This window comes from Colias eurytheme, chromosome 19 (assembly GCF_061535395.1).
Source record: "Colias eurytheme isolate Ceu_HAF_F1 chromosome 19, ilColEury1 Martin Lab GWU primary, whole genome shotgun sequence".
Taxonomy (NCBI): domain Eukaryota; kingdom Metazoa; phylum Arthropoda; class Insecta; order Lepidoptera; family Pieridae; genus Colias; species Colias eurytheme.
In genome coordinates, this window is record NC_142998.1 from 9,149,154 (window position 1) to 9,386,138 (window position 236,985).

Here is a 236,985-nt window from a genome sequence, read left to right on the forward strand (position 1 = left end):
TATTATTGATGGACCTTCGTAAATACATAAATATATCCGAGTAAAAATACCTCATTAACGCTTAACTGTCGATATTTCGCAACCATAGACTAAAAAAGCATAACCAACCAGTTTACAATTCCCATACGAAATTCACTTTCGCATCTCCACGGCACAAAATGTACATGCTCTTTAATATGTATGACGCAGACACTGAAATAAACCGTCACTTTGAAAGGGTCTCGTTATGCCATAGTTAACATTCTTCGTGTTAACTTAACATTCCGAGTACCTGTAACTGTGACGTTGTTTGAATGTAAATATTTCTCTTATGACAGCGATGAGTGTTTTTCCTGTGAATGTTTTGCTATTATTATTATAAGAGGCGATGTGACGTCGCAATAGACGCGCTTTGGTTCCATGAAATGTTTGGGGTCATAGGACGGAAAAGTAATGCAGGTCAAATGTTTTGCAATACCGTTTGTATAAAGAGGATCATACATTTTCTACTTCTAGCTAGAAAGCTTCATTAACATTCCCCAACATCCTTATAAAAACTGAGAACGAAGTTTTGACAGTCTGTACGATATTTTAATTCTATAAATTATGAGTATTACTGAAGAAGACACATACCTATCCGAATTTTATCAACCTATAAAATTTAGTCGAAATTCTTTCAGGCCTAAATAGGTATATCACAAAGTTACAACATACTTTTGCGTTTGCGATAGTAAAATGCTTTCTTTAATATTTTAAAATCATATAACTTATTTTATGTTTTTATTATTAAAAATAAAAAGATAAGGTGGAAGCATGAATCCTGGCAATTATAAAAAACTCAATGTTGTAATAATTTGGCCACCTACGATCTATAAAGATAAAGAATTAAAACGTTAGGGACGAAGGTCCAATTTATTCAAATACATCCGCAAAACAAAACAATTAAGGGACTGAAGATCAAGTCAAGATGTTCAATGGTACTCTACTGATTGAAGTTGGCTTAATTGTTTGTTTGGTAACGAGGTGGCTCTTATTCTGAGTGTGTTTGGAGCTGATTGTATCGGTTAACCGGTTGAGTGCGTTGACTTTGACATTTATTATAGACTAAACAGCTAGTCGTAACTTCGCTTAGTTTTCATCTCATTTCTATCTCAGCTTATATCTTTCTCATTTATATCTTAGCTCATCAGTATTTCTATCATAGCTTCTGCTATGATATAAATATGTCAAGCCGAAGCCGATAATTGTAACTTGGAATCGCAAGACTCGCGAATATTTTGTAGTCTCTGACGGTTACGTCAACGCTTTTATGCTGTATTTTAAGCTATTGCATAGCTTCTATCGCGGGTCTTGAGCGCGGGGACCGAATCCAGAAATAACGTAACGAAAATCCTCACGCTCCCCACTCCGACGGGCGCGGAGGTGTGGCTTGAAGGCATAGCATGCAATAGCTTACGTCCCCGAGTGCCACACGTCTTTTTTTGTTTCACTTCATGTATACATGTTGGTATAAATAAAGTTAGTTTGATGTATTTCTATTATTTAGTAGAAACTACTAGCCGTTCAAATTTCCTCGAATCTACCCAGACATTACCTTGTGCATGATACAAATGCCTTTACAAAGTACATCTTTCGATTTCATACTCTTAAAAGGGCATTAGGAATCTGTTGAAAAACATAGTTAGGTAAATTTAATAAAAAATCCATAAATGGGAAAAAGTATTCACAAAGCATTAACCACAATCAAGTGCACTAATTATTGAAACCACAACCAACCGCATCAAATAAGGATATGTTATTAGGTGACGATTTACGTACAGAGTTGAAACACGTTGTGAAATGCTGACACAACATTAATATATTTCTATGACGTTCACATGTCACTGAAAACAAACCTATAATGAGGCCGAGACATGGCCGAGAGAACATAAACGTCCTAAGTGACATTAAAAAATAGTTAGTGAGCCAACGTCATCAAATATAGCTATTTTATAGGGTTTGGAGTTGGTACAAAATTTCACGTGTCTATTAGCCACAATTTAAAGCATCCTTTAACTCAATGTTAGGTCATTTTGCTTCTCTTAAAACATATTGGATGACTATAAGCCTACATAATTTTTTCTTCTTCTTGTTTATTCTCTCTAATCTCTTGGCCAAAAATTACATGTGTCCAATAACCACGATCGAATCGTAAAATTACAAAAATTTGTACAAGCAATTCCTTTGATACATCCGCATTCCGCAGTGTATAAAAAAGCTGTAAATTATGAGACGTAAAAATTTATAGTGTACATGAGTGTGCTATGAATTCTTTATTGATTTCTAATGCAGTATTCTCCTTTTCTCCTCCTATCATGCGGATCATGCGGGTTATTAATAAGAACTGAGAAAAGACTGGTCGATCTTATTGGAGACTAATAAAAAAGTCAAATTCTCACGCAGCATATAATAGACTAGAGTAGATAATTTTTGAAACAAAAAAAAATCGCAGTCGGATGAAACCCATTAGAAAAGGAGGGGAATATGATAAAAATGTAAGGAAAAATAAATTACGGTCAATCCGAGTTCGGGAAGCGGGAGGGGGGAGCTTTAAAGAGAAAAAAATGGTTTCTCTCGATTTCCGACAAAACTACAAGTCCTATAGAAAAAAGTTCAATGGCAAAGTTGTAGGTAATTAAAAGTTCTACAACTTTTGTATTCACAATTTTTCACATAACCTAAAAATTTAGGTGAAAAATTCAAAAAACCAAGTTTTTGGTCTTTTATTTCTATCTACTTCAAAATTTATTTTTTTTCTACGAAATTTGGTGGAAACTTACTTTATTATGTCCTTAATACACTGTAATTTATTTGATTGAAAATATTTATTTTTTCGCCTTATTTTGAATTAATACCAAAAAAACAACCTAATTTTCAATCGAAAAGTCACCCGTCAAAATATCAGCTTTTTTCAAAAACTTGGGGTGCCTTTTATTCATTGAAATCTCTTCTTTCATATGGTGTAAAAAAAATAAACACCACCATAGTAAATGTTCTCAGGAAATGCATACAAACAGTGTGAAAATGAGCTTTTACTAAATCAGGCACACTTCTCGAACTACCTGAAATGTTTTTATCGACATCATTTTGCTTTTGAATATGCTGTAAAATATTAAACTTAGAACAGATAATTATTTTTCTTTTGAAATATTACCGAAAAGCCGATACAAGAGAAGATATAGAGTTCAAGAAGTGTGCCTGATTTAGTAAAAGCTAATTTTCAGACTGTTTGTATGCATTTCCTGAGAACATTTACTATGGTGGTGTTTATTTTTTTTACACCATATGAAAGTAGAGATTTCAATGAATAAAAGGCACCCCAAGTTTTTGAAAAAAGCTGATATTTTGACGGGTGACTTTTCGATTGAAAATTAGGTTGTTTTTTTGGTATTAATTCAAAATAAGGCGAAAAAATAAATATTTTCAATCAAATAAATTACAGTGTATTTGGGACATAATAAAGTAAGTTTCCACCAAATTTCGTAGAAAAAAAATAAATTTTGAAGTAGATAGAAATAAAAGACCAAAAACTTGGTTTTTTGAATTTTTCACCTAAATTTTTAGGTTATGTGAAAAATTGTGAATACAAAAGTTGTAGAACTTTTAATTACCTACAACTTTGCCATTGAACTTTTTTCTATAGGACTTGTAGTTTTGTCGGAAATCGAGAGAAACCATTTTTTTCTCTTTAAAGCTCCCCCCTCCCGCTTCCCGAACTCGGATTGACCGTAATTTATTTTTCCTTACATTTTTATCATATTCCCCTCCTTTTCTAATGGGTTTCATCCGACTGCGATTTTTTTTATCTTTTCATTATTTTCAAAGGCTTCTACCCCAGTGTAATAAAGCTTATCATCACCGATAAATAAAGCAGGATTATTTATGTATCTGCTGTTATAGAAAAATGTGCCCGCCTTTTCAAAGAAAAACCCGCATAGTTCCCGTTGATGTGGTATTTCCGGGATAAAAAAGTATTTTATGTCTTATTCTGGGTCTTCAGCTACATACAATCCAAATTTCATTTTAATCGGTTCAAAACATTAACAAACATCCATCCTCACAAGTGTTTGTTAATCAATAAGACGAGCATAATCCTTATTTATTAAGTTCTTTCAATTTTATACCAGCACTTTTTAATTTCCGCTCAGGCATTATCACGGATTAAATATATGTACATTGAGTAACGTGATTTCCCTCAAAACGCTTACTTAACAACCTGACAAGCGGCCATCTGGTGCTCGTTGCAGCCACCATTAATATTGTAGGTCAAAATGTATCACTGTCGGCCCCTGGATGTATGGACGTTGTAAAATTTTATATTCTTTCTTGCTTCTAAAATTGCCTTTCACGGATCTCATTTGGTTAATAATTTGAAATTAGCTTGGGAAAATTGGATTTGAAATTTTCTGATAGAGTTTAGTGGCGTTACTTTAGTGAGAATAATTATGGATCGAATAAAATAAAATTACAATAGGTAGGTGTGTTCACACTGTTTCGTGCAGAAATTGCCTCGCGCGGCTGCTCGCTCTGTGTGTATTCCTTAAGTACCTACTTATTACAATTCGATTTTTCAGTTTACCTTTAAGCCATTAAATATTACTTTTTACAGTAAATAAATAAAAATAAAAATGATAAACATCTAAATGCAAAATTTGCGGATAGTTAGATTGATCGTGTACGATACACGATTTCTAAATAAAAAATACAGAAAGGAAATAAATAGATATTTCCAACGAATAGATATTCAATGTACAATTAAGAGGAAAGTTCCATGAAGTCTACAAGTACTGGTTAAAAGTACGGAAGTTAAAAGTACGGACTATTCGAATAACATCAGACTTTCGGTTGTTTGTCTCGCTTTATTTAGGAGATATCAGACCATCTTTCCCTTTTGTTTTTCCCTTTATTATTTTTGATGACGTTCCTATCAATGAAACTTAATTTGTAACAGGCTTACTTTTTAGTACTATGAACCATCTAATACAAATCTGACGCTATTAATTAACCAACTGCTCTCTACATTTAATATATGTTAGAACTTCTTTTCATAATAATTAGAAATAGAATGTGATAAGGTAATTTGCATGTTTACTTCGAGTCGTATCTCGTCGAATGCCCTTTTGCTGTCTACATTTTATTCAAATACTTAGCCAAATTCAAAATTTCAACGTTATAGTGTGTCTAGCAATTTCTTCAGTCCCTCCATAGCGTTTCCTCTTATCTCATTACATTAATCCCTATCCACTGGGTAATCCGTTATTTAGCTATGTTTATATTAATTTTGATGGCCCGGGGGATATTTGGCCCGAGCCCAAGAATTGGGATCGATTGCTCTATAGCAGGGAAGTAGAATGCCATAAATGCGACCGAGTTAAGTAACCTACTTTTGTAGCGTTGTTAAATTTTATCGGGCCAGTTTTTCTACGAATTTTTTCGTATCACTGCGTTATGTTTGGGCAGGGAGCGGAGGTCATGAGCTGTTAACAGAATTAATATTATATTCTTATACAATATATTGAACGCAAATCCGTCTGTAGGTATGTATCCGTCCGTATTAAAAAAAATTGTCATTACCTTACGCTGGTGGACATTAATTCAGTTTGGTTCGAAAGTTCGACGTTATATGACATCCACCAACCCGCACTTGGCCAGCGTAGTGGATTATGGCCTGCACTCTTATAGGAGGCTAGTGTCCCTGCTGTGGGAACATATTATATGGGCTGTTGATGATAAAGATTATCTTTACTAAAGGCAATTTTAAATTCAATTTTTCAATAAAGTATTCCAAATTCTGTAAGCATAATTTGCTATGTGATAATAACGATAGTTTTTTTCTATTTGTTACAGAACCTTAAAGATCAGATTTTGACAACGAACGTTTGGCTGGAACATGTAAGTTTTGATTATATAACAAATATGTATATAAGTAGATACTTATATTTATGTTAACCCTTGTGTTTTAGTCATACAAAATATCGAATTCAAATTACAAGGTATTTCCCATTTCATTTAAACATGTTAGTCACATCGCATCTCATAATCAATAGATAAACCGTATCATAACAATAACCATTAACGCTTATAGCTAAAAATTCCGTTTGCGTAGATACTGGCCGTTTAATGAGGGTACAATTGTTGCAGGAATGGGAAGATCACAAATTCAAATGGGACCCGCTGGAGTACGGCGGGCAGAAGGAGCTTTATGTGCCGTCAGAACACATTTGGCTGCCAGATATAGTGCTGTATAATAAGTGAGTGTGATGCCTGTTCTTGAGTTGTGTTGCGTAATTTTGTTTGCAAATTCTGTTGAACATCCTGTATATAGACTACGTGGTTTTAATGAAACATCCTGTAATACTTGAAATAATACAATTTATGTTTTAATTTTAAAGATCCAATATGTCCATGAAAATTCAAACATGTACATGAAAATCGGAAACAATAGAAGAGAGAGAGAAAGTTTGACTGAAAGGATAGTTATGAAAAAAGTAGATAGAAAAAAAACAAATGATATTGAAACTATATCTACGTTTTAATTTTAAGGGATGTAATACTTTGTTGAAATAAACTTGTAACGAATCATTCTCATAGAGGATACCCTAAATAATAATCATTACTGCAATGATTATCACGACATACGTTCTTCTTGTATCATGATATTAATTTTAAATCGCGGACATCTCACAGCATCACGCTCGGCTCACATAATATAAAATTTACAACGTGACTGTGCTCTTCCTGCTAATATATTGCATAACACATCCAAGTACTTTTACACTTCATCAAGTATACACCAATATTGCGAGTTGGACGGCACAATGCAATTTAGAACAGGCTAATGTCATAATGAATGTTCGCCAGAAGTTCAACGCTGTTATAAACCAATTAGTTGCTAACTCCGGCGGATGCATTGGGCCTGTTTATAGGAATTGCTTATTAATTTATGCACTGTGTTTCTGGCTTGTAAGATCTGTTGGTTTGCCTTGGGACATGGAATTAAATGTTGATTATCTTGACTGTCAAGTTTGGTCAGAGGAAGTCGTATTCTAGTAATTTCAATTGGAGTAATTCCATTTTTGTGTTGAATTTATTATAGCAGGTTCTAGTCAATGAATTAAATAATACTTTCCTAATTTTAATCTATAATCATGAACAACAGACCTAATTTAAATTATTAGAATTTATGAGAAAAATGATATTATTCATGTAGGTAGAAAATCAACCTTTCATCATTGAAAATAAATAACAATACTACTTCGAAGTATTAATGTGACACTACAACTGCTAATTTAATAAAACACAGCTCACATCACACATACGATAACAAAGTAACCACAAAATATCATGTTCAACAACTGTAAAATAATCTACCAAATGATCCGGTTAGCAAAGCGCGGCAAAGCACAACACTCGTCCATTCATAAATTCTAAATGGTGTGACGTCAGCGTGACGTCACAGAGTACGCAATGCAGCACGGTTACGCTCAGGAAATATTAAATGTATTGACTCGGAGGGTTTGAAGGTGTCATAAGGTCATCTGAGGTTACGTTTACATTCATAATTCATTCACTTTATTTGAGGCGTTTGTATGATTATGTAGAATGGAATTTGAGGTAAAAGATGTAATGAAGACCACATGAATTTTGATACTATTCGATGATTATTACTCAGTCAGTAATATCATGGAACTTTGTTTTGCTTATTCCTGGGTGTAAATATTTTCTATAAGCAATGGGCAATGAGTTTTCAAAAGTTGTCTTGGTTGATTTGGTCTCCTAACATACTTAATTTTAGCATCAAGGAGTTGAGTTCTAATTGGACTTCACTTATTTTAAACTTTCGTTTCGAAAATAATTAATTACCATAGAATTGTTAAGAATTTAATAATGTATAAAATGAATTACAATCGAATGTAAACAGATCAATGTTAAACAGACCAAGCTTTATTATACACTAGCTGTGCTCCGTAGCTTCACCCGCATTGCTCCGCTCCTGTTGGTCTTAGCGTGATGGTATAGCCTATAAACTTCCTCGATGAATGCGCTATCTTAACCGAAATAATTTTTCAAATCGGACGAGTAATTCCTGAGATTAGCGCGTTCAAACAAACAAACAAACTCTTCATCTTTATAATATTAGTATAGAAGATATATCGCGTCTATAAAAAAGCAGCCTAATTTGGAAATGGCGCACAAAATCCATTAAAAACGCGGGAAGTACGTAGTGCGGATATTTCGCTGTATCCGCATCCGACAAATGATATACGGAGAGCGACACGCGCTGAATTATGTGAGCTTAGCGTTTATTGCCCATTGACACTATCATTATCTGTGAGATTGCTCTTTTGAATAGCAGCGAAGCATGGTGATCGGGAATGTAGGGTAGGTGGAGTAAAATCTGTAAATTTTGTTGTATGAATCGAGCACACAAATTATTATTTGGCTAGAAAGATTGGAATCGTACTATTTTACGATCTAAGTATAACTACAATAATTAAATTTCGAAGTACAATAGAATTAGAATGACTTACATATTGTATTGTCGTATCGTACATGTTTCTAACAACAATTATTTGTAATGTTTTTGTTTTTAATTTTATACTCTACTAGCGGTCCGCCCCGGCTTCGCCCGTGGGCCCGTATTTACGTTTTCTCTACATAAAAACCATCCTCGTACTTCAAGGAATATAATAAAAAAATAATTATCGAAATCGGTTCAGCCGTTCTCGAGTTATGCGCTTACCAACACATTTTGCGATTCATTTTTATATATAAAGAAGACAGAAAAAGGTGGACTAAACAGATAAAAGGAAGACAAACAGAAACTGTAATAATAGCGGCAATAACATTCATTGATCTTTTAATAGTTCCAGATTGCGACACTTCTCGTCATTTGCAAAAATTCCATATCATTATGCATTTGCATACCAAAATCTAGCCAAATTTCTTACTCTAAAACATTTAAACTGATTGCTATCTTAATAACCTCAAAAAGAGAAATGAATGAAACCGCATATTGTCATGTAAACATAAAACATAATATCAATAAAAGTAAATTTAAATCCCCAATAGCTATCCGGTTGATTCGGGTCATGCTTACACGAGAAAATAGGAAAAATTCCGATGTAAATATTTAGAAGGAGAATTCCTGAAGATATAAATCTTTTCGTTATTTCCCCCGACCTCATCTTTGGGCTACTTGCATTTTATAGGCACCGAATTTATATCTTAGCTTGATATAATACGCTAGTCTAGCTTAGTACGTTTGGCTTGAATTGTAGGTCTGTTACAGTGCTTAAATTTTTCTTGGTGTATACTTTGCTCTCTGATTTTTTTTATATAAAGCATGATTTTTATATAAAGTATTATATGAGCCTTCGTTTCTATTATTTGCGAGTTTGATCGCAGCAGTTTATATAATATGATTTTCACCGTTATAAATTAGCAATCCATGATATTTTTTTTTCAAATTCTAATCCTACGCAATAGAGTTTAGCGCTAACTCATGTCACTTATTTTTTAACAACACTCAACCCCCAATTACAAATATCGCTTCCACGACCAAGAATCATCAATATCTCTTCTCTTTTAATTTCCTTCAGGATACTGATAATCGTTATTTAACGTGGCCCATGACCCTTACAATACACGTTAATATATTATAGTGAGGTTCCTGCCATAATGGCTACATACCTGTGAGACGGTAGGTCGCACGTATGGTAAACGCGGACGAATGGAACGTGGAATATCAAGCAATAAACAGTAGCGGGTTAAAGAGTAAAAATGTAGAACGATATTAGATTCGTAATATTGCAACAGCATATGGAGCGCATAAGCGCAGACAACTTGTGATGTGAAATGTAACGCTTCCAGTGCGAATTTAGGTGAATCTGCCATTAAATTGAACTTTTTGATACCTACCCGCTAATTGATTAAATAGGTTTCTTCACCTGATTCTCCTTTATCCGTTTCTCATGTATCACTAAATATCCCGCATTGCGAACTGTTTATAGCATCCGTCTCATAACTGCTATGAGACAAAAGGACAACTACTATTACACTATTTAATTTCTACGATCTAAATTCAAACCTACGCCACACACACAAAGTTGATATTCCTTCGCACACCTCTTCCATCTAAGAATTAGGCGGCAAACACATGAAGCGTAAGATTGGTCGCACATGCGTCTTCTAACCCATTCTACGCTATGATTAATCGGCCACCGGTCGGTTCTGACATAACATGATGTATCATTCGCCGACGTTTCTTGTCGATATTATCAATTAACTTTACGTGTTACGGCTTTTACGTTACACCTTAAATGGTTTCGAGGTGGGCGTGAGGTTGGATTGATTTGTTTCTACGTTAATATATTGTAGGTATAAATGGTTGTATGTAGGCAGATTTTACTCGGGTTTTGCAGATTTGTGAAGTTGTGCCATAATCTTAAGCTGGTACAACATTGATTGGATGTTATTATTTTATATCTTTTGCTTTAGCATAGGCTAGACTGAATCGCTACATATTGTCCAAAAATAAAATTGACCGACTCAATAAATGATTTTTTTTTTATTTAACAGTTTTCCTGTAAATTTAGCTTAATAATTATAAAAAGCAACTGGATTTTACTAATATCACAACACTACATTTTAATTTCCTACCAAATTATGCATTGTATATTTAATATTTATTCCACTAGTGCTGATGGCGAATACGTGGTGACAACTATGACGAAAGCAGTACTCCACCACACAGGCAAGGTGCTGTGGACCCCACCAGCTATATTCAAGTCATCTTGTGAGATCGATGTGCGCTATTTCCCCTTTGACCAGCAAACTTGCTTCTTGAAGTTCGGCTCTTGGAGCTATGATGGTGATCAGGTATTGTGTAGTTTTAATTGACAATATAATAATTGTTTAAATTGACTATAAAAATGTCGTTGTGCTTTCAAGGAGAAGAAGATAAAGTAGAATATATATTGTTCAGATATGAGACAGTTAAAGACGCAAAATTCTAATTCTAATTCAAATTGCTTTATTTGCAGAATGTAGAATTACAAAGATGTTTGTATGTACAGATAGTATAGACCCTTAAACATTATTAGATGATAAGAAATGGTCTAATAATATGAAGCCTTTTTAACAATTTCATCTTCATGATTTTCCAACAACTCCAACATAAACCAAACACAAAAATAGTCTTCAAGAATGTAAAATATTCCATCAATTTTGTATATCCTTTACAAATTTTCATCAGAATATATATTTTATCGCCGTTTCTGCGATCCTTTATTTACCTTTCCTGTACATTACTCCTTGTCTTTACCTTTATTTCCAATGAAAAGACTTATTCCAGAGCCAACAAGCAATGTAATACAAACAAAATATACTATGGGTATTCGTATGCTAGCTATATTGGAAGTTCCGAATTTAGCAGCAAGTTGTCGACCGACCCGGCTTAAGTCATTACTTTATGGTAATGTAATTTGACCTCTTGATATTGCACTCTATAATATCTGTGACTATTAAATGGACAATATAATAGTGAAATGGTTTAACATAACATTTTCTCCTGCAATATTCATTCTGATTTAATCGAATGGGATGTTGGAATTTCATGATCATATTATTTAACTGGTGTTCATATAATATTTGGCATAGGAATCTAACCACTTCATAGAATTACATACCTACCACTTCAGTCAGTGGGTAAAATAGTCTTATTAGGCTGATTTTATTCAGATTATTTTACGTAGGTGTTTAATCAAAATTTAAATCTCAAACTTTAAATCAAATAACTTCAAGCCGAAGAATTCATTTGTGGATGTAATTTTATTTTGATTTCTTTTTATACATTGCGGTATCAAGTGATATTCTTCTTTCTTAATTTTCGCTTTCAAGTTAGATCTCGTCTCATGTTTGACAAAACAGTTTTCTTGCAAAATCTTTAAAGGAACCTTGTTCCTTCGATATGAACTAAGCACATCAAAACAAATGCTCCCGCGGCAACAGTATCAAATTTGTTCCAGATCGATTTAAAGCACATCAACCAAAAGAAAGGTGATATGGTGGAAGTCGGTATCGATTTGCGTGAATACTATCCCTCTGTGGAGTGGGACATCCTTGGAGTGCCGGCTGAGAGACACGAGAGGTATTACCCGTGCTGCCAAGAGCCATATCCAGGTAATGTATATTAAATAAAATGAATCTATAGTTTTTGAACTATGACCGAATGACTCCATTGAAAAAGAAAGAAATAAAAGCCAAAGAAGTGTCACGGCAGTTTTTTAAATGCAATGGAGTATGTCTATGCAACGGCTTGCAGTATAACCATGTACCATAACCTTATTTACTGCTATTTTAATGTCTTCACATTAAAATATGATCAATATTTTTTTTACTACAGTAAATGATCGAAAAGCTACTTCTGTATTCGAATATTTTGTCACTGAGCCATGATAATTTTATCTGATGTTGTCGCGTCGCAGCTTTACAAGACTCATCAGATTGCTAGAGACAAACTGCATTATTGTCAGAAAAGTTATGCAGAAAATAATATTACGTAAAATCTCGAAAATTAAACACTGTACGATGTAACACTCTAGGGGCAAACATTTCATGGTTTATTCGTAGATCTTCATATATCCAACAGCCGCTGAACAAAATTCGCATTCCAAACTTTCAATACACCAACACCTAACCGCATCTCCAATTCCGAAACTGTAGCTTATTTATCGTTTCCTTTAAGCTCAAACAACTGACATTAATCAGTGGCCCTATCAGTATTCACGCGGCGTTCGCCTAAGTGCTCTTTGTGGATATTAGCAAAACAAGCGTTACCTGCTCGAGGTACCCTGGAACGGTTATTTAGGAGATAAGAGTTGTCGACGCAATTTACACCCCGAGATTAGACTTAGCTGGTCTGGTGTTTCTTTGCTTTCGAATTGCGGAATTAATTAGTTAAGATGTGGTTTTACGTTGAGGTTTCATTTACGTGTTCATTAATTTTGCTTTTTGATAGAAACGGGAAATGTTTAGGTTGCATTTTATCATGATTTTATGTGATCAATTGTATTATAAATTCAATATCTAAGTTTTGGTAACTTATATTAATCAATTTATAAACTTCAGTAATATGTGCGTGTATTTTGTAAAAGTTTATTGACCAAAAAGCATCAATAAGTTGATTAAAAAGCAACACAACATTTTTCACAGTCAAACCAAAAACGAGGTTAAGTCAATTAATAAAAAATCGTCACTCTTAAAATAAATTTCGCTTTTAAATTAACGAAAAAAGTTCCCGAGTCCTCGGAGAGTCGTTCCCGAAATGAAAGGACACACAAAATGCGTGATTATGGAGTCTGAAACGCTTTTATCTGGCGAGGATTTTTTGAATGTCGGAAAATTAGGTGAATTATATTGTTGGAAGAATGAAATGCTGTTTTATTTATGCCATTTGTACGTTTATCTTCCTGCTGAACAAAGTTGAATAGATATAACTTATATGTTTTACATAAAATTAAGATAATATACTCTTGTGATAGTAAAATTAGAAGTATTTGCTGAATTTAGGGCTAAGTATATTAAAAAAAACCTTACGTTGTAAACATAGACTGTAAGATATAATATATTATCGATTTATGGATTTAATTTACTGAAAGATGAAATGAATTAAATAATCTTATTTTTGCAACAATGGGAAGTACTTTTTTAATTAAAATAACATTTTGTTACAGATATATTCTTCAACATAACACTGCGAAGGAAAACCTTATTCTACACAGTAAACTTGATCGTACCATGTGTAGGCATTTCATACCTCTCCGTTCTTGTTTTCTATCTACCCGCCGATTCCGGAGAAAAGATAGCTCTTAGTATTTCCATCCTGCTCTCACAAACTATGTTCTTCCTGCTCATATCTGAGATCATACCGTCGACCTCACTAGCCCTGCCTTTGTTGGGAAAATATCTCTTGTTTACGATGTTACTAGTTGGCTTATCTGTAGTTATAACAATAATAATACTAAATGTCCACTATCGCAAGCCGAGTACGCATGAAATGGCGCCTTGGGTTCGGACATTCTTTATAACGATGCTTCCAAAGTTGTTGCTAATGCGAGTGCCAAAAGATTTGCTGAGAGATTTAGCGGCTCAAAAGATTATCGGGCGTGGAAAGAAGAAGAATAAGTTTAAGGATGCGTTGGCGGCGGTTGAACGGACCAATTCGAATGCATCGAGCCCTGATTCTTTGAGACATCACTTGCCTGGAGGTTGCAATGGATTGCATTCTACTACTGCGACGAATAGGTATGCATTAGTTTAAGATTTACATTATATGGAAAAGTAAACACCTGATTGCATTGCGCTTTGGTACGAGATTAATATTGAACGTACTGTCCTATCCACAACACCCATCCACACACATTGTATCGGACAAAAGAGATTTTATTTGTAATGACTTTAAGCTACAAAAAAATTATGCATTAAATTATAGGCTGTTACGGAACACAGTTTATCAAAAATTTACAATTTCACAAGATAGATTATTATAATCTAAAGCGATTTACAAAGTTCCGTGATCCCACCAGGTTTAGTGGTCTGGTCGGTGCGCTCGGAAGTCTGGGTGCCGGTTACAACGGTCTCCCGTCTGTTATGTCTGGTCTGGACGACTCCCTCAGCGACATCACGCCGCGCAAGAAGTATCCGTTTGAGTTGGAGAAGGCGATACATAATGTTATGTTCATACAGCATCACATGCAGCGACAAGATGAGTTTAATGCGGTGGGTATTTGTCGATATATTATGTGGTCTGGTTGGAATTGGGATAATTGCAGATTTTTAAACAAAATTAAAATTTACCTACATGTTGTAAGAACGTGTAAGAAAATAATCGAAACTTAAAGTTTTTTTAGTTTAATAATAATATGCAAAGATTCAGAAGATTTTATTACATAACTTAAAATTAACATTGTCTCTACGTTTTGCATATTTCTAGCATTATTTTCTTTTAGTGTAAATGAACAGAGCCTATTTCAAGTGATGATCATGCCTATATGCCCCAATAATATGTCATAACAATATTTAGGAAACAAATATACCATAACATGATACACATTTTCTCCTACAGGAAGATCAAGACTGGGGTTTCGTAGCCATGGTTCTCGACAGACTGTTTCTATGGATATTCACCATCGCGTCCATAGTTGGAACGTTCGCTATTCTGTGTGAAGCACCATCTCTATACGACGATACTAAACCAATAGATATGGTGCTGTCTTCTGTAGCCCAACAGCAGTTCTTACCTGTTGATAGTGGGGATTCTTAATTACATAAATAATACCCTAATAAAGATAGAACTTAAAGAATATCCTAATATCTTGCTAGCTAGAACTAAAGGATAACCAATAATTATGTTATATTTGCGTAAATATTCAATTAAGGTTGTCGTTTATACCTAAGTACAAAAGGTTTTATATGCCAAAGATCCTGTAAGCGAGGAAGAACTGCAAATATGTCTACGCTTTTTCCAATAAGAAACTGTACTAGTAAGTTATTAATATAAATACATTAAAGGATTTGTTCTCGTATAGTGTTTCCATTGTGTTTAAAACTGTATTTTTAACATAATCTCAAAATTATAAGGCTGAAAAGCACATTGATGTTCAAATTTTTTACATATATAGGTTATTTGCTTTTGAAATTTGTTTTGAATAATGTATTCATCCAAGCCAAAAGGGGCTGTGAGTTTTATAAACTTCTTTATAAGCTTAGAGTTATGTCTTTGTAGGAATAACGTTAGATGTAATTACGGTTTAATCTTTATCATTCTTTAGTCGTCTAATAAACCACAACTAATTATGCAGTACATTATTTCTTTAACTTCATCTTTTTATTAAAATTGAAAACAAATTTGAAATAGATTAACTCATAACAGTAAAAATACGTGTGGCACTCGAGGACTGCCGCGGTAAAGCTATTGCATAGCATCGCATCTCTGTGCCGGTTGGAGTGGGGGGTGTTAGGTTTTTTCGTTACGGAATTTTCACATTCGGTTGCCGCGCTCAAAGTCTGAGATAAAAGCTATGCAATAGCTTAATAAATAAGTAATAATGTATAAGGTAATAACGAACCTATATTTAAGTTTCTAAATAAACGTTTTGAGATTTTGATTCAATTAATGTCTATATTACATTACACCTTGAGAAAATTAATCAAACAATTTTTGTTGAACTTCATTCAGACGGCGTATTGTTATCTTAACTTAATTCTTCATAGAACATTAATAATCCCGAACTAAGACATCATTAATTACAAAAAAGGTAAGGTTGAAGGAATCTTTTGTGAATCTTTTACGCTAAGCTCTTAGGGAGTCCCTTTAACCTACTGCTAAAAAACAGTATTAATTAGTATGTATTTTCGTTATTCGTGAATCATTTTCAATTTGTCTTCACTTTAAAGTATGACAATGATTAATTATTGTGGTTTATTAGCATATTTTAAACGTGTTTCGCGTAAATTATTATTAATAGTAATATTTTGGCTGTGTTAGTTGTAAGAGTAGGTAAGTTTCAGTACACGTATTAACTTGATGTTAATTTAAGGAATGTTCTAGAATCTAGATAGAAATAACCTGTTTTTATTTAATCTTGCAGAAATACTTAATTACATAGTATGTAGTTTAAAAAGATTTGCTTGTATTTCAACACATCACGGTTCTTTAAAATTATGCCAAAATAAAATGTGGCAATCAAAAATCATGTTAAATAAAGTCTTCCCCATTGTGTATGTTTTATTAAAATTAGACGTAATATGTAATCGATTTTACCTTAATAATTACTTTAGAATAAACATTGTCTCACTTTATTGTCTCGTTTTATTTAATAAAAACCTTTACCTATATTACATTGATGATTGTATATTATTTCAATTACTAACTACTTCATACAAACAGAAAAAAATATTTAGACTTAGCTACATGGAAAAAATTAAAATCTCTATCTTGTGATAAAGGGGAAAAAAGTAATATATATTGAACTGCAATGAGGAAAATACACATTATTTTTATTAAGCTTTGTACTGTCTCATTACATTAATTATTTTTCTGTACGTTTTATTATATCAACTAGCTGTGCCCCGCGGTTTTATCCGCATAAGCATGATAATATTAGGTATATAGCCTTCCTCGATAAATGGGCTATCTAACACCGAAATTATTTCTCAAACCAGTTAGTTCCTGAGTTTAGCGCGTTCAAACAAACAAACTCTTCGGCTTTATAGATTAACACAAAAATAAAATAAACATGTTTAATATGTACTAACTGTACATATTAAACTAATATTAAATTATTATAATAAATTAATATAATAAATTAACTGTAACTAGTAACTTCAGTGGCAGTGGCAACATGGCTCTAATCAAATCGCTCGACTATCTTGAAGTAACAACTCCAAACATTATGTATTATTCAAGGTCCAAGCAAACAGAGCCCTTTACGTTTTATATTGAGTTTGTGCAAGTCGAACATTTCGTTTAATACATTATTTATGTTACCTTTATTAAATAACGGCTAAAGAGTATTGGAAAACAAAAAGGATTGCCGAGTGTAGGATATTTTCGGGCAGTATTGTGTCTGAGTTCAAACATAATAAAACACGTATGAAACATACTCAATTGTACTAGGTAAAATTAATCGACTATAATTTACTTTACTGGATAATATTATCCACCTCAACAATTTGCGTATTTGGTTGATCGTTGATGGGGATCGCTTGTCTGACGAACTTACTGGTTCAAATTTAACTGGCCTAATTCATGTCGAAATTCATTTTTAATATTTATTATTGTTATATATTGGCGGAAAACACTATATAAAAGCTTTCATTCTAGTTTAAAATATCTAAAATAAATTACATAGGTATTCCAGTAAATCACGAATTTCATGTGTAGGTAATTGGTTTCGTTGAAATGATAAGAATAATGACAATTATGGCAATCATAATTGAAGGGATAATAATATAAATTAACATTTAATAAGCGGATGGTAACCGAAACCTAAAATTAGACCAATGATTCAACTTAATCAAATTTTATGTGTTCCATTATTAATTATCCTATTCGTCTCAGTTTTCCGGTGACAAATGTGCATTATGTGCCTCACATCAATATTGGTAGGTATCTTATTTTAATTATGAAATATTTTTACTGCTGTTACTCAGTACTTTGCGCTGAAAGTAAACTTCATGCAGTTATGTATTCAACTAGTGTTGTATTTGAACCGGGTTTGAATCGTCATTATAAATACGTAATACATATTATAACGTATTTACCACCAGTTCGAAAAGCAGTTTCTATTCAGAAGCAGCAAGAAAACAGCAGTTGACTCCAAATGTAAATAGTTAAACGTTTCTCACACGTCAAAAACATCGATGAAATTAAAACTATAATATGACTAAAATCTAGAATAGTAACCAAAGCAAACGACTTGGATCCAAGCCAGTGTCATGTACAAAGACCAGAGATTTTTTAATACTTACCCTGTTTGTGACGTCTGATTGAGTGCCTAAAATATCATATTATGACTTTCGTTTATGTTACGTGAACCAAAATATTCACGTAGTTTCTATTTAGTTATCTGTGATATTTCATAGAATTTATTTGTGGTACTTTTCAAACTAATATTAATTAATAATCTAAAGTGAGATTATCCGATTATCTTACACTGTTTCTAGTCCTTAGCAAATTGCCTGTTTGTAAAAAAATTGAATGGAAATTTTAGCAAAGTAAAGTCTTAAATATAGTTAATTAGAAAAGTAGATACTCCTTATCTCTATAACATCCTTTGAGTCCATCCATCATTGTCATCCTATCCTTGTCACTTTCATACTAAATTGGGACAATTAATTATTTAAAAACTTAGGGTTTAAAATGGCGTATGTTTGTAGAGAGGAAGCGATGAAACCTGAAATGGTTTCAAAATTTATGTAACAGATTCATGTAATTTGCATAAAAAATCTATTCCCCTGTTTGCATACTGCATTACGCAAACCAAAACATACTGAAAATGAAAATGAAAATGAAAGTTATTTATTTCAGCAAAAACACAGTAACTAATAAAACAAGTTAACAATATAAGAATTTGCTGTTGCTTATTATACATTATAATTATTAACTATAGCTCCCACACTAAGAGAACTTGTGTCGTGGGAGCTGGATACTAAATTCACCAACATTCATTACTCCTCACACTATATTTAACTTGCACTTAAAACGTTTTAGTACGTTAAAAGTATAACCGCTTGCAATTTCAAGTATTTTAAAACTCCCAAGATCCGGACCTTTTTATTCAGACCACGTTCTGTGAAGATATTACTAATGGTCTTCTGTTTGAACTCACGAATGCTTCTGAATACGTTTACTTTCGCTTTACATTGAACGCCTCGTTACGACGCCAATTTGATGCTTCTATTGACAGTGTGTAATGGAATGAACTATTTGATCATTCTTATTCTCTTCATTATAATAGAAGCAAAATTAAGCGTGTAAACATACATTTCAATGTAGTATTGCGATTATATTTCGGATGAAATGTTATGAGGGTTTTTTTTTTAAACACTAAAATGCAAACTACTTATTTCAGTTATGTTTAGCTCATCTCGCAAAATGATTGAATGTTAAAAGTCTTGTAGAGAAAGACCATATTTTTCAATCCTTGGTTAAAACGTACCCGTCCTATAAAGTATTACATGATAATATTAAAATTTCACCTATAGACTGTGAAATGGTAAATTAATACGTTATTCGACGGATAAGTTTTAACCGAGAATTGAAAAATCAGTTCTTAAAGTAAAAAATAGAGACATAATATGTATACAAATAACACATTATTATGACGCTAACATCCACAAGAACAAGATATACAAACCTACATAACAGGTCGTGAATTAAGCGCAATATTCTTCATGACATCGTTATTAAGTTTGTCCGTCAGTGGACGAATTAAGCGGACAAGTTGACGCTAATCAAAGAACGGTTAACATCGCCGCTTGGTTTGTTTTAAATGGCCGGTTTAATAAATGGCTTTTATTTTGTACTTATATAAAGAATTATATTTTGTAAATTTAAAGTGTGAGATAATATAGCAGTTTGATGTTAAAATACTTGTTTTTAGCTGTCATTTAACAGGAATATTGTGTAAAGCGTATAAGACAGAGGTTAAAATTTGTTTAACTGATATAATTATAAAAATATTAAAATCTTAACTGTTAGGAAAATAGTACCTACACTTTATCTGAATTTAATGAATAAATATCACTAAAATTTTTCAAAATGCCTGATAGATTAAAATTTAACAGGCGTTTTGAAAAAGCCTACATTCAATAATTAATATTAGAAACCTCATATAAAATTCGAAACTCCATCCTTTAAATTCGTACTCATATTTTTCAATCTGTTTGTCTATTGGGAGGCAAGTTCGTGATTCTCCGCAGGGCTGTCACTTCGTTGTTTATCTGAGTTGCCGATAATGGACTATTGTCATCTCGTTCCCTCGACAGTTGGACCAATTATGGGTAGCTTATGATGTTTGGACGTATTCTGGTGATGTTTTTGTTTTGATAGGTTATAATTAAAATTCAGCTGCCGTCATTTATCGTCATTTTTTCTTAGGCCGTTATGTACCCAACGACAATGTTTTTAATACAAACATTTAAACAAAGACTTATTAGATCAGTCTTATCTACCCGCAGTTCCATTTATTTCATATCAATTGCAGACTAAACTTCTAAAGAATCTAAATTCCACAAGCGACGTTGATTAAAAAACTAACAATGCACTCGATCGTCTCCGCAATTCAATTCTAACTTAAATTGTTCTCAACTCCCGACATGAATTATTTGAAAGCTCTTATGAAATAGTCATAAACTATAACAGGACGGTTTTATTAAACCACTGCACCGTTTTAGACCGTATATTACTAATACGGTTAGTACATATTATATTACATGCATCTGTAGTTAACGATGCACAAATTAATTGAGGATTTACAAGACATAAGCCATAGGATGTAAGACGGATTAATAGCACAGTATTACCATTATTTCCTACAGTAAGGAATCGCCTTTGATGTCGCGCGATGCCGCCGCCAGCGTAGGTAATGACGCTGCCACACGAAAATACGCTAGGGTTGCAACAAATGGGAAATAAAACAATTGTGATTATTAATATTATGATGAAATCTTTATTCATATGTACATTCAAAATAATTGCGATTATTAAATCTGATGTAATTATTTGTTCATAAATATATAATTACAGATATTGCACTGCTAAATATTATTTACGTGGACACTTTATTTTTGGATGTTCTTAATTGTATATTATAACATTTAACTAAGTAATGCATTCGCATTGGGATGTACAATCTGATTAGAAAATAATGAGGACATAATATATACATATATTTGATTTTAATTCAACAGATACAATTAATACAATCTTTCTGAAATATTGTTTCCTTCTGGGATTTCAATGTAGATTTACATCCGTAAACCGAACAGTTTGTGCGCGCCATAATAGAATATGTAAGTACCTATGTATAATAAAATTATTACACAAAAAATACGACTGCGTCATCCTTTCGCGCTAGGTAAAGCAAACTAAGCGTGTTTGCTTTACGCGGCCCGCGTCGCCCGACCCCCGCCAGTTCCCCTCCGTTTCTCTGCACAAGTACATTCGTCGCACTACTGTAGGAAATAATGGTAATACTGTGTTAATAGCGCGTATCTTCAGTAGCTGCTGAAAATATTATATTTTGTAGAGGTGGTTGCGATAAAATTTTATTCGTAGTTTATCTTTTTGATTATTATCAAATTCGTACAGGCTAAAAACAAATTATTGAGGCTCGTCTCGTAGGTGTTCAATGGGATGCCCACATAACTTTGTTGATAACTCAATACTATTCAAAACCATCATAATTTCATTTTTTTAAATAATCAATAAATATACAAACAATTTAGATCTTACAAGGTAAGTCTTATTTCAATCATCGTTTTTCTCATAATACTTCTTTTCCAAGTTGCGCACATTTTCATCGTTTCGTTTCATACAAATTACTTCAAAATAAACATAATATACAATGTGAAACGCAACTAGGCGCTAAGCGCCATACAAGACATAAAACGCGAATTCGGGCATATTCATATCGAATTGTATTTATTGCTTCAACCATAAATTAGCGAGAAGTTTGAAAGCAATTAATTTCTCTGATGTATACGACTTCTTATGAAAGGAATATGACGTCAATTGTACCATGGTGTAATTCGACTCTTCCACATTACGCAGTGTTTACATTAAAATAACTTGTATGGGATTCAATTAAATGTAGCAATGTATTGATTATATTGTGTCCCAAATTTTCCTTGGGAATCTTCCTTTTTAAACATTTCAAAGACACACAGTTTGGTGTTGAAGGAAGTTGTGAAATAAAGACATATTATTTAGGTACTTGAAACGTAGCTACATCTATACTAATAATATTATAAAGAGGAAAGGTTTGTATGTATGTATGGTTTTCACGCATGAACTACTGGACCGATTTCGATGAAATTTGGCACAGACAATCTTTAGACATTAAGAAAGAACATAGGCTACCTATTACCTTTTATTGCGAAATATGTACCACGGGCGAAGCCGGGGCGGACCGCTAGTTTTACAATAAATTTAAAATAGTAATATATTGACTGACCGGTTGGCTTGGTTTGTAGTGACCCTGCCTTTCAAGCCAGAGATCATGGGTTCGATTCCCACCCAGGGCAAATATTTGTTTGATGAACAACAATGTTTGCTCTATGTCTGCGTGTTAATTATCTATATAATTATGTATTTATTTAAATTTATATTTAATGTGTATATTTATCAGCCATTTATTTATTGAGCAGTTAATCCTTAACCAAACGTTAATTCTTCTATCATCCTCACATCGTCATAACATTTCAAGTCACACCCAAAGAATATTCAAAGTCCATTACGCTTAATGAGAACCATCAAGTGAGACCAGGAAAATTACAAAGCAATGTCACAAGGATCCATATAAACGGGCCCAAATCCCAAACTAATAAATATGCCAATGATTCGCCATCCAATTCGGGTTACTTCAGAATCTTTCCGAAGGGAATCTGGCATTAGCATCTGACACGGCGGGACCGTTTACTTTTGTACGTTATTTTAATCTTTGGTTATGGAAATTGTGTTTGCTTTTATGTATCTATCAATAATTATCATAGATGCTACCTGTCTTATATAGAACGTAACATTATTACTTCAAATATATATACGGATATAAGTAAAGAAAATTATCCTCTGTAGTTAGATTAAGTGTAGAATAGTTAAATAATCAAAAACATTATTGTTATAACGATATTTTGTGCCTATTTTAAGCAAAAAGGAAGACATGTTAAGATATGAGAATACAATTTTAATGTAAAAACAATAACTCTCTATAAGGATTAAATAGTGTCTTCTTTCTCAGCACCAAACTAAACAAAAACACTTCAATTACAACCACTAAAATTATTCCATCCAAACAAAAGCAAACCATCGTTGAAAATAACCCGATAATTAAGTTTCGCTAATTGCGATGCGATAGGATAAATAATTCAAAAACGCACCGATCTCGGATCCCGCTAGTTATAAGTTCTCTTTCAGACCCTAAGCCATCTTTGAACGCCAACCTTGTTAAACAAACTACGCGGTCGGAAGTTTGTTCGGGGCCTTAATTTATACGTACCGTCTTTAATTTCGTTCTGAGATTTCAATGAGGGGATTTGATTAAAAATCCGGAGACAATGCAACGCTCCATCGCCGAGATGTCTTTGTAAACCTTATATTCGATTGCTTTGAAAGCTGATTAATAAAATTCGATTGTAGAATGCTCCGTTTCTTGGATTTAACTGTAACTGTTTTGTGCGAATTCGTAATGTGTTTTGTTTAAGGTTAGCCGCGCTTTTCCGTTTTCGCTGAGTTTCATTTGTTTTAGGTTTAATTTTAAGGTATGATCAAAGACGCTTCATTTTTTTAATAAATTTAGAAATAAGCATTCTTAAGCATTAGAAAGATAAACAAATGAATAATCACTGTCATGATCGTAATTATTTATTATGATTAAGTGTTTTAAGCATAATAATATGATTTATCTATTGTTTTTCACATGTGAATTTGTAGATTCTGTCGGTGAGCGAACCCATGCATATTATTGCCCACCTCTGGAGGGAGGGAGTGCTCTATTTTTAACTATTGCATTAATTTTATTTACATTTAAACAGACTGCTTTCCCAATAATTAAAAATAACATAATACTAATAAGAGAGAGAGAGAGAGAGAGACCAAATACCATTTATTCTATTTTTAAAAAGCAACTCACAGTGAAAAAATGTTGTGTGGATTTATGAAACCACGGTAAAAGTGAAACTGTTCGAACGGTTCCGAACACTGCTTTATACCTACTCGGCAGCCGACCGTCACGCGACATGCGCTACACAGACCAAAAAGTTTGAGACGATGTAATAAAAGTTTCACTTTAATAACTCTTAACTTAACCCTCTAAAAGTTAGGGCACATTACCAAGCTTTAGTAGTTATCAGGCATGTACCAAGATATGAATATATTATCCCAAATACCGAGGTAAGAATGTCTTGCGATTATAGTAAGGCGACCGTTTAGAACAATATCTTAAAAGCGAGCCAAGTCTCTGAAGTGAGGAACCAAGAATTTTCCACATACACCGAATTTCAACGGGAACAATTCTGACATAGTTCCCTTAACTTATCCAACAGAGGTTTCGTGAGATAATTTTCAGGTTATAAGCTATTCGCTATTGGGTGCTGTAGTCTTGGTGATGTGTGAAGACAAGTTTTACTTCTTAAATTTTAGAACATAGATAAAACAGTCGAAGGTACAAAAGTAAAAGCTTATCATGTAGTATCAGAAAAAACATTGAATTTCCTCCAATCACAATGTTGAATGAACGAAGAAAAGTAAGAAAGAACGCTTCAAGAAATACCAAGTACATATTAAGTACCACCTACGACAATCGTGTCCCCTATATTTCATTCATTCCTATTAATCTCATGATATCGCCGCCAAAAAACTCCCGATCTTTTTACGCAATTCGTCTATTGTCTTAGTGTCTTAGTAAAACATTTCATATAATAAATGAAGCATATAAAGTATGGAGGCGAAATGAGATCCGATCGAGGTATGTGCCTTAGGCACTCGCAGGTTTATCATGAGGCTAATGAACTTGGTAGGAGAGTGACGATGATTTTTATTATTGATACTCTGAGATGTATCCTGGAAAAGGAAAAACGTAATATAATTATGATATAAGAGTTAATGATATAAAAAATATAAAAAAAAACTTGGAAGTATAAAATATGGAAGGATTCTTTAATAAAGAGAGATGGTTAAAATTAAGATAATGATCAACATTAAGGATTTTAACATATAACAGTATTGAAGTATATACTAAAAACATTTATTTTATCCTTGTAAACTCATTTTGGTTGGTATCAGGCAATTTTGACACTAATATTGTAGTATTAAAGCGATATTTACAGCGTTTATCTTTTTATTGACAGCTAACAATTGTTACTTATACTGAACACCATTATTTTAGGTCTAAGCAAGCAAAGGTTCAAGTAAGTACTTCGTTCACCATGCGCATAATTTCGAAACAAACAACGAATCATTTTCTACCACAAAATATTTACAACCATTTATCTCTCCTCCCCAACGGATCAGAACCTTATAAAATTCCCTGCACGAATCGAAAGACTGAAACGAGTTGCGCTATGCGGTACTAAGATCAGCAATTTATAACCAAACTTGACGGAATCGGGTCCATGGCAAGTTAATGAAGGGACCCAAATTATTCCTCGAACTGATTCCGAACAATGGCCGCAAGTCGTTAATTTACCAAGTTTCTGTACAATAGGAGTGACGGCCTACAAGTGTATAAGATTGATGTTTGACCCTAAACTTAATATTCATATAACATACGATGTGTTACCGAGTACTTGCCATACGTAGAAAACATTGTCGCTGATTATCCCAATTAATTTGATATTATTAGAGGCATATTTATAATCTATACTAATAATATTATAAAGCTGAAGAGTTTGTTTGTTTGTTTGAACGCGCTAATCTCCAAAACTACTGGTTCGATTTCAGAAATTATTTTGGTGTTAGATAGCCGAGGAAGGAGACGCGGAGATACGCGGGTGATGCCGCGGAGCTAGTAGACTATATCTAGACAAGCCAAAGGCTAAAAGATCCCAGAATATGATTTGTTAATCCATATTATTTTTATCTACTAGTTTTAACGTATTAAGAACCGGATAGATATAATATATTTCAAAAATATTTAAAACGAAATAGACGATAAATTTCAGTTAAATTTAAGCTTTTCCTCTTGTTGTTTTCTTTGTGTTGCTCAATTAAGCAAACTAATAATAATTTATAATTTCTCATTTTGATCATATTATTTAAAAATCTAACTTAAAAATATTTTCCATAATTAGATCGAAAAGCATTCAAAGCTTTCGAAACGGTTTGAGAAAATATTTGAGATTTAGGGAACGAATAGTGACCACTGACCATACAAGGCATTGATATCCCGTTCAAAAGTAATACGTCTATTACAACAACAAAAACTAATATAGAAAACAGGATAAAATAAAAACAAAAGTAGATTCATTATTTAAATCTTAATAATTATGAGATCATTAGAATTACGATTCAATAATTATTAATTGCATTTCCAAGAGTTAAAAACATCTTTTACAATAAAATATTATAGTATGTTATACTAGGTATTTATAGTTTCGTATTTTTCAAATATCATTTTTTTCTTAAAGAAACGTCTAATGTTCGCTAATCGTATAGATTATGAATAAAAACTTTGCTACGAGTTAGAACTTTCCCGAAGTCATTACGTCTGAAGTTTTCTTGTTAGGACTGACAACACTTCGAACTTTTAACAGGACCCCTCGCGATTATGTACGCCTAGTACTTTCGATTTATCATGCTATTTGTTAATGAAGAAATATTGTTTTTTTATTATGTATGCGTATTGGATGCGTATATTATTTAAAAATGAAATTATAACAAAATAAAGTATTTAGTGGTATTTATTTATTTAAATATTGGATATTTTAGATTATTATTCAAAGAATTATGAAAAATAAACGCTTTCGAGTGAAATTCGTACCTACTGAATGGATTTTGCTTAAAGAATAAAATAATAATAGATTAACAAATATCTACATAAAACCATTGTTTAGTTAAATTCGATCAATATAATAGGCATTATTACATTTTGACATAATTTTATGGTAATGGAAGAATAAAAATATTAAATCGAAAAATTTTAAGATCTTACCTACTCGGTAAAATAGTGTATGGTCATTTAGGTTATCTGACGCACTCGAAATGACGTATCAAATATTAGAATTGGTATAATGTGACGCGATACTGCGCGTGTGATGCTAGAGCCAGGAGAATGGAATGTAGTGACGCGCCATCTTGTATTTTGAGCGGGAAAATTTGTTACCTAATCATTGAGATATACATATATGGAGACGACACCGCCTACATCACTTATGTTCCGCTCAACATACGCCACATGACGTATGTTGAGCGGTTTTTTTTAATGGTTTTAAAGTGAAACGCATCAAATATGCCTTCGTGTGTGTTACGATATTGCACAAATAATACAAATAATACGAAAATGTGCAAAGGAATAACTTTCATCGGTAAGAACCTAACTAGATAATAATTTTTAAAACTTAGTTAGAGCAAAAAAATGGCGCACAGATTTTGTTCGTGGTGTCTCCTCCATACGTATAGTAATATTATCTCAATGTACCTAATAGTGTTTACCAAAGATGTTACGGGAATCAGTAAGTTTTCGTTATATTTGTTCTGGGCTTTTTTTAATTATGAAGAAGCGAAAGTATATCAATAGGTAAATATTAATAAATAAATGTAGACATTTAGTCATCTAGGAGAAATACCTACTAGCGAAGCCGCGTCTGATATGCTAGTACTACATAACCAAAATAATGGTATTTCCCATATGAAACAGCATAATACTGTGAAAGAATCAATCGCATTTGTTAATAAATAATACCTATAGTGCAATTGAAACCTGTGGTAAATGCTATTTGGGAAATCCTAACTGTAGGTACTAGTAACATAGGTAGGTATATCGCCGTCATAAAATTGTGACAATACAATTTATTGCAAAGACCCTTATAGCCAACATTATAAAAGATTTTACATTAACATCAATTTAAATCTTTTTAAAAATGATTCTAGCAAAAATTTTTTAGACACTGGAGAGAAATTTTTTCTGAAAAATATAGAGCGTAAGTTCGGAAAAAATATTGCGTCATGTTGTATAGAGTTAACGCGGTTTATTTGACATACTTAAATAAAAAATAAAAATACTGTATATAAAAGGATTATTATTTATTTAAATATTATCAGCATACCATCTACCAACTAAACGAGCTAGAGCTAAGAGCTAATCCGAAATATTAAGTCTATGTTTAGAATTTTGTTCCCTCGTAAATTTAAGAGACAAGAATGTTCACAAAGTCGTCTTCTCATAATCGTGGCCAGGAATTTTGCCGTTAATATCTTAAACCCAAGTAGCTTCGGGCACTGAGATGTACGAAAATATAGGATTAGGTATTATGTACGGAAACTGCAAAAGTCTTGAATGAAAGAGCTTTTTTTGGACAGGCTGTTTCGTTGAAGACTTTTTTTTGGAAAAGTAACATAGTCTTGAACCAATTGGGATACATATATGTAGGTTTAATTGATGGACGCTCTTGTTTTTATATCACAGATTAGTAAATAGCTACTGTTGATAAGTTATGTTATACCCGGCGCGGCGAATGATGATCCCTATGACACTGACAATTATTCTCAAGAGACAAACTTGTAATGGCGTCACCATTAAATTAGAAACGTATTGGAAGCGTCTAAAAATGGCATTTATTAATTTTTACGTAGCTTTATGCCATAACAATGATATTCTGTTGGAATTATAACAATTCTTAACATTTACGAGAAATTATATCAATCTGACTTTACGTTTACGTCCTACAAAATTTACATCGTTGGCATTTATCGACTAGTGCGGAAAGTATCGATAAACAAATTTCGATAATGGAAACGAGATCACATTTTTTCCATGCTTAAGCTTCAGTTCATTCACTATTGAATGGAACAGAAGTTCGCAGCATAATTAATTAATTAATTACCGTTCGCGTTAATTTACTTACCTATGATAATATAAGTTTTTTAGACAAATTAAATGGGGGCTTCCATTTTCACGATAAAATAATATACACTGTGTTAAACGGGTTAAAAATTACGTGAGAATGATAAGGCGCATTTTTATGTTTTGGAAAACTTTCGTTTTACTTTAACCTAGTTACTTAATCTATGCAAAAAACTTAAATTAATACAACAACAACATAAAAGACGTTAAAAATTTTAGTTAAAAATTCATTTTATAATATTTATAAAAACATGTTTACCGACGTGGATGAATGCAAACCACGCCTTTGCCTATAAAATAGTAAAATATCGACACGACCCATCATACGAGCAATCACTAAGACGAACTGTCATAGGGATCATCATTCGCCGCGCCGGGTATAATACTTTTTAAGAATGTGTATGATATCTTCTTGAAACAATATTTGACAAGTACACAAAGACTTTAAATACAAACTTAGTAATACTTTAGAATTTGCAAACAACCTTATAAAGCTTATCAATTTCCACACAACACTAACATACATTTAATCGCACTTTAATAATAGATGCCACATCCATCCATCCATACATGAATGTCCGAAAACCACTTTACTTGATGCAATAGTTTCGAGTTATCCTACACTGTTACAGTTTCTCCCCATTTCGCTCTATTAGGCAAGAAACAGTCTTAACCATCCACTATCTGGATGTCATTTAAAATTCTACTTATTTAGCCTTAAGTTAGCTTTTAATCTAAAGATAAGTATCTAGAAATCAAATGGTATAATATTATATAACTGAATAAATTATTTGTTTGAGCGCGCTAATCTCAGGAACTACCGAACCGAACCATTTTCATCTATATAAAAAGTAGAGTCATACTTCCTAACTAAATTCGAAAGTTACTCTACCTATGTGTTTTTACACTTAAGTCACTTCAATGAAAACTTTGAAACTGATATAGGTACCAAAACTTGTAAGGAAATCAAAACATGATACGAATGAAACGGGGGGTCAATGTATGTATCTCTAATAGCTGTGGATGGAAAACTAGCAATTTATACATGTGTTAAAACAAATTGTATGAAAATACGTATCTATTTCTGTGTAAGAATATATCGTATCCAATGCCCACTTTTTGAAAATATTTCGTTATTTTATTTTGCAGGACTAGAAAAAATATACAATGAGTATGTTATGTACTAACAAAATAAAAAAGTGGCAAAGATGAGCAGATACTTCAAAATAGCATATCGTCGAGAAACGATTAGATTTCGTAATCTTGATAGTTAAAAAAATATAGGAAAATTGCATTTAAATAAAAAGATATAATAATGGCATTTTAGAGGATGCCACTTTTTATCAAAATTGTCACTAGAGAAAAGTAGTCGATACACAAGTAGCTACGTAATAAATACCTACTCAAAATTACACCTTTTATCCTTATAGCGTATTATAATTTCGGCTACCTTTTAAGGCCAATGACAGACGTATATTAAAAGCCGAACCAAATCATATATTCATTAAGGGACAGTGCTCCGTTACGATCGTGTTTAATATTGGTATAAGTACTTAATATATTATAAATAATTACAATAATACAAAACATAGTGGCAATGTACTACAGTGAAAAAGCAGTGTTATTTAGAACTATATTTATCGGATTCATATTGTTATTATGTGCATCTGGTTAGTATTTTTATATGATAAATACTTTTGATATTATTGATAACCTCTTAATACATGATAGTTATAATACGTGTAATGTAATAAATCATGCGAAAATGGATGATTTAAATAATTGAACATTTGAGATTTTTGTACTCTTTTATAAAAAAAAGACGGGTTGCACTCCGGGAGTGCCGGCAGAAGGGAAAACTTGATTATTAACGTTGAGCATGTTTAATATTTTGGAATGGTATCCGTCTTACGCTTTTTCGATCAGGTCACGTGTCCTGACGCGAGTTTAAGATTATATACCCATTACAGAAAAAGTGCTCAACGCCGCTAAAGAAGTTTTCACTTCAAAAAAGTATAAACAATGGTCCTCCAATACTATTGTATAAAAACATTATCCCGCATCAAGCCATAATAAAATTAAATAGAAAGATTTGTCACTTCTTATTCTATAACATGTAAAAATAAAATTCACTCAGTTTCAATAGAAATAGACGTTTCATGAAATAACATATTATTATAACTACTTCATGAAGTAAGACGAATTAGCCTAACCTTTTAATCTTGTATTCGTATTTCTCAATACAGACATTATAATAATTAAATAAATAACTTAATTTTAGGAATGAAACTCGATAATTTATTTATTCAACTTCTTTTAGAATCGCTTTATAATCGTTGTAACACATAGATTAGATAATTTAACCAGATATTCAGGAAGGTGTATGCAGTATATTAACATAAACAAAATTAGAAACACTTACTTTCTTCATCATCTTATTATAAACTAGCTTTGCGCCCGCGGCTTCGCTCGCGTTTTCAAAGAAAAACCCGTTCCCGTAGGATTTCCGGGATAAAACCTATCCTATGTCCTTTCTCGGGTATCAAAATATCTCTATACCAAATTTCATGCAAATTGGTTTAGTAGTTTAGGCGTGATTGAGTAACAGACAGACAGACAGAGTTACTTTCGCATTAATAATAATATTAGTATGGATTTTAATCTTTCAGATTCGAAAAGTATATTAAATAAAAACAATTCACTCTTTCGTATTAAATATTCAAAAAGAACTTCAAGCGACTCTTCCGAAAGGGACAAAATTATCTTCCGTGATAATCAGATCCAGTATGAAACGACTGAAGGAGCACAGGCAATGAGAATGCACGATGATCCGTGTGCAAAAGTTGTATTACCAAAACCACGTATGACAGGCGGAAGAATTAGTGAGCGTAGTGAGTAAAAACTTTATTTCATCAAAACTTGATAATAATAACATATTTTATGTAATAACATATACTATACTAGATTTTCGCCACAGGTTTCGCCCGAGATTTCAAAGAAAAACCTCGCATAGTTCCCGTTCCTGTGGGATTTCTAGCTACCTACATACCAAATGTCATTCTAATCTGTTCAGAAGTATTTGCGTGAAAGAGTAACAAACATCCCTCCATCCTTACTATTTTTAGCATATATAATATTTGTTGGATTAGTAGGATAGATAATTTGAATGCTGTTTGGTCGGGCATAAATAGAATATCTATATTATCTGTATCATATATTATATCATACACATAATAAGCGATTTTATTTACTATTGTTACTATTTAATTTTATATTATCGTTTCAGAATGCGCTCAATATTTGTCAGAAATGTTGAACCGAGACACATTAAGCGATAGAGAAGAAAGATGTAAGTAATAAAAAGTTTATAGAAACTACTAGCTTCCCGCCCGCGGCTTCGCCCGCGTTTTCAAAAAAAAACCCGCATAGTTCCCGTTCCCGTGGAATTTCCGGGACAAAACCTATCCTATGTGTTAATCCAAGTTACCCTCTATATGTGTGCTAAATTTCATTGTAATCGGTTGAGTAGTATTTGCGTGAAAGAGTAACAAACATCCATACATCCATACTTACAAACTTTCGCCTTCATAATAGTAGTAGGATTAATAGACCTTCAAAATAAGAAGTAAAACACTGTCAACAATTAAGTTTGTGTTTGAAAATACTTCATATCCTCAAGCTTTATATTGAAAGATTATTCGTAATTAATTAAAATCTCAATTTAAAATTGATGCAGAATATTAAAATTATTTTATATTTTAAAATAATATTATCGTTTCAGGTCTCATGAAACAAGGCAAAGTATCAAACCACAGATCATTCACGATAATGAGTAACCATGCGACGAAACCAGGCCAGTTTCCACACATGGTATGTATGAACATATTATGGTATGAACTCACTATTGACTTTCAGTGCTGAAAAATAAACTTAAGACTTTACAAAACTCTGTAATAAGGGTATTGACAAAATTGCTGTAAAAAATTATGTATTAATAGTATGTTTACGCGGAGACGTATATGATGGTTCTGTTACCATCTCTGTACAATTTCTCAAATTTTTCCTTTCCATTTAATTCAGAACAATCGAATCCATATAATTTTTATTTGTGAGAGATTTTTTAGATAACACTTAAGCAATTTTAAATGCATTTAATCTAATCTTGCCGTTAATTACAACAGGAATTGAAATAACAGTAATTTAATTTTGTTTTGTGCTTTCCGGTATAAAAATATCTAAGCATAATATCCAAAAAAACTTGTATTTTAATATGTGTTTATTTGTCGTGACAAAATCAAACGTTTATCTCGAGAAAAAAAGAGCGCCAAAAGTGGTTTATCGCAGATAAAACCAAAACTAAAAGTAATTACACAAAATGCTCTGACAAATATCTTGCAAATGTTTTAATATAATTGTTTATGAAAAAAAAATCATAATAAGTATTACCATGTCAAGTAGAAAACATAAAAGTGTGAAAATTAGAGCTAACTTGGTGATTTTTTTTTATCGAGTAAATTTTAATATTTTATGTTTTTGATTAAACAGAATCGTTGAACATATCATCTAGTTTGATATATATTTTATTTTTTAGATTTGGTCTTGCATATTACACGTATCATCTAATAGAAGATTGGTTATTTTGCTTTATGCGCCCCCTTAAGCAGTGTGTTCTATACTTTCAGGCTGCGTTAGGATGGCGCAGAAAACGAGGGAACAAGCTTCTGTTCCTATGTGGAGGTTCCTTGATCAGCCCCAACTTTGTGCTGACAGCTGCTCATTGCACTTCTATAGCGACCAAAGACCTGGTCACTGCAGATCCGGAAATCGTTCGTCTTGGAACTAGAGTTATTAAGGTATATAAATTGCAAAGCTATTAGAGCTCAAGTTTTTAAAGGAAATTAAACAAAATATTTTTGAGCTAAAAATTAAATATAAATACATGAACCCAATTGTATCAACAATCATAATATTATATTTCATAATTTCTAAGTAATCACACAACAACAACTGTTTTAGTTAAGTATTTAGTCTCTTATACCGAATTAACAAAATTCGCTTTTACAGCGGAAAAAATACGAAACTCCCGTCGACGTTAACATAAAGAGAATCATCCGGCATCCATACTGGGACTCGCCTAAGAAATACTACGACATTGCGTTGTTAGAACTGGAGACACAAGTGCAGTTCACCAAGCTGATACAGCCAGCTTGTTTGCCGCTAAAATTCTATAAAGCTGTCAATGCCACGGTCACTGGATGGGGAGCTACAGATGGTAAGATATATTGTTTAAGATAGATTGTATTTATTAAATAAAGAATAGAAAAAATCGATCACGAAGCGGGACTCGAACCCGCATTACGCCAATCCGGGGCGGATGCTTGACCAACTCAGCTACTCGTGACCTGCCAGAGCAATCGAATTTATTCTATTCTTTCAGTTTTACGTATTTCTAGCTAAGCCACGTAATTGAACTAAGGTAAAGAGGTCCTACATCGGTTGGCTCTACATAAAAACTGACAACTTTTTCAGAGTGCAATGTAGTACAAGCCCTACAATGTCTAAAGCCTAAAATGTTTTGGTTGGACCATGATATCTAAATATTTTAAGAGAGGTTATAAGTATGACATGGTAAACAGCATTGTAGCTTCAATTTTAAAATCTTCAAACTCAAACTCAAATATTTATTTATTAAATTAGACTTCTTCTTTTGAAACGTCATTAGGTACATTATATTTTTAACATTTACCACCGATTCGGAAAGCAGTATCTACGGAGAAGAATCATCTTCATCCCCCTATCCAATTAATTCGGTCAGTTATTAATATGGTGCATGTACAATGATAAAAATTAATGGTATTACCACAAACAATTTAAACACAGTACTTATACCCTTAAACCAGGGATCTGTCACTTTAATCGTTGTCTAATGTCTATGTGAAATACGACAAAACCAGATTAAATAGAACCCGCGCTCAAAGATAAGCCCTGATTAAAGTTTTTTTTTTTTTGTGGTAAGACACTAATGGCACAATATACAGATACAGAGTTTACTATGCAATAAACTGTTTAAATAATATATGTTAACATGTTTAATTCTGATGATTTTGTATCCAATTGTATCCTTTGTTTTCAGCTCGGCTAGCATCACAAGCGTCAACGTTGCAACTAGGGCGTGTGGACATCATAGACACGAAACTGTGCGACCAACTCGGCTTCATCTACCGGGATAGAAACTGGTGGGGCCTCAAGGAGCACCAGATGTGCGCTGGCAAGATACAGGGAGGGGTGGATACTTGTCATGTAAGTCTGTTTATCATTACCATACACAAACATACATACAGACTGTCGCTTTTCGCGTTCATTTCAACAAACTCTATTTATTTTCAATTTACAAGTATTTAACAGGAATTCTTACTCCAAATTATACCAATAAATAAGGTATTTTCACCTTTCAATAATAACGTCTACACATATTAAGGTTAAATCTTAACTGTAGATAATCAGCCGATACTCTCCCAATGCATAATATCTTATATTGATTTACATCATTTTCGTGTAAAAATTTTTACATGTTCGTATTTTTTACTACTAATATCACTTCTAATAATATTCGGATCATAGATAGCCCTTTGTGATAAATAAATCGCAGTATCATTTCAAACATAATATTCATGGTGTATAATATTTTGTATACAGGGTGATTCAGGAGGACCACTTCAAGTGGAACTCAAGAAAACGCAGCACGAGGGAACTATGCACATGGTCATTGGAATAACGTCATTTGGATTCCAACGGAACAAATGTGGTCAGAAAGAACAACCTGGTATTTATACTAAAGTGGCCAGCTTTGTTGACTGGATAGAGGGTGTTGTTTGGGCTGGCCAATAAAATAATAAGTAGTGGCACAAGACAATATGGCGGTCATGATATATGTATGACGCTGAGCTTTCGGAAAGTTGTATCATCCTGTATAGATTTAATTATTATTTTTATTAACTATTCTGCTTGTCAGAGCATAATACTTATAATTAATATACGATTCGGATTAGACTAACTTTGTGACGATAAGTGAAATTTTATTCTAAGGTATATATTGTAATTATCACTATTAGCAATATCAACAAAAGTATTTATTAGCCAAGTTCTATAGGACAGTAAGTTTAGAAAATATTCTCAATTTGAGTAAAATTTAGTTGGTTACGTACCTAATTATTTTTCCTAAAAATTATTTATTGCTATGAATGTTTTACGTTTAATATTTTTGTGATCCATTAAATATAATATTTTAATACTTAAAACTCAAAAAGAACTAAAATTATTAAAATTAACAATAATTTATTTATTCGTAGATATTTTTAGATCATTTCCATACTATCAATTGATTAACAGTAACAGTAACTTTATTAAGTGTGTAAATTATGTAGTACTTACTAGCTTTCCACCCGCGGCATCACCCGCGCAGTCAAAGAAAAACATAAATAAATCCTGTTCCCGTGGGATTTCCGGGATAAAACCTATCCTATGTCCTTTCTCGGGTATCAAAATATCTCCATACCAAATTTCATGCAAATTGGTTCAGTAGTTTAGGCGTGATTGAGTAACAGACAGACAGACAGAGTTACTTTCGCATTTATCTTATATATAAAAATGAATCGCAAAATGTGTTGGTAAGCGCATAACTCGAGAACGGCTGAACCGATTTCGATAATTCTTTTTTTATTATATTCCTTGAAGTGCGAGGATGGTTTTTATGTAGAGAAAACGTAAATATGTACCACGGGCGAAGCCGGGGCGGACCGCTAGTAGGTAATAATAATATTAGTATGGATTTAAGTTCAATGTGACATTTTTTATTAAATAACATTTTGCTCAACTTAATATCTAAGTATTTATGGTTATTTTATTGTAGGGTTGATTTTTCAATGTCCTTATCTAAAGCATGAATTCGCTAGAAAACAAAAGAAAGAGATAATTGTAAAAATCATCCCATATTTTTTTGTAAATCATACGGGTATAATATGTTAATAAGTTAAAAATAAATGTATAAGTACTTACCAAAAAATTGTGAATATTTCTCGTAGTAAGTAATGAAGAAAGGTAAGAATGAAGAATTTTAACTTTTCGAATTTTCTAGGACTGGTAATTACTATGTAGGTATGTTTAAAAGCGAGTTTAGAATAAATTTAGAAATGTATTATATTTTAAATTAACTATAATGGGTAATAGAAAATTTCTAACTATAAAATGTCTCGTTTAATTTTAAAAGCGTAATTTTTATGAGATTAAATAAAATGATTTTTCGTATATTACGTCGTCTTCTATATAAAAAATAAGTCGGGTTTTCCTTCCTGACTCTACAACTCCAGAATGCACGAACCGATTTCCACGGTTTTGGATTTGTTGGAAAGCTCCGTGAGGTTTATAGCAAAGAAAAGGTGTCTCTGGTGGCGAAACGGAGTTCGCCCGGTTTGCTAGTCGTTTATAATTAATTGAATATGCAAAAAGAAATTGTATTGCTAAGAAATAATGCATGTTTTTTCTAATCCACTCATCTTTTTGAAGTGAAACTTCTTTATCGGGGTTGGACAAAAATTTAGTGTAACATTTTTGCGTTACGCCGTACGCGTGACATTTTTGCGTTACGCCGTACGCGTGACATTTTTGCGTTACGCCATACTCGTGACATTTTTAAGGTCATAAAGAAGTTTCACTTCTTACGTGTGTACGCTAGTACACGCATACATTTTTTTCTATTAGCTAAAAAAATATTGAATGTTTAATATATAAATTGCAGTTTCTGTTTATACACATATGTTTATTAATTTGTATATCTAGTAATCTCTATAATAATAATTATGTAGATTACGAACAATTTGATATTTCTGCATTAATTTATTAAAAATGTACATAAACATTTATTCTTATAAAATTAATTTTAGACATATACGTATCGTCTGAAATATAAAGTGATTTAATATACTTTGTGTTTTATTTTATTTACCTCTATTACATAATTATACTTATGAGAAAAATGTACATTAAAAACAATTCATTCCACACATATCCCATATTATAATAAATAGCTATTTTTCGTAGAGGATATCGTATATTATATCAAGTTAAACATGTTTCTAAATATTTATTAATAAGGTTTCTTAAACATATGGTACATGGCTATATTGATACAAATTATCAAAAATACCGTTTACCTGCCCCCCTAGTCAAGTGGCTTTCTGTTAGCGTAGCGTTCAATAGAATAGACTACGAATGTATGAGATTGACGTAACCTATAGCTACGTTTATCTACAGCCTACGTCAATCTCATACATTCGTAGTCTATTCTATTGAACGCTACGCTAACAGAAAGCCACTTGACTAGGGGGGCAGGGGCAGTACTTCTATCGATAATTTTATGGCCCATAAATTATTTTCCATATTATAACTTTGATAAAAAATGACTTATAGACAAACATATTTTTTAGTTAAGCAGAACTTTTAGTTTAAAAATTAGCTAAACATAAAACATTGTAATATTAAAAGGATAAAATACTAATTTGTATCCAAAAAAAGCAATTGAAAAAATATATTAGGCCTTTCACATTTTATCAATTTTATATTTACTAAATAATATAATAAACATTTTTTAAGTTCTGAACCATTATTTTTTTAATAACTCTGCGAGAGGCAGGAAATCGTATCTGGCCTTTACTGTATTCAATAAAACTATACCAATATTATAAAGCTGAAGAGTTTGTTTGTTTGTTTGAACTCGCTTATCTCGGGAACTACGGGTCCGATTTGAAAAATTTTTTCGGTGTTAGATAGCCCATTTATCGAAGAAGGCTATAGGTATATATCATCTCGCTAGCACGGCTAGTATATTATAAAAATATATGTGACTCTATCTAATTGTTTATATTATATTGAGTTGAATGATGTTGAGTATTCGGATACTATAATTATATGTATTTTTAATTTTATTTGGTAAATCTAATACATATTATAAAGGCGAAAGTTTGTAAGGATGTATGGATGTATAGATGTTTGTTACTCTTTCACGTAAAAACTACTGAACCGATTACAATGAAATTTAGCACACATATAGAGGGTAACTTGGATTAACACATAGGATAGTTTTTATCTGAAATCGGAAATCTAGTACTTGATAATACAATAGCTGAAAAAGTTTAGTTTCGGATATTCCGATATTTACATATTTTACGTTTTGTTCTTAGTATTTCAATTAATAATCAATTTGTTTTGAACATAATTGTCTGGTTTTGTCTGCAGTCTGACATAAAAGGCCATGAAGTACTATTGTATTTTATAGCAAAACAGGATAAAATTTGACACAAATAGCTGGAACTTGGCGTCAGCTTAATAATTTATCCTAAGGATAATATGTGTATAGCGTTTACAAATAAATTCTTATAAAATAACTAGCTAACCGGGCAACTGTTTTTCTACCAGGAAACCCTTGATACTAAGGGGTAAATATAAACTATAGTGTACGACCTATTCTGAAACCTACTAAATATACACAAAAATTATAAGTTCATATAATTTAATATATGCTCTGTAGAATCTCAAACCTTCAGACATATATTAGTAAATAGTCATTCTTCAGCCCCTTAATTGAAATCTGTCACCTTTGCAAGAAGCCACTACTATAACCAATGATCTCAAAAAATATCAGAACATATGAATATACAAACCTACTTTTAAAAAATAGAACACGATATAAACAAAAACGAGTTTGAACTGTGGCGGCCCGTGTGGTGTGTCTACGTTTTGACTTAGCTCCAACACATCATTTTGGATCATTTAAATATCTAAGCAACAAACAATAACCAATTTTTCTTGGAGCTTTAGGTCTTTCATTTTCTATGAGATTTTTACACTTTTTCCTTATTTTCTATATCTCTACTAACTCATAATTGAATTATTATAATATGTATTAATCTATACTAATATTATAAAGAGGAAAAGTTTGTAAGTATGTATGTAGTATGTATGTATGTATGGTTTTCACGCAAAAACTACTGGACCGATTTCAAAAATTCTTTCACCATTAGAAAGCTGCATCTTTACTGAGCAACATAGGCTATATTGCATTTTCAAAAAAATTAGAGATCCTTACCAAAAATGCAATAATGTAACCCAAGGTGTAAAAAAATCCTCAATAAAACTTCTGTCATCGCGTGCGCTGCGGAATCTATTGAAGATAGAACAAAAAAATGTTCTACGGTATTATAGAATGGATCAATATCTACAAGAAAGTCCGCGATACCATATGTCCATCTTCAGTAGTTATGTTACTACAACAACTTTTTTACGTTTTCAAAGTAAATAGAAGTGCCGACAGTAATCAAACCATGTTATCCATACACATATATTAATCCTTATCCCATTAAATGATGTTTTATTATAGACTGTTTCAATACCAGCAAAATACTTTTTAAATGAAAAGAATTGGATATTCCATTCAAAAGATATAACGAATTTTTAAAAGTGTCAATCTACAGAAAATAGTAGGTATACTGTTCGAGCAGGCCGTAATGAGGGGGTCACGGAGGAATTCTACCAATATGCGTCTTGAGTGACTTGACGGAACACAGTGGGGTTTTGGTCGGTAGGAATCCGACATAACCCACGGAGGCCGTGGGTATCTATGAAAGATTTCCCCACTAAAAAAAAAAAAAGGCCGTAGTGCGGGACGGGGTAAAGGTGATTTTCATGTGATTAAAAATTAACCGACCGACTTATAGTAGACTTTTCACTGTAACGATATCGCTATCTATGCGGGTGAAACCGCAGGGCATTGCTAGTATAATATAAAGAATGTCTAACGTCATAAGACCTGTTAATATAATGCGAAATCACATGGGATTTCCTTAAACGAGTTGTAGCAGACATGGCGACCTGCAGTTTATAATAATTTAATATTATTTATTTCTGTGATAATGTATTTACTAGTTTGTTTGTTTGTGGCATTCATCTGTTCTAATGCAGGTAATATTTTTGTGTAAAGGTCCTTTGTGTTAAGATTACTTTTATGTTTTTTTTTTTAATTGCATTACACGCTTGTTCATGTTATCTAATGTTGATACTTTAAGGATATTAAATGGCGTAGGTAATTCTTTAAGATATTCTTTAGTCATACACATGGGTGCATTCATGGTTGCATTTCTATTTATTAGTATATCTTAACCAGAACTATTTATATCGAGCTTTTAATTTTCGACACGATTATTTCAAAATTTAAAAAATGAACAATTGTTCATGTAATTACATGTTACATAAATAATATAATATACTTAGCTCGTTGCTTTAAAACAATTTGGATATTAAATTATTTTAATTTTCGATGTCATGAAAAAGCAATCAAAGAGAATAATTGACTGATTTTTATATTTTTATCTATTTATACCTGTAACAATCAGCTCACCACGGCTCCGCTAGAATACACGTTGATTATTCGTATGTTTTTCAAAAACTTATTACGCTAATACAGGCAGAGAAAAATCCAATACTTAAATCTAAAATAATTTAAAACTTCAAAACAGCGTCGATTTAAATCGTCCTATCGCAATCACAAAATAATTTATTTCTGCTGAAAAAAGCTTTAATATATTGAAGTATTGAATAATTTTAAATGATTATTTTAATGTTGATTACTAAAATAATTATAAACAGTATTTCCTTAATTCTCAAAGTCATAAGGATAATACAATCAAAGAACGGTTAAGTGATAAGTGATAACTCTTATAATAAGGATGCATTTATGTCTGTTTCTCTTATAATAAAATGAATTATATTATTATTATTTAATATCTTTTTTTCTAACTATACGATATAGGTTTCTACCTAGCACAATTAATACGTCTAAATAAAAAATATATCTAAAGCTTCCTTATATTTTTTAATACTGTGTTAAAATCTTTACCAAATATACCTACTCATATTTTTCAGAAAGACTAACAACGGATTTTTCCAATGATGATATCGAAGCTTTTATCCTAAACGCACTGAAGGTATTTAAATTGGACTTTTTACTAGTATAAGTACGATTCAAAGAAATAATCCAAATCTCGATTAATTGGGTGATTTTAACTAATACCACAGAATAGTAACTATTATAGTAGCTTGCTAATACCACCAACGAGCATTAAAAAGTTACTAAGTCTTGTTTTACTATGCATATCTTAATATTCTATTTGTTTCATTATTTAAAAAAATTACAGAATAGAATTTTACCTTTTAACATGAATTTTATAGTTTTCATAAATAATTTTCAGAACAATGAAACACAAGCATACGACTTCAGTAATGCGACAGACGAAATTTGTAACCCGGTAATGGCTACTAAACCAGATTTTAATGTTCCTGGAAGAAGGATAAGCGAAGCGAGTAAGTCATTACGAACTATGTACTACAAATCTTATTTTTATTTATTAAATCTAAATTAATAAACTCAAAAACCGACATAATATGCAGCTGCATATGTCGGTTTAAATAAATAAAACTAGCTAGTTTTTAATATAAATAATCTATAGTCTATACAATAAAAATTATTCGCCAGATATGTTGCCAAGCAAATTGAGAACGGCTCTACCAATTCGGCAAATTTTACGTTTTTTTACGGCACAACTATGGTTCTTATGGAGAGAAAACAAGAAAAGGGTGCAGGGGGGCAGAGCAAAATCTGTCGGGGCAGTTAGTACTTAATATAAATAAATGATGAATGAACTGATCAATAATGCCAGATTATTCCAAAGCGTTGAATTCAATACCACTTTGGCATAAACCAAGTTTTCCTATAGCCAAAATAATGTATGTGATTTTGCTAACAAAATATTCAAATACCCGCATACAGTGACTGCAGATAAGCCAACCTGCATTAAGTACAAACTAGTGGTTTAGTTAAACGTAGCGCAATGACAATCGAGTTCCAACTCATTCAATCGTTTAACATAAAGTGACGGTTTGTAAGCAACTAACCGTTTCGTAAAATAACTCATTCGGCAATGTATTCGTGACATTTTAATGTCGTCGCTTTTTCGTCGCAATTTACGAGAGTAGATAGTTTTAAACATGTCTTTCGAGACATAATACTTATTCCTTAAGGGCAGATTTTTTAATCCTTGGTTAAAACTTATTCGTCGAATAACGTATTAAACTACCATTTATGAAAGGTATTCTGATTGCCCGTATTTGACAGTTTACAGGTGACATTTTAATATTATCGTGTAATACTTTATTGGACGGGTAAGTTTTATCCAAGGATTGAAAAATCGGCCCTAAATGGTTTTAAATATTGAAGTGTACCCAATAAATTGGTCTGCGAAAAATTAATCCTAAATTCTTATTTGGTTGCTCTAACTCAACAACCTGTTGGGCCGATTTAGTTAATTTTGTTATTGAAATGTTTGTCGTAGCTGGGAAGGTTTTAACAGTCAGAAACAAAGTAACGGGTGGTAGGAAGTTTACCAGGTGATAAGTATGTTATAAATATATTTTTTCATTTCAGAATGTTTAGAATATATATGGGAAGTGAAAAATATTGAAGACCAAATAGAAGCAGATGATAAATGTAAGTCATTTAATCTCTATAAAAGGGAGAGCTTAAATATTTTTTCACGGGGATAACATAGAAACATAATGTAGATAGATTTATTAATTATGTATAATATACAGGTGTCCCACTCCCGTCACATTACATCACGACAGAATACTTTGTATATATTAAGTACCTGTGATATATTTTTAGGTCGCATCTATCTCATATCACAAATCAAACGGGGAGTTATTCCAGAGGTGTTCTTATTCATACCACCGACCGTTATCTTTGGAGGACGTCCAGCGGCACCAGCTGAGTTTCCTCACATGGTAAGCTACTGCTGTTTTTCGTTCACCTTTTTTGTATTAAATGTTGGTTGGTTGGTTGCTTTGAACTGGGTTGTCACGGGAAAAGCAAATAAAGAGCCTGAGTAAGTTGATAACGATGCAGCTAACTATGAAGGAAACATAATATAATAACACTAGCGGTCCGCCCCGGCTTCGCCCGTGGTACATATGAAAAATAGATGTTGGCCAATTCTCAGACTTACCCGATATGCACAGAAAATTTCATGAGAATCGGTCCACCCGTTTCGGAGGAGTATGCAGACTAACATTGTGACACGAGAATTTTATATATAAGATAACATAAGTATATAATGATTTCAACTACCGTTAATAATTTGCATGAATTTTAAAAAATACAACCACAAAGTCGCAGGTAGAGATTCAATCAATATTAATAACCACATTTTTTATTCAGGGTGCGATAGGCTGGCGAGGCAATGGACAATCCAAATGGGTATTCAAATGCGGCGGTTCGCTGATTAGTGAAAAATATGTTCTAACAGCTGCACACTGTACTTGGCTCTCCTTGATGTATCACCAAGATGTGGTCAGTAATACTCCTGAGGTAGTCCGGCTTGGCGTGGAGAATATAGAAGAAGATGAAGTAAGGATTACTAATTTGTTTGGAAATTAATAATTATTTTGATGTAGATAAACATATTTTTGACACATTCAATATAAGGATTCAGTTAAGCATAATGTTAATTTTGCTAAATAAAAAGCTTTCATTGAACCCAGAAAACTACAAGACAATAAAAGTAACTTGAAGATATCCATTTTTATTAAATATCTGTCATTAACCTGTTATTTTTTTTTTTTTTGGCAGAAAATTCTTAAAAACCATTATCAATTTAAACTAGAACCAATTCGATACCACATTTTCTGGCTAAACCAATCAATGTTATTTTTACCAGTTTCGTATCAACGGTGACCCAGTTGACATGACGATCAAGAGAATCATAACCCATCCTCGCTACAAGCCTCCCAAGAAGTACTATGACATAGCTCTCATCGAGCTTATGGATAAAGTCAAGTTCGCTCACAATATCCACCCAGCTTGCTTGTGGTCCAAACCACCGAGTCAGTATCTAGGCCAAGAAGGAATACTATCTGGATGGGGTGTCACTGAAAATGGTTCGTTGTTACATCTATTTTTTTTATTATAATAATCGAAAGAAACATTAGTGGTTATTTATATGTACTATCCTTGACCACAAGTTCGCGATTTTATACCTTATTAAGGCTGATTAAATTTAATCACAGTTAATTTTTCATTTGCAGTTGAAAAAATCGTAAATAAAATAATTTGTTTAGAATTGAGCCGTTATACCGTTATACTACGTATGTTATAATTCTTTTCTCGTCCTAAATTAAATCAATTATTTTGACTTTTTCTTATGAAGAGTCTAAAGTTAGTATTAATCTAAATTAGCCTTTATTTAGGGAAACAAGCCACAGTCCTTCAAACGGCAACTGTAGACATGTTGAAGTACAGCGAGTGCAGTCCCGTACTCCGTAATTCCTGGAACAGGAATTGGCACGGCTTCGCGAAGCACCAGCTATGCGCGGGAAAACTCTCTGGCAAGGTTGATTCGTGTCAGGTAATTAGCCTAAGCCTCTTTCAATTTTATATCATTAATTTTGTTTTTCACAAACAAGATGTTAGAAAATTTAGGTCTAAGCATTTTACTATTTCATTTGTTTTCGATTTATCCTCATATTATGTATATTCAAATTTGTATAGATAGATCTTTGATAAAGTCTCTTAATATAGACAAAGGTATCAAAACATTGAAGATCAAGACACCTATATTGTCCTTAATAGTAATATAGTGGCAGATAGATATTACGTTTCTCCCAAAAATAATGAACATCATACATTAATTATTCCTTTCCCATCAAGTTGCCTGGTAGAGATTGTTGCTTAGCAATAAGGCCGTCTCTTATATAAAAGTTGCCTTTCTTTTTGTATTAATGTCATTTTTGTTATAATTTATAAATAAATAAATGATAATAATTTTTTTATCTATACAAATATTATAAAGAGGAAAGGTTTGTAATTATGTTAGTATGTATGTATGTATGTATGTATGTATGGTTTTCACGCATAAACTACTGGACCGGTTTCAAAAATTCTTTCACAATTAGAAAGCTGCATCTTCACTGAGTAACAAAGGCTATATTGCATTTTCAAAAAAAATTGAGATCCTTACCAAAAATGTAATAATGTATCCCAAGGTGTATTAAATTCCTTAATAAAAATTCTGTCATCGCATGCGCTGCGGGCTCTATTGAAGATAGAACAAAAAAATGTTCTACGGTATTATAGAATGGATCAATATCTACAAGAAAGTCCGCGATATTCCATCTCAGGAACTAGTGGTCCGATTTGAAAAATTCTTTTGGTGCTAGATAGCCCATATAACGAAGCCTTAGACCAACAGGAGCGGAGCACTGCGGGTAAAACCGCGGAGCACAGCTAGTATCAAATATATTTGTTTCTTACAGGGAGACTCCGGAGGCCCCTTGCAAATAAAGATAGATACGGGAACCAATTCTTCTATGAACTCAGTTGTTGGAATAACATCCTTCGGAATTAAATGTGGTCAAAAAGATAAACCAGGAATATACACTAAAGTATCAAGTTTTTTAAATTGGATCGAGAAAACTGTATGGGGTACTGAAGAAAAGGAGGAAGTTATTAAATTACTATTTAAAAACAAAAACATAACTTTTCATAGAAGAACGTGAAACTCGAATAAATTAACGAAATAAAATTATAAAATCATGAAGGCGTAAAAGGAAAAAATATGCATCCACGAATTATTAAACCCCAGTATTTTATTATCTGTGAACAAAATGATACCATTTCCAGAAAAACTAACAAATATTTTGTGTGCACTTCGATATTTCAAATTACGAAACAAATAAAAACAACAATTCGTTATATTTATGCTTTATTTCAATCACAATCCTCGCCACACCACATGCTCGCTGGGCAGATTTGCCCTTGCGCAGCCCATGCCAAACAAAGTGACTTCAATGATAAACTATGTAGAAACAAATAAAACGCCATTTTTTAATTATTGGTTTATTTCAATCACAATCCTCGCCACACGACATCCTCAATCCAATCAACGAAGCTGGACACTCTAGTGTACACGCCGGGCAAGTTTGCCCTCGCGCAGCCCATGCCAAAGGAAGTGACGCCAATAATAAAGTGCATGGCACTTTGCGTTGTCACGGACAAAGGTATTTTTGCCTGCAGTGGCCCTCCTGAGTCACCCTGAAATAAATTCACTGGGTTTTCAAACATCAAAAGGTAAAAGTAAACATTATTGTCATTTCAGACACGAAAACACGAGTATTATAATAGTTTCTGGTAGCTAAGTTATGAATTCCGTATCCTGGATTCAAACTTAGTTATAAAATTTTAATAATATTGTCGTTTCATCAGTTCAATTCTAATCTTACTTCTATTCAAAATCTATACATGAAACACATGTGAAATATTAAGTATCTCTATGTAATAGAATCAAAACATTCAGTTCAGTACATTTGATATTAAAATTAAATCTGTTGTTTTGATTCTAAAACGCAAGCGCACTCAATACATAATTGTAGTTCGTTTTAAATATAAGTCATTCTTCAATGTCAAAGAAGACAAATGTAAATCTATAAAATACACAAAAGACGTCCACTAAAACAATACCTGACATGTGTCAACTCCTCCTTCTAATTTCCCCGCACACAACTGATGAGACTGCAAGCCGCACCACAATCTGTTACAAGACGTATGAAGTAATTCACTGCAATGATTTGAATCTATAATATCTACAGTTGCCGCTTGTAATTCAGGTGATGTAGTTTTGCCAGCTGCAAAAATTAAAAGTGAATGTTATTCAAACAATATTATTGAAGTGACAATATAATTTTTCGTATCTCATTTTTAGAATAACTTTTATTTTGTCATAACATGGTAACATTCTGTAAAAAAAATGTAAATATTTATTTTTAAGAGTAATTATTGAAATATATTATAACTATATAATACTGAAAAAAATGAGATATCACGTATTTATCATTGCCTAAAATTGAATCTGTCACAGAGATATTTAAGGGTTAATTAATTAACTTTCGGCTTGCGGTCAAACTGGATGTCACATAGGCGACAGTGATCTAAAGTGCTTAGCTTGGAAATACTCTACCTAAAATATGTGCAATGTTTCATGGTGTGATTGTGCTTTCCGAGTCAATAATTTAAAATAACTGACAGATACTTCAATATTTTACCTGTTTCAATGACTCCCCATCCAGTGACTGTAGCTTCTTTTGCAAATTTACTTGTATCGTAACTATTCCATAAACACGCAGGCTGAATCAAATTCGAAAACGTTATTTCTCTTTCAGTAACAATGATAGCAATGTCGAAGTATTTCTTTGGAGACACAAAATTCGGATGATTTATAATTTTTTCGATTGGCACGTCATAAGGAAATCTGCCGTTGGTAAACTGCAAAAAATATTACAAAATTTTCATAGACTCTTTCTCTTATCTTTTGAGCATATTAAGAGCATATACCTTGACTAGTTATTATATAGTGGATATGTAGACTTTCGAAATTTAAAGATATTAAACCAAATTCAACACTAACCACATCAACTATATTTTTATCCCCAAGCCGTACTATTTTGGGTACTGGATCTGCCAATGATGTGTCACGTTTCGATGCCCTGGAGCAATGCGCAGCTGTCAATAAATGCTTTGTACTGATTAAAGTACTGCCACATTTGAAAATCCATGTGCCAATCGCTGCTTTCCAACCAATAGCACCCTGAAAACATCGGCAAAATATACACAAGCAATAACTTGCGCAGAGTTTGTGATCTTTTCCTCTATTCGTTTATCGTTAATTATTTATTCATGGCCTATTAATTATAGTTGTGTGGTTTGCAATGATAAAAGATTTGTTTTTGTTAGGATTTACCTCAAAAACTACTTGAATTATTTAAAAATATTGGGCTGAAATTATTAGTAGTATAGTCTTAAGTTGGTTATCTAAGTCCAGTTATATCTGCATAAAAAACTCATAATTATTTAATAAACTTTGGGAAACATTGCTAACTTGTTCTTCATAAAACTGTTTTTTTTTCTATTATTTCACTTCTATGTCTTCTTTCAATTAATTAATGTAAATCTTATTTACTAATCTAAATTATAACTTACCATGTGCGGGTATTCCCCAGGTTTTGTGATGTGTCCATGTATTATAGCCGGTACATTATCCCATCCGTATCTATCACCTTTTAAAAGAATTAGTCATAAATCATTCAATAAAATGAAGAGATGATTCAATCAACTAGAATCCATTATTTTATGTTACTTCATTTTTAAAGATTACTTACATATATCTTCTTTTAATTCCTTATCCGCACGTTGTTTTAATTCCCAAATGTACTCAAAGCATTCTGAAATTATTATAATAACGTTATAACGTTATATATTATAAAGCTTCAAATATAAATCTCTCACGTATTCGGGATTTTTTTTTTCTACTGTATTGGTTTATGAAAATAATTCAGTTAATTTTTATTTTTTATCAGAATCTTTAAAAAAATATAAATAAAAAATATCACAGAAAAATGTCTCATATGTGTGTAAATTACTTTTTTAAAACATTAAACTCATTTATATTTATCCCACACAACACGTTATGGCATATTTACAAAGATAAAAAGATCCTGTAGAATTGTAGATTAATAAAAATAACCTACTCGCTTCACTAATCCTTCGGCCAGGTGCAGCGAAGTCAGGTTTAGGAGGTGTTGGAGTCTCACAAAATGTATAGTTCATTGGCACCTGAAGACGAATAGAATTAACCTTTATCAATAACCTAGATATGCCTTTTATTTTATATTAACTATATTTTTATATTAATCACATAATAGGTATACACCATCTCAAAATCGATACATTTTTAAATACTTTACAGAGAAACTATCAAAATTTTTAATTTGGGCTTTGAAATAGTAATTATATTCATGTCAAAATGTGTTACCAATCATAAAAATATTAATGTATCCACATGAAAAACAGAAACTTTTACAATAGCATAAGAATAATACACAAACTTTCATAAAGCACCGCTCTTTGCTAGTTTAGTCACGATAAGCCCGCCTGATTGTGATCGTTAAAGTTATTATCAATAATATGTTATATGTGGAAAGGATAGTAGCAACAGTACCCACATTGTAATATTGTCTCACTCGACGTCTTCCTAATCCAGCATCCGCAAAATTAACACACAGCACTGTAAGTATTACAATCACATAAGTCCATGTTCAAATTATAGAAATAAATATCATTTAATAAAATAATTACCATTAACGATAACCAAAAGCACTATAAAACACGTCATGTTTCTATACAGCGTCTAGAGTAACTTCAGCCACAATTCATATTATTATTTGTAATAAGCAAGGCCATCAAAAAAACCATTTATAGTATTGTTTATAGACCTCGCTCAATCGATACAACGTGATGTCTTAAAGCTTAAATAACACTGGTAATTACCCAGCTGTTTGGGAAGTTCTGCAAACCAGTTTCACTTTTTAATTACCTCCTGACGTAGCTAGGGTTGGCACAGCATTAATTGACCTTTACATTTATAACGCGACGAGGACCGTATTATGGTCCTCGTCATATACATAAACCATTTGTATTTTACTTTTTGAATGTGTAAGTGTGGGATTTTTAATATAATACTTTTGCATGCTAATCTAAATTTCTAAAATTCATGAAGAACAACCAAACATCTAGGAAAAAAAATGTACATCTAAGAAAAAAAACACGTTTGATGTGAAGTTTCCTTATAAAGTATTACAAATTTACAAATTACTTTGTGTATGGAATTTAATTAATTCACCGCGTAACTTATTAGTTTTTTTAAGTTTTTCTCAATTATTATTATTAGCGACAACCTTAGTTCTAACACATTTAGGATTAAATAATTGTGTATTTTCTTAACTATTATCATAGATTTCTGAGAATTCATTACATATTATGTATACAAAAATTATATAGCAACATCAACAAAAAAGAGATCTATTAATTGTTTATATGTTTACATCATTATATTTTATAATCAGTTATTGAGGTGAAACATATTACTTACCGGATTCAATTTAATAATATTTGAATCAATCTACTCGTTAAATAAGATAATTTAAATCCGATTTTCGAACACCAGATGTGATAACATTCACTATTAAGATTAGACTCATAAAAACTATTCTATTTTGTAGAAGAAAATCGCACGTATACTTAGATACATTGCGTGGTTCAAGTGTTCATTGTTAAAACTTTCTGGAAAAGTTCATTCATGTTATAAATACTAAGAAATAAAAGACGAGTTAAACATAAATATTTATTTCTATCACAATCCTCGCCACACAACATCCTCGATCCAATCAATGAAGCTGGACACTCTAGTGTACACGCCTGGCAAGTTTGCTCTCGCGCAGCCAATGCCAAACGAAGTGACGCCAATTATATAATGCATCGAACCTTGGTCTGTTACGGGCAACGGTATTTTCACTTGAAGTGGACCGCCAGAGTCACCCTGAAACAAACGATTATTTTCTTTACATATAAAAGAAAGGGCAGATTGTTGTTGCCCATAATTACATAATTGTAGTCGATGCCGTAAAAAAGACAAAAAGGTGAACCTGTAAGCTAGAACTGTAAAGAACCTTCATAATTCTGACCTTATTTTTTATTATATTCAAATCTTACTAATACATATTATAAATGCGAAAGGTAGCGAAAGTTTGTGAAGATGGATGGATGTTTGTTACTCTTTCACGCAAATACTACCGAACCGATTACAATGAAATTCGGTATGTAAGTAAGTGAAGACCCAGACGTAATAAGACGTAGGCCACTTTTTATTCCAGATATCCCACAGAAACGAGAACTATGTGGGTTTTTCTTTGAAAACGCGGGCGAAGCGGCGGACGTAAATTTAGTAATAAAATAAATTTACCTGACACGCATCCACTCCTCCTTTTAATTTCCCTGCACACAACTGATGCGGTTCCAAACCGCACCACAGCCTATTGCAGTACTGGTGGAGTAAATCATTACAATATTCTGAATCTATTACATCAACATGCGCTGCTTGCAGCTCAGGAGACGTAGTTCTTCCAGCTGTAAGAATGAACTGACTATTTTAAGTGTCTTTTGAGTAATTTGTTCTTTAAATTCTCCTCTGCAATTTTAGTCCTGGCTTGGTCCAAGATTTTATTCTATATTAACAATGTAGTATCATATCCCTCGCATTGGGTGCTGCGATTTTTAGAGACTTTTTTCTCATGTCAACCCTGTTGTTACTCATTCTTTTCAGAGCATTATAAATTTATGAAAATGACCTATTCTATCATCTTCCTAGATGATGGGCATACATAATACCTTTGTGTATGGGATGGGTGTTTGGTTATCTTGGACCAAGCCAATCGTATAATTACAATAGAACTTTACAGGTAAGTTCGTTTATTGTACAACTATCCTGACCTGTTTCAATAACTCCCCATCCAGTTAGAGTAGCTTCATAACCAAGTTGGCGAATATCATGTCTAGTCCATAAACAAGCTGGTTGAATCAACTTTGAGAAATACACTTCAGTCTTTATTTCTATAATAGCGATGTCAAAGTATTTTTTGGGAGGTACGAAATATGGGTGGGTTACAATTCTTTTGATCTCGACGTCAAATGGATATCGATTATTAGCGTACTGAAAATTAAAAACAATGAATTAATACAACTTTCTTTTCAGTGATTAGTTTTATTTCTAAGGGAGAAGAGAAGGAAGACTTGTTTTATTTTAAATGTGGTAGGTGATATGCTTATACATACACACATAATCCTTTAAAATAAGGGAATCAATTATGTAATAATTATTTAAATGCTTATGTAATAATTATTTACAGAACTATAAGCAACAGTCAGGGGTTACCATTATTTTTTTTTATGTTAAAAGATATCAAATTAATTATTAAAGTAATAAATATTAGCAATCAACCAATTCAAACTTCATATACCAATTAGATTTAATGAATACAGAAAATTGTACAGCATGCAACAAAACACTTACCACATCAACGATATTTTTATCCCCAAGTCTCACAATTTTAGGGACGGGATCAGCCAATGACGTGTCTCGGGACGAAGCCCTCGAGCAGTGCGCAGCTGTCAGTAAATACTTCGAACTAATAAGAGTACTGCCACATTTGAAAACCCATGTACCAATCGCTGCTTTCCAACCAACGGCTCCCTTGACCGATACCAAATATGTTAGATATAAAATAATACATTTAAGGATGGAGAGGATTGAAAATATTTGCACACGTACACAAATTTTTTAACTCTTAAAATGCAAACTGTTCTGATGGAATATAAAGACTTACATAGATTTCTATGATTACTACATATTATGTGTTTTTATTAGAGTCACAGTTGTAAGAATAATATGAAAGAATAATAAGTTTAAATATTAATAATCTCACCATATGTGGGTATTCCCCGGGAAGCGTGATATGTCCACCAACAGCGAAATGGGGACGGTTTGGACCTGGATGTCTTTGTTTCCATTTCAAACCTACATAAATAAAAATAATTCAAAATAATAGCGAAATAAATCATATGCGTATTATTAACATAAATACTAGATATAGGTTACAAAAAAATACCAACTTCTGAAGTAAATAATGAATAGGTATTGTATGTCATAACTTTGCAAAATTGAAAAAATCGGTGAATACATATAAATAAAAAATATATACAACAATATAGTGGAGCTGGAGCATATAAACCAAAAACGTTATGATTCGCTATAAAATAAGATAAATCAAAAAATTTATTCGTTGTTTTTTTATATCTATTATAAAATATAATACATATACGATTTTGTAAATGTTTTATATCGATTTTATTATAAAGATCATATATGTACTTACATTCACTAGCTCTAACGCCCTCATCGATGCGTTTTTTTATTTCCCAAATGTATTCAAAACATTCTGAAAATAAAAAATAAATCTTTATACTTTATATTATGAATTAAAGAAAAAACACTTATTTTTTATAGGAATAAAAAATAAGAAACAATACAAGCGGACACACGGTTAAACACCTACCTAATCAATATACAAAAAATGTCACAAAAAATTATAAAGCTGTTTTGGAAAATTATGGTTCCAAACACTATAAATTATTTTTGGACACGTTAAACGCGCTTATTCCAATATTTATATTACTCTATCATCAATGGTAGAGAAATATAAATAAAAGATGTGACCTAAATTGTCGGAGGCCAAGACTATCACTTTGGGTCGATGCGCCACTCCAGTAGTATAAGACCTAAATTGAAAAAAAAACTTCCTTTTGAAGTAAGATAAAGTTGTTAAATCCGATAATGTAACGTTCCATTTACATCAAACGAATATAGAGCTAGAGCAAGAGCATTCTTTCGTGATCTTTTAGTGTAAACGAAAACTCATTTTCAGTGTTGTTCAGTAGTAGAACATTGCACAGAATCGCAACAATCGAATAGAATCACTAAGAACAACGAAAGAATGCTCTACGCATGTTTACACTACAATATTTTTACATAGTAGAATGAGCATTCGCTCGTTTGATGTAACTGCACCGTTATAGGAATCTCTCTTTAAAATATTATTAGTATAGATAGAGACCTATACTAATAATATTTAAAAGCCGAAGAGTTTGTTTGATTTTTTGTTTGTTCTAACGCGCTAATCTCAGGTACTACGGGTCCAATTTGAAAAATTATTTCGGTGTTAGAAATCCCATTTATATATCTACTAGGTTTCCGCCCGCGGCTTCGCCCGCGCAGTCAAAGAAAAACCCGCATAGTTCCCGTTCCCGTGGGATTTCCGGGATTGCGTCATTTTCCCGGGATAAAAAGTAGTCTATGTCCTTTCTCGGGTATCAAAATATCTCCATACCAAATTTCATGAAAATTGGTTCAGTAGTGCGTGATTGAGTAACAGACAGACAGACAGAGTTACTTTCGCATTTATAATATTAGTATGGATAGGCTATAATATCATCACGCAAAGACCAACAGGAGCGGAGCAATGCGGATAAAACCGCGGGGCATAGCTAATAAATAGTTAATAAAAACCAAATGAAAACTTACTTATTTCGCTTATTCTTCTACCAGGCGCGGAGAAGTCAGGTGTTGGTGGCGGAGTAACGAAACATGGATTAAAATCATCCGTATTGTTGGCTGCCTAAAACAATATCTTTATTAGTTTCCTAAATACACACTACACAGTATACGTTATGATAATTCATCTAATTGTTCATTAACAATAGTACAATAAATATTTCTCACGTAGTTATCCTGTTTTTTAACCAAACGTATTTTTAGCAATTCGTTTATTGTTATTTTTAATATTGTATAAATTGTTTTGCTATAAAAAATTCATATTATAATTTATAACCAACTGATAAGTTATCCAGTTTGTAAAATATATATTATCTCCATACCTGAGTGATCTAACCTAATCAAATCCTAGCAGGTTTTTATGCGATCATAATAAATTATAAATTTCTTCAATTTTAACATGTGAATAATTTGACTTAATTTAATAGGTATCAGCTTTGTTTGTCCGCGCTAATCTCAGGAACTACTGGTCCGATTTGAAAAATTCTTTCGGTGTTAGATAACCCATTTATCGAGGAAGGCTATACATATTATATCATCACGCTAAAGACTTACAGGAGCGGAGCTACGCGGGTGAAACCGCGAAGCGCAGCTAGTCATATATAGATATAAGAGCATATTATGTTATAATGTTTTATGTGTATAATACTTAGAGCAATAACTATTATCGATTCAATGATAAGATGAGCAGGACCTTGAACTTATAATGTATTCAGTGTCGTGTGGCGGGAAAGCCCCTGATACATAACTAATAACAATATTATAATTATATGTTGGTTGATTTAAAAAAACAAGTTCCTTATTCTTTACATAAAAAGATACATTTAGGTTTTTTTGTTTATACCTAAATAGTAAATACCTAAAATATTAAATAAAAAATACGCACACTTCCCCATTGTCGTCCGCCATCTCTTGGAAAATCTTCAGAATTCACACATAACACTGTAATAATAATAACAAATTAATATGAATTGTTGAAACATTAAACAATTAAGAACACTATATTAATTAATTACCATTTAAAACTACTAACAACACTATTAAACTCGTCATGTTGGCAACACTTTGCTTAAATGAAATCAATTCACATTTTCAACGCCTTTCACATTGAGAAAAATACACAATCATATACACAATTACACAATTCCCTCTAATATAATTACACAAACTATGTATATTTAATTAATATTCAATTGTTTATCGAAACTGTCGACGAGATGATAATCAAGCTCTGAATAGCAAAGGAGGTACCTAAATAGCCGATCTTGAGGTAAAACATACGCGCAAACCAGTTTCGTAAATTATTGACATGGTTATGGTTGCCACAACATTATAATTAAAAATAATATTATAGTAAAAAAGCGCGACCTTCAAATAGCGGCGACGTTCCTAAAAATGTTCTCATTAAAAATTTCAATTGATAGAGTGGGTTTCTTATACTTGTAATTTGCCCTAATACAAAATATTAAACATTGACATCGCTTCGAATATAAAAAAAATATGGTCCATGTTAATAAATATATTAAAATCAATTCTCTGTAAAAGCTAAAGTGTGTACGTTAATGATTGATTAAGTACTTAGGTACCTATTCGCAATTTTGCAAATTTGTCGAATAATTTTCATATTTTTTTACTTGTAGCTTTTAAGGCTGCAGTCTAGCAAAATTGCGTTTTCAACAAGTTATTTGACAATTTTTTCCCGGCTAATGAAATGATAAACTGAATTTTTTTTTCTTGTTTATCAATTAGTGTTATATACGCAATGCGCGTGAATTTTTTCACATTTGTAAAGTTACTTTATGTTACCTTAATCAGGCCTTCAAGATAAGTCTCTTTCCCCCAAAGACATTTCGAGCTAAGTTTGTGCACTCACTACGTTGCAACCGATTACAATTTACACAATCTGATCAGCGCATTATTATCCTTATATAGTCATTATTAAAAACTGCTGAATACAATTGCCGAAAAACTTATGATTTTCCTAATTAGAACGTTATAAATTCATTAAATTTCCCATTTTTTGCCTTACAAAATCTATTGATAAATACTGCTAAAAGTTATTGTTTCCATTAATTTGTTCGAGTTGGTTGAAGACCAATGAGTATTTATCCTTTAAAAAATTTTTTTTTTGAATTTTGATAATTCTTTAAATATTAAAAAAATATTTAAAATAATTAGGAAAAATCCTAGCGAATTTCTTTAGTCGCGCTCCTTGGGCCGGAGCGTTCTGACGTGTGCTCTACGCTCGATTTTCCTTCATACCGAAGTGAAAGTTGCTCTACTTCATTAAATTTAATATTTTTGTTAATTGATTATTTTTATCTTAGTTTTGTGCAAATATTCGTATTTTTAAACATTTGATTTCGATATGGAAAATAAACGAAAAAAATATGCGTGTAACTATGTACTTACTAGAAAAAAAATTATCTTCGAACATAAAGTTAATGAAACCAAATACAATTACAAAGGTGATTGGCAACAATTTCTTTATTTTACGGGGTTTCAGTAAAGGGATGTATGTTTCTTTTAAATTAAAGTAAGCTCATAAATTTTCTTATAATATATATTTTTTTTGAAGTTCCAAAAATGTTTATTTTTCGTTTGAGAAATACGAAATATATTAAATTATATTGAGAACTTGAACTTGGGACATACGGGGAATATGATTTGTTTACTCCAAAATTCCAAATATGTCGAGGTGTTTTTTTTTCTTCTAGTCATTTTAAACGTAGCGGCATGTTGTTTGATTATTAATTTTGTAACTTAAATACAGGATGTTGGTTTTATATTTTGATCTTACAGACGCGCTGACAAATTTAGTCCACCATTTCTAGTTTAGTCCACCAACTCTAAGTACCAATATTAAAACGAATGGATTATCATCACATCATCAAAACTCAGATGTAATGGAAGATCGCAATAACATAGAAAATTCAATGGGTGTTGAGAACTAAACAAACACAAGTAACAAGTAAAAAGAGCAACTTTGGAGTTTCTTGCCGATTCTTCTCCGTAGATACTGCTTTCCGAATCGGTGGTAAATGTTAAAAATATGTACCTAATGACGTTTCAAAAGTGCTTCTAGAAGAAGTCTAATTGAATAAATAAATGTTTGAGTTTGAGTTTTGAGTTTAACAGAGACGCGAAGAATAAAAAAAGAGGACGAAAACGATAATTCGTTGATGCTTTCCCTTTTCGACGTATTGTTAGGGTACATCACCAATCTGCAAAAAACAAAACTGATGATTCCCAATCGCTGATTAAAAATGAAAAACAAATAATCGACAACAGTGGTGAAAATTTGCTGATCACAATGAAACATCCTTCAGTGGTAGCAGATTTACTCATTTAAAATGTATCGGTGAACAGCGTAAAGGAGAGGAGGACAGGAAAACATTATGAATGTGGATGGTGGATTGTATACAGGGTGTAATCGATAAGTATGTGCAGGCGATTATGACGTTATTATTGCAGGTATCAAAAAACTTAAAACTGATATCGAAATTACTTTACCTAATGAGCAAAATGACAATAATAACTTTTTAAAAGTATAAGGAGAAATATCTAAAAAATTTACTTTATACACTCCCATATCAAGAAGGGAAAATGGGACTAGTAGAAGTTAAATGTCTAATTCCGGCAAAAGAGATGAATGCGGAAGATGCGGTTTAAAATAAAAAATTTAATATTTGAAATACAATGCAAAAAAATAACACTTTTGTCAAGACATATCATGACTATTTTTTCCAAATTCAGGGACAACTAAATGTTGCAGAAGCAGAAGTCTGCTTATTTGCTGTTTGGACTGGAGTGAATCATTCGTTAAAAATAGAATATATAAGTTTAGGCAAAAAAAAAATGATGGACCATTATCAAGACTTTACATAAATTGCCTACTGTCAGAATCGATTGATTCGAGACTTCAGCATTCGATGCCCATCAAGGACCCATCCTATGTCATTCAAGCGATTGAAAAAAAAAGAGAAAAATCCAGTGCAACCGATAAAGCATCAGAATGCTAGCAAAATATTTATTAGGTTTATCCATATAAATCTATATATTATACATAATATAATAAATCCGTAGAAGGGTCAATTCTGTACTTTGAAAATATGTATTTAAAAAATAAATAGCAGTGTTACTGGATCGATACCAAACACAAATATGTGATTAAAAAAATTTTTGTCTGTCTGTCTGTCTGTATGTGAAGGCATCACGTGAAAACTAATGGTTCGATTTCAATGAAACTTGGTATAATTATACCTTATTATCCTGGGCATAAAATGGAATACTTTTTATCCTGGAAAAATACGAAGAAAAAAAATAAATCTTAATTTTTCAGTTTTATCCATAGACGTTGTTCTGTAGAACCGCGAACACACGTTGCGTTACCCGCAGTGGATTCAGCGATGTAACCTGTAGCGCCAAAAGTCGGATTTGGCTTGAACCGTTTGCGGCACACGCGGGCCGCACGACACCACGCCTCCTCGACTCCTATATAAGGATGGCGTTCCGCACGATGCATATATGTAATTTATGAATTTTGATGCGAGCGGACGTGTCCAGTGTGGCGAGCGAGAGTGATCGTCTAATATTAATTTAGTGAGAAACGTCTTCCCAGTTCAAAATGGAGAAATAAACCATCCACGCGAAGACCGACATCCGCTCGGACGGAGTCGCGGTCGGAAGCTAGTCAGAAATAAATATCTTTTGTTTTCATTTGCGTATTTTTCTATTTTATAATTTTTTAACACAAACATTACATTTTTTTTATTATATACAAAACTAGCGACCCGCCCCGGCTTCGCACGGGTGCAATGCTGATACTAAATACACTACAGAAAAATTGTGAACGTTGTATAGGTATAAAAATATAGCGGCCCGCTCCGGCCTCCGGCATCGCACGGGTATAAAATACATAGCCGGGCGGCCGCAAACGCTACGTCCTGCAATTTTTAAATCTGTAATATCTTCGAAAATATTCACTTAAATCATACGGTGTAAAGGGCCATATAGATCTATATTAAATGAACAATGTATCCATGGTATTTAATTGGTTAAGGATTAATGCTGTATTGGTTAAAATTGCTTCGAAAATTAGCCATTATTTGTCGTAAAAAGTAAATGACAAAAAAAAGTTATTGTGGGTTATCCATAAGAGATAGACATATACCATCGCGGACTTTTCTGTAGACCTTTTCAATGTGTATAATACTTAGTACATTATTTTGATAAAACTCGTAGGGTTCAGCCTGCGTTTGCAATGTAAGCGGAAAAAATGTAATTTTTTACGACATCACATTAGAAACCTCAAAAATAACAGTACTTCTCCACTACTTAATGGATCTTATTATACATATAAACCTTCCTCTTGAATCACTCTATCTATTAAAAAAAACCGCATCAAAATCCGTTGCGTAGTTTCAAAGATTTAAGCGTACAAAGGGACATAGGGACATAGGGACAGGGAAAGCGACTTTGTTTTATACTATGTAGTGATAGTGATTTGTTTATCCGTTTTATTAGTTAAACTGAACAACTTTCACTAAGAAACTTAGGTCGAAAAAAATGTATAGAGTTATGCATTTGAAGATATCAATAGAACGTATTCGCAAATTTTGTGTACTGATAAAAAAAATCACCTGGTGTAATTTTCACGAAAATTGTTTCAAATTGTCATTTCTGGTACTTATTACGAATATTAAATTATGCATACGAATGATTTAATTTTTAAAAATTAAGTGGAGCAACTTTCCCTTAGTACATTTGTATTATTTACATATAGGATGACAGGATGCATTTGTTTGCACTACTAGACCAAGCCCTTAAGTGTAGATAATATTTTCCAGCATTAACTTTAGTTGCATTTTATTTATGTAACTTGAATTAAATCGTTAAATTAACATATTTTACTAAGGTGGAATAGAATTTTAGCAAAACATGAATTATAAGTGTTCAGCAATAAAGTAGTCCTTTTTAATAAAGTAGTAGCCAAATAAATGAGTTTGAGTTTGAGTTTGAGTTTGAGTTTTGTTGTATTTTTTATGAATAGGTATTATGTCATTTTTTGTACAATATATTATATCTAAAACAATAAAATGCTCATAGTCATAGTCTTGTAGAACACCCGTGACATGTTGCCTTAAAGGTGTGTTTTACATCCATAACAAGCTATTACTTATAATATCACAAATCGAGGGAGATCCCTATAACAAGGAACTAACGCGGAAAATACACAAGATACAGACGTATTTTAAATGATACCACAAATAGATGAATCAACTACTAAAACAATGGAATCGTTAAACACAGTTGACTTCACAATATCGATATTCGACACAATTGTACATAACTCAGCAATAAACAAAGTTTACGTTTGCAGTTGTAGTTCACTCACGAACTCGTCGTAAAATGAAAACTACAAATAATAAAAACGGCCTTACCTTCGCAAGATATCTGAGGATGTAGGCTTTCGCGGCCGCTCATCACACAGACTTGAAAACTTCATCAAATGCGTAAGAAAATAACATTAGAACAGTTTAAATATTGCTCTACAAGCGAGTGGCTTCATTTAAGTTAACTGTGAACCTTTTAAAAGCTTAGTAGGTATGTATCACATAAAAAGGACAAATAAGTATAAAATATCTACTTATTCCTATCATTCTTACCAGTTATTTAAATAACTCCGATTATATTATCTGTGAGAACATAATTGCGACTCAAATCAAGCCTTATCTAGCTCGTCTAATGTTACTTTGATATAAGATTAAAAGAAGAATAATTCACTTATTATTATATTCTATGCTCAATGCTCATTCTGTAATTTAACATAGAACATGTCTGCTAAAACTTTCTAGAGCATTCCGTAAAAAACGGAAGCACGATACACAATCTACAAAAAGAAAAGCAGAAGCTGCACACACGATATATATAAACCGCAGACATATTTCATTTACCCACAAAACGATCCCTTTAAAAACCAAAGAAGTAGTATATAATTGAGTTCATTTGTCACTTTCAACGCAGCGTATAAAGAGCGGCCATTTGAAACCACGACAGTTTAAATTGTTGTAAATAAATTAAGAGAAGTCGCTACGAGCACTCAGCTACGTGACTTGGGAGATGATGTGTTACGTACTCGTGTTTGAACTTCCCGCCGTTTTTATTAAAAAAAAGTAATGGAACGTGGCAAGCGATGTCACACACTGTTTGTGGTATAGAATAAGACAGACTAAAAAAATACCGGATATTAAAAATAATAGAATTAAAATTTTTGCAGTTATGTTTTGCGATTGTGTTTTGGTATTGTTATTATAAACATTTTAATGCAAGACATATTCGATAGTAATTATTACTTGAATTAGATTTGGATTAATTATAGCCCAGATTAATATATTCCTAATAACTCTATTTTCTTTGTTTAAATAAAGACCTAGGCTACGTAACTAGCATGTCTTTATTCCATATTCTTATATCATTGACAGATTCTGGTGATACACATAGATTAAATACCCAAAAATTGTTTTATATAATCGCAGATAATAAATATAACAATACTAGATATAATATTTCAACAACAATTATAACCAAGTGTACAAACGTTTCGTTGTAACAGACGGCCAGGTTTACGGTAATCTTCTATTTGAAGGAGCTATTTGTCTGGAGACGAATGGCAGGCGCCGCTTGATCCGACCTCTTCGAGACCATGCAATTACTACAAAATACTTTCTTATAGTTTGGACACTTTAAAAATAAAAAATCACGCGAAAATGTGTAAAAGTTACAGGTGTTTTATTTATTACTTCGATTCTACAAAAGTACCGCGGTATCATCAAAATATATACAACCTACTATGCGGGCTTTAAAAAAAACATAATCATTGCTATCTTTTTTAAATATTATTACTATAGTTAATACCATTTATTCTAATATAATCTTGTATCTTTCAGTAACACTTTTAACAACAGTAACAACAATTTTTCAAATGTAGGGATTTTTGTCGTAACTTAACAATTATATGATGGAAGATTATTTAGTATATAAATACATTCAAATTGGCCTACCACTAATATATATATATAAAACTCAAAGGTGACTGATATAGTGATCTATCAACGCACAGCCCAAACCACTGTAGATGTTAGGACGTAGGCATCCACTAAGAAAGGATTTCCCGAAATTCATGCGGGAACGGGGAAAAACGGGGCCATGCACGTACAAAGTCGTGGGCGGAAGCTAGTATCATATAAACTATCATATAGAAATAATCACCTAAACCCATAATTTACACGTAATTATTATTTTATTACACGTAAGTATTTTATACGTAATTTAAGACGAATATTTCACAAATATTCGAACGAAATTGCTTTATTAATATTTTATACGGTAAATATGTTAGTTACCAAAATTAAACATTTGTGATAAATATTTAATTACTAATCAAAGTTAATAAATAAAGTTTTAGTCATAGTAATTTAGCGGCGTCTAGCGTATAATTTCACCTCAAAAATATTCTACGTTCGTTTACATAAAGTAAACAGCATTATTTATATTTAAATTTACTTGACAAAAACTCCCAATGTAAAGTTAGTATGTAAATTTAGTCATCAACATGCGTTTCGTTGAAAAAATGCAAATCAAAGGAAATTTTAGCTCACTCTTTCGTGTTTGAACTTGATTTTAGACGGTAATGGGAATATTTAAAACAGTATCTTGAAAAGCCTTAATTTGAATTTAATGTTTCGCCTGGAAATTGTACGTTTAATATATTTGGTATTCTAGACTGAAGTTTCGTTCACGTTTATCCGTAAAAAACATAATTGTATATAGAGAATCATGCTCTATGATAGTTTTTTATTAATCTTTAAGTACAAAAGGTTTAAGCGTAAACAGTTCAGTTTTTAGTGGGAAAGATCAACAAATAGTATTACAATTACAACAAATAGTATTACAAAGTGCTTGCGGCCAAGTTTTTACTGACAACCTTGTCGATATATATTCTCCTAATTATAAATATAGGTACATAAAAGTTTAGTTTTAGCAAAAAAACTGTGAACGCACTAATCCTGCGGTGCGGTGGGATCTTAGACTATGACCAGCAAACGAGGTTAGGAATTACAGCTACAATCACTACACAATTCAATTAACAACATAACCTATAAAATCGCGTTATTAAAACGTCTTTACCACATATTTTCCAGTTAAAAGCGTATATAAATAAAGGCGGGCATAAACCACAGGGCACGTACATTGCCGCGTTTTTCCATTTTGGCGGCAAATTGCACGATACGTGACCCAAGCACACGGAGGAGAAACAACATTCTTTTACTCTCACGAATTACTTTATGGGGTAGTAAAATAAAATAACCAACTTTGTTTGCTGGCACGGCATGGACAGTTTTGTGGTTATCCTACACTTTAGACATTAGAATTTTGGACTTTGGAAGTAGCATGGACCAATATGATTATATTGGTCCATGGAAGTAGGTAATCGCAAGAGGTGTCGTAAGTTAATAAATAAACAAAATGCAAAAAATATGAACCAATATGTTCTTACATTAGTGGTGAAAGTCGAAAGATTCTTGGGGTGTGTTACATCGATGATCGACAGGTTAAGTTGATTAAAAGCCCTATGTATCTTTTCTTAAAAAACTCTTGATTATCTGAAAGAGAAGTTGAAGGAATCAAACAGAACATTAATTAGAAGTTTACTTACAAAATATAATTGAAGTCGAAAAATTACCCTGAAATTTGCAATTCCTTGCATTATTCATACCCATATCTACATAAGGGAATTAAGTCGTATGATAATATTATAATGTTAACAAATGCGTGTGTAAATTTCTAAGTAGCGCTGCAAATATTTTTGTTTAAGATCTTGCTAAGTTCCAAGTGATGAAATCCGTTTAGAGCTCAACTTGGAAGGCGTGACTTAAGGGATGCTTATTGCCTTGTACTTTCAAATTGGATGTCTTTTACACCGTTGCGAATATTGTTTTAACCTTTAAGTTTTTTACGTTAACATGGTATAACTTATTTTACTTCAAAGATTGAAATATCTAGGAGACTATCTGTGCCTTCTGAGAAGTCTTAACTATCTGTAGATTATTTGTAAATCGAATGAATTAACGCTAACTATGGAATGAGTTATAAATTATCATTGACAAACTCCTAACTCTGCAAAATATAAGCTCCAAATTACTATACATTTAAAATAAAAACAAAAATTTAATACAATTATCTAATTTTGTTTTGGATTTGTAAATACCTATACCTCTCGATAGTCTTAATTAAGTAGCATATAAACTTGATCCTTGATATAAGATAAACCAAATAACATCGGCGCACCAATTCGGTGTAACAGTCAGCCATTCACAGTACTCAAGCCCGTGACTTCGCATTCATTACGCCCTCCGCCAGTCGCAAGGAAGTTGGATTAAATATTAACCCCGCTTAACTTTAATAAGCTTGCGTGGATATTGTTTGTTCGTTTGTCCCTTACGGTGTAACAGCGGACAGGTTTTATAAAACCAATTTGGGTCTAGCATTCCCTTCGATTGATATTCGAAGCCTGTATTATTTTTCTACGAGGGCACAAAATATCTGTTGGCTTCGCGTTGCTATTTACTTAATTTTATTGTTTCCATTTCCAATTTCTTGTTACATATTTTTGATCCTCCAGTCTTTCATTTTTTGTCTGTTGATAGGAATGATGAAAGTGATCATTTTTGTATTTACTCGTTAAACTTTTTCTCCTACTTTAAACCTACATCAGTGGAAATTCAACTTAGAAATTAAAGACTTTTTGATTTATTCATTATATTATATTCCCGACGTTTCGAACACTTTACAGCGAGCGTAAAGTGTTCGAAAAAATATAATGAATAAATCGCGTTTAAAATCCGTTAAAAAGTCTTTAATTCAACTTAACTAAACTTAGCCTAATCGTTAATTTTATGTGTTCATATTTTACCTATTCAAACTTTATGACTTGATTTACATATGTAGTAGGTATAAGAATTTGCTCGTATGTCACACGATCTCAAACACGTCATCCACATATCCATAAAGAAACTCGATTTGTTATTCACTTCCATTTCACTTCTGTCAGCCAGGTGACAACCAATCTACGAGTAGACATAGCAAAGGTATGACGAGAACTATTTCAGTTGTATAACAACTGCTTTTGTGGCAATTGCCACATTGCATCTTTACATATATTTCTTTAGATTCTCCTGTTATTTTAGGGTTGTAACGATAGTTATTTTTTACATGCATGGATAAGGATAGTTTATGAAATCTGGATGTTATTTAAGAGAAATAGGATAAGGTCTAGGTTCGTTTTTTCACACATCTTTTCGCTTCTTTTTCACTAATAGGATACCTACCATGTAAGTGAAATTCCGAGCAGTGGAGCTAGTATGCCATAATAGAGTGAATAAAATATTCTTGATAGCAGAACTAAATAGATTGAATAGCTTAATTATTAAATTCAATATGGCCTTCTTGAAATGATTATCGTTTATTGAGCCATATTTCAATTCATTGAAATGAGATTCGATTCAATATTATTATCATCATTGAAACATAAAATATTTTGAATTTTTTTTACAATAAATGGATATTCTTTTCATTCTTTGATTATTAAAAGAAAAATTCAGATATTTATTGACAAAAAAACAAGCCATTAGTTAGTAAGTAGATCTATCAGGGACTCGTAAAATGTTTCCCCTTTCTTTACGATCGAACGATCTTAATGGGGAAATCATTAAACAAACTGTTTCCTATATAAATCTTTAGATATTATCACAGTTAGAAATGTTTTATTACGGTACGTAGTGAGGAAATTTTATTGGATACAAGTAGCTTTTTTATTGAAACTCTATGTAAAGCGCAATACACATTGAGCCCGCCGGGCCGCCGACATATGTCGGCAACTTTTTGTCGGCGGTCTAGTTGGCGGCTTCACTTATTACAAGCCAGAAAATTTGGTCGGTGGCATGTCGGCGGCTTGAGATGAGAAATTTATTTGACAGTCAACTACAGGTCGAGCGTCGTCGAGCAACTGAGCGCAGGCGTACCCAAGCCGCCAACATGTCGGCGGGCAACACGCGCGGGCGCATGTTGCCGACATGATTCTTTTCATACAGGCCGCTGGGTTGTGTCGCCGGGCTTTGTCGGCGGCCCGGCGGACTCAGTGTGTATTGCGCTTTAGGGTTACAACTTACAACCTGTAGGTCCCTTATATGCTCGGGTTAATCTCCGTGAAAGTCATAAAAATGCGTTTCAAAGGGCAGAGAAAACTTAGTATACCTATTTTTATTTTAGAAGTAAATTTGATAATCGTTCTCGATTCATCGATAAAATCGAAAGTTTGAATTCCACATCATAGAACTAATACGCTCGATTGGTTAAAAATATTTTTATTTAATTCAACTTCAATATTTGATCCTAATCGCTAAGTTCTCGGAGTCTTGTTATCATAATATAGGCACATAGCATACATTATCATATTGTCTGCTGTTTAAATCACCAACCACCGCCGTTAATACCCTACCATGTACCACGTACCTTCAACACTTATTGGTACTACCACCAATCGAGTGACATCAATGTCACTACACAACACTAACCCATATTCACAAGTCCCCTAAATAAAAAGCAAACATTCCCCAGTGAAATTAAATCCTGGTGCAACGTCTACAGCTGTGCTCCACCGCAGTTTAATATAAACCTTGAGCATTGCGTGGTGCAGACAGCTTGATTTAAATCCCTCTTGGACAAAGAAAACGTACCGGTTTTATGGCGCATTAAAGGATTGTTTGTTGTCGGTAATACTAAGTTATAGTTCGCTACATTTTGTAAAGATATTTGTGAGGTGTTTTCAAGAGAACAATGTTGCGTTTTCGAGGGTTAAATTAAATTCTAACCAGATGGGAATTCGTGTTTGTATCGTTGTTTTAATGCGAATAAACAATCGAGACTTCTGTTTGTGCGAAATAGAACATAGTTTCATTTGTCATCGCGACGTTTTTCGTGTTTCTGGGAAATAAGTCGAAAGTACCTTACAATATTGTCTTCTTTTATTTTGATCGTTAACTTCAGCACCTATTAGTCGTACTTTAGTAAGTATAATATCTTCTAATATGCACCACTATCTTGATAGATATGTATAAAGAAACATTATCAGAAAATATTCCGACTTTCTTAATTATATCAAGAAAGTCGACAAATCTCTTATAAGTAAATGAAATAAAAGAAAAAAAATAGTTTGTAAAATTTCAAGGTTCTTAAGTAGTTTGGGGGTTTCGTAGGTTCCTCATCTCATCCAGTTTTTCTGCAGATATAATATTTCTGGTAGATTTTGACCTAAGAAGACTGGTCACATACCGCAAAACTGTGATTTAGAAAGAAAAAGTCACTTTTCCGTTTAAAAGTTAACTTAAACTTTTCACAATTTAAGGCTCGATGTAATAACACAAAACAAGTTAAAACATATAGTTTTAACTTGACAATTTAATCTTAACATCCTATATACTTTTAAAATTTCATAATCTACAGTGTTCATACTATAAACCTCTTTATACTCAAGAAACAACGCTTCTTCCTTATTCAATTTTCCAAGAACTACCTTCTACATATTTCCCGTAATACTAGCAAAATGAATACCAGAAAATTCTACTCATAATATAGAAGAATATATTAACAGGCGAGATTATTTAAAACGGCACGTGTATCATAGAGTTTATTAGTTATTATATTATACGAGCATGTAATGTAGACTGTCGTTGGCAGATACCAAGTTGTGGGAATTTGTCTTTGTGTAAGTTTGAATTGAACTGTTAATCACATACTAACTCCGAATTCCGACGTTCGTGATTCATGTTCTATTGCTCGATTTAAATTTAATACAGACTTATTCGGAATTTGAAACCGAAATATAGATAGATAGATAGATAGATAATACTTTATTGCACACACACAAGATTACATAAAACACAGAAAAATGACAAACAGATACAAGTATGTACAAATGGCAGCCTTATCGCTAGGCAGCGATCTCTTCCAGGCTACCATTATTTTGAACAAGGAAAACACATTTAATATAGGTAATAACTTGTATATATATAAATATAATAAAATATTGTTATATATATATTATATCATAATATTTTAACAGCATTTCGATAAGTATTGTTCACTGATATCAGCAATACTTACACATAAATATTTTAAATTATCTTTAGTTCTTCCATCTTACCGTATGATTGTTTTTCCAGAAACTATTGATAAAAGCGTACCTTCTGAGAATTCTACAATAGAGATATCAATTCGACTTTACTTGAAATAAAACTAAAACATTAATCAAACAAAAAAACTGTACTGTAGTTAGTGTAGTAACACTAAACAAAATACGTTTCTATTATATTATTTTAAAGCATATCACAATAAACAAAATGATAAAATATGCAAAAATTGATATGCAAAGTCTGCGTCCGCAAAACTTTGTCAGCGAAGATTCGAGTCTTTTGTGTAACTTGTACAGAGAAGTTAACTCGCTAGTTAATAGGACTGATTGCTGTAAACATGGCTGCAGTGAGACTGATGAAGTTATGCCAATTTGGTGCATTATACTTGAGCAATACAGACCGCTTTTCCTAGAGATGGAGATTATGTAAGACTTCTAGGAACGGGAATAGTATTAGATTACATACCTATAATTGTAGAATAACGATATGTTTAGTGGAATTAGAGACACATAGATTTATATTAAATGTGTAATTTACCTTTCATATAAAATTTCTAGAAAGGTCTTCTTGACGATTTTCTGATTAGTCTGAATCCACTGCTATGAATAATACAACAATATCAACCAAAATAAAAGACGTGTGGCACTCGGGGACTGCCGCGGTAAAGCTATTGCATGCTATGCCTTCAAGCCACACCTCCGTGCCCGTCGGAGTGGGGAGCGTGAGGTTTTTCGTTACTAAATTTCTCGATTCGGTCCCCGCGCTCAAGGCCCGCGATAGAAGCTATGCAATAGTTTAACTTTTTGTTTAGTTTATAGATTAGAAGCACATATCTTTATATAAAACCTGTATTTAGAAGCGTTTTTTCGAGAATTTTAATTTAATTTAATTTCTAATTTCATCTGGGTACCAAATAGCAGAAAAGATCATATATAGACCAAAAGAAACAGATACAAACACATACCACGTTTCAGCCATATAATCTTACTAGCGGTCCGCCCCGGCTTCGCCCGTGGTACATATATTTTCGCAATAAAAAGTAGCCTATGTCCTTTCATCTTTGCCCGTACGCTCTAACGGTTACGATACGTTTGTTTTTGCTCCGTGATTATTTCGAATTTATAATGATTTCAACGCTAGTAAGCAAATAAAAAACTAATACAAAGTGTTAAGCATATAGTGGTGAAGTGAATTATAAGAATAGTATATGAAAACTGTTGTTCTTATAAATGTAAGCAGGCTACAAATAATAAAGTTATAACTCGCAGCTATTCACCGGTACGTACATGACTTGTCATTTTTAAGCGCTGTGGCACGCAGCTCTCGCACGGTTAATTATAGTGCGTAAGGAATAGATTCGCATGCGTCCACACCGTATGACTCACGCCGCTAATGAGTGTCAAAGATTAATAGGCAAGTACGAAGATTGTTTTATGCCTAACTGATTCAACCTCTCAGAGGTTTTTAGTGCAATTTCTGCTGTTTCTTGTACTTACTTATTATTTCATTGGACATTAAATAAAACTAAGTAGTATGTCTGGGAGTTCTGAAGTGTGGGGATGTTGTACTAATGAAAGTGATACAGATGCAAACCAGAAACATATAATATGTACGTCCTGTGGAAAATATTATCATTATGCATGTTTATCTTTAAAAGAATCTCCAAATAAATCGAATACCAATAAAATATGGAAATGCCCTTGTTGCTTAAATAAAACACCAAAAATTTTTAAGAATGACTCAACGCCTATTTCACGTAACATTACCATGAATAGAGGAAATAAAAGACAAGCTACAGGGTCTCCGTCACCTCCGTCACCTCCGTCACCACATTATGAAGAATTACGTTCTACTATCCAAAATATAATTAGATTGGAATTCAGCGAGATTCAGGCACAACTAAATAGCACCATTACCTCCACAATTCATAAAGAACTTATACCAGTCAGAGACGAAATGAAAGAAATCATACAATCAATGCAATTTATGAATGCAAAATTTGAAGAAATCGAAAGGATGCAAAAGTCTTCTACTGAATTAATAAAGAGATTGGAAACGGAAAATAGTGAGCTAAAATCTTCATTCGAGAACCTCTCTTTACGTATTAATAACATAGAACAACAGTCGCGCTCGAACAACTTAGAGATACAATGCCTTCCTGAAAACAAAAATGAGAACCTTATCAACACAATCACTCAGCTTGGTCAAATAATAAATTGTCCAATTCAAGAGAAGGATATATTTCATTGCTCTCGTGTTGCCAAAATCAATACATCCAGTACTCGTCCGCGTTCTGTAGTGGTGCAACTTGCATCAACCAGGCTCCGTGATCAAATCCTTGCTGCAGTATTTGAATTTAACCAAAACAACCCCCAAGAAAAACTTAATTCTGCTCATCTGGGATACTCCGCGAAGAAATCGCCCGTCTACGTTGTGGAACATCTATCCCCAGCAAACAAGGTTTTGCATGCAGCTACAAGAATCAAGGCCAAGGAAATAGGCTATAAGTTTGTCTGGATAAGAAACGGTAAAATTTTTGTTAGGAAAAGCGAAGGCACTCAATATGTGGTAATTAAGAACAAGAACAGTTTAAGTAAATTAAAATAGATTAAAAATATTAAAGCGTTATCTCTTTAGCATGCGTAAGACACTCTTGTTTCATTAACATTCAACAGTTTAAGTATTTATTATCAAAATTGTAGAGGTCTCAGAACTAAAACAAATTCTTTTTACTGTAATCTATGCTGCATAAATTATGACATAATTATACTAACTGAAACCTGGCTTAATAGTGGAGTTCTTAGCAGTGAGCTGTTTGATGATCGATATGTGGTCTATCGTCGAGATAGGGATTCTTCTGGCTTTCACCACACTAAAGATGGTGGTGGGGTATTAATCGCTGTATTAAGAAAATTCAACTCCAATCGTGTTGACATATGGCAAAGTAAATGTGAAGATCTATGGATAACTATAGATTTGCCAACCTTCACGATGAACAAACTAATTTTCTGTGCAGTTTATCTCCCTCCCCCTGTTTGTTTATCTCTTATAGAGCATTTCATTGATAATTGCAATAAAGTTATAGAATCAACTGATATCCCCTTGTGTATAATAGGTGACTTTAATTTAGGAAAAATTAACTGGACTTCTGATTGTGTAAGCGATTCTATTCCTAAAATTTATCAAACCTTCTTGGACTTTCTGAATGTCAATATATTAAAACAATATAATAGCATCAAAAACAATTCCGACCGTATATTAGACCTTGTTTTATCGTCGTTACGCACCTTATCAGTTACTGAATCTGATTTCTTCTTAACAACAGTAGATCCATTGCACCCTCCTCTCATTATAAATATGTCACTGATTAAAGAAATTAAGCTTCCTTACAATAATCTGGCCAAAAGAAGAAACTACCATAAAGCCGATTATGACAAAATTGTAGAGAGATTAAATGATATAGACTGGGCTAGTCTCTTTGAGGAACGTGATGTAGATAGTATGCTTCAGATTTTTTATGAAATTTTACACAGTTTGATAAATCAATTTGTACCGTACCGCAAATCATTAGCCAGCCAATATCCACCTTGGTTTAATAAAGCACTAATACGATCATTAAAAGAAAAAAACAAGTTAAGACTACGATATAAATCTTATAAAAATCCTATGGACAAAATCGAATTGAATTTGATATCTAAAAGATGTCAAAACCTGGCAAAGGATCTATACAATAGTTATATGAAAAATATTGAAGCGGAGATTACCAAAAATCCAAAAATATTTTGGACACACATAAAGGCCAAGCGTGGTGGATCTAGCGCATATCCCTCTACTATGACTGACGGAGATACTACCTCATCCGATGGTTCAACTATATGTAACCTGTTTGCGTCTTATTTTTCTTCTGTATACACACCCAAAGGCGAGGACACTTCGTGCAATGTTTTGTCCTCTCTCAGCTTTATCAATACAGGTGGTCAGTGTCTAACAGGTCCAACATTGGATAAAGATGGTGTTTTGAAAACTTTAAAATCTTTGAACGTTAATAAGGGAGCGGGTCCTGACGGAATCCCGCCTCTATTTATTTTTTCTACTGCTTCGGCATTGGCTGTTCCATTAGTAATGATTTATAACAAATCCCTAATTTCAGGTTCCTTTCCACAGGAATGGAAAAAAGCCAAAGTTGTGCCCGTTCACAAATCTGATAAAAAAAATGTTATCTCAAATTATAGACCGATTTCGATCCTCTCTACATTGGCTAAGGTTTTTGAATCTTTAATCTGTCCTTTTATTCAACGACATTTCAGGCAATATCTGTGTGATCAACAACATGGCTTTATTCATTCAAGATCTACAACAACAAATTTGTTGACCTTTACTGAATCGCTTGTGCAATGTGTTGATGAGAATAAGCAGTTCGATGTGATCTACACAGATTTTAGTAAAGCTTTTGACAAAATTTCCCATTCCATACTATTACAAAAACTTTCGGCTTATGGAGTTACTGGCTCGTTGTTACATTGGCTACAATCGTACCTAACAGACCGAGAATTTGTCGTTGTCGTAAATGGCTTTGTATCCGATGTCCATCATATTACGTCTGGTGCTCCGCAAGGATCCCATTTAGCGCCAATCCTTTTCAACATTTATATTAATGATTTGCCATGTTGTTTTTCTTACTCAGAGGCTTTTCTGTATGCAGATGATCTTAAATTTGCCATAAAAATCGATAAACCAAGTGATTCCGGTCTCCTACAGGAAGATCTAAATCGACTTATTCAATGGTGTGCACTCAATAATATGCAGTTGAACTCAAAAAAATGTTACCATATAAAATTTTCTAGAAAGAACTCTGTAGTGCAGTCAAAATATTATATTGGAAGCCAGGTAGTGCAGGAAGTAGACACAATCAAGGACCTCGGTGTCCTGTTTGATAAATCAGTAACGTTTGTACCGCATATTGAGAATGTTACGAAAAAAGCTTCCCAAATGCTTGGGTTCGTATTACGAAATACGAAAAATTTTAGTATGGGCCGAACAAAAATTATTTTATACAACTGCTTGGTACGAAGCAGCCTGGAATATTGTAGTTCCGTATGGAGACCCCACTATTCTACTCACATGCTAAGACTAGAAAGAGTACAAAAAAGATTTCTATGGCACTTAGCATTTTCTGTTGGGAAGCTTAGACAACTACCTACATATAAGTCGCGTCTTAACTTTTTTAAAATGCGTGCTTTGCATGTTAAATACAACATTATTGATGCATCTTTCTTATTCAAACTTATCAGAAATAAAATTGACTGTCCCGGTTTGTTGAGTCAAATTAGGTTTCGCGTGCCATATAGGTATCCCCGTAGCTGTATCACACCTTTTTACCCTCCATTACGTAGAACTGTTCTTGGTACTAATTCGCCACTTCTAAGAATGTTTAAAATTTTAAATGAGTGTAGTGATGTAACAGATATTAATTTTGATAGCCATAGATTATTCCTGAATAAAATCTACGAACACTTTATTAATTTAATTTAAAATCATTGAGCTTATATATAATTCATTCATAATCTCATAAATGTTAATCCAATTTAGTTTAAGAAAATTATTATTGTTAATCTTTTTTTTTTTTTTATTTGTCTAAATTTAAAATGTAAACTAACTGTAATGTAAGTACTAATTATCTGCCTTGTTTGTTTTCATAACCGTTCTGTTTTTCTTTTCTTAAAAAAAAAAAAGTTTTTGCATGTGGTGTTAGCCTTTAAGTAGCTGTTGCATTTGTATAAGTTATTTTGTGTTCTTGTTTCTGTATGTTTGTGTTGATGTAAACAACTGTTGGCTGACCTTAATTAAATAAATAAAAATAAATAAATAAAACCTGTATTTAGAAGCGTTTTTTCGAGAATTTTAATTTAATTTAATTTCTAATTTCATCTGGGTACCAAATAGCAGAAAAGATCATATATAGACCAAAAGAAACAGATACAAACACATACCACGTTTCAGCCATATAATCTTACTAGCGGTCCGCCCCGGCTTCGCCCGTGGTACATATATTTTCGCAATAAAAAGTAGCCTATGTCCTTTCTCAGGTATCAAAATATCTCCATACCAAATTTCATGCAAATTGGTTCAGTAGTTTAGGCGTGATTGAGTAACAGACAGACAGACAGAGTTACTTTCGCATTTATAATATTAGTATGGATTTCTAAGCAATAGAAACACAGGTTAATTCCATACTAGGTACATAAAAAATAAACAAGCGTTCTCGGAAACTTGATCGTTTCGCAAGTGTTCAAAACGTCAGGTTAGAGCATAATGAAGAAATTGCGGTATAAACTTTTCATTTCATACGTTGAAAGCTTTACGATAATCGCGCTATATTATCATAATGTTATGTAGACTGCGGCTAAAATTTAATAATTTTTCCAAAACTCCTTAACCCAGTTATAAACTGGAAGCATATTAAAGTTAGATTAAACTGAATCACAGAACACAGAGTGTGAATAAAACGAAGCCAAGTGGCCGTGCTTCAAACTTAGTGTACATGAATTATAGTGTCGACAACTAATCGAATTTTAACCTATTCTTGGGCATTCATGCACCAGTTTGAATAGACCTCTTATATTCAAACTTAAACATTTATTTATAGACTTATTTTAGAAGCGCTTTTCAAAATATGTATATAGAAAATCATAAATGTTTATTAAATATTAGAATAAATGAAAAATTGGAAAGCAATTAAACTAATTTTGAATCCATAGGTTCCCTGTGAAGACGCCATCGTATAACAACAGAAAATAAAGCTTTAACAGAGAAGTAGGTACATAGAAATTTTCATAATTCTACAAATCATAATTTAACTGTCTAAAAAATATGTAGCTATTAGTTTTACCCTCTTCAACAGTCCATGGCAATCTTATTTTCAATCGAAATTCAATAAAAATTGATTTTAATAAATCTTTGTTTGACCTGAAAAACGTTACAAAATTCATAAAATAATATTTTTGATAATAAGAACCGCTCTTACCGTATCACTATCGTATCTTCATTCTTCCCGAAGTATTTAATTTTCTATATTCTCTCTCTATATGAAACTCTCAGAAACATATAAAAATCTAATGTCGTCTACTAACGAATACAGCCCGCCATAATTATCATTCTGCCTAAAAACAACTTGCATCACGCACCAAAACATATTGAAATTTCGTAAATAAAGCAATCAAACAGACCTTTTTACGACAAATTTACGCCCATATAAAAAGATGGGTCATCCTTAACTGGCTATATATTTCCCTGACTCTCAAAGGCCGTAACGAAATAAAATGCACTTAGCCTTGTCACTGTTACTTACAAAAGGTCCTTTCAGAGAAACTAGATTATTTTGCGTGATAGAAACTTCTCTATTTACTTATTGGTATACTTTTTTAGGCTTTTAGTTTCGCTTTTTGAATCTAAATTAATTTAGCTTTATACATTGTTTATAAAAAATACTCTCAATATGTTTTGACCTATTTTATGGGTGATTTTGATATTATTATCTATTAGTGTGTATTGTAATATTATTGTTTTAGTCAAATTTAAATTGTGCATAATATCATTGTATTAGTTTTAGCTTGTAAGCAATTCAGAATACCAACGATCTTCGTTTGTCCTAACATCCGTTGACTGTTGAGTCTGCGTTTAAACTTTTCTAGAATAATTGGTTGATCTTTCATTGATTGCTTAAATTTAAAACCATTTTATTTTAATATTAACCTCGATTATACTCGTAGACGTATCGATATATCTATTTTCTTGTGTAATTTTGACTCTGATTAAAGTAACCTTTTCCTCCTTGTTATTATTTTCAAATTTCGCGCCTTCATTACAAATTAATGTTTCAAATTATAACATCACCTGACTGCTGTCTAATCAACTGTGAAAAATGGGCCTGGTATTAATAAGATAACTTTCACTCTTCGTGATAAATGATATCTTAAGGATTAGGAAGTCAGACGCGTAAATCATATTTTTGTTAGGCTCAGTTTGTATTTGTACGAGCTATTTTTGGGGTTATAAACTAGATAATTGTCAAACATTTATCGGACTGGATATCTAATTAGTAAATAGTATGTATATGATTCGCCTGAATATCAAAGGCCAAGTGTGTGAATTGTCAAATCTACATTGATTAAATACATCAATTAAATAACTTGCATTTTTATTTAAATTCGTTCTAGAATTAATTTTAATTCTATTCCTCATATTTAAGGTGATCACTATGGTCAAAACCGAAAAACACCATATACATATTGAATTTTGTTGAGGAAACTGTTGGTACGATTGTCTTAAAAAAAATATATGTGATACTCAAGGATATAATTAACAAAGTGTATTGTTTACTTTTCAGTTTAGAACGGCCTAAACATAAAAAAAATACATACAAATCAACCCCTATTTGAACATAAAACGCATTTTGTTAGGAAAACGGCTACACATTTATACATGAAATTTATACCAAAAAATATGTTATGATATTTGTAACAATTTGTATTGATTGTTTTTTCAATTTTCATTATTAACGTTAAATTATCAAGAAAAAACTCGAATTTATAATAAAACCCACATAAAACCTCACCTCTATTGCATATTTTCGACGAAATTTGACGGTGTCAGTTCGACTCGGACGGGGGACTGTACGTGCGGTTTTTTTTGCAAAATAACGCTAAAGTTCACCGAATTGAATGTTTTGTTAAATTAAACCAGATTGTTATAGGTATTTACATGAGCAGTTCATGAAATGAAAGTTAAAAATAGGTATGTAAAGATATAAAAATCTGTTTGTAAATTAGTTTTGTTTTTGAAAGGCGTCATTGAATAATATCCAGTGTTGATAATTTTTGACAGTAAAATATTATCAGAAAACACATACCTATAAAACAGTAACCAGACTTTCCCTGTGCCTTGAATATTTTTTAAAAAAGATTAATTGCTGTTCTATCGTATATTTTAAGGGTCCAAAACAATCCAAAGCCGGGAGATACTGACACAAAATTTTGGGTCATTTGTAACGGGATGCCGGTTCTACAGTGGTCTTAGTACGCAATGACAAAAAGAAAAATCATGGTCAGAACAGTGGTACCGGCAGACTAGTCGCGTGGGCGTTAATCGAACTCGTCGGATAAATTACGGAAGGCAAACGATTTGTAACACAAAAATTTTAGGATTTACCGATAGCCCATAAAAAAGATGTAGGCGGTAGTTTCATGCCATACTTTTCCGGTGTAATTTACAGCCCACAATACCGACGTGAATGCGTTGATTTAAAAAAAAATTCAACCATTTGTACCAGGCTAATTTTTGCACAGGTAATCATCGTCCAGTAGCCATGTACGAAAATCGCCATGCCATACTTTTCAGACAGTTCCAAATGGTCGCCATACCGCCGAAAATCAGCAATTTTTTTATATTGTATAAAATCATTTAATTTTATATTATTGTATAAAATCGTAGGAAAGTCAAAACTGACATAAACGTATAGCAACATTTTTAGACGACGCCATTATAGGACGAAATTCTCAATTCAACTGAATTTTTTGTTGGTTCCGTTACCTCTGCACTTTTAACTGGGTGAACCGATGATTTCTTCTAGGTACACTAATATTATAAAGAGGAAAACTTTGTTTGTTTGTTTGTTTGATTGTAATGAATAGGCTCATAAACTACTGGACCGATTTTAAAAATTCTTTCACCATTCAAAAGCCACGAGTAATATATGATATTTTATCCCGGAAATTCCACCGGAATTTCAATTTTTTTGAAACCGCGGGCGGAGCCGCCGGTGGAAAGCTAGTGATTCATAAAAATATAAATTATATAACAATAATTCCTTTGCAGTGACTCTCCGAGGAAAAAAGAAATAGATTCGTGTTACAAATTTTAAAATCATACATAGAACATTTCCATCGACAAGGTTTTCTGGTATTTATAATCTACCGCCTTATAATTTATAATCTACAACTTAACCTCCCCTCCAGTTGGTTAGTTGTCAGTCGATCGCTTACATTTTTTGAAGAGACGATCAGCGAGCCAATTGATCTTAAACAGCCGACCAGGGCGGTCTATAAGTGCCATAGCCGTGCCTTGTGATTTATGTAAGATTTAAGAAAACTATCAAGTGAATGTACCAAGTGAAGGAATAATAAAATATGAATTGTGACGAAGGCGATTTTATGCTACAACCCAACATTCAAATTAGGATTTAAAAAATTAACCCCGAACTAACTACAAAATACATAACAAGTCGAAAAAAACGTGATTTCTTGTCCGTTCCCCTATTTTTTCGGTGTGTGTAGGTTGCATGCATATATTCCTACTAGGTATGAAGAGATATACAGAGAACGCTAAATACATTTGCCTGGTCACCATTACCATTCGATACACCATGACATGGTAGAGGCCGTTCTATAGAATTACGTCAAATAATGTACTCCATCTTTTATATCTTTTTAGGTGAGATGTTCTCCACCCTAGCCATCATCAGGTCTCCAGAATATAGTAGAGTCCGTGTTGAATAAAATTAATTTCTAAATCGGTGTTTTCTTAACTGTTCCCCACTCTAGAACTTATTGACTTGCTTAGTCATCTTAAGGTCTCCAGAATGGGTCATGTAGTAGAGACTTTGCTTATAACGGTTAATGTTGAAAGATGAGTCTTCCTACATTACATTTACAACATACATAGTACACAATATTTACTGTTCATAAATGTAATATGTTACTGCCTCTCAGAGAAAACATAGATTAGGTAGAAACCACTAACACATTACGATACAATACGATACAGTATACAATTCCATAATCTTTGGTCACTTTTACTTCAATAACGATGTATATTTATAGAGGGCGGTTAAAAAAACAAATTCAAATGTAGTGACAGAATCATTAAGGTCGTTGAACCGTGTAATTGCCTTAAGAAGTCTACTTCGCACGACTTATTCCTTACACTGGTAGGTAATTCTGTCTAAAGTCACTGTTAATTATGACTGAATACATGGACGATCCTATTGTACAGTCGAATTTACTTCTATACAAATTAAGCAATGACATGAGACTAAAATTTAAAATTATCCTTCACAAAGAAAGCTTTCTAACCTTACACAAAACAAACTCAAGACATTGTCAATTCCTTATATATTCATTTTATAATCTTTTAGTACAGTTTTTCTTTGTTTCGATGGAAAAAAGTTTCTCGTCATTATTTACTCCATCCATAATCATTCTCTTATAGCAAAAGACTCATCTACGGTTTTGCGAGTCATCTTCGCGTATAGAATTACAATTATTATGTCCCAGCTTCAAATAGCCTCATTTTGTAGCAGTCGGGTGACCATATAAGGCGATATAGTAAAAAAAATATTTTTTTTTTGTAATTTTTTATATATACATTTTCCCAGGGGTATTTTTGAACACAATAAATGCATGCAATTTCTTTGTTAGTTAATTGAAGAAAAGCTCGGTTTATAACCAAAAAAATATATATAAAAATACTTAATAGTAGATACAGCTACTTCTACTAATAATAATTCGTAAGTTGATTGAAAAAGTTTTTCTTTTAAATATAATATGACGAACAAATTACGTTTACCTTTACGAGGAATAGCATTATCTCCTTTTTCTTTCCTTGATATATTGGTATCGAGAAAATATAATTAAGTTTGATATCAATCCCCCGCGGCTACGTTGAGTCGAATACTATCTACTTATTGCAATTTCATAATTTTTATTTACTAAACTTAGTACTTAATGTTATACAGAATACAGATGTATTACAATCATTTACATACAAAATTAAAGTATTATGTATATTTGTTTTGCTTTTTGGAAAAGGCTTTTGGCTATTACTGCGTTACAAATATTCAAATAATTAACAGAACAAAATGTTATGCTCTATAATTCACAGTATAATATTTTTTTCTTTATTTCATATTCTATCTAGAGTGCATTCACAATTTTTTGGAGCCAGATCTAAGATGTTTCTAGAACAATATAAAAAAAGTGATCTTTTAAGAAAATTAACGATGCTTTATTATAAAACAAATAAATATCTGTAATAAATTATAACATTAATAGAGTTATATCATGGAAACACTAGTCAGTATTAACGAGCAAGCGACGGAAAAAAATGAGTTATGACGTCATCCGAAGCTACGAGATAATCATCTCGCTTATCACGCGAAAGGGCCTGCTTTGTTTTTGTGTTGTTTAGATAAGGGCTCCTAATTAATTATACGGCTAGTAATAGATTACATCGACTTCGGCTAAACTTCTCTTGTGTTCTGTTATCCTGGTAACAAAGATACAATAGAGTGCTTGAGATAATACAACGTTTGATAATGACAGATAAAAAAAATGACAGATAATGACAAATAAACAAATACAATTTATTTTTCTACATAAAATCGGGATTGAATGAAGTGAAAATTAATTTATCAATTTGATAATGACAGATAATACAAATACAATTTATTTTTCTACATAAAATCGGGATTGAATGAAGTGAAAATTAATTTATCAATCGAAAATATATGACTAGAATTCATCTTTTAAACTTTTACTTAATATACATAAAAAGATTCAAAATTCAACGTGTGAACATCGGACAATATCATTCAACAAGGTTTTAAATTACAACTCGTTAAAACCCATTAGATATTTTCAACATAATATGCATTTATCGCTATTCAGACATAACACATCACATAATCACATTACTGATGATCCAATAGTTTTTTCCCTTCCGTTAATCACTAGACGCAGCTATAGAAATTTTCATTTAAAAAATATGCGGTTCTTTTTTCAATATCCAATAAAATAAAACAATATAAAGAAAGCTATATTCTCGAGCACACTGCAATCATAATTTCAGAAGGCTGTCTTACTTAATTCCTTTTGAACTTTTGAACCAACTTTAGCGATAATTTTGTAAAGTTATACAGTAACTTTATGAATTATGCAACGGTTCATGTAATTGTTTTTGGATTAATATAGTAAGTTATGAATTCTGAAAGTAGGGCAAGGAAGCCTTTATAATTTTTGTCTAATATAAATTGTTTGATCGTTAAAATAATTGGGGAATGATTCCAACCTTAATGTTTGCAAATAACGCTATTGTGTTACTGTAAGATGCTTCAAATTCTCTTTTATCATTTCAAAAGGCTAGTCGTAGTCGATTTTGATAAAATTCAATTCAGTTCATTCAGTAAGGAGGACGATATTTAATTAATATGCATATGACTGTGATTGGATAAGGTAAGAGCCGAAATAGTACTGAAAAGTGTATAGGTGGAATACTAAATTTTGAGGTGACAGCTTATTATATAGAGTGGACGAAAAACACATGTTGTTCCGGTTCCCAGTGCGTTAGATAATGAGGAGAAGATGATAAAACATTTTTATCAATTTATATATCGCGTTTAAATAAATAACCACTTACGATTACATTTTTATTGACTCTACAACTCTAACGTTAGAACAAACGTGTGCAATCATTGCAAACTATGCACATTACTCTGCAATGTCCATAGTTAAATTACCTACGTCATGAAATAACAAAAAAAAATATTTTCTTCATAAATGGTGGTCCTCACAGAAAACCAGTGTCAGAAACTTTCTCTGTAAGATATAATATTATGTGAGCATATTTTGGCATTATTATATGTTTGTAATTTACAGAAGCCTTTTTTCGTTTCTGTAGTTTTAGGTTAGTACCAATAGTCTATACCTTAGATCATTAAGTAATGGATAACACACGCAGGCGTTTCCCCTTTTGCCGAGGTATAAGATTATTCGAATCGAAAAATCTTATGCTTTCATAAAAACTATTTGCGTAATCGATTACGAACACTCTGCGTATTCGTAAAACATCGAAAGGACGTCTGCGAGTGCTCCGCTAAAAATGCCGTTTTGCACTGTCAAGTCTTGCAGAAGCAATTCAAACATGTCGAATATTAAAAAAGATGGAATAACCTTTCATTTGTGTATATTTTTTTATTTTTTTAACGTACATTTCTAATTAAATGCAATTTCTAATAATCGTCGATGTATCGTTTAGCGATATGATCAAGACAAATAATCGAGTCATGTGTGTACTCGATCATTGATGCGGCCTCACGAGACTATCATGGAAAGAAAATATACAAATTTAATCTTTATGAACTAAGAGATAAAGTTGAATTTAAAACGCGATATTGAACCGCACTCCCCACGAGACTATAAAGTGATGTAGCGAGACTATCTTGAAGAGAAAATATACAAATTTAATCTTTATGAACTAAGCGATAAAGTTGACTTTAGAACGCGATATTGAACCGCACTCCCCACGAGACTATAAAGTGATGTAGCGAGACTATCTTGAAGAGAAATTCAAATTTAATCTTTATGAACTTAGTGATAGAGTTGAATTTAAAAACTCGTCGCTTAAAAGGTCGTAAATTTTTACGACTTTCTTAGTGACGGACTGCTTTTAACTTGAACGTCGATAAAAAAATATTTTTCTAAGTATAATTTGAAATGAGATGAGAATTAATCTTTATTATATTATAATTTTACACAACTGCATAAAAAGGTGTATAATGTTTATTTTGTAAGTCTTGTATATATTTATTAAAATTTACGCTCGGTTACTTTTAACTGGCAGAACATTTTAATGGTACGGAACCCTTCGTGCGCGAGTCCGACTCGCATTTAGCCGTTTTTTTGTAATGTTAATCTTGTAACCTTTCTATTATGTAATCTATACTAATATTATAAAGCTGAAGAGTTTGTTTGTTTGTTTGTTTGAACGCGCTATTCTCGGGAACTACTGGTCCGATTTGAAAAATTCTTTCGGTGTTAGATAGCCCATTTTTCGAGGAAGGTATATAATATCATCACGCTACGACCAACAGGAGATGAGCCACGGGGGTGAAACCGCGCGGAGCAGCTACTTTGTTTATATGTATGTACGAATATTGCGTATATTTCAGATTTACAAAAAATCCTGCTTTAAGACGATACACGAAAAAAAATCTACTGCTTGGCGGGCGGAGTCTAATAGCTCGCTATCGCGAACGCGGGTGTGCGCGAAGTCATTCTTGCAAACTCGCCGCGCTGCCGCTGGCCGACTCGGGACAAACATGTATGGAGTCGTCATACAGTTATAATATTCTTATACATATATTAATTGTTGATTTATTGGTTTTATTTTCTTGCTTATAAACAAATAATCTTCTTTTTAACAACTACTTAGACATTATTAATAATTATTATTATTTCGTAATGTTTACTTTATTACAAAATAATACAGGTTATAAATAATCTTTAAAATAACAAAAAATATTGTAACACTGAAAAAATGAAATGGTACTCAATAACGCGGACTACTGAATGGATTTAGATAGAATTTGAAGCTGACGTAGATATTACGTCATGCCCAGAAATGAAAGGTAATATTTCTGAAAGAAGTTATAAACCCTAATTCTTCTCAGTCAAAGTCAAGAGTGGAAGATATCACTAATACAGTAAAACTGATGCGAAACTTTGGATGTTAATTTGTATATTTTTTTGTTAGTTGTTACTTAATCACGTCAAGACTACATTACCAATTTTGATAAAATATAGCTAATTGCCTGGATTATACACATAGGATAGGATACTTTTTATCCGAACTGAACACTTCTGTGGGATAAGACAGGATTCACGATATAATCTAATTCCACGCGGGCAAAGCCGCGGTCGGAATGATATTTTTTTAAATAAAAAAATTGTTTAAAAAAAACACAAAATATATTGACGCATGTATTTATTTTTTGCACTCTATTATAATTGTAATTATTCATTACAAATAATCAAAATAAAATAGCCAGAACAAAGTTAGGCCCTGGTAGGGTAGGTAGGTAGGTACAGCAATGTGAGACGAACACTGGCTTATTTATACCAATAATAATGTATTATAAACATTAAATTAAGTTTACTTTCTAACAACAAAAATACATAATATTAGCTAATGTGAAAGCGAATCAACCAATCATCCCACAAAAATGAAATGTGCACACAAATATTCATCCAAATCGGTTCATGTCATTAGGAGGAGTGACTGCAGAGCCATCTTCCGGGCCCAATTGTGTTTCCAGATCACCCAGGAACTCAATTTAATATACTTACACAAACTTTTTCGAAATGAAAACTCACATTACTATGTAAATATGAATATAAACCGGTTTTAGTACTAAGCAATTTCCCGCACAGCTGTAGTAAGTATAAATGAAATAAATATCAACATCAAATTCTTTATACAACATACTTATCTACCACCTACTAAGAAATTCTTGAAATTTTTTCGTATTTTTTTAAAATATAATACTACTCCAACGAGCTCCTGTTCCATAATTCCATATTACGTCCACCATACTTCCACTAAGTTCACCATGATTTTTTATTTCTTTGCACTTTGTTGCTTTTTGCTAAAAATGGAATCATGCGATAAAACCAGTAGAGCTTTGATAACATACATTTTTGACTGAATAAAGGTACTTACGAAGGAGTGGATTCACATTGTGAACAATCAGTGGGTTTATTTTCCTTCTGGATTCCGGATTTCTGAACAGATTATTTATGCTATAAATGAAAAAATCTTACACATTCGTTATGTACTTAAAACAGGGGTACATATCAAACATCGTCTATAATACAATTATCATCAAATTTAAAATAAAACCAACTTACTTCATTAATTTGTTCCATTCTTTTTCCTCCAACCTTTATGTTTCTTCTTCTTATTTTCTTTATTGTCCCCATTTGTCTCATTTTGTCTTATCGTGTTGTCACCCTTTTTTACGATTGCGCGAGCGACACAAGTTCCCCGTGTGACGGCCGTAGCGGGAATGACTCGTGCAGCGATCGGGGTAGGAAGGTACAGGGCGGCTCTCGCTATATTGGCTGGTCGCGCGCTAATTTCAAGTATTTCTTGTTTATTTCAAAACCATCGCATATTTCAAAATTCTAACACGGTAGACGTATAGGTTGTATATTTTATAGTTAATATCCAAAAAGTCGTAACTTTACGTTTGTTATTTTGAAGATGCCAGAGATTAAAAAAAAATAACAATGATAACTTTGTATTTTTTTTCTATCGAGAAAATATCATGGAATCATGTTTCTAAAACGGTAGACGTATTGTGTTACTATTGAACTTTCTTGTCAAGAATTTTCATCACGACAACTTTAATAATATAAAAATTACGAAGGTTTGAAAAGGGCCGTAAATGTTAGAAAAATTAATTCATCACCTTAAGGCTAAGGTGGATTGAATGCTGTGGGAGAAAATCAGAATGGACACCTCGGTACAGAAATAATAAAAATTTCTGGACCGATATTTATTTTATTGAATATAATATGTGATGTGTTGAATAAATACATATTCAAATACAAATAAAATGGCGTTTTATTGTTTTTTCGTATGCATATAATAATGATGAAAACGTTACAAATGACCTGTGTAGTATTTTTATGAATATAATATTAATGTTATTTCTAATTTCAACAAAATTATTATTTTTGTAATATCGATATGGTTACATCCCTTTAGAGCGATTGTATTATTACGTATATGTACAGAGATTTTCTGTGTAATCGATGTATGTGTGCAAAAACATGCTAGTCTGTCCATTTTGTAATAGTTTGAGTTTGTAAAGACACAAATTATTTTTGTGAATGTGTGATTGTGTTTCAAAGTGTGAGTTACCCTCCCCGCACCAAAACCGGCAGAAAGTTTAGTTAGAACATTTGCCAGCGTGCTCCATCCATTACTTAATGATCTAAGGTCTATACCCATCTAAATGTATGTATACATAACACCAAACTCATATAAGCAATTGCGAATTCTGCCTTATGCTTTTAGATACATATTACATATATCAATTAATATAAAAATGAATCGCAAAATGTGTTGGTAAGCGCATAACTCGAGAACGGCTGAACCGATTTCGATAATTCTTTTTTTATTATATTCCTTGAAGTACGAGGATGGTTTTTATGTAGAGAAAACGTAAACATGTACCACGGGCGAAGCCGGGGCGGACCGCTAGTATCAATTAATAATAATCAATGGTAATTAAAAATGTATCCTGACTTCTTTACAATAAAACTCGAGAGCAGTTCAATAAAAGTGTAAGTCTATCCTCTTATATCTCAACTAGCTGTTGCCCGCAGCTTCGCCTGCGTAGAAAAGATAAATTTTCATGGTAAAAACTTTCATCCCCTATTTAATCCCCGCGGGGGATGAATTTTCTAAAATCCTTTCTTAGGGGACGCCTACGTTATGACATCTACCTGCATGCCAAATTTCAGCCCGATACGTCCAGTGGTTTGGGCTGTGCGTTGATAGATCACTATATCAGTCACCTTTGAGTTTTATATATATATAGATAAATAAATACTGCATTTAACAATGTAAGTACATGTCTCATATTCATAGTTATATGCAGGTTCTTAACTTAGTCACGCGTAAGCTATTTATTTACATAAACGCTTCAGCGAAGGCCCTTAGAGTGTAATTGTGGTCTGATGAGCGCTGTCGGTTTTTCACCATGCATACGTTATAGCGATTCCTAATACTAATGACTTATCGATGCTTGCTATTAATTACTATTTGTTTTGGAGGTAATCTAGAGCTCTTTATATATTCAGAACTAAATACTATTGTAAATGTGAATCTACTTCAATATCTTATTGTTTTATCTAACTGCATATTCAATATAATAACAAATAATATTTAATAGTTACTAGTCAACATTCACATTTAATAGATTATCATATACTATAAAGTGTTCACAAAGATCAGAAAATTGTAAATCAATAGATACTAGGTATAGGATGAACGAAATAATATTTAACATTTGTAAGCTGCATCTATATTTTGGCGCTTAAACAAATATTCGGCAATGAAAGAGCGCAATATCGCAAAAGGTATTTAATTAAAAAGTGTTAGGAGTACAATTCGTACATTTTGACAGCGACCGCCGCTGGATGCTGGATGCGCGAGGTGCTGCAGCGGAAGTCATAAGATTCAAGCTGTTTTATAGTCTAAAATCTAAATTATTTCGTATTACTTGAGATTAATCTATTCGTTGAGTATCTATATTTCGTACTCATTTCACTGTTAAATTAAATTTTGTTAGTTTTTTTCCCCCTTTTTAGTATAATGTGTTATGGTTCTCTGAGCAATAAGTGCACAACTTTTGTTACATTAACACATTTAACAGAATAATTGGATGTAATGGATGGAAATTGAGTGAAACCTTACAGTAATATAGTTACGTACAGAACAACACATGAACTTTAGAAATACTTAGTTATGCCCGCGGTTTCGTTGGGAGAAACTGGGCACAGCTCATAGATTTAAAACAACACCATCCGCTCATAGCTCTTCGCAAAGACACCTGGTCGAAATGAACAACCAGCGGGCTGTCGACCCTTGTCACGAGTCACGTTCATTGAAACGATATTAACCACATATTCTGTAATCCGAACTGTGGTGTGCTGACACTGCTGCATAAGTAGATATCAAGCACCATAATATTATGAGGTACCTACCTCGTATTGGAATTATATTATATCGTGACTTTTTTTTCGATTTTCTATTCATGCTAAATAGAAAATAAGTATGTAGAGATCATTTCAAGTTAGTTATAACTTAGTAAATTCAAAATTGTTATTTATAATTTATAGCTAAAGCATTATCCTTTATATAATTGAAGAGCTAATCTAGATTACGTAGGTACATTCTAGATGCATAAAAATGAACTTTTTTCAAATCGGACCAGTAGTTCCTGAGATTAGCGCGTTCAAACAAACAAACAAACTCTTCATCTTTATAATATTAGTATAGATTATAGACATAATTCTACCCACATTTCTAAGTATTCACGTGAAAGGCACAACACCTTATCCCACTTTAAAAATTCTCTTCACAGATTCCCGCATACAATGATCAGATATTACTTCAATAGAGTTTCGAGTGTCTCGCACGTCGTAATGGGCTCAAAGTGTAGGTAAATACATATTGCTTTTAAACCATTTGAATAAACACCCACACCTACAAGTACACCCAAAAACGTTCATTACCCTGGAACAAATATAGCTCTTATAGCGTCGGTTCTACGGAGCATTTTCGGGTTTACTGTTAATTCGTAGACATACAATCTGCAGAGGTGTACGCCAAAAGACATCCCTTCTAATGGAATGGATAAAATTCCTTTACGTTTATTCGTTTTTGAGAATGAACTGAACTGAGCGGAAAATCTTCCACTGTCTACTTTTTGATCGTGAAATAACTTTGCGTAAAGCACCACAATTTACTTTGAATTATAGATAGGTATGCGCAAACTAAAATAGTTAAAAGACAGGAGAGCTTCACTATAAAAAATTACATTGCGAATCTCATTTAAAGTTCGAAATCCTTCTCTTAATCTATGACAGAGCAAAGTACCTAAAAATATATTTTCAAAATCCAATCATGAAAAAACATCTCCGATCGGTTTGGACAAGACAAAAATGAAACATTTTCTTCAGAAACAACGAGAACGTCCCCAAACGCCTACAGTCCGTGATATTAAAATAAATAACCGATAAATGTCGAACAATTTTCGCGTAAAGTTGAAGGCACAACTTGTTGATACATTTCCGATATCCACAAAGACTTGCATTACTCAAATTGAGATGATTTTCAAGCGATTCGAACTGAAATCGCAATCATGAAATGCAGTGCTTTATGTTTATTAAAACTCTTAAAAAGGAAAATGGAATGAGATTTCACTAAACGCCACTGCTGAATCCAGGGAGTATTCAAAATTATATGGATATATTTTCCGGTTTAAACTTATCGATATATAAAGTTATTTCGACTCTTATAAGATTTCCGTTATTTTCTAACGTGTAAGTACTTAAATACTAGGTAATTGTCACTAGTATTTAAGTCGAAATAGTCTACTCTCGGTATGTTATTTTTGTAAATAAATGTTTAAACATTTATTCTGCTCACACAAAAACAGGTAAAGCTATTGACAGACAATTGACTTTTTCATATTATTTATGTTAGCTGACCGCCTGCAGCTTCGTCTGCAAAGGAAATTTCCATGGGAATAAGAAACCTGTCTATAAATGTGTGTAAACAACCTATCCTTATAATATGTAACCGATGTCACGGTCTACGCTATACCCTTTTGACTATCTCCAGGTGCAAGAAGCATACCATTAAAATAACTGTGTTGTGACGTGGAAGAAACTAGAAAAACAAAGACATAAACTTTCGCATCTATAAGATCGATCTCATTAGATTAATTTTCTTCGCGATCGGCATCAAGTACAGCAAAAACTGTCGACACATTCACCTATATTCAGCCAATTCTGTACCCTTTTTGTGACCGCTTTAATATTTTGATACATATCATACAAGATATGAAGAATGGGTGACACTTCCTCAGAACGTAAGATAAATTGACCCTTCGGAGCAACTAGGCTAAACAAATGATTAATATACTGTCAACGATGAAGATACACTACATAAGGTGGCCGAAACGGCCTAGCAAACGGTTAATAGTATGAGGTATGAGAGTTTGACCGTCTATATGGAGCATAGGCGATGAAGTTAAGTATTCGATTTCTGATTCGATGTACCTACCTACTGATAGAATTTACAATATTCAATTCACAACGAATTCACGTTTAAACGCGGATAAATTGCCGTCACACAATTGATTAAAAAGAAATTAAAACAGCAAATCGATATTGTATCCCTATTTTGTTTATGTCATCAAGTATTGTTTCACGATAGAAAGTAACCTTTATGTAAAAATTCACTGTACACTATCCTAAACAAACAACCAGCGAACACACAAAAGGTATTTTCACATTTGTAATATTGGTATGTTCAATACATAACAATTACGAACTACATAAATTACCTGTATTCATATCTATTAAAACGTAGGTAATTAGGTAAATGAAAATGAAAAATAATTTAAAATTCAAAATCCTAAATCTACAAAAGCCATGAAGAAATTCGTAAGTCTTACGTAAAAAGTACTAGCCTTATTATAAACCTACCATGACAAATAGATATCAAGAGACAAGATGTAAAGCGGCAAACATCAAACGATATATCTTTAGAAAGTTGGAGAGCAGTGAAAGTGAAACAAAGAAAACTCTTACGTCTTTATCCCCAAGGAGAGTATAATTTCATCAGTGGTAACATGACACGTAGATAATAATCCAGTAAGGCACAGGTCAGAATATCTTCGCTACAGATGCGGGTATATCCTAGTCTCTTATTCTAATAATAATATGTAAAAAACTGAAATGTACCCGCTAATTGTTCATTTACTGACAGTCCTCACGCTACTAAAATCCTACGTAATCTGACTTCTCTATCTAATTTATATTTGTTTGCTTTACTAGTTCAATATATTAAAATATGTTTCTTGGTGATTTTACTTTGCTTTATCGTGATTATTGGAATTCTAAGTCTCAGTCTCTATTAACTTTGTCTTTGTTAGATTTGATTATTCAATCTACCACATTTTATAATTAGTATACTGCACTCTTTACTGGTAGGTAGGTATATTAAGTCGTCCTCGTTCCCAAAGATAATATTTGCCTATCTAGTTACGAGATAATAATATGCAGTGTAAACCTGACGTATCTTCGTTGGGATTTGGAACTTGGGGAGAGTAAATTAACGCCCATCAGTTGTTATATTCCCTCATTGCAGTGCTGAACAAAAGTTAAATATTATTCTACAGTCATTGATATAAGCGCCACATTATAATGCTGAAGAGATTGTTTATTTTATTGTACGTATGGAACTACGGGTCCGATTTGAAAAAATCTTTCAAAGTGGATTGGCCATTTATTACAGGATATATAATATCATCATACTAAGATCTATAGGAGCGGAGAATGCGGGTAAAACCGCGGAGAAAAGCTAGTTAAGAATAATGAGATTGCTATAGCCTACGTGTAAAGATTGCAATAATCTTCATACCACAATAAGTTTCATTTTTTTTTCTTAAAGGCTAGATCTCACACTATAGCTATTAATCTAGAAGGTGCCTCATCCAACAATCTCGCGGCACGCCTCAAGACGCGTTCGGTGCGTGATCAGAAATGTGATGTGGCCGTATCGTCCGTGGAAATGGAGCTTATTCCAATGACAGCGGAAAAACGGCCGCCTCAATTGGAAACATTTTCAGCACCTAACTTATAAATTATACGGGGTATTTGCGGAATGGCCTCTAATTTATCTTGAATGTGTGTTATGATCGAAGGGTTAAGTTATATGAAACATAATACTTTAAATGATATCATTGATGTGATACAATTTCTAAATATTCATTAAATACTGCACTTAACACTAAATATAGTTAACAGTTAAAGGATCTAGTCAGAATCTTTTCCTCGTTTCATTTATAGTATGTTTCACTTCCCTGTTACTTGCTTGAACTTGCCACTTTTGATACACCACTTATACCGTCCCTTCCGTCTTCGCGTCTCTGCAAACGCTCCATAATAATTTTCATTGTCTTTTCGAAGTGGTTTTGTTCCACGAACTCGGGCTTTTAACTTTGCCAGCACGTTGGCGGTTGGCTCACGTTAGTATGTGACAAGACCGTTCTCTAAATAATAGATTTCCCCACCTCAAAGTTGGATCGTTAGGACGACCTCATTTAGCGACTCATACAGAAAACCTTGATTAATTATTCTGATCCAAAGCTGGGTCAATGCTTTAGTTTTAAAATTTGCATCGCTATCATTTATTAGCTTTTGATCTTTTCTGTTTTAATTTGACTATTTGGTGTTAATGGTGTAACAACATATTATAATTTAACGAGCTATGGTCGTATTTGTACAGTGTGTTCTGTGTTAAAAAACGGAATAAAACTACATATAAACGAATGAAACTAATAAAAACTAAAAAGAAAAGGAATAAAGTTGTCTTCGCTCTCAATTGCCAAAATACTTCATTCAAAAGTCGATAGGGATTAAATATTCGAAACGCAATGTCACTTAAACAGTGCTAACTTCCCGTTGATCCGAACTTTTCCAATCCAAGTAGTTGAGTTACAAAACGTGATGTGGTTTAAATGTTACGAATAACTTTAGCATTGTTGAAAGATTTTACATCTGTTTTGTCGCCTCACTTAAGGCAGAGATTAATCTCCTGTTTAAGATTTCTTGGCAAAATTCAATCAGCGATGAGAACGCTTCCTTAAACACGACATTTTAGTGATGTGCCGTGTCGTGGGAAACTTTTTTCTCTTTCTATTCTCCCTGTTAAAGTTAAGAACAGAATAGATTGAACTGAACAACTGCTATAAAATTACCGAAGTGAAATGTGAACATATATCTATTATTACAAGAAAACCAATTGTCGTCTACAAGTGCAACAGACCAACGTCACTACATTTGTTCTTCCTTATTTCTGAGGTTGTTTCAGTGGTGTTAGCGAAATACCTTTGATATTACAACAGTTGTTCAACTTTATGATGTGAAATTAGTTTCTTTCGCAGTGATTACGTTGAGGAAGCGTCGAGTTTGGTTTACGGTCTTTTACGGTGGACAACATGTGGTTTAAGTATTCTAGAATGTAGATAATTAGCTCTATTGCTTTAATTATTGAATTTGAATAACAATAACAATAAGGCAGTCGATTTCGTTAATTATTAAAATCTTAAATTCATTTATGGTAAAATATATTAAAATGTCTTAGGGTGATGCAGATTTTGTTCTACGTAAAACCTTACTACGAAAATCCTGAGTAATTATAATTTGAAGAAGTACATATTTTTTCTCACCTACAAATTATGTACCTACATATTTAAACGCTTTTATATTATTATAATTACTTGATCAATTATTATGTCCTGAATTAGATTGATTAATAATCTTTAACTATTTGTATAACGCATTTGTACACAAACAAAATCGCCGGCATTAACTAGCACCCTCAGTCCCTCAATCTTAAACTATGCTCGTACCAAATAAGAAGAGTAAATAAAACGCAGCGGCCAAAACAAAGCTCCTATCTTAATTATTGTTAAGGAAAATCGTATTATACGCAGTTGACAAGCAGTATAGCGAAGTTATGTTTTGAGTTCATTAACTAATTCTTGAGTCTGCCGGTTATCCGGCGAGCTACAAGAAACAAAACTAATGGCGTAGCAACAAGAGTACTGATATCAACTACGACTCCGTTTATAAGCGGATGCGGATTATAACTTATAATGATTTGGGTTTTCTGGCGGTAACCTATTATCTTCAATGCTCTGTGTATGGAGCCACAATTCAAATAAATTTTGTTAAGTAGGTACATTAACAATTAAGTAGATTGTAGCCTATAAAAAGTAATAGGTTCCTACATGGTTCCTACCAATTAAAAGTTTTTTATTGGTTACGTCACGACTATAAATTAAGGAGAACTGATAGAAGTACAGTCAGAATAGGTAAAAGACAAATATTAGAAGCACATTGCTTCTGAATGAATGAAGTACGATGTTCGTATTAAAACTGACTACAACCGTATCGGCCATTTGTACTTATTCCTAATTCTATGAATTTGCCAGTTATCATTGAAATTGCAAATGTAAAGATATTGTCAATCTTTGCGCATAATCAGTTCTTAATTCGCATAAATACCAACATTCATATCTCCGCTCTGCATTAAATACCTACAGATTTCTTTCTTATTTAATTCATTCATCTAAGCTGCATTAAATCCACAATAATTCACGATCGTATCTAAATGAAAGGACACTTAGAAATTTAGTTCCAAACACGCGGCAACACCACCCAGTGTTCCGCTGTCTTCTCATAAATCAGACTACATTATAATTTATGGTCGGGAGCTAGGACGCGGACGCGCAATTAGCTGCCTTAACGAACGCTCTAAATAAATATCATTTCTTGATTAATATCACGTCGTGATAAATATGTTGATATTATTCAAAACGTGGCCAAGTTTCGCGGTCAGTCAAACAAAGTGAGGCTTATTAAGCACCCCTTGTTTGTCATTGAGGAGGGCTGTGAATCCTTTACCTCTGTAAAAAAAGAGCACAATGAATATATTATGTCGTGTTTAGCATAGATACAAAAGTGTCTTGTTTTCCGTTATTTTTTCGGTAGCTCAGTGCAGTAACTAAGTAAAACAATTTGTATCTTTTCTAGATTCAAATGTATGTTATAGCTGCAGCCTGCAGTTATAGGCCTAGCTGATACCCACCTATATCAGCTAGGCCTATAACTGCAGTTGAAATAATGCTAAGTTGATTTTTAGTCAATAAAAAATTATTGTGATTATACATAACTATCAACTGTACCAACTCTATCTATACATATTTCGAAACTTGTCGTTATAATGATTTCCCCGACGTTCCAAGGAGTCCTTAACGAACCGCTGCATATGGGTCAAGAAAGTTTAATTAATAATAAGCAATGTTCATAGCGAAGTTTGTGCAGCGGTCTTGCAAATCGTATGTTAAATATATAAGCCCACTGCACTACAGCTAAGGTTCAAGTTGTCGAGATTTCTCAAGAGATTGCCAGGCTAATAGGAATACATTAAAAAGTCTGCCGAACCGTTGGAACGCATCCAGATTTCACGAAACTGATAACCTTCTTGAGTGAAGTTCAACTTACATATTTATATGTTAGATAGAATAGTAATGTATCAAGGCTTTTTATTTATTTTGAGATTGAGTTATGAATCAACTGAATGTATGTTGTAGTATTTTTAACCGACTTCAAAAAAAAGGAGGAGGTTATCAATTCGGCCGGTATGTTTTTTTTTTTTTTATGTATGTACACCGATTACTCCGTGGTTTCTGAACCGATTTACGTGATTCTTTTTTTGTTCGATGCGGGATGGTGTCAAATTGGTCCCATAAAAATTTTATTCGGATAGGCCCAGTAGTTTAATTATTTTATGAACATTTTTGTCTGTATTTGTAAATGTTGCAAGTGCAAGTTTGAAGTCGGTTGTTTTTAACGCAGTTATTGACTTGTATACTATAATTTTATGTGTTTTAACGTGTATAACACTGTAATAACGTTCACTAATCAAAGAAATTCGGTCGGCTCTGCTAAGACATTAATTATTATTAGCAAAATTTTCAATTTTTATCAATCATTATCCAAGTGGAGATAATCCAACAAACCGAAAATCAGCAGTTGTTGATGTATTATAGGTTCGTTATAGACTTCTTAATGATGACAAAATTCAAATCATTAAATCTATCGTACATAATTTACTAATATCGAAAGAACAGTTATAGTATACTCATATGGTCGTATCGTAAATTACCAACCGTACGGCAACCTTTTCATAAAATATATGACGTAGTTTTAGGAAAATGTGTTAGGTATATAAAAATAAAATACAATTTCCTTTAAAACAATTTTATTAGCAGAAATCATACAGTGTACAAAAAAACGTTTAAAGAAAATTCATTAAACCTCTAAAGAAAGTTTTTCTTCAGTAAATCAGAAATATACAAACAAGGTATTGAGCTAGCATTTCTACCGATATTTTCTTATTCAGTAAAAACAATTAAAAATATTTTTCTATAATTTTTCATAACAGCTCAAAGTTGACGTAGCATTATTGACGATCCGTATCCTTAAAAAATCGGTTTTGCCACCTACATACATATAAAAAAACAAATAATTCTTTTCAAGTAGGGTATCTTTCTGAAATACTATATAGACAGTACAAACATACATACAGTACATATTTAAAATTAATCTATTGGTTAGAAGTAGCAACTTTTTTGTTGTATCGATAAATTAGAAATTATAGAGTCATGTGACAAGGTAACGATTTAATTGAACAGAGAATTCATTCAAAAAATATTAAAACTATATTTATCGGTCTTACTAATAAAATGTAACCCATTCGCTTTGCAATGGATTAGTTATTGCAATAACCTGTCTTGTTTTTATGATTGACGTTTCATGTGAGCAAGAGCAGGACAAAGCTATTGTAGAAAATGGTAGAAATTTATCCATTGTTTAACTTTTTATTAGTAAGGCCGTATATTATTAATGGATTAAGGAAAAAACCTTTAGAAAGTTCTCATGATTTTATATCCAAAACTTCATCACTTTAATAAAACTATGAAACTATAGTAATAATATTCTTAAATTCAATCGGCGATATATTAATGTTATTATTTGTTTTCAGGTCTTCAGAGATATGTTAGATCAACTATAACTGTACATCTAGGGGGCGTTCAACTTTAGAAATGAACGAAATGAAATGAAATGATTTATTTTGCAAGAAATGTGGTAGATTTACAGATGTTGCATAATTCATTGTTCAGCACAAATCGCCAATTGATTGGCGTACAACTACATACAAAGAAAAATGACATCTCAAAGTTTTATAAAAAACATCGGTACAAATGCGAGCTTAAAAACAATTTAATACAAAACGCGGCAATTTTCGAATGTAATCTTTATTCGTATACATATGTTTTTAAGAAATAAAAATTCATATACATAGTTTTTACATTCGTATTTGACTAAAACTACAATTTCGTGCTGAAGATTATGACAATCTCGGTAAAATAAACGCAACATTAACTGTACATTAAAATACAGAACTTACAATTATCGAAATATAAAAATATATGTAATACATACATCGTTTATACAGAAACAAAAAATATATATACAGTGGTGGACGTTTAATTAGAAACACGTAACAGGATGAAGTAGTGATCAAATTTATTTACTTTTGTGTATTAACGTATTAGTGATTAAGCATTATTTCATATGTAATAGAACACCCGTTAATCTAGTTTTATAATAAATTGCTTATTTTTAATCAAACGTTAGCTTAAATTAATAAAATTAAACAACTTTAAGTGAAACCTGATTTCCAAGCATTTTCAGTCTGGACAACAAATTAGAAACAGCATGCTTCGAGTGTTCCAAAGTCAAAACCTGTTGAAATGCCGACAGTATTTTTTTCTTCTACAAATATTTGCACCGTTTTTTAAACATTCCGTATAAAAGTTTCTGAAAATTAATTTGCTTTGCAGTATAAATGGGTAAAAGTAACAATTGTGACCCATCAACAAGAAAAATAATTTTAAGTTTACATTTTGACAAAAACTGGAGTTACAGGAAAGAATAAAATCATTTAGAGTGTTTGATAAAAAGATATTCAATGCTACAGTTTATTTAAAAGAGCATGGTACTTCTGATTAAGTGCCTAAAAAAGCTCGACCATGAAAAACCACTGCTCGCGAGCATAAGCAAATAATTATTTTCTCAAAGATGGATCCATTTAAAGGTTCCAATTCTATTAGAAAATATGTTTTTGCAAACGTGTTAAAATCTCATACAATCTAAGGCACGACGTTGTAAAGCCGTTGTTGTCTATAAAGATTATAACAGTCTAAAAACAACCCCATACATGCCCATACTATAATGTTTCCTCCACCATGCTTAACTGTTTATTTATTATCTAAGGCCTGGTTAACTTAACGACGCGTGTCGACCTTTGCCATCAAAATTGATTAAATTAATTTTAGTTTCATCCCAAAATAAAACTTTTTCACTGGCGTACTGTCCACTAGCATTATTTCTAAGTAAATGAAACACGTTGTTCCCTTCCTTGTAAGAAGCTGTACTTTCCTGGCGTCTCTCCAAAAAATTTTGCCTCAAATTACCGCCTGCGAACCGATCTCATCGACACATTGCGAGGTTCATCTTCGGAAAAAACTAATTGTATAATAGAATTTGAACTTTTAAATGGATCCATCTTTGCCAAAAGAATCATTTGCCTATCCTCGCGTGCAGTGGTTTTTCGTGATAGAGCTTTTCTAGGCACTTTTTCGGAAGTACCATGCTCTTTTAAATAAACTATAGCATTGAATATATTTTTATCGAACACTCTAAATGATTTGCAATTTTCCTGTAACTCTAGTTTTTGTCAAAATGTAAACTTAAAATTATTTTTCTTGTTGATTGGTCACAAATCATACTTTTAACCATTTATACTGTAAAGCAAATTAATTTTCAGAAACTTTTAGATAGAATGTTTAAAAAACGGTGAAAATATTTGTAGAAGAAAGAATATTGGCGGCATTTCAACAGGTTTTGACTTTGGATCACGCGAAGCATGCTGTTTCTAATTTGTTGTCCAGACTGAAAATACTCGGAAATCAGGTTTCACTTAAAGTTGTTTAATTTTATTAATTTAAGCTAATGTTTGATTAAAATTAAGCATTGTCTTATAAAACTAGATAAACGGGTGTTCTATTACATACGAAATAATACTTAATCTTTAATACGTTCATACGTAAATGTTAAATGAATTTGATGACTACTTCATCGTGTTACGAGTTTCTAATTAAACGTCCACCACTGTATGTATAAGCAAATAAAATGTATCAGTTTATTGCTATCTCGCTCTGTCGCAATAAAATATCAATAAGAGTGAGCGAGAGATCGATACCTATAATAAAGTGACTTGGCAACATATGAAAGCATTTTATAAAAACATGGACTGTATTTTTATAGTCATACTAATTCATTTGTCTTATTTTAATAACAATTTCTCCAATTAATTCTAGATGGCAGAACTTTAAGAATTTTAGAGTTAGTATACAACAACCTAGGCGCTACAGTAGTGAATTTCATGCAATTCTGTATATGTCAATATTTATAATTATTTTTATCCAGCTTTTAGCTCATTTTAACCATTTTTTATTACTTTCCAGTGCCTATATAAAGCTGAAGAAAATAATGCAAGAAATTAAATTTAATTGCTCATTTCATCTATATAAAATAATCTAAAATCAAAGGCTGGATGGATGCTTATTGCTTATTTCATACTTCTTTTCTTAATCAGACCAAAAATAACAAACTTTTTAATAGAACATTCCGGAAAAGGCGAACCACGCAAAAATTATTCGTAAATGCTCAAACATCGTCCAGACATATACAGAATCGTTGGTCTTAAAATTAAAGCTATTTTATAGGAAATATCTATATCACATAAGTGTATGAGGCTTTGGAAATTAATATACATTATTTATCAATAAACAATGTACATTAATTTCAAATTGATTTTAACAGCTTTAGACTTTTTTGAATATTTATACGATAAAATTGTTAGAGGATAAATGCGTTAAGACAGTTCGATTCAAATTTTAAAATTCATAATAGCAGACCATAAGGGAATTCCTCATTTATTTTGATATTAAAAATATCCATAAAACAACTCATTTAGTTTAAACCGCCAATATCGCTTCTATAATTGCGAATAAACAAGTAAATATTCCATATCTCCTATCCTATTCTTTTTTCATTCACAAGAGTGAGACACATAGTCATAAGATTAACAAGATACGATAGTTGGTATAAAAAAAATTAATACATTTTCGTTTTAATCGACGTTCGAAGACCTATACTTATCAGAATATTCGTGTCAAATTTTCCGAGTTTTGTTCGTCTCTATTATGTAATTCAGCGAGTCATTTATATTTATAATTTGAAATTAAAGCGGTATATATTCCCTCAGCTGCTGTAATGTATCTTTGTCCGTCGACTGCAACAGTCTCTCGAATGTCTCCGCACCAATTTGATTCTTCAACGTTTGAAGCTGGAAAACATGTATTAAAATTACTAAAAGAAACTTCCATACACGACAATTATTTAAAAACAAAAGTGCTCTAAACAAAAATTCTGTAAGAATTGAGTACCTTCTAACAAAGTATTGTTAGCAACGTCGTATAAAAGTGAATCCCTTTTTCCTGTAAAGTCGCATGTTGAATATTATGAAATATTTTTGAAGGCGATTCGTGAATTTGAAGTTATTCAAAGTAAATTGTGTACGTTTTGTACACTCATTCGATAGCATGTCATTTTTTTTCAATTTATATAAAATTTATAATATTTCTTGATTTTTTTTAAAGATACGTTGCGTATATAAAACGTTCTTAGAAGTTAAAAAATCAATCATTATTATAATTGAAATTTTAAAAAATCTAGAAAGAAAGTAAGTATATTATGTATTAGGATTAAATTGATATTATGTAGTACTTAGGACCAACAAGTTATTTTTTAAATATACCTACCTAGTTGTTTTTTTTATTTTTTATTATTAAATTCAACTGCCCAACATTCGACAAAGTACCAGGCGCGCATAACCAACCTGGTGGTGCGTCACCGCGCGCAGATCCAACGCGTGGGCCGGGTGCGCAGCGGCCAGGCGGCGGCGCCTCGCCTCGTGCGGCGTGCTGCGCGCCGCCGCGCCCTCGCCGTCCGCGCCCTCGCCCGCGCCCCACCGCGCTGCGGCGCCGCGCCCTTCCAGGGGCGACGCGGGCCGCGACCCGGGCGGGGCTACTAGCCCGCTGGAAAGTAGACTTTATTGTAATATTACTATATGAATAATAAAATGCATAATATTACGGCTACAAGTACTAGTAACTTGTAGCCGTAATATTATGCATTTTTAGATGCGCGAGCCACTAGATCACCTGAAAGGAGATGAAAAGTTCATGTTGTTTAATTATAGGTTCAGATAAAATTATGTTATTCATATATTTGTTACATTTTATTTGTCAAAAAAAAAGCAACAACATCCTTCTGAGTTCTGATCCGGAATAACTGTCTGTTTTTCTTCTATATCTATGAACCACTAATATCGAAATTTATTGTTCTATTTTTTACTTAATTACATCTTTTATCATAGGATTATGTTTCATATATCGAAACCTATCGGTCCCCGAATAAAAAAAACAAACTTACTCAACATAAGAGCCTCCGTCTTCCAATTTCATGACGTCATTCAAAACTTCAGTCAAATTGAGAAGTATCGCGGGGAACCTCTGAAGGACAGTCGCATTTTGCGTTGTTAATAACGCTGCTAGACCTAAACCTGAAATATATAAAACAATATATTATTATTAAAATACTTGTCAGTCTCCAGCATATTTCACACAGAAGTCTTTCCGCAAATTGGTCTCAAACTAATTACTGAAACTAATTAAATATCTATATAAATAATAATATTCGGTCATAAAATTTTCGCTCATTGTATCAAAAAAAACACCAGTAATTTTTTAATCTGTATTAAATGAAAATCTCCAAAAAACTCACCAACCACCTTCCACCTTTCAACCTGGGTCACAAAGTTCATCTTTTCCGTCCAAACATGCAACAGTTTATTCAGCACTTTAACCGGATCCGACTCATACTCCGGTAGATTCTTTGCAGCGTCTTGTATAGCTTTGTAGAAGAGATCAGAGGATAGAAGGATAACTCGCGATAGAAGGCATAGTTGGACAGAGAATACCATTGGTAAATCGTCGCCTTCTAGGAGACAGCTGGAAAAATTTTGTAACATTAGAAATGTATAATCGTATGTGAAACAAAATTCTATTGCATATTTTATCATTAACCCATTGAGCCCCAAGCGGCCCGATCGGTCCCAGACATAGATTTTCTATTGTGTCTGTGGTTCCGGGGCTTGAGTTATTAAAAACAATTAGCTACACAATCCAATACAAAGCTTAAAACACAAAAGTGAAAGAAACAAAATTAACGTATTATGGTGTATTGACAAAACATTACAAAAGCGAAAAAATTTTAACAGCAGAAGCAACCAAAGCCTATCGAAAAAAAATCAACCCTATTCGGCTGAATTGAAATCGGATGTAAAAAGCATATTTTTTGTCACTTATCATATCTAAGGAACAAGAGTAATTACGCATTATTTTTACGCAGGAGTGAGTGAAAGATAGTTTAAAGTAAGAATTTCTTAATATTAAAATAACAGCAGTGAAATATTTTTACTATCGCGCGTGCAATACATTTTTAATACCTAATTTGAAATTTCATTAAATTATTTTCGTATACAATTAGCACTATCATTCATATAATTCATTAAAACTCACTGTATAACCCGCTTCAATATCGGCCATATCACCTCCACGCCCAAGAACGGATTCCTTTCCGGGTATGTAACACTAATACATATTTCCGCCATCTTTAACACCGTTATTACGCCCTCAGTACGCATGTCACTCAACATATCATCGAGTAAAGCCATACATTTTGCGCCTTCACAGGAGAAAAATTCTTCGGGACAGAGTAAGGCGTACGCTTGCATTATATATACGACTATGCGAAGGTGCTCCGTTGATGTTTCTGGAAGGATATTTGAGTTTAGAAGGAGAAGTAATAGAAATTAAACTAAGAGTAGAATTAAGTGTTCATTTGTGTTATTTTTGTTTTTGATGTGAGATGGAGGTATAGCAACATTATTGTTTTATTTATATCTGCAAACACCAAATATTGACAAAATAGTTTTAAATAATTCTTAGGAAATTTGTATTTTTTTTCCAAGATCCAAGCAAACATAATTGACAACATTTCATTTTTTATAAGGCCATGAAAGAAAAAAACCGTTTCTTTATTTTGCTCTTGCGATTACAGAAAAAAAATTATTTCATTTTTTTATCGCATATTTTAAGAGAAATTAAATAAAAACGATAAATGTGACGATGACGTCATACATACGGAGGAATAAAAATTAGCCTTAGCCTAATTTAAAAAAAAGTTAAAAAAAAAACTATCACTGACGTTTACAGGGTATGGCATGTGTCAAATTTCATATTAATGTCATTTTTGTGAATTATTCATGTCAACAAACTTTTAAATCGTGTTATTGTGTTTTGGTTTTCTAATTTAATCTCATTAGCGCGATGTTTGTTTGATTGGAGTTGGACCAATTCATTTATATTATACAAATAGTGCCTATAGTGTTCATAATTTTCTTGAAATAAAAAACTTTGTTTACTTACTAAAAGTTGTATTTATTTAACACTTTCCAACGTTTTTGGGATAGTATATTTGTTTCCCAGAAATTTTCAGCACCCCTTAACAAATCCTGCATAAAGTCATCATCATCAGCACTTGTGAATAAGATTCTTTTGTTTAAAATTTGGATCAGCAAATAACAAATTACAATATTTACAAAGCTTGACGAATCAAAGTGACAAATGTGCCAAAATATCAACTGTCAAGTTTTTTTTTTTAATTTAAACTAGGTATGTGGCAAAGGAAAAAATGTATTCCTCCGTATGTATGACGTCATTTGGCGCTTACGACATTTTAGAATGAGATGATTTTAAAACTCAACAAAAATATGAATGAAAACTTCGATATTTAGAAAAATCAAAAAATACGTGTATCATAATTTTTGATCTAGTTTTCATTAAAATAAAAAAATAAGTAGCTTAAAATTTTGAAATGTTGTCAATTCCCAAATTTTATTTTATTAATTACAATTCAAAATCAAAATTAAGCCAGCCAGCCACAGCTCGAGCGCGTCCTCCAGCAGGTACACGTGCGATATACAGGGTGTAATCGTTAAGTGTGCACAAGCGATTTTTCCGTAAGTATTACAGTTCCGTAAATCCCTGGGAAATGTCTAGAAAATATCCGGAAAATGCGTGGAAATTTCCGGAAAAACTGTGGAAAATGCCTGGAAAATCCCTGGAAAATGCCTGGAAAATATCCGGAGAATGCGTGAAAATGTCCGGAAAATGCGTGAAAATGTCCGGAAAATATCCGGAAAATGCCTGAGAAATATCCGGAAAATGTGTGGGGAATGCGTGGAAAATCTCCGGAAAATGCCAGGGAAATGTCCGAAAAATGTCTGGGAAACATCCGGAAAATGCGTGGAAATTTTCGGAAAAACTGGAAAATGCCTGGAAAATCCCTGGAAAATATCCGGAAATGCGTGAAATGTCCGGAAAATGCGTGAAAACGTCCGGAAAATATCCGGAAAATGCCCGGAAAATGCCTGAGAAATGTCCGGAAAATGGCTGGGAAATGCGTGGAAAATCCCCGGAAAATGCCTGGAAAATATCCGGAGAATGCGTGAAATGTCCGGAAAATATCCGGAAAATGCGTGAAAATGTCCGGAAAATATCCGGAAAATGCCTGGAAAATGCCTGAGAAATATCCGGAAAATGTGTGGGAAATGCGTGGAAAATCTCCGGAAAATGTCCGGAAAATGTCTGGGAAACATCCGGAAAATGCGTGGAAATTTTCGGAAAAAATCCGGAAAATGCGTGAAAATGTCCGGAAAATTCGTGAAAATGTCCGGAAAATATCCGGAAAATGCGTGAAAATGTCCGGAAAAGGCATGGAAAATACCTGGAAAATCCCTGGGTAATGCCTGGAAAATATCTGGAAAATATCCGGAAAATGCGTGAAAATGTCCGAAAAAAGCGTGGAAAATACCCGGAAAATGCTCGGAAAATCCCCGGAAAATATCCGGAAAATGCGTGAAAATGTCCGGAAAAGGCGTGGAGATTTGATTGGTCGACTAACCTTTATTAGCCAATCAGAACGCTCAGCGAGTAAACCAACCCTATTTTGGCATGATAAAATGGCAAAAAATTACAAAATGGGCTCCATTTTAAGTAATTTTTGAGCCATTCAAAATAGGGCTAGATTACCCTTTTGGGGCTAAAAACTTAAAACACGGGTTGAATTCCAAAAAAGGGCTAGATTTAGCCCGGAAAGGTCTAAGGTGGCAACACAGGGCTCGCGGGTGTCAAAAGTCACAAATTTGCGATCGAAAATTTGGTTAAAATGCTAAATTGTATATTGGCACAAAAACTATACTTAATTTCAAGAAAATTTCACTGGTTTTGTGCAATCTTTGATTTAAATTTAAAATTAATAAAGGTTTTTTGATTTTGTGTTGTGCATATTTTAGGCATATCAGTCGTTTTTAGTGCATATTTCGGCCTTTTTTAGTGCATATTTGCATGCATATTTTGGCATTTTGTTAGTGCATATAATCCGATGTCTAGATATCAGTTTAAAGTTTTTTGTTATCTGTAATACTTACGGAAAAATCGCCTGTGCACACTTAACGATTACACCCTGTATATATCTTAATATATATAAATCTCGTGTCACAATGTTTGTCCTCAATGGACTCCTAAACCACTTAACCGATTATAATAAAATTCGCACACCATGTGCAGTTCGATAAAACTTGAGAGATAGGATAGTTTAAACATGTAGGTACCACGGGCGAAGCCGGGGCGAACCGCTAGTATTATATAGATAATAATATAGTAAATAAACAAGTCTCACCCAGTATCGGGTGCAGGTTGGCGGCCAGGTCGAGCAGCGCGGGGTCGGGCGCGCGCGCCGCCTGCAGCACGGCCAGCCACAGCTCGAGCGCGTCCTCCAGCAGGTACACGTGCGCCGGCGAGCCCGCGCGCGTCGCCTCGCCCACCACGCACACCACCCAGCCGCGGATGCTGTCCGCGCACTCGCCCACCGCCTAAGAGACATGTTAAATAACTATATTAGCAATTTTCTCTGTTATTTTTGACGTGACAACGTCTTATAATTCGATAGCCGGCTGCACGCACGAAAAAACATGACTCATGCGGCGTTACCTCGCTCTGAGGCGTTCCATGTAAGGCTTGAAGTGCAAGCGAGACAAACAAACAAACAAACTCTTCAGCTTTATAATATTAGTATGGATATCACCGCTGACCTTCACGAGATGCACCACGGCGGCGAGCGCAGCGGCGCGCAGCATGTGGTGCGAGGCGGCGTGCTGCCACAGCTGCGGCAGGTACGCGAACAGCGCGCTGGCCCCGCCGCCGCTGCTCACGAGCGCGCCGCACCGCTCCATCACGTACGATATCACATGTAGGACGTGCATCTTCGTGTCGCACTCTTCAGATTCCACCTAGAAGAAATACATACACAATTTATTAACACACAAAATATGCAGGAAAACATAAACTATTCTAAGCAATTTTTGACGTGATAACGTTTTTAAAATCGTTTTAAACGGGTGACATGTTCAGAAACTTGTGTCACACCAAAACCTCACGAGCGCGATCGCAAGTATAACGAGAGAGAGACGGACCGATCACCCATCTCATCTCGAGCGCTGCCACCAATAAGACGTTATCACGTAAACATCTCGATCCTAAACCTACTTTACAAACAACCATTTTTGTTATTTTATTTTGTTCCATTCTACTAGGAGCACATAAACTACATGCAACTCGCATAGTACAAGACTTATACAGCCGTACAAATAAAAACTTGCTTATTCAAACCTTATGCAATGCATAGATATGATAAGAATAAATAAAGAATAAGGATGTCATAATTTCTTACAAATAAATTTGGAATAACATCGATGTAACTATGTTCACGCTATGCAATAGGCGCGAAGCGGCAACGTCGCAATTCATTCACAAAATTATGAAAAACATTGAAATTGTCTACGGTTAAGCCTTGGTGCTGTCATTCGCTGACGCTCGTTTGACTTCGTCGAATTTGTTGTGTGGCAGAATCCGTCCTCACTGGGATCGGGAGTTGCCATTTGAAAAAGAAGAAGAAGAAGAATTTGTTGTGAAGTTTCATCATACGATGTTCTGTTTATTTATTTTTTAAATATTTATTGGAAATAATTTAAATATAATTTGGAAAATCCAAAAGTGCACGCCTCATAATTTTTTTTTAATAAATATTTATTAATTATTATTTTTGTTTATTTAATAACAATTAAACCATATCGAATCAGACCCTGAAAAATGAAAGGGTTCTATTCCTGAGCATACTCAAGCGTAAGAGAAAAAAAAGACTCGATTAGTAAAGTATTTCGGTCGCTATCGTGTTAACAAGAAAAAGGATCCGCACATACAGACACACGGACGTCCAAGTCAGAACTTTTTTAAACTGTTTTTTAACTAGTTTAAATAACAAAAATGACATCAAAAATATCATGAACGTTAAAAATAGTGTTTTTTCTTAATATGTGTGTGTATGTAAAGACATTTTAAGTTTGAAAAATCAGATGTTTTGCGCGAAGTGACAGTAGTACCCACCTCAACGCTTCGCTTATGAGGCGTGCAATATCATTAAATATGCAAGCAAATGATAGATAACGCTATCCAATATCTGGAGAACAGAAGATAAACCCACCTTGAGATTAGGGCATGCAGAACCGGATCCGGTTCCAAGTTTTTGAAACCCGGTTCCAAATCGAGCTCAGAACCGGGTAGAACCGGGTTACCCGGTTCTTTTATAATACTTCGGAAAAAATACGAAATTAAACAAAAGTAACTGTAAAAGTACCTGATAGGCCTTTATTTTACGCGGCTTGTGTCTTATTTAATTAAATTAACAAAGAAACAAAATTTCAATACTTCTCTTTATTTATCAGTCTTATAAAAGTACCTTGGCCCTTAGTCAAACGTCAGTATCGCCGAGGAATAGAAATTGCTAACGCTAATTATTGACATAAGCTCATGATATTTTGGTAATGGTTCGGTCACACTACCAACGACGATGACGACCACGACCAATATTCAAATCTTGCCAAAATTTATTCAAAATAAAATATTTAAATCTCCCGTCATTACGGTAGGTACTCGGAAAAAAATTAATTCGAGGTCAATTAATAAAAAAATAGTTATTTTTGCGACTTTCGCCGAGACGGTAAGTTTATCATACAATCACCTGGAACCAAAATTGTACATCATAAAATTATCTATAAAAAAGGTTAAATACATTTTTTTCTAGGAGCTACCGTTTCTACGAAAAACCTATTTTTTTATCCATTGATCTCGAAAAAATTTTTTTAATTGTGTTTTGCACAATTTATTTAATTTCGACTGGATGAAAATTTTGTTCGTGGTCGTCGTCGTCGTTGGTAGTGTGACCGAATCCTTAGGCAAAACATCATACGCTTATGTCAATTTGTATCGATAGCGTATTCTATTCCTTAGCGTTTTGACGGTTGTCTCGGCGCTCTTGTTATCATAATATCACATAAAAACATGAAAAGTACCCAGCTGTAGGTTTTGAGTCCCTGCATGCGAATGTCGAAATTTTCGAAAATTTTCAGCATTTACGGCTGTATCTTTTGATGCGTTGGCTTTTGAGTTCGACTTTTTCACTTATAAGGGACCGAAGACTTGAGTATTCGATATAAATTTCAGCTTGATACCAAAAACAAAAACATGACTGGATCATTAAATATGAATCAGTAAAATTAACAGCTTTTCAAATTCACGAGAAATCTAATAAAAATATTTCTGTAGCCTAATTTTTGTCATTTTCGAAGCCTAATTTTTTTTGGTAATACAACCGTAGGAAACTTATAGCATCTAAGGTTAGACAACCAATCGGAGCCACGTTTGAGGCGTGGCACGAAAATTCGCGATGCACGTGAGTCTGACGTTGCCAGATCCAATAAATTTGTTAAAATAATGCAGCAAAATATAAATAATACTTTATATTTTAATATTTTGGTCGGAACCGGGAGAACCGGGTTTCATACTATGCAGACCCGGTTCTCAAGATCATCAAAAAACCCGGGTTTACCCGGGTTTTTCGGAACCGGGTAAACCCGGGTGCATGCCCTACTTGAGATAGAGAGTTGCCAAATAACTGGTACTCAAAACATACAACTCCAGGCTTAGAAGATTTATATATTATATTTTCAACGAAAGTGTATATTATTGTGATAAGTTTAGAAATAAGTTTTATGTATGTATGGTTTGGCACATGTTGTAAATAAATAAATCATTATAAATATCAAAAGGGTTTTTCATAATTTCGTATATTTTGACATTTCATACAAAATTTTCCATTTCAATAGGTACGTAATGAAATTATTAATTTGCTCAACTTTTTCTACTTCTCGTATTACTCTCAATATTGCTATTATCTCAAATTTAGATTGAAAATTGCTTCTAAAACTTGTAAAACACAGCACAATGTACTAAAAGATATGTTACAACTCGGTTATGTCAGACTTATACTAGGGTGGTAGCCGTAATAAGGACGGAATAGCATTAGTATGAATACTTATTACGAAGTTATACTAGGTTACATTTATTTCGTGTTTATTTGTATGATTTTTCCTTATTCTTAGTTTATTCTTTGCACAAAATGTTATAACTCGTTTATTTGTACGGCTGATAATATTTTAATTTAAACTGTCAATAATTTAAACACAAACCATAAAATCGTATCACACATACCAGGAGCTCATAAAGAGCAGCGAGTGCATGATGTGCGTACGGCGCGAACTGTTCCACTTTAAAGTTGAAGTCATCTATTGTGCTCCTTAGAGCTTCAGCAGCGGCCAGTTTTACCGCAGGGTCTTCGTCCGGTCGCGTGAGAGGTTCGAGTAAAGCCTCATATATTGCTGGCCGGAGAGACTGGGACGCTCGCACGCCACACCACTGACCTGCAATGTAACATAAATATTTATTATGCACATTATGAGATATATAAAAAGGACATTTTTACACAAAAAGTGACAATGGAAAATGTTTGTATGCGTGATACCTGTAAAAATCGGCATTTTTCTTAAGTAAATTTATACAACACTTGGTTAGTTGACAGTTTATATTATTTACCTATGAGCTGGCATACTCTTCTTCTAATAATTCTGTAATTGTTATCCTTAATTTTTAACTCTTGGCTTAACACATTGGTGAACCATTCATCAAAATCCACCTGAAAAAGAAATAATAATAAACAAGGAGATTTTATCATAAGACTAAGAAAAAAAATTATTTTGTTTTGTATCATAACTTCCAAAGAAAATTTAGTTATATCCCACTTACATCATCATACAAATCGAAAGCTGCCAATCCCACCGCATTATAAATCGCATCTTTCTTCAATATATTCGGCAGATCGTCTGGAGACACGGGCGATTCTTGCAATGAAACTAACAACCGGACCAATTCGGGCGCAAGCAGAGATCGGTATTCGTGGAATAACTCCATGAACACTGCTTCTGTACACGGCTGTATGGGAAAAATAGAAAATATTTAGATTTTTTTGTTCTAAGATAATTATTTGGTTGTATGTTATTTATAACACCATTAACATTAATATTATAATTAAAGAGAATCACTGTGAAAACGAAGGGGTAAAAATTTTTTTGAAAATAAGAAATCACAAGATAAAAGGGAACTAACAAATATAAGATTGCAATAAATTTATCAGTATTCAATAGCAACTTAGAAACATTATTTCCGACAGCACAAAACCATGTTTATTAAAAATAGTAACGTTTACAAATAGCAACATTTATAAATTGACCTAAACTCAAAACTCAAAATCAAAAACTCACTCGTAAGCTATACTTCCACGACTCCCCCGCTTCATCAGTGGCGAAGCTTTCGGGCTCTGCGTCCCACAAGGCCAGGTCATCAGAACTCAATAGAAAGTAGTGAGTGACTAAATGTCTGCACATATGGCATACTGTGCTCTCTGTTAGCACTTCGCATTTTACCTGGTGCGCTTGTAGTGTCACTGCAATGAAAAAAATGTATGCGTGTACTAGAGTACACACGTAAGAAGTGAAACTTCTTTATGACCTTAAAAATGTCACGAGTATGGCGTAACTCAAAAATGTCACGCGTACGGCGTAACACACAAAATTCACGCGTACGGCGTAACGCAAAAATGTTACACTAAATTTTTGTCCAACCCCAATAAAGAAGTTTCACTTCAAAAGAGATAGCCGGTTATTATATAGCTGTCTTACCACAAAAAACTTTAGATAGGATTTATCATTAAGCCGCGCGTTCTCTTTAATCTGTTTTTTTTCACATAGACAACTATTAAAGTGACAGATCCCTGGTTTAAAGTTAGACTGTGTTTAAATTGTTTTGTGGTAATACCAAAGAAGTTTAGGAAAAGAGTAATAATTGTTATTGTATGAAGAAACATTTACATATAGCAAATTCGTGTGTGTAAGCCAAAAAAAGGATTGCCACTTGCCATTTTATATGATATTTATTTAGTTTTAGAGTTAAATGAAATAGACAGTATGACAATCTTGGCGAGTTTTACAAACTTACTTTCTTATTTTATTTGAAAAAAAAATGTTAAATAAAGCACCTGTCCCTAATATCTCTCTAATCTAATCTTTCAATATTATCTTCAAATTTTTTTGCATTTACATTTTATCCATAACACTCAATACCTAAAGATAATGTACGCAAAACTTACACGGCTCTTTCGGTTGATCCATTCCCTTCGGCAACTTAAATTCCAAACACTGCAAGATGCCCTTAACAATGTTCAAGCACTGTATAGTAAACCGTTCATATATCAACGACATGCCTTGTTCCGTGAAACAGTAATACAAGGCAAACTCTAAAGATGGCCGAATTAGAGGCACGTAAGAGAATGGATGGAAACATAATACACCTAGGGCGACTTTCGTAAGGTGTATTATGAACTTTTCGCATAGTTCCAGCGGATATATTCCGCGCCCTTTTAGGAGCTTTCCTGCAAATAAAATAAAAATTGCATCAACATTTGATTATATTTAGTTCAACTTTATTCATAAACAGTTAATTATATTCTACTTCCAGTTATAAGCTTTGAGAATAAAATATAATAACTTTTGACTAAACCACTTTTGACTACTTTTTTTCACAAACATATATAATAAATATATTTACACAATTAATTGAGTTAACGAGTATTCATTGAGTTTGTAAAGAAGAAAAAGATAATTTTCCAGTTTATTATCAAACGAAATTACTATCTTAGAACTTTTTAGAACAAGCAAAATATAATTACAGTAAATATTTATTATCAAAAATACTCACTGCACTCCAAGCTAGTCTTAGCCCTATCGAACACGACATTCAAAAATGCAATAGCGTCCTGACTCTCATGTGCCCTTCTAAAACCGAAAACTGTCAACTTTCTCAGCACACGCAAACAAAGAAGTGCTTTTTCCAAATGTTCAGTAATCAGTTCTGTAGCCGCACCCTCTTGAATGTGACGAAGGAATATTTCCGTGTTCTCATGCCATAAGTTCAATATGAAACCGTATACTGAGTTAGTTAATTCCTTAAAAAAAAATTGGTTGTTTGTAAAGTAGGTTTACGATCGAGATGTTTACGTGATAACGTCTTATTGGTGGCAGCGCTCGAGATGAGACGGGAGATCGGTCCGTCTCTCTCTCGTTATACCTGCGATCGCGCTCGTGAGGTTTTGGTGTGACACAAGTTTCTGAACATGTCACCCGACTAAAACGATTTTAAAAACGTTATCACGTTAAAATATAGAAGAACAGATGTTAATAATATTGAATAAACGTAAATATTTACATTTATAAAGAATCAAATAATGTAGATTTTAACCAAATTCTCTGATGAGTTAATTCCTTGATGAATGAAGTAAGAATTATAATCAAAGACATACTTGGAATGTCCTCCTATCGCCAATAAGTCGCTTAGAGGCTAGAGCTTTAACCACATGATGGAATATAAGTAAGGATCTGTGTTGAACCAATGGTTGTGGTGCTTTCAGTGCTCCAATCAAATCCGGGACTAAGTTCGGCCAATTTGTTGGACAATCAAACCTGTACAATAAATATTAAATAAGTAGGTATATACAAAAGTATGTATGTATAGGTTGCTTCAATTCTTTCTTTTTAATATTGTGTATGCTCTCAAATTTATTATAAAGACATTTGTGAACTTATACTTTTCTGACATAACTGAGAAATAGACAAAAATCTGTCCTTTACATTCTGTATTGTGTTTCACATTCTTTTCATAAGAAGGATAAGATATAAAAATCAATGGTGATAAACTATGTCGTATTATCCAATAAATATCCATGTAAAATTATAAATAGTTAGGTGGTAGCAAGACTACAACTGTCAAACCTACCTAGCAATTTTAGCAATAAGCACAGCCTGTTGAGTGGCAATCTGTGCAACTGGTTCGCTCAAAATACTCGACGTCAGCAATCCGCTACGAAGTTTCATTTTCTCCTCGTCAGTGATAGCATGAGGTGCGTTGCGACGCCAGTACCGATCGACGCCGTTTTTAAAGCACATTACCGCCAACCAACGGACATTTATATCGATGGAATGGTTTGATAGTACATTCTGGAAAAAAGAAACTCCTCTGTATTGTTAAATTTTAATATATAGATAATGAATTATATGCTCATAATTACATATCTTTTTGGAGAAATAAAACAAGTGTTTCGTTTATTATTAAAAGCACAATTAAAGAAAATATAAAAATTAATAAATGATTTTTTTTTTTATATGCCCATAAAATTTATTTGACACACACACATATTTGATTAATTACTACACATTCAAAGATGCACACAAACTGTATGAAACACAAAAAAATATTACCAGGAGCACAGAATAGAAGCCTGGTTCTATCTCCCATTCTTCCAATTTCTTCTCTGCAGGCTTGAGTACCTCTGGGTCCTGGCTGGTAGCCCGGTTCAGTGTATCCAACACCAATGCATAGATGTTTGGATCCATGTTTTCTTACCTGTTTATTAAAAAGTAGCTATTTTTTTACATGATAGGTAAAAATATTATTATATTAGTGTGATTTTAATCCGTCAGTCCTCGGATCACAGACACAATAGAAAATCTATTGTGTCTCGGCCCGATCGGGCCGCTCGGTGGTCAATGGGTTAATGTAATAAAATGTAAACAAATTTGTGTTCACAAGTATACATATAATTATTTAGTTTTGTGATAAACAAGTTATTATGAACACAAGTTTGGCAAAAGAATTTATTATATAGTGGAAAATTATGGATAGTCTGTAGGTCAAACAGTACATTTGCTTGTTCTCTAAGGTCAAACTAAATTTATTTTATGAGAATTTGTTACATTATAATTCTTGGAACTCAGAATGTTGTTTAGTATTTCATTGAAAATAAGTTGTTGCAAGTCACCCCTGGGTAACTAGTAAAATATTATAAGTATTGGTAAGCACATAACTTGAGAATGGCTGAAACAATATCATTCATTATTTTCTTTATAATATTTCTTGAAGTGTGATGATGGTTCTTATGGAGAGAAAATGTAAACATGTACCACGGGTAAAACCAGGTCAGACTGCTTGTTCATTATTAATAAATAATAATATTAAAAGTTAGTAGAAAATAGCTTGAAAATGTAATCAAGTGTTGGCTTTTTATACTATCTTCTATTTTTACAAAGTTAATATCATACACAAATTGCTAATGTTGATTGTGTAAAACTTCAAAATCTGCACCTACAAAACGTTATGTCATACCATAATTTAGTAATGGATAATTTACAAGTGCAGAAAAGAATAAGACAATTTTAAATGAATCCTTGAGTGAAACACAAATATTTGTTAAATGCAAAAACACAGCTTAATTATACATTGTTTAAATAAGATAATATTCTGCTATCTAAGCAAAGTATTCCACATACATATGCATAATATACATTTTACCTCTACATACGATGACGGTAATTACGATTTCTACTAAAAATTTACATTTTTACGTTACCTTAACAAATTTTAGCAGAATACCGGCACGAAATATTACAGTGCAACAACGTTTAAGTAGATGTATGTTTTTAAAGTTGTAATCAAACGATATAAAACATGATCAACAAGCTTATGAAAATCTACAAAAAATATTTAAATAGTTTATACTTACTTCCTATAGCAGAAAGTCAGGATATAACATAACCTATGGTTTAATGCGTATAAAGATATTATAGGGTTTTTACTCCATTTATAATCTTAATTCAGTAGTTATTGCTTCAAACTCTCACTAAACATACATGAATTATATATGTTTAAGAATTAAAGCAAGATTCATTGTAAAACATAAATGAATAATTCCAGTAACATCACCATAGTCAAAATTTTTACAAAATTTATGCAATTTTATTGGCATTTGGAAATTGGTATTTGACACCTTAACGTCAAGATGACGTTCTTTTGACATTTGGCATTTGCGTGAAACAGCGAGTATGAAAAAAAAATTTTAGATTACAGATAATATAAATCATCAAACAAGCTGTATTTAAAATTACTTCGATTAAAGTTGCTCATTTCTTTGCAATGCTGTACTGTACATTGTTCCACTTTTATCATAAAGTATTGAAAAACATGCATAATATTTTTGAAATAATTTATTACGAATAAATTACTGGTGTGGTACCAATTACAAGTGGGATGTCCATGCTTACATTCCAGTGAAACCGAAAACATGCTTTGACCTGAAACGGAGATAATAGTTAATACTAAATTAATAACCTACATAGTCTATTCTAAAATAGTAACTTACCTTGATAACATACGATATGTTAACCATTGTATTTGGTACGTTTATTGAAGACGGTTGTATTTGAGGTATGTCCATAAAAAAACTACAAGTCTCCCTTAGTGAGCTTACTAGATTTTTATGTTCAACATTTTTAATTTTTTTCTCGGCATTATAGTAGCCTGAAGACACATTGTATTCCAGTTTCTGAAAGTTTTAAGAAATAAGACCGTGTATACTTTTTTTTTTCAATATGAATAAATGTTAAGATACCTACGTCTTACCTGAATAAGTGTTGCAGTGATTTTTGTAACTTTTACTTTTCTATCATTATTTATTATTGCCTCGAATGGTAGTCTTTGTTTTATAGCCACGCCCTTATACGTTCGAATAATTAATGAAAATTCATCAAACTTTTTAAATGTTTTACTTACTTCAAAAAAGGACTGTAACTGCAAGTTTAAAATTAAACTAGAATTATTATTATTTAAAATTTTGCGAAATCGGATACCATATTATAATATGTATAAGTTAAATCGAATAGAAAGCTTGGTTAAAAAAGTTTGAGATTTTTTACTCACACTGTAATTTCCGTTCTGATTGAGATTTAAAGACGAAATAATTGATAGAGGATAAATAACTGTTTGTCTTATTTTAAATGCTATCTTGCTTTGAATTATAATTCGATAGAATATTTTTGCTATTGTATCTTTAAAACTGGAAGGCAGGTCAGGTGGCAGAGCGAAATGAAACGGGAAATTGATAACTCCTGGTTCTACTGTTTTACCTGAAAGTCATTACAAAGTATTAATTTAGGCGTTGTTTCATACATAAAGGAATAAGTACCCAGGACCGGTTTACACGGGCTTATAACTAAACACTTAGTACTAAGCCTGTGTAAACAAGCCATTAATGACAAGTGGTGAATTTGCTGAATATAAATACATATAAGTTAATAATATTTATTGCGTTAATAGTTATTCTTCATATTATTGGAAAATGGTTAATTTAAATATTTAAACAGTAACTTGAATAGGGATGCAACCTACCTGTGCATATGGGTACAGGCAGGTAGACGAAGAGACAAATGGTTGACTGCAGTATTATTAAATAGAACATAATATTGCAATCAATTAATTATTGCAATCGACCATTACATGCTACCAATACCAAAAATACCAATAGGTACGGTCTACCTCTCTTATTTTTTATATTACATATTCGTTAGAACTTAGAACTTACCATTGATTTCCCCAAAAACATCAATATTTACGTAAAAAATTTTAGATTTCTCTGAATAAATTTTGATGTATGGAATCGTTGGTGATGATCTTGTCCAACTTGCCTGACTTGTTCCTATAACTTTAAACTTAATACCTAAAAACAGTAAAAAAAAACAAATTTAAAATCTCGATGTAAGATAATCCAAAATAAATACATAAGTAAGTAACTATAATAAATTTGATAATAACTAAATTTAGAAACCTTTTATCCTCTGTTTCTTTTTAAATTCTAAGGCTACGGCACCTGTAACGACATCTCCCGTATAAAAAACACCATTATTACTATTCAAAATAATATTGCAATCGTCCCACGACATTTTACCACTGGAAATCAAATAATTTTTTATAGATTTAGGATACGAAAACGACAAAAAAGTACGTAAGAACTGTAATGTAAAACAAATATATAGAACTAGTTAATGGATACTTAGATAAGCACTAAATGATTATCTGATAATATTATGATAAAAAGAAATATTGTGTACTTGATTAAAATACAATTTTATCCCGTATTATTACTACGTGTTATATCATTGCATCAAAACCATCCCTATCATTTTTCACGATTTTCTAGACGCCTTTAAAATAATTGTATGTAACTATGTGTAAATATTAAACCATAAAAACAAGTTATTCAAATCATTTATTTGCATAAATAAATAAATTATAGTTACTTCCTAGCAGAACCTTTTCAGTCCACATATTGTGCACGCCCTTTGACCTTAATAGAAATTAAATAAATTATTTTCATTCATTGCTTCTATCACTTTGAAAAAGTTTTTTATCTTTTATAAACCAAATAACATAAAACTACATAAAAACGTGATAAAAACAAAACATACATCTACATACAACCCTGTGGGTGGTACATATTTTTAAACCATGAATTTTATGCTGTTTTATTATATTTTTTATTTACTTAAAAAATAAAGTTAGTTTTCTTTTATACTTATTATAATTAAAATGAATAATTAAGTTTTAATAAATTCATTCAAATCAAAACGATTTGACAAAATTGTGTCTTTTTGTTATGGCAACACTTTGTCAGCGCTATCTTGCGTGAAAGTATAGGAACTACGCGTATCTATTTGAATTTCGAAACTTTTTATTTTGTAAAAATAAGAAAATATTAACAAAATATTAATTATTTTTTACGCCAAAAACGTAACTAAAATTTTCATTAAATTCGTATTTCTATCTGTGCGTTTAAGTTATTATTTTTGCAATACTTTTAAAAAGGGTTGTCAATTGACTATATCCTTTCCATGACTTTTTGAGATAGCGGAAGTGGTTGGTCCGCCATATCATTCGTGTGGGTCTGTGCTTGTGTGGTTTGGGTGTCTTACCGGTGCCAACCATTATTTTTAATTAGTAATAAGTTATGCGTATGAATCCAGACATGGACGATGACGAGAAGGGGTATGTAATAATATATATGTTTTGCTTGAAATTTTGATGTTATCCTACGTACGCAAACTATAATAGGTCAAACTGCATGTTCGCTTGGTGTGTCGCATTTCACAGATAGCCAGCAAGGCTACCAAGCTATCGTCATGAAAGGTCTTTTGATTTAGTAAAAGGACGTTTCAGTGTCATTTTATTTTTCTAATTACGAATTGTTATAGAATCCCATGGTTACATTTCATATACGCTCATTAGCCTTTTACCGGCGAGCGGCCACCGACCCCAAGCCTGTCCGTGCGCCTTGCGTGTAGCGATCATGGCAGCTATACTTTCCCATTACACAAATGACCAAATTTATGTGTTATTTCCCTATATGTGGCCATTATTTATCATAAACTGTTTATATAACAGTTATAATCTACTAGTATGCGGAAATAATATTTCGACAAATAACCTTTCTGTGACTAATTCAATGCTTTCTCTTATCAAGAATCAAACTGTTTTGTGGCATTTTTGCAAACAAATTATCGATTTCACAGTTTAAATTCCTCACGTTTTGATAAAGGCGGCTTTTTTAATGAGGTTAATAGAACGGCTTTGGAAGTGCCGCGTAGCTATTCCCTCATTTACCTTACTGTGCTAAAACATGCTGATTCATTTACATATGGTAACTTAGCTAGATGATTTTCAGGAATCTTTGGTTGAATTAATTTCATTTATAAATCATAAATAAATGTTTACTTTCATTATCATCTATTTTATACGCGAAATCGCTTGGTCGGTCGACTTTGACACGTCTGCGCAGTTAATACGAGTTTCATTCAAACTACGAAATCGTTAACAGCAAACAATTAAAAAAACATGATTTAAATATGTGGTTACTTATTTATATGGTTAAACAAATACATATATTCACATATAGACAAATGCTAAAATGTTTTTTAATAACCTAAAAATGTTAACTACAATAATGATTCAAGTATTATCAGTTTTATTTGGCATTTTCTTAACCATTACAATCAACATAATCAAGCATCATTCTCCTTATCACTTTGTGGCTACTTAGGTTTAAATGTAAAATATATTGAGATAATAATATAAGCTATTTGGGTCATTGCTATAAATTGAGTGATTGTAAATTTTTGATTAATTTTCATTTGGTGTCTATAACAAGACTACTTGGTATGAAATGAGAAAATATAATTACTTTGAAAGTTTTAATATCTAAGTATATGAATAGGTATGGATAATAAAGAAAAAAATAAAAAGATGAATCTGTAACACATTAATTAACAGACCAGGATGTGAATAATTGGACTTATTTAAACAATATTCAAATAGTCATTATAATAATGTTTAAGTGACAATAGGTTATGGTAAACATCTACCATGTTAAAGTTTGATAAGACTATATTCAAAGACATAAGCATCATCTCTTTGTTTTACTTCACTTGAAAAAGATTCAATTTTTTATTGATTGTATACTCAGATTGAGAAGAAACTTATAAATGTATAATTCTAAAGAAATATAAATACCTACCAAATGTTTGAGTCAATTACTAAGTAGATCATAGATTTTGGTCCTATGACTAATTAAACTTTTCTGATGATGTTTGAAATTTGAATATTCACTCCATAACCATAAATTTAATAAAGCAACTTGTTAATAAGTATAATAATACTAGAAACTCAAGATTCTTATTCATGTAAACTTTCAAGTTATGATAGTAACAATATATAAAACAAAAGTTTTCAGTTTGAACAAATAACACTATAGTACTGATACCCACGCTTTATAAGTATAGTGTATCAAAGGAGAAAATCATCAAGCGATACTAATCTTTATTTCAATTTGCGCAGAAAACTGTTTGTCGGTGGGCTATCATGGGAAACGTCCCAGGAGAATCTTCAGCGCTACTTTTCGCGCTACGGCGACGTAATCGACTGCGTCGTGATGAAGAACAGCGAGTCTGGCCGCTCTAGGGGATTCGGTTTCGTCACATTTGCCGAGCCATCCCTAGTGAATGTAGTGCTGCAGAACGGTCCCCATCAACTCGATGGCAGGTTAGTGTTTTCAAAGTCTTATGCTCTTTTTTATGTGCCTTCAAAGTCTTATGTTCTTTTTTATCTACCTTTACAGCAGTAAGCAGCATAATTTGTATTAAGCAATCTTCAAAGATATCTTCGTCTGAAGGTGTATAACCTTGTAGACTTAAAAAACCAGATAGACATGTTTTCAGCGGGTACTCAAAACTTTTTACAAGTACTTAATTTTTTTAAAAGTAAACCCTTATAAAATTCCTTAGGCATGATGGGTATATATTGATTAATATAGGTATTGTTTTTAGTATCAACAGGTGGACTTAACAAGTACACTATGTAGCTGTCTTGTACCCATTGTTTTTTTAATATAAAGTACCGACTACTTATCTATAATTATTTTAATTAAGGGTTTCTACTGCTACACAGATATTGCATCATTTACATTAAACATTTCATACACCAATCTTTAGGTATTTATGTACATGTGACAAACAAACTTTTTCTGTTATTTTTGTATTTAATAATTTTATATGATTGGAATCAAAATAATATATGTAGCAACAAAAACTATATAAATATATCTATGTAGTTTTGAAATTTAATTCATATTTATTGAAATATGAAATGTAGGTTTTTTTAATCTCTATATTTAAGATGACATTAACCATAATTACCTATCTCAAAAGCGTCATTTTTTCCCATAACAAAAGTAATAAAGCGTTTGTGATGACCCAATTAATATACTGAAATAAACTCACGGACTCGCTAAAACTCGGAAATTACAAACACATGAGTAAACAATTTGACTTTACCTTGGTAAGCTGTTTTGTATTGTGAACGAATTTTATAAAATTTTGAAATACTTCACAGTTGACTCATAGTATAGACACGATAAATATACAAGTAATAATATACCTACGATTTGATTTTTTTGCTGAAGAACCCTTTTAAGTTGGAATTTAACACGCGTATGTTAAAAACGCCGACCAAGTCGGATGCCGCTCCTCGAGGGTGTATCTCGTTGAATATTGATTATTTTTCACTAGCCCCTACTTAAGCTGGGGTGAACAAACAACGACATTTGCTGGGCTTAAAAGCAATTTGCATTAATTCCGAACATAATTTATCAATGTGTTAAATTCATTGAAATTTGTAATTTGATTAACTTTTTTACCTAAGTTACATAAAATGTATTTATTAGGTATTTTAATATTAACCTAATAGGGTATTCTAATGTCTATAGATCCGTAATAAACTATGATATGCTACTAGAGATGCTATGACAAAAGACTTGACGTAAAATGGAGCGTGAGGATGTCAAGAGGGCTGAAGGACTACATAATATTTCGATTTCAAGTTCTTAGATTTTAGTTAATGAATCTTTTCATTTATTAGTTTTAAATTAGATTTCGATTTTTAGAAGCGTAATTGGCAATTACCTGTTATAAGATTGAGAGACCTATTCAGTAAACTTAGGTACTAACAATTGGACTAGGTTTATTCAGCCTATTACCGGAAAGAAATATAACACATTAGTGAAAGTTTCATCCGAATTGGAAAGTTGTTTCTGAGATTAGAACATAATATATGTACTCTTACTTTTCTTGTTACAATAATGAAAGTTGCAATTTTTTTTGCACTAATTTTGCATTAGCCTCCTGAACATTTAATATGCACGTAATTAGGAATGATTTTCTGACTTGGTAACTCTGTAATTTATAATGAGATCATGTACGGGGTTCTAATTACAAAAAATATAGCACGTGTATGCACGCCCTGATAGACGGAAGCTAATTCAAAGCCTATCGTATCGTAGATAAGCAGATAACATCGCATTTCCACGTCTTTGTCGCTAAGACTGTTAAATACAATGGTTTCTATGTAAATACCCCGCATGCTACATTAACTACTTAACATTATTAAATATACAATGAAATCACACACGTGCATAGAAAATGTTATCATTCTTTTCTTCGATATTCACATCTATGGACACGTATTTAAATTACAGCAGCGAGATCGAACTAGCTTCTATAATTTAACATTAATCAGACAATGACCTCTTGATTGATAACAGTACTTTTTGGTAACGTCCGCGTCACCATTTCGCGACGTCATGCTAACGGAGATTCAATTGGCCGCGAATTTTTTTAGTGAACCCATTCACTGAACACAATGTTTATTGTTTACGTGTCAGTGCCTGCGTAGTTGGATGTACTAGATAAAATATATTATATTATAGCATCATGCTTGCCGTGCCCATCTTTAAGGAATTTATACTAAGGCGTCTCCTCGTTTAAACAAATTCACAGATGCGCTAGTTGATCCTGTTATTGCTTTTAACTTAACAATATCCACATCCAGGCAGTGCCTACAACACAATGTTGATGGTACGTTCAGATGTTTGTGGGACAGTAATTGAAAATCAGCATATACACATTGTTTTTATAAACTTTTGTGTCTACAAAATTTCCAACAGCACAATTTTTAAAGCAAGACAATTGCGACATTCAATTTGAATTTTATTGTGATAGACCGGGAGATACTGACACAAAATTTCGAGTCATTTGTAACAGGATGGCGGTTCTACAGGGGTCTTAGTACGCAATGACAAAAAGAAAAACGATGGCGTGAACGCTGGTACCGGCGGCTTAGTCGCGTGGGCGTTAGTCGAACTCGTCGGAAAATAGCGAAAGTCAAACGATTTGTAACAGTATGGCACTTATTTTTCCTGTAAGTTTGAGGATCAACAAATATAAATACAAAATTTCAAAGATCTAAGTGTTGGAAATCCTCACTTATATAAATTAATAATAAATTAAGTTTTCAAGTGTAACAGCACTTTTTCCCCCTACTAGAAGTATGGCAAATATAATAATGGTCACATTTTATCAAATACTCTCCCAAAATCCAAATGCAATACTGGTACAAAAAGTTTGGCGAAATAAAAATTTTTTGCAGATTTTCGGCGGTATGGCGACCATTTGGAATCGTCCGAAAAGTATGGTATGGCGATTTTCGTAAATGGCTGCACGACGATAGTTACCTGTGCTAAAGTTAGCCTGGTACAAATGGTTGAATGATTGTTTTATTTAAATCAACACATTCGCGTCGGTATGGCGGGCTGTAAGTCACACCGGAAAAGTATGGCATGACACTACCGCCTACTACTTTTTTATGGGCTATCGGTAAATTCTAAAATTTTTGTGTTACAAATCGTTTGACTTTCGCTATTTTTCCGACGAGTTCGACAAACGCCCACGCGACTAAGACACCGGTACCAGCGTTCACACCATCATTTTTCTTTTTGTCATTGCGTACTAAGACCCCTGTAGAACCGCCATCCTTGTTACAAATGACTCGAAATTTTGTGTCAGTATCTCCCGGTCTATGACAGGTTTTCAGATAGTAGGTATTATAATAAAACTAGGCTATTGTATAAAGTATTGTTCCAATGTGGAGGGTTGGTTTGCTTAATTGATGGGGTGAGGAGTGTCATACAAACGATTTTTTTTCCATCACTGCTTGTACAATAAATGATTTAGGTAAAACGACACTGAAAAGATGTCAAATTATCTGGTACGTGCCAATTTGCCGGCGTTGGTTTTGATTTATTACCTTGGCGTTATTAGATAACGTTGATTTTATAGCGATGCGTGTAGACTTTTTTTTACGCGGAATAATGTGTGAGATTGGCACGTAGGATTAGAATTCAATTTATATACGATTAGAACGATATTCGTGGAAGTTAATAAAACATTCAAATAAAGGTGAGGATACATGCCAGCAGCAAATTAAAACACAATCCCCTTTTATAGCGCTAAGTAAAGATTGTGGCACGACTAAATATAATTTAAATATTTTTTTTTATCAATCTTACACACTTACACAAATAAATAAAATGATGTTAATAGGTATCTCTCGAAAATATGAACCGTTTTTATCGAGACTTGAGACAAATAATAAAATAATATTATTTGATATCTGATACGATATTAAACATGATGTTACGTGACGTAGCTGTGTGTGTTTCTGATTCAATAGATAAACATACTAATTTAATTAGCTCGGTCCTCAGTTGTAAATTACTTTGTTCAAACACTTGATGCCATTTTGTTGCTCTCCAAATTTAAAACGAATTCAGAGCATTGAACTAAATAAAATTAACAAACCAAAAAACACATTCACTAAAAGTCATAAAATTTTAATGATTTTGGCTGTTTCCGTGTGTACGTAATTACACATTTGGTTTAAATGCTCAGCAGTTCTTATTATTTAATGACTAAATCCATAACACGAGATATTTCGGGGCTTCATTTACACATAGTAACATCTCTAGTAGATACATCTTTTATCTTTAACTAGACGTCATGTTGAAACATTTACTGTAGTACCTTGATAAAACAGTTATTTTCCCATGTTCTTTTATTACAAAATTGTAAGAAATGTCTGTCTATAAAAATAACTATTGAATTAAAAATATGAATTTATAAATAAGTTTACTTTAGGGCGAACAATAATTCAACTAGTTGTATAATAATCTATCTAGACAAATGAAAAGTGTACAATTAAGAGCTTTATTCATCCCAGAAATGCGAAACAATGCCCCATACAGAGAGGATAATACCGGTCCGCTTTATGAGAAAAGCTATTGTGGGCTATCTGTGTGTAACGTAACGCCTTCGTCTCGATATCTGTTCCATAATAGGAATCTGGGATTTTCTTATATCATATCTGTGTAGTATAAAGTAATACGACTTGTTTTAAAAGAAAATTGACGTCATAACAATCAATACTGATTAAATATTTAGCTAAGTACATTCTTTTCACGACTTGAATAGTTATCCGACACATATTTGATTTATGCTGCGATAAAATATTATGTTTACAACTCGTGTATAATAAATGAGCAGCCGACTGTGACATCGGTTCATTTTGCCACCCCATTTCTTCCCGGATGCCGCACGGGATGAATTTGGAATAATCTATCCTAAATTGTACATTAATGAAATTGGAATTCAATCACGTTCGGTTTAACGTGACGCGTGATCAACGTGGCATATATTGAAATGGGAATGTTTTATAGGACAATCGATCCAAAGCCGTGCAACCCGCGCACCCTGCAAAAGCCGAAGCGCGGCGGTGGCTACCCCAAGGTGTTCCTGGGCGGTCTGCCCTCCAACATCACGGAGACCGATCTGAGAGTGTTCTTTGGACGCTATGGCAAGGTCATGGAGGTCGTCATCATGTACGACCAGGAGAAGAAGAAATCTAGAGGTGGGTACTTTTCGAAAATGAGATGAGTTGGATGGAATGTTTGAAAATATGTATACGTCTAAGTTATTGAAGTGAAAATTTTTGTCCAACCCCGATAGTTGGACAAAAATTTAGTGTAACATTTTTGCGTTACGCCGTACGCGTGACATTTTTGCGTTACGCCGTATGCGTGACATTTTTGCGTTACGCCATACTCGTGACATTTTTAAGGTCATAAAGAAGTTTCACTTCTTACGTCAGTGTACTCTACATACATTTTTTTATTTATTTTTATAGATCGAACCTTTAAATACGTCAGTAGTGCGTTCGAGGAACTAATAAAATATATCTAACCTAGACCTAAGACCTAATAAAAGATAAGTCAAAAACATAATATTCTCTTTGTAAAAACGATTGTATAAAATATTCCACATCCAGGCAGTGCTTACGATAACTATGTTGTTAGTACGTTCAGATGTTTGTGGGATAGTAAATGCAGATCAGCATATACACTGTGTTCCCTTGAACATTTGTGTCTATAAAATTTGCGACATTTTATAAAACATTGTCCAATTTAAGGGCAACGACCTCACCTGTTATGCTTTGTCTCGCGCATAAGTCCGTGTGGTATTTCAATTTACTTAAAATATGTAGTAGCTGTTTATCTAGGTGCATATTATTATATTGATGTACATAGTTTCTTTTTAAATATTTTGAAGAAATGTATTCTTTAGAATGTAAGACGTGAGTGAGCTGATACATGCCTTGATTTAGTTGTTTAATATCTATACTTTCTTGATCAATAGAATGAAATCAACACATGTGTCTTTAATATTGAAACGGTTCGATATTTTATGTAACACTTAATCAATACTACAGTCTGAGCATGGTGAATAACGCATAGTTTCTTTCTAGGCTTCGGTTTCCTGTCGTTTGAAGATGAGATATCCGTGGAGCGAGTGACCCAGGAGCATTTCATTAACCTTAATGGGAAACAGGTAATGTGTCTTGACATAAAATGCTATTATGATCCTTGTTTAACATTTCAATTTAATTCAGTTTCTGTGTAAAATCATCAAAAGTTGGTTGGTAGCTTGCACTACAATGACAAATGGTTTGAGGTATTATTTTGAATAGATATGTATAAACTTATGGATTAAATTTGGTGAATCTTTTTTTAGCCTTACCTCCTTATACAATTTTATACTAATGGACTTGACCACAATTTAAATATTATAATTTTTCGATTAATTTCTGCATAGTAATTAGATGAAACGCGTTATAATTTGACTTTCCATTCAGATCGTAGATATTATGTCAAAAGTAAATGGCATCGAGAATTTCCAAGAAAAAATTAGTAGTCAAATTTAATGTGATATCTTGTTAATTGTTACTTGCAAGATAATAATTAATAAGATAAAAAAGAAATTAGGGCAAAGGGTGACACTGCCAAAAATAATAAATCAGCGATGGCCTTCGTTTTAAAAGAAAATTATTATATTATGAGTCATTAAATCGGCTAACATTCGGTCGATTATTATTATTTTTAATTGAATTTCATTTCAAGACATTCTATTTTCGATTTAAGTTGCGTTACTTAAACATTACGTAACGCTTTAATTAAAATCGTTATAATTCTAATACCGCAGTTGTTTTTCCCTAAAGTTTGTTTTCCTGTTGAATATATGTACATACTTATTCTATACGATATTTTATAAGTGCTGAAGATTTTATCGAGTTACCTCATGTTACAATACGTCTTGTATAACAATGCATAGGTCTGAAAATAAATGTGTAACTTTGAATTTCTTATCTGATACGAATTTTATAGAAATCATGAATAGTAGAAACGTTTAGAATACCGATTTTCTACAATATATCTGTGATAAACAAAAAACAACATAATAAATAGATTACTAGAATGTTATATAGAAATGTTTTTTTTTTATATTATTTTGACTTTTGAGTACAATCACGTAGGTTTTTTTTTTAAAGGCACCCGTTATCACAGCGTTCGCGCCACCTCTGGATTATTAGAGCAGGCTCCAAGGAGATGTTCGTTTGCAAAAATCGCGGACCTAAATCTGACTTCTGATATATATTGTATAGATCCCAGACATCCTATAGACAGATGTTGCCAACTAGTTTTGTGGTCCCCCTGCCCGCACCCTGGTAATTAAATATGGCATACAAAGAAAAAAATAAAAATTTCCAAAACATGCCGTGTGGGGTATCAAATGAAAGAGCTTATTGAGTAGATCACGAATATATAGCATACTATATACATTTCTTACACTTTCTCTAAGATTTTTTAGAAAATTTACGAAAATGGTCCATTTTTGAGTTAACTTTAAACCACTATAGATTGAAAACTCATGAATATATTTTTTAAATTATTATTTTAAATAATTAACAATAGTCCATTGTTTATGATTCAATAGTTCGTAATATAATATAAGTGAGCTATGTGGTGGATTTGATGAAAATAACTATATACTATATGAACTTGAAAATATACTCGCCATCTTTGAATGCTCCCCCCACTCCCCCATGCAACTATTTCACTGTACGAAATATTGAATCGTAAACAATGGACTATTGTTAATTATTTAAAATAATAATTTAAAAAATATATTCATGAGTTTTCAATCTATAGTGGTTTAAAGTTAACTCAAAAATGGACCATTTTCGTAAATTTTCTAAAAAATCTTAGAGAAAGTGTAAGAAATGTATATAGTATGCTATATATTCGTGATCTACTCAATAAGCTCTTTCATTTGATACCCCACACGGCATGTTTTGGAAATTTTTATTTTTTTCTTTGTATGCCATATTTAATTACCGGGGTGCGGGCAGGGGGACCACAAAACTGGTTGGCAACATCTGTCTATAGGATGTCTGGGATCTATACAATATATATCAGAAGTCAGATTTAGGTCCGCGATTTTTGCAAACGAAACTCCACTGAGAGTCCGGTCTATATAGTCCAGAGACATTTTTTGCTTTTATTTATTTTTTTGTATGATTGCACCAAAATCATTTATCACGGCGTTTTGTATTTTTTTACAATTCGGTTCATCACTGTTTGTTCTACACGTACAAACTTACCCAAGTGTAGGTTACACTAGGTCTATATCAACATCATTATGTGTTCTACACATACTTACCCAGGTGTAAGTTGTACTAGGTCGACATAAACATCATTACGTGTTCTACACATCCACACTCGTCCAGGTGGAGATCAAGCGCGCGGAGCCGCGCGACGGGTCCGGCAAGCTGGGGTCGGGCGGCAGCGGGCTCGGCGGCGGCATGGGCGGCGCGCCCGGCGACCAGCCCGCCGCCGGCCAGTGGGGCCCGCCGCAGGCCGCGCCCATGAACATGATACAGGGCCACAACGGCCAGATGGGCGGCCCGCCGATCAACATGCCGATGGCCGGACCGAACATTATGCAAGGGTGAGTTGTATACATGATGATAGTAGTGTTGTTAAAGTTGTAGCTTTCCATCAGGCGAGATAGTGGTCAAGCGCTTTCCTATCAAACAATAAAAAAAAAGTTTTGTTTATGTATCTGTTAGTATACAGCCAGATATATTAGAAACATTGAGGAGCTTTTTGAAATCTGTTTTTATTAACTTTGTTATATTATAATATTAGTATTTATTGCAATCATCTTTTTTTATTAATTTGTTTAAAGAAAAATATAGCTGTAAAATGTTAAGTTTTGTTGTCTAAAATAATTTAGTAAAGGTCATTTTATACAGTGAAATCTGAATTTGAATAGATACAAAAGAACTTAATATTCATTTCACGTTCCGCTTCTAATATTGCGTCGTCATTTTTGTATAAAGTATTGATTTTGAATCTGTATATTTTTTGTATGTGTCCACATCCAGGCAGTGCCTACAATGCTATGTTGTTGGTACGTTCAGATGTTTGTGGGATAGCAACAGCAAATCAGCATATACACGTTGTTTCTGTAAACATTAGTGTCTACAAAGTTTGCGATATTTCTTTTCTGAAAACTATATGATATTGTAACTAATGTCGATAGTGTTATTTAAAATGTTTGTGATACTGTATTTTTAATAAAAAAAAATGTTTGTAATTTGTTTCTGCTATTTTTTCATACATAAAAAAAATACTTATATCGTCTTCAATGTAAAAGGTCATGGCCTTTTTTGAAATCAGTCATGTATCGAGTAAGGATTAAACTCCAATGCTATGTCAACTATCAAATTTATATCGACTCAATATCAAACTCATACTCAAACATTTATTTATTCAATTAGACTTCTTCTAGAAGCACTTTTGAAACGTCATTAGGTACATATTTTTAACATTTACCACCGATTCGGATATCGGTCGAAAATCGTATCGACTTGGAGCCGTCACGTGGCAACACACCACGTGACGCTACAAGTGAAGCGTGTTCACTGAGCTGGGCGCGTCGGTTGCAGGTACCAGGGCTGGGGCACGTCGCCCGGGCAGACGTCGTACGCGGGGTACGGCGCGGCGGGCGGCGGCGCGGGCCCGGGCAACTACCAGGGCTGGGGCGCGCCGCCCGGCCCGCAGGCGCCGCCGCACGCGCCCGCCTGGCCCGCCACCAACAACTACACGCAGCACGCGCAGCCGCCCGCGCAGGGCTACGGCAGCTACGGTATGTGACACACACACACGCACACACACACACGCCCGCCACCAACAACTACACGCAGCACGCGCAGCCGCCCGCGCAGGGCTACGGCAGCTACGGTATGTGACACACACACACGCACACACACACACGCCCGCCACCAACAACTACACGCAGCACGCGCAGCCGCCCGCGCAGGGCTACGGCAGCTACGGTATGTGACACACACACACGCACACACACACACGCCCGCCACCAACAACTACACGCAGCACGCGCAGCCGCCCGCGCAGGGCTACGGCAGCTACGGTATGTGACACACACACACGCACACACACACACGCCCGCCACCAACAACTACACGCAGCACGCGCAGCCGCCCGCGCAGGGCTACGGCAGCTACGGTATGTGACACACACACACGCACACACACACACGCCCGCCACCAACAACTACACGCAGCACGCGCAGCCGCCCGCGCAGGGCTACGGCAGCTACGGTATGTGACACACGCACACGCACACACACACACGCCCGCCACCAACAACTACACGCAGCACGCGCAGCCGCCCGCGCAGGGCTACGGCAGCTACGGTATGTGACACACGCACACGCACACACACACACGCCCGCCACCAACAACTACACGCAGCACGCGCAGCCGCCCGCGCAGGGCTACGGCAGCTACGGTATGTGACACACGCACACGCACACACACACACGCCCGCCACCAACAACTACACGCAGCACGCGCAGCCGCCCGCGCAGGGCTACGGCAGCTACGGTATGTGACACACGCACACGCACACACACACACGCCCGCCACCAACAACTACACGCAGCACGCGCAGCCGCCCGCGCAGGGCTACGGCAGCTACGGTATGTGACACACGCACACGCACACACACACACGCCCGCCACCAACAACTACACGCAGCACGCGCAGCCGCCCGCGCAGGGCTACGGCAGCTACGGTATGTGACACACGCACACGCACACACACACACGCCCGCCACCAACAACTACACGCAGCACGCGCAGCCGCCCGCGCAGGGCTACGGCAGCTACGGTATGTGACACACGCACACGCACACACACACACGCCCGCCACCAACAACTACACGCAGCACGCGCAGCCGCCCGCGCAGGGCTACGGCAGCTACGGTATGTGACACACGCTACGTAGACACGCACACGCACGCAAACACGCTCGAAATCGCGCACGCACACGCAATTCACATGCACGAAAACACGGGCACGCAAACACACGTACGCAAATACGCACGCAAACACACGCGTACGCAAACACACGTACGCAAACACACACGTACGCAAACATCATCATCATTGGCCATTTGCGTCTATTTCAGACGATTTTCGTAGTCAGTATGAAGTCTATCTACTGCATTTCTTTCGATGGCTATGTAGCCCAATACGCGATGTACAGGTGCGCCCAAATTTGGGACACCGTGCGTACGCAAACACATGCACGTAAACACACACGCACGCAAACACACACGCAAATGCACACACGAACACATGAACGTTTACACATAGATACTTACACAAATGCTTAAGTACTTTTATTAAAAGTTAAGCCTTTAAGTTGTAAAAGAAAAAGTATCAAACTTTTTGCGTTTTATTTACATGTATTTTTCAAATTATTTTAAATTACCTTTATAATAAATTGTTTGTATAACAAACGCTGCTGGGAAGAACAGATTTCCTGACAACCTATACATAAATTCATACTTGTTGAGGAGACAAGTTCTTATTACACTAACATGCACACAATTGGCTCACAATAGATGAAGATGACAATAAACTCACTACATAGTTATAAGAAAATCTGATGATTTTTCATACAAGTTCACATACTCCCGTTACGTCATGTAGGTTTTAAATAATTTAAACACCCGGTTTTTATAAGTCTTATAAAAAAACGTTGGTTAGTAACAATTTTGTGAATCTCGGCACAAACTTAAACATAATTTGGTAAACAGCAGTTAGGATTGAACAATGTGATGTGTAAGTATAAAATACCCCAATACCTTATATCACTTCCACTGCAATGATTTGGCACACTTTATAAATTAATTCATATTATTATGTTTCAAAATCCAAATCTAAGCGAATAGGTAAATTTAAATAGCCAGATGAATTTACAATTTTATTGTAGGCAAAAATGTAGCGTGGATTCAAAGGTATTGTAAACAAATTAACACTTATTATCCAATTCACTATAGGAGCAGTTACGTATCAGATTAAAAGCAAAACAGGGAAGCATTATTTAAATATTGAAAATTTCAATACAATTTTACAGGAGCAGTTTTTTCACAGATTAAACTAAATTACATAGCGCCCCCTTAATAATTAATAAAAATGAAATACAATTTTAGGAGCAGTTGTGTCACAGATTATAAAAGAAAGATTTAGTCTCATGAAAAAAATATACGTTTGCGTAGTGTCCAGTAATAGTAACGTATATATTTGTCGGTGCAGCGAACTACAGCTCGGCGCCGGCGGGCGCGTCTGCGGGCGGCAGCTGGACCAACTGGAACATGCCACAGAACTCCAACTCCACCGGCTCCGGTTAGTAGCCGACGATAGCTTGTACCCGACCCAACACTTACCGCGAACTGCTGCCTTGTAGCCGACTAGATAGCTTACCCGAACAAACACTTAACCGGCGAACTGCTGCCTTGTAGCCAACCGACTAGATAGCTTACCCGAACCAACACTTACCGCGAACTGCTGCCTTGATAGCCGGCGGCTTGTAGCCGACTAGATAGCTTAACCGAACCAACACTTACCGCGAACTGCTGCCTTGATAGCCGGCGGCTTGTAGCCGACTAGATAGCCTACCCGAACCAACACTTCAAACTGCTGCCTAGATAGCTGGCGGCTTGTAGCCAACCGTATAGATAGCTTAAAACTGAACCAACACTTACCTCGGTGAACTGCTGCCTTGATAGCCGGCGGCTTGTAGCCAACCGTATAGATACCTTAAAACTGAACCAACACTTACCTCGGCGAACTGCTGCCTTGATAGCCGGCGGCTTGTAGCCAACCGTATAGATACCTTAAAACTGAACCAACACTTACCTCGGCGAACTGCTGCCTAAATAGCCGGTTAATTTGTTGCCAACCTCGCCAATGAATAGATAGCTTACACTTATAACCTCGCAAACTTATATCGGCTCCCGTTGGCAAACTCCTGCCTATATAGCCGGCTCCTTTGTAGCCGACCGAATAGATAGCTTACACTTATAACCTCGCAAACTTATATCGGCTCCCGTTGGCAAACTCCTGCCTAGATAGCCAGCTCCTTTGTAGCCGACCGAAGCTTACACTTGTAACCTTGCCGAAACACGGCTCCTGTTAGCAAACTGCTGCTTAAAAGCTCGCATAGTCTGTTCTTACCTTACCGAATCATAATCGGCTCCCGTTAAAACTGCTGCCTAGATAGATTGCCACATCAAATAGCTCATTGAATAGTGGATGTTACCATATAACTCTCTTCCGGTTTCCATTTGTCAACTGCGGCCTTAGCTTAGCGACATATCCTATAGTTTATTCAATACTTGACTATAGTAGCCATGGGCCATGTTAGCATTCAAGTAATTTCCACACGTTAGTCAACTGCTGCTTTAGTTATGTTACTCATAAATAAAAAATATATTAGCTGTACATCATCATTTTCATATAGTCCTCAATTTCAATAGGTTCCATAAGTCCAACTGCTGCCTAGATAGATCGCCCTATTAATTAAGTTTGTTTTCCTAGATTGCTGTTAGGACTTAAATGTTCTTTGAATGATTTGAGAAATAGTATGAAACATTTGAATGAATTTTAGTTCCTTTCCTAATATTAAGAAAAAATACATTATGTTATGTAATTTTTCAATTAACATACATCATGCGAACAGCGCAGCGAATTTAGTAGAGATTTAGTTAATTTTACAGATTTGTGATTTAATTTATATTTGAAAGTAAACATGTGGGTGTAATAATGACTGTGAGTATATTTGTACGGCGTAGCGGGAGATATTTAATTATTAATATGTTCTGAGATTAATTGAGTTAGTTAGAATGATTTTTAACAAACCATTCTTAATCACTCTTATTAATTAATTTAATGTATTAATAATGTAGCTAATAATACTTTAATTTCTACTAAATCTAGTGTCATAACTTTCCCCTCTGTTCAAAATCGGTTAAATATATGCCTAACAAATAAACATACATTTTTTTATAGATTGCAATATAAATAATAAACTAGTTTAATTAACTGTTTTTTTTATAAATTAACCTCGACTCCCCCACTTTCTGCTAAGTTTGTCAGTGAATAAAGAATTTTTTAACTGTAAGTGAATACAACACATCCACATCATCCAGTTTTTGTTAGCATTTATAGAACTTAGCCATTTTTATAACAGTGCGGTAATATCCGTTATATTCTCGTGTCCCCCAGCCGGATTGTACGTGCATTTATAGAACTTAATTCAAATTCAAATTCGTTTATTCAATCTTTAACCTAACCTTAGAGCTAAATACATTTGGTGGTAATTGTATAATGATAGGTATATATCAATCAACGGTTCGAGACTGCCTTGCCTAACTTAGCCATTTTTATAACAGTGCGGTAATATAACGGTCTCGTGTATCCCCAGCCGGGATGTACGTGCATTTAAGTTATAACAGTGACGTAATATAACGGTCTCGTGTCCCCCAGCCGGGTCGTACGTGCCGCTGTCGGAGGGCGGCGAGATGTACGGGCGCGGCGGCGGCGGCGCGGGCGGCGCGGCCCCGCTCGCCGGCGCGCTCTCCTCCGCGGCGCTCTCCAAGAGCTCGTCCGCGGACTACTCCACCTACCAGCAGTACCCGCCCGCCTACCAGCAGGACCAGGTGCGCACCACACACACACGCTTACATGTAGCTGCATAGTGCATACACACACGTGTATGTGCAGCTAGCTATATACACGCACGTGTATGTGTAGCTAGCTGCACACACACACGTATACAATGTACATGTAGCTAGCTACGTACACACGCAGAAATGCTACAGTCTGTAGTAGCTGCGTACACACACGTGTATGTGTGGCTAGCTGCATACACACACGCGCACTCTCGAGCGTTATCGCGCTGAAGTTGGCTGTGGGGAGTGTGTGTTGCCAACTTCAGCTCGGTCGTTGAGCGCGGATGATACACGTATGCAGTATATAGGGGAAACAGTATATCACAGTATGAGGTTTAATAGATGATAATAATAAAACGGGATATTTTTATACATTTGAAATGACCGTGTTGACATACTGTTCCCTATGTATACTGCGTTTTTAGAAAAATGTGTCTATAGCGGCGCTCAAGTACTTAATATCGTATGTAATATATTTAGTGAAACCATATTGATTTTGTTATTCAATAAAGTAAATAAATTACAATGTCGTTGTACACATATTTTTCTAATTTATTACAAATACACGTGGGAAATGAATGCGGTAAATTATCGCGACGGAATTGAGCATATGCTGTTAAAAATATCCCATATTTAATATTGTATGACTGAATAGAATAAATCTAAACATTATGTTGTGACGTCTATTCCTTATCAGATCAACTATTTAATGCCACACCATTGTGCAATGAATTCCGTCGCGAAAATTGTACATGTGCATTACTAACTCATGCATATCGACACAAAAGTGGAAGGCCTTCGAATTCTATTACTCTAATTCTTAAACTTTATAATAATTTTTGTCATAATACGAAATAGCAAATTGAACTCGAAGGTTTTCTATAAGTTATTTTGATGGATAAAAATAACTAAACTTGCTTTGCACAGTCAATTTAATTTTACGAGTTTTAAAAATCCGTCAAAGTAACCTAATTTGAACAATGCAACTAAAACAATTGCTACTTTCAGTATTTTGATATTGGCAATTTTTTTAACCAAGCAGTAAAACGCTGATGTTTTTTTAATAAAATTTGAACTCGGTATAAACTATTTGAGTATGATTAAAGTGTATGGCTTAAAGGTAATTAATAGTAAATGCCGGGTTCAAAGTGGGAATGGATATTAATATAGTAATATTGTGCTTTTGTTTTCAAATTGCCAGCTGTGCCGTTGAACGCATAATCGAGTGATTCCTTATCATGCTTGAACCATAAAATCTAGTGCGTGCCTAATCGTATTTGCAATTTAATATCAATCATTATTATTCTGCTTGTTACCTTCCAATTTTCTCGTAATATATTTTTAATTGTATCAAAAGCGTTCAAAATAAATGAATAAATGAATGACGCGTATAAATTGCAAATACTTTTGGACAGTTTTTTCTCAATTCTATCTAGTCGTGACTCGAAGTTAACACTATTTTTGAGTCATGACATAAAAAGTGGGTTCCGATGTTTAACCTCCATTATATAACCGATATATAGGGATATTATTATTGACATTGCTTTTATTTATTCCGCCATATGCATTGTGACGAAGAGTGGTGTTTTAAACTTACTGGATGTTTAAATTCTATTTTGGTTATTGGTATATTAGTTAAAATTTAGAATTATTCACATCAAATTTTATTGCATTACTTACATTTTTATTAATTTAAATTATTTTTAATTTCACCCTTTTTATCCAGTTCGTTTAAAATTCGCAAACAAACAATTATATTTATAACTATATTTATATGGACCTATATTTATTTAATTAAGGTCAATGCATATAATTATAACTGCTATGAGGCGACGTTTCTATTTCAATATGTAAAAGTACAGCCAAGTTGATACACTATTTGCTACAAATTACCCGGGGCTTGTTTCCTTTGTCCTCTCCGCTTTTCGATTTCGTTTTCACATTCACATTCATTATAATTTGACTCGATCCACCCAAAAGCATGTGTGAATTCGTCCCCGTCCCGAATGTTTACTGCGTAAAGCGCGAACGGCGCTGGGCTAATTTCAAATTGGTTGTACTTTGCGAGTTTGTTTGCGTTACACGACCGGTGAGCGAGTGATATTCAGCGAAAACATGATATATAAACACTTGAATGCAAACAAACCTCCCGAGCGGGCCGCAGCATGTGCCGGCCGCGTGTGTTCCCATATCTATGCTTGTTATATTTGGAGTTACATCGGACATCGACGCCCACTTGCATGCTCTCGGCGAGAACGAATGTGCGATGTCTTTTTGATTGTCCGAGCTGCGCCGGGCTAGTTCGCAGTCGCACCGCTATCCATAGTGAAAAATCAAGAAGATTAATGTTATCAAGTTTCGCTGAAGGTCTCTCATCACCCAGTCCCAGTCCCAGTCCCACAGTCCCACAGTCCCACCGTCCCACACACCCGCTCCCAGATCATCTTCGGGGATTCACACGCTTTCGGTTCCATGTTCACGCTCTGCGCTACTTACATTTCTTGCTATGAGTTGGAGCGAATTGTGGCGAGTGGGACTTTATGTCTGTAATTCTTCTTTTCCAGTTGGTCGATCAGGGCCCACAAGAGTGGCTCATCCCGAAAGACAATTAAACGTTGGGTGGGTTCGGATGAGGGTATGTCGCGAAACTCGGGGATTTCTCACTATGGACGGTTCGATCGTGCGAAGGTTTCGCGGGCTCACCTTAAAGGCATCGCACCGCACTAGATTTTTAAGCTTTACCTTAGTACAGTTCGTGACACGCGTTAGCATTTTTTGTAGCCTTCGAGAGATGATTATACGCTTTGTTTCATCTCGGATAACTGTGAATTGGCATTTAAAGTACAAATTAGTAAAATTTGGATTTTTCATATTGTTACAGGTTCATTAATAGATATATAATAATTTTAACGATAAAAATAATATTAAGAAGTGTACTTTAAGTGTTCAGAGATGAAATTCGATTATTCTGTTAAATGTAACGAGAGAGCATATTTCAAAACTGTGTCGCATATATTTCATGGGGTGTTCATTATTGTAAAACGAAATAAAAATCATGAAACGGATTATACATTAATTTTGCAATTATTTTGAACAACTTGACGCCCCATGACGACACAGTCAAAAGTGCCGAAGCCTGCGCTCAAATTATTTTAGAATATATATTTTTTATACTTCTATTCATTCGATTTTGGAAATTCTATCTTTATACTTATCCTGTTCAGGCTTCGGTTGGTAAATTCTTAGTGCGCGTCTTATACCCTTCGATTTGTCGTCGGACCTATTCATAAATCCTTAATTGTTTTGACTTTTCTTATTATTTCCTGAAATCAATTGGACCACAAATCGTTTGGTATTCGGAGATCGTTAACGCGAGTGGTCTGTTTGATTTTGAATTATAGCTTCCTAATTTACTCGATATACAACTATGAATTTAATAGACAAATCATATCATGCAGAGAAAAATAGGCCGCTTCGTATCAACGATCTCCTGTGTATCCCTCTATATACATAATTAATTTGATAAGTTGCAAATTGCCTCGTATACTACGTCTAGTATAACTTGGCAAAGCCTACGGTATAATTATACAATGTCATTGTTGTAAGAATAATTTTAAAGGCCTATCGGAATATCGATCATAGTAACAATAAGTCACGGTCTGGCCAGTTAGTTTAGAGGCGTGTTATGGCTCGACGACTTCATCGTTAAATCGCATTCGGTATCTCGTCAGCGTAATAAACGTTATATTAAAAAAAAGACGGGTTGCACTCCGGGAGTGCCGGCAGAAGTGAAAACTTGATTATTTACGTTGAGCATGTTTGATATTTTGGAATGGTATCCGTCTTACGCTTTTTCGATCAGGTCACGTGTCCTGACGCGAGTTTAAGATTTTATACCCATTACAGAAAGAGTGCTCAACGCCGCTTAAGAAGTTTTCACTTCAAAAAACTTGTCCATTTCAGAGTTTTTAAAATAGTCATCGCGATCGAATTCGATTTAACGGTTACGTTTAAAAGTCCGTTCACTCGACGTAATTAGTGCTCATTTTGAACATTTTAAACGTAAACCCATTGAGCCCCAAGCGGCCCGATCGGTCCCAGGCACAATAGATTTTCTATTGTGTCTGTGGTTCCGGGGCCTGAGTTAAATTGACAATTATTGCAAAACGACAAACTGTCGCGTGAGCGGATCGAGCCAAGCGTCCCCGGTACGCGTGTGACGGTCGGGCGCCAGTTATACTAGACGCGCGGGAGGGGGGGTTGGGCTGACTCGTGTGTCCGCCAGGGCTCGTACGGCGGCGCGGCGCGGTTCGCAGCGGGCGGCGAGTTCCCCAGCCAGCCAGGTGTGCACCTCCCGCACCACGCGCCCAAACACTGCGAGTTTAGCAAGGAGTGGCCCGCCGCCTAGGCGCCGCGACACGCCCACACGCCCACACGCCCACACGTAGCCCGCTTGCTTGACGATACTCTTCATTTAGATATTATAGACTAACGGATTTTAAACGCGATTTATTCATTCTATTAGAGACACTGTCTCCCCGTGACCACGCTCGCTGTAAAGTGTTCGAAACGTCGGGAAAATAATAGAATGAATAAATCGCGTTTAAAATCCGTTAGTCTTTAATTTCTAAATGTATAATACTCGCGTAAAATCAAACATAAGAAGACACTCTTCATCCTTTGCTGATTCTTCTTTGACTTAACTTAATCATCCGTTTATTATTTTAAATAGCGTCTCGTCCTTCCGACTTCCCGTGTAGCAATTTCGAAAATTATCGATCAAGCGGGCTATTCTGTCCCCGACCAGATCGAGTACCCGGTTTAGTTTAGGTTCGACTCGGTTGGCAACATTCACACCCGACTACCGGTCGTCCCGATGGCTGCCTTTGAATTTTTGTCTTCGAATATTTATTAATTACAGTACTGATTTTGATTAAACGTTGCGCGGCATCATCGGGCGGCCGGGTCGATCACACGACACTATCAAATCTGTCTCTGAAATGTGACAGTGAACCTTGATAGTAGGATTTTTTATTAACATTCATTCATCGACGTAGGATTTGACTTATACCGACACAAAACAGAAGGCAACTCGCGTATTTAAACATTTAACGTGTTACATCGACAATTTAATCGTGAAAATATGTCAAGTTCAATGCAACATTAATGTAAAGTAAACTTTGTAATCGATTACTATAAGAACTGAACTGCATTAACACAAACCCACACGCGTACGTAAGGACCTACATTTTTATAATGTTAAATATTTATTATTAAAGAACTAATTATGATATTAGATTTAAAACACCTGCATGAATAATTGGATAGTGCTTAGTGAGGCGTATTTTTTGAATTCGCTTGTTGCAACGTTTCGCTGTGTTAAATGTTTCTCTCGTGAAGTCCCTAATGTAATTTGATGAACTTTTCCTTTCCCCGAAGTCTCGCGGCCCCTCGACTAAGTCCGAAGAACGCTGAAGTCGGCACGTACTCTCCTGTACGACACGTTTCTTTTTAACTCTTTAAAATATTTTTGGATGTGGGCTCTTAACGTTTTTAATCTTCTTATATATTATATTTTTGATTGTCAATTATTATCATTTTTCTTTCGGAGTTAAAATGATTTCTTTTAATAATATCATGTGGATCTTCGCGATCTCGTATGTAAGTTAGTGGTGATGTTACAATGTAACGTAAGTAACAAGAAGCGCCCGCGTTCCGCCGCCGGCGCGCATTTGACAGACTCGCGACGCGCGACGCATACACATAAACAACTTAACTTAAGCTAATCACTTGTATAAATATTTCGTATTCGTATATATATCGATATGTATGGTTAATATTAGAAGATTTTTGGTTATTTACCACGCACTAGAGTTAGGAAAAACGGTAGCGATGTAATGAAATTATTATTATTATTATGTGTTAATTAAACGAAACATAGTAGGATGACTGAACGTGATTCTTTTAATTAATATTTTTCCCGTTGTTTTAAATAGTAGGGGAACAATTTCTGTGTACATGATTATTCGTAATTTTAATTTCTTATACATATATTGAATTTTAGTTATCGCATTTTTAAGTTATTAATTGTGGAATTTATTAACTTTAATGAATTAAATTTACCTGCCAAATTGTTAAAACAAACGATAACGTATGTGTTAAGTGACTGACGAAGCTCAATCATTAGGATATAGATAGGGCGCCGCCCCGCCCCGTTCGCGCGGACTCTTGTACATATATATACTTACTTGTGTGTAAAGCATAATTTTAATCGAACCAATTGACACATAGTTTTAACGTTTTTAATTTGTACGATTGCCAAATATTTTTTAAAACTGTATAGATTCGGAGCGCTCCGGCTCGCGCTCGGGCGCCGCGCCCCGACACGTGAGTTATTATTTAAATAACATTTTTAGATTAAATTTAATGTTAGTCCTTTACTGTACTATATCGCTCAATCATTTGACCGATCGACTGATTAAAATTTTAGTGATAAGCTAAGTAATGAAATCGGAGCGTAGCAGTCGAGCGCGGCGGCTGGTCGACTTTATTTGTTGTAATTATCTTAGAGTTTACGGCGTACTGTTAGACTGCCCCCTTTATACGAACGGGAGCTGTTCCTTTAATTTTAAATATCTAGAGCGCGACCGCCCTACTCGCGGCGCAAGATAAGATTTGTTATAAATGTTTTTACTAGACGAATTGTTGAATACATTGAATGCATAATTTGATCGCGTATAGTATAGGGTTATTTAAGATCGCACCATAAGTAAAGTATAATTTATATACGATGAGTAAAGTGAGGAGTAAGCAAATTTATAAGTGACGCGGTCCGGCGAAAGGTGCGGGGTGCCAAATTAACGCTAAACATACTGAGGAAAACGCCTTTACATTGTGATGTTCATAGTTAATGCACATATTGGTACATTTCTTATAGCTCTATATTAATTACACACGACTGACATAATGTAGGAAATGGAAACTCGTACCTTAAAACAATATAAAGAAATAAATAATTAATTAATAACTAAACGATTGAAATCAGTGCCTAATCGCCCACTAGGTTACGTGTAGTCTTTACTATTTATCGCTTCGTTTACTGTCGTCTGATCGTTCCTATATTTAGGTTTAATTTGTTTCAATTTCATTCCTCAGTTACGGCTCTTTATTCTAAGTCTTTTTAGTTGTGTAGGGTCGTTGGAACTGCACGTTCACGTCGCTTTTAATTGCATTTTACCCGGTCCCATTTCGCTAACCGCCACACCGTACACGGTTCACCGTACACGGTCACCGTACACGGTTCACCGTACACGGTTCACCGTACACGGTACACCGTACACCGTACATACTCGCGCGACTCGTCCGCGCGCTCATCTCTCACGATCACTTACCGTAGCTATAATGTGCAACCACCGATGAATCGATCGAAACGTTTAAAACGATGCCTTAAAAAGTTAAGTAAATATATAGATGATTTATATTATATTATTTTCAGTGATATTCGAGTTAGCACTAAGGTGTTAGGGACGGGTCGTAAGCCCGCACTCACAAACGTTCGGAACAATTAAGCAAGTTAGTTTGTAATGGATCAATGTGGCAATCATCTAATTAAACATAAAGAGTATGATTTATTTATGATAAAGTATGATATGTATTTAGAAATTTTAGATTTACTCAACATTAAACTTAGTGCAAATTATTGTGAAAAATCAATTGAAGACTATTTATATGAGTTTTTAATTATTATTATATAGGAGGAGAGCATTAAATATTGGATGAATTTATTAATTAAAAATAGTTAGCGAAATACAAATACGATAAGACTAACGAGGCTCGTCTGTCAAATGTCGCCGGGAGCGCTCGCGGCGCCTGACGCACTTGCATCATTGCATTTTAATATTACATTATTACACTGAGTAATATCTACATAAGATATATTATGTACTGTATCTTAATATAATGTTTATGGAATAATATTTTAATCATGGCTTAACTGTAGTGATGTTTTGTAGTTAACCTTTCGACTCTTGTTTGTATTACTTTATATAGTGTACGCGGTTTTTATATGTGTATGTTTATTCAGTAGTATAACATGTTTGTGTAAAAGTGTATTTTGGTATTTGATAGCTAGCGCGTCGCAACGCGAGCGCATACATCAATAAAGTTTACGATCGTAATTGACTAATTATATTATACAATCCCCTAGTTGTAACGTTAGATTAGCTGAAACTCTCTTTTTAAGTTCTTTTTACTCGTAATTGCATTTAAAGCAAATGCGTCGGCAAACAACGGCCGATTGTCACTATAGTCGGTTCTAAACTTATTTTTAAAAACCAATGCAGGTATTATTAATATAAAATCCTCGTATTTATGCTAGAGTATATAATATAATGTAATTATTGAACACATTTTAATCGTAAAATAAATTGCACGGGCTTTACAGTTAATTATAACATTAATTATTATAAAAACTTAGGGCAAGTTGTTATTTATTTCTGTTTTAATTAAAATTTTGATGTTGATTATTTTTTTAACTATATTTTTTCTTTATAGTGAATTAAAGTACATATTTCGATCTATTTAGATTACAAAATGATTAGGTGAACTATCGACTGATGTACAATATTTAAAGTAATGTTTACTTACGGCAGTGTATAAGTTTTACTCGACGCGTCCCACTACGGGGCGCCGTATTTATACTGACTTGTATTAATTTCGTATAAAGTGTAATTAATCGGAAGCGGCGGCCGCGATAGAGCCATCTACTAAGCATGTTACGATTGTAAGACTATTATCTAGATTCGTTGTATCTTGTAATGTACTATACCTTAGCCCTAACGAGTGCGTGCGCGAGCGAGCGCGGAGGCCACGCCCACGCGCTCGCTCCGCATACTTTATATAAAAAGGAAAATTATGATAGACTTACGCGTGCGTCCTTGTTATTTTTTTTACAAGTACCTAATGATAATTAGTTAATTACGGTTATTGATTAATAATTAACCGAAGCACTAAAATTTTAAGATGGAAAGCTTTGTATGAGATTTAAGTATTCGATATAATGATTAAAAGTGCTATCACAGAACATAACACTAAGGTTTTTTCGAAGTAGAAATTATGCATTATTCATATTAGGTATTTTGGGTATATATTAGCGTTAGTTATAACTGGTAACGTTTAAGTATGTAGTTTGTAATGTAATGGAAAAAATTAAACGGTTTTGTCGTAGTTTCCTATTATTAAGCTTCTTCTACCTTAATGGTTTAAGTAATTACTATTACTACTGGTTTATAAATTTAAAATATTAATATTACCACTGCAAATATTTGAGATATCTTATGATGAAATATATATCTACTTTAAGGACATTATAAAACGTAGATAATTAAAAGAAATCAAAAATTTCAAAATAATACTGGCATTTTTAATGGTTGCATCCCCCACTCCCCACTAGATAAGTTATCATAATTTTTGTTTTTATACTTACAAACGTCTAGAATAGTCTTACTAAACTCTATTCAAATATACCCGATATCGTACACGGATATTTCCAATAATTACTGATATATAAATTATACATTTCGAAAGCACACAAAACTTGCATGCACTACTAACGCAGTACTAACACTATGTATATGGCAAGGTAATCTTTGTTGACTAATAATTTATTCACACTTGTATCTGTCTATGGCTTATTTATAGTCTATAGCTTTTACACAATTATTTGCTTCATTATTACTTTAGTCTTTCTTGAGAAATGCACAGAAATATTTTATTCATCTTCTTTGATAGTTCATTCCAATTTTTAAATTAATTTTGTTGTGAAATTGGTACAAAAACAGTTTAAAAGTAAATGAACGTTTAGCAGAGGGTGACGGCGTAAGCAGTAGTAATGCGGGCAGTCCGAAGTTTGTGCCACAAATGAATGATGCGATCGGAACATTGCCACAGGTTATATAATGAATTCAATCGCATATATAGATGAACAACTGAATTAAATTCTTAGTAGTCTCATACAAATTATATCGTAGTTCTATTTATTGATTAACAATTATTGAAATGCAGGTCCCTATGATGTACTGCGGAGGCATGGTATCCCCACAGCCCTCGTTTTGTAACGTATCGGACATATCCGCGTCTGCCTCAGGTCTCCCAAAATTTAAACCCTCGTTAATTCATTTAGTTGTCGTAAATTCATATTTGTTATAGAAGTAACCTCAGTATAACATAGCATGGTCTCATCACACACTACACAAAAGTTCGGTTTGTAAAAACATTAGTTAGAACAAGTAAGTCTCATGCATAAGACATTGGATTGTCTGTAACCGTGTAATATCACTAACAACTGCCCGATTTCAATACGTACCTAATACTAGAATTCGTGTTGTCCGTAGAAGTAGGTAGACTAATAGTTAGTTTCGGGGTGAAGATTGGTGCGTGGTGCGGTGAGTTCTTTATTATAATCTTCAGTATCAAGTAAAGTATAATGAGAATTGAATATGCTTGAAAATTTTGCTGTTACGATTTCGGTCGAGTTGTTCAGTGTTAATATAGGTTTATGTATAGGTGACGACTATGAGTACACTGGGGCGTCGGGAGATGGCTACCAGAAGACGTCCAAGCGAAGCTACCACGGATCCTCGGGCGCTGCTTCCGCGTCATCATACCATCCCTATAGGCGTTAGCGAGTGAACGACTCGTCGCTCGGTCATGCTAGCCTGGTACCTGCGATCTTAGACGACTAGCTGGCGGTTCTGACATTTATTAAAAATATTCCTACACTATTTAAATAATAACACATAGAAGTTCAAGCTATATCTTTTATACATATATATATATTTTTGACGTATTTGAAAAAATACTAAAATAAACGCATTTTGAAATATTCTCGGGTTCCGGTAAGTAGAACCGCACGGCAACGATCGTTTTTGAATATACTTGTAAAATAATTATATCTTTTCTACGAGCAATCATTGAGTTTTTAAATACATTTTTAACGGAATCAAGCCTATGGGAATGAGACGCTCTCGGTTTTCTCGTGTCAGACGTACTGCAATCGTCTTATAGACATGATTCCGTGTTATTTTTAAGACGTTAGCATAGTTTTCTATTTTGATACATTTTGGATTTACGATGAGAGGAATCTAAAAATTTACAGTTGTAACTTACTTTCCAATATGAAACGCTTTCATAAAAATATAGGACAAAATCATATTTTGTATGATGTTTTCGACATAAAAGCTATTTAAAATGCATTACGAATGTACCTTTTATTCTTAAATGTTTGTTTATAAGGATTAAGATAAATTTGATGAAATTAATTATCATACCGCCATTTTGCGATTATTGTAAGTTTAGAATCTTTCTACCTCTGGCATAATATCCGTTTGGACAAAAAGCATTTACATTTCCTTAATTAAGGCCATATATTTTGATTTGATACACAAAACAATTACAATTTTTCAGTTATTCCCATTTTGACTTGGTTTTAATCGAAGTGTTGTTTTCCATTTATTGTTATGCATGATATTCGGTCAATGTTGGCCAAAATTGTCTGGTGAGACATTCTTCTGTTTATTTTGACTGTGTTCTGTTTACTTCAAATAAAAATACTAATATCTGTAAGTTTTATTTGTATTTACACACCTACAAGACTGACTTCATTCCTTCAAATAAGATTTTCATTGTCGTTCCTAAACTGTTTTTTTAAAAGAATTAGGTAGCAGATATCATGGTATTTTATTTTAGAGATTCTTTAATATCGCTTTAGATATAGATTTTGCAATATACTAAAATTAAATATATTTCAGGTAAGTACAAACATTAGAATGATACAATCAATGTAATTAAAATAATTTTTATTATAAATAGCTGTAATAATTGTACATAATATTTTAAAACATCAAATCAAGAGACACAATATGATTAAAATATCTAAGCCTAGAGAATAATCTAGAATTACATTAATTAATGATTAATATTAGGCCTTAAAATTAAGCGGTTCAATCGGATAGCACATGAGTAGTTAGATAAACAATTCTATTATTGTATAATTATTGTAGTTGACACCTTACTTTAAAATTTATAAATAATGGCTAAGTAACACGGCTTAGAGTAACTTTCCTAAGTTTCGTATTAAGTTTTTACGGAAAATTATATGTAGAATTTCTTCTTAATAAATTGTGTAAATTTAATTGTACGCAAATTATTTCTTAATTAAGGCCTAATTTACTTACACGAATCGATATAATTGGACAGAATTTAAGTTGCCAAGAGAACATTTAAAGCATAATGGTCTCGCAAGTTACTAAATACACTTTAAAATTTTTAAATACATAATAATTTAATTGGCTTGATAGGATTAAGGCACTAGGATTAAAAGCAACTAAGAGTGCTGATCTGATAGGTAGCTTAAATAGACATTTCAGGGTGGATTTAAGCGGAAATATACACCTAAAAATATTTTCTGGACATGAAAATGCTAGTAAATATTCAAATGTTAAATTGACCCGACAAAAACTACAATATTTGGTGAGATTTATTAAATGCTTATATTGTGGGAATCTGGAATGGGCCTTGGCTTAGTCATCTGCAGAAACAACGAACCGTTATAATAGAATATTACCTACTCATTAAGATCAGCCAATTTTGTTCCCAATGCATGAAAAGGGCGATGTGGGGTAAATCGTGTCGGTGCCTAATACCTATACATGTGTGAGATTTAAAATTATCAAATGTTCACTACAATCACCACAGTAATAGCAGATTTTTGCCAACATTTACTTAGTCTTTAATGGTAAGTATTAAGTGTAAAGTTGTAACATCATCAAAAATTTAATATGATACCTAATAAATTGTCCGCAAAATGGACTATGGTAATGTAGGTAATTGATATCTAGGTCAGATCTGAAAGTCTTCTTGCGGCGCAGTTGGTACAGTCGCAGGGCCGCGGGTCTTCGTACGGGAGGTGCGCCTGCGCAGCGCGGTAGCACAGCTCCCTGTACCGTGCGCAACCTGTAATGGAATCACAATATAATATAAAATAATATGTATCAAAGCTTACCTATATCAATTACAAAACACCGGAAGTCAACATAAAAAGCGTGTTAACAAGTAATTAGGTTAGTTTTTAGCCTTCACTTGAATAGGATTTAGGTGGCATGCAACATAAACCCTTAATATGATAATATGAATAACCTGTTGCTACAGATAAAGTTATGTAGAAGAATGGTGTGCATTACCTATAGCGTGTTACTATAACACTGCACCTCTGTGTAACGGCCCATACAAAGATTAATTATTATTATGCTCTACGTTCACACTGTAGTAGATGGTAATGATAACAGCTTTTCACCTGTAGGTGGTAGAGCCAAACGCGTGTCAGCCGCAAAGCCACGTTGCGCGAGCCGATCCAGCAGCGTGGTAGCCGACCATCACCTTTCATTGTCGCTCTCCATCACTGAAATTTAGAAATTACCTAACAATGTTAATTATTATTAACTATGATACCTATGCATATGTAAACAATTGAAAAAAAACCTGCTTTTATTTTTCAATTCAGTACCTATGATTTTATGAACGTAGCATTTGCTTCTAAATATTCACAGGCGTGCAAATATCTTTCGAATGACTTATAGTTAGCTACTTGTTCAAAATTAATTGTTTTGGTTCTCTATGATACAAATGTTAAATATATTTCAGACAGTGAACATTCAATCTATTTAAAACCAGCAAGGAATCAAAAAATGTGGAGAATTAATAGTCGGATTACCCTCATTAGGCCCGGGCGAGCGTCCACCGGACTTTTCTTCCACACGGGGACTCGTTGACCCATCTGAATGCTCCTAAAACATCATAGTTCCTACTTATTTTATTGTTAAAGCTTTTATCTATCGTTATGATGCGAGGCTGAAGACTGAGTTAATAAACTGATTAAGTATATAGCTAGGTATAGCATATAGGGTTGATGTACCACTAGTTGACCATTTAAGCGGTTTTATCTTTAGCTATATAATAAAAACGGGTTATTTGTTTTACGTTCAATGTTATTTTTGGGACACAGCTAATTGAATAGTCACTGCAACTATTGTTCTTAGTATCAATTTGATAACCTTTAAAGGTTTTATGAAAACTACTCTGAAAGTTACTTCTGCTAAAAACACCATTACCTGACCACTGATCACCAATATCTGACCATCATTGCTCTAAAAGTTGACCATTTTCAAAATGGACAAAATGTCCTTCTTCGAACATTAGTTTTGTTTAATAAATAAAAAAAGGCTGTATTTAAATTGAAGTTTTTTTATTAAATGTTATATTCTATCATAAATCTCTACGCCAACTTCAGTCTCCAATGTAGGTAGATTGCATGACAGGCGCAACTTTTCTAGTTTCGTGGTCCATACATCTCATAAAGTCTATTGCAGAAATGTTAAATGGATAAATTCCACACTGCCATGCGTTAAAGATCTTCAGGTCTGTGGATAGGTTGATGAAATCAAACCACTTGGTCACGGAAATCAAGGGGACAACTCATGGTTAATAATATTCTCGGTCCCGAAACCTGACCAACTAAGTTCGGTACAAAATCTTACGGTGGTCAGCTTTTGGAAATATGCAACATAAAGCTATGACTTAACTACGGCATATATGGTTTGTTAAATTAGGTATAAGCACAAAACAAAGCAAGTCTTTCTTAGCAAAATATAAAGAACCAAGAGCTGACCATACTGGTCAACAATAGGCGAAAAGTTGTTTTCGTTGCTCCAAAAGATAACCAGGCCGCTAAAAATCATGAAAAACTGTTCATGCCAAAAATAAAGTCGAATGTCTATAACAGAATGGTTTAACATTATGCCTATAACAAGAGATATAAAAAGTAATCGATTGCATTCAAGATTAATTAAGATTTTCCAATCAACTCCCGATAAAAATCTCTTAGTAAAAAATGTGATTACTAACAAGGCGCCACCTTCGTGTTGAAAAAATGTCAATATTTCTGACCAATGGCAGCAAGATTTTTTTTTTTATAGGTGATGTTGCTATACAGAAAAAAACAACAAACTATCATCTGGGGCTGCCGTATTTTCTTAATTGGCGCGTATATTTGAATTTCGGTCATGTATTGGCGCTTGGTCAGCTAGGGTACACTGACCCTACTTAGTTTTGCTATAATATCACTGTATAAGTAAGTAAGCAATTGGAGCGAGCCTCGAGGCTCGATGAAACATGTTAAAAACACGAAACCATGACTAGGATTTGCATTTTGCATTACAGTATTTACAGTCGATAATTATGATTTATGAATAATTAATTGTCTTTTTACGAGACTACATCCTATCATCATACTTTATAGAGATAGTTTGAATAAGTTAATTAAGATTTATTTATTGGAGCCATAGGTACAGTCTAAATATCTTATTGAAGAGCCTAACAATGCGCTTAATTGCAAAGCCACTAATGGTTGCACTCCGTTACCACCTATTTTATTGAAAGGATAACCGCAGCCCCGCAAATAATAAAATAATTAAACGATTCGAAACATAAATCGATGATGATGATGAACTTCTTACAAAATTTACTACAGAATTGCTTTTAGCTAGTACAATTCTATCTAGAATATGGACATATCGTTCGAGTAAACTGAAACCCTTTTACGGCAATAATAGCAGTAGTTACCATTCGCCGGAAGCAGGAAATTGCCATATATAGGATGTATGTAAACATGTCTAGACGTATCAATTTATTGGTGCACTTCGTGTAAGGCATGATACTAGAACATTGGACGACTCGTGTAACTATCTAGGTACTTTTAAAACATGCTTAAATATTTTTTGTACAAATTGCTAATCCGAATATTAGTGTAAATCCTTTGGTTCTTAGAAATAAGAGAAAAGCAAAGAAAACATTGAAAATTACGTACCTACCTAGTTTAACCAATTTACTTAGTAGATAAATAGCTTCGTTCTTCAACTGAGAATCTATTCTTCACAATAATCGAATCCGTTTAGGCCTTAGGCAGTTAGCAGTCTGATAGTTTATAGAAACATTAGAAAAAATACTAATAAGTTCATTATTTACATGTTTTTATATCAACGAAATAAAAATTATAGTTTATAACTGTCTGCGTAGCAATTTCAATGATTGCCGAGTTGGTAACAGAATTATGAACGAACTTCTGACCTGTCGGATGTCGCTCGTTATCATGTGGAGAGCAATCGCTTTGAAAACTTGATTTCAGTTAACAGTTTGAACCTGTGGTTTGAACTAGGTTAATTGCTCTGTATTGCGATTTAGTTACGAGTTTAAAACTCGCGTCCTTCTCGCGTCATTTTGCATTTTTCGATTTTATGAAAACTCACGAGCTATAAATATGTAGGTAACTAAGTAGATACAAATCTTGTAAAGATAAAAATCGAGTAAAATCAATATAAAATATGTCTTTTAATTGTAACAAAAATTCCCATAATCTCCTTAACCCCTATCAATCTGGATTCCGCCCAGGTCATAGCACGACCACTGCACTTATTAAAATCACTGATGACATACGCCTGGGTTTTGACAATAAGCAGTTAACAATCCTTTCATTGCTTGACCTTAGCAATGCTTTTAACACCGTCGACCATGAGGTATTGTTGGCCATGCTACGCTCTATTAACATATCTCCAACGGCTATTGACTGGTTTCAAAGTTACTTGCAGGGACGTCGGCAGCGTGTTCTAGTGGAGAACCTAACCTCTTCCTGGAGCAATGTTCATGCCGGTGTTCCGCAAGGTGGCGTGTTGTCTCCTCTCTTATTCTCAATCTTTATTAACTCTATCTCCAATAACATTACTTCTCCTTATCATATGTATGCAGACGATTTCCAACTATATTCGCACGTGGCCCTACCTGAACTTTCTGAAGCGATTTTTCGTACAAACACTGATCTCGCAGCCATCGTCAATTGGAGCAAGGAACATGGTTTAAAGGTAAACCCGTCAAAAACTAAAATCATTATAATTGGTAGCAAGCCGCTAATGAGCAAAGTTAATTGGGATTGTTTGCCGGATGTAGTGGTTGATGGTACCCGCATCCCCATCTGCAAAACCGTTAAAAGTCTTGGATTGCACCTCGACCAGCACTTATCCTGGACGGAACACATCAAGCAAATTCGGAAAAAAGTGTTTGCTACTGCATCTTGTTTGCGCCGTTTGCGAAACTTTCTACCGATTTCCACCAAAATTGCGTTAGCCCAATCCCTCCTACTTCCTTTCCTTGACTATGCCGATTCCTCATTTCCCGATCTTTTTGAGTATCAGCTGGACATCCTTGAGAAGGTGCAAAATTTCTGCATCAGATTTATTTTTGGCTTACGTAAATTTGATCATGTCACCGAATTTCGCAAAAAACTTAATTGGCTTCCCATCCGTCTTCGCCGGGATGCCCACATACTTAACCTTCTGTACTGTGTTCTGTTTGACCCTAAAACGCCAGGGTATCTTAAAACTCAATTTAATTACCTTAGTTCTAATCATTCACTCTCTCTTCGCTCTTCTAATCTTCTGCTTCTTTCTGCACCGGTTCGCCGCACTAATTTCTATGGATCTTCATTTACTGCTCGCGCTATTCAACTTTGGAATGCTCTGCCTGAATCTATTAGGCGGGCGCAAAATGTCAAAAGTTTTAAAGCTCTTGTCAAAAATCATTTCCTGTCTTTATAATGTGTTGCTTATATTTATTTTATATTATATATAATAGTCTATACTGTATTTTTGTAGTGTATTTAGTAGGTTATGTAGTATGTACTATTATGTGTATGTATATTTATATAATATGTAAGTATTATATTATATTTATATTAATTTATAAGTATTTATTATATATATTATGTTATTATTATTATTGTATATATTATTTTTATTATTTGTATTGTACCTTTTGCTTAATTTATTTATTGAATTGGCGCCAAGTCGCGTTCTAGCATACATTCCTTACCAATCAGGGTTGCCTGGAAGAGATTGCTTTTGAGCAATAAGGCCGCCTTTTAGTACGTATGTGCCGTGTGTTTTCATTGTATTTAATTATAGTAAAGCTTATTTATGTTTGGTATATTATGTACAATAAAGAATAAATAAAATAATAAATAAATAAACAAAAATAAAGAAGATTGATGTGGTCTTGATGTGGTATAAAATACAATAACAATTACAAATTGTCTATTAAACAATGACATTTGATTTAAATAAGGTCACGAGACGGGTATTGAGAGGTTAGCTTTATCTATTTTTAGATGCTATATTGGAGCTAAATTAGTTTTCAATAATTTCGATTTACCTCTTTACTTGTTTCTATGTAACTAAGTAAGTAACTACCTATAATAAGAATAGATTTAGATGGTTAGCGCCCTTATTATTTTCAAGGGTTGGGTGCCTATTGTCGAATAAGAATTAAATTAATCTTATAAGTCTTGTCTATTAGGTAGTTATTTATACAATAATATATTTATTATTTAATTACTCTGATTCGCACAAAATATACCTAACTATATAGGGCAAAGAGAAACGCTTATTTTACCATCGGAATACATTAGCACAAATAGACATTAGTAATGTGTAAATAGAAAATACCATATACCTAGGTAGGTATTTAAGTTTTATGAAGTAGGTGTACTTGAGCTTTTAGGCAGATAACCGTTTTTTATTGTAAAAGAGGCCATACCTGATGATGATCAAGGTTAGCAGTGGCTGTCAGCAGGTCTAATATAGCTGAGAAGGATCCCCTGGCTGCTCGTCTGAAGCCCTCCGGGGGAGAGTCCGCCGCGCCCCCTGCCACACTCAGTGGAGATTGTGACCACTGGACACATTATATAGAAATTAATTGTAAATTATAATAATTCTTCTTTAAAAACCAGGCTTGCTTTGCCTGCTTAGTTACTCGATCATTTTCCATATATTTTGCAAATCGGATTAAGGTTTAAATGTATTTCTACCAAACATCAATTATTTACCTACAGATTATAGAGTTAATGTAGATAAAAATATAAATCGATTTGTTCCATTCATTCTGGTTAACAAAACATTTGGAAATTCTTTATTTTACCCAGTTAACTAGGTAGTTACTTCACCGCTAGGTATATTTAGTTACAATCTTAAAGTTTTAATGAAACGGAAGGATTCTTTCTGAAAGATTACGAGTTGAAAGTTTGGAATCAAATACAAGCTGAAATGTACATTTATTCGGTGTTTGCTCTATTTACCATTCCTGTGTATTGTATTAGTCGCTCTTGAGGCTTTATACATTGTACATATATATCTATCAATGTTTTGCTAGAGCAACTTCGATCTGGTGGATCATATGACGTTTGTCTCCTTTTTTCAAGTCTATTTATAAAGTCGTTCTTGATGGGACACCCTATATTTAGGAACGCTACTACCAAGTCACACTTTTTCTTCAATAATTAAAAAAAGTTAAAAGATAGGTAACTAAGCTTTTTTATTCTGTCTTTCGATTTATAACAAGAGCTCAAAATACCATACCTACTAGGTATGTGAGTTGGTGAGCATCTTACCTACTCATCTGCAAACTGCAGTCAGTCATTTAACTATTTTGAGCTTGACTAAAAAGTTTAGGTTCATATCTATCCAAGTTTTCGTATAATACATACCTACCTATATTAATTTTGGTACGATTTTCCAAAGGTTTTAGGTACCAATAACCAATACGAAATTAAGGTCTACCTTCATATATTGACGACGTTCAAACAAAGCTACAAAAGCTTCAGGTTCGTGTTATCTCAAGTCTATTTGAAAACTTTTTGTATCATAAAAGTTTTTCTTTAAGTCGACAACTAAGAGTGGATTTCTTTCAAGTCTAACCGCTAATGCTTAAAGTTTTAATTAATTTTTCAGTTGCTTTGTGAAACTTTACAAATTATCACTAAATGATAGAAAAGTTTTCTTAACAGTCAAATATTTATTTTTTATTAATGAATACGGGAGTTAAAATTATTTATTTCGGATTTACGGAATTCCAGACCTTTGGATAAGACGAAATTATAAAGACCTTTTTGACGTGGGTAACTATAATAAAATGCCCAAAATATGTTTTGTTTTCAATTTGACGAGGGCTTGTAATTCAATATAGGGCAGGTGACCCGGTTTTGGCCATTTTAAGAATTTTGTAGACTTTGAGGCTATATCATTTTACAGTTTTTGTTATGACGGACATATTTCTTGTAAAAAGTGATTAAATATATATAAATCTAGCCTAAAGATATATTTTTTTTCATAAGGATTCAATGGAAAAATAATCCTGTAGGAAAGAAAAATAAATGGGAGTTTGTGCCATTTTTGGCCAGATTTACCCTATTTCTGGCCATGTCATGTCCCAGTTCTGGCCATCATCAAATTCATCAAAAATAAAAAGCAGATAATTCAAAGTAATGAAAAATTTATTCGAAAGTTGCATATTTTACGACCAACTATTTATTTAGAGAAAATAGCTAACATAATATTGACGACATAATATATGAAATATTATATCTCAGCTTGAATTAAGATGCTAGAAAGATTCGCCCGTCATCCATCCTTTATCGGTTTTACCAACTCCCCATCCATTTGGTGCATTGTCAAGAACTTCAGAACTCGACATTCTTTTGTATTTGTAAATAGTTAAAGGAGGTGCATATTCACCAGCGGCATTGACAGTAAATAGGGTAGTTATATTTTCTTTATCGCTGTTTTTTGATGTATCGTAAACATGTTGTCCCTTTTCAGCTAACACAAGAGATCCTTTAGGACACTGTTTCATCACAGTTCCAAACTATCGCAGGGTTTTCTAGGATCTTTAAATTTTCATCACCGAGCAATGAAGAAATTTCTTGGAACCAGTTCCGAATTTTCTCTTCAGTTATTAAGGCACGAGCTTTATTAATATACTCGGCATGTTTTTGGCTCAAATCAGGATGTCTCGCCATAAATCCATCGAACCAGGATCTTGAAGGTCTATAATTTATAAAAGGTGTAGCAATTTTGCCCTTCACAACAAATTTCTTAACAGAATCCAGTAAACCTTGCTTGTTAATAGGAAATCCAGCGCGAACGCAATCTTTGATCCATATGACAAGTTCGTTTTCTATTTGTCTTCCAAGAACTGACTGGGGCCTTACATGTCCAGAAGTTTCAGGTGCTTTTCCAGAAATATTGTGACGCAATGTCGTTCGAGGTACATTAAAATCTCTACTAGCAGTGGCAACGGGCATCCCATTCTTTATTGCGTTCAATGCTAATGATATTTTATGCGGTGAGTAGATACTGGTTTCGATGGAGGCATTATAATTATTGTAACTCTGAAAATGAATAGATTACTTATATCAAAATAGCTTAGTAATTAAGTTGAAAAATCACGATAAAAACTAAATGGCCAAAAGTGGGGTTCTACGTGCACCACTTTTGGCCAGTCATGTGGCCAAAGATGGGAAAATTCATTCATTTTGGCTCCATTAGTGGCCACCTCTCATAGCCTCACTTAATAAACAAATAGCGATAAAATAACATTAGTGTGTTATTAGACAGTGTATTCTTTATGAAGAATTAACATAAACACATAGAGATAGTATGTACTACTAGAGGGGTTATTCCAAACAAAAACATTGCGCGCGGCCGATGTGGTGGGGTACGTGTGGAACGAGCGAGGCGTGGCTTCAAGTTCAAAGATTAAGCAATGCGTGCAGATGCGACACATTGTGCAATCTGTTTACTCGGTACTATCTGGTGGTACTGATACTAGGGAATTAATAAAACGAGGATTTTATATTAAACTATGTATTTTAATTTCCTTTAAATAATATCAATTTAGTAAGCTTTTGTCGTTTTGTGTAGTAATCAATAGTTTTATCAGTTTTTGCTTCATGATGTAATCGAATTTTGGAGTATTGGTTTATAATAGCCCTAATTAAATGGATACGATGATTCAATGTTGATGGCGTTTACGTATAAGAAACTCACATTTTGAAAAATCTCACGTGAGATTCGAGGATGGGGGAGGGGTTGAATAAATTCTCACGACATCTCACCAGGGGGGGAGGGAGGTGCAGAAAATTTTAAAAAACACCTCACGTAATTTATGGACGCCCCCTTACTCGATCACAATTTTTGTAACGAATGTGAAAGACGAAACAATAAATACGCAAAGCGGCTTTTACTATAAACGGAACTACATTTAAAAATATACTTTATTTATTGAGTTATAAGGTTGCTTCCATTCTGTTTATTTACATTCTCAAAAACATCAATCGCCGCAGAGGTGGCTTGCGACAAAGGCGGCTTGTGTCAAAGGCCTCGGCGATATCATTTAAGAACATAATATTATGTACTTTAGGCAAACTTGTAATAAGATCTATTTTACTTTCTTATTATTCCATTTGACAAGGATATTGGGTAAGATACCTATTGGAATAATTTTATTATTATGTATGTACTTATTAAATCCGCGAATAAAAAAAATTTTTAGTCGTGAATATAGAAATTGGGTCGCATTTTTTTAATCCGCGAATAGTGAAAACACGAATAAAGGAAGCGCGATTAAGGAACTTTTACTGTATTAGTTTCTGTGAATGTTGTGTTTATTTGTAATTGTTGTGCATAATAATTTATAAATCCTATTGGAACAACTGTTGATTAACCTTTTTTTAATAAATAAAAATAGGTAAATAAATAAATATTACTTAATTTAACCTACCGTTTTACTTTGCGTAGTCGGGTAAAAGTATAAATATTTAGGTACTACACCACGGTAATCTTTCCTAGTATATATACATAGTTAAAAAAATCCAGTTACATTTTTTAACAGACTCATCGATAGTGTCACGTCTGTGCTGTTAGTCTATGAAAAATGGCGCGAAACGCAGAACGCGTGGTGATTTTACGCAAAATGATAACAATATTAGTAAAATGCATGACTTACTCATAATAAGGAAACTTACTGGTGAAAAGTCACTCCTCGGGCTTTGTTTGTATTATGGGAACTTGTAAAACAATATCTAAGCAAACACGAAGGCATTTTGAACAGAGCAATAACACGTGTTGACGCGGCAAGCGGGGGGCACAGTCCGACACAGACTAAAGAGACTTGTGATTCTTACCTCTAGCTCGTGTTAACCCATTGACCACCGTAAGGCCCGATCGGGGCGCGACACAATAGATTTTCTATTGTGTCTGTGATTCCGAGGACTGATGGAAAAGAGAGTGTAGTAGCGATCGCCTTTCTAGTACGTAGTACATACTATCTCGATGCATAAACATTAAAAAAATAAGAAGGATTTCAAAAATAATTATTGATTACTCACCCGCTCGCCTTACCCGTTTTGCTAAGACTTAGAACAATTGACGCTCTTCAAACACTAACGACTTGTTGGATTGAAGTGGAGTTTGACACATCAGAGCTGTCAACGCTATCAGTGCTGCCAATAATAGATATTTTTATTCCCGTAAACCATAGAGTAATATATTTGTTTTTGCCTTAGTTATAACGATTTGAAGTTTTAAATGGCCACAAAGGGGTCGGTGGCCACAACCGGGTCACTTGCCCTAAATAGACCATTGGCAGTGTTCGATCTGTTAAACAAATTCATGTAAGGTTTTATTATGAAGGGTTGATTTCTGAATACCTATATGTCCGTGTGATTTAGAGGACAAAGTTGTCATATCTACGTTATAGGTATATATAAGATTCTAACAATAATAATTATAGGTAACTATACAGCATAATCATCCCTATGAGAGTGAACTCAAGTCATATTTCCTAAGTTGATATAATATGTTTGTTCGAAGCATGTTCCGCATAACAAACAAGAATCATTAACATAGAAGATCTTGTATTAAACACAAGATTACTTTCCTAATTAAACTTGCCACAAGCTAAACGAAAGAAATATAGAAAACATGAACTTAATCTATGTGTCAACTACTTAATGACTTTTCTATTTTTAACTTTAACTAGCTTTTGCTAACAACCAGCTTGTTGCAATTATTTATGTTTATTTGAAATAAAAATAATCTCATCTTTACTTCTATACTAATATTATAAAGAGGAAAGGTTTGTATGTATGTATGTATGGTTTTCACGCATAAACTACTGGACTTATTTTGATGAAATTTGGCAAAGTTCATCTTTAGACCCTGAGAAAGAATATAGGCTACCTTTTATTGCGAAATATGTACCACGGGCGAAGCCGGGGCGGACCGCTAGTATTAAAATAAACAAAAGACGCGGCGTAATGTAAATTAATGAAGGGACGACACTAGTACATAGTTATTTTGACGTTTAGATTATTTTGAAAACTCAGAATCATACATTAAAAAAGGGCAAAGCATATTCTTCCACTCGCAAACATAAATGTTCCAGTACGCAGTGTACGCAGAAGCAAACAAACATGAATAATATAACAGGCTGCAAAGCCAAAGTGTGAGGTGTACCGAGCCGAGATGAATTATTGAAACGAACCCGGCCACACAGCCAGTCGTAGTGTTGAATATGTTCATTAATTTCTGATTAAAATTTTACTAATTAACTCCATTGAACTGTAATAATAACGTACATTTGTAGGGTCTGTTGATTAGGTACCAAATAAAATATTGTAATTTATACTGATTTAAATCTACCATTAATTAGGTCCTTTGTTACAGATTTATACAGATAAGGCCGTCTTTAGCAATAGTCTAGTAGTAACTACCAATGATAAGATATTATTTTTAAAAATATTTTTGAAAAAGAACTAGTAACTATTAACCAGGTACCTGCAGAAAAATAAATGATTAAACTGGACCGAATTGTCGTTTGAAGCATGTAACAATAATGAATCTGTGTACCAGTCTAATTAAGAGGATGTCTAACTTTCAACGTATAATATCATAAATATGAAATACATTTTAAACTTGTAACTTTGAAAATAACAACGCAGAACATTATAACTCCTGTCTCCAAGATACAACTTCGCCTAATTAGGAAAACCTTTGAGAAAGCTTATAATATACTAGCTGCTCCGCGCGGTTTCACCCCCGTGACTCCACCCCTGTTGGTCGTAGCGTGATGATATATAGCCTATAACCTTCCTCGATAAATGGGCTATCTAACACCGAAAGAATTTTTCAAATTGGACCAGTAGTTCCCGAGATTAGCGCGTTCAAACAAACAAACAAACAAACTCTTCAGCTTTATAATATTAGTATAGATGTGTATACTGTATACCTAAACTTGTGTTGGTAAAAGTACCTTGTACCTGTTGTACCTATGACTGATAGTATATGCCTGTACTTATACCTATACTAGCATGATATATAACAAGGCCAATTTATACCGAATGAATGCAGTTTGCAATCGGCTTAAAGCTGATCAATAGTAGCCTAAGCTCAGTCTGTTTTGCTCTGCTCACAAAGCTCTTACAGTGAATGCGTTAAGCTCACTGATAGCAAAGCGCAGGATTACATATGAATACAGCTATAGGTATTATTATCGGATTAACCTACAGTACAAGAGCTTCTGTACATAATAATACTTGTAGAGAGCATTTAATCCATCTCTACTAACGTTATAAATGGAAAAGTAATTCTGTGTTTCCCTCTTTATATATACCGGTCAAATGTGGCTACTTGACCACATTTTTTTACTTTTTCTTAGCTAACTTATTTATATTAAACTTTTATTAACATTTTATGATTTGTTCATGTCATGAATGATTTCATCATTCACTTTTACTAGGTATTTCTTTAAAATATATTGAATCTGACATTATTTACAAATAAACGTAATACAGGTCAAGTTGACACTGATGTGGTATCTTGACCTTGCACATCAGTTTTCATAGGTAGATGCTTAACATTCTTGTTTTAGGCTAAGTTGCTTTTACTTTTTAATTCTTCGACTTTTTAAATATTGCAGCCCGAAGCTTTACAATAAACTGTTAGGCTCTGGCTACCTGGTCAAGTTGCCACGGGATTTGTAATGATTTCATACAAAGCATTACATGTCGGATAGGGTTGTCACAAACAAGACAAAAATTTTAATGAACTATTTATTTATTAAACTAAATTTAATACATATGTATATGTATATTACTTAATACTTATAGGTATTTATTAATAGGTAAGGAAACATTTATTTTTCATTAGAAATATGCTAAATCGTTGTCATCAAAGAGAGTATAAGTATCTGGATTGTCCGAAATTTGCAGCAAATTTATTGATTTTACTATGCCAAACTCGAAACAGATAAAAAAAGGAAAAAATGCAGTCACGTTATTTTTTGTGTCAACCCTAGGCGTAGGTCAAGTTGCCACGCAGCGGTCAATGGCAACTTGACCTAACCTGAGGCATCAATGCCCAAGCAAATATTTCGACAGATGAGCCTAAAGTTGGATAGTTCCCACTGTAAAATCAATCTCTAGGGTTTATTACACAACATATCAAAACTGTACTCACCTGAGATGTGCAGTTTAAGCTCTACAAACATAATAATACTGACACCGGCAAAAGATCCTTAGTCACAGTCACACTTCGATACGTTATATTGCGAGAACCAACAGCGTTACCGCTTTAAAATTAAAATATGTTGCCAATTAATATTTTGAAAACCTACCAACATCGATACGTTAGGTCAATTTGCTTTCAATTCTACAAAATTTGATATTTTGTTGTTAAACGGAAGGTGTGGTCAAGTTGCCAAGTAAAGGTCAAGTGGCCACATTTGACGGTACCTAAACAGATTATGGTTTTGTTTTCGCTACGAAAACAAAGATTGGAATCTCAAGATATAGGTAGGTACTACGTACATTATGATTTACCGAGGGATGGAATGTTGTATGAAAGAAGGGTTTAAGTACTTGAATCATTTTCATTATATAAAATTAGCATTCCACCATAGCCATTTTTCTTGTAGAGTTCCGACAAACCTTTGGCACTTACATATTATAGGTTGTCGTGGTAAAAGTTAGCTTTATAATTTTTTCAAAGTTTCATTCAAAATTTCATCAATTCAGTGAAAGCTCTTATAGTAAAATTCTGTTCATCAGATTTCTTCAGTACCTAGGTACTTGAAAGTTTTAATAAAATTCAGAAGCAATGGGTTGAGTGAAATAAGACATTGTTGGTTTATTGATACATGGATATATCCGTAGGTATATTTTCTCACGCAAAATAGGCGCATAGACGTCGAGTTGCAGAGAAATGCCCGTATATTATTATTATTTATCCGTAGGTATACGCCCTTAATGCACAAAAGAAGCAACTAGTTACTAGTTGATCCAGTATTTTTTACTCAGGTTAAAGTCCTCGAGAGCCATTGGTAATGCAGAAGCTGACTACATTGATCACATGAATAATTAGGAAATATATCACTAATTCACCAAAATCAAAACATGAGTAGTCAAGTAACTTAGTTAAACTATAGGTATTTCATCATAGTTACGCATTTGCAATTCGCGAATTTGGCATAATTGAAATAATATATTAACAGAATACAATTCTTGTATTGCAATATCAGCTTCATATTACTATTGTATCGAGAATTGCTGCTTTAATTAAATTTTATCATTAAACTATTGTTATCAGTTAATTCTTGTCGATACTACCTACACACGCTCACCCACGATAATTTCGTTGTAAGCCAAAATGTTACTTAAGTTCACAGTATTAATGTCCATATTTGCATCCCTTTTCCAATGATGACATCAGTGCATGTATGCGTTTTGTGAGCATAAGCTGATATTTGTTCGTCTTTCAAGCGGGGATATAGCTCAGTGGTAGAGCATTCGACTGCAGATCGAGAGGTCCCCGGTTCAAACCCGGGTGTCCCCTAGAAAATTCCTTTTTGATTTTAATTTAAAAACCACCCTACAGTGAAAAAAAAAACTCCTTTGTGCGTAGAGTTACCTAATATAATATTATTATCTTTTACTAATTTTATACTGGTAGGTAATCCTATGTCGAGGTAGTGATTTTTAGAAATGGAGTTAAAAATTATGGCAAATTGAAACTAATTTCATGAATTATGTACGGGTGATATGGGTTGTTTATCTTCTTCTTTTGGTTAAAGCAAACAAGTTATTAATATGTATGAATGTAACCTTTTATAAAAGCAAAATTATTATTTAAAATAAATAATAAACAATTAAAAAAATATTCATCTTTCCTACGAATCGGTCATCGTTTATTTCCATTACATTTATACAAGGGTATATTTTCCAAGAATGGGTAAACAAATAAACATAGAAGATCTTTGATTTAATTCCGAAAAGTTAAATTACTTCTTGTTTGTTCTTCATCTGTTGGTTCCTAATTAAGAAAACATATTATTCATACAAGACTTACCAACTTGTAACCGAATATAAAAACTTAGTACTCCGTAATTTAGTTTCTAGGTTGAGACCCTTAAAAGTAAGTAGCTAATTTCCTCTAATTTCATCAGATCTGAATACTAGGAGTGCAGAAACTAAAGGAGCTATACAAACTTGGTCTGTGAGAGCAGGGTCGGCTCCACGGGCTAGCAACAACTCTACTATGTCTGTCGCGTCAGCTGCGCACGCCGCATGCAAGGCTGAGGATCCCACCTAACATGGAAACATTATTTTAAATATTACATTATAATAAAAATACAGGAATTTCATAATACTTGTGTTTTTTAGATGCTGTCGTAAAATAAATTGTACCTAAAGAAGCATTAAAAATCTGGTCGATCGATTTTGGAAATTATCTGTAAGTAATTTAATGAAAAATATAAAAGATTGCCACTCGTATAAAGTGATACTTTAAATATAAGGATCGTTTGTTCTTGTAAAAATACAACGAAATAAATATCCCTACAGGTATACTTTATACTTACATTGTTTTGTAAGTGCACATCGGCCCCAAATGTGAGTAAATGTTCGACAATACCCCGGCAACCCTGAGCGCAGGCCATTTGTAGAGCCGTTACTCCATTCTGCACAAAAAATAATTTGTTTTACTTTTGAAAACAACTCAAAACTTTACATACTTTACCTAAATAAGTTTTATAGAGCTTTCGGGATTTATGATTTCTAGGAATTTAATTCGCTACTGTTAAAACACAACAAAATTTAAATTAAACTTCGGTACCGAGAAATTATAAAATATTTTTGCAATTTTTATATCTATTATTTATCACTTAATATGTAGTTTGAAAACTTTACCAGGACATAATAAACTTACGTTATCCACAGCATCCACATTGCACTGAGCTTCCAATAGTGTTTTCACTAGCTCCGTGTGTCGATGCACCGCAGCAATATGTAGCGGGGTCCGACCCGAGTTGTCTCTCGCCTCACGGGACGCGCCTTTAGTTATCAGGAGAGCAGCAGTGCCGCTGTGCCCGCCTTCACACGCCACGTGGAGCGCTGTCCGACCAACCTGGTGGTTATGATATCCTTGTACTGTTTTCGGTTATCGGATACAAGGGATTCGGGAAAATCTCCCCTGGGAACGTTGTCGGAAACAATAGCTGCACTTATTCCGGTCTAGATAGCTAAAATTTCATTGTTAAGTTTAACTCTATTGTAATGCACTGACTCACTCAAAAAGATCATTAAACTATGTGATTAATATTTTTTTTTCAACAGCGCTTATCAACATATAATATCGATATTTTCTTAGAGCATCCAATATTCTTTAATGATATTAAAACTTAATTAAATCATCGATATTAAAGTCTGCAGTGGTAAATTGAATGCAAATCTAATGGAAATTTTCGCACTGAAATAAATCAGCTTTTCAATTAGCAGAATCCACGAATGTTGATGGCGCTTCGATGTTTTGGAATCAAATTAGCTTTTAGACTATTGAATGGAATCGAATTTCGGCGTAGTAATTACATCTGACTGGGACATTGTGATGTAAGTGCGATCCAATAACGTTATTGGAAAACTGAAGCCTCGATTTGCACTCACCTTACACCGGAATTCACATTATTTATCGTCTAAAAATGGCTTTTCATTTCGCGTTGCTTTCGTTATAGACCAGGCAGAAATTTTACCATATTCGAAGATATTTAAAAATGTGAAATACCTTAAAGAATGTGGTTTTTTATTTAATTGGCTCAAGTCACCTTCATGAATTGGTCAAAAATAGTAGTGGTTTGAATCAGAACATTCGTTATCATTTCGTTAAATATTACTCGGATATTCGCTTTATTACTAGGGTTTTGGGTGCTATTTCTCTGCGATCCGTTCCCATTTACAAAATTAAGGTACAATTAGGGGCAGAACATATTGCCTCATAAAGAGGAGGCAATAATTCTATCAAGTGGAAATGTAGGGAATCGATTTATACGATCTAATTTGTACCGTCTACTCAGGTAAGGGGAGGTTTCAAGGACAGATTCATATTAACACAATTATTGTAAGTGAAAAGGAATAGGAAAAGGCTACTCTTATTTTGTTTTCAATGCATGTACCTATTGTTGTATTATAACTAGATTTTTCGATTTATCTTAAATGTGTCGAATTTGACTCCTGTTCGGTTTAAAGAACTTTATTAATCTCATAAACAAGAACAATACAACATGATCTTTTACAAATATGAGAAATAACAATTTTGCAGTTAGTATAACACAATCAGCTATCGAAATTAGTTAAGTATGTCTTTAATTTATTTTTAAAAATAGTAATTGACGAGGATTCTTTAATTGCTTTAGGTAAGCTATTGTACAATTGTGCTCCCTCAAATCTTAAGTTTCTCTTACCGTATAGAGTTCTTATAAATGGTAATTCAAGGTTATCACTCTTTCGCGTGTGGTATTTGTGGGATTTTTTGTTTAGTGTTATTTGTGTTTTTATATTATTAGATAGAATATTTTTAATCAGTATGCATGTATGATATTTATATAATTTATTTAAATCAAACAATTTGGTACGGAAGTATAGATCCTTAGTTGGCGTTAAAAAATTAAAGTTAAAAAGGATTTTTATTAGTTTGTTTTGCGTAATTTGTAGTTTTTTTAAATTAGTAGGCGCCGATTGCCCCCAAACTGGGATAAGATAATCTAGATGTGGTTTAACAAGCGTGTTATAGATACTATAACGTAATCTAAATGGTATATATTTAGCCGCATTTCTTAAAGCTCCTGTAAGTGGTATTAATTTAGATCTCACATGGTTTATGTGTGATTTAAATGTTAATTTATTATCCAAGATTAGGCCAAGATATTTTTCTTCATTAGATCTGTTTAAAGGTTGCGAGTCTATTGTAAGAGGTGGAAAATAAGATATTTTTTTATTTTTGGCTGCATAAATGACATAAGAGGTCTTTTTTACATTAATTGTCAATAAATTTAATTTAAACCAGTTATTTAATAGATTAAGATCATTTTGAGCAACTTTAGTTAAGTTGACTGCTGAATCTCCGAAGTAGAAGAGACAAGTGTCATCAGCATACAGTGATATGTTCCCAGACAATCCAGCGCTACTGATATCATTGATATACACCAAAAAAAGCAACGGTCCTAAGACAGAGCCCTGAGAGACTCCATATTTGATTTCGGCGAGATTTGATACATAATTATTAATTTTTACTATTTGATACCTGTTGCTTAGGTATGAATCAAGTATTTTATACGCTGAATCAGTTATACCTATGTTTTTTAATTTATTTAGTAGAATGGGGTGGCTGACGGTGTCGAATGCCTTTTTAAGATCTATAAATATTCCTAAGGCCAAGTGCTTCTTATCTATATTGTCTTTAATTTTGGAAACAAGATCAATTGTAGCTGATAGTGTATTTGATTTAGGACGAAAACCGTATTGATATTCAATTAGAAAATTTATTTTATTTAGGTATTTGAGCAGACGAGTGTATAAAACCTTTTCGAAAATTTTAGATACAATAGGCAGTACTGAAATAGGTCGATAATTTCCAGGGTCAGATTTAGGTCCAGATTTATAGATAGGTGTCACTTTAGCAACTTTTAGACTGTCGGGAAAGACACCATCGGCTAGGCATTTGTTTATAGAATTAGTGAGGTCATCTATTATAAGATTCTTTATACATTTTATGATTTTGGTAGTAACGCCGTCTATTCCAGCAGCTGCATTGTTGTCTAATTTATCTATAATTTTAGATATTTCATTTTTTGTACATAATTCAAATTTATCAAGCCTAATTTCTGTAGAAGTCTTACAATTTTTAATAATATTTTGTGTCAGTGTTGATGCGGTGTTATTATTTTGTAATTTACTAGCCAAAAGAGTGCCTATAGTAGCAAAATAATGATTGAAACAGTTACAGATTTCAGTTCCTTTTTGGATTGTTTTACCGTCAATAATTAGATTTGGAGGAGCACAATTATAGTCTATTTTATTTTTTACCAAGGTATTGATTAGCTGCCACATCTTCTTTGGATTATTTTTACATTTATTGAAAGAGTCGTAATAATATTTTTTCTTTGTGTTATGTATGGTTGTACGAACATTTAGTTTTGCAGCATTATGTTGCATGTGCAGAGCGGTATTATGTGGGTCACATAGGTAAGAATGCCAAATTCTGTTTCTATCTTCAATCAAATTGAGTATTGTTTTATTAATCCAGTCAGATTTAGGTAAATTGGCCATTTTGTATTTTGTTATTTCAGCACTTACAATTTTTTCTTTAATAAACGTCTCTAAATTAGTATAGTTATTATCTTCATTTTTCCAATTACTTAATTCAATGCTTTTATATAATTTATTATAATCAATAGCTATGTATTTGTTTTTTTGTTTCACGGGCGTTTTGTGTTTTTTGAGTTCAATGAACACTTGTCTGTGGTCAGACAGTGATGAACTAATCAACGCCATATGTATTTGAGCCTGTTGCAAGTTTGTGCAAACATGATCTATAATACTTTTTGTTAATGCTGTTTGTCTGGTAGCATAGTTTTCACTTAAATTATTAATAATGTGATAGCCTGATTCGCTAATGGTGTCAACATAATCCATGCTTCTTGCATTCTTTTTCATAAGGTCTATATTAAAATCACCAAATATAATTGATTTTTGTTTTGTTTTTTCTAATAACAGAGAGTATGTTTGAATAAAATCATTTATATTCGAACTAGGGGGTTTGTATACTAAGCCGATTAACATAGAAAACTTAATGAGTTCTATAAATAAAAAATGATTTCCCTGTTTATAAACAGTTTCCTTTATTTTAAATTTAATATTATTGTGAATATATATAGATATGCCACCACCCAAGCTTCCAGTTCGGAAAATATTAACTAACTATTAGAATATCCTTAAGAAATGCTTAATAAAGCATTCTTTTTCAATTTAGGTTCTTTACACTCTCTATTCTTCCTCCGTTTGTAACTTATGTAGTCTTTTACCAGCAATCAGTTTTCAGAGTTTTGTATACAATTTTGCTTTCGTAGAAAAAAGGATTTCGCTTAGGTATTCTAAGGTTGTTTTAAGGTTAGTCTAAGGTTGCCAAAAATGGAAACTCATAAATTATTATTTATGAAAGATATCGAAAACAATATGATTGTTATATTTGTACCATTGTTATATTATTATGTACATATACTATATAGTATCTGGTTTAGTATTGTGTGATATAGATATACATAGTACATACCTATATATATTTTATCATTTCTGGAAAGCAGCTCTACACATGGACGTATAAAAAAAGACGGACGGTATATCGCCTAAACATTGAGTGAAGCCTAGTAATGGCGGCGAAACATCCATGTGTGTGTGCCATGTTGCCATGGCAACAGCTGTCCTGATGAAAATGGCGGCTGTATTTTTTTCTATAAATTTTGCCGTAATATTTTTGTCATTAAAACATAAAAGAAATAACTTGCTTCCCTGTGGAATGTAATCCCTTGTGTTTTGTTATTTAAAATTGTACTGTTGCGACTCCATTTAACCACGCAAGACGGCATTTTAAATATTTTTTGTGAAACAGTGACGCAGTTAATCAGTCGGTAGTTCACGACGTAATGGCGGCCGACTAGCTTACTATGGTGAGAGTGTGTGCGTGTTTATTGTCTTTACACGATCGCTAGCTTACTATGGTGGCTTCACGTTGTTTGTTCGTAATACGGCGTCCGTCTTTTTTTATACGTCCATGGCTCTACAATTCTCAAGTTTATTTACATTTAAGTAGGAATATCAGTCTAAAGGTTTCATTTGAATTGAAGATGCATAGAAATACATTGGATTCTTATTTCTTGGAAAGCTTCTTCATAGAAATAATATTGTGGTAGTAGTAATAACATCATTCATTTGCTATTTTATTGAAAGTTGATAATATTACACGAATAATCCATAATATTTTCTCATACGAAATATGTATAATATACGAATAGTTTTTCCTGAAAGTATATTTCAGTTAAAATATGCTTTCTGTAAAAAGTTCATTTTAACCGTATGCTGTAACTTTATGATAGAGAAATTCATTTTGGAAATAAACTAAGATTGATGCTGAAATAAATAATAATAACAAGGATAGAGGCGGTTAATGACGTCATTAGTAGGTATCATCATAAATAAATGGTTGCCCGTAACAACCATATATTTATTACGTGAACGTGACCTTAATAGCAGTGGATGTTTGCGAAGTATGGTTATTGGTTAGTGTCGATAATGTGCTTACAAGTTCAGAAGTTTCAATGTAAGGTCGTTTATTCTGAAAAATGTTTATTTTCTAGAAATTTTATTTAATTTCAATCAATTAACAAACTCTTTTGATTTGGATGTTTTTCATATGGAAAATTTCCACTTTAATTTCAAGATTAATCATTAGTTAAACTGTAACTAAGTTAAATAAATAAAGAAAAATCGAAATGTTTGCTCGTCAAAACTGCGTGGTAAAACCTTTATCTGTTGTTAAAAAAAATCCTTGAGCATTATAAATTAAAAATTTCACGATTTAATTTACGAAGTGTCTAGTCGTCCGCTAAACGGATGAATAAAATAAATTAGTCGTCCGATTACCGGATGAATAAAATAATTTAATCGTCCGATTACCGGATGAATAGATAACCTTTTAACACTAAAGCTAGTTGGGTTGGACTAAAGCAAAGGGGGCGCAGGACTTAGAAAATTTTTGATGGAGTTGGTGTCATTATAACACCTATTTATTATTATTTGATCGTAAAGATTACGCTATATAAGCATATATAAGCATGTTTTATAGGAACAACTTTTCTCTAAAATCAAAAATGGCCGAGATATTCGCCCTTAATTCGTTAGGTTAGGTTTAGGTTAGGTTAGCCTTTAGGTTAGGTTAGGTTAGGTTTCTTAAAAAAAAACTACACAGAAATAGGAGCCCCGCGAAGCGGGGCTCCGTCGACGCGCAAAAAAAATCAAGTTTAGGTTAGGTTAGCCGTTAGGTTAGGTTAGGTTAGGTTTCTTAAAAAAAAAAACTACACAGATATAGGAGCCCCGCGAAGCGGGGCTCCGTCGACGCGCAAAAAAAAATCAAGTTTAGGTTAGGTTAGGTTAGGTTAGGTTTCTTAAAAAAAAACTACACAGATATAGGAGCCCCGCGAAGCGGAGCTCCGTCGACGCGCAAAAAAAAATCAAGTTTAGGTTAGGTTAGGTTAGGTTAGGTTTCTTAAAAAAAACTACACAGAAATAGGAGCCCCGCGAAGCGGGGCTCCGTCGACGCGCAAAAAAAAATCAAGTTTAGGTTAGGTTAGCCGTTAGGTTAGGTTAGGTTTCTTAAAAAAAAACTACACAGAAATAGGAGCCCCGCGAAGCGGGGCTCCGTCGACGCGCAAAAAAAAAAATCAAATACCAACGTGTGCCCTCCTCCCCCCTCCTCCCCCCACAAAAAACCTATAATACGTGCGGCAGTTCTCTAAAGAAACCCCGAAAACCTAACTATATAGATAATAATCGGACGACTAATTTATTTTATTCATCCGTTTAGCGGACGACTAGCTTTGTCCTTTAATTTATAATATTCGAGTTTTTCAGGTACCTAAATGTATCTATTGTTTTCAAATCATACGCTACAATTACTAAGATCCTAACGAGGCACAGAAGACAACAGGAAATCCAATATTATTGAATACTTATTAGTATTAGGTACTTAGTATGCCATTAGCCATACTCCATTATGGCATTAGGAATTCACACAAGAAGATATTCTGAGATGTAGTCTGTTAGCATAATACGAGCGTGATCCAAGACGTGCTTTAGAATAAATTAATCTTATAGTGATCTGTTGCTAATCTTAGTATGAAGACATCATCACGGCTATAATTCACTAGCTGCGCTACCCGCGTGGCTCCGCTTCTGTTGGTCTCAGAGTGATGATAGCCTATTATAGCATTTATAGCCTTCCTCGATAAAAGGGCTATCTAACACCGAAATTTTTTTTTCAAATGGGACCAGTAGTTCCTGAGATTAGCGCGTTCAAACAAAAAAATAAAGCTTTATAATATTGGTATAGATGTGTCTATTACAACGGGTATAATATTTAATTATAGTTACTGCATCGCACGTTCTTCTAACGTTGCATTCAAACGAACATAGAGCTAGAGCAAAAGGATTATTTTGTGATCTTTTAGTGTAAACGAAAACTCGTATTCAGTGTTGTTCAGTATTAGAACATTGCATAAAATCTAATCGACGCACTAAAAACGAAGAAAGAATGCTCTACAGTCTACGCCTTTTTACACTAAAATATTACGAAAAAATGCTCTTGCTCTAGCTCTATAGCTCTATGTTCGTTAAATGCACCGTAACATGAAGTGAAAATTATTAAGAGAAAAATACAGAAAATGTTCGTCGTTAAAACCAAATAAAGTTCATAAAATACTGTCGGTTCATTATCCTAACAAAGTTCCATAAACCCTCAACGTTCGTTACAAAGTTTTGTCAAACTTACATTCAAATCCTTACCCTTACTTCCGTACTAACTGGTATCTATTAGATATGCTCACGTGTGTTTATTTGTCGCTAAGCGTAATAATTTCTAGAGTTAGGTGGCTAGCGTGATAGGTGCAGTGTATACCTATCACCTCGGTAAATATCAAATTCCAAGGGAATTTCCCAACCAAGCGAACGGAGCCTCGTTAACCTACTACATAATAATTATAATAAATAATAAATAAATATTATAGGACATTATTACACAAATCGACCTAGTCCCACAGTAAGCTCAATTAAGGCTTGTGTTGTGGGTACTACTAGGCGACGATAAATATAATATTTAATAAATACATATTATATAGATAATAACACCCAGACCCAAGAACAAATAATTGAGTTCATCACACAAATATTTGCCCTGACCGGGGATCGAACCCGGGACCGTCGGCTCAGTAGGCAGCTACTTTACCACTGTGTCAACCGCGTCGTCTAAGAATTGTATCAACAAGCATCATATCTCCTCCTGCATCTCATACACATACTATAAACATACTATACACTATTACAGATATTCTTACCTTATTAACAGCATCAATATAAGACCCCTTGTCCAGCAACAGTTCAACAACATTAGTGAAGCCCGCGCGGGAGGCTTGCGCAAGCGGCGCGTCGCCCGCCATATCGGAGGTCTGCACTCGCGCGCCAATAGAGATCACGTACTGCGCCACGTCGTACGCGCCGCGAGCGCATGCGCATTGGAGGAGGTCGTTTTGTTTCTGGTGGAAACGATAAGTGTTAAAATTTTACACAGGAATCAATAAAAAGAGCGTGTGTGCTGATTACACGTGTCAGAAGTGGAAGTTCTTTGGCAAGATTCAAAGATCCCAAAATCGTCGCCTTACTCTCTTTGAAATTTTACTCTCGACGCGCTTAAAGAAGTTTCGCTTTAAAAATTAATGATAGCATTGATTGTTAATCCCTCATACAATATCCCAATCCTTCATACAATAATATCTCGTATGAGGGTTTGGGCTATAATAATCTACCACAATGACCAAGTGCGGGCTGATAGATGTACAGCCGATGAACGTACACTGTATTTTATGCAATAGATAAGCTGAGTAATTATGATATTTCACATCAGAATTGTTAGATTCACATAATTAATTTTTATTTTACTTTCTTCAAGTTGTCTTCAAATGATACCTAGGATCTATTAAAACATAGAAAAAAAATTGTAGAAATTGCGGTGAACCTTTAAAACTTTGTTCAATATGAAAGTATTCATATTAAATATAACCTGCTGAAAAAAGGATTCCTTTCCAACTGATGAAATACACGCATTGTTACGTTGTCAATGGAAAACTGTATAAATTGCTTTCTCTCTACAAATAATAGTTTCAAAGGGATGCAGAATATAATTTGCATTTAGTATCAGACTACCTTTGATACACAGCTTTGATATCATAGAGAGAGTTAGATAGTTTAGATCAAAGGGAAATAAATATGCGAACGTTATTAATAGAGTTATTATAATATTAATAAACAGTATCTACTGAATTTACTGTAATGAATACTGGGTTTCCTTTCCGTACTGGGTTTCATTCGCACATAGGTTTTTCAAATTAGATTTTGATCTCCCATTTATTTATTTATTCTATCAGAGTTATTTCGGACATTTCACTTTTTCAAGGCTTCATTTATTCATTCATTTAAATATCCTTAAAAAATAAACCAAAAGCAGACCTAATGTCTCTACAGTCAAGCTTGTAATACAAAGTAATTACCCTACTTATAAATTATTAAAACGAAATAATTATATTTTCCTACGTAATCGTTAATTATTCGTCAAATAACGTAGTTAAAAATTAAAATATGGTATCCTAAAATAATTATATTTTTACGTTATAAAGACAAAACAAATGAGAATTATTTACTACCTAATGGAGACCATCATTAAAATTTGATTAGAATTTGATGTTAGGTTTGTTTATGCTTACTGAAATTTTGGCTTCAAATAGCTCCTGAAAAACTAAGTTATACGCGGAAATGTTTTTATTTATTTCGCTCTATAAAAAAAATATTAACTTTTTTTTGTTTAATTGGCTCTCTCAATAATATAATTCTTAATTATTATAGCAGTTATTCCATGGACACAATTAGGTAAATGATTTTGATCTAACAAGAAAAACCTATTGGCATTATCCTGACAATTCATTCAAAGTTAGGTACTTTATAGGATACAGCAGTCATTCAAGCAGGTAACTTATAGAGCTCTAAATTAAACCGCTGATTTAATTAACTAGCGACATATACTTTACTAGCTTTCCGCCCGCGGCTTTGCCCGCGCAGTCAAAGAAAAACCCGCATAGTTCCCGTTTCCGTGGGATTTCCGGGATTGCGTCATTTTCCCGGGATAAAAAGTAGCCTATGTCCTTTCTCGGGTATCAAAATATCTCCATACCCGATTTCATGAAAATTGGTTCAGTAGTTTAGGCGTGATTGAGTAACAGACAGACAGACAGAGTTACTTTCGCATTTATAATATTAGTATGGATTATCAAGATATAGCACCTTATTAGTAGCAGCGAGGCAAGCGCCAGCCTGGACCAGCATCTGCACTGCATCGAGATGGCCGTGCCACGCCGCCATCAGCAACGGCCGCATGCCGAACTGCGAATATTTCATATTATTGTACCTTAAACTTGCTATTTTTATAGCCTTTACATGAAATTAATACATTTTTGTAAAATGTGACAGATTCGGAAAACTTCGATCGTGAGAAGGAAGCAATAAAACCAAGGTAGTGAATTTAAAAATGCGGATTCAAATCCTGTCGACTAAAATAATTAAAACATATTTGTACAACTGTTCCTTTATTTTTTTAAAAAAATAAAATGAAATTGACATTTTATAAAATGAAATTTTTCTACGTGACTCTTTTGAAATGTTTATTGTATACCAGACATAATATAGTATAGACCATTGCTACACAAAGGTATAATTAATTTTGTTCTGGAATTAATTTTGTAGCTCTTATAATTTCATTATTATTATAATATTTTTACATTATAATTTAATACAACACCAAACAAACCTGAAGTTTAGACACATAGAGCATAGTTTGTAAGGCGTATAAATCATTGGCCACGGTACAACAATCGCAGCTGAGACCTATTTGTTGTAAGGTACTAAAATAAATAGCATGTAGCAGATCGCACGAGAAGATTTATTATACTTTTCAATTCAATAATCTATAATACAAGGCTATAAGCTATACTTACTTTACTTTATTTATATGTGTGTGTATTTCGCGTCGTGTGTTAAAAAAACATCCTGTTCCTTCTCTAACGTATCGTTGAGTTATTTATTCCCCAAACAACAATCAATTAACTGAAATGATGTCCTTTCTGCCCTTGTGGGTATGCCACATGGAAAATATTCATGCCTCATAAATCAAAACTTATGTTACCACGTTATTAAAGTGAAACTTTTATTACATCGTCTCAAAGTTTTTGGTCTGTGTAGCGCATGTCGCGTGACAGTCGGCTGCCGAGTAGGTATAAAGCAGTGTTCGGAAAGTTTCACTTTTACCGTGGTTTCATAAAACCACACAACATTTTTTTCGTTTTTATTTTCACATCCGACAATTTCACTAGTGAAATTGTTTCTTTATTTACCTTCATTAAATAAAAGAGAGCTTTCACATAAATATTAAATTTTATAGCATTCCGGAAATAGTTTTAGTTGCGTGAATTTCACGTTTTCGTGCGACACCTGTTTCCCACACATATTATTTCATGCCCTTTCAAGTTTTGGATTTCGTGACAAAAGGTAGTTTTGAACGTCATTCTCCAATGACTTATCTAAATAGTTCAGACATTCAAAAATAATAACCGAAGGAGGAAAAATATTCCGAATTTTGAATGTTTTTCAAAATGTTTCAAGTTTGTTGCTTAACTTGAAACACTGTGCAGAGATGAACCATGTTAAAAATGTTTCGTGCCCGACGAGCATCAACATTTAATAAAATACACAGCAACTTCGTCGATCATCTTCTTTACAACCATGAATATGAATGAGGCTATAAATAGTAATTAATTAAAAGTAAGTAAGTAATTAAGTAAGTTTATATGTTCCCTAAATGTATATCAAGCCTTTATAAGTCATTCTCCTATATCATCTGTAGTAAGTCTATATTATAAGGTCTGAAACTATTAAAGCATATAAGACATTCTTCACATAATATTAAATGATTACTATAATTCCTCACCTTGTCGACGGCTTCGATATCGCATTTCGCATCAATGAGCAATTTGATAATCTCGACGTTGCCTCTGCTAGCCGCCCAGTGGATGGGCGCTCTGCCGTACTGAAATACACGCTTATTAAATTATCCTTAAAGTGAAAGATTTAATAGGGCTTCGCTGAAGAAGTAATATAAAATATGGTGTGGTTGCCACGGAAAGAGAAATATTTAACAGGATTTCGCTGAAGAAGTAAAAAATATGGTGTATAAACGCATTTTTTTTTAATATTTTAATTGTCCCGAAATATATATTTTTTTAATACTAATTGGTAATGTAATAATGTTCAAAAGGATAATTAAAAATGTTTGTTACGTTATCAATAATCAAATACATTAAAACATAGGTTTATAGCGAACATTTTTTTAAAAGTATTCATCCCTGGCTAGAATACCTACCGTTTAGTATTTACATTTTATTCCAATAGTTATTCAATTATTGTTATTTTTAATAATTAAATAAAAACTTAGGTATCCCTCTACCAAAGTCCACACAGGGTAAAAACTAAAAATACAAACCGAGAAAATACTTCGTTAACCCAAGGATACTCCAACAATAACGTAAAACTCCCAAAGAGGTAATTTCAAGTCGGCTCATAAAAAATGCACAGCCTCCGCCCGCGCCGGCTGGCTTACATTTTGAATGACTAACCTCCCTGCAGTCGTACTTTATCCGAGGATATTATTTGAAGAATTTATTTGCGTATCCAGGGGATATGAAATATTTCCAATAAAACTTCACAGAATCGTTACTTATTATAGTAATAGTTTTTCTGTAATGTGGATTTGTAGTGTCGCATATTATTTCATACAAGTGTCCATAATATTTTCACGTTATTTGCAAATAATATTAACATCTTTGTATTCCAGTGCAAATTAAAAAAAAGGGAAGTATATTTATTATTTGACCTTTACTTGTTTAATTGGGTCATACCCTGTGTATAAAAATAAACCTAACTTCCGCTTTCCCTTTCAAGTTTCCCGTACATTACGCTTGCGCAAAGGTTTTTTAATCCTACATTATTAGAGTATATTTATTATATACCACACAGAATGGTAGGATAACAAACTTTCTCTAACAAAAAGAATAAACTCTTGAATCATGGTTAAAATAAGGACCACAACACACAATGATCTATTGTGAACATAGGCTCCTGAAAAGCAGCTTATGACTATACTTACTAGCTTTCTGCGAAGTGACTTTATTTTATACATACTATGTAGTGATTAGGATCCTAGGTCATTAAGTGTATTAAATATATTAGAATGGTGTGAAATACTTAAATGATTTATTTATTTATTTGGTCATCGTCGTCGGTCGTCTCTAGGTACTCTCTAGCACAGGTTTATACCTAGTTGAGGCAATCGTCGAGTTTAAATTGTGTAATGTCAGTGCATTGGTACTAAATATAAATGATTTTTATTTCTTATTTGTTTAATTTTTATTTAATAATCTTACATTGTTCCTACAGTTGACGTCAGCTGGTCTCTGCAGCGCCTCCCGCACCGCCGCCGGCTCATTCTTGATCACCGCTTCGTGGAGGAGCAGGTCGTTTTGTTGGATACGAGAACGACCCTCCATCTGCTGACAATATTTAAGGATATATCCTTAGACAACTATTATGATAAGGACTGAGTAAAATGTAATAAGATTAAGAATTGAAATGTGACTGATTAAACTTATTTAGGTACATAAAAGTAGGTAAATTAAAACAATTAAATTATGTACTACCGTTGTCTATCATTATTATAATCCTATACGCATGTGGTATATTTTTGGAATTTTTATATTTTATCTACACTTCATAAAGAAACAATACAAAGTTAAATATATCAAAATCAATTACGTATAACTTTCTATTGTGGAATACGAACATTGAATCACATATAACTTGCATACTAAGCAGTTTTTGTGAATTAATGTCTATTGAATACCTAATTAATTTTATAAGCCATTGTCCATTGTAATTAATTTTATATACAATTGCCTTCAGCGGTAATTGGAAGCCATCAATTATACCATTATATTGATATGAAAAGGATTCTGTAAAAGAAAATGCACTGAAAATGTAGCGGTTACATAATTGTTACCACAATGAAATTGAATTATCAAAAGGATTGAATTAATAAACTGAGCCAAAGCCACATTTTTTGCACATTTCACAAATTAAGCTCGTGAAAGTTTTTGATACACGCAGTATTAGCGACGTAGATACATAAAAATACAAGCAATATTACTCCTTCGCATAACAACCCACTTTAGAAACCTTAAACTTAACAATAAACTAGGTTTATTTTTATAAATAATCGCAGAAATGTAGATTGTATTTTCATTATAATAGGTGATACTCTCCATAGATACGGTGAATATGAGTCTATTTGCACACAAGCTATGCTAGAAAACACATTCACAATTAAACCTGCTAGATAATACAAGTATGAAGTTGTTATCTCTTCTATATAATACGTTCAAAGCACCGACATTGTACGGAGGAATGAATAATTTAAAACAAAACAAGCATCGTATTTAATTCATTCTATAGAATGCAATATCTAAAGCAGTAAGCTAAAATTCGCAAGCCTCATATATATATTCCCAGTATCCTTGAGATTGCTTTAAAATGGTGAAATTTATAAATAATTAAAAAATCCACAATATACAAGCCCATCATCATAAACTGATGAATTATAGCAAATAAGCTGTATAATGTGTATCCTAAATAATTAATATCAAACATTTTGTTGTCAGTAGGTATAAAATAGACGAATTCGAAATTCACAAAATAATAATAGAAGCGAAGCGAATTAAGCGAAGCGAATTAAGCGAAGCGAAGTAAATTATATTTTCATTAACGGCATTGAATTTCAATCAATTAGCAAATTTTACTCCAATTTCCTTCATTGTTAATTAATTTTGAAACGATTTTGCTTTTATAGAGTACAGAGTACTCAAGCTTATGAAAATAACTTTATTTTTACATCGAATACTAAATTATCGGAGTGGAGCTTTATTGAGTATTGAGCAAAAACAATATTCACTGAAATCAAGTGAACCGGGTGATTTTATTTGTTGAAATGTAAAATATTACCGTTCAAATTGTAGTATTTTTTCATAATATTATGGCTACAATTAAAACTATTGCAAACAAGCATATATCTCGTACTTTAAGCAGTAAAAAAATCCATCAAAGTTCACAAAAAAAAAAAATGTAACACTGTCTTAAAAATGCCCCTAATCATAATATTCCTTTTGTTTCAAACGAATCCCCATGGAGGCCTTGAAGTGTAACATCAAGTATTAAAATGAACGCAATAATTGCGTGGCTTAATTATTTTACGAGTTATCGACCTTCCACTCCAGTAACTCATGAGAAAATGGAGCAAGGTCGATGTCAAGATCCTCACATTGTGCCGATGTTAAGCTTTTGTAATTTTTCTAAGTTGCTACCAAGTTTGCTAGCGATTTAGCCAAGGATTTATGGGGATATTAAAGTTTGTTCGTTGCAGGCTTATTAAATCGCTTTGAGAAATAAAGTAAATGTTAATTGTTTTTTTTTACAAAGTGAATTAATAACAGAAAACAATACCTACATAAAAAAAGCATATACGCAAGTATGATTTTTTTACATAATAAGAGTTAGGTACGTACGTACAGCTTGGTGGTTCGTGCTCTACAAAAGTTGTGGTGTTTTACTACAAGACAATACTTTCATACAATTCATTCATAACTAATTCACATACCTACATATATTAATTTCGTTTACTGTACGATATGATAAATCAAATTTGAATCAAATTGTTTTTCCATATTTCATCGCTCTATAAAAACAGGGATGAAATTTATTCAGTATGTAACATAGTTAACGTACCAACCGATTTCCTCTTTTTCTCTCAACTCACGGATTCAATTAAAATTGACAGTTCTGTAAAAGCTATTTCTAGGAAAACAAAGTTTGTTACTAGCAATGTCATTCGCAGCTTCAACTTTCATCCAGGATTTTTTACAAGCTTTAATAATTATCACAATGAAGGCGAAGCAAACAACTATAGATGTATGTTTACAGGTTAAAAATTTGAAACTAGTTTGTATAATACTGAAAATGAATACGAAAATATGTAATGTAATATACGTTTTTAATATTAACAATCTAATTAATTATAGGTAATATTTAAACACATTGTCATGATACTTCCTTAATAACGAAAAAAAATTGTACCCTATCACCTACATGTATAAATGTGTTGTAAATAACACTAATTATTATCGATCAATTAGTTTGGTTTTTAAATGATGAAAACATAAAACAAAATAGCCCCAACTATACAAGTGTAAAAAAAAATTATGCGGTAAAATGGTCCGAGTTGAGCCGTATCCTTGGGCGAGATTTATATACTCATTAATCTGATTTATTGCTGGCAACATTCAAAACATCTCATTTATTAACTAATTGTTGTTTTTATGGTGAACATAAACAGTGAAATATAGGAAATATGTAGAAATAATGATTGTTTATTATGAAAAGCTTCCACGACGTTCTTAGAAAGAAGAAGAGGTATTGTATTTTATAAGTATTCTTCTGAAAATGCAAGAAAATACATATATTTTATATTTAAATTGAAAACTTCGATATTAAATGCCATCTTTGAGTCGTTTCATAGTATCATTAGGCTAGCAGGTAATAACGATCTATATTTCTAATGGCTTCCTGAGTCAATTCCCACTAGAGTCGAATAAAAAAGATTGTGTCGCTCCGGCAAGGCAAAAAGGCTAGCCTGTATAGAAAATAGAGGTAAAAAGCGCATCTAGAAAAGGAAGAGGGAATTGAAGTATGTATTTTTATTTTCAATTTATTTGCAGACAAATTTTACTAAAATGAGGGCTAGAGAAACGAAAATATATTAAGGATCCATTAAATAAATTGTTATTTTATTTAAAGCGTATAAATTTAAAGCATATTAAGCTGTGAAGTTTCATAGTAATAAAATCAATAAAAAAGCTAGATTGAATACAGTATACGAAAAGTCTTATTGCAAACAAAATAAAGGCAAGAAATATTTCCCATTTTTATTTAAGTATGTAGGATCTTACAGCTGTAAAGCTCATGTGCAATATTGCAAGTTTCCATTATCCTCCGTTTATTTCTAACTATTGTTCAAATACAGACGATTGAGTCCATAATCATTACCTTCAATCATTTGACCTCACCTTTTCGTATTGTGGCTTTTAAACAGGTCTAGTATTATTAAAGTTTTCAAACTTTGGTGAAAATCTTAATATATATAAATCTCGTGTCACAATGTTTGTCCTCAATGGACTCCTAAACCACTTAACCGATTATAATAAAATTCGCACACCATGTGGAGTTCGATCCAACTTGAGAGATAGGATAGTTTAAAACATGTAGATACCACGGGCGAAGCCGGGGCGGACCACTAGTAAAATAATAAATAAATCGTTAAAATTCGATCTTCAGTCTCCAAATGTCCGATGCATAGTTTATGAAAACAGTCAATGTTTTGTAGTGCCTGTATATAGGTCGTTTGCAAAATGTGTTTGCGAAATAATACGAATGCTGTCAGAAGCGGATTTTAAAATACTTTTCAGTAAAAAACGAAATATACAACGCCGCGCAGTGATAAATATTTCGTTCACAATCCGCATAGCTATAAATAAATAAATTGATTAATTCATGCCAACCAGTCTTATAAGGATCAATGCATTCATTAGAATACAATAATTCACTACATTCATATTTATCTCTATTTATTATATAACTCAAAGGTGACTGACTGACATAGTGATCTATAAATGCACAGCCCAAACCACTGAACGGATCGGGCTGAAATTTGGCATGCAGGTAGATGTTAGGACGTAGGCATCCGCTAATAAAGGATTTTGATCAATTCTACCCCCAAGGTGATAAAATAGGGGACGAAAGTTTGTACCATGATAATTTATCTATACCATGCGGGCGAAACTGCGGGCAGAAGCTAGTAACAAATAAATATAAAATTTTATGATAAACTGATTTCATATTTACTATAAATAAAAATTAGATTTAGTTTTCAATCGAACTTAAGAGAGTTCGTGTCGGTGAATACGTTTGAAGATAAGGTAGCTGTAATCTTACTCTCTCTAAGCCGATGCTAGGAAATATCCAGAAAACAAAATTAAAAGCTTTTCCTCGAAGCTTTTACTCGATGTCTATTGAGGTGTACTCTTCCCGACTTTAATTTCCACAATCCCTAATACTCTTCACAGATAACTCTGAACTTGTAAATATGACACGTTTCTTACTTCTTAGAGTTTCAGCATGTTTCAGACTTCAGTCTACCTAGTCAACGTTTTGATAAGAAAATTTAAGTCCTTGTAAAAAAACAAAAGCACAACTTCATATTACTAAATACTTACGCACATCTTTCTTAACATCCTTTTTTAAAATATGTATTAACAATTCACTCAAAAAAACATTTTACATATTCTTTTAACAATATAAAGAAATCATTCTTACTATCTAGACCTAGATTCTAGACAATTACTGGAAAAACTATATAGCTAAATCATTATTTAAAGCCATTGCTTTATTTATTTCAGAATTTCACTTGAAGCTTTCAAGTAAGATTGAAAGCTTATAGTCGTGCTTTTAAAGCTTTCTCTGCATATGATGAATATGATACACGAGTCCCCTTATCTATTCAAATAAATATTTTATAGAGTATTTTATGTTCAAACAAAAGAATAGCAATATTCATATGGATGCAATTTAATTCAAACAAAACTGAAATAGAAATGTTATGATTTATTTCTAAACAATTTTCTTTGTACTTTATATAGTATTTTAGTTATTTATTTATATCAGGCAGCATTGCCCATATATTACTTATCTAGTGTTAGTAAAACTAAATATACTGCTATATTTTAAATGCTTTGTAAGTGTATTTAAAGATGAAAATTTTAAATAGTCACAAATATTGAAACTGAAAAATTACCAAATATCTTTTAATTTAAATTTTCAATCATGAGAACATAAACTTATTTGCATTTCGGCATTGTAGATGACAACCGAAATATTATTTTTACATATTATATAAATATTTTCGCATAACAATACATGAGTTTCATTATTTCAGTTCTGTGTATCTAAAATCTAAATCACTATTCGCAGCATTTTCGCAAAAATATTTCCTTATTCTGAAATGCTCTCGCGTAGTTATCGAATGCCCTTCGGCAAAACTACTTTTGTAGGAGTTTTTTACGATGTATATAGCATAGTTTGTGATCTTAAAAACTGTAAAATAAGTATTGCTCGATCTCATTTTAAGAACAGAAATTTTTTTAACGTTTTAAAAATGGATACAACAAAATCAATGATAAAGATTAATTTTTTTTCAACACTTGAAACACGTTTTACAAATGGACTCAACAATTATACTGTATTGAAAAAAATCACTAAGAAAGTAGTTTTATAGAACGAATTTTTAAATACGGTAAAATGTTATCAACGTGAAGTTATAGCCCATTTATCGAGGAAAGCTATAGGCTATATATCATCACGCTAAGACCAACAAAAGCGGAGACATGCGGGTAAAACCGCGGAGCACAGCTAGTAATAGATATACACGGGCTGTGTAGTGTGTAGCGTAGATCTAATAAAAACCCTAGATAAAAAAACCTTAGATTCTATTTAATAAATATGTACCTATTTATAAATCAATAATAACAAGCTTTATGATCTCCAAGGACCGACAAATATCACTTAAAGGTAGACCCTGGACGGAATATTTAAAAATAATATTTCGGTCCTCAGAAATAACAAGGTGGAACATAGGGTCGAGGTCTTCGCAAATTATTCGTCCTTTATACTTCACGAATCTTTTCGCTATAATGAACATGTTGTTAGAGTCTCTTTAATACAAATATTATACAAAACTAACGACCCGTTCCGTGTATTAAGGAAAATATTTTACCTAATAGAAATACAAAGGGTATACGGGATATTATTGTGCATATGATTAACCTTAGAAATATATTTTCATATTTTTTTGCTTTCACTTTGTTAGACATGTTATTTATGATGAAGCATACATACATACATGTATGTACCTACCTATAACACCATTTTTAAATTCTATTCTCTGTGAATGAAAACCTATTAAAATCTGACCTTAAAAATTCTATCATTCAGATAAAACCATTCCAAACCCTATGGGTTCTAAACCTTTTCCAAATACTGTTAATAAGATACGTTTATTAGACCCGTGTGCTCTTGTGGGATATATTAATTTCCCATCCATTTCAATGATAAATCTTTTAACTCTACCTTCGTACGTGCAGTCTCATGTGCCCGCCTGATGTTTTGTACAAAGCGTGTTCTATATTATATAGGTATGTATATTATCGTACATATTAATATTTAATAGTTCTAGAATCTATATTCTAGACCCACTATTCTATTAGGTATAGTAAATAAAAAATCTTTTATAATGTTTAAAATTATCAAAGCCTATTAAAATCAAAATATATGCCTTTCATTACGACTATTGCAATACGTAAGTATTGATAAATGTATTTAAAATCACTACATTTTTATTGCTCATTGACAGCTATATATAACAAATACAGTAACAAAGCGATACATAATTCAAAACAGACGCAAACAATGCCTCAGCCTCATATTGCCTTGCGACTACTGACAGGTAATTACCGCAAAGCCATGGTTGGCAAATTTTTGCAAATAAATTTAATTTTTTGCAGAGAAACATTTTCTATTGTAATATTTTTACAAACTACATGTAATGACATAACATTAAAATAAAGGCTTAATGAGCTGCTTTGCGAATTTGTATGAGATTTTTGCGAATCCAAGTAGGTATTATGTAGATACATTTCATATAATTTGAAGATCAGAATACATTTTACAAGCGGATGTCCGGCGAAGTAGCAATGCCTAGATTCAAAGTTTTGCTTTAGAATTCCTCTCAAGCTCGTACATATCCAGGAATTGTTCACAAGTTCAACCTCTGCGTAAAGTTACGACGACCAAGTTGCAATGTTCGTGTATTTCTAATACGTAATTTACCTATAAATTCACTTACTTACCTACCTGAAATGAGAAATTTATTAAATTGCCACAGATTAAAAATATTTCAGTAATAAACTATACTTAATTTAACAAGAATACAACATTTCATTTTAAACAAATTTAGTGTTTTCCAATCTGGAAAATAATTCATATAACCGTTGTTTAGATTATGTTTTTTACTTTTTAGTATATTAGTTAATGCTTGGGCAGCCCTAAGCACTAATTATGAACACACAATAATAAACGGAACATTATTATTATTGTATGTACTTACTACTGAGTACTGATTGAGTGTCAATTGAAGACAATTCAATTTGCAGTGGCTTATTGCACAGACTAATGCGCAAATACGCCACAATTTTGATATTGATCTGAAATGCTTCATCGGAAATATATTTATGAATGACCAACAAAGTTTCGTGGGAAACATGTGTTTCAAAACAAATAACAAGTAGCTTATTTTTTTATTTAAATGGGCTTTCATGGCATGTAGTGCAAACAAAGGGGACAAAGGGATCACGTTTCACAGTTCTACGTACCAGGAGAGCAGAGTACAATAGATAGTACATTAACGTATTTACCCTCGGGTCGGGTTATCGGCTAGGGTTGAGCCTTGGCCTCCTTTGACATTTATGCTACCCGTGTTTACTTTCAAAACCGCGAGAGGACGTTTTGACGGAGGGCAAGTCAGCTTTGTAAGTTCCAATATAGAGTTATATTATCTATGAAATTAAATGATAACTGTCACAAAAGTAGCGTTAGCTATTAAGTATTTTGTGATAAAAATTCAGCGAAGTTATATAGGTTTTAATATTGGAAAATTTGCTCTACATTAAATATAAAGATTCAAAATTTTCTATATATAAAGTTACCCTAGTTACCTTATGCCATCTTACAAAGTTAACTATACTATGATATTTACATCCGTTTACAGTACATTAAGTTTGAATAGCTATTATACTCGAAGTTTCCTAATCTAGATAAGTAAAGGCCATTTCGTAACAATACGTGGAATATTTTTCTGAAATGTACCTTATTGTTGGCGTTGAATTGTAAACTAAATGAATACAATTCTTTTAAATTGCTCATAAAGTAATATCTATATTCTGTAAATAGCAGACGAAATAAGTAGCTTCATTGTCTATCTTTTGAATTAGTAAGCGTTCTTTTGTCTATTTCATTCGTTCGTAAAATTATTTAAATTAGTATTTGCTAAAATACTTTTAGGAAATTGCAAACGAAGCGGTTGATCGAAGTAGTTGATTGATGGATAAAAACTGCTTCATCAGCGTTCAGTAGCTATATTTATAGCTTAGTGAAGGGATCTTAAACGCGATCATATCACAAAGAAAGATAATAAAATATAGAGTGTTCATATAATTATTATGTTCTATCCTATCCTTCTAATCCATACTAATATTATAAATGCGAAAGTAACTCTGTCTGTCTGTCTTTTACTCAATCACGCCTAAACTACTGAACCAATTTGCATGAAATTTGGTATGGAGTTATTTTGATACCCGAGAAAGGACATAGGCTACCTTTTATTGCGAAATATGTACCACGGGCGAAGCCGGGGTGGACCTCTAGTATATAATAATGCGAAAGTTTGTGAGGATGTGTGTGTGTTTATTACTCTTTCACGCAAATACTACTAACAGATTGCAATGAAATTTAGCACACATAGAGAGGGTAACTTGTATTAACACATAGGATAGGTTTTATCCCGGAAATCCCAGGGTAACGGGAACTATGCGGGTTTTTCTTTGAAAACGCAGTCGAAGCTGCGGGTGGAAAGCTAGCTGTTTAATAAAATTGAAAGTTTCTTGCAATAATAATAGAACTATAGACACTAAAATCCAGACACCACATACAGATAAAATACGCTTAATTCGATTGGCTTCGTCTACCAGTTAAGAGGTTTTCGATGAAAATTTTCTTTTACAAGATTTTATAATATAATAAATATAGTTTACTCATTTAATTTTATAGTCAAAATATAGATGCGCAGGTAAGTGTATTGAGGTAATAAAAGCATTTCATGAAATAAGCAATTGATTTTATTAACGAGCAATTAGAAGTGAGCGAGCAAGTAGAAAGTGCAAGTATAAAATACTCTAGGTACAGAGCCTATGTAACATGTTATTTGTTATGACATATTGATTGTTACCTCATTGGTGGTCGCGGAAGAATTCTAACCAATACCCGCGGCCCCATCATTAAAGCGGCTCGACGGAACACAGTGGGGTTTTAGTCGGTAAGAATCCGACATAACCCACGGCTCCTTCCCCGGGGGCCGTGGGTATCTTTGGAAGATTTCCCCACTATAAAAAAAAAGGTACAGAGCCTAACAAATTTCATAGTACCTACGTAAATACTGGTATTTGGTAAGTATAATTACATAAACCAGAACAGAGAGAAAAAAAAACGAAAACAACTTTTTCGCTTTATATTAGCTCCAATTTGAATGGAATTTTTAATTCTGATATCAGGTTTTCAGAAGTATTTCACAGAATTAAACAGATTGTTCCAGTGTTTCATTACTAATACAATAAGCTCCGCTTTTGTACTGAGCCCATACACGTGTTACAAGTACCTACCTACGCAGAAATTTAACTCATATTCCCTAGCTGTTTTAACTTATTTCATAACAGAACTATGTTACTAATTATCTATGAACTTTGGTTTTTAAATGGGTAGTAATATAATCATACTCTAAGTACTATATATTACATAATGTAGATTTAATTTTTCGCTCAAAACTCCAAGGATGTTTCAATTTTTATACAACGTTATAAAAAAAATATTGAGAAATAAACATTCTACAACTTAGATGTACCTAATCTATTTATTTGTGATACTCATAAACATCTTATATATTATGCTTTATATAATACTAGCTTTCCGCCCGCGGCTTCGCCCGCGTTTTCAAAGAAAAACCCGTTCCCGTAGGATTTCCAGGATAAAACCTATCCTATGTCCTTTCTCGGGTATCAAAATATCTCTATACCAAATTTCATGCAAATTGGTTCAGTAGTTAAGGCGTGATTGAGTAATAGACAGACAGACAGAGTTACTTTCGCATTTATAATATTAGTATGGATAAATTACATTAAATTTAATCCGTTAGACAGAAAATTGTTACATTTACGAACAAAAAATAAATGATGTATTTTAAGATAGCCCTCTTTGAGAACTTCTCAGCTTAAAGATTTAATAAAAGTGTTATCAACCCGAGTACGGAGCAAATAAAAGGATATATGCCATAAAAATGTCGTAAATATGCTCTATACGAGGTGTCGGAGTAATAAAGCAAGAATAAAGACTTAAGTGTACTTTATACTTCAAGTTTTACAATGTCTAGATTTTTACTCGGATAATTGAAATCTACATAAGTTCAGTAGAAGTTTCCATTCGTCGATTTAAATACGAATTATGTCCTTATGTCCTCTATTTCGTAATAATATACTATTCATCCAAAAACCAATAAAAAAAACAAATTTAAATGAGACCACGTGGCAGGCCTATCAAAAAAAAAATATTATCAAAATCGATTCAACCAATCAAAAGTTCTGAGGTGATATACTCAAAAAAGTCGAAATGAGAACCTTCTCTTTTTGAAGTTGGTTAAGAATAATACTAAATATTTACTTTCCTTACTACTCGTCGCCCGTCGGCGGTTATGTTATCTTACGACAGCTGCCGTTCTCCATAATGTCGATCCCGTATTTCACCCCTGTCATGTTTTGTTGACAAAACTTAGTTATATCCTTTTCCAAGTAATCTAAATATCCATGAGACATCTATATATCAATTCAAGTTCGAAACATAACTACTTATTTAACAAACAGAAAAATTGACGGCTGATAAACAATAAGGAGACTATTTTTTTTGGGCCCACCAAGACTCGGTAACGTATAGTCATAAAAAAAAACGTGTAAAAATATAAAATTATATTATGAATTTTGTAACTTCATTGTTTTACAAACGAAACCGGAATCATGAAATCGAATTAAAAAGCCTTATTTTGATATCATCCCTGCTGTAGTGTGCTGTCTACAAACCAAGAACAATGGCCAACATTAAAAAAACTAGAACGAAACGTTTTTATCGATAGAATGAAAATAAAACCAAAAAGCGAAAAAAATTGCCTTCAATAAACCACTTTAGAAACTGTTTTTATTCTTATTTATATGGAAGAATAAGATTGATAGCGATTTTAAATCCTGTCATTTATCAAATAAAACAATTTGTTTCTACTCAGCTAAAAAAATCCGTGTAACGAAACGTTATATTATCTATTGGCTGCTTTGACGGAATAATATGTCAGATTGCTCCTGTCGTAGCCCCCTGCGTCAATGTTTGCAATGAATGTAAACAATGTTTTTTTTACCTATTTAAAAATGATATTGCTACAACTTATGAGCGTTTAATATTACAATTGAACATGAATAATAAAATAGCTGTGCAAATGGATACCTATCCTAATATTATGTACCTATTTATTATAATATTAGTCATAAAATATCACGTACCTAAATACCTACATACCTACTCAACTAATTATTTCTTATTGAATCAGTTTTCCCAATCGCTAAAATCGCATCAAGGTCCAGAAACTTGAGGTACACCCACTTATATCTATTTTCTATACTATTTATAACCAAATCGGGTCTCTGTGTTTGTGGTACCTTCGTTGTGTCTGATTTCCGAGCTTTAAATCGTGACAATGTATATGATGTTTTCTAATATTTATTTATTCATTTATTTAAATATATTGTACCCCATTGGGTACAATATATTTAAAATTAAATTAAATGAGCGATTTGTCTAGTGTGACCCATCCGAATCATTATTCGGATGGGTCACACAAGACAAATCGCTCATTATCAGTTAGTTTTTATGTAGTAATGAGGTGAATGTTTGCACACGTATTTCTAAAGATTCCGGTTAAAACATGTAAAAGTAATGTCACCACTGTAATCTGGGGACTTCAAGGAACAAATTAACACACATTTCATTAATATACGCTAAGATATTGAGGTGGGCCTATTCTCCAAACAAAAAAAATCGTCTCCTTTACGTGCCTAAAACATCACTACCAAATTAGTCCAGTTGGTATCAATATAATAGTATATTTTAAAGTGAAACTTTTATAACATCGTCTCAAACTTTTTGGTCTGTGTAGCGCATGTCGCGTGACGGTCGGCTGCCAAGTAAAGCAGTGTTCGGAGTCATTATCGTACTCTCTATACGCTAATTTTGTACCTAAGTTTCACTTTTACCGTGGTTTCATAAAACCACACAACATTTTACTTTTTTTTAACAAAGAAACATTTGAATATCAAATAAACGCTGAAAAACCATATATTGAATTGAAAATAAGTTTATTATTCCACCTACAGCTAGCAGCGAATGGCGCGAATCCAATCTCTTGTGTAAACAGAACGAATTGTGTTCAAACAGCGAGGATTTGCCTGTTTTCCTTGAAAAATATTCAATATTTGGTAATTGGAAGTCCTTGTTTAAGAAAATATTTAATTATATTTCTATTCAGTTACACAAAAGCTTTTTTTTTATTCGTCATTATAAATTGTTCCTACGAGAAATCAAATCAAATGTATGACTGTATAAAAACATGAAATTATTGCACATTTATTAATAAATTATGAGGCTAAGAAACTATAGTGCACTGAAAATTATCGAAGAATACTATAAATATCCAGGGCATAACCATTTTCGTAATTACAGACTTACAAAAAACACATAAAAAGCCATTTATTTCATGATTTGTAAGTGATATCAGATGAAATGGGAATGTAAACGAAATCTCACATCAAACATCAATCTATCTAACATCAATAATCTGAAATCTTTATAGCCGTGTTGTCTTACGTACCTATCGGATATTTAATACGTACAATACATAAATCTATCACCATTTCCATATTCCGATTTGTCGCCTAGTGCCAAGTGCCAATGCAATTAATATAACGCTGTTATGAGCTGTTTGAGTGGAAAGATCGAATTTTGACTAGTGGGCTTTCAAAATTCAAATAAGATAAATTTTCTGTATATCAATACAAGATCGATACTGTTATGTTCGTCATAACAAATAGAGAAAAGCGTTCTATTAAATTGTTTTAGCACCACTCTAATTCTATAGGAAGTAGGGATCCTTGAGATCCTCTTCAGTGGTCGTTAGGGAAGTTATTGAGAAGTTATTTATATAGTTGTTCCCGAAAAAACATCAAATGTGTGATCAAGATTTATTTATGCCCTTATAGATTGATTTTGAGAAATACATATTAAAATTTCAAATTGTTAACGCAAAGATTTTTAAATGAAAAATTTAATTAAGCTCTGGGGAAACAAAGTGTTTCTGTGTGTAAATTATGTTTTAAACAAAGAGTATAATAAGGCTGTCAGTTATCCAATGTACACTTACTAATAAGTAATATTTCATTTACATGATTGTTCAATCTAATTTGTTAGCTATACAGATATCATCCTAGGAGTCATTTGATTACTGAAAGGGTACATAATGCTACAAATATACCCCAAAACATTGAATCAAAGCAATCACTCTAATATACATACTCCCTTATTATTAGGCTTTTACCCACAGTTCGATACACTTAGAAATACAACAGATATTGTATCTTTACGCACGGATGATTCTGAGTATCTCTGATACAGCGGCATATTTCATTGTTCATAACAAAGAGATTTATGTACCCTGCACGGTAGACGTAATTCTTTGTATCTCGGTTCTATTTTATGGCAGAAGGACAACCAACTGTTACCCCACAGATGACTAAATAGTTTCTACACGTACATTTGGATTAGGAATTTAACTTTTTTTAGGACTTAAAGTTGAGTGCTGTTTTGCTGTTTCCCTCGTGTCCGTGACGGTAAGAACTAAGAACAACATTGACTGCTTTTGGAGTCAATACATTTTAAATTGTACAATTACTTAGTATAAAGTGATTTTTTAAGATGAGTTAGCAGGGCAAGCCAAATGCTTATATGACTGATACAATTTTTACAATGGAAAATACAATGCAATCGATGTAACAATCGTTTAAAATACAGTGTAAACTCTATATAACGTCACTTAAGGGGCCCTGCTCCGAAATGTATGTTTCTAAATCATGGTTTTTGGATAGAAATCATCATATTTAAAATCCTAAAAAAATATATAGCACAGATAAACGTTTGATCTAGTGACTTTTTTGGATAAAAACACAATATTAAACATTTGACTCGATCAAAAAAAAATCAGAAGTAACATCGATTTTAAAAGCATAATCAGTTTTATGAGAATTAGGGGAACGCTATGTTTATGAAAATTTGACATTTCATTTACTAATCAGGTTTTACAGGGAAATTTTTGGATAGATTTTTAATTTAGCCCTTATTTTTTTCTATATAAAATATAATACGTAAAATGCGACTCGCGCGCACCACGTCAGTGCCGCCAGAGTCCAGCCGGACGTCATCGAAGGAGGACCTGTGCTAGTTTTGCTCCCGACCACGTTGCAGTCGCCGCTCGCGTATTAGAACCGAGCGGCGAGTAAAACGGCGAGCATGTCACGGTATAAATAAATCAGTAGTTTGATTTTGTTAGTTATCCTAGGATTATTGTTGTAAATATAAATTAACTTCTTATTCTATACTATTAAACGAACAATATTTGCATATTAATAATATATTGCATTTGCATTTTTCGACGTTATAGAGAGTGGTCGTTAAATAGAGAGAAAGGGAAAATTGCATGATTGGTCCCGAGACAGGAATATTATTTTGACATTGCCTACGAAACATGTGTCAACATATCTTCATATTGAGGTTTCTTCAATTTTTTGGCAGATCGTCCATCTTCTTCGGCATGCAAAATTTTTTCTTTATTTTTCTACGACTGCATTTCTGAGAATCTTCGGTATGTCAGTAAAAAAGAATGTACACAACTACATTTTCATTGATTTCGGCAACTTAGCCAGTACCTACTAGTCCTAGTTCCTAGTGGTAATGTCTTATTGTGGTCGTTAATTAGAGTGAGCGTGATGCTATATGGAGTGTATTCTTGTATAGACAACAATATAAACCAACCCAAGTCGAGAAATCTTGACGTTATACGGAGTTTGACGTTAAATGGAGTGTCGTTATATAGAGTTTACACTGTAGTTCAATTGATCCTTGCGTGTTGATATTTTCTTCTTTCTTTATTTTAATAGGTCAACGAAGAGATATAGCATTTCTATCCACACAAAATATAAAATTTCATCTCACTTAAATAAACTTTATGAATATAATATCGGCTTAGAAAAATATTTAAACTGGTACGGAACATTTCCATTTTTTGATAAGGGACCCACTGCATTTAACGAGCATAACAACATTTTGACATAACGGCGTAGTTAACATTTTAATTAAAAAGTATCCGACAAGCATTAAATGCACTCTATTGTAGCTGTGTCAAAGCAAACTCTACCGCTATTATATTTGGAATTATATCCACCCGTTTTGCTGAACGAATAAAATCTGGTACAAAATGATTATTCCTGTTAAAATCTTCATCAAAATAGTACTCACCGTGAATGTCTCACACACAGAGAGTTGAACTTTTCCAACTTTCAATATTCGTAGCCGATAGAGCGCTCAAGCTTGCGACCGCGCTACGGCGTAGACCGCGGCAAATTGAGGCGTAGCGACCTGTAGCTACGGGATTCTGGGAACACATGCGCTGATAATATATTCAAAAGAAACGGTTCGGCACGAGACTTTTAATAAATACTCTTTTTATAGGCTAAGGTCAATATTTCAGAGCTTTAGATTGAAAGTGCATAAAGTGTAAATTATTATCGTGTTTTATTCTCTAAATTTCACACAATCACGGTAAAAAGCGAGGTTAGTGCAGTTGAGTAAAATTGCAATTAAATAGAAAAAGTATTCTAAAAAGGTGTCGGCTTTTAGCCATTAATTTAGCACTTAATATCATAATTAATATTTATCCAGTAAACAGTACCTACAATGCAAATTAATTTCGGTTTTCACAAATTCTCTCGGTTGGTTTATTTTATCAAAATATTATTTACAACATAAGTAAATGTTTAAAGTCGGGAAAAAAAAAATAGCTGAATTTTGCAATGTTTATGTGCTTATTATACCACGGCGTAACCCTCAACCTTTACTTTAACATACAGGTGTTTTAGAAAAAACAACCTAGAATATTTTCCTCGTCAATTATTTGCACGTGTCAGAAATAAACATTTAATAGAAATATTTACTTAAGTTATAAGTACATATTATTATAACAAAAACATCGCATTAAAATCTATTGTGCATATTCGTCATATTATCCCCGAGCTAGGGGACGAACAAAACTAGTCTTAAACCTTCGTCAACTTCAAGAAAACCGTAATACAAAAGATGTTATTTTACTCACATATAAATTTCTAACTTCTAGAGTTAATATTATGGGCCCTCGTCACAATGGACAGCGTTGGCCCAACAAATGATCGTCGATGTTGGCCGCCATTACGGTGATCACTAGACATAGTATAAAACAAATCGCTTTCTCTGTCCCTATGTCCCCATGTATGCTTAAATCTTTAAAACTACGCAACAGATTTTGATGCGGTTCTTTTTAATAGAACGAGTGATTCAAGAGGAAGGTTTTAGTATATAATTTATTACGTTTTAGACAAAGCGGGCGAAGCCGCGGGCGGTAAGCTAGTTATGAATAAACATCTACAATGACGTCAGATCATAGACATTTAGGCCCTCTACACTGTTGTGGATACCTCTACTCGCCCAACGATGCCTTTTGTGAAGAAGACCCATCATGTTTATATTATAATATAATACAATTACGAAGCAAGTGCCCCTGTAATGCTAATTTGCCTGCAGGCAATGAGCGAACATAAGATATAATTTTATTTATTTTGAAGCCAGTTTCTTGAGGGCGCACTTTGATCATAAATTCATTAAAGAATATGTTCATAATTGTTTATGGGCACTTAGTGCTTCTGTAATGTAATAATTTAGTTATGTTTAGATACTTATAGGTATTATAAAACTAAATATTTAATATTACAATTACTTTTTAGCTTAATTAAATGCTATCTTATGTTACAACAGGTATCACAGTTATAAAATAAATATTGCTTTCTGTTAAAACTGTGAATTAATTATTATTTCTTTCTTGGCAGAGTTTTATACTATAACTAATTTATAGGCAATAAAGGTTGATATCTAATCATCATCATCATCATCAGCCCATATACGTTCCCACTGCTGGGACACGGGCCTCCTATGTTACTCAATATTTAATAATAATTTGAAATAAAACACTTAAAATTTATTACAATCTTTTTATTATAAAAATATTCAAAATATCACATTCATACATTGTTCCACAATATTTAGTTTTGACATAATTAACACTTAAGACTAGATTAAACCCCAGTATCCAGAAACTAGTTGAACACTTTAAAATTAAATAAATAAGTACCTAGATACATTCAATTTTTCTTTGGTCAATTGTTTCATAAAACATTATTTGATCGTATCAAATTGAATGCAGGTAATTCTATGGGAAATATAGTTTGTTTTCCTACACACATACTAAATTCGAACTTATATTTTTGCTTGTTTTAAAATTGTCACAGTATAAAACTTTTATCATGTTAAAGGTAGGTTTGGTTCCAATAAATAAATATAATTTCAAAAATTGACATAAATAGCAATCGACACATAGGTAATATTAAATAAACACCTAACATATTTATAAATAGACACATATAACTAAACACAACCACATTTGAATTAATAAACTATACATCTAAAAGTTGAGCAATTTTTATAAGCACCCTTAATTCTAAGTATTGCTAATTTTTATGTACCAAATTTCCTAATTATTGTTGAAAATAAATAATTAATATTGTTTTCAGTCCAAATATTACTTTCAAAGCTGACTTTAGCGATGTCTTAACAAATATTTATTTACAAAAAGGTTCAAAATATGTGCCTAATCAAAGATATCAACTAATCAGTTCTTAAATTTATGATAAGCTTTTTTTTAAGCTTAAGAACGAATGAACGAACGAACTTAAATTCAATATTAAAAATCTTTTCAGGACGTTCACTGGGTTTACTTTATACTATACTATAATTTAATAAGAATTTTATCAATCTATAAGCAGTGTTAATCATTATTAAAAAATATTCCATATTTTTTCCTATTTACCTATGTACCCTTCTGGCAAAAGCCTGTGATCCTGATATCTCCCTATTTAATAATTAAGAAGACTAGATCGTAGATCCTTATTAACTAAAAAAAATAGCTAGTTGCACCAATAATTCATTTCTTGGATCTACTTATAGGTTCTACAAAGAACAGTTATTACAAAACTAAATACATCACAATGACTTGACATAGTTAATACCATTATAATTTATGATGTATTACTATTCCTTGATAATATAACCTAGTTGCTTCATATCTCTATCGAACTGTTCATCTCGGTATTTCTTAATCTTTTTCAACCATTTTGTACAATTTACATAGTTCCTACAGGTTCCACCGTATTGCGTAGGGAGGCATTCAGGGTCTATGTGTTTTTGTAGGGACTTTAAATCACTGCCATGGAAGTGAATCTTGTCCCAGGCGTGCTGGGGGATGAACTTCTTGAATATGTAGAAGAAGGTGTTGAGGAGCCAGTTGTAGTTGATGATGTGGCAGGAGTTCACGCGGGTTGGCGCTGCGCCCTGAAAAAGATTGACTAAAATTAAACCTAATAAATACGCTGTTTCATTGGGCGTGTCTTGTAGCAAGTGATGTTTATTATTAAATAACTTTTACATTGATATAAATTAAATAAATTAACAATATTAACCATTCAAATCATATTTTTAACTATTGGACTGGTTTCTTAAAGGAATCGATGTGGCGATTTTTGGTAGATTTATCGATGAGTGATACATGCAAATGAAACTTGAAAGTTTCTTTTTTTTATTTATTTTTTGTTTATCATGTTAATACTACTAGTTACAACCAGCAAAACAAACAGGTCAATAACTGCATATACTACTACTAATAAACATATTATATACTAATAAACATAATAGGTAAAGGTATTCATAGTAGTACTAGCTGCAGCCCGCGGTTCACCTGCATTGCTCCGCTCCTGTTGGTCTTAGGGTGATGATAATTATAATATATGCTTAGCTTAGCTAGCTTATAACCGAATAATTTTTCAAATTGGACCAGCTGTTTCTGAGATTAGCGCGATCAAACAAACAAACTCTTCAGCTTTTTGATATTAGTATAGTTCTACTCTTCCAAGAGAAAATTGTATATTTACCCCTAGAATAGACACAATTTGGTACGCAAGGGTCGGCGTTAGCGCTGACACCTGTCGTAAGCTGAGCCCAACCAGATCAACGATCACTGTGCCTCCAAGGACCTGCATCTTCGGCTGCCGGATACCAATCTCTGCTAACACTAGACCAGTTCTGACCAAATCGTCGACAGGATATTCTGAAGGATCCCACATACCTGGAAGTGATAGATTAAAATTTATTTTATTTGGGACATTTGACTTTTTATGCGTAGTGGGTTATAACTTATAATTACTAGTAATTGATGAAAATTTATGTATATTTGGCTATTTTACAATTTTAACCGTATCGTTCTTATTGTTATTGTTATATCTTATAGTAATTGACACCTCGAGAAGTCTTTGCCTTGATTTTAATTAGGCAGTTCTAGCCATTAGAAGGTAACTACTAATATGCCCATTCACTCCTTGTTATAATTTTCTTTCAAGGTCACTCTCAATGATAAACAGTGGATATAATGTATTTCGTATTTAACATAACAGTGCAGATATTATGCAATGTCATTAAACACGCATATTTTTTGCAATAATTTGCTCTTTACAGAAAGCTATTGACCTTCCGAATATAACTGCAGTTTTGTAATCGTCCACAACGACACTTAAATATGCAATTAATTTTGTTAAATTAGGGTCTTATTAATTAATTGTGTTCTTGTGAGTCAATGTCAAATATGTTTACACACTCTATTAATAATAACTCTATTAATATTAGTAATAAAGGCGTAGGGATGTGACGACCCCATCGCCCCCGGTTGGCATATCTACAATAGATATCCCAACCGTGCAGTCAGTCACCCCGCAGGGCACCTTGTGGCGAGGTGTCGGGGAGTAGCGACCCCGCGGGAACCGAGCGCTCCCGGGGGAGGTCCCTGTCCTCACCTCTGGACTGTCCCAGTGGCAGTTCGGAGTGAACAATGACGAGGTTCAGGATCCCCCACCTCTGGCTTGCCTTTGTTGGCCGTCCAGAGTGGAGCCGCCAGAGCTATATGCTCGGGGGTGGAAGTGTCTAATGGCGTAATAGCGGGGAAACCCGCTCCGGGCCCGCGGGCCCGCGATGGTGAAACCGGTGCCGCACCTCTCTACACCCCTAGCCGTTCAGCTGATGTTGCCCCCTTGTTGCCATTCTCGGTAACCTTTTTGGGAGCCCATCGACCGAACTGGCGAGTCACCGTCTGCCATTATTTTCAATTTATAATATTGAAAAGGCAGACGTCCATAGTCCCCATAGAACCAATATACCAGTCCATCTAACACCCCCTTCCATAACCCAGTTTTGTTCATTTCCATTTTTCTGCAATCGTCCTACATTGGCCGCGGACTGCCCAGGGCTGTATCTCTATAGTGCAGTCATGGGCAGGCTGCGGCTGGTGTCCCACAACACATTAAATTCTCTAAAGGGCCTCTGCGTGTTGGACCTGTGTCCCCACGTAAGCCTCCCAAAGGACCGGGTATCTTCCTTCTGGTGGTACCCGTGTATTATGGAGAGAGACTTAGTAATAACACACTCTATTAATAATAACGTACCAAACTTCAAGATAGACAGTCTCCCGATATCAGGTCGGTCCAGTATACAGCAACCGAAAACATCGCCGACCTTCATCAACCCCCACAGGTCCACATCTTGGTGAAGATGAGGGTATTCCTCTCGGAATGTGCAGTAGCGGACTAGCTGAAAGGATTAACATAATTTTATGTTCCAGAAATACTTAATAGATACCCAATAGTACCTAATAGATATATAAATATTTCAGAACTTCTTAATTCTTATTTAGCTTGTGTTATTAGACAAATTACGTACCATATGAGAAAAAAATATAATGTATTGTCGGCAAAGATTTTAGATTCATAATAATATAATCTTTATTTGCAATCTTTTTTTAATTTATATTCCAATTTCATATGACGTTATGTTATAGTGGTTTTTCGCACCTACCCGCGTCAATGTCGAGATCTTTTGTAGATAACAATAACTCCTTTTTTATTACTTCTTTAATATTTTATTTAATACTGTGATTAATTATGATTTAGTGTTTTTAAAATATCCTGTTTCAAACGATAAAATATGCATATTGTGGTCACAAAGTTAAAGCTAGTTTCTAATCTGTGGTTAAAGTCACATAATATTAACGCTCAAAATATTAACTGAGTTAAACTAAGTACACTACTTACAGTAGCCTGAAGCTGTCTCCAAAATTAAAAAAAAATTAACATTTATGAAAAATGTTTTAAAGATACAATAAATACCTATTAAATACTAGCGGTCCGCCCCGGCTTCGCCCGTGGTACATGTTTACGTTTTTTCTACATAAGAACCATCCTCGTACTTCAAGGAATATAATAAAAAAAGAATAATCGAAATCGGTTCAGCCGTTCTCGAGTTATGCGCTTACCAACACATTTTGCGATTCATTTTTATATATAAGAAGAGAAGATACGTTCACGTTTAAAATTTCAATGACAATATTTGGCTAGAAAACTAGGAGAAAAAAAAGCAGACTTATTTAATAATTCGGGTTGTTGCTCAAGTCATAAGAATATTGTTTTGTGTTATGATATTATCGTGCATAATTTTTGCATTTTATACTTCTTTTTATATTTACACCAAAAAAAATCTTCCTAAATATTGATAACACCTATTGAGAAAATATTATTACGAATTTTTCTATTCCTGATTAGATTCTTTTTATGAGGAACTTTCCTGTTCCCTAATCCTTATTACATAAAACTGAAACCGACAAAATAAAACTACGCCGGGGAAGCAGGATAATTGGCAGTGTTGTCGCCATTCGGAATAAATGTATTGAAGTATATTTTGTAATCAATCAAAGTGAGTGATTGTGTCAGTTTCACCGCTTGCTAATAATGTATTATATAGACCAAGATATAGACAAATAGAGACGATAGTACGGTACTGTATGAAGCAGAGAAATGAAGACTACCTATGAAATAGAATGATCCGAAATAGATAAGGGTATATAATACGTGTTAACTATTTTATGACTCCTTACTTAAAAATGCTGCTATTACTGCCATTATTTATTTATTTTTAAAAACGTTAATAAGCTCTAGGTCTTTTATGATATATGTACATTGTACATATTTGGTTCCCTAACGTGTTGGACATGGACTTAATACTATTTCTATGCCAAAATTGTCGAAGGTTCTATCTAAATGTAACCGTTTATTTATATCCATTTTTAAAGAATGATAAAAATAATCTTCACCGAAAATCTATTTATAGAGCAAAATTAGCGGTATTGTGTTTTTATCGAATATCGATAGCCTTTAAAAGCGTTGACTCAAGTGTCTAGACTTATAAAAATGCATTCCATAAATTAACATATGCTTACAAGTTTATGTGCTCTTGGTACAATGAAATTTTTAGCTCGAAGGAAGCGCAGCAAAAATGCATCGTCAGTGCGGATTGGGTCACATTCTCCTCGATCTGAAAAAAAAAGATTGTTCTATTTTATTTTTATTGAAAAAAAAAAATAAATGTAACGGGAAGTACCTACTGGAAATCGTAAACATTATTTCCAGAATGTTCTAGAAGTTCTAGGGAAAGAAATATAACGGGTACTACTGGAATGGTGTATTTGAGTCATGTTCCATGTTTCGTTCTAATTTGAAATACAATATTCAGTTTTCCGTTGTTATGTTTTAGTATGAATCATTTACCTTCATTAGTGTTGAACCGCGTTAATATAACAATTTTGCGCCGGTGTAAATTGAACAATTAAGTGTGTTTTGGTTATTAAATTCAAACTTAAATTCTATTGTTATTTGATGAGCATGATTTTGTCATGAGTATTTTTTAACTTTGCAAAAAAAATGGTAGTCCATATTTTATGGACTACCATTATATATTATATGATTGATTATTATATATTATATGATTGAGATATATTTTAAGTGTTTAATAAATACTGTGTTTTTGTAACTATGTACTTGTAGATTACCTACATACATACATACATAATACTATTATGATGGATCATTAATTTATTTTATATATTTTCCGTGATAAATTAATATTTTCTTAAAGATCAGACCAATTAATTTGCATCTCGACATGATTATATTATGCAAATAGCACAATCTTGCCAGTACATACCTACCTATTACAAAAGAAGCATATAATTAGACTAAGACTAACTATAAAAATAATTTAAGAGTATTAATTATAACAATTTTCTATGCGAAAGTTTTGCAGTGATATAGAACACAATCATAAAAAAATGCTTAATACCTACGACTAATATTCAAACATAAAAATCACAAGAAAACTAATATTTTTGTACCGTTAAGGCACACCCCGGACACTCCATACAAAATGATCGTTTTGACAGTCACACTGTAGAGACTGCAAATGTGTGTGTTAACGCTTTATGGTTGGCACATTTGTGACTAGCGTAAAAAAAATTCGCGTTTTTCTGATGAAATACATCCGCAAACAGCACAATATCTAACCATTTTCTACGAAAAACGATAATCACAAATCCAAAATAATAAAATTACTTAGTCAATTTGATTAATGTTGTCAATCTTCGTTGCGTATCGACCTTGCAGAAAAATATGGCCCATTTTATGTCTGATCGCGCGGGGGTGAGGTAAGTTTAATTTTGGCGGGAGGCGGAGAGTGTCCGTTCTGTAGCGTTTAGCTACTATTATGTATTCTGTGGTTAAGGTTCACAAATATACATTTTAAACAATGACATCTATGTATGTACCGTTTGAAAATCACAATGTTGTTCGTTGTTCGTTTCTAGGTGTTTTGGACTTTGGTGCACCTACTTAAGAAACCGTATGAATTTACTAGTTAATTACCTACTGCGGGAACGGTATACAGTCCATTGTATTTCACTCAAATATAATCTGCTATAAACAACAGATTTTAAAAATTCTCAAACTACTATAAAGCGGCATTTGTACAGAGAAAAATGGGCTAAACTTATTTTTTTTATCCTGGGTTTAACTGGACGGAGCCGAAAGATTCAGCTAGTTCTTACTACCTCATCTATATATATAAAACTCAAAGGTGACTGATATAGTGATCTATCAACGCACAGCCCAAACCACTGGACGTATCGGGCTGAAATTTGGCATGCAGGTAGATGTTAGGACGTAGGCATCCGCTAAGAAAGGATTTCCCGAAATTCTTGCGAGAACGGGGAAAACGGTGATGCACGTACAAAGTCGTGGGCGGAAGGAACCTACTTTTGTATTATTATAAAATAATGCAAAAGTAGGTTTCTTTTAGCTCTTTTAGCTTTATCTTTCACGTAACATTACGTTATAATCTAATTTGTAAGTCGAGATTTCCATAATTATTAGAAATAATTTTTTATACCGCAGTGAAACATTTAATCGCCATTTTCATGTTCTTTGACCACGCGGACCAAGTCGCGCTTAACAGCTTGTCTTGTATAAAAGCAGACCTTATTACCTATGTCTGACGCCTGCGAGATATTCGCACAGATTGTATTGTTATATTGAAATATTGTTCCTTCAATGAAATAGATTGTGGCGTGCGACTTCCTATTCAAATCTTTGTGCTTTTAAAACAGTTTTTGTAATAAATATAATGAGTCATATTCCTTAAATGTGTGTGAATGTGTTTTTATTTAAATTGAATGATGCACGAAAATTACCGTTGGTGTTACTTTTAAACACTCATCTGAATTAAAATAAGTATTTGGTCATGATGAAATCTAGCCGAATTACTTATATCGATAGTTTAAAAGCATGTTGATCTCCTTGATCTAAAATTATTATTTGGATTAAAAATATTTTAAGTATCGGATTGTTTTATACGCAGATATGTATAGTTCCTAAGGATACGATAGTTGAGTGTATATAGGTAGTTTTTCTTAATGTTTTTGTCTATTATTAAATATGGTGCTTTCCCTCCATTTAATAAGCCGCAAAAATTTACTTAAAATTCATTTTGCTGACTGAAATTCCTCAAATCATAACATTCATACTAAAAACAAGAGCCATGATTTTGCCCTAAAGAGGGAACAGGGGTCACGTGTTATCTTTATGTTGCATAAAAAGGCCCTTACTCACCAAATATCATTTTCCTTAACTCCGTGATGGCTGTTCCCCTGGTACTTGCATTCTCGTTACATATTTTTGGAGCAATTTCCAACAACTCGGGGTCCTCTTTTGTATTCAACTCCGCCTCGAAAGCTATTTCAAGAAAGCACTCGTACATCATAGAGTCCTAGTATTCAGAACCTGTAACAAAATACATTTTTTGTTGGCTTATCTTCTTATATATAAAAATGAATCGCAAAATGTGTTGGTAAGCGCATAACTCGAGAACGGCTGAACCGATTTCGATAATTCTTTTTTTATTATATTCCTTGAAGTACGAGGATGGTTCTTATGTAGAGAAGACGTAAATATGTACCACGGGCGAAGCCGGGGCGGACCGCTAGTTTAAAATAATAATTTTATTTCACTTAAAAATAGGATTACAAAAAAAATATGGAAATTTATAAGTATCTAGATCAAAAGCGTGTAAAATTCAGTAGGTAGATGTTTAAATCAAAATTAATTTGCATATTTGTTAATTTTAGTTTCATGAAGCGTAAATTATTAAGGAAAAATAGACTAAAATACTAGAGTTATGCAGATATAATTAACAATCGTTTCAAAAGACACTTAATTTTTACATTTCACAATAAAAGTTCATATTAAATTATTCGAATTAGGTATACCGGCAATGTTTCAACCGTAAAATTTGACGATGTTATCACATTTTAATTCACAATAATTAGTGCATTTATCTTTTGAAAGAATTTGAAATTCAAAACAGTCATTACTGATGCAAGTGAATTATAGTATTTTATTGCAGTTTGCAATAATTCATTTTTCATCTATTATTATCAGAAAGATAGGATTGTAGTTACAAACATTCTTGATATCATTAATAAGCTTAATTACGCGGATTTTATAAAAAGAGCAAGTAACTTTTAGATATATATAATAAATAGCCTATATATACATATTATAGGCTATTTCTTATCCGGTTGCCGTGCGGCCCAAGTCACGTTCAGAATATATAAAGATAAATAATAACCGGCCAAGTGCGAGTCGGGCTCGCGCACAAAGGGTTCCGTAGCAGCAAATATAATAAATTACAGTTAAATCAACCTATCTCAAAAACTATAAGAGATACTTTGATCAAACCAAAAATCGTTGAAAGAGTTAATTAGCATGCATCACCTCTATTTTTTTTAGAATTTTATACCCCGTAGTTATAAAAATAGAGGGGGGGGGACATACTTTTTACGACTTTGAGAGCTGATATCTCAAAAACCGTTCACTTTAAGAAAAATGTTTTTTAGAAAACTTTATATCATTTTAAAAGACCTTTCCATTGATACCCCACACGGGTATGTACATCGAAAAAAAAAATTTCATCCCTCAGTTACATGTATGGGGGGCCCCACCCCCAATTCTTTTTTTTACTATTTAGTGTCATATTTTTGTAGCGGTTCATACAACACATATTCCCATCAAATTTCATCACTGTAGTACTTATAGTTTCCGAGTAAATCGGCTGTGACAGACGGACAGACGGACAGACGGACATGACGAAACTATAAGGGTTCCGTTTTTGCCATTTTGGCTACGGAACCCTAATGAACAACAAAAGAGCGAAAATATTAGAGTTAAACCGTGGAACTTTTTGGCACAAATACGTTGTTTCAATGTGTAAGAGTATATCCCCGCGTCTCCTTATGCGGCTGATGCATTATCCATCTGTTTCACTGATCGAGTTTCTTTACGGAGTAGGTTATTAGCACTTATGAGCCTACACGGGACAATTTGGCTCTCTTCACAATGGACAGCTTTGGGCGAGTAGAGCCAATCGCGATAGTGTAGAAGACCTAAATGTCTATCGGCCGTCTAGATGTTTATTCATAATCTCCGTATTGGCGGCAAACATCGACCATCATTTGTTGGGCCAACGCTGTCCATTGTGCAGAGGTGCATTATAGAGCGACTTCAATTCAAATCAAAAGCGGAAGAACAGCTAGTATTAAATAATAATACTTATGACTAGCTTTGTTCGTTGTTACTTGATTACAGTAATCCATGAATAACCTCTTCTAACACCTACCGACCTAGCTGCTGCTAACTGCGTATTATATTTTTTTACTAAGACAAAATACGACATTACGTTTGGCATCAATTCACCTAATTGGCGAATTGTAGGTTGGTTTTGTGCGTCGTCAATCAATGACCCAAACATTCTAAATATAAAACTTTATTTGCTACAATTTCGGACAAAATCTGACAAATCCCAATTTGCCATTTAATTCATTTGGTACGTTTCCCCTCTCAGTTTAAACAACACGAGGGTCAGATTAAGTTTCAATTATCGGATAAAAGTTGTAATATTTAATTAAGCTCCTCATTGTATTAAGTGGACTCTCTGAAGTTATAGTTAAAGCATTTAAATAAATAGACTAAATAGTATACAGTCATATTTTGTTGTTAATACGCAAGATATTTAACCCTAGAACACTAACCTTATTTTTCACCGTTTAATACTAACCTTCGTCGCTTCGACTACGCTTTTTATTGGAGGGGATTAAGGGGTTTAATTAAAACAATATATTTGTAGTTTTGTTTTTATTTTAAGGACAATGTATTAATCTACATATAAAAATATTAAAATACTTATATTACCATATTTTTTATTCAAACAGTCATCAAAATGAGATCATAGTTTACATGCTTTATGAATGTTCTTAAAATTTTTTAAAAATTCGTACACATTATATATACCACTAAATTGCTCGAAATAAACTTTTAATTGTAAACATAATATCTGAAAAAATAATAAAAAATATAGTTTTGATAATAGCTTAGGATCTAAAACATTTGTGACACACATCAAGTTTGTGTTCCGCACACAACGATTTTTTGCACTTAGTGCACCTATTTTTAGTCTACCTTTGCTTTACGGTGGGACATATAGCATATTTATGTTTCTTTTATTTTGCTGTGGAGGGACATAAGCATCATTACTTTGCTCAGTCTCATTTATAACATTCATATTACTTCTTTCTGGCATGTTTAAAATTTATGTGATTGAGTCCCGCAGAGTATCAGTAATGTCATCAGTAATTATACCTGAAAAACATGGAAGAGGATCTAAAATATCTTGAAAAAACCGTACAGGCCCTCGTGTTATGTTTCTATGTTCCTTGAAGGCCTTCTGCTTTGTGACCTTGACTATTGTGGTGACCATATGTGTTTATCTTTCCCAAGAAGAATGGTACGTGATGGTCTTATAATCAAATCACTTGGGTCAGCTGAAGTGCTACGTTTTTTGTCTTCAATGTCACGTGGGCAGATGTATTACTACATGCCTCATAATCTTGATCTGGAAATTTCTCTTTATTTACAATACAAACTTCATCATCACCCACTCCATTTCATGCCTCATCAGCCTCAAAATGGTCTTCAGGCTCTCTCGCAGATGAATTTTCCTCATCGCTTTCGACTTCTATAATAACACATGAATCGTATCTAAAAAATAAAATAATAGGCACCATTATAAAAGATAAAATAACGTAATTTTAACTTAACTAAATAGTACGAAAAGTTACGTTAATACTAACCTTCGTCGATGTGACGAGCCATGGTTGCTGGAACAGCGCGTGTGGACCTTCCACACACAAAGCACTACCGTCCATCGCAAGAGCAATGGGTCGGCTGAGATTAGCTAAAGTTAGAAAACCATACGGTCACGCGCGTAAAAGTTATAGCGATTTTTTTGGTGACGCGTCGTCGAATCGACGAAGGGTAGTAATCTAGGGTTAATTATTTTTATGAAATAGGTACCTAAGTAATCGTTTTTTTAATTCGCTGACGTCCGCGTCTTGAAGAAGTTTTGGATTATAGATCTTACATTTTACATAATATAACTACATTGTACATAATATTTTAAAACTTATAGAAGGATGGTTTAGTTAGGTATATCTATTTAAATCAATGAAATGAGTAGACTTTTCTTAATATTACAGCAGTATGCAAATTTTTATTAATAAGTATGCAGAGTCGTCTGATCACCTACTTGTCCCTAGACAAAATCGATCAGTGAAACAGATGTATGCATAATGCATCTGCCCCTTAGCCCACTTGGGGACACGGGAGTTCACTTTTATGTAGAGTCGTACTCTTTCTTGGAAAAAATATACAAAAAACTGCACGCTCACATCACCTCAGAGACCACACGTTAATTCGTGACTAGTCTAACACAACTAGTCGAGGTAAATAATGAATTTACTTTGTAGTCAATTTGTATCGAATGGGAGTTAAATGTTCATGCGTGTAATAAGTTCGAGGACGCAGAGGCATTGACCAAATGCAGCGTTCGATCTAAACACAAAGAAACAGGTTTTATATTGATTGCTTATAAACTGGCCCTGTTTATTTGGTACATTTGCAACGGTAGCGCAAAAAGAGAAATAGATTCGCCATCGAATATAGCGGGCAATAATCCGGTCAAGTCCGTGTCAGTAATTTTATTTCGGTTCCGTAGTTACAGTATTTAAATAAACTAGTGTCCGACCGAACTTTCGGTTTCGGTTTCGGTTTCGGCCGAGTTTCGGCCAAAAATCAAGTTTCGGCCGCAGTTTCGGTTTCGGCCAAAATCGGCCGAAACTTTTGCCGAAACCGAAACTTATTTCGCAAGTTCAGTGAACTTAGTTCACACACGTTGTGACACACGTTCACGCTCGCCTAACTTCGTTTTCCTTGGCAACGCTTTGACGGACGCTGTCAAAGCGTTGGTTGACCCACGCTGGTGGAAACAATTTTTGATTATCTATGTTGAGATTGGAACTGGGTGTAATAGTAATTAACAATTATTATTTTTATATAAGAGGTACCTTAAAGAGACTGATTATTCTTCTAAGTACAAATACCAATCCAAAGTATTAAAGACTCTTTAATAAAGAGAAAGATCTCAAAATACCAAAACTTAGTATTAAAAGTAACAGTAACAATTACTGATTTGATTTAGATGACTGATTTAACTGAGAACTTAATTTGAAAAAATAATAAAAATTAAAATTGTTATTATTAATATTTTAAAAATACTATTTTTTTATTTTATATTAAATAAATGATTACAACAAATTTAATATACTGCGTTTTCATTTCATGCCCTAATTAAGGCAAAATAATAGGTAAAATGCACCAAAGTTCAGTATTTTTAGAAATTTCATACTTGACCACGTGAGTTTCGGTTTCGGTTTCGGTTTCGGCCGAAACTGAAGCCACGGCCGAACATTCGGTTTCGGTTTCGGTTTCGGCCTGGAAACCAGTTTCGGTCGGACACTAAAATAAACCTTTACATGTAAATCTTTTACTCAAATACGACTACATGCAAATTAAGTTTGGAGTGGAAATAGATTATAGTGTAAATTAATACATTACAGTTTCATAAACTATAACAGAATAAATACAAAATAGAGTCGGTATTTATTACACATTAATTCTACTGTCTACAAAAGGTATCTACTTAATTCTAAATAACATGTAGAGTTACTTTTAAAACAAGTGAGTTCAATGTCCCTAATTCTTAAATACCAGCAGAAGGTTTTTACTTTTTAACCTATCATTAGTTATTTATATTTTCATCGACCTTTGAGATTTGAGCAATGGTTCATGTCTATAGCCTTCAAAACTTCAATGTAAGTAATATGTTTAGGAATTTAAAAAGTCGTGGTCATGGTCGATGAGTGTAAAGTAGTACTTACTTATTTAAAGTGGGATTTGAAATAATATTACAAATAACCTGCACTGCTCAAATGGTGAAAATAAACATCGTGATCAAACCAGACAACTATATTTTTATCATTTTACGTTTTAGAACTCAAAATTTCCGATACAGTATTAAAGAAATGGATATTAATTATTCTTGCGGTAAAATGCAGCAAAATATAAAAACGAAGTGGTAACGGTTCATTTAGGTATTACTTGTTCATGTTTAAATGCATGTAGAATGCTGAAAAAGGGAGTAAAAATTGAGGTTCATAAAATTTCTTTAAATTTTAATTTTAAATACTTAATTAAAAACCGTCTAAGTCCAAAAAAATAATCTATAAATTTCACACTAACATAAGAACTTTAATCTAGTAAAAGCAATACTTGGAAACATCTGTATTCTTCTTAATTCTTCTTTTTTTTATAATAATTATTGTATATGAAACTATCGTAGAATAAAGCTGCTGAGTACCCAACAATAACTCTTATAATTTTAAGTAGACACTTATTACTAGATTATCACAGCATAAACAATATAATTTACAGGCAAACGCAACTATACGAAGGTTCAAGGTGCTAACCTTCTAGCGAAGAGACAAGAATCTAGTGTTAAGACGTTCATTAATAAAAAATTGCAATAAAACAATAAAAAGATGCATAAAACTGCCATTTAAATAATATTATTTTATTATTAATTTATGTTTTAGCTGTGCCCCGCGGTTTTACTCGCATTGCTCAGCTCATTGGCCTTAAGGTTGATGTTCCGACCGTCCCTCCATACATTTTTGATTACCTCTAAACACTTAACACAGACACTATTTCTTTAAAACTAATCATTTTATCACTTCTCTATAATGAAATGTGTGCGCGTTCGACCTTTTTAATCAATAATTTACAATATTTACTTAGAAAAACAACAGTAAAATACCGGAAAAATTTGACACTTCTACAGTAGTGTGCGTGACTTTTGCCAAGCGAAACACGACATAAAGCACGACATCTAGCGCATAGACTATATACTTATTACAGATCTAGCGCGTCAATGTCTAAACGAAAGGCGATGTTTAGACATTGACGCGCTAGATGTCGTGCATTCGCGTTCGTTATCTTATGCATAATGAGCATAATTCTAATAAATCAAAGTTCTGTGTAAAAATTGAGTAATTTCATTTCCAATCGTTCAAAGAAAATAACAATAAAATAAAATAAAACTAATGACCTTAGAAACTATGTTTTTTTTTATTTATTACTCATTATTGTTCGTCCGTCGTAGGTCTGTAAACTGTATTGTACACTGAAGGTAAATGGTACTGTAGGTACTTTAGTTCGGCGTCGTCGCTCGTCGGCTTGATATAAAATTACATTCTTGATTTCATTGACACGCGCTATGATTTGCGCGCGGAATTTCTTGTGTTGTGAATTTATTTTTGTATGCTATGCATTTTAATTGATTCAAATTGCAATGTTTCTCTAGTATGCATTTGAGACTATATTGTAAATTGTAATAATTGATCGTGGGTATAGTAATTAATTATTCTAATAACGCAATTAGTAATATATGTATTTTCGGTGGGATTCAAAACAAAAAATTGGCCCGTGATTTTTATGAAATTTCACCACATTGCAAATCACATCAATCATAGTTCATACACATGTATGACGAAAGTGATTAGTATTGTGGCTAACATTGACTCATCAGTTCATCACTGAAACCAGTGATAAATCAGTACCTATATCATATTGTGTTTGAATATTTTTAAACAATGATATAAGTATACAATTATTATAAATCGGTAAACTATCAAAGTAATCACAAACTTGCAAACATTGGTAAAATATCCAGTAGTTTATGAGCCTATTCATTACAATCAAACAAACAAACAAAGTTTTCCTCTTTATAATATTAGTGTAGACAAACACTATGAATACGATCACGAATGCAAATTCGGGGATTTTCTAATTATTGCTAAATAATAATTGAATTCGTTTTGAAATACTCTATAATTTTTAGTGTATAAATAGACATTTATAATGTGGTGCTAATTTTTTTTGTACTGCTAACGCTATTGTAGGTACCTATTTTCGTTGTTTTATTTCAAGTGAACACGGCCATACAATTTTGTCACGAGCCGCCTATGATTGTAGGTACTTTTGTTAGGCTCCTTCGTCGTCCGCGTCGGCTCGAAAGTTCTTGATTTCATTGTCACGCGCTATGATTTGCGCGCGGATTTTCTTGTGTTGTGAATTTATTTTTGTATTATTATTTTTTTTTATTTATTTTTTTATTTTATTGATTCAAATAAAATATTTCACTAGTATGCATTTGAGACTATATTGTATTATGTATAATTTATCGTAGGTATAGTTATTCTTATAACGCAGTTATATTTTCGGTGGGACAATTTGACCCGTGATTTTTCTGAAATATCACCACGTTGCAAATCACATCAATCATACACACGTATGACGAAAGTATAGTGGCTATAATTGACTCATCAGTTCATCACTGAAACCAGTGATAAATCAGTACATATATCATATTTTATTGTGTTTGAATATTTTTTAAACAACGATATATACAATATTATTATAAATCGGTAAACTACCAAAGTACTTCCGAATTTTCAGACAGACAAACAAGTAGTTTGAACACGCAGTTTTCTTATACTAGTAGCAAAAATCAAAACCATAATATTATGTTTACCTACTATATTTTACTAAAAGTCGAGTGCGTCGAAATCGTAAATAATAATATGTTTTTCACCTTCCTGGTTATTTTCCCATAGTAAATAGTGTTTTAGGTTTGTTGTTGTAGGTAGGAATAATAATAATTATTCTTACATGTTGGTTATGAAATGTATATTGAAATAATTTACTTTTACAAATCATTAGTGATATAAGTTTTGAGTGAAAATGCTTGGATCAGCATAATATTATATGGTACTTCAAATACATGTTTTGATAAAAAAAACAATAGTGTAATAAAATAAAACTGCGTTTTATTGTAATCAATGTTGACAATTTTAAATTCCAAAATTATTGATCAATAAAATAGTTTACACCAACAAATATAACTTTTATTTTTATAACAATCGTTCATAATATAAACCGTAGCAGGTGGCGTTTTGAAGTTCTGTCTACTCATACAGAAAAATGGAAAACTTGTTTTTTTTGTAAACAATTTATTACTCATGTTGTTTGGCAACTCGAAGCGTGGTCGTCCGTCGTAGGTACTTTTGTTCGGCGTCGCGTCGTCGTCCGCGTCGGCTTGATATAAAACATTCTTGATTTCATTGACACGCGCTATGATTTGCGCGCGGAATTTCTTGTGTTGTGAATTTATTTTTGTATGCTATGCATTTTAATTGAATCAAATTGCAATATTTCTCTAGTATGCATTTGAGACTATATTGTAATAATTGATCGTGGGTAGGTATAGTAATTAATTATTCTAATAACGCAATTATATTTTCGGTGGGATTCAAAACAAAAAATTGGCCCGTGATTTTTATGAAATTTCACCACATTGCAAATTATATATTATACAATTACAATTACAATTATTATAAATCGGTAAACTATCAAAGTAATTACAAACTTGCAAAATATGCTTTTCCGAATTTTCAGACAGACACACAATTTTATTAGTTTGTTTTAGCAAAGTAGGTACCTATACCTATACGCTTACGTCGCGCGTCGCGTCGTCGAAAACGGTGCGCCCAGAAACAAACATACCTAATTCAGTTACAATCCTTTTTTTGTTCCGTAATTTATTGTATTTATTCTAATACGATTTTTTTTATTCGTCGGCCAGTTCTACTAGGTATAAAAAGATAAAATTGAAATATAATTATTGTAGCGACAGCCATATTATGTTACTATGTTTTCGTAAATATGTTTTTCACCTTCCTGGTTATTTTCACATAATCTTATCTTCTTATATATAAAAATGAATCGCAAAATGTGTTGGTAAGCGCATAACTCGAGAACGGCTGAACCGATTTCGATCATTCTTTTTTTATTATATTCCTTGAAGTACGAGGATGGTTTTTATGTAGAGAAAACGTAAATATTATGTACCACGGGCGAAGCCGGGGCGGACCGCTAGTCTTATATATAAAAATGAATCGCAAAATGTGTTGGTAAGCGCATAACTCGAGAACGGCTGAACCGATTTCGATCATTCTTTTTTTATTATATTCCTTGAAGTACGAGGATGGTTTTTATGTAGAGAAAACGTAAATATTATGTACCACGGGCGAAGCCGGGGCGGACCGCTAGTATATATATATAAATGAATCGCAAAATGTGTTGGTAAGCGCATAACTCGAGAACGGCTGAACCGATTTCGATAATTCTTTTTTTATTATATTCCTTGAAGTACGAGGATGGTTCTTATGTAGAGAAAACGTAAACATGTACCACGGGCGAAGCCGGGGCGGACCGCTAGTCTTATATATAAAAATGAATCGCAAAATGTGTTGGTAAGCGCATAACTCGAGAACGGCTGAACCGATTTCGATAATTCTTTTTTTATTATATCCCTTGAAGTACGAGGATGGTTCTTATAGCTAGAGAGCTAGTTAGTTTAGTTTTAGTGCAGTGGCAGTGTAAATGTTGTTGTTGAGGTTATGTAAATTTAACACTTTAGTTAACTACCAAGATATAAAGAAATGAGGATAGGACACAATAACTATTGGTTGAGGTATTTATAAACTCATAATATACTTTTAAAAAAATCACGTTTTAATAAATTTCTAGAATTAAATTAGAACAGCTGATTCAAAATAGCCTAAAAAATCTTAATAATAATAATTACGCTTCACAGCAAGAAGAAATGTACCATATGTACCCGCACAAAGTCGATATTGTGTTGCCTACCGTTCGACTCAATGGCTAGGGTTGTAACTACCTTTAATAATTATTACCAAACTAATAAACCGAGTGATGCGAAATAACCATAATTCTTTTAGAGTTTGATAAAATGATCAGGCAGGTATTTTCTTTAATCCTCTGAATTCTCGGTTACTAAATTGTATCGTTGAAATTATTCTTAATCGCGTAAATTTAATAAATAATCATATGGAAAACACTTTTCATTTGTTTTTTTACTTTCACGCCCAACTACTATACAATAATTACGTTGTTTCGGTATTTTGACGAGAAAACGCAGGAAACATCCGTTGTATCATTTTAGATAGATTGTATATTTTGTATCTGTAGAATTGAAATCAAAGCTATGTATATGTTGTCTCCATTCTTTTCTTATCGGATTGTTGATCCCAATGCGAATGCGTCACTTAAATTTTATAAAAGACAATTAAGAACATCAAAAATAAAGTGATACGTAAATATTTCACAGTGCAATATATTATGTAATTAATAATAATTATATATTTATGAAAAAATAATTACATCAGATTTAATAATAGCAATTGTTTTGAATGTACATAATATGAATAAATGATTACATCATAATAGTAATAATCACAATTGTTTTATTTCCCATTTGTTGCAACCCTAGCATATTTTCATGTAGCAGCAGAAGTACCTACACTGGCGGCGCGGCGGCATCGTGCGACATCAAAGGCATTGCCTTACTAGGTAAGTTTATAATGACTCATTTCTTTTATTATATAATTTACGTTTTACTTTTACAGAATCCGATTCAATGGATTATGAAGACGAGTCACACAACGCCATACGATAGTGATGATGAATGAACATTTCAATAAATGCATGCCTTATGCATGCGTGTTTTTTTATGTTGTTTTGTAATTGTTAATTGTTTCTTAAATAAAGAAATAAACTAAATATTTAAATGATGATTTGTTATTTGCAACACAACTTTATATTTGAGATTCTTTACAAATGTATATTTAGTTTTGTATCATCAAATTTATAAATTTTATTCCATAGTTTTCAAAATTAAATGTAAATGACCATAAAAACATTAATAAAGTAAATCATTGATGTAAGGTCAGGGAACGTAATACATATATACATCTGACCATGTAGAAGCTAATAGTCTTGTTGACTGCTGAAGTCTGTAGTTGTCTGCTGAAGTCTGTACGCAATGAAAATGTCTGCCGTTTCGAAAATAAGTTTTTAAGACCCTAATAAATAAAATATATGAATGGCAGATCTGGTCAAATACTTTCAAAATTGTATTTTTTTCAGCACTTTCATAAGTGTCTGCCAGAATGTTATCCGCGTGATAATGGTCTGCCATTGTTATTTTCCGATAGAAATAATAATCTATTTTCAAATATCAAAATGGCAGACGTGGTCAAATGGTTTCAAAGTTCGCCAAAAATTTCCACCTGTCTTACCTAAGCGCGCGCCCCGTCCACCACTCTGGGCTTAGTGACTCCTCATCTCATGTATAGTAGGTATAGGGGAATCAACACACAAAAATCCAGGTCTGGTCAAATACATACAGGTAGCTTTGCGCTAGCTCTCTAGCTATTACTTCTTATGGAGAGAAAACGTAAACATGTACCACGGGCGAAGCCGGGGCGGACCGCTAGTAAATAATAAAATAATAAATAGTGTATTAGATTTGTTATTGTATCTTGTATACCTACGAATAATTATTCTTACGTCTTGTTGGGAAATGTTCAAATACCTACCTATTGAAATAATTTACTGTTTCAAATCATTAGTGTTATTAGTTTTGAGTGAATAGGCATGGATCAGAAATTCAGAATATAATATGCTACTAACTACTCAAATACATACATGTTTACACAACAAACACCACTGACCTCTATAACTATAAGTTATAGAGGTCAGTGACCGTCAGTGACAAACACTATGGATACCTACGCTCGCGAATGCAAATTCGGTGATTTACTAATTATTGATACCTAGTCATTGAATTCGTTTTGAAATAGCCTGTACTTTGTAATTTTTAGTGTTATAGACATTTATAAAATGTGGTGCTCATTTTTTTGTAATAAATCATCCCGAACGCTATTGTATTTTCGTTGTTTTATTTCAAGTGAACACCTATACAATTTTGTCACGAGCCGCCTCTGGCCTCTGGGTGAAATAAACAAGTCAAATGATTTTTGTTCTAATTGTATTTTGGTAGTAGTTTGTTTAGAATTTACATTACCATTGTTTAATTTTTATTTTGTATTTGCAGTAAAATAAAAAGATGAAAAACTTCATTAGGTATATTGTACGACACCTCACTCTGAATCGCGCTAGCGAAATTTTTTCGTTACAGAGCACATATACAACTTTCGGACAATCTTCATTGAGGCCGGCCGGCAAATCGAGTATGTCGAGAAACTTCACTTATTCGATGGAGGTATTCTACCTTCCTTCCTCCACAGTTGTGGGACCCCGACGTGCATTGAACACGCAGCTTTCTGATACTAGTAGCTAAAATCAAAACCACAGATATGTCTGTGATCAAAACCATAATAATATTTTTACCTATTATTTTACTAAAAGTCGAGTGCATCGAAATCGTAAATATGTTTTTCACCTTCCTGGTTTTTTTTCCATAGTAAATAGTGTTTTTGATTTGTTGTTGTATGAATAATTATTCTTACTTGTTGGTTATGAAATGTATATTGAAATAATTTACTTTTACAAATCATTAGTGATATTAGTTTTGAGTGAAAATGCTTGGATCAGCATAATATCATATTTGCTACTTCAAATACATGTTTTGATAAAAAAAAAACAATAGTGTAATGTAGGTAATAAAATAAAACTGCGTTTTATTGTAGGTAATCAATTTTGACATTATTTATTTCCCAAAATTACAATAAAATAGTTTACGCCAACAAATATAACTTTTATTTTTATAACAATCCTACTTCCTACTAATGCGAAAGTTCATACATGTTTCAAAAGAAAAACTTTTACTTTTACTATTATTTCAATTTATCCGGTTTAATTAAGACTTAATATTGATACATATGATCATTATAAATACAAATAGGAATTAACAATATAACGAATACGTGGCACAACTAAAATTTTACCGATACCACCCGTGGTCATTCTCCTTTGTGGGTCATTTGTAACAGGATGGCGGTTCTACAGCGAAAAAAGAAAAATGATGGTCAGAACGCTGATACCGGATACCTTAAGATACTGTAATATAAAATATTACTAGATTAGATAAAATATTATAGGTAGTATCTTCACCGTGTGTGACGCGCTTTACATTCACGCCATCTAGAGTTAAATCTTTATCATTTTTGTATACGTCTGTGTGTGTAAACGACCCTGTATGCAATGACAGATGTTAAAACGCATAATTTTACCGAATTGGGTGGATTTTAAGGCAATGATATAACATATTTCAATAAAATATAATATTCAGTAACCGCCATGACTATTCCTAGGTTTGATGACTATTCCAATTACGCAAAAACTCAAATAAACTAGAAATGTAGAATTCAGCGCCATCTAGCGGGATATTGGCTGGGAACAGATCGTTGCAATCACCTTAAGCGTGTTGAAATAGATATAGTCCTAACACTGACAGAATTTGTCAAATAGGAACCGTAGTTCCTACAAGCGTATTCAACGAACCAACAAACAAGCTTTATTATTAATTTATTAGTATAGTTTAAACTTTAAACATGCAAAATGAGATTATTATATGCAACCTCATTTTTTTACTCAAAAACATTTACCTACCTTAACTTTTTTCATAAGCATGATTTCAACTAAGAAGCCATTTTAGGTTCAAATGATGAACACTTTCGGTTCGGAGTAGGTAACACTAGCAAAATTGGTGAATGTCCACAATCCACATATACCGGTATATCTTAACATTCACAAATATCGGACATTCAAAGTCACATAGATATCTATATGAATATTAAAGCTGAGGAATTTGTTTTTTTTTGTTTGTTTGAACGCGCTAATCTCAGGAACTACTAGTCCGATTTGAAAATTTTTTGGTGTTAGATAGCCTTCTTATCTAAGAAAGATAGGCTATATTAAATCTATAATCACGCTAAGACCAACAAGAGCGGAGCACTGCGGTTAAAGCCGCGGGGCACAGCTATAGTATAACTATACGATTCATCCAAAATAAGGACTAAAAATAAACATATCGGTCGGTTTAATCGCACAAAAAATTCCACCAGAACATGTAGTACCTACATAGTACCTCAATGACCAGAACTTGTTTTTATCGAATAAAGCATACCTTGTTGATATTTATAAGTTATTTATAAGTCATAACTTTAAACATTTGAATCCACCTAAGACCAAGGGCAATAACGTTGATATTAGTGGTCAATAAAATTTACCTGTCAGCTAGGTAAGTAGTAAGTAAGTACTACATAATATAAAAAGTTTTTCGCCATTTAAAAAAATCTGAAAAATCACCTAAAAAGAAAGCGAGCAAATAAAACACGTAGACCATTTTTATTGAAGATTTTTTTTTCAAAAATAATAATAAAAGTGACTATTTATAATTCGCCGGTTATTACGCAAGAAGAAAGAACTAAACTAGATCAGAAAAATAATATTAAGTAATTATATTGATAGGAATACACTACTAAATAATTAAAACTGTGATTCTTAAAACTGATACTCTATATTATTGAAACACTAGTTATTATATTACAAAGACCATTAATATTTATTTTCAGCTTCTAGCAACAAAACCTACACATAACCTACAAGGTCACCATAATAGGAACAATAAAATAATAATATAATAATAGTTTATACACATACAAAGTCCATGAATACAGGATATTAACAAACTAATTTTTTAAATCAATATGTAACTTGTGACTTGTAAGTTGGATTCAAAATATTACGCCTATGTTCAAAATAATATTGACACAAACTCAAACATTTATATCTTCAAATAGACTTCACAGTTCACACAATATAGCGAATAATATAAAATACTGAGAAATCATGACTTCATTATTTACCATAGCACTTTGTTAATAAAACTGAACTTTATTGCAAGAACGTGGTTTTATTATAGATTTCGATTCACTTTTCCGTCGTTCGATTGATCTCAAAATTTGGTAAAAGTGAAGTCCCGTGTCCCCAAATGGGGTAAGGGGCAGATGCATTATGCATACATCTGTTTCACTGATCGATTTTCTTTTAGGGACAAGTAGGTGATCAGCCTTCTGTGTCCTGCCAGACCGAGACATTTTTTCACCTGCGGGAATCGAACCCTCGGTTCTACGCTCATGCGTCAACCACTGTACCAAGGAGGCGGTCAAAATTTGGTACCTATTGTTTAAATAATCATATAAAATCTCACATATAAATATCATATAATATGATTTCACAAAATAACCTTTCCCAGTTTTAATTTTATATTTTTTTAAGTATGATTTTTTGTATTTTTTAAATAGTATTTAAATAGTCATTAGTCGAATACATACATGGAGCAAGGATTCATGGTAATGGAAAATCTTGTCACCAACATACTTAAGGATAATTACGTGAAGTCATGTTCAACAGAAAAGGGCAAAAAAAAAGAATTTCAATCACCTTCACCTCTCAATACTGTCATTGTTCAAGAGTCAAGAGTCAAAAAGAAAGGTCATGGAACTTCCTCGTACGGAAAAAATTTAAAGAAAATAAACACTGCAATATCGTAAATGTTGTTAAAAATATAATAATATATATTTTTAACAACATTTACGATATTGATTCACTGGATTGAAAATGAAAGAAAAATCTCCATATTTTCTAATATTATAAATCTGATGAGTCTGTTTGTTTGTTCGCGCTAATTTCAGGAAACACGGGCCCGATTTTAAAAATTATTTCACTGTTAAATAGACCATTTAACAGTGAAATAATTACCGAGGAAGGCCAAAAAAAGAAAAGCTATATTATAAGAGAGTAAAACCTCGGGGCATATCTAGTAACTCATGGGGCTCTTGTACGGATGACGTATAAATAATAGAAAAAGCCTCTATTATGCTTCGCAGAGTAATAAAATGATACATTAACATTTTTTTATTTGAAATAAAATGGAAATAATTCATTAATTAAATAAAATGAGGAGATTAAATATTCACAAGAATAATTAAATATTTTTGTATAATAAAAAGCTTTTTGTTAGTAAAGTGTAATTCATTTATTACCGAGCAGGTTTTCTTTTATGTTTTCCACGTCTAAAATAGATACAATATATTTTTTAGACTAGTGTTGAGTTTTGAGTCACGTTTTCAATCATACATGTAAATTGTAATTTAACAATGGTGATGATCTCAGAAGTTTTTATAAAGATTTACGTTTCGTAGTCAAAAGAGTAACACTTGATTAATATGCATGTTCTAGGGGGTTTCCCGGAATAAAAAGAATATCATAATATTATTTGACATTGATGACATTGTCGATATAGCTGGGAAGGACTGGGCTTCCTGCGGCACAAGTGGAGGAAGATGGAGGAGACCTTCACCCAATGTGGGATCCAACACAACAATAAATAACACATTACTAACACAATTTGTATTTGTATAACTGTCAAATTTAAATTTAAATTTTAAATTTTTTTTTGCAAATTGTAACTAACACAAATTAATATTGTAAAACTATCCAAAGTGTGTGGAAATAAAAGGCTTTTTTATTTATTATTTTTTATTTATTATGTTAAAACAAAAGAAAAATTCTTGTTACTTATAGTAGGTACCTAACCTATCTATCTTTTATTTTTAATTTTTTTGTAAGTATATCCTGTTACCTACTGTTTTTTTAGTATTTAGTTTTTAGTTTTTTTAGTATTTATTTCAGAAATTCTTGAAAATGATAAACAGAAAACCTAACATTCAAAATAAATTATGCACATGGCAATTTCATTAATCTACTTTCACAATTTTTTGCTCTACCAAAGAATTGAAAACTTTATCTGTCTATTTGTTATTTCGGCTAATCTCCTAGCCACTCATCTCCCACTGATGGGCATAATATTATTTTGAAAACAAAAGAAATTATTCATTACTAGTGGTCCGCCCCGGCTTCGCCCGTGGTACATATTTCGCAATAAAAGGTAGCCGGGATTAAAACCTATCCTATTTCCCGGGATAAAAAGTAGCCTATGTCCTTTCTCGGGTATCAAAATATCTCCGTACCAAATTTCATGCAAATTGGTTCAGTAGTGTAGGCGTGATTGAGTAACAGACAGACAGACAGAGTTACTTTCGCATTTATAATATTAGTATGGATTAGCTAAATATCCATATTTAATCCAGCTTTTAAATACGGAGTCACGGGTAGGTATCAGCTAGTACATAATATTATTATAATGATTTTTTCTCGAACCTTCCACATCTAATTATTATTCTTTGCCATACACTTCAGGCCCTAAAAGGGAACCTGTATTTCTACTCGTTATATAACTAGGCAGTGAAGGTTATCTGCTTACGGTCAAATAGAACATAATTTAAATATTTATTAAGTACATGATCCTAAATGCTAGTTAGATACGTAAATAAGTGGCTCATTATTTAAAAAAGGCAATCCATAAATATAGTTTTAAAAAAATCGAACAAACCCCAACATAGGCAACAGTAAAACATGTCATCATGAGAACCAAATTAAAATGAACCTACTAAAGTTTGAGATCTCAAATCTAAATATGCTTGAAGTTATTACTGCTCTACAAATATAATGTAAAAATTACTTCTCTCTAATAAGTTAATAACCATGAATTATTGAGATCGTTTATTTGGGAGCTGATGATACTACTGATGATACTACATCTGCAAAGCTGCGACCGTATTCTTCACAGAAATTAACATTCCAATTTAGGTACTTGGAATATCCACTTTTTTGTTACTAACATTAATGATGATCGATACCTACCTATACACATAATATTATGTATGATATACCTACCATTAAGATATATTGGCCTCGAACCTGGCACCCACACCAACATACCAGCTATACTCAGCCATAGCTGCCTAACCAACCGTGAAGGTTTGAAAAGTAAAAACTAAAAAGCGATCTAAACACGGTTCAAGGTTGGACAACCGGTCGGTCAACGGATATTTATGGTTCTAATTGAAAAAGATTCAAAATATGGATGACAATTTGTTTTTTTTTTTTGCGAAATCAGTTTGACAGCTGCTGACACGTGATGTCATCTAATGCTGGCCATTCATGGGCTATTCATGGAAAATAAGTAGGTACTGGGATATTTCAGTAAACACTTGAAAGTCAATTCAAGTGTAAAATTAAAATAATTCAAGTTGTCTAATATGAAATGGCTACTGACAACATATAATTAAATATAGGTGTGTATAGGTCCTCATTTTACTTCATATTTATCATTAAACGCATATAAATATTTATAAATAAATATAAATATTTCAGGACAATTTTCACACACGGCACAATCCGATCCCATACTAAGCTTTCACTTGTGTTATGGATACCAGATGGCTGATAAACATACATATATGTATAATTTTTAAATAAATACTTATAAAGATAATTAACACCCAGACACAGAGCAAACATCTATATTCATCACACAAATATTTGCCCCGGGTGGGAATCGAACCCACGACCTCTGGCCAACCGGTCAGTCAACTTATTAATTATATTGATCTTTATTTATGACATAACAACTAGTTGAGGCCTTTTAAAATAATAAAACCCATAACATAGTAACTATATAGTTCTTATTTTCTTAGTATTGAAGTAAATCTCACAAAGATGTGAATGGCTCTGTCACTAACTGAAATTAAAATTTACGATTCTTTAAATTGTTTCCATCTAGCTACAAAAACATTGTTTTGTTGATATATAAAAATGACGTACATATCTCAAAATATATTCATGTTTTTGTTCTATAAATCAATATGTTTTTATAAATCTTCACCAGACCCGTTATAATTTTTACTAAGCCTCGAGTAACGATATTAAAAACCCAAATCAAAATACCGTTGTTGACGTAAAGAAATCGTAAAAAGTAAAAACATACCTATTTGAAGAATACCTATACTTACTAATATTATAAAGCTGAAGAGTTTGTTTGTTTGTTTGAACGCGTTAATCTCAGGAAATATACTGGTCCGATTTGAAAAATTATTTCGGTGATAGCCCATTTATTGAGGAAGGCTATAGGGCAAAGGCTATATTATATCATCTCGCTAAGAGTGCTGACCAATAGCTGAGCGCTGCGGGTAAAACCGCGGAGCATAGCTAGTATAAAATATTTGCCCATTGACATCATTTAATGAACGTCTTTGATTTAGCATTACCCATAAGATATAACATTTTGGAAAGTCTCAACAAAATAAGATAAATAAAAATATAAACAATTATTAAACGTGTAATACCTAGTTATGTTAGATATAGAAATTAGTGGTAGGTCAAAAAACGTCTTATTCATAAAGTTCAAAAAAGTTCTTATTGGAAAGAAATTTAAAAAATAATACCTAATTATTATTATTTCAAATTATTTAAATAAATATATAATACATATTATTATATAAACCTCACGTTAATTAATTTCGTTAAATCTTTTTACCCATAATAAATTTCCACTCGACACCACAAGAATTAAGTTAGTATAAAATATAGTAGGTACATACAAATTAATAACAAAAACTGGAATAATTAAATGCTAATAACAAAATCACTTAATTTTAATCATCTCTGATCGTTTTAAACTCGACTCTATTCTGATATAGAATACGATATAATTTACAAAATCATGATCCATACATGATTCTGTTCAAGTACTTATCTACACGTAGGTACTTATTAAAACTAGATAACAGTCAATGTGAGTCCGTTTTTGATACAAAGGTCATTTAATATAATGTATTATGGAAGTATGGAGAAATAGTATAGCGCCATTATGCATATAAATTATTTTTAGTAGTTACATTATTCATAAAGATATGACCTTAGAATATAGTTAACTAGCTTACCGCCCTCGGCTTCGCCCGTTTTGTCTAAAACCTAATAAATTATATACTAAAACCTTCCTCTTGAATCACTCTATCTATTTAAAAAAACCGCATCAAAATCCGTTGCGTAGTTTTAAAGATTTAAGCATACAAAGGGACATAGGGACACAGCGACTTTGTTTTATACTATGTAGTGATAAGTGAATTTTGATATTAAATAATATAAACAAAAATTCCTGCTAGAAAATGTTGTCTACTTAAAATATTAATTAGGTATACCTCATAATATTTAACTACTTACAAACTTTAAAACAATAGAATTACCTAGTTAATTCCTGTCATATTATTATTTATACTAATTAAATAAATTAAATTAAATATTCAATGGCCAATAATTTAAATATGTACCAGGTTATAAGGAGTTAAATAATGGTTGCTCCTGGTATGATGTCCGAGCCTACTAGATCAGTTTGTATTCGGGCTACAGTAATTCATCAGAGCTTTCAGCTTTGTTAGAGATTTATCCTATTCCCACTAATAATAAATGCGATGGATGTATGTGTATGTGTGTGTGTTGGTTACTCTTTCACGTAAGTACTACTGAACTGATTAAAATGAAATTTAGCACACATATAGATAGATAGATAGATAATATGAACAATGTACTGTTTGTTGCTATATAATATGTTATAAGTAGTTTATGTGGGTAGTACTTAGCATTATTAGATCTATACGTTTAGTTTTTACTTTTTAGATATAATTATCAGTGAGACGGCAAACAATAAAGTTTCTACTAGTATCCTACATAAAGATAGTATACATTCACCGATTCACGGTATTTTTTGCAAATTTTCATGCAAAATAAGGACTTTAAATATTTATGACCTGCGGCGGTTTACACGTAAAATTAGATAATTACAGTATACTTACTCATAATTTCTTAAAAAAAATAAAACAAGAAATATTAAATCGAACTTATTTTTTAATTAGCTGCTCCACCCCCGGTTTCACCCCCGTGGCTGGTCGTAGCGCAGCGTGATGATAATAAGTATATAGCCTTCCTTGATACCCGAAAGAATTTTTCAAATCGGACCAGTAGTTCCCGAGATTAGCGCGTTCAAACAAACAAACAAACTCTTCAGATTTATAATATTAGCGTAGTATATTATTATTAGTCTGTGATATTAGTACAGATAAAACGAATACATTTAAAATACACAATAATTGACCTTCCTTTGTTACGTATTCAAGATATTGATAACTGCAGACGATAATTTTTATTTTATATAGATAAGTGAAAATTATCTTAACGATTCAGACATTGTTGTCGCGTTGCATATAGGTAAATTATAATATACTAGTGGCTGCTCCAAGCGGTTTCACCTCCGTGGCTCCACTCCTGTTGGTCGTAGCGTGATGATATATTAGCCGTTTCCGAGATTAGCGCGTACAAACAAACAAACAAATTCTTCAGCTTTATAATATTAGTATAGATATTACATATTAGAATTTTATGACTTTAAAGATTAAATTTTTACATTGAAATTAATATTGTTATCTATGATCTTTAGAATCGAACAATAATAATTAATAAAAAAATACCCTATTGTTTCCTAATTTATTGTTAAATTATTGCATTGCATTTATCAAACGAGGAAAATTAATTATTTTTAGTATTGGCTGTTTTAAATATCTCAAGGAAAATATGTTTCTGTTCCACAGTTTGTTGTAATAAAACAATAGAATAATACATATTATAGAAAAAGAATATTTAAAAAAGGGATAATATTTTCCTAATACCCACAAATTAAAGAGTAAGTTATTTTTTATAATTCTTAATATTTCAACATTCAATTGTAATTTTTACTGTAAATTCGTATTTTAAATAAATTAATTATAGATAATTCATTCCTATCACATGGAAGAATAAAAAGTATGTCAAAACTTCGATGCAAAGAAATTTAAAAAATAAAATACATAAATGTTCCAAATTCAAATAACAACATCCAAATATATCGTAAAAAAACTTACATTCGAACCAGTAGATGCTTATCACACAACTCTATAAGCTGAGCGAAAAAATCCAAAATTTATAAACAGATTTTACACAGCACTTGATAAATAACGAAATATTATTGTTTAAAACAACATTGCTACGAACGACGCATGCGCACGTCGCGGACATAAAGCAGTTTTTAAAAACTTTGCCGACCTATGTCTGATTACGGTGCCGCGCACGTCGGTCTTCAATGGTTGGTTTTATTTTATATGCTTATTAATTTATGTTATCCGGGTACTAATAGATTCGCAAAATTACTCTTAAAAAATGTTACATTTAAACAACTTCGGACCCATTTTTACCCCCTAGCCAAAGACCACAGATAATGTAATACCACAGAATAATAACTAGTAGCTAATACTATGACGTATTACACAAGAATGTATAAAAATATATATTGTCAATCGTCAACAGACGGACTGAGTTTAAACGAATGAGTTTAATCAGCCGTTAAAATATGTTTTTCAGCTCGTTTGGATAGCTAAACTTTAAAATAATCTAGTTATAAAATGTCGAACACCTTTAAGTCTTCACCAATAAATAAACAGGTTTTGAATAATTTATCTATCAAATATAGTTTAATTTTAATTAGAGAATTAAAAAAAAGATTAGTATTGGAATACGCAGCCTTGTTTTTTTTCCGTTTCTAATAAAGCAAGTAAAAGTTGCATTCAATTTAAATATTATGTTGTAACTTGAATTTAATTTTATTAATTCGATAAAATGGAAGCTTCAAACCGCTTCATTTAAATATATGAAATTAAAAGGTGTTTTTCTTAGTTTTATAATTGAATTATCCACCTTTCCCTTTGGTTGTTTCTAATGTCCAACTTTTAAAAGTGCTTTTGAATAGTCTCTCTTTTTAAACTAGGGGGCCCTATATTTGGACCTAAGTTAAATTCAAATTACATTTTGATTAACCATCTCATTAAAACATATGAATTATGAATTGTATTCAATTGTGAATTCATCGACGCAATCACGGTTTCTTATCAGTGTATCGTGTGCTAATATCGCACGTCAATAACTCCAGTTATCGGTTCCAATATAAATTATCACAACAATAATATTTATAATGCTTTATTTTCGTTTAAATTTATTTTCAATTCAGTAGCATTGATTATTCTAGGTGTAGGTTTTCCATTCCCACCATATTAACTTAATCTATATCTACTAATATTATAAAGCTGAAGAGTTTGTTTGTTTGTTTGTTTGAACGCGCTAATCTCGGGAACTACTGATTCGATTTGAAAAATTCTTTCGGTGTTAGATAGCCCATTTATCGAGGAAGGTTATAGGCTATATATCATCACGCTACGACCATTAGGAGTGGAGCCACGGGGGTGAAACCGCGAGGAGCAGCTAGTTAAGGAATATATGACATAAGAAAACGTGCTCTCAACAATGATATTATTAAACATATACATATATATATACATTGGCTCACGATTACCATCTTTACATACAAAATAATCTTCCCTATTATTTGACACCTTGTAGCAAAGAATACGTAATAATATTTCAGTATTGCTCAGCGGTAGGTAAAGTCTAAAACATAATTTCATTAGCGTATGCTGTGACCGCTGAATTTTATTATCGATATCTCCTAAACTAATAAACACGCTTAAAACTCATAAAATTATTGTAGGTTTGAATTCAATCTTGTCTGCGGATGCGGTTCTACCGAATACCCGCGGCCCCGTCAATAAAGCGGCACGGCGGAACAGAGTGGAGTTTAGTCGGTAGGACCCTGCACTCAGCAGGGTGAGTCCGACATAACCCAGGGCTCTTCCCCCGAGTGCCCTGGGTATGCCTAAATGCATTCTCCACTATAAAAAAAAAAGGTTTGAATTCAATCTGTCCATACAAACTTACCGGTGAAGATAGTAAAAGCCTTTGAATTGAAAATGATGAATAATATTGGTTTTGAAAATAATGGTAAAAGGATTAGAATATTATGTTATATGTTTAGCTTTTGCCGGATTTCTATCGACTACGTAGGTAAAAATCCAAAAAAATATTGAGTAAGTACCCAATATTTTTTTGGATTCTTTGAGCATCTTTGTAACTTTACCTTTACCACAAGCATGTTGAATGACCAATGGGAAACCCGATACTATGCTTTTAAACAATCGATTTTTATTGCATTCTTCCAAGTTTGCAGTACCTATGTTATGATGAAATGTTAAAATAGGTACTTTTTTGCAGTAATACGAATAACATTTATACGAATCATTCCCATAATGTGCTTATAAATAAAAAGTTGAATATAAAGTGATGAAAAAAGAGATATTTTCATTGTAACTAAGTACTTTAATATAGGAGTGGACCAGTTCTTAAATTTCGGGTCAAGTAAAGATTCGTAATAAAGGTCTGTTTTGGCTGTAAGTAAGGTCAACATAAATTCTTGATAGTATTATACCATTGAGTAATTTCTACATTAATAATTTAAACCTTTCGTTGACTTTGACCTTACTTTGACCCAAATTTGAAGATGACAAACCCCTTCCTTTACAATTTACTTTGTTTCATGTTTGCCTAGTGTTTAGATATTATTTAACTAGGATACATTTGCTGTTTGACTAACATTAATCATATAAATAAATAAAAGTACATATTTTTTATTGTGCTATTGTTGCTTGATATGAAAATAAAATAAAAACTCAAATTGATACTCGAAACTTTTTCGTAAAAGCTTTAAAATACGCACATATTATATGTATGAAAATATGAATAATTCATTTTTAGGTACCTATACATTGAGTTACTATGTAGTATGTACTAATGTTTTTAAATGGATTTTCATTTCTTATCATCAATATACTCCTTTGTTGTTTTAGTGTATAATTAATTTTCTAAATAGATACTTATAAATTGTTAGGGCTTTGTAATTTGTATTCAATATTCCTTATCCAATTCACATTCGTCAGTATAAAATCCGTCATAAATTATAAATAATATTATTATTATTTAAATCCGCTTGTACCTAACGTAACCCATGATAACCAAATCTAATATCAAATATTTTTATTAATATTTAATTTTTATTAACAATTTTACGAAATTGTATTCATAGTTATAAACATTTATAAATGACCGATACTATAATGATAGACGTTTTATGTTGTGTAACATTCTATAATATCAGCGTTGTAGAGGCCACTGCCTTGACTCGAACCGTAACTTCTGAGAACATCTGCTTGCCTGGTATCCGACAACGCTTTGTGACTTATATGCTTCTCTAATCCAAATCCAAATCCAGTCCAACAGCTGGTTATTCAGTTAGGTAAGGGACGGTGTTGAAATATTGATTTCATTTACAAAAGTTTCTCTCTTAAAAAGCAATTACGTTTCTTACACTATACGTGTGATTTATTGCAACGACCTTTTTTCTTATCATGCACATTTGGTAAACCTATTGTGAGTCCTGTATACACTCAACACTTGATAACACATGTTAAACCTTGTGAATATTTATTGTATAGATTCCTAGAAGTACGGGTAAGAAATACTCGAAGAGGGTCATAAATAAAGGTATAATTTTGAGTGTTATATAGACCCTAAAACAGTTGAGTTATATAGCTCTTTGTGTGTAGTTCACTCGTATCCTTCAGACTGTTAAGACATACCTTCGATACTCTATTTGAAGATAAATAAAGTGACTATCTTCCTACAACAAAGTGCTTGAATTATTTACTAAAATTAATCACACCACTATCCATAATCCCAATAGGTTATGGGCCCAGGCTACGTTGTTGATTAATTTAAATACAAATTTTATTGAGAGGAAGAAAATTAAAATTTCAAAGTGCAATTGAAAATTAGTGAATGTATCGTAAGTAAAACATTCAGAGTGAAGATAAAGATTTTATAAACAATATGGAAACTATAAAATCTAAAAGAAACATCCAACCTTTCAACGGTGAAAATTATAATATATGGAAGTTCAGAATCCGCAGTCTCTTAAATGAACTTGAAGTGATTCATGTAATCGATAAACCAGCACCAGCGAATCCTGACAGCAAGTGGAAGAAATCGGAGTCAACCGCAAAGAATGTGTTAATTGAATATTTGTCCGATTCGTATTTAAGTTACGTGAAACCAGAATCGTCGACAAAACAAATTTTTGATGTACTAAACAATATCTTCGAAAGAAAAAGTGTAGCAAAACAAATTGGAGCTCGGAAGAAATTATTTAATTTGAAGTTGGAAGAAGACACAGATTTGTGTAAACATTTTATGATGTTCGATTCTTTGATATCGGAGTTAGCATCAGCCGGTGCGACTATCTCAGAGGTTGATAAAGTGACTCAACTATTGCTTACTTTACCGCCTTCTTACAATGGTGTTATAACAGCCATCGAGACTTTGTCAGAAGACAACATCACGTTAAGTTTCGTGAAAACAAGATTATTAGATCATGAAGTTAAACTTGTTAATGAAAGTCTTGACACAAGTAAAATGGTTCTACATGTTGAACAGAAAACTAATGAAAGAAAACGAAATAATAAGGAGCTTAGAAAATCATCGAAAATACGTCGTGGAATCGTCAAGCCGAAACAAAATGGTATAAATTATAAAGGGCACATTAAGTGTCACAATTGTGGAAAAAGAGGACATTATAAAAATGAATGTCGTAACTTCTCGAAACGCTTTAAGTCCAAACCAAGTACAGAAAGACAAAGGACAATTCAAACCATTCAAGCTGAGCCAGTGATTGAAGACAGCTTTGCATTTATGGCTGGAAATTTTCAGTTAACAAATGAAGGAAGTGAAATATCCTTTTAGCAGTTAGTAAGACAGCTGACAGTGAGGTGGAATGGTAAGACGGCAATGACTGGTAAGCCGAAATACAATATATCTATTCTGGAATTTTCGGTAAGTTAAACTTTATTAATTATTAAAATAAAGATTCTAATTCCGAATAAAAATATTAGCATCAGTGACGAGGTCAAATAAGAAAAGATAAATTTTAAATTATCTATTAGAAGTTTGATAAAGTTAAATTATCTAGTAGCTAATAGATGACATTAAATGAAAAGGTAGATTACCTGTTTGTGTGAAGCTTGTATAAACAATAAACAAGTGTAAATGTCATTTAATAAAATAATGTTGAAATCAGATGTTTATGGTTCTCATGATTAAAAGAAATGAATAAATAATAATAAAATTATTTTGTAATGTTTAATGATGAATTCACTCATAAGAGTGTAACATATTTTATGAGAAATAAATCTGATGTATTGTAAACCTATTTACTGATCATGTTAAAGAGAATTTATCTTACTACTTAAAAGGTAGATAAAGGTATCAGTTATCATCTCACATTGCCACGAACTCCATATTTAAAATACCTTTAGGTTTTCGAATCAGCCGTATGTTGAAACCAGTAAAACAAATTTGATGAAAAGTCATCAAAGGTAAAATGGGTATAGAGCGTATAAAGTGGAGAGTAATAAATATGTGGTAGAAAGAGATGTAAATTTAAATCAAAGGCAAAGGGAGACGAGGTTGATTCAGGTTTAAATACTGAAGTCCCTAACGATTCGTTAAACTCAGTTGACAACCTTATATATTCAGTTAAAAAATAGCTATATGGGTTAATCTCAGTTGGTTGAAACTGAATGAATAGCTATATTATGTTAAACTCAGTTGGTGAAAACTGAATGAATAGCTATATGTGTTAATCTCAGTTGGTGAAAACTGAATGAATAGCTATGTGTTAATCTCAGTTGGTGAAAACTGAATGAATAGCTATGTGTTAATCTCAGTTGGTGAAAACTGAATGAATAGCTATGTGTTAAGCTCAGTTAGTGAAAACTGAATGAATAGCTATGTGTTAATCTCAGTTGGTGAAAACTGAATGAATAGCTATGTGTTAAGCTCAGTTAGTGAAAACTGAATGAATAGCTATGTGTTAAGCTCAGTTAGTGAAAACTGAATGAATAGCTATGTGTTAATCTCAGTTGGGAAAACTGAATGAATAGCTATGTGTTAAGCTCAGTTAGTGAAAACTGAATGAATAGCTATGTGTTAATCTCAGTTGGTGAAAACTGAATGAATAGCTATGTGTTAAGCTCAGTTGGTGAAAACTGAATGAATAGCTATGTGTTAAGCTCAGTTAGTGAAAACTGAATGAATAGCTATGTGTTAAGCTCAGTTAGTGAAAACTGAATGAATAGCTATGTGTTAAGCTCAGTTGGTGAAAACTGAATGAATAGCTATGTGATAAGCTCAGTTGGTGAAAACTGAATGAATAGCTATGTGATAAGCTCAGTTGGTGAAAACTGGAAGTAAATAGCAGCTATACGTTAAACTCAGTACCTAGACGAAAAACTGTAGTCAATAACTTTGCGTTAAACTCAGTAGCTAGTCATCAATAAAATAATAAGGCAGAAGGCTATCGAAGTATTGAAAATACAAACAATACAGTGCCTAAAATTTAATGACACAGACAATTAGTATTGACAATGAAACCGATATATCAGATAGATATTAAAAGCCAAACTTCATCTAATGAAGATGATTATTAGCCGTTTCATTATTTACTGTGCGCATAATACATTGTATATTTACTCCTAATTCACATGAGATAATTGAAAATAGGAATGATGCTAAACAATGAAAAATGCAATTAATGATGAACTATATTCTTTATTTGTAAATAAAAAGCTTGGACTTTAGTATCAAAACCAAGTAGTACAAATATTGTATATAATGAAAATGGATATTATAAAGTACGATGAGTTCGGAAATCCATAAAAGTGTGAAGCCCGTTTAGTTGCTAGAGGTATTAGTAAAAATATCGGTTGCAACAATTTTGAACTTAAGTCTTTTAACAGCAGCATGGCTTGTTAGTTTACCAGATTGATTAAACTGCATTTTAAGTGGTCAGTTAATCGTACAGTATATTAAAATACTTGAGGGTGTGAAAAGTGAAAACACTTGTGAACCCCGATTGTAAATTAAACAAAGCATTAGGTAGCATATTGCTTAAAAAGTTGCCAGATGTTGGATTGAAATATTTGAAAAGACTATTAGAAAAAGGTTTTACAAATGATTTTAAGGATCGATTCATGTACATACTGAATAGATGAGATATCTCTAATAATATTTATACTGAATTAAATGTGGACGATCTAGTGATTATAGTGAGTGACTATTGTTGAAAAACGATGCAGAATTTAATGAATTAATTTAAAATGGGTGATTTAAAAGGAGGTTAAATTCTTATTAAGCTTTAGAATCACGAGACAAAATAATGTCGTAACACTAGATCAAAGCACATAAGTAAATATTAAAACCGTATGAAATAAACTTAGTACAATGGGTGATCAAAATCTTCTTACATAAAATTCAATTTAGATTTTGAGGCAATGGAATCCAATGAGAATGACGGTATTCCATTTCGAATTCTTATTGGAAATCTAATGTATTTAATTTCATGTACAATGATCTGACTTTAACTATAAGCAGACATGTGAATGAAAATAAACAAGAACTCGGTAATGTTTAAAAACAAGTAGATTAAAATTAAATATGTAAAGGAAACATATAAGAACAAATTGATAAGATACTTGATTCTAATTAGACAAATTGATAAGATAATTGATTCGAATTAGTATTTAAAAAGAAAAGTACAACGGGTTACTTCTTCTAGTTGTATGATTGATGTACAATATGTTGGAGTACAATAAGGCAGGTTCTTCTACAGAAGCTGAATATATGGCTCTGTATGAAGCTGTTAAATGCAATATGGTTGAAAAAAAACTTTAGCAGCAGGTATAAACCTGAAAACTAAAGAACCTATCTTAATATATGAATAGTAAAATGGATGTACTAGCTAACAATCCAACAAGCCTTATTAGATCCAAACATATTGACATCAAATATTAATTCCTTTGGGATCAATATGAGAAATAATACTAAAATTATTAAACATATGTCAACAGGTGTTCAAATTGCAGACATGCTGACAAAGCCACTACCAGGGAGGTTCCTGGAGTTAAGAGCGAAAATGGCATCAGAAGATTGATTAGTAAATAAGTTGTATCTTGATGTAAACTTATATATTTTTAATGATCTGATAAGGTTTTCCTGGGTTTCCCTTATCGTGAAGACAAATGTCGGATCACTATGTATACGGTTAGTAACAACCGTCCCAGACAAAGAGTAAGCGGAAGGTATGTCGATCAGTATTAAGAGTATTGTATTCAACTTTAGAATTTTGGTTATCATGATGTATTAATATAATTGTATATGTATTAATATGTAATTGCAATTAAAATTGTAACTTGGAAAAGAGATTAACTTTTGAGGGGGCGTGTTGAAATATTGATTTCATTTACAAAAGTTTCTCTCTTAAAAAGCAATTACGTTTCTTACACTATACGTGTGATTTATTGCAACGACCTTTTTTCTTATCATGCACATTTGGTAAACCTATTGTGAGTCCTGTATACACTCAACACTTGATAACACATGTTAAACCTTGTGAATATTTATTGTATAGATTCCTAGAAGTACGGGTAAGAAATACTCGAAGAGGGTCATAAATAAAGGTATAATTTTGAGTGTTATATAGACCCTAAAACAGTTGAGTTATATAGCTCTTTGTGTGTAGTTCACTCGTATCCTTCAGACTGTTAAGACATACCTTCGATACTCTATTTGAAGATAAATAAAGTGACTATCTTCCTACAACAAAGTGCTTGAATTATTTACTAAAATTAATCACACCACTATCCATAATCCCAATAGACGGCGATACTTCGGTCGCATGAACTTGTTACCGTTCATAGTATCCTAGTTCACTACGGAATTGAAGTTTCTAATACTTCCATGGAATTTATCGCATGAATGAAGACGGAGCAGGTTCCATTGGGGACCAAAATAAATACTATTACATGAAAAACCATGAAACCTCTATAGGTTATTAACTTATTAACAATAGGAAACATTAAAAATACATTGAGAATAAATAAGATTTTTTATACGGCCGATTTTTCAACGCTTGGATAAAAAAAACTCTTGATAAAACTTATTCGTCGAATAATGTATAAAACTACCATTTTAAAAACGTATTCTAATTGCTCGTATTTGA

The 236,985-nt window shown here is 33.0% G+C and overlaps 10 protein-coding genes and 1 non-coding gene across 17 annotated transcripts in view; 5 read left to right on the plus strand and 6 right to left on the minus strand.

Moving 5' to 3' along the window:
• Positions 1–16,881, plus strand: part of nAChRalpha2 (nicotinic acetylcholine receptor alpha2) — an 18,226-nt gene extending 1,345 nt beyond the window's left edge. Inside the window, exons 2-8 of the mRNA XM_090113436.1 lie at positions 5,866–5,910; positions 6,160–6,269; positions 10,719–10,899; positions 12,048–12,201; positions 13,755–14,325; positions 14,607–14,799; positions 15,146–16,881. Of these exons, the coding sequence (XP_089969562.1) occupies positions 5,866–5,910; positions 6,160–6,269; positions 10,719–10,899; positions 12,048–12,201; positions 13,755–14,325; positions 14,607–14,799; positions 15,146–15,343 (1,452 nt within the window). The 3' untranslated portion in view covers positions 15,344–16,881. The remainder of the gene's footprint in view (positions 1–5,865; positions 5,911–6,159; positions 6,270–10,718; positions 10,900–12,047; positions 12,202–13,754; positions 14,326–14,606; positions 14,800–15,145) is intronic.
• A 16,269-nt stretch (positions 16,882–33,150) lies between these two features.
• Positions 33,151–36,252, plus strand: LOC149900315 (serine protease snk-like). Its single transcript, XM_090113020.1, has 5 exons — positions 33,151–33,233; positions 34,046–34,216; positions 34,428–34,635; positions 35,497–35,663; positions 36,060–36,252. Exons 1-5 carry the CDS (start codon positions 33,192–33,194, stop codon positions 36,249–36,251), a joined length of 780 nt encoding a protein of 259 aa, XP_089969146.1. The 5' UTR covers positions 33,151–33,191; the 3' UTR covers position 36,252.
• A 5,009-nt stretch (positions 36,253–41,261) lies between these two features.
• On the plus strand, positions 41,262–47,319 carry LOC149900316 (venom protease-like). 2 transcript variants are annotated; one of them, XM_090113016.1, is made up of 9 exons: positions 41,262–41,375; positions 42,336–42,397; positions 42,662–42,773; positions 43,894–43,956; positions 44,134–44,252; positions 44,686–44,874; positions 45,185–45,404; positions 45,714–45,871; positions 46,779–47,319. In XM_090113016.1, exons 1-9 carry the CDS (start codon positions 41,327–41,329, stop codon positions 47,019–47,021), a joined length of 1,215 nt encoding a protein of 404 aa, XP_089969142.1. In that variant the 5' UTR covers positions 41,262–41,326; the 3' UTR covers positions 47,022–47,319. The 2 variants fall into 2 exon arrangements, with proteins under 2 accessions (XP_089969142.1, XP_089969143.1); XM_090113017.1 differs by lacking the exon at positions 42,336–42,397 and having other exon boundaries at positions 41,272–41,375.
• A 50-nt stretch (positions 47,320–47,369) lies between these two features.
• On the minus strand, positions 47,370–50,844 carry LOC149900317 (serine protease snk-like). Of its 2 annotated transcripts, none has more exons than XM_090113018.1 (9): positions 50,653–50,844; positions 50,520–50,581; positions 50,046–50,130; positions 49,677–49,739; positions 49,498–49,574; positions 48,926–49,105; positions 48,564–48,783; positions 47,983–48,146; positions 47,370–47,556 (listed from the first exon to the last, which is right to left on the minus strand). In XM_090113018.1, exons 1-9 carry the CDS (start codon positions 50,687–50,689, stop codon positions 47,371–47,373), a joined length of 1,074 nt encoding a protein of 357 aa, XP_089969144.1. In that variant the 5' UTR covers positions 50,690–50,844; the 3' UTR covers position 47,370. The 2 variants fall into 2 exon arrangements, with proteins under 2 accessions (XP_089969144.1, XP_089969145.1); XM_090113019.1 differs by having other exon boundaries at positions 47,416–47,556; positions 47,988–48,146.
• An 839-nt stretch (positions 50,845–51,683) lies between these two features.
• Positions 51,684–56,723, minus strand: LOC149900318 (venom protease-like). Its single transcript, XM_090113007.1, has 9 exons — positions 56,536–56,723; positions 56,406–56,461; positions 55,490–55,583; positions 54,285–54,347; positions 53,835–53,926; positions 53,423–53,602; positions 52,843–53,062; positions 52,316–52,479; positions 51,684–51,892 (listed from the first exon to the last, which is right to left on the minus strand). The coding sequence occupies exons 1-9, from the start codon at positions 56,570–56,572 to the stop codon at positions 51,707–51,709; spliced, it is 1,092 nt and encodes a 363-aa protein (XP_089969133.1). The 5' UTR covers positions 56,573–56,723; the 3' UTR covers positions 51,684–51,706.
• Positions 56,724–100,640: 43,917 nt separating this feature from the next.
• On the minus strand, positions 100,641–116,587 carry Impbeta11 (importin beta11). The gene is made up of 17 exons (XM_090112950.1): positions 116,352–116,587; positions 115,051–115,195; positions 114,569–114,789; positions 114,096–114,255; positions 113,495–113,741; positions 112,887–113,168; positions 112,003–112,184; positions 111,488–111,673; positions 111,278–111,377; positions 110,897–111,105; positions 107,383–107,580; positions 106,971–107,163; positions 103,748–104,000; positions 102,951–103,177; positions 102,600–102,729; positions 102,004–102,202; positions 100,641–101,451 (listed from the first exon to the last, which is right to left on the minus strand). The coding sequence occupies exons 2-17, from the start codon at positions 115,183–115,185 to the stop codon at positions 101,347–101,349; spliced, it is 3,027 nt and encodes a 1,008-aa protein (XP_089969076.1). The 5' UTR covers positions 115,186–115,195; positions 116,352–116,587; the 3' UTR covers positions 100,641–101,346.
• Positions 116,588–116,835: 248 nt separating this feature from the next.
• LOC149900320 (arrestin domain-containing protein 2-like) lies at positions 116,836–118,601 on the minus strand. The gene is made up of 6 exons (XM_090113439.1): positions 118,449–118,601; positions 118,206–118,340; positions 117,545–117,750; positions 117,248–117,415; positions 116,988–117,170; positions 116,836–116,919 (listed from the first exon to the last, which is right to left on the minus strand). The coding sequence occupies exons 1-6, from the start codon at positions 118,561–118,563 to the stop codon at positions 116,836–116,838; spliced, it is 891 nt and encodes a 296-aa protein (XP_089969565.1). The 5' UTR covers positions 118,564–118,601.
• Positions 118,602–119,508: 907 nt separating this feature from the next.
• Positions 119,509–148,693, plus strand: Hrb27C (Heterogeneous nuclear ribonucleoprotein at 27C). Of its 5 annotated transcripts, XM_090113014.1 has the most exons (12): positions 119,509–119,665; positions 121,511–121,714; positions 126,780–126,970; positions 127,865–127,947; positions 130,184–130,404; positions 131,408–131,607; positions 134,086–134,175; positions 136,318–136,490; positions 140,788–140,845; positions 146,365–146,450; positions 146,565–146,646; positions 147,066–148,693. In XM_090113014.1, the coding sequence occupies exons 1-12, from the start codon at positions 119,628–119,630 to the stop codon at positions 147,182–147,184; spliced, it is 1,545 nt and encodes a 514-aa protein (XP_089969140.1). In that variant the 5' UTR covers positions 119,509–119,627; the 3' UTR covers positions 147,185–148,693. The 5 variants fall into 5 exon arrangements, with proteins under 5 accessions (XP_089969140.1, XP_089969135.1, XP_089969136.1 ...); XM_090113009.1 differs by lacking the exons at positions 146,365–146,450; positions 146,565–146,646; XM_090113010.1 differs by lacking the exons at positions 134,086–134,175; positions 146,365–146,450; positions 146,565–146,646.
• Positions 148,694–148,831: 138 nt separating this feature from the next.
• LOC149900322 (uncharacterized) lies at positions 148,832–195,425 on the minus strand. The gene is made up of 12 exons (XM_090113015.1): positions 195,334–195,425; positions 179,115–179,237; positions 177,623–177,721; positions 175,924–176,022; positions 173,928–174,125; positions 165,701–165,898; positions 165,354–165,452; positions 164,983–165,081; positions 155,199–155,333; positions 150,271–150,343; positions 149,854–149,958; positions 148,832–149,513 (listed from the first exon to the last, which is right to left on the minus strand). Exons 2-11 carry the CDS (start codon positions 179,235–179,237, stop codon positions 149,933–149,935), a joined length of 1,149 nt encoding a protein of 382 aa, XP_089969141.1. The 5' UTR covers positions 195,334–195,425; the 3' UTR covers positions 148,832–149,513; positions 149,854–149,932.
• On the plus strand, positions 164,258–164,329 carry TRNAC-GCA (transfer RNA cysteine (anticodon GCA)). Its single transcript has one exon. It is a non-coding gene; the product is annotated as a tRNA-Cys (tRNA).
• A 2,540-nt stretch (positions 195,426–197,965) lies between the features above and the next one.
• On the minus strand, positions 197,966–228,098 carry LOC149900324 (clavesin-2-like). The gene is made up of 6 exons (XM_090113271.1): positions 227,855–228,098; positions 205,212–205,382; positions 202,493–202,587; positions 200,667–200,811; positions 199,107–199,300; positions 197,966–198,510 (listed from the first exon to the last, which is right to left on the minus strand). The coding sequence occupies exons 2-6, from the start codon at positions 205,360–205,362 to the stop codon at positions 198,211–198,213; spliced, it is 885 nt and encodes a 294-aa protein (XP_089969397.1). The 5' UTR covers positions 205,363–205,382; positions 227,855–228,098; the 3' UTR covers positions 197,966–198,210.
• Between the last annotated feature and the right edge of the window lie 8,887 nt (positions 228,099–236,985).

What these genes read in the sequence shown, in the direction of transcription:
- Impbeta11 (XM_090112950.1), bottom strand. Translation starts at nt 115,185, where the DNA reads ATGGATCCAAACATCTATGCATTGGTGTTGGATACACTGAACCGGGCT. An exon ending in TAAGACTAGCTTGGAGTGCA is followed by an intron (nt 113,169 to 113,494) that starts GTGAGTATTTTT and finishes TTTTATTTGCAG; the next exon opens with GAAAGCTCCTAAAAGGGCGC. An exon ending in CCGTGGTGCATCTCGTGAAG is followed by an intron (nt 107,164 to 107,382) that starts GTCAGCGGTGAT and finishes CATGTCTCTTAG; the next exon opens with GCGGTGGGCGAGTGCGCGGA.
- LOC149900318 (XM_090113007.1), bottom strand. Translation starts at nt 56,572, where the DNA reads ATGACGAGTTTAATAGTGTTGTTAGTAGTTTTAAATG. An exon ending in TAGAAGAATAAGCGAAATAA is followed by an intron (nt 54,348 to 55,489) that starts GTAAGTTTTCAT and finishes TTTTATTTTCAG; the next exon opens with AATGTTTTGAATACATTTGG. An exon ending in ATGGGGAGTTATTGAAACAG is followed by an intron (nt 52,480 to 52,842) that starts GTCAGGATAGTT and finishes TCATTCTTACAG; the next exon opens with CTGGAAGAACTACGTCTCCT.
- LOC149900316 (XM_090113016.1), top strand. Translation starts at nt 41,327, where the DNA reads ATGTATTTACTAGTTTGTTTGTTTGTGGCATTCATCTGTTCTAATGCA. An exon ending in ATTCATCTGTTCTAATGCAG is followed by an intron (nt 41,376 to 42,335) that starts GTAATATTTTTG and finishes CATATTTTTCAG; the next exon opens with AAAGACTAACAACGGATTTT. An exon ending in GCAAGGTTGATTCGTGTCAG is followed by an intron (nt 45,872 to 46,778) that starts GTAATTAGCCTA and finishes TGTTTCTTACAG; the next exon opens with GGAGACTCCGGAGGCCCCTT.
- LOC149900322 (XM_090113015.1), bottom strand. Translation starts at nt 179,237, where the DNA reads ATGGAGGGTCGTTCTCGTATCCAACAAAACGACCTGCTCCTCCACGAA. An exon ending in ACGTCAACTGTAGGAACAAT is followed by an intron (nt 177,722 to 179,114) that starts GTAAGATTATTA and finishes CGTGTATTTCAG; the next exon opens with TACGGCAGAGCGCCCATCCA. An exon ending in ATGTGCACTTACAAAACAAT is followed by an intron (nt 165,082 to 165,353) that starts GTAAGTATAAAG and finishes TTTCCATGTTAG; the next exon opens with GTGGGATCCTCAGCCTTGCA.
- LOC149900324 (XM_090113271.1), bottom strand. Translation starts at nt 205,362, where the DNA reads ATGATGTACGAGTGCTTTCTTGAAATAGCTTTCGAGGCGGAGTTGAAT. An exon ending in TACCAAGAGCACATAAACTT is followed by an intron (nt 200,812 to 202,492) that starts GTAAGCATATGT and finishes TAATCCTTTCAG; the next exon opens with CTAGTCCGCTACTGCACATT. An exon ending in ACTGTCTATCTTGAAGTTTG is followed by an intron (nt 199,301 to 200,666) that starts GTACGTTATTAT and finishes TATCACTTCCAG; the next exon opens with GTATGTGGGATCCTTCAGAA.
- LOC149900317 (XM_090113018.1), bottom strand. Translation starts at nt 50,689, where the DNA reads ATGACGTGTTTTATAGTGCTTTTGGTTATCGTTAATG. An exon ending in GGAATTAAAAGAAGATATAT is followed by an intron (nt 49,575 to 49,676) that starts GTAAGTAATCTT and finishes TTCTTTTAAAAG; the next exon opens with GTGATAGATACGGATGGGAT. An exon ending in CTGGGGAATACCCGCACATG is followed by an intron (nt 49,106 to 49,497) that starts GTAAGTTATAAT and finishes CGATGTTTTCAG; the next exon opens with GGTGCTATTGGTTGGAAAGC.
- LOC149900315 (XM_090113020.1), top strand. Translation starts at nt 33,192, where the DNA reads ATGAGTAACCATGCGACGAAACCAGGCCAGTTTCCACACATG. An exon ending in CAGGCCAGTTTCCACACATG is followed by an intron (nt 33,234 to 34,045) that starts GTATGTATGAAC and finishes CTATACTTTCAG; the next exon opens with GCTGCGTTAGGATGGCGCAG. An exon ending in GAGGGGTGGATACTTGTCAT is followed by an intron (nt 35,664 to 36,059) that starts GTAAGTCTGTTT and finishes TTTTGTATACAG; the next exon opens with GGTGATTCAGGAGGACCACT.
- Hrb27C (XM_090113014.1), top strand. Translation starts at nt 119,628, where the DNA reads ATGCGTATGAATCCAGACATGGACGATGACGAGAAGGG. An exon ending in ATGGACGATGACGAGAAGGG is followed by an intron (nt 119,666 to 121,510) that starts GTATGTAATAAT and finishes CAATTTGCGCAG; the next exon opens with AAAACTGTTTGTCGGTGGGC. An exon ending in CGATCGGAACATTGCCACAG is followed by an intron (nt 146,451 to 146,564) that starts GTTATATAATGA and finishes ATTGAAATGCAG; the next exon opens with GTCCCTATGATGTACTGCGG.
- LOC149900320 (XM_090113439.1), bottom strand. Translation starts at nt 118,563, where the DNA reads ATGTCGTGGGACGATTGCAATATTATTTTGAATAGTAATAATGGTGTT. An exon ending in AAAGAAACAGAGGATAAAAG is followed by an intron (nt 118,341 to 118,448) that starts GTTTCTAAATTT and finishes TACTGTTTTTAG; the next exon opens with GTATTAAGTTTAAAGTTATA. An exon ending in TCACTGCAACACTTATTCAG is followed by an intron (nt 117,171 to 117,247) that starts GTAAGACGTAGG and finishes TAAAACTTTCAG; the next exon opens with AAACTGGAATACAATGTGTC.